Source organism: Xiphophorus maculatus, chromosome 20, assembly GCF_002775205.1.
Source record: "Xiphophorus maculatus strain JP 163 A chromosome 20, X_maculatus-5.0-male, whole genome shotgun sequence".
NCBI lineage: Eukaryota > Metazoa > Chordata > Actinopteri > Cyprinodontiformes > Poeciliidae > Xiphophorus > Xiphophorus maculatus.
Genome location: NC_036462.1, coordinates 6,685,666 through 6,969,324, shown reverse-complemented (window position 1 = coordinate 6,969,324; position 283,659 = coordinate 6,685,666). Strand labels below are relative to the sequence as shown.

At 36.9% G+C, this 283,659-nt stretch overlaps 8 protein-coding genes across 9 annotated transcripts; 2 read left to right on the top strand and 6 right to left on the bottom strand.

Annotated features, from left to right (window-relative positions):
- Positions 1 to 2,065: 2,065 nt before the first annotated feature.
- On the bottom strand, positions 2,066 to 13,150 carry rab22a (RAB22A, member RAS oncogene family). The gene is made up of 7 exons (XM_005807548.3): positions 12,844 to 13,150; positions 12,318 to 12,397; positions 10,596 to 10,677; positions 7,249 to 7,320; positions 6,841 to 6,947; positions 6,428 to 6,537; positions 2,066 to 4,939 (listed from the first exon to the last, which is right to left on the bottom strand). The coding sequence occupies exons 1-7, from the start codon at positions 12,877 to 12,879 to the stop codon at positions 4,842 to 4,844; spliced, it is 585 nt and encodes a 194-aa protein (XP_005807605.1). The 5' UTR covers positions 12,880 to 13,150; the 3' UTR covers positions 2,066 to 4,841.
- A 76-nt stretch (positions 13,151 to 13,226) lies between these two features.
- On the top strand, positions 13,227 to 30,000 carry ppp4r1 (protein phosphatase 4 regulatory subunit 1). The gene is made up of 20 exons (XM_014471919.2): positions 13,227 to 13,493; positions 15,577 to 15,621; positions 15,966 to 16,095; positions 17,033 to 17,139; positions 17,228 to 17,370; positions 17,520 to 17,666; positions 17,819 to 17,926; positions 18,385 to 18,450; positions 18,572 to 18,730; positions 18,931 to 19,055; positions 21,459 to 21,946; positions 22,026 to 22,336; positions 22,895 to 22,978; positions 23,076 to 23,261; positions 25,418 to 25,579; positions 25,666 to 25,766; positions 25,868 to 25,988; positions 26,807 to 26,941; positions 27,235 to 27,376; positions 28,437 to 30,000. Exons 1-20 carry the CDS (start codon positions 13,487 to 13,489, stop codon positions 28,580 to 28,582), a joined length of 2,913 nt encoding a protein of 970 aa, XP_014327405.1. The 5' UTR covers positions 13,227 to 13,486; the 3' UTR covers positions 28,583 to 30,000.
- bcdin3d (BCDIN3 domain containing RNA methyltransferase) lies at positions 29,640 to 32,969 on the bottom strand. The gene is made up of 2 exons (XM_023324917.1): positions 32,647 to 32,969; positions 29,640 to 31,540 (listed from the first exon to the last, which is right to left on the bottom strand). Exons 1-2 carry the CDS (start codon positions 32,851 to 32,853, stop codon positions 31,007 to 31,009), a joined length of 741 nt encoding a protein of 246 aa, XP_023180685.1. The 5' UTR covers positions 32,854 to 32,969; the 3' UTR covers positions 29,640 to 31,006.
- Positions 32,970 to 33,827: 858 nt separating this feature from the next.
- Positions 33,828 to 35,200, top strand: LOC102228058 (cytochrome c oxidase assembly protein COX14 homolog). Its single transcript, XM_005807549.2, has 2 exons — positions 33,828 to 33,966; positions 34,739 to 35,200. The coding sequence occupies exon 2, from the start codon at positions 34,749 to 34,751 to the stop codon at positions 34,923 to 34,925; it is 177 nt and encodes a 58-aa protein (XP_005807606.1). The 5' UTR covers positions 33,828 to 33,966; positions 34,739 to 34,748; the 3' UTR covers positions 34,926 to 35,200.
- Positions 35,201 to 35,228: 28 nt separating this feature from the next.
- cers5 (ceramide synthase 5) lies at positions 35,229 to 55,751 on the bottom strand. The gene is made up of 10 exons (XM_014471922.2): positions 55,408 to 55,751; positions 45,223 to 45,328; positions 43,873 to 44,003; positions 43,722 to 43,779; positions 43,586 to 43,636; positions 41,129 to 41,221; positions 39,819 to 39,947; positions 39,109 to 39,215; positions 38,020 to 38,176; positions 35,229 to 35,992 (listed from the first exon to the last, which is right to left on the bottom strand). Exons 1-10 carry the CDS (start codon positions 55,578 to 55,580, stop codon positions 35,828 to 35,830), a joined length of 1,170 nt encoding a protein of 389 aa, XP_014327408.2. The 5' UTR covers positions 55,581 to 55,751; the 3' UTR covers positions 35,229 to 35,827.
- Positions 55,752 to 58,600: 2,849 nt separating this feature from the next.
- Positions 58,601 to 66,003, bottom strand: gpd1 (glycerol-3-phosphate dehydrogenase 1). The gene is made up of 8 exons (XM_005807551.2): positions 65,880 to 66,003; positions 61,286 to 61,463; positions 61,038 to 61,178; positions 60,555 to 60,693; positions 60,065 to 60,177; positions 59,743 to 59,979; positions 59,568 to 59,674; positions 58,601 to 59,144 (listed from the first exon to the last, which is right to left on the bottom strand). Exons 1-8 carry the CDS (start codon positions 65,921 to 65,923, stop codon positions 59,048 to 59,050), a joined length of 1,056 nt encoding a protein of 351 aa, XP_005807608.1. The 5' UTR covers positions 65,924 to 66,003; the 3' UTR covers positions 58,601 to 59,047.
- A 5,734-nt stretch (positions 66,004 to 71,737) lies between these two features.
- Positions 71,738 to 87,590, bottom strand: smarcd1 (SWI/SNF related, matrix associated, actin dependent regulator of chromatin, subfamily d, member 1). Its single transcript, XM_005807552.3, has 13 exons — positions 87,355 to 87,590; positions 81,144 to 81,322; positions 80,385 to 80,427; positions 79,235 to 79,357; positions 78,782 to 78,904; positions 78,568 to 78,684; positions 77,872 to 77,973; positions 77,630 to 77,791; positions 76,953 to 77,050; positions 76,148 to 76,283; positions 74,391 to 74,513; positions 73,289 to 73,390; positions 71,738 to 73,171 (listed from the first exon to the last, which is right to left on the bottom strand). The coding sequence occupies exons 1-13, from the start codon at positions 87,538 to 87,540 to the stop codon at positions 73,118 to 73,120; spliced, it is 1,548 nt and encodes a 515-aa protein (XP_005807609.1). The 5' UTR covers positions 87,541 to 87,590; the 3' UTR covers positions 71,738 to 73,117.
- Positions 87,591 to 94,936: 7,346 nt separating this feature from the next.
- asic1 (acid sensing ion channel subunit 1) lies at positions 94,937 to 283,243 on the bottom strand. Of its 2 annotated transcripts, XM_005807554.2 has the most exons (11): positions 281,799 to 283,243; positions 269,015 to 269,210; positions 131,153 to 131,303; positions 120,889 to 121,016; positions 106,245 to 106,395; positions 105,301 to 105,357; positions 104,679 to 104,832; positions 97,877 to 97,968; positions 97,492 to 97,571; positions 97,091 to 97,192; positions 94,937 to 96,442 (listed from the first exon to the last, which is right to left on the bottom strand). In XM_005807554.2, the coding sequence occupies exons 1-11, from the start codon at positions 282,158 to 282,160 to the stop codon at positions 96,347 to 96,349; spliced, it is 1,569 nt and encodes a 522-aa protein (XP_005807611.1). In that variant the 5' UTR covers positions 282,161 to 283,243; the 3' UTR covers positions 94,937 to 96,346. The 2 variants fall into 2 exon arrangements, with proteins under 2 accessions (XP_005807611.1, XP_014327406.2); XM_014471920.2 differs by lacking the exons at positions 269,015 to 269,210; positions 281,799 to 283,243 and adding an exon at positions 147,893 to 148,902.
- Positions 283,244 to 283,659: the final 416 nt, after the last annotated feature.

The window sequence follows — 283,659 nt, the reverse complement described above, 5'->3', positions numbered from 1 at the left end:
GCACAAGAAATATTTTCATTCATTTTTCATTTTATTTATTATTTCATTTACTTAATAATAAACATAGTTAATGTAGCAACTAAAAGAGCAGAGACAAAATATAAACTTATACAGTACAGACCAAACGTTTGGACACACCTTCTAATTCAATGGGTTTTCTTTATTTTCATGATTATTTATAAGGCAAGAAATCCCACTTATTAACCTGACAGGGCACACCTATGAAGTGAAAACCATTTCAGGTGACTACCTCTTGAAGCTCATCAAGAAAATGCAGAGTGTGTGCAAAGCAGTAATCACAGCAAAAGGTTGCTACTTTGAAGAAACTAGAATATAAGGGGTATTTTCAGTTGTTTTACACTTTTTTGTTTAGTGCATATTTCCACATGTGTTATTCATAGTTTTGATGCCTTCAGTGTGAATCTACAATGTCAATAGTCATGAAAATAAAGGAAAATCATTGAATTAAAAGGTGTGTCCAAACTTTTGGTTTGTACTGTGTATGCCCAATATTCACATAAACTAAATTAGCTATTCACCTCAGAAGACTATCAAAACGTATTTTAAATATACAAAAAAATACACAACAAACCATGAGCTTATTCAACCCCATATCACTTCATCATAGTGATTTTCTATTTCTTTTAAATGCAGAAAAAGATTTAGATTGTTTTATTTCACTAACATTGTTCCAACAAACTTACAAGTAACTTTTCAGCAAGATATTGAAGCTTGTTTGAAGTCAATAATTCTTGAATATTCATAAAAGTGCTAGTACTGCTGGTAGAATGTTTCACTCATAGCAGAACTTTTTCCAATGTTATAAGTGAAAAAATCTGTCAGTGGACCTGATTTTTTTTAATCAATATTCAAGAATAATTGACTTAAAATAAGCTCCTGTGTCTTGCTGAACAGCCACTACTGTGTTTTTTCTTATTTTAAGTGTAACAAGACATGCCCACTAGAAACTGGATAAAATACTGGTTAATATTTGTGTTTTTGCAGTGAAGGAGAACATATAAAGAACGTTACTTTCTGTTTCACTGGGGCAAAAAAATATGACATGATACAAGAGTATATTTCTCTCTGCCACTCTTCAAAATGGGAAAGGCAAGAGAATGTGGCATTTAGATTGCATGCAATTGAAAATCCCAAAGGAAAAGAAAAGTTGTAATTCATGTCATCCATGCATCTTCTGTGAGTTGTTGTGGATGGTGATGCTGCGGAGAAGGAAAGATCTCCAGCAGCAGTCAGTCTTGCAACAAATTTGATGAACCCAGTTGCTGGTTGACATGCTAGTAGCTCCATTTCCAGGTAACAGTAACATGTCCTGGATGACAACATCACTTGTTACCAAGTACTGCTAATCCACCTCATTTGCTTTTGCAGCTAATTTGTCTGAAAGTCGGGCAGAGAGACGAAGGAGTCAGAAATACGATCAGTTAAAGAGATGGTTTGAACTTCCTCCTTCTCTCTGATACCCTGAAGCCTTTTCAGTTCTCCTGGGATTTGGGGTCAAAGTTCAGGTATTATTTGAGCTGTTGAAATGCTAATCAGTCCCAATTGTGAAAAAAAAAGAAGCAATACTTTGTTGCAATGGTTCGACATCATAATGACTAAAAAAGAAGTGCATTAATCTTGTCTGCAATTGCCTAGAGCCGGATCCAAGTTTATTTTTCCACCTGTTGCACAGTAAGGAGGATAGTCATTGAGCTTAGTGTTGAAAGACTCCAGAATATGCATCTGTTGGTGTGAAGTTGTGCTATTGCGATAAATAATTAATTTATTTAAAAGGTTTTTATTATGGGTATTAATAAGTCGAGAGCACTATAGTTGCTTTGACTTTTCCCCATGACTTAAAGTGTGTTGAAAGCCTTCGGCCACTTAACCACGCATCTCAAGTGTCATATTATATTTTATATATATAGCTTGGCAGCTGGCAGAAAACTAAACACAATAAACCGCTGACAACATTCTTACTGTATTCCAAAGGCTAAGGGAGACATTTCTGTTGAGTATGAACAACTACAATTAAAAAAAGAACATACTCATTCTTTTTTTTAATCAGTTTTATTAGTAAAAAAAAAAAAATCCCTTTTCACATATTTGGCCTTACACTGCAAACAAGTCTTAGGCATTTTGCTACAATCAATATGAAAAAATAAAAAGCTAAATATAGTAGCTACACTGTTGATATATGTACTCAATGTGGTGTACAGAGATATTGTGTTTGCACAAACAATGGGAAATAAAGAGTAAGGATTGTGTGTAATATCTACATTATTACAGATAATGTAATAATCTGTAATTATTACATTATCTGTAATGTAATACAGATAATGTATACATTATCTGTATACATGTGTACACATGTAGGCATGTGTACATACATGCCTACATGTGTACATGTAGGCATGCACACTACATGTACATGTTACAGACTGATCAGATCCCTAGGGCCAGCCCAAGACTTTTTGTTAATTTCAACGACAAAATCTAAACTGGTGCATTATTAATGTCACGCCGTTGAAATAATCAGAAAAAAGATATGGGTTATAAGGAAACTGTAAATCATATCACATCAACAGTCAAGATGGGTAAATGTGCTAAAATGGCTTTGGCACCAAAATCTTAAAAATAAGAGATAAAAATGAAATAAAAATCCAGATACATATAATAGTTGGGACTTATTAAACTTCATCAAGTGATGGGACATTTACCAAAGTGCAGCGTTTATGCTACTAAAGTGATGTCCCTTTTCTATATATTTGCCGAAGTTGTGATTTAGACAAACAAGACAACTAGAAGTGTTGTTTCAGGTTCTCAGGTCTTCACAAGTTAGAAAATAGCTAGAACAAAATAATTGCTTATTTAAACCTGCCAATTAAGTATAAGTCAGAGAAAAAATTGTTTAAAACTGGATCTGTGACAAAAAAAATGCAACAAAAATGAGAATTATTCCTTCTACAACAGCAGTGCCATTAAGTGTGAAGGTTGTTGTATGTCTGAGCAAAACATTGACCAAACGCCATAATACAGCATCTACTTAAACTCTTGGAGAAGGAGAAAAAGGGGTTTACACTGATAGTAAAGGAAAAAAAGGCAGTTTGAACTTCGGTCTCAATATTCCAACATTTGTTCTCTTTCAGTTGAATTTTCAACTGGATCTAAAAAGCAAATTGTGGACATACAAAGACAAAAAGTCCAGCTCATGCTAGAAGAAAGGCTGAATAACTCTTCCACTGCAACTCAGAATTAAATTCATATAGAGGACAAGAAACGGCTCCAAAAATCATATTGTGTACAACAATTGAAGCAAGAATCAAGGCCCTTGTGCTAAAGAAGAATGAGGCACAAAAAGTAAAAAAAAAAAAAAAAAGAAAAAGAAAATCCAAGCTCACAGACAATTAGGGTCAAATACAGAGTTCAAGTTCAGTGAGGGGTCAACATTGTTAACACAAAACCACGTCTGATGAAGCTTTCTCACTTCTAACATGAGATCAGAGCTCTAAAATAAAAGTTTTCTTTAAACGAGGTCTCGTTTCCAGATCTCAGTATTTTCATCACAAGCCAAGTAGTAAAACAGCACTTGGACATGCAAGGCAGTGCTGATTAGGTTAAAAAAAAAGGAAGGATGAAAACATCTTTATTGGACAATTAAAGAATCAGTGAAAAAAAAAACTGCTTTCCCCATTAAACAGTTTGGAAAGTAAAAGAAGGATGAACAGTTAGCACGGGCATGTGAAGCGGAGGGCGTCTTCTGTGACTATAATGAGGAAATGCAGAACAGATGGCAGGAGATGGCGGCGTTAACACAGAATAATTAGCCACTGTTTAAAGCCCTGATTAAATACAGAGCTGCTGCATGTGAGGTTCTTCTGATCAAAGAGGTTAAATTATAGTAATAACGTATTATTCCCTGGAACCTTACAAGTGCCAAAGAGACTACTCTTCAGAGCCAAAGAGAGAAGAATAACAGCAATTCAAATAAGGACTTCTAACAGGCATGCACACTAACTTCAGATGTTTTTAACACAGGTTAGCCTGCTTTTGTCCTAATAATGCATCAGTAAACTAACACTAATTTTAGTCCACACGCTGGACAACGTACATAACATAGTTGAGACTTATTAAACTTCATCAAGTAATGGGACATTTACCAAAGTGTAAATGTCCCATTACATTTCAACCAAAATGTTGAAGTATTCCCTCGGTGTAAAGGAAGTAGGCTCCCACACATATTTCATTTCTGCATTGTTTTCTGCATGATTGTTGTTTGCATCTAGAGAACGTGAGGTGGGTTTGGGGAGCAGGGTTGCTTTGTCTGGAACAAAAAAAAAAAGAAGTAAAAAATCAGGCAATAAAAGGAGCATATAAATAAATCACATATAAACGTCAAAGAGGAGATCCTTCATTAAGCTGAGATTATTTTTTATCTAAAAAAAATAACTTAGAACTTTACTTCAATGCATCTTTTTTTCTTTTTTGCTGACAGAAAATGTTATTTTTTTTTGTTTTTTACAAATGTACAAGTATAAATGACTTCCATGAAGAACACTGGAAAGCTTCACATATCACCTTTAAGGTATGAATGTTTGGTTTAAAACCTGAAAAGTTCTTTCTCAGTCATTTTTAATATGAATCATGATGTTTGGAAAAAAAAAAAGGTCTTGGCTACTGCTGTCCGAGTCATGCTGCAGTGACCAGATATGAGTGTTTGTTGGGGTTTTTGAAAAAACATTTTGTAATGTGTTGTGTCTTTAAGCTGAAGCACACCAGGAGAATAGTGCGGTGGGTAACGTTTAGTTCTTAGGTCACGTTGAGTTCAGCCACCAAAATTATCAGCAGCATGTCCTTCGAGACTCTGAGACCTGCCGTCCCAATTTGAAACTTTTGCCTGATGTTGCTGCTGCACTGTCAGCAACAGGGATCCTCTTACCTGCAAGGAAACACATAAACACGTTGATATGAGCCTTCACATTTTGTGAGAGATTGTATGTAATAAACCAATAATCAGTAGCGCAGAATTACAAAGTGGAAGAAAGTAAATTCTTGTGTATTTTATATGTAGCTAGTTTTGCAGTGGAAAAGATCTGACATCAGAATCCTACTAATTAGTTAAATAGAGTTATTTAAATAGTGTTTAGTTTAATCTCAATATAAAGGATAAGTTTCCAAAAAATATCCCAGGCTTTGAAGAGAGAGCACTGTTCAAACAAATATGACCGTCCACCTCAACGTACAGGCAAAGCAAAGAGCCGCATGGTGCTCTAGTAAAATGAGACTGAAATGTACATTTTTAGCTTGCATGTAAAATACTACATCTGGAGTAAAACCACCACCGCAAACCATCCTGAATACACAACCAAACTGCGAAACAAGATGGTGACAGCATCATGCTGTGGGGATGTTTTTCATCAGAAGTAGCAGGGATGTTGCTCTGATAACACATAGCAAAGAAAAAGATTATGGAAGAAAATCTGTTAAAATACTGAGGTTAAAGGTTACCTCCTAGCAGAACAACTATTGGTTTAGATCAGGGATGTTCAAAGTGTGGCCCATGGGCCATTAGAGGCCCCCCACTTCCCACCAGCACAGATGATTGATGCAGGAAGAGTCTTTGTTTACTTTTACAATAGTAAAGATGAAGAGCACAAAGCAAAGTATTTTTCTTTAATAACCACATCTTGGTCTTATTTTTATGTAATTGACCATAAATTAGACTTTTATTTGAAAGCAGACTTTGTACCCAAATGTCTTTAAAATCAAGTTATTGAACTTTGAAAAACCTTATTTGTGCTTTGATCTGCAATAATTTGCACATACATTTTCTACAAATATCCAACTACTTCTTTTAATTGATGTATAGCACATTAAATTTATTTTGAGCATTTAAAAAAAATTTTAGGGCCCGGCCACTCTATCTTGACAATTTTGGCCTATACAACAAAACGTTTGGAGACAACTGGCTTAGATAAAAACAAATTCATGTTAGAATGAGCAAATTAACATCAAGATCTACATCAAGTGGAGAATCTGAACTAAATTAATGTTCACTGATCCATACATCCATCTGAGTACTAAGAGGAACTAAATACAAATACACACCACACTAATTAGATTTATTTGAAGAAAAAATGAAAGCCATAAATTGTTTACTTTCCACTTTGCAATTATGTGGTACATTATGTTAATCTGTCATGTAAAATCCAAATTAAATGGATATCAGACTGCGAATATATTTTTAACTGACCGAAAAGAAAATATTTCACTTTTGTTTTACTTGTTGACTTATTTACACTGACTTAAAACTCTTGGAACAATTTTTAATAACAAATCTTATATTATTCAAAAAGGTATCTACTTTTAGATACAAAAAATAATAATTATATGAGGAGTTATGCTGAGGTGAAGAGCAGAAACTCACTTATCTCTACAAACACCTCGTTGATGTTTATGGCGTTCTTGGCGCTGGTTTCCACAAAGATTGCATGGATGGAATCAGCATAGTCCTTGGCATCTTTTTCTGGCACTTCTCTGTAAACATACGAGATATATTAGAAACAATGTTTAGTAACCTGTAAACCAATTCTCTCACTAAGCATCACTTATTTTTCTGATTTCACAATTTAACAGATAGAGAAGGGAGAGTGTTTATCAATGTTCAAGAAGATAACAGTGAAATAAATTAACAAAATCCCTTTTGCATCATTTTGAAGGAAAAGTCGAGTGTTTTCTGAAATTTGATTGCCCCCCTTTCTTTGTTGCTGTGAATTGGGAGTAATAACCATCAGATAACTTCAAAACATAACTACTGTATAAGATCAAGCAAAAGTTCACCTGGAGTCCAACAGGTCACATTTGTTGCCAGCAATGGCGACCACTATATTAGGAGGTCCATGCTGGCGAAGCTCTTTCACCCAGTTCTTCAGAGTTTGGAAGGAATCCTGATGAGACAAGAAATATGTTATAAATGAAAGAATGCATGGGGAAGCGCATAAAGTTCAATCTCCACTGACAACAGGAAAACTGAAGCTTTTTTTTTTTTTTAAATAATACATTTTTATTTTAAAAAAAGGATTAAACAAGATCCAGATTGGTGCCACTCTCATGTGAAAATGCATAAATGAATTATAAAAATTTTATTGTTTGCAAGATTTTTTTCTCTTAAAGAACTTTTATTTCTTTTCGCACAAATGTAATGAATGTAAAAAGCTAATTAGTTGAAAAAAGAAAAGTTAAAATCACCTCTTTTGTGATGTCATAGACAATGATGGCCGCCGCTGAACCTCTGTAGTACATCGGCGCCAGAGCACGAAACTATGGGAAGATTGAGAAACGTTGTTTCAAAAAATAAATAAACAATACTGTGTGGACCTTTGAAAGGGAAGCAGCATAAATGATGAGTCTAAACTGTACAGTGAGTTTAATCTCTGCTTAAACCTTTTTTATATTCAGACATCATCAATCCTGAAAATAGCTTAAAATCCAATGAAATGTGAGAAGGATTTAGAATGAAGAATGCGACTGTAAATAATCCTATTACAAACAATCGACGCTGACGCATCAGTGAAGACCGTCATTTCCTTCCCGTCATTCATTTTGTGATATATGAATGCTAAATATATCAGTTCAGTATAACTGCACAGTTTTACACGATTACCTCCTACAGATTGTGGTTTTTCATAGACTCTGACGCAGAAATGACATCACTAAGCTGGACAGTAGCAAGTGAAATAAAACTCTGATCGACACAAAAAAGATGCGTTTTTAAAAATCAAGCAGCGCAAGTCCTTTCTCCTTACACATTCAGATGTTATCAAGGGGAAAAGGAGCAGAAAGTGTCAAAAGATATTAACAAGTAGACATTTATGAATGATCACACATTTGATCTAAACCAAAAGCATCATGGAGAAACTCCTTGATCAGAACAACCTGTGCAGAATGTGTAAACTCTGATTTACCGGGTTCTGGATTTTAAAGAAAAAACTCTCCCCAGCTCAGACCTGACCTCATTAATAAGCCAGCTCAGTAGTGTCTGAATTTCTTTAAAGGAAATTACTATTTTTCTGTTGCATGTGTGAGATTAAGCTACTGAAATACAAGACTGATTTGTTTATAGTTTCTCACATATTGTTGGTAGATATCATCTACTTTCAGCATTACAGCATTAAACTACTGGTACTTGAAAGAAAACTTTTAATACAGTAAGAAGAGTTTTTTTAAGTATTCGTTTTGCTGTTGAAGCATCCAGCAAAACAATGACTTGTTTTTTGATCTTGTAAATAAAAAGTAAAAAGAAATGTAAAAATATTTGTTCATTTTCAACATATTGCTATCAGTCTAATATCTAAACTACAAACCTGACTGACTTACACCAGTTCTGTCAAGAGGAACTTCAACAAACTATTGTGAGAAACCTGGGAAAGGAGATCCTAAAAGCATGATCCAAGTCAAACAGCTAAAAGGCAATGTAATCAAGTACTTAAAAATATGTATGATGACATTAATAAATGAATCTATGACATATTTTCTCATTATTGTGACATTTAGCAATTTTAACTGACCTAAAACAAGTGAAGTTTGGTCTTATTTTCCTTCAGACAGTGATAATTTCTTTAAATCTTTTTATCCTATGTATGTAAACTTCTGGTTTCAACGGGTAACTCTGCAGCTGATAAATTCAAGTGTCACACATCAGCTGATGATATTTATTTGTAAAGCAACGACCCAGAAACTCAAAATCCTGGGTGACCCAGCCTGTACGGCAATTCGGTTTTCCTTCACAATAGAACAAAACAAACCATTCGTCTTGGAGTGACAATGTTACCTCAGAAAAGCACACATTCCCCATAATTACAGTTGTTACTGGCCTAAAGTCTAGCAGCAGGAATCCAGCTTGGGATTTTTTGGCAGAGGCACTGAGCAGAGCTCTGTCTGTTTCGCTGGCGAGTGCTCGGGCTTCGCCACAGCAAGACCTGTGTGGTCGATCGCCGCCTGAACCCAAAGAGCAATCACACCGAGGCCAGACGTCTGGCCACACAGAAGCAAAAAAAAAAAAAAACAACTACAGTGATACATTGGCAGAGCTGATTAATAGCTGAAACCACAAGCTGGGTGTACGAAAGGAACTTTCTTTTTCCAATTGGATGTGAGGCTTCACGTCGCTTGATTTCTGTGAAACAGGGCAGTCAGAGGCGTAAGCTTGGTGGGTTACAGTTGGGATCAGTTGTCGCTTGATGCCTGATCTGATTTTAAGATATGGATGCTGAACTTGGGGAATCTCAGAGACTTCCCTTGCTGTATTTATGTTTCAGCTGGTTTTGTATTCCTTTCTTGCAATTTGTCAGATTTTGATGGGCCAAAGCTTCAAAGAGATTAGAAAACAAGGCCTTTAGATACCACAGCCGCTTTGTAGAAACAGGAATCCAAGAACACATGGTGCATTTGACTTTTTTACATTTATAGTTATGGACTTGTTAAGCAATCAAGAGGTTGAAATGGTGGTGCATAATAAATGGGGCTGAAACATCCTGCATCCTTTGTTACAAATGACTGTATATGCACTAGAGGGATGCTATGTTACTGCATTTCAGGCAAGAAAATCTTTATTTTCTTATTTAAAAAAGGAACTGATTTACTTGCTTATGTATTTTTACTATTTTGTACAAATCTGCAGAATGCAGCAAATTTTTTTATCTAGTTATTCAATTAATCATCAGAAGTAGCGATAGAATCATCGCTAACTCAAATAATTGTTATTTGCAGCCCTAATTAAAAAGTAAAAAACAAAAACGGGATAGTCTGATGAAGAGTGGCAGAAAGCATGAGATAAGATACACCAGAAACAGCAGCACACGCCACAGGACTGAGAGGCTGAGTTCATCCTCCGGTCTTATCTTAAATAGGTCTGCACGGATGTCCCCTGAAGAGCACAAGGAAGAGGAATCCTCCAGAGGGAAGGAGGATAAAAGACGAGCCGTATCTTATCTCAGCTCTGCGGAGAGCGCTGACACAGGGGACAAAACATTACAATAGCAGAAGGTTGAGCTTGAGACAGGGAAGTTCAGAGGAAAAAGGGAAGTGATGTTGGATATCTAAGGCACAGAGAGACAGGAGTTAGACAGTGAGTCAAAGGAGAAAGCTGCTCCTTTCACACAAAAACACGGTCACTGGGCTGGTTTCACTTTCAGTGTGAATTCGCTTTTATTCTATATGTCTTCTATCGACTCCAAGAAGATATTTTAAGAAAAGAAATGCACTTATATATGAACAAAAGTCAAGTTTGTGTCAGGGGTGACATCAATTTGAGACAAACACGTATCAGAAGCATCAAAATACAAAATATGGTAGATTTGTATTTGGCTTTCAAACAAAACAAATATCCCTCTCCGATTAAAAAAAAAAAATACCACAGAAAATATTCCAGACCTCCTTCTATAGAAAGGAAAATGTTGCCCCCTTTCAGAAGAATTAGCTAACTGCAGGGGCTCACACACAGAATTAGAGCTACATAACTATTTCACTTGCTTTAGAAATACATGGAAATTTTGTTATACTTCAATTTCAGAGTAACTAAATGAAAAAATACTTACCCTCTCCTGTCCTGCCGTGTCCCAGATTAGGAATTTATGCATCTCATTTTGGTATTGCACAGTCTTGGTCATGAATGACGCACTGTTGGAAACAGTGAGCAGATGATTATTAAATTAATTTGAAAATTTCTGATGGGTTTATTTTTGAGGCTCAAGAAAATAAAGACAATAAATGTTTGATAACTGTTGATACCATCTTTACTTTTTTATTATACCCACTTAAAATATTTGTACTTAATTTCTGATCAATATGTAAGTAATAACACTATATTTTAACATCACACTTTAATTTCTTATTACTTTTTTATTTTTCTAGGTTGATCATATTGCATTTATTTTACCTGCATTTAAAACCTTTTGTGACTTTTCAAATGTATTAGTGGTGCTAATGTTTAGAAACATAACAAATATTGATCTCTTAATTATTATAACTCTATAATTATAATTAGTAGATGGAGAATATTATAGAGTTGGATTTTATAGAGTATCCAGTTTCTGCACATCAAAAAACCTTGGGATTCTTGGCATAAATTCAATCTTGTTTGCAGTGTGGATTGGACTCTGTTAGAACTGCCTGGTATTCCAGATCCTATTTAGAGTCTTAAGGTGTAGTAGTAGAGAGGAGGCTGTTTTGGGAAGATCAGAGTGTTTGTTTTTCACCAATTATTTGATTGGCATGTGTGTTTGCATTTTCAAGCCATGATCTTAAACAGGAAGTTGACTGCTAAGTTGCTGGAATTAAAGCCAGATCTAAGTTGGAGGCCTTTTTTTTTTACCAAAGAAAAGATGGAATGCTTCTTTTGTTTTATGAATAATGATGCTGGATAGCTGCCCTTAATGAGGGCATTGCTGTGATCTGTTGTGATAAAGAACGAGCAGAGTCGAAAACCAAATGTCTCAATATTCTGGTCCATCTACATTCCAGCCCTGACTTATGGTATGAGATGTGATTCATGAGTGACAGAGCAAGATGCTGGACACAAATGGCTGAAATCAGCTGTGTCTGGGGAGAAGTCAGGCTCAGACTAGAGGGTAGGTAAGAGATGCGTCATCCAAGTGGGATGATGTTGGTCGTCTGCATCGAAACGGGTAAGCTCAAGTGTTTCAGGCATCTCGTCAGGACGCCTTTTTGAGGTTATACAAGGTTATTCAACTGGGTGGAGAGCCTGTAGCAGACACATGAACACACTAGAGGGACTTTAATTTCTTTCTGACGTAAGAACATCTTGAAATCCCACAAAATGACATGAAAAGTGATGCTGGGAAGAGAGACATCTGGATTTCTCTTTTCAGGCTATGACTTTTATGTCCTGATCGCAGATAAATTTAATTCAATTCAATTCAAAAATATTCTATTGATGCCAAATAAAAATTAAAAGTTGTTGTAACTATAAACACAGTGGATTGATGGATAATAGTTTTGGGATATTTTTATTAATATTCTTATTAAGTTATTTTCTTAATTACATGTCAAAATTCTATTTAAAAACACAAAGTAGACCTAGCTTGCATTTAATAAGAAACAAAAAACTTTTGGCAGATTTTGACAAACAATCATTTTAAAATAATTATCAAATGTTTGGCAATAAGATAGCCCAATTTCCTGTCAACATAATGTTTCTTTTCAGTTTTTACTGAAATCAATACCAACCATTTAAGAAAGCATTCTCCCAAAGCCACCAAAAATGTGACAGTATATTATAAGCCACAGGGGAAACTTACCCAATAGTTGGGTTGATATTTGGGTCAAAACTGTCCTCCACAAATCTACAAACAATACTTGATTTTCCAACTCCAGTATCCTGAAGAACAAAGAGAGTTTGTATTAAGCATGGACAAAAGCTATTTTGTGGCATTTTCTTCTTGGAACCGTGAGTTCACATTATTTCCTTAGGCAAAAAGGTCAGTAGTTTAAATTAAGCTACTGACAAATTATTTCCGTGATTACTGACAGGATACTTTTAGCTGGTTGACTGTCGTTCTTTTTTTCCTGATATTCTCATTAACCTATTAATTGGGTAGAAAGGCTGATAATTCAAGGTGCTTATCGTACGTATAAGAATAGTACATATGACAAATTGAATAGTATACAAGACGATCAATTTCCTAAGATTATGTTTAAAATGTACGTGCTAAACCTTCACGTCAGATCATATTGACTGTAGTTTTGATTACAAACGTAAGTACAGAACTGCAACATCACAAATGCATATATCTGACCATTAAACAAATCGACACCGTGACTTACCCCAAGGAGACAAACTTTCAGCTCTCTCAGTGCCATGTCGTTGTATCTTAAAGCGAGATTAGATTGCGATTATGTACAATTTTCTCCTCTTCTCTCTTATCTGAATATTCTTCAGGTGGTATCTGTTTGCAAACACTATAGCTTCATAGTGACCAAAAGCTGTAAATGGACATCCCGACTTAGGCAAAAAATCCCACTGTACGCATCAAAACGTCTCGAAGTCCCTCATATTTCATTAAATATTGTCATTATTGAACGTAGCTAGCTAGCTAACTGCGAAGCCGCCGAATCGCGCAGGCTCCATCTTGAACTACGACATATAGTCACGTGACTCTATAGCTTCTCTTTTTTTGTTTGAAGGCGCACAAAGAAAAGCTCAGTTTTTGCTCAGTTATGTCGAGTTTGTACCAGAGCTGCAAAACAACAGTAACAGTAGTTGTTTAAAACATAATTAGTCGGTAAATGGCAGCATTGGGAAGCACTTTCAGGAAGTAGTTTGTTGCCGTGTTTGAGTGACAGCCCATAACGGGACGGCGGACGGTGTTGTATCGAAAAAGGCACCCCTGCCATGAAAAGCACCCCTGTCGTCGGAAGCGCATTAGAAGGCAGATAGGCAGCCCGCAGAGCCGAGCCGATACTCAAGATGGCAGGTAATAACACTTTTTTAAACCATATTTTCTTACAAACTTTTGGATTTTTTTCGTCTAGTTAAAGTGGCATTTTATTGTTCAGAGTTGTAATACTTGAACTGCAGTAACTATTTCACCACTTGTTTGATGTAATGGTAGATTAGGAAAGCCGACTCTAGCGCAGGGCTTGGACAACCTGTGTTAGCAGACTTAGCAACACTAGCCTATTCGCTAACGAAAGCTAATCAGGAGTGTCGAAATGGGTCATTTCAGAAGCGTGCTTTGAAAATTTATTTTCAAATTGAGAATGTTGTATTATAAAATCACCGAGTTAGTTTTTTTAAATACAGATTATCTCTTTTGTTTGGATTATTTTCGACCTGTTGTAATAGCAAATGCTATCGAGTCAACTTAGCTAACGTTAGCCGGGTAGCCACAGTCGGTGTCAGCCGTAAGCTGACAAATCCTGCAATATATCATAACAAAGTGTATTGTTTGTTTGTGGTCGTTGGGTATATTGTTGTTTCTCTTAAAATCTATCGCAACGTTTTCTATTTAAGTTGTAAAACACCAGGTCCATAACATCGTTCCAAGTTTAAGGGTGTTTTTAAATCTGGAGCACATTCCTTAGCCTCAACAGCTGTAAACACAGGCTTCGCCTCCTGGATCCTTTTCTGGGCTCCTCTTTTAACTTGTCTTTACTGGTGTTATGATTTATCGATTACTGAATGGTATAAAAAGTTGTATTTTTTATTTGTTCTCTAATAAAATCCAGTAGGTTTAGAGTGTGTTGGTCAATGCAGGAAATGTCCCATCAGCAGTAGTTCTTTATTAGTAAAATAGGCTACGTACATAACAATATACTGTACATGTAAATGTCTAAAAGAAAGGACAAACATTGTAATTTGGAACATAAATTGGTATAAAGTATATAAACATATCACAGTCAGTTGTATCAATACTCATGCAGATAATATTTCTTTATCAATGTTTTATCTTGGCTACAGATTTTTTTTGTGTTTGAGAGAGATTTCAGAGTTTTGAGATCATTATTAGGTTTCTTTTAAATAATTAGATTGCGTAATTGGTCGATAAAACTAATAAATCGTAAGGTGCACAACGGGTTCTCTTCTTGTCACTCTGTAATGTTATTTGTAGGAAAACATTTAATAACGGTGCTTTTTGCTGAAAATGTTAATGATTATATCATTACAGTATTGGCTAAACTGCAACATTTTTCCAAGTTTCCTAAAATTCTATATTAGTTTTAAAATCTCAGCTGCTCTAAACATACATTACTTGTGGGTATTAAGGGTGGTTAGTCCATCCAACTATTCCAATATATTATCAATTTTCATTATGAATACCTGGTCTTCTAATAAAATGCTGCATCCAAAATTATTGTTGTTTTATTATTGTGGTACTGCACTCGCTGACATATATGATAAAACAATTAAGATTCAATATATTTTTCAGTTTTGGTTATTTGATCACTTTTAAGCATGACTATTATTTTATTAAGCCAAGAAAATTATATGGGTTATACATCTTCTCTGTGTAATTTCTTTATTGGTTTTAAAAAATAAATAAGCAGACTGAACTTCTTATTACAAGAGAGATGAACTGGATGTGAAGTTTTTTCAATAGCGATAATGTTACTAAATATTATACTGAATCCCATGATCATCTTGTCACATAATTGAATTATCCTTTGAACCTTTGAACTGCACATCTTCCAAACAACTTCGGCCTGAAAACCCCTAATTTTATTTTAAGAGCTCTGTTTGGTAAAAATGTTTTGATATAAAATGTAATATCAAAGTATACTAAAATATATCAAACAAAATATGAATTAGTGAGGCAAAGGTGTAATTATGTAGCTAAAGAAGACAATTTAGATGTTGAGTTGGGAGAAATTATCTTATGCACCAAAGTTTTAATCATAAAGTGTGTTAAAATTTAAATAGAAGGCACAAAAAAAATCAAATGCAGTCAGTCATCCCAGTATAACCTGATGCAACGCTGTTGTTCACCAAACGTTATATTTAGTTTATAAATCCAGTGGCATAAATCCATCTCCCCACCTACTGTTTTATTGTTGCAGGTCTATCTTTATACTTTGAAGATGGCCATGATGATCTGGACGACTGTAAGTATATCAATAAATCTGTATGACAAAATATAGACACTCCTATTTAAAAAAAATCACAATGAATTTTATTCTGCCTAGAGGTTCTTTTTGTTTTTGGACAACTTTTTAGCGTGGATAGTATGCTATCATTGCAGTTTTACAGCCTAACATGTCTAATTTACATCAGCCAAATGAATTAAACACAAGTATATCTTATTAAATTGCTGAATATTCATGCTCAAGAAAATCATGCACTTTATCTCTGACATAAAACTTTTTATAACATCACGAGACTGCTGTTATATAAATTTTTCTTGACTTTGATCTAGCTTACAACAAAATCAAATGTTTTCCACCCACAGTTGGATTTGATGATTATGCTGCAGATTGTGATGGCATTCGTATCACAGCATTCCTCGATGCTGGACAAGACAACCTAACTCCTCTGGGAAGGTTAGAGAAGTACGCCTTCAGCGAAAATACATTCAACAGGTAAGTTGAGTTCTGTGTTCAGGCGGCTAATCCTCCTGTCCTCTAAAAACAGGTCAAACATTAAGATCACTACCTCTTTTGCAACCTGTGCTTCACCTGTTTGCTGCTGATATAGTTTTAGAGAGAAAACAATCTAATATTTGTCTGAGAATCAAACAAATTCTCAGGCAATTCTTCCTCTTAAAAAGGGAAGACCATCTTCGCTTTTTATTTTATCAGAAGTAACAAATATTCCTAATAAAGCAGTATTTCTGTTTTCATCAAATGATACTCACTTGTGTTCTCTAAAAAATTTGAATAGTAAAAAATATGCATTAGTTAAAGGCAAACAAATTTTTAAAAATCTTTTTGTATCTGCAGCATAATTTTGGCGTCTTTGCAACAAGTAGACGTCAGCAAATAAATCAGTATTTACATGGAAATCATATTAACCGGAGTCAGTCATTACTAGGAAATTGTGCAGCAATAAAAAAATAATGTTCATGGTCCAAATCATAAATTGCATTAGGTTAGATAGTGAAATTATGTTATAGCAATACTTTGTTTTGAAGATGTACTGAAATGAATTTCAGTGAAAGAATGTCAGAAAACTGTTTGAATGCTTCCTTACCCCTCTGTCTTTATATGTAGAATTTCTTTAATTTTAAAGATAGTTATGTTCTTAAGTCTGTTTTTGCCTGATGCAGCTTTCATAAATAACCCCACAGTTCTAAAGTCCTTTGTTTTTGTCTCATGTGGCCCTGCAAGTACTGATTCCAGCTGTTGTCTTCATGCTTTTTATGCTCTGATGTGCAGGACTAAGCCATCCTCTTATTTTGAAGTAGATGCATGTGGAATGTACTTGCCATTGCTTTCGGAGCTGCATGTTGTGCTTTGCGAACTTGACCCTTGTAGGTATTGGCAGGCATACCACTAACTTGGAGCTATTGCTTTCTAGGCAGATCGTGGCGCGTGGCCTGCTTGATGTGCTTCGAGAGTTCAGTGACAATGAAAATGACTTTATCAGTGTCATGGAGACAATTGCCAGAATGTCAGAGGATGGAGGTAGATGTATTTTCTTGTCATTTTTTTTGTTTCAGCTGCCTTGTTTTAATTTGGTTTATTAAATTGACGCTGTGATGTGTGTGCTTAGAGCCCACTGTGCGATCGGAGCTGATGGAGCAAGTTCCTAACATTGCCATGTTTTTGCACGAGAGTCGGCCGAATTTCCCAGCCGCCTTCTCAAGATACTTGGTACCCATTGTAGTCCGGTATCTTACAGATCCAAATAACCAGGTAGGTTTCAAATAAATCACTTCTTTAGGTGGACTGTAAAACTAAGCAAAGCATTTTAAGTACAATTAAGTATGTTTTGGGGATTTTAAAAACGGAGCATTTGTGTGTTTGCATGTTGACTTAACAATCGACCCATTCATCGTTTGCAGGTGCGGAAGACGAGTCAGGCAGCGCTGCTGGTTTTGTTGGAGCAGGGCCTCATCTCTAAAGCTGACATGGAGACCAAAGTTTGTCCTGTTCTGCTTGAGTTGACAGAACCAAGCAGTGATGATGACTACAAAATTGAGGCAGTTGCTGTAAGAAACATTTATTCATTTGACCGATTTCTTCTTTCTTATGTTATCATTAAAGAGTATCAATGCATAGAAATAAACCCAGTTTGATTTAGATTACTTTTGTTGACCTCCTTTTACTTGAGTTCCCGATCTGCTTTCGTTCCGTCACACAGATCATGTGTAAAGTTGTCACCATGTTGAGCAAAGACACAGTGGAGCATCTGCTGCTGCCACGCTTCTGCGACCTCTGCAGCGACGCCAGACTCTTCCAAGTGCGCAAGGTAAAACCTTTCCTTTCTCACATTCAGAAATCTGAAGATGACCTTTAGGTTAGTTATGTTGCAGCCTAAAGCACGGCTCAGACAGCAGGCATGTGAGGTCAAGTTTAATTCTGTTTGTGTTGCTCTGTCAGTGTGAATTCAATCAGTCTGTGAATCAACCTCAGTTCTGTTTCGTCCAGCGGGCTTTGCTGACACTACGCCGTTGTTTCCCCTCTGGAATGTTAATTCTGTCTAACTGGTGCCAGTTGGTGTCGGGGCTGCAAATGTGGTTAAACATTGCCAAGTATTTTTTTGGATCTCTTTGTAATTCTATTTTAATTATGCCCCCACGCACAAATTTGGAATTGATTAGAGGGCAGCTCATAATAATCACAGTACATTTCAGCAAAGCATACTTAAACTATTAAATTTTGTCTGAAGTGTTTCACCGTATTTTCTCCCCATCATGCTTGTTACAGGTGTGTGCAGGGAATTTTGGGGAATTTTGCTCTATTGTTGGTCAGGAAGCAACAGAAAAACTTCTGGTGAGAAACTTCAGAATACGTTTTACAACATTTATTTTCATACTGGTTTTTTAAATTTTGTCCCCATCAACAAATCTCTCTGCAGTCAAAAATCTCAGTTTGTTTTATGTTTTTAACGCAGATGCCGAAGTTCTTCAACCTGTGCTCCGACAGCCTTTGGGGCATCAGGAAAGCGTGTGCCGAGTGCTTCATGACCGTCTCCAACTCCACCTCTCCAGAGGTGCGGCGCTCAAAACTGTCCCCGTTGTTCATCAACCTCATCAGTGACCAATCACGTTGGGTAAGACTCACAAACTGTGAGAAATGTATGCGCTGTAAATGATTGCGTCGAAATGATTGGGACATTTATTCTGACAGTTAAAATTAAAAAGATAGGAAATGGAGCCATTTAAAATGGCTTTATCATCAAGTAAAACTTTTTCTAATAGTGTGGTTTCTTAACTCATTAAGTCTTGTAAAAACAAACTTTTCCACCTTCAGGTGCGACAGGCTGCCTTTCAGTCTCTGGGGAGATTCATCTCCACCTTTGCCAACCCCTCCAGCACAGGCCTTCATTTCAGGGAAGATGGTGCTCTTCCAGAGGTCCCCAGGTGTACAACGGACAAGTAAGACCATCACTGAACTTTTATTATAATGACTCTTTATCACATGTAGGTGTTCGGTGTCATGTTTGTTCTAAAAGCTTTCCAAAATGTCTACATTTGAGCAAAACTGGTCATTTCAACATGTTGCAAAGCAGTGGTCGCGTAACTTCTTTCAAAACCACTTTTATTCATAGCTTCAAATTGCTTAAGAAGTTCTCCATCGAAGGAAAAGGCGTTGTTTTGTTTGTGTTTGAAAAGAAGCACTGCTTTCCCTTTATAACTGCTTAATCAGGAGCCACAGATTGGATGGCAGCTTTAGTTTCCGTCTCATCAGCACAATGCTGTATAGAAAAGATGTTTCTATAGGACAACAGGAAGTCTTACAGCGAGTTATTTAATCTGTGACAAACAATCGCTTTTAAGTAAAGAGATTAACTGTCTTGGAGCTCTGATGTTTGAGTGTCATTCCTTCAGATTACTGATTGATTTAGATGTATTGAAACTAGTGGTGACAATCACAATTAGTTACATTGAAATCAAACTATATATCGACAATTTAAACAGCATTTTCAATTCATTTAACCTTTTTGCTGCTAAACTATTGAAAAAATAGACATATAAGCTTAACAACAGAGATTTCCTCTTTTTGATCTGTTATTTAGGTCATCCAACCCTCAGATTTGTTCAAGGGGTTGTTGTAATGTTTCAAGTATTTCAGGAACCCAGGATCATTTATGGTACTTCTTTGAAGAAATGCTGCTGCAACAGGTTTAGCGTTGAGAAGCTTCACCTATTGAAGCTTTGCTGACAGGCTAACTCCTGTTAGCACAACTTGAACACAATATTATTTTTCAGCATCCCATCATATTGTTTTCTTTTTTTAATGAAAAATTAACCCGCAGTGAGCCAAGGGAAGCGGCTTTGTTGTCCAACATTGTTTATGGAAGATGTTGGTGCGTCAGATTTATAGGCGTACCAGAACCGCGTAAAAGTTCCAGCTGGAACCTTTGATGTTTAAAAAAAAAAAAAAGAAAGTGGCTAATTGCTATTAAATCTTTAACAAGTTGAAATCTATGTAATTAATAAATAAAAATAAACATTTTAAAGTCCTGGTCCTAATTAATATTGTTCAACATGTTAAAATGGTCAAGAAGTAACTCTACATAGGTGGGATTTTAGCCTTCATTTAAAGGAACTCAGTGTTTCAGCTGTTGTGCAGTTTTCTGGAAGTTTGTTCCAGATTAGTGGTGCCTTTTATATAATACAACCCACACCAGGAGGGTCAGTGTAGCACAAAGCAATCCCTTTTTGACCCTGTTCTATTCTAATAAAACAATCCATAAAAGCTGTAATTATTGTCCAATTATTATTAATTATTATTCATTAAGATCAGAGTTAAGATTCCTGTAGATGCTGATAAAGATTTGCGAGAATAATTCGGCTATGTTTCGTGGATACCTCAATTGTAGGGACTGTTGGTTTCTACAGGGAACTTGTAAAATTTGCTTTCTACTTATGAGTAGAAAGCAGATAATAGTGATGAGTTATAAAGTTGTTTTTTTTAGGAAATGTGTGTGGTAATAGTTTATCATGCACAAATTTGTCACATTTTTGCATCAGACAGACAAGATCGGATGTCCTCTTGGCTGAGGAAGCTGCAGCTTAGTCATTGGTTGAATGAATCACAGTTATTAATGAGACATGACGAACAGCCTGTTCTTTTATTCCTCTGCGTTAAGTTTCATTACCAAAAAAAATAGACCGAGACAAATTTTATTGTTTATACAAATGAAACTCTGTTTTTACCATAGCAATCTTGCTTATATAGATTTTTGGGGGGGTTTCACACCTGATAGTTCATTAGAATCCTTTTGACTGGGAACCAAAATTGCAATATTTGTTACATTATCATCCGGTGCGGTTGGCTTTGTCAAACAATCCAAACTAATTGGATTGTTTGACAACAATTGTTCACTTCCTCACCTGTGGCGGCGCTGTATCAAAAATCACTGAAAACCTTTGAAGAAGACATGGAGCGCAACTTCTTTGTGCTCAGTGTTGCACCATTTCTGGCGTTCAATTTTACGCGTTGTAGGATTTCTCTTTCGTCATTGGTGAAATACCAATTTCCCATTTCTTCCACAAGTGCTAGACTTGGATTATTTCGATTTGATTGTATTTACACAGAATGTCCTGCATTATAGTTTGCTTCCTGCTTTTGGAGTGGTTTCCAGTCAGTTTGGTCTTCAAACATGTATTTGAACCACACCAGAGTTCACTAGAACCAAACTGAGCTTTTTTGAGTTTGATTGCGAATTCACACCTCCCCAAATGAACCGGACTGTTTACTTCAGTTATAACTTTGTTTGTAAAGTTACCAAAATAGGAAGCACTGATTGTTTCTGAACTTGTATTTCTTTGCAGCAGCTGCTCTCTGAACTCCCTGAACTGTTCCGACATTAGCAGCTGCCACAAAGACAGAACCATCACACACACGCCTCCCAACCAGGACGGCCGGGCCACGCCATCGCCGGAGCACGTGGCGACGCCAGACTGCGAGGACTTGAACCACTTCGAAGACGGCCATTTTTCTGTTCCTGGCTCGGCTGTGACAGACAGCCGAGACAGCCCCCTGGTTACAAACAATGCTAAAAACACAAAAGAGACGGAGCAGGCCGACGACAGCTTTAACTCTTTCATCTACTGGAGAGAGCCTCTACCTGACATCAGCGAAGAACTGGAGATGCTAAACTGTCAGACATCAGAGGAAGGGACGGAGAAAAAGGTAGAAGAAGAGGAACCAGAAGAAAACTGTTCGGAGTCTAAATACAGCCATGGCAAAGCTACCAGTGATCAGATCCAGAAGGTTTTGGATTGTTTGCAACCTCACATTGATGATCCAGATGTACAAGGTGAGTGTTTGATGCCAGAATGTGTACGGTGAGATTTCTGGGAATGCAGATTTAATTACAGATGTGGTTTACTGCTCAGCTCAAGTTCAAGTATTGTCAGCGGCTCTAAAGGCTGCACAGCTTGACAGCCCAACAGAAAGCAACCCAACTGAACAGCAAGACGAACTACTAGAATCCAACCCCGAAAGCCCGCTGGAGGACAAATCCACAGAGATTCAGCCGCATGAAACCGAGGAAACCAGCACAGAGGAGGAGCAAACGGCAGAAACTCCTCCAGCCACAGAGCCGAGTCCGGTCCAAGAGCAAGAAGATGAGCAGACACAGACAGAGCCGGAGGAGGAGGAGGAAGAGGAAGAGGAAGAGGAGTCTTCTCCTGACTCTCCAGCACCAGTAAGACACGCTTCAGATTGTTAACATTTGGTCAGATGTAGATAAGAAATGGTTTTTGGGCGACATCATTTAAAAAATGAAACCTTTTTTTTTTTCATACCAAATCTTTCCTTCCTTTTTTTTCTTTCTTCTTTCCTGCCTTCTGAACTTCCTTCTTTCTTTATTCCTTCGTACCTTACTTTCCTTATTTGTTCCTTCTTTCCTTCCTCCCTTCCTTTCTTCCTTACTTCCATCTTTCCAAACGTCCTTCCCTACCTTCCTTCTGAATTTTGTTCCTTTTATTTTTTCTTCCATCCTTCTTTCCTTTCTTCCTTCCAAATTTCATTAATTTTTCCCCCTTCTTTCTTTTCTTTTTTTATTTGCAGTAATTAAGTAAGAAATTTGCGAAATGTGCCAATATTGTTTTATCCGATCATTTGATTAGTCATCAGAATAATGAATTACTAAAGTAAATGTTAGCTGCACCTTTAATTTGAAGTGTTTTTTGCATGTAGTCAGCTTGGTTTGTTCCATAACTGTATGGAACAAACCATTTTCATTTCATTTCATTTTTCCCAGGAGTCTGAATCAGATGAACCCATAGAGATAGAGGAGGTAGAGGTGATACAAACCCGAGTGTCCGAGGACAAACCGAAAATCCAGGTCAGTTTAAATACACCAGCCTGTAAATATTCCACACATTCTCTCTTTCACATGATTATTTTTTTTAAATGTTACTCTCTCTGTGCCGTATTTGCAGAACGTTATACCCCAGCAGCTGTTGGATCAGTACCTCTCCATGACGGACCCGGCCCGGGCGCAGACGGTGGACACAGAGATAGCCAAACACTGTGCCTTCAGCCTGCCCGGCGTGGCGCTCACGCTCGGCCGGCAGAACTGGCATTGCCTCAAGGACACGTATGAAACGCTGGCCAGTGATGTTCAGGTAGGAAATCGGCCCAAGAGTCTGGTAGAGATGATTATTTACAGCCTAGATTTTATCTCAGTGGGAGATTTTTATGTTTAAGCAGCTGTTTGAGCAGCCAATCAGATGGCTGTTAACTTTTTAACAGATGTGATGATGCAGGTTTTTGTCTAAAAGAAAAAAGATAGGGTTTTTTTTAGGATACCTGGGGAGGGAGAACTTTTTAGGATGTTGTGCATTAGATTATATTAAAGGGATATTTACATTTTTAAAGTGTGGATTAAGTATTTTGTCCAAAAAACCCCCAATTCTTTAACGGTTTATGAACTGTGCAAGTGCAGATTTTGAGAAATTAGCTTGAATAGCATCGTCCCATATATTTGTTAGCCTGATCCTTACAATTCCTATTTTTCTTTAACATAACTTAGCTTTTCTGAGTCATAAGCACGGTGTTTTGAGGCGTTAACAAGACAGTTTCTGCAGAAAAGTGATACTTGAAACTAGGGCTGAAACAATTAATCGAGATGAATCAATTATTGAAATAATCGTTCACTAATTTAGTAATCGATTCATTGTTAACTGGAGCATACAAACTCAAAAGGCAATTTACTGAAAGGACAAGGTTGGAGCAGTAATTAAGCCAAAATTGTACAAAAAAAAGATTTTCCATTTAAATGTTAAAAAAAATACATTGTGGCATAGTTTTAGCTTCACGTGGTTAAAATTCTTTATAGAAAGTTTTACAAGGAAAATGTGTGTTAAACTGAGCAATTCATAAAGTAACTACAACATTCAACTTTTCCAGTGAAATCTTGTTTTTTTCAGTAGTTGGACTACTTGTTGTCTGGAGTCCATGTTTCCTTTAATAGAGCATTTTAATTATTTAATAGTCGCAGGTCCTGTTGTTACGCCCTCCTAACGTCGTCCAGTCCTTCTGTTAATGCAATATTTCTATTCTCACTCTCACTTCTGCTGATTCCATCCTGACAACTTTAAAAGTCAGGGCAGCTTTACAGGCTTTTCCTCAAGTTGAACAGTTGGAGGACATGTTGGGACAAATAGATGCCGGTGTTGTCTTTACATGCCCCAAGTCGTTTCTCTGACAGATCCATTGTGTGAAACTCCTGACTTACCATTGAATCCTTCACTTGGATTTTATATTTCAACAGTTGGCCCTTAACAGCAGTTTTTTAGCCTAAATATTAAGGTTTTTGCTTGAAATGTGGGGATTCTGTTTTAAAAAGTATTTCTATTATGTTTTTTCTTTGATAGATATTGTTGGAAAAGGCAGATTCAGCCTGCTTCTGTTGTCATTTTGCTCATAAACTGGCTTTTATGCAGTAAGAGTGCACTTTGTGTTCTTTATAAATTAAAATTCTGGTCATTTAGTTGGGATAGGCTAAAAGGTCTGAGGCTGTTTTCAGTTGTTAAGCCATAAAACTTTAGTTCTGCTGGATTGAAGTTGGGGGAAAATTGCACAAATGGGTGGAAATGTAGAAACATTCTATAACCAGATTGTTTTTTTTTTTTGCTTTGTAAAATGTTTAATGGTGATTTTTACTGCAACAAGAAAAAAACCAAATGACAAGTTTAGAAGCCTGAGAGTCGCAGCTTGGCCTGTCGCAATAAATCAATTAATAGCATGATGAATTGAAACAAACTTAATAATTTCCATTGGATGATTTGTTGTTTATTTTCTTTTTTTCTCTTTTTACCAAAAACTGGATGATAAAAGTCTTCAGTTTGGTGCTTTGGTGTCAGCTAACTCTATTAAAAACACAATTTTGTTTACAGAGACTTATTAATTAATTTTATTTGTTCTTTCTGTTGTTTTTTTGTTTATATTGGATATTTAAAATGTCTTTCAGTTTCAATGTTAAATGTTCACTAGAATTTAAAGTTTGAATGTTATTTGCATTATTATGCAATTACCTTTATTTGAAAATGGTCTCCAAACTGCAAAATTATTGTTTATTGCTGCAACTTCTGGGACAATTTATCGTCCAGTAAAATGTGTTATTGTGACAGACCAGTCACAGCAGATTTAAACGTAACGACATTTAACTGCTGCATCGCGTTAAATTGCAGCTTTCCTCAAAATTATGCTAGATGTTTACTAAACATTGCTTAAGGTTTTCAGCAAAATTACAACATTTTTTGGTCTTTTTCTTGCTCAGTGGAAGGTGCGGCGTACTCTGGCCTTCTCCATCCATGAGCTGGCGGTCATTCTCGGCGATCAGCTGACGGCGGCGGATCTGGTGCCCATCTTCAACGGTTTCCTCAAAGACCTGGACGAGGTTCGCATCGGTGTGCTTAAACACCTGTATGACTTCCTGAAGGTAACAGCTCTGGTTCAACTGATGGAAAATTGACGCCAAGTACTCATTAAATCTCTGCTAACGAAGCTGGTTTGTACTTCCTGCAGCTGCTGCATGCAGACAAGAGGAGGGAGTATCTGTACCAGTTGCAGGAGTTCATGGTGACGGACAACAGCCGCAACTGGAGATTCAGATACGAGTTGGCAGAGTAAGTTTGCTTTGATTTATGTTTTATTATTTGTCATAATGTGCTGTTCTTTTCTGCTTTTTAGTTGACTATATTTACCTTTTGTCTGTGTCTGTGTCCAGGCAGCTGATCCTAATCATAGAGTTGTACAGCCACTACGACGTTTACGACTACCTCAGACAGATAGCACTCACGCTTTGCTCTGACAAAGTGTCAGAGGTCAGGTGGATCTCCTATAAACTGGTGAGTTCATAGAAGAGTTTGAAAAGTATTTTAGAAGAAAATAAATTAGAGATGTAAAATGTTCAGATATTAATATATTGGTCATATTTGTTATGTGAGCAGCAGATTTTACGTTGCAAATTCTAACAATTTGCATCTGTAGTGTTCATCTGTGGAAAGCTACAGATGAGCCTTAGTGCCTCTGTGGGGAACAAATTATGTTTCTGAACCTCAAAATTCAGACTTTTTTTTCTTCATATTCTATTTTAGAATTATTTTTGTTCTCAAAATTTTCTTTTTCTCTGAATTTTTTTCTGGAAAAAAAATTGACAAAAAAAAATTCTGATTTATTTTTTTTGTGAAAATCAGGATTTTTTTGTGTGTTTTTTTTTTTATTTTCTCCTGTGGAATATTTTTTTTTCTCTTCAGTAATTATTTTTTCTCTGTTTTTACTGTAAAACTGAGATTTCTGTATTTTTCCTCTAGTTTTTCCTCCAAGTTCTGTTATTTTTCAATATTTCTTGTTTCACACGGAAATTGTGTTTTTCCCCCTTTGGGAATTGTGTTTTTTTGCTGTTTGTTTTTTAACCTTCCCCTATTGATTTCTGTATGTTTTCCTCAGGATTGTGTTTTTTCCATCTTAACCCTCAAAATTCTGACTTGAATCTTGATTCTCAAATTCTTATTTTCTCAAAATTCTTCAGAATTAATTTTTTAGCTATTTTTTTCTCTTCAGAATGTTTTTTTTCCTTCCAATGTTCCTAATTTTCTTCTATAAAATGCTTGTTTCTTCCCGGTAAGCATAGACTGACAGCTCGTTTTTCGCTTTGTGCTCTCAGGTAGTGGAGATCCTGCAGAAGCTTTATGCATGCGGGGCCGATGAACTTGGTCTGACCTTCATCAACGAACTCTCAGTCAGGTTCTGCCACTGTCCCAAATGGGTGGGCAGGCAGGCGTTTGCTTTTATCTGCCAGGTCTGTACATTTCTCCACTTATTTTAATATTTCTATAACTTTTAATGCCTTTTTTTATTGTAAAATAGTTGTTTTTTTTACACCATAATGGTTGTTTTATGTCATGTCAGTGTTGTATAATCTCTAGATGGATGAGAATGTGTTTTGACCGTAAAACTCTGGCAGAAAGCCATTTGTCGATTAACCGGTCTGATTAGATTGTTTCTGTTCTTGTCACATCTTTGCGTCATAAATGCCTTTTCCCTGGGTGCCTATTGCAGCTCAGTCTGAGTGTTTATGTGTTTTTGCTGAAGGCCATTGTGGAGGAGGACTGCATGCCCATGGATCAGTTCAGCCAGCACCTCCTGCCCAGCCTACTGAGCCTTTCTGCCGACCCGGTTGCCAACGTCCGCGTTCTGGTGGCCAAGGCTTTACGGCAGAGCATCATGGAGAAAGGTAACTTGAAGATGAGCTCAATGATTCGACAAACGATAAGTTTAAAGAGTAACTACTATGCAAAATTCACTTCCTGCACATTTTACACCTCCATTTGAGGTACAAACAAACACCCGGCCATTTTTGGGCAACAAATTTGTTATTTGGTGTCTGGAAAATGAGCCATTTCAAAAACCTTCCAATTAGTGAGTCTCTGCTCCGTTACCTAGCAACCCAAATGGATCTCCAGCAAAACTTTTTCAAATTCCACAAATGATAAAAAAAAAAAAAGAATCCCACATTTTCAGTGTTGCCTTTAAATAAAAAAACTTGATTAAAATCACACATGAATAAGTTTGTTCATGTAAATAAAAAAACATGCCACGCCATGATACTCCAACCACTTCCTGTCTTCTTTTTCATGGTTTGCGGGCGCGGCAACATTCGGTTGTTAATCATGAGATGTGAAAAGTGTTTTCATTACAATTTAGCAAAATAAGCCAATTTTGAAGAATTTTTAATTAATGAGCTACAACAACATTTATTTTTTTATTTTTTTGGATCAATGACTGAATTTTGATATGGCTACAGAAACCACCTCAACCTATCAACAAAACCTTTTCTTAATCAAAAAACAAGATTTTTTTTTTTTCAAAATTTCCATATCCCCATTAAGTATTTATTTTCAAAACATCAAATTGCACAATTATGTGGTGATGGGAACACAGTTAATGGCTGCTAGAAAACAAAAATGTTTTGTTGTTGGCCAACCATCCACAACCCACTTACTGTATTCTTGTTGGTCGTGCAGGAGTCTCTACTAATGCTTTTCACAGATGTATGGTTATATAATTGCACATTTGTTTGCAGCTGTTTTCTCATGCAAGTGTAAGTGTTGCGTTGGGGGTTGTGTCTGGCAGCAGCTTATTTGGGTTTAAAGCTCTATAGCAGCGACCAGACTAAAATCTCATTATTAAGAATGTTTTGTATCTCACATAGACAGATCCTAACCTGTTCAAGGAAGCGTAACAGGTCACCTTTACAGCTTTTCTTCCTACTAACTGAGTGTTTTTGTGTTCAGCTTACTTTAAGGAACCAGGCTGTCCCTACTCGGACAAGTTGGAAGAAACCGTTATGGCTCTGCAGTCTGATAAGGACCGGGACGTCCGGTTCTTTGCCAGCCTGGACCCAATCAAAGGCCTGATGGACACGGCTCCATTGATCTAACCCCGCCCCTTTCCCCACCGCGTTGCAGCCCACCTGCCTGTCTTACCTGTCTGCCTGACCGACCGACGCATAGCCGGCGTAACGTACTACACCAGCACCCGACCGGGTCCCAAGCCACTGGCCTGTTGGGCAGAACTGACCACTTCCTGAATCAGGACCGCTGTTCGGATCAAGACTCGAAGGGACGGTGCAAGCCCGTCTTCTGGTTGGGCAATACGAAGCGCACATTTATTGAAAAAAAAAAAAAAAAAAAAAAGAAAACAAGCCTACTTCTCAGAGCTTTTGGAGAAACAACTGGACTCGGGCGGCTAAGCCTGACCGTTCCTCCACACTAACATCCACCGCAAACTCAAGTCAGGCTTACCTTCTCCAAAGCGATTTCTAAGCTTGGTCTGATTCAAAATACCTTTTTTTCTCAACTCTTCTTTATGTGGGTTTCTAAACCAGCGGGCCTCGGGGCGCCTGACTCTGTGCACTAACTCAGGGGGACTTTTCTGAACCTGAACAGCATTATGAAGCTTACAGCTGGAACCTCTGAGCAGCAGACCAGCCAAAACAAGTAGCTCTGCTGGTAACATGCCTCTCCTCCTCCTAAAGTGTGTCTCAGATGTCCGTTTTTTATTATATTTGTTTGTTTTTTTTGGTCATCTGTTCCCTTCTCATATCACGTTCCCTCACAGAAACCACTAACTGCTTCACAGGAAAAGCATAATTTAAAACCATATCTTGAAACTTGTTTTGGAAAAGCAAACCCTCCCCTCAGCTTTTCTCCGACATGAAGGGGGGGAATCGGGTTCTGAATGTCCATTTTTCTTACTTTTTCTGAAATAAAACAAGGGCTGATGATAAAGTGACACCATAGAAGAGCAAGAAAGAAAGCACACTGTTGAATAATGCATGTTTCCCCTCACGTAGTGTCTCTCACTTCCTTCAATGTTGACGTCATAATTGCTTTTGGTGAATCTGCTTGGTGGCTTGTACAGTAGAAAATAGCGTTGGTTGTGTAAAGAGCTTGAAAGATGCCTGATCAGATTCCCTTGCTTCATTGGGATGATTGTTTTTTTTTTTTTTTCTTTTCTGTACAGTGTGAACCTTTCGAGGACAGAAAAAAAAAAGTATTTTAATGGAACCAAGGCCAGTTTAGTCGAGATGTGTGTGAATAATGGGAGCAGTCACCAAGTCACTTTTTTTTTTTGCCGTCTTTCAAGCTCAGTTGTGTTGTAAATTGTTTCCTCTTTCCTTTTTTCCCTTGAATGAGCTTAATTGGAGAACTAGAGCCGGTTGTGGTTTGTGCTGTGCATCTCTGGTCTTTGCTTCCTTTGAAAGGAGAGCTCACCGCAGTAATGGCGGTGTCCACTCATCTCGTCTGTCTGCATTTTGTGTCCCCATCTCATCTTTTTTTAATGTAGTAGAACAGTTAATATATACATTTTATGAAATTTATTTTTCTTTTTCAATTATACACCACAGTTCAAAGATTTTATATCCTAACTTTACAAGATTTACAACCTTTGTAATATTCAATGGTTTCTTTTAAAAAGACATTTTATGTAATGTTATTTTTAGTATTCTGTAATTAAAATGATGAAAAATAACTGTTTGTCATTAATAAAAGTAGATCATTTGATATGCTTTTATGCAGAACAGCATCTAGATTGGTTTTATTTTTCTTAAGACTAAACAATGGGATAAGAAGGCTGGTTCTGTTTTGGGGAATATAGTGACTTCATAAAGTTTAGAAAATTATACACGATTGTCTTTAGTCAGAGGATTCTTCAGAGTCGCTGTAAGACTGTTTTCTACAGGACATTCTTTGTCGGCATCTGCAGCAACTCTGAAGTAAATTTCATGAGTTGCAACATTTAGCATTCTAAAAAATTAATGAATTTAATTTAGTCTTCAGTCAGAGGTTTCTTCATATTTATTAGAAGACTGACTGCTAAAGGAGATCCTTCTTGCCCACAGCATCACCAACCACAACTCCTTAATGAAATTAGTTACATTTAATTTACTGTTGGGATGAACAAAGTATTTTTGAAATAAATATTTTCTAATTGTTTTTTTATTACCGTCTTCACTGTGTTCTATTTTTAAGTAATACCGTTGAAATTATTTACACATATCCCCTGGCAGATATGTCTTGATAATGAAATCAGCATATGGTTTTGGAAGATGTGACAAAAAACTTATTGGGAGTCAGTCAGTCACTTGATTGTAGCGAGTAATTCTGCATTGCTTACTCCCATCATAAAACGACATGGTACACTTATACCACTTTTTTTTCAATGTTCCCCAATAAGATTGTTTTTTTTTTTCTGTTAAATTACATAGAATTTGTTGCGTTTAAGGTGGAAACTGTTAACCTTGGTTTTGTTTGCATCTCAAAGAACTGGGGTTTTAAAAGTCATAAAAAATCCTTAAAACTCATCTGCGTCTAAAAAGCAGCAGTTTCCGGTCCCATGCGGTGCTGCCGAAGCTCCGCATGAGCTCCATGCCGCAGTGTCTCTCCAAATGCGCCGTGGCGTGTTCTGCAACGTCGCCGCGGATCTTCAGGGTCTTAAAGTGATCGAAGTCCGAGCGGCCCAGCTTCCTGAGGCGGCGGGCTGCAGAGCGGTAACACTTCCAGGGCTGAGCCTCCAGCAGGAGGTGGGTGCTGATGGCGGCGAGGCGCGACAGCAGCTGCAGCAGGCCCGAGTCTCCGTGGTTCAGGTGGACCCACATGGTGACGGCCAGGCACAGACACAGGTGGAAGTGGGAGCAGCTGTGCTGGCTGAGGAAGTCTTGCAGCTGGTTGGTTTCCTCAGTGATGTCCAGCTGGATGAAGGAGATGTTGCTGTGGAGAGGGTTGGTCTGCTCTGCGCGCTCAACAAGAGTTTCATCCAAGTCAAACCCCAGAAGCTGAACTGTGCTCTCCTCTGGTTCCTGGACAAGATGCTTGTAGATGGCCACACTCAGGTCCTGGTGTTCACACAGGAGGAACTGAGTCATTGTTCAGACAATATCAAAGGAGGTTTCCTTTTCTGCTTAAAATTTAGTTTACACCAGGGGTGTTGTAACTATTTGCCACATAGGCCAAAATCATGAAGTCAAAAGAAACAGAGGGTCAAAAAAGAATAAATTATTTTACCTACTCAACAATAAACAAAGAATGCAATGTTTTAATTAAACAAAGTAGTCAGATATGTTGTTGGGGAGGAATGTGTAGATTATCACAGATCCAAAACTTTAAAAAGAAATTCTAGATATCAACATGGGGAAAAAATAGAACAAAATTTAGTCAATTTCCTCAAAGAAAATACTCAAGAGTAATTAAGCCAAAATAGCACAAAAATATTTACATTTTGCATTTAAGATTAAACAAAAAACTATTAGTAAATATGTTTCATAGTTTTAGATTCACCTGGCTCAAATTCTGCAAAAGAAAAGAAAAACTCCTACTAAGCACCTTTTGCAATCCAATTATCGGTTAATCCAAAAAATAATCAAAAGATCAGTACGACACCGTTGATGTTAAGCAAAGCAGAAACAGCTGAACTTTTCACATGTTGATGTTAGAAACATTTTTTTCCCGCTGCAGATGCTTTCTTTACAACAAATAATCAAGCATGAATGCAATGTGCTGCATTCTGGCACCAAAATGTTTGTTTTCTTATTAATAGAGGAACTGAATTATTTACTTGCATTTTTATGTAACGTAATATATGGAATACGCTTAAATGAAAAATCCGCAGAATTAGTTTTTGCTCGATTAATTGATTAATAATCAGAATAATTGATAACTTAATCTAAGACTACAATAATCGTTGGTTGCAGCTTTAGTTATTGGTCTATGTTATGAAGCATGGTGGGGCGTTGCAGTATAGAATAAAAAATATACATTCAGCTAGTCTAACTTTACACTACAGCACCAAACATAAATACACTAAAGTGACAAAGTAGAAACAGGAACTTTAAAAAAACGCAGTACAGCACCGCACGTATAATTTAGTCACCCCAAGAAGACTGCTATTATCACCACGAGCATTTTAAGTAACAACATAAACAGGAAGTGTGTCATTTCGCACCCCTGAGTTGCACCCCACGTCCAGGATGAGCGTGGGCTCGTCCCCTCCGTCCCTGTAGCCTAAATCCTGCAGGAGCGTTGCTGGGATCAGACTCAAGCGGTTTTCCGGAGGGTTAAAGCTGTAATAGTTTATAAAGTTTCCGTACGGAGCAGCACCGGGGTCGTTTACTGCGTTGTCAGGACCTTTAAGATTCGGACATGTTGCCATCGTAACGTGTGTGCTTGAGAAAAGATTCCGGGTGGAAATGTCGTAAATGGGTTCCACTAGTTTTTCCTCTTATTTTCACGCCTGCTGTGGGCGCGGCCGTTTGAAGACGTAAAGAAAACGGTAGCTAAAATATTCACTGTTTTATTTACCTATGGTGTTTCTTTTCACTCATTCTGCAGGTGAATGAGTGCAAAACACTCAAAACGACGCTTACAGTTTTAAAATCTGATGCTTAATAGTGTTAGTTTCATTTATCACTTTTTAACTTTAATCAGAATTCAAATGCAAGATGTTTTATTTAGAAACTGAAATGTCCATTTCGTTGTTTTATTTTAAATAGCCGAACCCGATTTTCCAATATCAATAAAGATAGTTTTATACTTGTCATTACTATTTATGACCTCCAGACGGCCAATATTAAATTGAAAATAAATGCAATATTTTTAAGTCTTAGACTTTAAATGATTAATGTGTTATTGTTGGGGTGTATCTAGGTATTTTTTTGTAAATATATATTAATTTTAGCACTTTATGTGTTATATGTGATCAAACGTGCTCTGTTATCAATTTTTCAGTTGTAAAAATTTTTTATCACTAAGTTAAGACAAAAATTAAACACGGGTTTTGGTAAGTATATCCAATCTTAACATTTTAATTTAGGGGATTTTAAAATTTAAAATTCAAAATTTTGAATGACGTGGTTTTATTTTGAAAACCGGATTGCACTTCACTCGATAGCTCTGCCTTGTTGCTTTGTTTTCAAGCAGAAAATTGTAAATTATAACTTCTGCATATGTTTTATATTGATATAAGGCATCAGACGTCCAGGTCATGTTAAACCCCCCCCCCCCCCCGAGTGCTGAATGAGTGCTTCAGAACCGCTTTCTGAGGGGAAGAAGTAGGGAGTTAAATAGTTCGGGTAGTGTAATATGACCTCCTGACCAGGTGGTGGCGCTCTGCTGTCTGCCAGTTTTTACAGGACAAGAGTACCAGTTTCCGCATCTTATGGAATACGAAGGTTAGTTAGCAAACGGCTAGATATCTGGATTCTTATGTTGACATTGAAGCAAAGAAACTACCGTTTGTTGCGTTTACTTTTTGTTGGATAAAAAGGTAAGAAAACACAAAGATTTTCTATCCATTTATCCAAAAACAGTCTTGAGCAGTGAGCGTTTAAGAGTAAATATGTTGTTTGATTTGGATACGTCTGTCACCTGATCCATAATCTGTGTAATTTCACTATTAAACACCTTTTTTTGTGATAGTCGACATATCTGTAGAAAAATTTAATTTAATTTCTAAAATGCATTTCAATTGGGTGTAAAGTGAATGGAATAAATAACTTAAAAACATAAGAGATTTTAAAAAGCACACTTTCTTTTAAAAGAGCACTGAAATCTTATTTTTAAGAAAACGTATTTTTTTAAAATCTAGTTTCGTGTGTGTAATTTGTAAAATATGTCTGATTATTCTACACTGAACAGAAACCTAACGCAGCACTTTCGTTGCTCTCATTTTTCTTGAGCTGAACTCTAAGATCTAAAACACATCACAGGTTTGTGAACAATGTTTGAGAAATTATTTTGTGTATATAGAAAATGTTTCTGATCATTTTATGAAGTGTATAGTTAGAAGTATTTAAGCAGTTATAAGCTTTTTGCCTCCAACTAATCCACTTATCAATTTGTCATCTTTATTGACAGATGACTGATTTTTTTTTACTTTTCAGTCCAGGTTGTGTACTTTAATAAAACATAGATGCTTCCAGTATTTCCATATAAAAACATACTTGTAATTATCTTAAATGTCCAAACTTCAGCCTCTGAATGTACCAGTCGAGTTAAACCCAGTTGCTGAAGCTGATCCAACTTCTCCTCTCCTTCAGGATCATCATCATGGTGACGGCAAAGCGTCTGGCTGATATCGGTTACCGCGCCTTTTCTACCTCAATGATGCTACTGACGGCATACGGAGGCTACCTGTGTGTGATGCGAGGACACCGATACTGGGTGAAGCAGAAACAGCTGAAACTGGCTGCAGAGAACCAGGACACTGCAATCATCAAAGACTGACGTCACCTGGACTGCATTGTTACTCCTACTGGACGATTAGAGGACGTTTCCCATTCCTCTAATCCGTCTCAATGGTGAAGAGAAGGATTCCTCCCCGAATGTTTATCTAAATCTGTGTGGGAATGTCTATTCCCACACAGATTTAGTTTTTCTTTTGTTGTATAAAATTTAACCAAACAATGGTAGAGAATATGTTTGGCCTTTGTCACATCTGCAGAGCATAATTTCAAGTTTGTATTGTATAAAAATGCCTTAAATAAAAGTGTGACAATTTATCACAGTTCTGCATTAAAAGAGACATCATCAAACAACAGAATATATTTGGAAATACATTTCTACAAAGCACTCAAGTCATCCTTTTCAAGATTCACACACCTGGCTGTGAAAATCTCATACACGATTGGTCTTGGAAGAAGTAGTTAAAACAGTTACAAAGTAGCCAGACATTGTTGAAAAGTAAGTTCACATCATTTTGCAGAACTGCCAACTTCCTGCTACTCATTCAGCAGGTTTTCTGTTTTTCAGAGTTGACAAAAGCTCAGCTGTAACAAATGTTCATCTTTATTTGAGTGATACCTGCTGTGGAATGGTGGCTCTGTGCAAACTGTTGTGAATAAACCCTTCAGGATAAAAATAACTAAGTTCCTCTGACCAATAAAACTGGGAGAGAACGTTGAAACTAACCAATCTCTGCAGTCAAACTCATTAAACCCACTGCCTGGAAAAATAAGGCTACGCAAATCACATGATTTGATTTCCGCACAACGCTGTCAGTGTCTGCACATCCATCCACCGTTTCTCAAATCTGTGCGCTGTCAGTGTTAATATAAAGTGGGAGAGAGCCTCGCAGGTCAGGCAGACATAGCTCTTTGGAGGCTGCAGGGGGCGCTGTCGGCTCCTTGTCACCAGCTACTGTGGTTCTGAGTTCGGGCTCTGGCCGCCGCACAATGGCCGTTGGTGCCGTTTTCTCCCTTCGGGGTGTGAGTGGAGGCCTTCAGGCCTTCAGTTGGGCTGTGAGGTTCTTCTTCAGAGCTGCTCTCAATGTCGCTACGGACATCATTACACACCTTTGGGACAGAAGGCAGAATCCAATATTAAAACCAATATGAAAAAAATAGGTTAAGTATCACTACAGTGTGAATTTTCCCTCTGGTAGCCATTGGTCTGACTTATTGTTTTATTTGCTGCATTAAGTTTTACTTAAGAAAGCATCAGAGCAGTGGCACCCTCCTCCCGAAACATTTTGGCCACCCCAGAGAAACATTTTATAAATAATAATAACAAATTTATAGAACTGCAAATAAATGTATAAAATTCCAAATAATTAAATGTATCATTTCTATAAAAAAAAAGAGGAGAATTTATAATTTAGAAATATATTTATTGATGTGCCCCCTAAATCTTTTACTGGCCTGGACAAAAAAAAAAAGGTTTCTTGATTGAACTGCTCACAACACCCTTAATTGCCACAGGAGGGTGTTGTTGGACAATTTCAACAACACACTCCTGACTAATTGGAAACAGTTGGACATACCTGACATTCATGACACCATAACCACATTACTCATCATTTTACAACTCTCCTCCCACTGCAAGTGACATTACAGCCACATTTAAACTTGTTGGAACAAACAGGAGAGGTGAGATTAAGACTTGAGAGAAAAGGGCAGGGAAAGTGGATGGAAACTTACAGCCAAACACAGAGAGATGGCAAAGTTGTCAAGCAGACAGAGCAGATGTAGAAAAGTGAGAGCAGCGGAGTAGGAGGGCAGGGTGGTGGGGGTCACTGGACAAAGATAGAGAGAAAGACGGGATCTCCCACTCTGATTCTGGAGAGGGGGAGGGGGATCATCTGCAGGGAGAACGAGACGAGAGTCAGGGGCAGATGGGAAAATTCAGAGAGAAGGGGAGGCAACAAATCTATCACCAAAAATAGCAATCAGCTTTCTGTGGAAAAACGCAGATGGGACTTTTTATCTGTTCATCTGTGATACTGTTACAGGAGCAAAGAAAATCTGCATGTCAAATACAGTGAAGTGAAACTAACAGGTGGTGACAAGTCAGAACATAAGTACTGAGTTTAGAGAAAGGGTCTGTAAAATTCACAATCAAAAGAGCCATTTTGTTCTCTAAACCATCAAGTGCAGCAAATGTCACATGGTTTTTTTGGAAAAACTTATTTAGATAAATATCTACAATAGGAAACTTGTCATTTTTGAAGCTTTTTCAGGCTTTCTGCAAGTTTTACCAACTTCAATATAAGACTTTTTAAGAACATTTTAATGGAATTTAAGACCCATATTACAACAGAAATGTACAAAAAATTAATGGACGTAAAAAAGCTAGCTAGCTTTACCTTCGCCAGCTAGCAATTAGCAGCTAGTTAGCGCTGAGTTGTGTCACAGAAAGCAGAAAAGATGTTGGCGCACGACTCACGAGTTTTAACAACAAAGATCCTCAAGAGAAAACAAAACTAGATGGAATAAAATTCAATAGTCCTGCCACAACACAATTTAAGACCTGTGATATTTAAGGCCAACTTATTGTTTTTTGATTAATTTAAGACAATTTAAGGCCTTACGTTTAAATATGTGAATTTAAGACTTTAGGAATGTGCAGAGACCCTGTTTTTCTGTTTTGATAAAGAAACATAAAATTTAGCAAAAAGAGGATGGATAGGCTTTTCCTGCGGGACAAAAACTTATGTAAAAAAACAAAACAACCTAATGACAAGAAAAAAATATATAAAAGCATATTACTAGTATGCTTAGTGTTAGTCTTTGTGGAATATTGTAGGAATAAACTGAAAAACTGTTAAAAACCCAAGTTTATTATTATATCAAAATTTAGAAACAATAGCTGGTCTTTTTCATTTTTAGCCAAAGTTATCAAGAGACATTTTGGAAGGTCCACTTGTGGCCCTAGAGCTGTAGGTTGTAGACCCCTGTTCTGGACCAAATCTATGTAAGGTCAACAGATGCCACCAACCTCCTGGTTACTCAGATTTTCATAACAAAGCCACAAAAAACTGCTTTTGCTTTGGATTTGACAAACCGTAGAAAAAAAAAAATCAAACTTTTGAGACTGATCTCACCTTTCCTCGCATAATAGCTTTGAAAGCTATGCGGAATATGAGGTAAGCCCAGAAGACGTGCATCACTTGGAGGAGAAGCAGCAAGACATTGAAGACCCACCAGGACGGGTAGGGTCCAATGATGGCCCAGCTCTCAAACATAGTAGAGTTCAGGACCCTGGAAACCCAGAAAGATAATCCATTATACAGAAAAAGAACACCTAGCAAAGACAGACCCATCTCCCCCCCGGAAAGGTTTGGATTTCAGTCTAGGTAGCTTCACCACTCATTCATTCACACCAAGACATTGAATATAGCTGCTCAGGTTACTTCTGCCAATGACAGGTTCCCTATTGTTGGCCTCTCTGTGGAGGCAGAGCTGCAACTTTTAGTGCTCTGTCAAAGAAACGCAATCACCTAAAAAGCATCTGTAGCTAAAGGTCAACCCGAATATAAGCGTGTTTTTACTCCTGATAGTTCAATAGACGTATTTCAAAAGGGGACCGAAGTTGCAGTATTAGTTAAAGTTTCAGCTGGTGCGGTTCTCTCCCCTCGCCTATGGGGGCGCTGCACCAAGAACTGCTGAAGAAAACATGAGCTCAACATCCGTCAAAATATCGTAATGAGTGTCGTAATATTTTAGAGGGCAGAATTTCGCATTTATTAAAAGACCACAAGTCATTTCTAACGATAGGCTCTTGAATTTGTTTTGGTTGCATTTACCCAGAATGCCCTGTGCTGTAGTCCACTTCCTGCTTTTGGAGGCTTGGCAATCATATGTGCATTCATACCGCACCAGAGTTCACTTCAACTCAACCAAGACCAAGATGTTTTGGTGAACTAGGGTTCACTTTTTTATCGATTGCACATTCACACCTCCTCAAACAAACTGGACTTTCTAGGCCAACGGACTGGAGTTCTGACCAAGAAATTCAATGATATGTGGTTTAAATTGTATCGTTCCCTGAAATCCAAAGGCTCAAACCAAACACAAAATCTCCAAAATGGTTTCCCGAAAAGTGTTTCATGTTCTGGTGAAACTCCAAACCATAGTTCATGAATGTGTCACTAAAACCAAACCAAATAGTCTGACTGGCTGAAAATACTCACCATACTGGAAATATAATAAGCCGTGTGATAAAGAACACCACACTGAACACAATGAAGAGGGAGTCACACAACCGCTGGTATTTGGAGTAGTTTGCCATCTTGGCTGCCTGTTGGAGAACAAAGACAACAGAAATCAAACATTATGATAAGATGGTAAGGAATGTTTGCTCCAAATATAAGAGGTTTTAAAAATATGCAGTCAGGGTGAATTCCAGTCAAGACAAAAACAACTCAGAACTCGTCGTTATTGGAAGCTGAAAAGCTGTACCTGACTCCACATACAGAAATATCTAAAACAAACAGCCTCTACTTTGGTCCACCTACCAAAACGATATTATTGTGCAACGTGTGGTTTCTTCAAGTGCAACTTTGTAAATGTGCAGTAATTTGTTGCCTATATTCCTTTTTTTCCTGGCATATTTTTTGCAAACATGCAGGAAATGTTTCAGGACTCCAGAGGATTGAAGTGTCTCATTTTTCCCATGACATTCACACGTGTCATATGCATGATCACATTATCATACAAAAGAAACCACTTATAGTGAGCTACAAAGGTAAATAAAAAAAATAAAAGGTATATTTTTACTACATGTAGTTACTAAAACTACACATATGATGCTTATTTCTGATTAGATGTAAAATGAAGCACAGCAGAGACCATTATTTATAATCTCATGAGTGTTTCCAGATTGTTTATGATCATTACTGACCTCCAGCAGGAAGTCAGAGGCATCATGGACACACAGCACCAGGCTCCCCACGCGAGCCATGTTGTTGGCGTAAGAAAAGCTAATGAGGCTCACTGTTGCTAGGTGATGGATGAACATGATGAGGAAGTCCTGAGAATAAAACAGCGAGGAGACAGTGATCAGTGTTCAAGGTCACAGAACACACACACACATATTTATATATATGCTGATTATATATCATATACTATTATTATATAATATATGAAGAAAGTTATTACTACTATTATTATTACTAAGATCGGTGATCAGTCACAAAACAGCAATCAATGCATCCATTGTTCATATTTTTTGTGATTAAAGTGATTACATTTTTTTTTTACAAATGTCTTCATCATAATCATTTCAAAGATGAAGAGGAGAAAGGTACAACGTAATGTGATTAAATGTTATTTTTAGACTCATGCCTCTGACAAAACTGCTGAGTAATCTTGTTATTACACCCACAAGCAGTGATTTAAGAGCATGGCCTAAACAAAGGACGCACATTTTGGAAGTTTAGGCAAGTAATCCTAGACAAAATTAACAAACAATACTGGAAATATAATTCCCATTATTACCTGGAGTTTGTAAGTTACTCATATCAGAATCATTTTGCATGGGAATATATCTTAGTTTAATATCTGCACATCAAATTTATGATTTAAACAAACGTTAAAGAAATAGTGAAGACGGGATTTTAGAATTTCCCACAACGATAAAGGATGTGGACATAAAAATAAACATCTAATCAAGAAGCTCCCTAAGCAGACGTTGTAGCTGCCTCCTCTGAGCATCCAGTAACAAACAAGAGTTAAATCAGCAAAACAGCAAATAAGACCAAGTTAAACAAAATCACAATTCAGTAATCTTCTGCAGAAAACATCTACAGCTCTGGCATTCTGAGGAATTTCTGCAATTCTGACAGACTCAGGCCTGCTCCATCCTGCAATCACATGACGCACTGAAAACACAGAGCATTCACAGACTGAGTGGTAGGAGTCACACCACGCCCCTTTAGAGGGAAAACCCCCCACATGTGACCTCCCATCTAAAGCTAACCTAACACAGAAACTATAAAACACACTTTGAAGTCTCCCAGTACACCATAATGCTAGCATATACAGCTGAAGAAAAAAAGAAGTGTTGCATCATGTGCACTCTTTCATGCATTCTCTGCTCCAGCTAAATGAGGAACAATAGACATATTGACAAATGTCTAAAAGGGAGTGGCCCTGGAGAGGATCTTCTGCAGTCTGACTAACAGGCAGAAACTCAATCTGAGTTACACTCACCTTCCGTTTTATGTCCGTGAACTGGGAAAACATAAGTGACCAGTAGAAGGCCAGCTCAGTCACGTAGTAGTGATAAAGACCTGGAGTCATGACCTGGAGAGACAGAGATCAGAGAGCCGATCTGAAAGCAGCTTCAGCTGGTTTTACTGGGTTCTGCAGAAAAACAAACTACACTCAATGCACCTTTTCTATTTAGTAAAATCACAAACATAGTTAGGGATAAATGCTTCAAAACATATAGAGGATAATCTGACAATTCCTTTAAAACGTCTAATTCTGTAATAGAACCTGCAGCACAGTTTCCTGGTTTTATTCCCTAAAAACATTTTATTCCCTAGAGCAAATTCGGCCTTCTGTAGCCTTTTATAAGTATTAGAACCTTCAAAATAGCAGTTGTGAGCTTAAATGTTATTTTTATCAATCAAACCACAGATGTTTTTATCTGTTTGCTGTTAAATTACATTAATTCCCTTTTCATAATTTTGCGATTGCAAAAATTAAACACGAAATCATCAGATATTTGCGTTTTTTTGCAGCCATCCAAAGTTGTGCGTTTATTACAAATTTTCCGCAAGAATAGTCAAAAACATCAAAAACATCGGGTTTCAGTTACTAACTCCCACCTGTAGGTGGCAGTATTTATTACTTCTACTATACTGCTGCCTCAGTTTTGCTTGAAGTAAAGTTGCAGTCGATAAGGTGAGTAACAAAAAAATCATATTTACAGTCGTACACAAGCATATTGCAAAATATGTTGGATACATTTCTAACCACAAAATTGGTGATTTTAATTGCAAAACAAAAGAATCACAAAAACAATTTCATTTTCAAAAGTGCATATCGAATGCAATCCGATATTTATTAATATTTTTAACAGTTTGATAATAGGTTTTATCAATACATTCTGGTACAAGCAGCCTTTTAAGAACATTTCTTATTTTAATATTGATCAAAATGAAAATGAGTTTGACAACCCTGCCTGAGAGGAACCAGTAGGTCATCAGTATTGGCCCAGAAAAACCTGACCGTTGCATTTCTAAGGATTTATTACCATTTTACTCCTCCCTCGTTCACAATAAAACTAGCTTCTTGCTTAAAGTGCAGCAAACCAAATAAAACCATTATTGTGAAGCGAATAGATGAATCTGGTTCGTTCAGATTCATTTCAGTTCAGAGGAGTGAAGGTCGGCCATTAAACATCGGCAGATGCCCCAGGCGACAGATAACGCAGCACAATAACATTTTTCCGACGTCTTGCGGTTTACATTGCCATAAAGCCCAACCCTAATGGCCGTACTGAGTGACAAACAGCAACACAACCATCAGCCACGAACACTGATGATGTTGATTCAGCACAAAAACACAAAGAAAGAGAGATTTCTGGCCAGCACCAGATTCAGTACCGAGAATCTGGTCATGTTTTGTCCGTCCTACCCGAGACATAAACAAGCCGTTTTAATCTCATCTAAAAGGAAACAACAAGAACATATTTGAAAGTTGTCTTACTGCATTTTATGAGAGTGGCATGCATTCAAGGAGAGGCAGTGGAATGAAGGTAAGCAGATAAAGCTGTCCCAGTTTGATGGCTGGTTAGGATAGTGGTAAAACTTTATTTAGAATGGTATAGGAGGAGAAAAAAAGTCAATACTAAGCCTAGCAGAAAAGATGAATTTAAGACTTTTTAAAGATGTGCGGAGCCCCTGGATTCGTCTCGTACTGCAGAGTGTTTTATGAGTCCCAAGACGAGTAGCAGGCCAGAGAAACGCTGGTTGAGTTATTTAAATGGAGTGTTTTTGTTGTTAGTTTGCACTTTTTGTTTACATAAACTTTTGCTTATTTTCCCTGTCTGAGCCTAATGATTAATGCTTTATGAAAGGCAATTTTGTTGAGACTTTATTTGTTTTTTTTTGGGATATTTAAAAAGTCTTCTAGTTCCAGTATCCTTTAAAAATTAAAGGACACTGATTTTGAGAATGTGTACTTGCATTATTATGTCGTTTTGAGATAATTTTCAACTAATATGATAATGGCATAATAATGCAAGTACACTTAGGTTTCTCACAATTATACATTTTACTGGATGATAAATTGTTCCAAAACTTATGGCAATAAGCCAATAAATAATGTTGTTTTGAGACCATTTTCAAATAATATATTGTTGTCATGATAATGCAAATTCACCCCCTCAAAGACAAATAAACTTTCATTTAGAACAGAAAACTCCACAGTGCTACTGGTAGACATTTTAAATATCCAAAATAAAACAACAATCGGTGAGTATCTGAGGAAATGTGGCCTGTTATCCTCCTATGTTGTGTAGACATCAGAAGCCAGAGACTGAGCCAGACATCTTTTCATGGGTAAACAGCAACTAAACCTCTGAGTCACAACACAGCTGATGTCTGGTCCTACAAAATATTAGACTAATATGGTTAATATATGAGAACTGCATCATACCTGGTAGGGGTAATTGTACCAACAATGCCGCGTATCCCACATCCACGGACACTGGAGACAGAAAAACAATTAAAGGCCCATCAGCAAACAGACGCTTGTAATGCTGGATTAACAATGGATTTATAGTGACATCTACCTGCCACAGAAACTGGAACCCATAAATAAATATCCCCAAATAAAATGAAAACCTCCACCTAGAAACAAAAACAGAGAAAAAAAAAACGTTAAAAATCCACCAACGCATTTAAACAGGAACAAGCCTCCACTCAAGTTAACGTTAAACCTACATGCTCTCGCAGAACTTAGTGTGTGTGCTGGGTTTATCCTGATTCCTGCGGTGCCTGAACCAACGCTGGACTTTTCGCACCTCCCAGTCCAGCTGCTTGGACAGGCCATCCAGATGCCGCGAGTCTGGATTCTGTCACCAGAGGGTGGAAAAAACAACAATCAAATTAGTGTGGAATGAGGAATTTGAGCCAAAAAAAAAAAAAGGAAAGAAACAAAGAAAGGAAAATCCAGGGACATTATTGAACTACTGAATGTACTGGTAGTTCATAATGTGTCTCAGAGTTTAGATTAGATTAGAATAATCCTTTCTTTGTTCCTCAGAGGAAAACCTTTAGTGTTTCAGCAGCAAAGTAAAGGGGAAATAGAGGCACACATTAAAAATAGATAATAAAGTATAAAGTATATGTATACAAACATACACAAAAAATCTATGATCCAAGGCTGAAATGATGAATCAAATTAATCATGATTATCAATTATTGAAATAATAGTTAACTGGAGCACTCAGACTCTAATAATTGCTGCTTTGATGAAACAAACAGTACAGTGGGAACAGTAATAAAATTAAAACTGTGCAAACAAATACAGTTTTTATTAATCAAAAAATAAACAGATTAGTAGACAGTACGTTTCTAGCTGCAGATGCACCTTTGCTACAAATGATCAAGCATTTGCCCAAGGAATGCCATGTTATTGTATTTTAGACAATGAAATGTGTCTTTTTTTTACAGAAAAATTATTTTAATAATATGCGTACTTGCATCTTTCAATGTATTTCTATGTTGTGTAAAAAGGCTTCGGTGGATCGATGAAAAATCTGCAGAATGTGCCCATATTTTATCCAATTAACCGTCAGAATAATCAATTACTAAAATAATTGTTAGTTGCAGTCATAATATGATGCCGATTATGCAGTCCAAAAGGTTTTAAAAATAACAAACAATCTGAAACAGATGTTCTGAACTGATTAAATTCAATGTAATCAGTAAATAGCAAAGCCATAACTATGTTTTTTATATATATATATATTATTTTAAGCTAACAAGGAAACAGTGGTGTTACAGCTAGTTTAAGTTTAGTTTATTATTGGAATGAAACTTTATTTTTGTTTTTTAGATATTATTTTTATGTTCTGTTTATTTTACTCATGTATTTTAGAAAACTTGAGACTGAAAAGAGCATGCTGTAGGAAGTAATTTGATTAATAAAATCTAAGATAAATAACCAATTTAAAACCAAAGGCCTCCTGAGCATAAAGGGAAAAGGGAAATTACACAAATTATAAATGGGAGCTGCAGATTTGAGAGCTTAAATTGCACCAGGCTCTTCTTTTGAATCCAGAAACCAACCTTTGTGATGGAGGTGAACACCTTCTCCAGCACCGCGTTGGGCTGAGCTCTCCTTCCAGCACCTGGCTGAATGTGGAGACCTCGGGCGCAGGCACTGGCGATAAATCTGTGACATTAACCAGAAACAAAAAGTCACTAGCTGATCGTAAAACATGCAAACAGAACTTAATACCTGCATCACTGCTTGACTTTCATTCAACGAGGAAGGGATTTGCCTTGAATCAGGGAAGTTGTGCTTTGAGGATTTGACTACAAAACCTGAAATAAACATTCAACAGGTGAGCTCATGTGCAGCTGGACTACTGTTGGATATTCTTTCCAAGCTTAATGCCGATCATATTTATTTTTGATCACAATGTTACTGTTGTAAGCTGAATGTAATGGGAAAGTTCCACAGTAAATGACAGAAGTCAAACAGAGACAGACTTTGGTCTCGGAGTGAAATTCTTGCAGTAAAACAGCGTGCAGGCCCTCCAGAAACAGGCAAGTGCAAGTTAATGATGAAGCAGGACAGCTGACGTAACAAGCTTCGTTAAAACTGAAATAAAACAATTTTCACTGCAAAACAAGATTCATTAAAAAACTTCAACATTTGCAATATTCACCTCTTTTCATGTCACAATCTGCAATCAGACTTCTTTACAACCATAAAGTGGAGACTTAATTTTAATGACACAAAAATAAATCTTTTTTTTCTCTTTTTACGTTAAAAGACGAACGTTTGAAAACATTTTACTTGTGTGAACTATTCTGGAGGTTATTCCTGCAGGATGCTGGTTGATTTAACAATCAAATTATTTTCAGGCCGCTCTCACGTTATAGTCAAAATGTACTCAGTCATTGATTTGCCTAATCGTGTCTCTGAAAAATGCAAAAGAATATTTTAATTTAGTGAAAACTAAAGCTTGCACAGCAGAGTTTTTCCATTTCGTTTTCACAGGACTCTGGAAAAAAAGATACCAAAGGAAAATCACTTTATACAGGACAAAACAAAAAGTCATAAAATGTGATTTTCTTTACTCTCTTAATTTGTGTACCATGTGTAACCATTCAAAAGAGAAATAAATTAAATAAATAAATGAATTGTTCAAGTTTTTCATTTTTTGCAATAACTTGGTTTGTAAAAGTGACTCCTAAATCCTGCTGGGTTTAAACTTAGTTTGGGATCCAGTTTGTTCACCAAACACTGACATTTTGTTCTATTATAGTGCTCATTTATTCTACCAGTTACATTTACGTTTTGATTGTCTAGGGTTGAAAGGAATAATCAGATTAATCATAATTAATCATTTATCGAAATCATAGCCAACTAATTTAGCAATCGATTGATCTTTAACTGCAGTGTGCAGATTAAAAAAAAGGTAATTTGATGAAAGAGCAACGCTCAATTTTGGGCAGGACTTTGTCCAAAATCGCACAAAAAGACATACATTTTATATTTAAGATAAAAAAAATTTCATGTAAATTTGTTCAACACAGAACTCAGAGAGTGGCACTTTTAGCTTCACTTGGTTCACAATTTGTAAAAAAAAAAAACTCCTATTAACCACTGTTTTATTAATTATTAGTAGAAAAAGCTAATCAACAGATTAGACCTACACTGTACTGATTATGAGTCCAGCTTTTGATGTTGCATTTTAGCCAAGAAAATATCTTTTATTATTTAAAAGAGCAACTCAATTATTTATTTGAATGTTTAAACATATTTCTAATATTTTATAAACTAAGCTTAAGTGGTTAAATGAAAAGTCTGCAGAACATGACAAATTTTTTATCTGATTAATCGCCAGAATAATTGACCACAAACATAATTGTTAGCTACAGCTGTAATTTTCCATCACCTGATGTGTATAATGCAAACCTGCAGCAGGCTGCGCTGCATAATGAGAAAAATCAGAGGGAACCAAAAGTCTTTGCCGTTAAAATGACGTCAAGTTACTTCTTACACTTCTGGTTCTTCCAGTTTTCACTGCCACTCACTTTACAAGAACTTAATTTACTTTATCAGACATTGTTTGTTTTATCTTGAGGTAACTTTCAAAGCAAAAATGACAAACATGCCCATAAAATGCAGCGCTTTATGTAATTGTTACACATGTCAATCGACAGTATGGATTCCACCTATAACCATTAAAAGTTGAAGGTTACAAATCACCTGTTTGGGATTTCTATGCAATAAAAAAAGATTAAAATATAGCAGACCCCTGGTTAGTCAAGTTAATGTTGACTGCAGTTTGAGTCCATGCAACAAATAAAATGCCTCAGCTGTGTAACATACCGATAACTCAAGGTGCAAACAAAACAAAACCATTTTTGTAGCGACGTTAGGTTGGACAGATGGGTTTCACTGTTATGATGATGTTAAACATTACTATGCGCAATCTAAGTTTTACTGTTCAAAGCTTTAAGAAGCACAGTCCACCCTGCAGCTAGCGCGCTTGACTTTTTGATCCACCTGTAAGCTCCATAACGATAAGGTGCTGAATGGGATGAGTTGTGCAAGTCTGATTCACCCTGAACTGGCACCACAAGTCAGCTTTCCAACAATCTCTATTAAATTGTTACTCAATCCCATGGATGGGCAACAACCTCGATTCTTGTCTGGACAGGTCCTTCACATTTCTGAAAGGAACGAAGATGACTTGAGCATAAATCCGATGAAAGTTGAAGCACGCAGCCCTAATAAGTAGAAGACAGCAACAGGATGAAGGAAACTGAAAAAGACATAAGTTAATCTATTTATGTGAAATGTCCAAACAGCCCTGCTCCTTCTCAGAAACTGACCCCCACCAACATACACAACGGCTGTGACCAACCGAGAGGCTTGGTGTGGTCTGTTTACACGGAGCCTACCCTGACACTGGGACAGTTTCCAGTTTGACAGCTTGGCTCAACTCATATCCCACAACTTCATTTTTTAATCAAGTTCATCTGATTTTAAAATATTTCTACCCATATTCTACATTTCCAGAAGATAAAAACATACACTGAAACATGTGACTGAACAAGGCATGGGGAAAGTGTTTAGATGCATAACAATTGAATTCTGTTTTAAGTATATACACTCACTTCCTGGATAAGGTGAAAAACCTGCTGAAGGATGAGGAAGTCTGGAAACGTGTAATCTCAGTTTGTGGCACTTGAAAGCCGTGACACGGCTTATTAGAGTATGTACACACAAGGAAGCTTGGCTGCGCACATCTACAAAGTCAGAGCCAGGAGCAAAGCAATGATTAAGATCAATGAGCTGGCTGTTGGCTCCAACCTAGACCCTCTAGCTTCTTGTGAATATCATAAGCCTGATCCACAATATGGAAATGTTGACTGTTACAATACGGCGCAAAAAGGAGAAAGGAGAGAAACTTTGGGAAAAATGGGATCGTTTTATTGCCAAAGGTGTATAACAGTTAATTTTTGTGACTCCGCATCACTCAGACAGACACCTGGGAGTTTCCCTCTTTGTGACGCCATACAGTGAAATGTCTGTGAAATTGTAATGTTCATCAGTATGACTGCCTGCTACCTGCCCTAGTCCTCATGTTTGATTTTATGTACTTGTATGTTTAAAAACAAATAAAAATAAAGTGTATATATATAAAAAAAGAATGAACAGGCTGAGAGGAAGGGGTTCTGCGCATAGATATCTTTTAAGGAGCAAAATCCCTGCACATAAAATGGGAATTCACTTAATAAACCAAGACAATACATATCAGGGATAAATATCAGGGATTAATCGATTATTGAAATAATCGTTAATCAGTCATAGATTAATCATTAAGTCTGCAGACACAAAAAACAGAAAGAACATACTCAGAGTAGCATTTAAGCTAAAGTTGTACAAAAAATATACATTCTGCATTTAAGATATAAAAAAAATCCTTTGTAAATCTGTTCGACCCAGAACTCAAATGTATAGTTTTAGCTTCACCTGATTTAAATTCTGTAATAAAAATATCCTATTCAGCAACTTTTACTATCCAGTTATTAATTGGTTAATCCAAAACGTAGTCAACAGATCAGCCCTACACTGTATTGTATTGATGTTAAGTCGGGCAGAAAGGTATGAGCTTTTCACATGTTGGTGTTAGAAGTATTGTTTTAACGGCATCCTTTGCTACAAATGATCAAGCGTTCACTAAAGGAATGCTATATTTTGGGCAACACAATTTTTAAAAATGAATTATTTGTTCACTTGCATCTTTTAATGGATTTCTAATATTTTATTAAAATGGCTTTTAAAAGTGGCTAAATGAAAAACCTGCAGAATATGTCACTTTTTGTTTCCGATTAATCATCAGAATACCGTAATTGACTACTAAAATAATCATTAGTTGCAGCCCAAGTGAAATTCAAATTCTTAACAACGTAATGACTGCATGTTGTGCAACCACTTTCACACGGGTGGAGATGGATACTGCTTTCCTGTGTTTTCCTGGCTGTTCTTTCATAAACATGTTTCGCTGCATTGTTTCAGCAAGGTGAACACATTGCAGACTCAAAGGCCTCCGCCTAGTCGAACCTGTTCTGATGCACCGAGCCCGACAACTCAGTGGCATGACTCTCGCTGCTGTCGGCTCATAGGTGCAACAAGCCTGACCCTCGCAAACTGTGCTTTACAAGCAGAAAGTCCACAACTGACTCGGCTCCAACAAGTTGCATCAAGGGGTCTAATGTTACATTTACGGCTCACTGACAAGAGTGAATTGTATCGTCTTTGAGAAATGCCATCATAACCATAAGATGGAAAACTGAGTTTTGAGAGCAATACTGAAGAGAAACAAAACTTTTTACACTATGTGTGCTCACTGCTGCAGGACTGGTGGTAGAGTAAATACTGTGCTTAACTATGAGAGACAATAAAGGAGGTGGAATCAAAGTGTTGTTTCCGACAGTTAAAGATTCACTGTGGGTGTTACTTTGACAAAGCTGCTGAATGCAATAAAATTTATATGCACAGTTGATGCTGTGTGTGCTGATCAAAGGTTAGATACTGAGAACTGGGCGGATGAAAGAATAATAATTACTACGGTGTAAGGAACTTGGATTCCTAAAACTGTTCAAAAACCTGACATAACTGAAAGAGAGGCTCTGCACTCTATTAATGCAGGTGTGTAAGCAGATTTGTATGTGTGCATCTAGGGCTGAAATAATTAATCAGCTTAAGAGATTATTTATATAATCGTTATCTGATCAATTAATTGTTAACTGGAGTATACAGACTCAAAATAAATGGCATTTGCTGAAAGCACAACGCAGTCAGAGCAGTGATTAAGCCAAAACTGCACAAAAAATATACATTTTGCACAGTTTTACCTTCACCTGACTCAAATTCTGTAACAAAAAAAATCTATTAAGCACCTTTTGCTGTCAAATATTTGGTCAGTCAAAAAAATATAGATTAGCCCTACACTGTAGCATGTTAATTAAATTAGAAAGGGCTGAGCTTTTCACATGGTGATGTTAGAAATATGTTTTAGCTGCAGATGCATACTTAGCTACAAATGGTAAAGGAATGCCATTTTATTGCATTTTAGGCATAAAATCTTTATTTTCCTAAAAAGAACTAAATTACTTGTTTTGCTCTTGTTGCCTTTTTAATGTTATAAAAAGGCTTAAATTGCTAAATAAAAAAATCTCCACTAAGGTTTTTTAATCCGATTAATCAATTAATCAAAAATAATCAATTACTACAATACCCTTTAGCTGAAGCCCTGCACTGTAGAAATGTTCATTCAAAAAAAAAAGGAACTCAATTATTTATTTGCATTTTTAATGTACTTAAAAGAAATTGTGTAAAACAAAAAAAAAAGCTTAAGTGGCTAAATAAAAAAAATCTGCACAATTTGCCAGGTTTTTATCTAATTAATTGTTTGAATAATTGCAAGAATAATTGATTACTAAAATAATCATTAGCTGAAGCCCAACATTGCATTCATGTTAATTCAAGCAAAAATGTCTGAGCTTTTCACACACTTAAAGTACTTTTTCTAGCTGCTGATGCATTCTGTGCTACTAATAAAGCCTACACTAATGAAATGTTATAAAGGTTTAATTTCCTATTTAAAAAGGAACTGAAATAATTTGTTTATTGTATTTTTAATGTATTTAGCCTATTGCAGAAATAAGGACTTGCGTGGTTAAATGAAAAATCTGAGGATCGCGCCATTTTTCATCCAATAAATTGATTAATCGTTAAAATAATTGGTAGCAGCCCTAAGAGTATACATCCTGGCAACAGCAGGATGCCTTATGTACTCTGTAGAGTGTCGTGTAGCAACCGAAGCTGTGCTGTCATGTATTCTGCTGATAAATAAATAAATGAAGGAATGAATGAGTCAGTTTGATCTCTGAGGTGTCGGCATCAACAGAAAGTGATCGCTCTCTGATAACACCCTCCAGCATCGGACCACACTGTCCTTGAACACACCTTCACATCAGGAGTCTGGCAGCTCTGGCACCTGAGACAGATGGGGAACAGCCAAGTGCATCTTACTGAACACTTGAACATCTCTGTCCTTTTACGCCTCTAATATCTGATTGCTTCTTTTTACAGTCACTTGACCACAGCTGGATTAAAGCAGATAAAGGCACAAACAATGCAGTTGGCTCTACCCGCATAACACCGGCATTACAGCGGTGTTTAAAAACCTGTCAATCTGCCCTACCTGTTGTTCTGAAAAGCTTAGAGAAGCTCAGGCTAGTTCCTGGATGTTTCTCCATATAACCTGCAAAAGCAGAAAAGGACTTCCTGGTGTTGGTTGTCACACCACTAGTTAAAACAGAAATTCAATACTATGAAACAAGAAACCCTTTGAGATTGTTTTTGGTTCAATCATCTTCATTTCCACCTGAATGAATGGTTTGACCACCAACATGCCAGCAGAGGTTTGAATTAGAGCAAAGACCCTGGGAACTGGTTCAGGAAAATTTGCATTTTGAAAGAAGTGGAAAATGAGCAATGAAGGAAACTACTGGATCAAAAGTTACATAACATTTAAACGTTTGTTCCTTATTTCAATACTCGTATATTCAACCAAATGTGTCCGATCCATAAAAGCAAATCTATTCAGTTTAATTCTACACTTCATGCTCTGAGCAACATCAAGCTTTCTCGTTTTATACATCATATTTAGATTTGAACCTTTTGAAAGACTGTTGTAGTTTATACACACCTGACAAAGACAGTGGACCTATTGTTTTCATCAGTTTCAGTTTCTCTATTTATTTTACATTGCCTGCTGTATTCCTACTCGCACTGACTGAACAAATTAAAGTCGTTTTTACATGTTTGACCAAGCTTGTGAAGTTATTGGAACACTGAAGTGTGTTGTACTGGTGCAGAATTATAAATAAGTGTTTAATTTTGTACAATTTTGTATGTGTTCAAAAAAAGAAATACTTTCAGACAATTCAGAGCTGTTTTTCTTTATAGAATTTGTGTCAACCAGCACTAAACCTCAAATATCAGCATCGGAAGTGAAAAAATTGGATCGGTGCATCCCTAGTTTCTTTTATATATGCAGGACATTTGCATCCAACCAGAAATTAAGCACAAAATTATGTGGCATATCATATTTCTCTAACTTGTATCTTGTTTTCATAAAACATTACAACGTATCCCAAAGTACACTTTAATGGTTGATGACGGGGGTGAAAATCTATATTTTCATTCAGAGTCCGACTCTGAAACCTCGTGTCAAAAAATAAAATTAAGGCGTCACAATTACGATCAAATACAATAGAAATAAGCCAAAAACAAAACAGTGCAATAATAAATCACTGGCCCTAATCTTGGTGAATTGTACCCTTTGTTCTTTGTTCTGTTCTTTGTTCTAGAGGACCTCTGACTCACTGTGCATGGCGTCAGAAACTTTAAAGCTGCTTCATGGTGTCCTGTACCAGCATGACGGAGTGCTGTGGGTTGTGGCGTTTTCTCCTTCATCAGTTCGGTCAGATATGACGCATTCTATGGATGCTAGGAATTTCTGGAAGCTGAGCCACTTATAGTTGTTAGTCATTTCATTTCTACGTACTTTACTTCTGAGGACCGAGACTTTATTGTCCTCTTTAAAGGGACCTTGAACAGTAGCTATTCAGTCTTCAAAAATGTAGATGAAGGACAGAAGTTAAAGTGTCAGGCTTAAAAATTATGTACATCAGATAAACAACTTCAGAAAATCCGTCATGTCTTTAATCAAAATAATAATAATAATAAAAAAACAGTTAGAGGTGGTGCAGTGACTGCAACTTTGAAGCTGATCACAGATTTTAAAAAAACAAACTGAACTGCCAATTCTGAATTTGGCCAATACTGAACTTTTTGGTGCCTAAAAAAGTGACAAAGTCATTAAGTTGGCAACAGTGGGATGATAATTGTTAACCACACAGTGCAGATGTGACCTGGTGGGCGGGCCTGTCTGTCTGTAAAGCAGCTGATTTTCAGAACATTGCAGAGATTAGATAAGATTTGTTTCACATGTAAGTATCGACCAATCGCTGATCACCCAAAATTAAGAAAATCAATCTCATCAATCAGTGAACCGCTAAAAGCGGTATAATCTCCTCGTTAGTATAGTGGTGAGTATCCCCGCCTGTCACGTGGGAGACCGGGGTTCGATTCCCGTATCCCTGCCTGTCACGCGGGAGACCGGGGTTCGATTCCCCGACGGGGAGTGAAGTTTGTTTCAGGTGAGATCTGAAAATGAGATCTATATCTCAATGGGGTTTACCTGATTAAATAAAGGAATATGAAAAGCAATAATGATTCTGAAGACCAGAGACAGGGCCTGAAAGCTTCAGAAATCATTTTTGGTTAGTAAAACGCAATTTACATTTGTGAATTTGTGTTATTTTTCAAAGGTAGTCCAGAAATAGGCTGAAAATGATTAAAAAAGTAGTCAGTGTCTAAAAAACACAAATAAGCCTGAATAAACGGTCTCCAAGACCCCTTTAAATGTCTACAGTGATGCCTGGCATTTTGAGAGCAAAACAAATAAATAATGGAGAATTTATGAGTTTTACACAGAGCTATTCTTGTACCTAGGACTAACCAGCAGAGTGAAACAAATACCTTTTTAGGTCAAAAGGCTACCATAATTTGCATAACAAAATGTCAACTACAGTTTACCTGCTTAAGCTACATCATGAATACAGACAAAGGAAAAAAAACATTCAACTAGTGAATGAAAAGTTGGTCTAATCCTGACCACATTCAAAAATAAAAAGAAAGTGAACAAGTTGTCAGATACTCTTGCACAATGATGCTAACCATGCTGATGACCACCAATGAAACCAAAGATTCAGGGCATTCAGTTTTAGATTTTCTGTTACTAGTGGGTTTCCTGTTCCTGCTAGGGGAGCGTCAGTTCCCATCAACATCGATCACCTCAGTTTTTACACTTGATGCTGTTAAGTTTGACCTCTGTCATCTGGTGAAACTGCTCCCTTCAGCTTTGAGACTGAATGAGTTTACAACACACACCTAAAGATTCAGTAGATAGCCCACAAAAAGCATGTGGGAAATGTTTTCTTAACTATAATAAAGTGGTAAAGTTTGCCTTAAAAGAAGGCTTGGTTGGCAATAAAATGGTTAACGTGTCACTTGTGGGGCTATAGTCAATACAAGCCTTGGTTTTAAAAGTAAAAAATCCTTCAGGTTATAATAAGTTTTTTTGGCAAACTCAGTAACTGGCTGGCGTTCAAATATGTAGAAAATTGTGGTGTGTGTGTTACTGAAAGTGTCTTACGAATCCACGAGGCTGGACCGTCACAAGGACGGTGTCCTTTATCCTAATCAGGATAGAGGACACTCTCTATAGGCTCTCTAACTTCACATGTGATGTAAACCTGACCAGCGTTGGCACTTCCTTTAATATGAATCAACTTAAGACACGTGATAATCAATAATAGCTTTCGAACCAGAAAGCTACTGTATTATTACACTTTATTTTACTTATTTATTGCCAACCGCCCGTAAGATAGTCTTCAAAAAGTGTGAAAAACATAATTTAGAGACAACAAAACTGCTGTTATTTTACCTAAGATAATAACTTCCAGACAAAGATACTGATCCTCCCACCTAGTTAGCTAATCCATCATCATCCGCTGATGGACAAAAAAAACGCGCAACAGAACAATTGGAGAGCTTTACTTTCACTCCAACAAGTCGTGTTGGACAATACGAACCTTTCGAAGAGTATCCTGACAATAAAAATCCCGAGAGCCAGCGGTAAAGCAGCCAACAAGTGTCCAGCTTTGGGATACTCCACCCCGGGAGCAGGGTCCGCCAGATCCGCCCAGGTTACGTTGTGCGGTAGCCAGAACCTCTCGTTCCAGAACCAGGCTGAGAGAGCAGCCATTTTTCACCGCCTTCCCGTCCCCGGATGCTCGGAGGAAAGTGGTTTCTCAACTGAAAGAGACGGCACGTTAACCGCGTTGGACGTCTCCACTTCCCTCCCAGCGCCACTTGTTTGACTCGCTACACTCAACTTTACCGCACCGACATCAAGCCCGCCGCAGTACGCCCGAACTTCCGGCGAGGACTTTCAAATCAAGATGGGGGCGATTGGAGATCATTGAAATACGAACACATTTATTTTACTCATTGCCACGACAGGTCGCGAGTGAAAGAAAACTATTAAAAACACTACATTAATAAAGAAAATGAAAGAATTATCCCGCCGGAGGTCAAATCAAACAAAGCTGGTGCTAATGGTGAATTCCAGATACCTTTACACTTGAACTTGAAGCTGGAAATGACGTCAGACCCCAGCTAACGGCTCTGAGTGGGAAGTCTGGTTAGTGGAGGACTTGCGGGGTGTGTTGCAGATGTTTTTTTATCGACCGACTTCTGACTAAAACTGGGGCGTAGTAGCTACATTGTTGACACAACTCTGCATATTGGATCGCGACGTTAGTATTAAAATAAAATTGTACAATTTTCCCGAAGTTCAACTTCGGGGAGACATTCCAGTTGATTTTTTTTATTTACCTAGAAATAGGAATTTCTGAGTTCTGGCTACAAATAGAAAGCACCATAAGATCCCCAAACAAGTTGTTTTCTCACAGATTATGCATATCTCATGAAAACATTTCACATCTAGAGCTAGAAAATAAATACAGGATGTCTTGTTATAACGAGATGAGTACCTTCGTAACAACTCATGCTGAAAAACACTGACAGATTATGATTTCAAAAAAGGCTTAAAGGGGCTTTCCATCTTCTCAGGGCGAATCTCAAATATCCCATAAATTGCCGTTTTGCTGTTTCGCCCTTTGTCATTTAAACCAGAACATATTTTGATTTTAATGAGATGGAGATCTCATTATAAGAAGATATAAAAGTTGTTATAATTAGAAACTCATTTTAACTAGATACTGCTCCTTAATGTTTATAGGTCTGGCAATTAAAGGTTTATATGTTTTATAAAGAAAGAGTCTACTTTTATTTGTTCTGATATTGAAAAACTTTATGTATTTTTTAATTGTTTCAAATGAAAAACGTAAATCTGTTTCATATTTAAATTCATATCATGACAAATTTGCTTGTAGTGTAATTTTATGGGGCAGGTGCCTGACCACTGTACAGACCCCACAAACACATCTCAATAATAGATAACCATTTTAATATTGAGTTCTTTAAAAGTATAATAAATTAAATTCAACCTCTTCTTCTCAATTGTAACATATTTGTTTTTAAACATTACATACCAGGTACAGTTGTACCTGGTATGGCACAACTGTACCATACCATACAACTGTATGGTATGGTACAGTTGTGCCATACCATGGTAGAAGTTAGAGAAGTTAGAAGTTCTCTAACTTCTCCCAAATGAGAAGTTAGAGAAATGACTTTTACTCTTTTATTCAACTGAAAATGTATTCAATATGCTATAAATAGTAAATTAAACAATCATTAAAACGACTGTGTAGTGAAGTAATGCATACAAAGCCAGTCTAAGTATTTGTTGTCTCATTGGTAAGCTGTAATATAAATTATATTAAATGTAGGTTTTCACAGATAGTATTAAGCAGCGGTGCTCTGGTAGTTGGTGGTTAGTGGGTCTCCCAGATTCAAATTCTGGTCAAGGCCTCATATAATAAAGCTGGCACTGGTCAGCAGCCATATTTATTTTTACCTATATTTTGTCACGGGTCTTAAATATACTCAAAAGAGAAGCATTATTTTCTTAGTTCTGAAGCTACCACCGCCTATCTTCCGGTTGTGTTTGGGTGTTTGCGGCTAACTTTCCGGATCTTTTGCTGCCGCCCGGAGACGAGAACAAGAATTGAGGAAGTGAGGCGAGTCTCTCCTCCCCGCTGGGCGCAGTGCATGCATGGATTCCTTCTCAGCTCACCTCAGTTTAGCTCCGGCAGTCAAGCTGTTGTTATATTTTAAGTTTTGAATTATTCAAATATGCGTCAGCAACTTCTGTTTTTTTTTTTTTTTTTTTTGATCCGCCTGATAAGTTATCTTAGCAACTACTGCATTAAAGTCATAAACGGATGACAATGGGTTGTCGTAGACTATGATTGATGTGCTCGCACCCCCAAGTGGTCAAGAATTGTATTACAGACAGAAATTGTAACGTATTCTGTTTGCATTAAAAAAAGTGTAAAATTTCCCGCCAAATGTGTAGTAGTACATTGCTATTTTTAAATAGAAATCTCACATATATTGAAATTGTACATAAATTGTTTTGAGAGAAACAATGAGGGGAAAATCCCTCTATTTCTGTTAACAAATGTGAATGAGGCAGCTGTCTGCTCTCTAATTATAGATGGACATTTGCTCCTTTGGGTTGGGTTATTATTAGAGATCTCACAGGGCACTTGACTCAGTAACTATTCGAGGGGTCATACAGAGAGAGACCGTTAAATAAGTAGCAACTGATTTCACCACCACAGTGAGCAAGAAAGATGCTAAATTATAGAATGATAATAAAAAAAAAAAACACAAATCATGCTGAAATACATTTCCAATTATCTGGCGATGTATGAATTAGGAGTCTTGCAACAAAGGCTATGTGAAGAGCCATTGTCAAGGTTAGAGGAAATGAGCTGCCAGTGACAAATGATTTGTGTAGACAGAAGAAGGATACTTTGATTGGTACCTCAAGGAACTATTGTCCCTTGAAATACTCAAGGAGATTCAGGGTTAGCAATGTGAACAGCGCAGAAATTCACTTATGAGGCTTAAGACTGAGACTAACCATGCACTAAACGAAGGCATGATCTCAACGCTCAAGAAAATGGTAAAGGTGAAGAGTTTAAAGTGGCAGCCGGGCTGAAATCAGGTCCGGTTACAGTGAGGCTACTCCTCCAGTGTGTACGAGTGCATCATGCCTGCAGGCACACACCAGCAAGAAACACAAAGCTATCAAGATTAAAATTATTTATTCTAAAATACACAATGCAAAATTTTTGGGCACTTTCATTGTTTGTTATTGAGAAAAATACTTAATGTGAGTAGTTTGTGTCCTCTTGTCTCTTTATCATTGGAAGCTTATAAAGAAAAGGGATATTTGTTATGTTTTATAAAACTCTGGTTATTGTTAGTGTATCTGCCAATATAAGACAAAAAAAACGTTTAAGACTCAAATCCTCCATACAATATTTCAACAATCAACCTGAAAAATGCTTCTGTCAGCAGTTCAGGTAGGAAAAGGGCAAATGAAGTCCATTTGTCTCTTTTCGTTTTTCTAGTGGTAGACCAAAAAGCGATTGCTGGAAGGGAAAATCAGACCAAACTTTTCAACACCATGTTAACACCTTGGTTATAGTCTGTCCATACATCAGTCCATCCCTGGGTCCTGGTTTGAGTCTTTCACATGTGCTCAGGGTGGTTTTGCAAACACTTGATGAACTCTGTGACTGGCTGGCCATTGAAGCAGATCTCATATACAGCAGTGAAAAGAGGAAACCTGAATGGAGAAAGTGAAAGAACAGAAGGGAGTTTTATTTTAATAGAGATGAAACAGTTTGACATTATTACAATGGATGCAGCGCAGGCTATTGCTATGTTTTAGCTGTTCTAAAAAAAAAAGGAATTAATATACCACAATATGAACTGAAAAAATTGTGGAAAATGTATGTCGTTTTTTATTAATACTGGGCATAAATATTAATGCTAGAAGAACTGAGCTGAGGTTTTCCATCTGAAACAAAAAAGCACAATTTCTGTTCCATAAATATTACTGTAAACTTTAAGTCTCATGCATGCTCTCTATTAAACTCTGTATTGTACAGTCACAATTTGAGTGCAATTAGCTGATTCCTTCATTACTTGTGATTCTGTAGCTTTTAAATTTCCCTGTGAGTAACTCATCTTCTAAAGACAAACTTACCTGTCCACCATGTTCTTCTGTTTCAATATTACATTAACTTCAATGGCTGTTCCTGGACCTTGAGGCTTCTGGCCGTTCAGCAGCTCAACCTCCAGCTGCTCCAAGCTCTAAACAGCATAATGTTGCATTATCTTATTGTCAGAAGACAATCAGAGTTGAGAAAGCTGCTCCATACTTTTCCCGTTTTTGCAAACGCCTCTCCGATCTTTCGATTGCGCCCCCCGTAGCAGGTGGTGATGAGGTCAGCGACGCCGCAGCTCTCCAGGAAGATGGCAGGCTTGACGGGGCAGTTTGAGCAGAAGACCTTTGCGAAGGAGATCATCTCCATCAGGCCGAGGCGGATCACTGCAGCTTTGGTGTTGTCGCCGAACCCGAGGCCGTCACAGAAACCCGCTCCTACTGCCACGATGTTCTGGGAGGATTTAAAAGACATTTCTCTCCAATGCGTCTTTTATGCACCAGTTAAGTAAAACAATGTATTTTACCACAGGATTAACCTTGAGTGCACCACAGATCTCCACCACATCAGCCTCTTCCACCACAGTCACACGGAAGTTGTTGGTCTGCATCAGCTCCTTCAGCAGTGGTCCGTATGCTTTGTCTTTGCACCCTGAAGTAACACAGACAACGTAAGAGATGCAGCATTAAGTTTCAGCAAATTTCTTTATTCAGAGTCATTTGAAATTTGAAATATCAAAATGACAAAATATTTGAATAATCATGTGCCAGGGTGATAAAAAAATATGTAACAGGAGCAACTCATGTTGTTTTGTGGAATTGCTGAATTTTAACGTGCCCAAGATTTTTAGTTACAAAATAATAATACATTTATTTGTATAACCCTTTACAATATTAGTTAGGTTAACCAAAGAGCTTTTACAGCGGGTGATATAAGAAAAAACATATAAAACACAAGAAATGGTACAATGGGTGTAACGAAAATGTAAACGTCTTGATTCAGGCTGTTTAAAATAATAAAATCAGTACCAATAGTTGTTTCACAGAACTTCTCATCAGCAACCTCATTAGCGAGGTTTGCACCCATGAGGACCGTCATGGTGATGCCGAGTTTCTCCCGGATGACCTCAGAGATGAGCTTCAGACCCTCTGGGCCTGCGTCTACACCCTGAAGCAAAAAAAAAATCATCATGCAAACAAAATGGAGAGGAGGCCTGAATCTTTACTGTGTTTACTCAGAAAATGCCTAGAGAGTTAAAGTGATAAAATATATATATATATATGTTACACTTCTTGACATAGATGTGTGAGTTTTAGGGACATTTATTGGCAAGTAATGAACAAATAAAATTTGTTAAAAAAGGCATCTTGATATCTGGTATTACTTAGCTTTAATTTAAAAGAACAATCTCTTCATAATCTCTGTGTCATTCAGAATTGAAGCAGAAAAAGGCGCACCAAGTCTTAAGAGTCCCGTCTGTGAAAACGTTTGCTCTCAAAGGTTTGACAGACCTTGATGAGAGACATTCCAATAGAATCCTTTTTTATGTGCTCTTTGATGGTGTCGCACACTTTTCCAATGAACTGGTGAGGAACCACAAAAATCAGGATATCGGCTCCTTTCACAGTTTCAGCCAAGTCTGGAACGGCCACCTGGTAAAGGATAGAGAGGGAATTTCAGTTGTACAGTGAAGCCAAATGTAGAAATCCCTTTGACTAGCCCCCCCCCCCATCATTAGCCAGTCGGCTGTCATGCTCACCACATTATGAGGCAGCTTATGACCAGGCAGGTACTTCACATTTTCATGGTCCGTGTTGATGATTTCTGAAAGCTTTCGGCCGTTCACCACCTCCTCAAACACCCACATGTTCACTATGGAGTCAAACTTGTCATATTTGGCTGCGTTGGCTCCAATGATCTTGGCAATGGCAGAGCCCCTATTGACATGAAAAGACACTATTATCATGTTGTTGATGGAATTTTATTGCTTTTGTATAAATAAACTGTCAATAATTATTGTATGAGGCGCACGAATAAAAGACAAATAGCTCACTCTGATTCAGTAAATTACTTCAGGTTGTTTATTTGTAGTGAGGAGATTTCATACTGTTATATGTAGGAGTTTAAACAGTTCCAACTTGAAAATTGGCTTTCAAAATCAAAGTATACATTCTGTCAAGAAAATCCGAGCTCATCCCACTTCCCCATGCTGGAGATTTTAGTTTAACAGTAATAATAAATAAAGTTATCTTTAAAATGAATCACTCAAGTGACATCAAGGCCCAACGGTAGACTTAAGTGTCAATAAAGTTAGTTTAACAGTAATAATAAATAAAGTTATCTTTAAAATGAATCACTCAAGTGATATCTAGGCCCAACAGTAGACTTAAGTGTCAATAAAATAAATCTGGTTGTGTGTGTTGTTTTTGTCTCATGCAAACTTTGCTTTAATTCTACTTTTCTCTATCTAATCATAAGAAATCATAGTCAGTCAGAGAGAGTCATTAAACAGGAAAAGCAGGTTTCCTGGAAAAAGAGGAAGTTCCAGCCTGCAGATTTATAAAAAATAGCTGAGACTATTCCTTATTTTAAATCATGAAAGTTTAAAGAATGAAATCTAAACATTTTGGTAATTTGATAAGATTCAAAGTAAAATACTTATATTAATATTGGTTTACTTGTAATAATATTTACACGAACATTTGTGGGAACACTTACAAGAAAAACAAGTAACTGTAACTTTAGTATTAAATAATTAGAATCATGGATTATTCTTGGTTTCTTTTCAGAAAAAACATCTGTAATAACTCACATTAAGATTATAATAAGTATAATTAATAAGTTATGGTTATAAAATCATAAATGAATGATAAATCAGAGAAGCTGAAGAAAATAAATGTGATATAAGTTATGGTTATAAAATTATAAATGAATGCTAAATCAGAGAAGCTAAAGAAAATAAATGTGATAAATGTGATTTTGACATTGAACTTGAAATGGTGTAAGAAGGTGTAACTGCAATTAAACATCACTGATATGTTGGAGGTAGATGGTAGGTGAAAGGTGAAAGGAAGGGAAAAAGGGGAACTAACAGGAGAGCAGAGATGATCAACGCCTTATTTAGGTGAAAGGTTGTGCAGGCAATGGACATAGGAGGTTGAGCAACCCTGAGACATTAGCACAGACATTAGGACATAATGTCTGTAAGACAGTGATGGATATGAGATCATCTGTCTAAGCAGACAGCCAATGAAAACGCACCAAAAGGTGGATAAACCCTATAAAAGGTGGGTGCAAAAGAGGAACCGTTCGTTGGATCCTCCGGGCAGCTTCGAGCCAAGATCGAGATGGACAAAGAACTCTGCAGCTGAAGAAGAGCCGGGGCCACGGAGCCGAAGACTGTCCGGCCATGGGGACCAACCCGTCAGGCCCACAACCTGTGGCTTCGAATCGCACTTCTCTCATCGGCTGGGTTCAGACCCCAAAGACAAAGATGAAGACAAAGACAAAGGCAAAGACAAAGAAGAAGAACTGGTGCCTTTTTTCCTGCCAGCACCAAGTCCTGTGTGACCTCACCATCCATGCGGAGAAGAAGCTCATCAGACCTACAGAGATTCCTGCCTTCGCCGATCAACATCTTCCTCCTGCTGCAACACCTTCTTCATCATCAAGCCAGGTCTGGGGGTCGAAACGCCAAACTCCGTCCGTCTCTCTCAAAGGTTCCCTTTTTTAGTTCTCAGTGTCAGCAGTAGGGAAAGATAGACTAGATGACTGATTTTACTTATTTGATTATTTCTGCTACTGAATTAAGCTGTACTGACCCTTGCAAAAATGCCTTACTAATAAAATATTTAGCATAAAGAAAATCTAAAAGATGTTGTGGACATTCAGTTAATGAGTCACCTTAAAGTTCTTTGATGGTTGTAAAATAGCTCTGATGTTTGATTCTGGAGAGGAAGAGGTGGAAAATGTTTTATAGGTTGCTGGTAGCCCAAATGTAAAACAACATCCTTGGGACTCGCCCGAGTCACTAAAACCTACCTGGTTCAATAACAAATGCAAGTTGTAAAATAGAGAACGAGCGACCGTTAACAGGTGTGCTCTGTGAAACTAGTTGGCTGTAGGCTGCTCAGTCTGGCTAATTCACAGGGGGAAGAAGGGTGGGACACCTGGATGTAGGCCGTCAGAAACCAGGCGAATCGTTTCTCGAAACCAGCTTAAACAGAGTTTACTTCAGTTCTGGACAGGGTAAATCCCGGCAGATTTAGGAAACTCAATTAACCCGTTAGAAGGAGAGCTGGTAGCACATCTCCCCTCTCAGAAGAGGAAGTAGAGAGTGAGAGAGTAGAGACAGAAAGGAGGGGGGGGGGGTGTTGCGCAACAACAATTCATCCGTCTATTTTTTAAATCTATTTATATTTACAGGGGCAGACGCCTAGTTCCAGCGGTTATAGTACAAAAATTAAAAAGGACATTTTTTGTTAATTGTGCCAACATTTCCATCGACTCTAAAATTTATTTTTAGCGTTCATCATGTTTAATTTATGCACATTTCTGTTAATCCAAAACTGATATTTTTACAGTATATCTCTGGGTACATTCACAAACGTTTCTGTTATTTAAAACCCTTTAATTGTCATCAGTACACCAGTGTCCTCACGGACTCATTGACTTACATTAAATGTTTTTAGGGTGAAAGTTCAATGACTAAAATGTTCCCTATTTTTACAGAACATCTCATAAACATTGACAAAGCAGAAAATACAGGAAAAAAAAATTGCTGAAAGTCTTAGCAGAAACTTTCTTTACATTTCTATGGTACATTTACCCATTTTTTAATGGATTTTTTAAAAAGTGTACCTAAGGCCAAGTTATTTTCAGTTAACCTAACTAACCTAAAGTGATGTTGTGATAGAAAGCAGGAGTACTCAGAAGAATCCATGCATGCACATGGAGAACATGCACACTCCATGCAGAAAACCCCCAGGTCAAGATTCAAACCCAGAACCATCTTTCTGCAAGGCAGCAGTGCTACCAAATGCCCCATAATGCAGACCAGCCAATAACTCATAATGTAATACATTTAAATCAAAATGTCCAAAGTTAACAAACAATATAAAATACATAGTATCAATTAAAAGTGAATTCTCACTTCCGACCTGGGTCAAACTACACATGCATGTTTATTCTGCACCACGTCACGTGTTTCTTCTCTGTGGAAGCAGTTGTTACTGTTTGTTTTAATTAAAGCCCATAGAGCGGACTTTGTCCTTCACTTTCACCATGAACTGATGGGAAAAGAAACTCCATTGTCCTTTCATTTTTCAAAAAATTTAAAACAGTGTAAATGTAGACATATGTTTACATTAGACAACATAAGATACATTTTGGTGAGGTCAGGAGCGAGGGAAAACATTTTATAAAGCCTCTTTAATAAACAGATTTGCATTTTTTAATGTTCCTATTCAAATAGGAAATTACAGCTATAACTACTTATTTCCTCTTCAAGCCATCAAACAACACTGACTTGAAGAACTGCCCAGGACACAACAGATAAATACATAATTTACTACTCCACCTGCCTCTTTAGTTTCATGTGTTGAAATAAAAAACTAAGTAAATTTAATTTTAAAGCTTTAAATGTTTTTTTTTTCTTTCAGAAAATGAGCTGAGAGTCTTGAGGTAATTATTAATGAATGATAACATTTTAACTTCAAATGGATTACCATTTTAAAAAGTCTACTATAATAATTATACATCATAATTAGGTATCTTTGAAGTGGACACAGAGAAACTACTATTTGTGAAAAAGAACTGTTTTATGTACTACAATATCTGCATTTTATTAACTAAAGAATTTAAAGATCATGAATTATTAATATTATAGATATTTGAGGTTTGGCTTAGAGAGTCTGGGTGAGATTTAAGAAAAAGAAGTTATGAAAAATTAAATATCTACACAGTCATTCAACCTTCAACTGTAATGAAGAAGTAGCTCCAGAGTTGCATCCAGCTCTGACTAAATGTCACACAGGCTGAGGGACATCACCAGCACTATACGGCTGATTCAGCATGCTCTGCAGACTAATAAAGTGGCTTCTTTAATAAATATTTTATAGCTGGGGAGTCTTTGACTCAGCAGCAGTCTCAGAAACGTCCAGTCTGCAGCCTTGAAAAAAGGCAGGTGGGTTTATGAACTTCATTAATGATTTATCGGATCTTAAAGTTGCACAAGTTCTCCCACTTTTTAGTGTTTCCACCAGAAGTTTCACTGTGTGCTGAAGCAACAGCCACCACCTGCAGTTTAAGCTTTACATTTTTGAACTAAAGCAACACTGAACGCTCCCACTCACCAGTTACCGGAGCCGATCACACAGACTTTCTTTGGCGCTGCCATCGTGTGCCAAGGGTTCCCACAGAGAGAGAGACCTGCAGCTGCTGCTGTGAGGACGGACTGAACTCCGGAGCAGACTGGGTTTATACCAGACACTCCCTCTCCTTATGGTTGGTCTGATCTGTTGCCTCTCATGGCTCTGCACTGGAACAGCAGTGCCAGTCTAGAGATCCAGATGCAGAACAGCCCATTTATTTATAGACAAAGGCTTTGATGCTTTTGATGATCTGCAGGGAATGATTACTACACTTCAGATGTGATTGAATCACATTGGATTAAAAATAAGCCATACAGCTGAAACGGATAGTCTATCAATCGGTTTTCAAACTTTTACATCTTTCATTAACCCATTATAACTAGTTACCATTTAAAACAAAAATAAAAAACATCATAGGTGCACCATCAAATTTTAAACCACAGTTTGGAAATTTATTGGAGCCCTGGAGACATGTTGGGATCCTGGAACATCGGCCACGCATGTTGGATTTTTAAGAGGATAGTGATTTAAAACAAAATAAAAGAAATAATAAAATCTTCCTAGTTGTTTAATTCCACTTTGAAGCTCAGGGAATTTTGTACAGTAAATGTTTAAACCATAGTCTGAGACAGTGGTCTGCAACCTCCAAATCTGCAAAATTATATCCATGTTTTCAAATATGGTTAAAACAACAATTGTGTACATTTTGCTTAAAAATATGCCTTTTGTCTTGTCTTTAAGTTGAAAATATTTTTTTTTTCATATTTTCCAGAAATAACATTGCATAGAACAAAATGTATCCCCCTTAATTTTAAAATCTAAAAATCAAAATACAATGGTGGTCCTTAAAGTAGTCGACATTTATAAAAAAATAAAAATAAAATTATTTGTCTTTTTTTAAGAGGTTATGTAACATTAGTGGTGCTGAACAAGTTTTGTTTAATTGGGCTGCGGACATTTTCTTCCATTTAGTAAAATGTTATTTTATATGCCTTCCATTTCTGACATAGGAGTTATTCAAGCACAAAGTACAAAGTAAAGTAGATGATCAACTAAAGGATGATGTATCTCTCAGGTCTTTGTTGGATTTTTTTTGTCTTGACAATTATTCATCCTTTGTTAATTTGCTAATTTTTAAGCATGCATTACACAACATGTTGTCAATGAATATTTCTTTGAAAATTAAATAAAACAGTGTAGGGCCCACCTTCCCACATCCCATTGTTGAAGTGCAGTGGGAAGATTACGCAATAATCTGAAAATGTAACGACAAATTATGGACTTGGTGCATTATTTTATTAGATCAGTGTTTTGAAATTCCTGTCTAAACTTCAGAGCTCTCAAACGAAAGTGTTTATATCCTTGCTGGTATTTACAAATCTCTGTCATTGCAGTTTTATGTTTTTTATACATTTGAAATTGTCTTGGCTAGCTACATCATACAGTGTATATGTACACTATATGTTTACATATATACATATGTGACTATTACATATAGTAGTCACAACGTGACTATATGTAGCTAAATAGCCAGCAAACAATTATTAAAAGGCTTGTTTCTCTTAAGTGAAGATGTTTTTTATAAATTAAGTGAAGACAAAGATATAAATATGACAAAAATATGACAAAGATATAACTGATCAAATTTAAAGGTCAATTTTTAAGTGAAGATGTTTTTTATAAATTGATTTTTTGGTAACTTGTATACAACAGATTTGTATCCATGGATAATAATCTGTATCCATGGATACAAATCTGTCCATGTCCGCGAAAGGATAGATTTTTATGACAGCGTACGGTATTCGGTGTCGCACAGTAAACTACCCGATGGAAACAGTGTTCACATCGAACTGGTTTTCATGTGACACCGGGCTGATAAGGTTGAGAATAAGGGTTTTATGAGTTGATGTCAAATTGTTTCAAATTTGACATCAAAATAACAGTCAACATAAAGTTGTCACGGGGACGTGATGGACACGTAAGCTAAAATGCTTAACAGCAACAGGTTTGATATATTCACGCAAACATTGACATGGTGAATTATGCAGAATGATAAGAACAAAAAATTAAAGCTGCAAGCAGCCTCGGGCGGCCCTCGCAGCAAGCGCCGCTCCGGCCTATTGGCCACCGCGGGGGTTCCAGCCACCGCAGAAGCTCTCGCACGATTTCCAGAGCCGCAGCCAACTCCCCACCGCAGAAGCTCCGCCGCAGTTTCCAGCACCGCCGCCCGCTAGCCACCGCAGAAGCTGTCGCGCATTTTCCACACCCATCCACCAGGCGACACGCGTGAATGCGTTCAGCAGCGCTCCCCGACGACTGTCAAAAAATCTGGTGCAGATCGGTCGATGCGTCGAGGAGATACAGCCCATGTATTAACTTAGGGGGCGCAGTGGAGCCAAATTACATTTCAAACCCGTCGGGCTCTTTAGAGGTGAACAAAGGTCATACATATCCAGTTTGGCGCCAATCGGATGATCTATGCCTGAATAAGAGCCAAACGTATGTATATGGCGAGGGACTGATATTCGCCATTTGGCCACGCCCACACGGTTCAGCCAGCAGCGAGCATTGACAGAGTTTATCATCCGAATCATCTTGATTAGGTCAAGAGAGCCATAAACAGAGCTTTCCAAGTAAAAAAATAGCACTTCCTGTTCCGAGGGGGCGGGGCCTAAGTGATGTCATCATTTAACCATTGGATATTATTGGACACTCGATTATGATCAATCACTGAACGTTTGGTGTCTCTGTGAGTTTTTGTGTTAGAATTACTAATTATTTAATTTTTTCCTCCATTACAACATTGAACTTTCATTCCGTAGGGCAATGCTGCCCTCTGGTGTCGAATTACTGAAATAATGAAACTATTTCAGTGGGCAGCAGAGGGCAGCATTGCCCTACAAACAACGAACATGGACTGTTTATTATGTAATTACACAGAAGATCTCTCTAATTCATTCTGAGGGGGCGGGGCTTAGATGACGTCATAATATGATGACATAGCATTGTCAGGTATCACACCAGGATGAGTCAGGCAAAGTTTGGTGCAGCTCGGTCGAAATATATGGAATCTAGAAGCAAACGTATGGCATCGGCGTTACAGGTCACTTCGCCACGCCGCCACAGCCAGCTGCTTCATCGCAGCCGGTCAGGGCTTGAATCCACAACACACCAACATGTCTTCTGTCTCTGGACACAGTTTCATGTTGATTAGGTCAAAGGGGTAAGATAGCAACCGTTCATAGGAAAACATGACACTTCCTGTTCTCAGGGGGCGTGGCCTAAGCGATGTCATCATTTCACCACAGGGTATTTTAGGACACCTAATCATGATCAATTACTGAAAGTTTGGTCCCTCTATGTGTTTTTGTATAGGAAATATAAGAGTTTCGTGTTTCATGGCGAGTAGGTGAACTTTGACCCCTGGTAACCCCCCTTCAGCAAGCTCATACAGTCACCAATTTGATAACTTTAAATCAGACATGCCTTATGATCAGACTGACCGAGTTTGAAGCCGATCAATCGAAAACCCTAGGAGGAGTTCGATCAAATGCAAAGGCTGTAAACGTCAAAATCGAGGTCAAATGAACTTCAATCTAAAATGGCCGACTTCCTGTTGGGTTTAGAGCATGGCTCTAAGAGACTTTTTTGTACGTCCCGACAAGATACACATGTGTACCAAGTTTCGTAATTCTAGGTTTAAGCATGGCTTGGGGCTGTTCATTTAAAATACTCTAGGGGTCGCTATAGAAAAATTAGGCCACGCCCACCAAATTTCGCTATGGATTCCTGTTTGGGGATGGATAAGAATCCATCCTAGTGAGTTTGGAGCAGCTCACCCCGAAACTGTGGAATTCAGAGCCAAACGAAATTCGATGGCGTTCGCAACGCCGCCACGCCCACCTGCTTCATCGCAGCCGGTCGGGGTTGGAATCCAGAACACACCAACATGTCTTCTGTCTCTGGACACAGTTTCATGTTGATTAGGTCAAAGGGCTAAGATAGCGACCGTTCACAGTAAAACATTACACTTCCTGCTCTCAGGGGGCGTGGCCTACATAAAAAAAAAATTTCACTGTAGGGTATTTTAGGACACCCGATGACGATCAATCACTGAAAGTTTGGTCCCTCTATGTGTTTTTGTATAGGAAATATAAGAGGTTTTTGTTTCATGGCGTGTAGGTGAACTTTGACCCCTGCTAACCCCCCTTCAACATGCTCCAAAACTCACCAATTTGATAACTTTAAATCAGACATGCCTTATGATCAGACTGACCGAGTTTGAAGCCGATCAATCGAAATCCCTAGGAGGAGTTCGATCAAATACGAAGGCTGTAAACGTCAAACTCGAGGTAAAAAATGGACCTTCAATACAAAATGGCCGACTTCCTGTGATACTTGCACTATGACATTACTTGTAAATTCTGAGCGTCTTAGTGAGCTCTACAACTGTACCGAATTTCAAGTCTCTACGATGAAGTAAGTGAATAGCAATGGGTCTGTTGAAAATTGCTAGTTGCCGCCGTTGAGCAATTTTTTTTGCGATTTTTGCGGCGACCTTAAAATTCAAAATTTTTAAACCGCCTAGTCGCTTCCGCCAAGTTTGGTGAGTTTTTGAATATGATAAAGCCCCCAAAAAGGCGCACGAAGAGGGGGGCAGAATCGTAAGAAGAATAATAAGAAACAGTACAGATACAATAGGCCTTCGCAGCGCTTTGCTGCTCGGGCCTAACAAGACATCATTTCTTTATCAGCAGAGAGGTGGTCCGATAAGTTGAGTCTGACTCTTTTTCCCTCCAACAACGGCAAGGAAATGATAATCGGGTATGAGCTCATTTTCGATTGCTGCACAAATTATTACACCGATCACAATTGTGCTTTCGGGACATAATAAAGCTTATTGAATGGATCCTGATTACAGCTGAAGCCAGCGCAGCCTCCTGCTGCTCCTCTGCCCGCAGTAGGAGGCTGCGCTGGCTCCGGGCAGCGGTTCAGTCCTTCCCGGATGAACCGACATGTGACTGTCATTCTCCGTCTCCCACTGAGAGATGAGTTAAAGCCTCCCAGATGGAGGAGAAACAGAGCGAGGCGCCCAGATAGTTCATCAAACTTGCTAGTTGTCATTATTATTGTGTGAAATAAAGGAATTTGTCACGAGAGAAATTTAGGTAATCAGTAGGAAGTATGAAGACCCAACCGTTGGGGCCTTTAGGATGAGTGTTAACAAGAACTTTTAGTACCTGAACAAGATGCATTAGCAGCTCATACATAAATCTTAATGCGACACTCAAAGATTAAATACACAGCTGTACATCTTATCAACCAAAGAAAAAACACGTCTCTTCCAAACACACTAAAGTTTTCCAGCGTTCGGAAACTTTTACTTTGTTTGAGTAATTTTACTTTCTACTGCCTACATTCTCTTGTTGACATGGTTACCACAGAAATTTATGACAAAGACAGTTTGTTGCTAAGAGCGCCCACTCCGTCATGTTTCTACAAATAGAATATGCCAAAGATATAACTGATCAAATTTAAAGGTCAATTTTCTATCAGCCATGCTTATTAAGGTCAGACAGTTAGCCAAATATCAACTTATTTCCACTATGAACTAAATCATAGTATTTGACCATAAAGGATCCCACCACTGTGGGACAATAAAGGATATTTCTATTTATTAAGATCCATTGAAATTCCAAAAAAGAAGAAAAAAAATTTAATTTGAACTGATGGTCAAACTAAAATCAAAGTGAATTATTAGCAGATATTTAAATTGAAGGTCAGCTTAAAACATCTTATTGTGATTACATTTTGACTTATTTAAAACAAGAGACGACAAATACTTTTTACATATCCTTTATTATAACAGTAACATACAGAAAATAGGTTTGGTCCATGAAAAAAAGTTTGCAGATTCACACAGCTCTACTGTCCACTCAGTGTTTTTACATCTCAGAGGCCAACTCACACACCGCCCCAAACCCACATTAGTGTATTCTTTGAATTAATAAAACTCTCAAGTCAAATTTGTTCCCAACACTCTTAACCTGCGACGGGGAAACAACCCGATTTGCAGGAAGAAACTAGAGTGCGTCTTATCGGCCTCAGTCACCGTGTCTCTTTATATTAGTGAAATATGTGAAGTTAATTTGACAGGCAACATAATTTTGAAAGCATGTTGCTGTTAAGAGAGGTGGTTCAGTGAATTTGAGCAACAAAGAGCCAAATAACTGCTCTGACAGTCTAGTCGATTAATATAAATACTGTGGCAACAATCCGAGTAGACAAAAACTTAAGACAAAGATAGAGGTTAACTTCATATCCATCTGAAGTTTTTATTTTTGCTCAGTATTTACAAAACTAAATAGACTAGAGGTACCCATACTAGCTACTTTCATGATTATCTGTATTATCTAACAAGACAAGTATGGATGTAATACATATTTTTAAAACAAGGATCACTAATAGCAAAAAAATTACTAAACTTCATATTAAAAGGAAACATTAAAAAAAAGAAAGAAAGAAAGAAAGAAAGAGAACCGTCGTAATGCAACAGTGTTCTCCCACGATTCACTGAGCCGTAAAATGCCTCACACACCGACTGTGGCGCTGTCAAAACAAACCAACACAGCTAAAATCCAAGTGACACACAAACGGTCAATATGCAGCAAAGAAGCCCAACTGATCACAAACAGTCACGATCAATATTTACCTCCAGGGGTAAAAACCTGAAGGCTGGTCAGGAGCGCAAAAGGTCATTTTTAGTCTCAATACAACAGAACAAAGGCGCAAAAGCGGGCGCAACATTTTTTCCCGGGAAATATTACATTTAAAATTTCCAAGAACAATCCAACATCTCTCTGGGTTTGTGTCAGTGTACCAAATACAAAAGGAATGTGATAAAGCTAACCAAGCAGCAGAAAAATAAACCTGTGCTCAGAGAAATGTGGTAGGAAAAAAAACTTTACATAAAACCTAAAGCAGAAACTAACCTAATTGTTAATCTGCATGAAAAAAAGAAAAAGTAACATCATATTTAACAGTAAAGTCGTTTGACATCCATTCTTTCAGAGTCTTAACGAAAAATTTGCAGACTTCAGTTTGAACACACACACACACACACGCACGCCTACACACCCACACACACACACTAATCAACTCCAACAGCACAACTTGGCCCATCTCCATCCTGACGGGATGTTTCGTGGGGAAAAACCTCTTCAAGTGTTCCTGATTCCAAGCGCCTGTTCCAGCTCCTGCCGCCTCTGCTGGACCTGAAAGAAGTTTTTAAATCCAGAAAAAAAAGTCACCAGAAAGAATGCATTAAAGCATTTTGGATCAATGTAGAAGGAAATAAAGACTAAAACTAAGTAAATTTGTTAAAACATTACTTTGGAGTAGAAGTAGCGACACACGGCCTCCTGAGCCCACGGCTGATAGTAAAACTCTGCTCTCCGCTCCTCTTCTGGGTTTCCCACAACATCTGTAATGGTCTGGAAATGAAAAAATTCTAAATTATATATTTATATAACTAAATAGGATTCTGTCTCAACAGGAACTGCAGCTGATGAAAAGCACATGGTCTCCGTTAGAAGGACTGCTTTCATATTATTTTAAATCGGCATTACCCTCCTGTGCTGCAAAAATTCACTTTTTGTTCTCGAGTCAAATCAAGATTATTTACACATCACATTTCAGCAACAAGGCAGTTTAAAATGCTTTACACCATATAAACATCATACAGTCACCCCACTAGTGATTGCATGATGTTTACATAATCTACAAATTAGATTATGTAAAATACTATCATCAAAATTATCAAGCAACTCAGCATCAAATATATTGATCAATGTTCCAGTTACTAGGAACTGGTCGCAGTTTATTTCTGGGATGCTGCATTTAAAGAGACGATAAATGTGTTTGTGGTGATAAATGTGGTGTTTGGCCTCTGAACCCTCCTGAGCAGGTTTTCCTTTTTTTAAGGCTGCACTGATTTCACCTGAAGACAAATCTCAAATCTGCCTAGAAAAAAACAAACAAAATAAAGATGGAATATTTTCATACAGAAATAAATGTTATTTGAAGACATCTAAATGCAAAAATATGTTCCGTCAAGAAAAAAAAGTCAGTAATTGGTGAAAAACAATAAGTCAAGCCAATTTACTTTTGTGATGCATCCTGTGTGCAGAAACAGGCAGTGCTGCGTTTTCATCTTTTTGGGCCCTTAGGGAATTTATTCTGAATAGCACAATCACACAGAAGGGCTTACTCAGCTTGGACTCATCTGAAAACCTGACATTATAACCAATATCTATGCTTCAGAACATCAGAAGAGAGAAATATTTTTCTGAATTCAATCATGTGTCATATCCTCCGTGGAAAATAACCGAAGAGAGTCGAGGGAGGATTTCTGTAGCTAAACTTGCGCGGTATTCGCTGTAACATTGAAGCACAGATAAGCGGCCAGTCTGAGGTCATGACACACAAACTCACCTTGAAGTCCCTGCACTGGGACTGAAGCCAGTCGTTGATAAAGCCCTGAGGATCCCTGGCAAAACTCAACATGAACTCCCTCTGGGTTTTCAGCTGGTTGATGGTCTCAATAGTTTCATGGATCTGAGGAAAATTTGACAGGGGAGGGTTCATTCATCTCTTTAAAGTAATCATAAATGTACATATTTGATCAGCGCTAATCAAACAGAATATCAGAAGCACTGATTATCTGAGAACAAGGGCTGCTTTAATAATTTACTCATCCAAAAACGCTGCATCAGGAAAACCCTGGAAGAGGTGTCTCCAAAGTGTTCTGGGCTTTTTTTATGAGAGGTAGGAAGGCTGATAAATCTCTCTCAGAGTGGTTGTTGTCACTATTTTAATCTGTAATGCACCTTTAGATACAAGCTTAAAATATAACATAAACAGAACCTTACATTTTTAAGGGATTCCGCACAAGTTAGTAGGACTGAACATTTTGATTTGTTTCCTGTAACGTGAGAAAACTTCTACTGACGGTCCTGAACTGTTCCTGTGGCCTGTAGGTGATGGCAACATGCCAACAGATACAGAAAAAAGCCTTGGGAACGTTGTTAAATTTTGGGCAAATAAAGGCTGAGTCTCACAGGAATAAGCAATCCTCACCAAAGTCAAAGTAACTTAAGAAAATCACTGGCGAAACCCTTAAATAGTAAAAGACTTTCCTGTATATTTACATCATTAAGCTGTCTCAGAACAAAGACTGGCCAGGGGGACGTCCTTCAGCAGGACAGCTTTAGGCCTCATCAGTGTGATTACAGGCCTCACTGTCAAGGTAATGACTGCTAGCAGGAAGTCAGGCAGGAGGAATAGCAATTTTCACAATTCCTTCATGTGAAAATTGCACATGCAAATGTGCAGAGATGGTTCAGGTAAATGAAAACTTGTTTGACAACAAGGTAAAAAAAAAAGTAAACGAAAAAAGGTTTCATTTACTGGTGCACCGACTGCTGTTATCTGGACGATCACAGATCTTTAAAATATCTTTGTTTGGTCGATAGTAATTTTACTTTTTAAATAACCGACACTGTCAGGTGTCAGAAGGTTAATGTTTTGGTCTTATTTTACTACAATGCAAACCTGTCTTACCTGCACATGATGTAGTGTTCTCAAATATAATGAAAAGTTTAGAGCTTTTCATTAATGTTCAAACTACTAAAATAACTAAAAAATACATTCAGTTCCTCCAATTTTTCTCATCTTAAAAACAAAGCCTCTCACCGAAAATTAACTGCACAGCAGCATTTTGCTTATCAGAATCACAAGGTTTGAGGTCAGGTGAGGACAATCTTAAAAATCACCAATAAAGTGTCCTGACTTTTAGGTTTTCTTGTAGTGCAATAAGAAAATAGCTGTTAAAATGTAAATTAGTTTAATGGATAACATCAGTTTCACATGCAAGTATTCGCCAATTGCCCAAATTAAGAAAATCAGGGCTGATTAATTGGTGTAACTCTAATTTCACTTGTTTTCTTTGAATTAAATGAACTGAAATCTGCCTTAGGAATAATAAAAAAAACAAACAAAGAGAGAACTCTGAATCTTAAAAAATAGATGCTCAGTGGAGTTCAAAACTGACTAAAACCCTAAATACTATTTGATATTATCTGTAAAAACATGAAAATACTTCCGCACAATTCCTTCAGAAAACACCCAGACAGAGTATAAACTAGGAATTGCCTCAGAAAGCTGCTAGACTCTCGGGTCGAGGTTCTCACCTTGTTATCCAATCCTGCTATTTCCTGCTGACTTGCTGTGGAGAGCAGGAATGAGTTCATCTGTGTCTTCAGCGTGTCATCCACCTCCACATCAATGTCATAGCAAGCAGTCTTCTTTTGATCATTGGGATCCACACTGATGAGAAATATTCCCCATCAACTCTGGATTTCACCCTTTCCAACCAGTACTTACAAAAAAAAAAAGGATTTTCTTCCAATCCTTCTTACTTTGATTTGCCATTTTGTTTGGAAAACGTTTTTAAATGTGTTTAACAAGACAAACAAATTCAAATAACTTCAGAAAACATCTGAGCTTACTTCTGCACAGTAAACTCAAACATGGTTGTCAGCGCAGCATCAATATTTACACAATAACAGTTGCAAACGACTGTTTGGATGTAATTGTGGTCAGCGATTGTACTTCAAGGCCCATGATTTCATGCTGTGCATGCCTGTGATATATTTGTCCGACGGTTAACTCAAACTGTCCTTCATAGACAAAACTTACACAGAAATGCTGAAACTCATGCAGAAATCAAGTGATATAAAAAAAACAGGAAATCACAAAAAATATCACATTTAACATTTATGTCGAGTATTGGTGTTGTCCTAATATTGTTTAGGATATGTGACATTTTTATGAATAAAAATATGTGGCACTAAAATATTGACCCAAGACATAACTACAGTAAATAGTGCCAGGCTTTTTAAATTAAGTCTGAATAAACTTAACAGGCATTGTTTAAATTCATTAAAACACATCAAATTCACATGGAACTTCTGCCTCTTGTATTCATAGCCTTACCTGATCACATGGTTGATGATGATTGGTTCTGGAGGCATCAGCAGAGCATGCAGGCGCTGTGGGATTTCGGAAAACTTCATTCGCTGAGTTTCAAAAATCTAAAGAGGGAAAAAAAAACCCTCCAATTATTTCAAAGTAAAAAACTCCAGTTATTTCAAAGTATTCACAAGTTTCAGATTCCAACAGCTGTTTGGCTGAATCAAGCATTGACTAAGCAACAGACACGAAGCAAAATATTTGTTTACATCAAGAATATTCTGTAAGTTTTATCTATAATGGCAAACTTGTAATCCCTGCTGCTGTTTCTTAAAAAGGAATGAGAGTTCTAAATATTTCTATGCTCTTTTCAACATCTCTAAGCTCCATTGTTGTAGTTGAAACAAATGAAAGCATATTCTATATAAACATCATACATTTCACACATGGAAAGTAAAATAAATCCTTTTTAGGTTGTTTATCTTGGCAAAGAACTTGTGCCGAAATTCCTGGGAAACCAGAAGGACACCAACAAAACTACAGCCGTACAAGGACACAGAGAAAGAGAGTCAGACTGTAAACAACGAAAAGACAAGAACCAGATCCACTCCGACACATCAGCATCATGATCACACAGGTTTTATTGGACATATTAAAATCAGTGCTAAGTAGGACAATAAGTGCAGAAGTTATCTACTCACTTGCTGGAGGTATTTGTCACAGTTGATGAACTCGCGCTCATGCGGATCTTGGAGTTTGTGTGTTTTGACGTACTGCCACAAAGCCTGGATGATGACAGGTCTGGTCTGAGTGTGGATACCCAACATACGGGCCAGTCGGGGGTCCAGCTTGAACTGGGGAGGCTGAAACAATGATCAAACACAAGGTCATTTAAAGCAAAATGGACCGGGCTTTAAATAACTCCAGCAAAACAAAAACACACCTGGTAATCCAGCATGAGCAGGACGGTGCAGCGAACTCCCACATCACCGGGCCTCTTCACCTGGAAACCATCCGTCTCCTGGGTAGTGGCCGTCCTGTGCCACTAAGATAATGCACACAACATTTTAGGATATCTTATATTTAACAATATTCAATTCCTACTGTAGCAAGACCAGAATTTCTGTATGTTTCACAAACTTTTTAAGTGAATTATGGATGGAATTTAGACCTACATTTCCACAGAAACATTTAACACCTACATTTCCAGGCAAATGGCGATAAACTTGCACTCATGCAAAAATGCTAGCTACTTAGCAAGAAAGGCTATATTGGCAATTAGTTAGCAGTAGCTTCAGCCTTCTCAAGTCATGAATGCGATGACGATGTCTGAGTGCGATTCAAATTTTTGCCTGACAAAAAAAATCCCAGGAGAAAAAAAAAATACATAGAATGTATGAGATTAAATAGTTAAGCCCTGGGAATTTAATTTAAGACATTTTAAATTAAAGCATTTATCTAAAGTTCATTTTAGATAAATTAACTTAAGACTTTTTAAGGATGTGTGAATACCCTGAAAACACTTGATTTCACAATCATATAATCTACTTTTCTAAAAACAATCATATGGAAGAATAAAACAAACAAAAAAAAAAGACAAAGACACAAGCAGATCAGTAAATGAAGGAATCCGTCGTACTTCCACAAGGTGATTATCTGGTCCATACAGGTCTTTATCCAATTCGATCACAAGTGACTTAAAGAAGGAGGAGAACTTTCTTTTTTGTTTGGTAGCTTCATACTTGGACACAGCAGTCTGCAAACAGGTTGAAACAGCAATTTACACATTTGTTTTAAAGAGAATTGAATTGTATAAAATCAAAATTCAAGTGTATATTAGTGTAACAGTTTACATCTTCTAATAGTCGCCCTTCAACACGCAGCTCCCATGATGCAACTGTGCCTTCTCCATCCTCAGCATCAGGCTTTGCAGGATTGAAGGTGTTGGATATAAAGATCCGGAGCTTTCTCTTTTGCTGTAGAACCATGCAAGAAAACATTCACTTTATGTTTTTGTAATTACATAAACAGTCAGCTTGATTAAAAATAAAGTGTGTAACGCTTTACAGAAAGTAAACACAGGAAGGACAGTCAGTATAGAGCTATATTTGTAAGACAGGTTTGACAGCTTTACAATGGCACCAACACTTTCTTTAAACATGATATCCAAAGAGCTTCCACAAGGAGATCATCATAAAATAAACCCACATGAGCATAAACAGTATTGTGAAAACAACTTGAAAGCCAAAGCATTTACTGAATAATAACTGATTAGTTAGAAGGCCATAGAGTTTAAGAGAAAATACCTTTATAGGCCTTTTTAGGGCCTCCTGAATGTCGAGCCGTTTGCGCATGATGGTCTGATCCAGCTTCCTCTCAAAAGCCAGAAGATCCATGTAAGCCTGAGACTCTGGGACCAGCTCTCTGATCTAGGACCAAACAAACAAGGACGACACTTCAAGCCTAAAGGGAGCACATCATGCAAAAATCGACTTTTTAAAATCGCTTAAATACATTTTGTTGTGTACTTGGAGTCTCTAGGAGTGCAGAAAGGTTTAACAGAGTCTCTCTCACAACTGCGTAGATATTTATATTCTATTTGGGCCATATTGTTCAATTTTCTTTATTCCTAGTTACATTTTCTGAAGTTCTCTTTGCTTGCATGAAGCACTTCAAGGATGAGTGTTTCAGCCTCCATTGGTATTAAGAAGGATTTGCTGAAAGACTTCCGTTTAAGCGGTCAGTTCCTTCTGTCTATGGAAACGACGGATGCAGCAAAGCGGCAAGACGCAAATAATGCTAAAACGACAATATACTTTATTTTAGACATGAATCAAACTACAGAAATGGCAGAATGGGGTGTATTTAAAAAGACAGCACCAGCAGGAGTTGCTCTTATATGAGCCTCAGAACAGCCTGTGCAGCTTCAATAATGATTGATGCCAAAGCACTGCAGTCCCACTTTATGTTGACAACAACTTTATGAATTAAATGGAAAAATGAAGAATATTAAAGTATGATATATCCATTTTAAGAAGCTAAGAAAAAGACAGAAAATTTTCTGCTCAGGAGAACCAAAACTGGAATTACAGACAAACCATGTCACAACAACTACAATTTTCAAAGTGAACAGAAGTACAGAACAGTGGATGACAAACCAGGCCAGTAAAGCATCAAGTCGAAAGCTTTAAATAAAATTTGAAGCATTTTTTGTTTTATTAAGATGTACCCTTTTCAACTGAGCGAATATTGCAAAAACGGATATACAAAAAAATAAACTAGCATTTTTTGTGGTACACCATCATGTTTAAATGGTACTGTCAAAAATCTTAACCATGTTATATCAACTGTACTGACCTACATTATAACTAAACCTTTTCAAAACAGCATAGGGCAAATAAGAGTTTAGTTGGAAAAGTTCATAATTCATTTAATTTCCACAAAGTAAATACTCACCCTCTGAGGTAGAATTTTATCAGCCATTTTCTTCTTCTTTGTGCTGTAAAAAGCAAATAAAAAAATGGATGAGTGCAAGTTCGCTTTAATCTGAGATCTCTCATCATAAAGAGACCAAAAATACCCCCGCCCCCCCGCACACACAGAGAAAAGAGTCCAAGCATTACCACCATAATTAAATTCTTCATTTAGACTGGAATTGAATCAAAACTGCTGCAGCCATTTAAATCCTGCAGCTGCAAACATACTAAATTAAACATATACATGAAAGACAAACATTTTCCATCTGCCTTCCAATTTAAACAAAGCCACTTCATCTAGGCTTACTGACTAAAAATAAACTTCGAGGTGTGTTATATAAAATCTGAATGGTTGGACCAATGTGCAATTTGATCATTAGCTTTGGAATTGATCACCGGCTATCTGGTGTGGTCTAAACAACTCAACAAACAAAAACTGCTTAGCAAAACTGATGAACAGTTTAACACAGAGTTTCATCAGAGGAAGATTTTCTGTTCACCCATCAAATAACATTTTTAAAAGTTTGTTTTTTACTTCCTTTTATAATAGTTTTTCATTCTTGTTGAATAAGTCATTGCGAGAAACAATGATTGTTTGCATAAACAGATATCTGCCCTGCTGGTAAAATTTAAAACATTTTTAAGTATTAATGCTATAATGGAGATAATTAAACTCCAGCTCTCGGCATCGATCTTTTTGCTTCCTGCACGGCTCAATCGAGAAAGCTGAGGAACTCACTGCTGGTTGCGGTTCTGCTGTTGCTGAACCTGCTGGATCTGCTGAGGAGCGGGTCTTTTTCGGGACGGGTCCATCACGCCGGGCATCCCAGGGCGAGACACGGGGCTGCTGCCGTAACCCGGTGGGCCCATGGCGGGGCCTTGCGGGGTCATACGGCTGGATGGGGGCATGCCCGGTCTCTACAGACAAAACACAAAGCAGATCGTTAAAAAATGTTGCTGAATTTCACCAGAAATAATGAATGAAAAGAAGGTTTTCAGGTGTTAAACATGAACTCCTGTTGTATTTCTTACTTTTATTTTCATACCCAGGCTGGTAGAAAAACAGTCTCCATTTTTGCAAAGTGTTGTAGATGTGAGGTGCTCAATTATTTTCACTCACCAAATGTGACAAAAAAATTTTTAATGCAGTGATTTAATTGGAGATACAGGATTTACAAAACCTTGTAATCTATTCTTTGGAGATGTAAACTCTCTTGGCAGTAAAGGAAACATCCAGTTAAGCTGAGGACACATTTTTCTTCCCTTAGATTTTAGCCATAATTTTCAGTTGGGTAAAGAAAGCACCAGTCTGCCATGGCTAGTTGGCATAAAAATCTGACACTGTGACAAAAGGAAAGATTTAAATCTTTAAGTGGTGCGAGGGGAAGAGACTGAACTTCATCTCAGTCGCAGTCAATCAAGCACGTCTGAAGTTTCTGAGTTGAATCTGGATGCGGTTGGTAAATATGAAGTAATTATCGACCCAACTAACAGGCTGTCAACAGCTGACGAGAAGCGGAGAGAGTAAACCCACTGTGGACAACATCAATGTAAACACACAGGAGCTTGTTATAAGAAGGAAAATTAATGGTTTTAAGATTAATGTTTGAAATTTAAATGGAAATCAACCCAATATTTAGAGTTTACAGGAAGGAAGCAAGTCAGTTATATAGGATAGTTTAAAACGTCTGCATAGTGTTGAGGTTTTTGTAACTTTTTAGACATAAACATTAAACTGAAAGATCATTTAAAATGCACGAGTCATTTTTGTATTTAAATGTAATTTTCTGAATACAGAATTTGTAAAAAAAATAAATAAAAAAATGAATATACTACTAAAAGGCAAAATTGTCATCCTTTTTTGTCTTCATCTTAGTTTTAATAGTAGTTGGCAAAATGTTTTCTAAACTACTAAATTGTTAGTAGTTTAGCAAACGATAGTTTTGTGTTCTGTTGGTTTCAGTTCCTTTGACAAATCATGCAGTCTGTTATCTCTCATCAGGTACAGACGTTTAGTGTGTGATATCAAGTATTTTACTCATCATCAAACATCTGCTTAATCCAGCCTGTCATTGTTTACTCAGGATCTTTTAAAATCTTTAAAACACTGCAACAGATGTTTCATGTTTCCCCTTTTACTTAAATACTGGCAGGCTGGCAAACATTAGGAGCAAATAATTGTTGAATAATTGTTTGAATCACTGCAGTATTAGTTTGCTTAAGCAAAGTGATAACTAAAGCAAATGTGCTGATTTTAATGGAACTACTAATAGAAGTACCAACAGTAATCAGTAAATAATAGACTTGCAAATGTAGCAATGAAAAAGACAAAAACACCAAATTATAATAATAAGCTCTTTTATTAAGCTTCTTTTCATGTGGACTACCGATTCAGATTTTGGCTGAAACCAATATTTTTGCCTGGAAAATATCTACAAATCAACCAAAATCAAGGAAATGGGAGCCAATTTATTGATGCACCCCATGTACAATAAAAAAATATATTTCCAGGCCTTAAAATTGGTTATGACAATACAAATTAGTGATCTGTAAATATGAAAATTTGATTCAATATTGATATTCAATATTATTATGTGCCACTATGCACAACATTTCAAGGCTGTTATGACTGATAACCGATATTTACAGATATAATACACATTTCTCTACTCATTTGACACCATAAAAAAATCCACAACTCCACTGATATTCTTGGTTTCAGTTAAAAACCCAACAATTTTGTACTGCAACACTATCACATGACCACACAATACCACAAAGGCAGTGAGATTGAAAACAACATTAGTTATCAATATCAACCCATTTTACTTATGATAAACAGATGGACATTAGAGTATTAGCAACATCAATTGTAACCAATGTTAAAGCCCATATATTGTGTATTCCCAGTACAAATAATAAACAGTTTTCTCCAATTTAATCCTCAATATCTGATTATGTAAATTTATCACCTAAAAAAAAATCATAACATTTTTGCTAGGACTCCAGCATCTAGGTGTTTTGGTTTTAGCACATTCAGCAGTCATATTTTCAAAATGTTAATCCCAAATATTACATCTTCAGTCAAAAAGGATAAATGAGTATTTAGGGAAATATTGGTACATCAGCATAACTCTCCCATTAAAAAAATTATTATGTCTGCAAATAATAATCAATAAAATGTCCATACAAAAGTTCCTGCTACGACTGCAAAGAACACACAGCATATTTCCAGTGTCAAAATGACAATTTAGCTTCACTATTAGTTCCTTTTAATAAATAATACTGTTATGAAGTACATAGTTGTTCACATAGCAACAACATAAATGCATGCACAATAAACTTTAAAGATACCTACAAGGTTTATACATTAGTGCAAATATTATAGAATTCGTAAAACCCAAAAGTAGTAGTGAACATTAAGGAAACATACTGGGTGTGTGTAGGTTTCACCAGACAAGCAAATTCTTCCCATGCCTCCCTGACAGGCAAATACAGAGTAACAACTTCAGTCAACTCACCAAGCCATGTGCTAGAAACTCAAACAGACGACTTCTTGTGTTTGACTGCATGAGTGCAGAAGAGAGAAGATAAACCACGAGACGCTGACTGCAGCTTTTCCTCCAGCAGTAAGTCCAGCAAATGGGACAGATGAGAGCAAAACACACCTTCCTCAAGCCGTGCTGGAAGGGAGGAAAAGTGCCCGACTTCAACAATATAGGCTCTGTCTTTTCCACACAACACTTATGAGTAGGCAGAGGGAGACTGCATGGCTTTCATTTAGTGCTTTTTACACTGTGCATCAGTACGACCTTGCATTGCCTGGGAACAACTAGTGATGTGAAGCATTCAGAACAAGAATCCTCTCCTTTTTTCCCCCCACTGTGTTGTGAAAGGCTGCCTGTGTGAGTGAAAGCAGCCAAGGACGCTGGAGGAAAAAAAAGAGAGAGATGCAGCATCTTTTCTCTGAATTGTGCTCCACACTGACAGCATTCTGCAAACCACCAATAAGGGATTTATCATCCTAATCATCACTATTTGTACCATATCAAGCAGCATTATGGCTTTGAATTAAGACACAATACCACTAGCAAAAGGAAAATCTATAATCTAGAAGATATAAAAGAAGCTATCTAACCATGAATCACTGCGACCATGAGGGTATGATTTAAAGCTGTGTGTAGTGACAATATGAAGGGCATACATTAAAAAATACAAACACTAACCTCTCATGTAAAGCCGATCACTAAGCAACACATGTATTATCAGCTTACAGAAAACATGTCTGCCATTACTCAGTTTCAGTCTGACTCTAATAATGTGATAAGACAAAAGAAAACCAGCCAACTCTTCTGTTATACAACTGAGCTTTTAAAAATAGTGATTATGTTTTGTAGGTCTGTCATATTCATATGGAGATCATTTTCAATTAATTCTAATACAATAGATTTTGCTGGACAGTGACTGGAATGACAATCATTCCAGAGGTTATTACGATAAACAATAATATTCCTCAAGGAATATAATGCTGATAATAATGAAAGAACACATTATCAGAGATCAATAAGCTTTAAGTGTTATGATTTAACACTTGAACTGGAAGACATTTTAAATTTCCAAAATCAATATACAAAAACAACAAATAAAATGAGCTATGAAGTTTCTGTAGACAGCTGTCTTTCAAGAAAAGTGCCAGTTGAGACTGAAAGGTTTTGTCATTCAGTTTTTGGTAGAAAGAGAGAGAGAAGAAGAAATACAATCAATCACAAAAAAGGAAATTATTGAGCTTGTTTCAATTTATCATGCGATTAATTAATTTATTGCAACAGGCCTCGTAACAAATAAGTTTTCACCCAACCGTATGTAATTGTAAAGTTTAACGCTGGACAAAACACTTATGAAATACTTTAATTACATTGAAGTTAATGCAATCATTGTATGCAAATTTCTATTTCAAGATATGGAGAGCTGAAATGCCATCTTTGCTAAAATGCAGGTGTGGTTGAACCACCATGCTGATGTTCTAACAGCAGGCAAATGCAGTGAAATTTGCCCCAAGCACAATTTATTTTGCCAATATGCAACTGTGATTTCTTTCCAACCAAAAAAAATAACCTGATTTGTGTCACTTCCATATAGGATACTAAATCAGAGACATATCCAATAGTTTTCAAAGCATTCAAAGTCTGAACTGTCATGCCGTATTTTATTAGATCTTAACGTCGTTGAAGCGAGACGCGTCATAATTCTGCACCAGAAGAACGCTGCAAATCTGGATGTAAAAAGTGGCTGAAAGTTATAATTATGAACTCATGAAAGAAGTCTTTGTCAGTGAAGGCATCACATCACAATCACATCACCCATAGTCCGACTCCACATCCATAATGGTCTTGTTATGATCTTGACAATCTTGTTGGCTCCCATTGCTAAATAACTTTAACATTAATCGACAGATGGAAGCATCTGCGTATGCAGGTCGCTATGGGTTATGAACTGTTCAAACAGAAGTCTGATTACAATTGCATTTTATTAGTAGCATGTGCAAAGAATAAATAATGAAATAAAAATATTGGAGTAGAGGATCACGACCTTCTGTGTGAACGCAGTGTCAATTCACATAAGCCTTAGGACATCTTGTCTCTTCTTTAAAAAACAGCAAGTTTTAAAGTAATATTCCATCATCTACTTGTGGTCTGTTAAGGTATGTCATTATGATACTAAAAATAAAATCATATTCCGTGGACCGCTGGAATCAGAACCATAGAAAATGGCTGTAAAACAACATTTTCTCAACACAATATTAAATTAAATTCTGCTTGAGATTTTATTTTAATTATTAACACCATAATTTTTATAAATACTTAACTACAAAGAGAAATAAATTAACATACAATGGTTCACACTGCAGTTGGTAACTTTTATAAAAACGTGTTTTGGGCACATAATGGCTAGAATATACATATGAAATAGTAATGCATCTACAGATGTCGCATAATGCAATGATTATATTATAATAGGCTGGCAGAACATGTAATATTCCTTTGACACAATGTGTGCACTGCTAAACGTCCAAAATAAACAAATGTTTGTTTGCTTCCAAATATGTCTGGTGAATTAATGATAATGAGGAAATACCAGATGGTTGTAGATAGTAGCAACCCATTTCATTAAAACAATGTTTCTTAATCAACCATTAAATGTTATTTTAATGGTACAGATTAACTGCGCAGTCATGATTATATGCAGAAGTTAAAAAGTAAACTAATTTTCAAGTTTAAAGTGATGCAGATGTTTAGGGGAGATGATGATAGATAATTACATACAAATTCCAATAAGATGAACAGACATTTTACAGCTCACTAAGACTAAAACCCATCCACGTATACAAAATGTTCCCCAGAGAGCATCGTCAATTTATCCCATATCAACCAAAAACAGAAAATACTCAACTAGTTTGACCCTCTTCTGAACTTTTCTTATCGGAAATCTGGTTTGTAAAAGTCCTGATTTCAGTGGACGCTTTTAACTCAAAAGTAGTTTTGAGGTTAAAACTTCTGTGTATCACACAGCCACGCCTCATCAAAGCAAGATGTTAAAACGCTAAACTTACTTTCAGGGCAAATTTTATATTGCTTGAGTCCCTTTGTGAAAAATACTGAGCGAGAATGGGAAAAAAATGACCGAAGCGCAGTTAGCAACGTTAGCAAGCTAAGCTAAAGGCCAGTTGGGACTGAGCTAACTTTAATGTTAGCAAACTGCAGGGGAACAAATTCAAACTGGAAACTCCGACCATAACTCAAAGTGAGTGATTAAAATAAGTCATCGGCTGACTCCATCCGTTAGGTAGTGGTAACTGCGCTTTGAACTGTTTCTGCGGATAGTGTTAGCCACTTGTGACAAAGCAACGGTGAGCGGCTTTGTTCTAGCGGACTGATGGAGCGATAACTCACCGGGTACCCAGGCCCGGGCATCGGAGAGCGGTACATGTGGTTCTGTGCGCCTGACGTCGGTCCCATTCTTCCAGAGGGAGTCCCAGGTCCCATACCTGGCGCTGCGCCTGGTACCGGTGGCCCAGGTCCCATTGCTCCACCGCCACCAGCAGTCGGTGTTGACTGAAATCCCCCTCTGGCCGCCATCTCCTCCCTGAATATCGCCGCCGGTGCTGGAGCGCAGCTACCGCGAGAGCGAGACCTCCGTGAAGCGTGACGTGTTTATCAAAAACACAGCGCTCTCTGCTGTTCATTTTCAGTATAAACGCAAACTGACGGTGTGAGAAACTGCCTTTCAAAAGTATCAGTATCCCTTTACTTTTTCACTTTTTCTCACATCCACAAACTTCTGTGTACCGGTAATTTTATTGTGATTTGCATATAATAAACAAAAATGTAGTGCATAAATGTCAAGTGGAAGTAAAAATGACACATGACTTTTAATACTGAAAAGTAAAGCGGTGTGCCCCAGCGTGCCTTTCTCAAAAAAATAATTTGCAAAAAATTGCCTTTGAAATTCATCTAATTAATAAACAGCCTATAGTTAGGTTTGTGCAGCTAAGCTGACTGACTTGGCAAGAAGAGCAACAGTGGAAAGGTCAAAATGCTCATGGTATCTCTGGAGGACATGTGGAGACTCAAAGGTCAGGTGTCAACAGAACATTTAATATGTGTTATATAGAGAACATAGCAATCAGAAAAACAGTACTTTGTTCAGATGAGACCAAAGCAAACAACTTTAGCCTACATGCAAAATGCTGCATTATTCTGAATACACCTTTGCTGTAAAAAAAAATAATGCCAGGCCACGTCATGTTATTGGGATGTTTTTATTCAGTAGAAACAGAGAAGCTGGTCAGAGCTGATGGAAGAATAGACAGAGCTTAATGGAGTGGTTTAGATTATAGCATATTCATATATTGGAAAGTTCCAGTCAAAATCTAAAGAAGAAACTTGAAAATAAATCTTCTCAGAGGCCCTCCATCATGTTTGACTACAGTTTTATGTGTAAAATTTTCCATCTCTGTATGTTTGAGGTTGGTAGAGCAATATTTCATCTGAAATTACACATTGCACATCACACTGTTCAAATTTTAATTAGCATCTTTTTCTACTTCATAGAGGAACCACACTTCCATCATTTTTTAGCAATATAAAAGAACATTGAACTTTGTTTTCATAAACTATTTAAATATATTTTTAGTAATGTCTTTAACTGCAGGTTTCATTTTTCTTATGCATACTTTTCAATCCATCTGAAACTCATAATGAGTTGTTTCAGACCTTACTGTGAACCACAATGTAGTAGTATATACTGTATAACCACTTGCAATTTCTTTTTTTGATCTTTCTCAATTAAAAAATGCTTCAGTATCGTCAAGAAAATATGGCACAGTTAATTGGAGCATAAGAGTTGTGTTCAGCAGTTATTTATGTATTTGTCCATTCATCCATGCATCCTTTGTCTTTGACAGCATCAATTTGTTTCAGACGAAGTCCTCCTCTTTGGTGTGACTCAGCTTTAGAGCAAACAATAAGTTTAATTTTCATCTGTCTTTTTTGTAACACTTGCATTTGGTTCATCTTAATAATGTGTCAAAAAAAACATCTAGTTAAAAAATTAAACCTAAATTACATGTTTAAATAGGAAAATATGATCTTATGTGAATAGAATAAAATTTTAATGAAGAGAGGAAATGATGATTATTTTTGTATGTTGGATTTAAGAACAATGAAAATTTTTATATTTTAATAAATTCATTATGTAAATAGTCATAAAGCACGTTGGTTGTTTAAATCATGTTTATTTAGTAGTGATTTTATATTACTAAGGTGTTCATTAGTGCACAACTCTAGTCGAATCCAAATTAATTTCTTGGCAAAACACTTAAAAGAAATTAGATCTATCTCCTCTAGTCAAATCACAGGGTTGTTGCAGTTATTTTCTACTTGCAAAAAGTGAAAAGCTTAGCTAATCCTCTCAATTTTCACTGTTCCAGGTTTTTTCTGACGAGCTTTTTTACCAATTTGATGCAGGTTTTTAAGGTCAAACCATTTTCACATCAACTGAGAAACTGGTAGAAAACAAAATAAAATTTCTACCATTATGACATCATCTCTTTTTTTTTTACAAACATTTGAAAAAGTATACATTAAAACAAAACAAAAAAATACACAAATAAACAAAAAGTACACGTATTGTGTAAATCAGTCTTGTATGTGTAGTATTTCTATGTTTATTTGATGTTTTGTAAACTACAAGTGCTACTAAAAAGAAATGTGTCATGTTGAACTATTTTACTGTATGAAAGCTAAATGGAAATTGCGTCTGGCATATTTTTACAAGATATATTGTGTGTTTATAGAAGCAAAACTGAATTTATTGGTAATATATAAGACTATTGTGTCTAGGTTTCCTTGGAGCAAATAATAGATTAAATGTGATGCCAACTGTCTACCCAGGACATCACTTTAAATCACTTTAAAACAAAAGCAGCATCTAAAACCCTCAGTCACAATTTAAAAGCTTCAAAGTTGAAGCAACTTTTAAGCATAAAGAAAAGTACTGAAGCTTTCACAATAATGCCCCAAAAAAGATTTATTTGTCACTTTATTTAATTTCAAGTCCAGTAATAAGATTTAAACCAAAACTTGCCCTGAATCCCTGCATCTAATTCCTGTTTATGTAACTCAAAACATTACAACCATCTGCTGTAGATCATCTTTCTTGTTTCTTTACTTCGTTCTATGTTGGACTTTGTTAGCAGTCTTCTTCTCTTGACTCTTTGATGTGCTGAGAGTAAGCAAAGAGTCTGAAACTTACAACTTAGACAAAGAGCCAGGCAGTTTTTCACCACAGAGTCTAATGACCTCAAGTTTACTCCGGGAACAACGCTGAAGATCTCTTGGGTTTAGCACCTACAAGTTAAAGTGCAACATTTATGCTTTTTATAGTATAATAACAAGTTTGTCTTTTTATTCCAAATAAATTACACCAACAAGCAACACCATTTTGGCTGTAGACAGGAAAAGCAACACTGTGCTTCCTCAGCTTGGTGAACCTATGTTTTAGCTGTAACAGAGTCTCCGGTTTGACATATTTGCTATCACAGTTAAAGCAATTGGTCTACTGGGTTTGGAAGAAATCCGCAGAGACTCTCCTCACAAACCACCGGATCTGAGAATCCAGTGAGACGCTCTAACAAGGCAGGGTGCTTTGGCTGGTAATATCTTAAACTGCTGCTTCTACAATTGACAGAATGTGAAACATCTTCTAAGGGAAAAAAGATGAAAACATAGTAATATGGTAACATAGTGGTGGAGGGTTCTGCAGACTTGCACTAATTAATTTTTTTTTTGCAATCGCCTACATGAACTTAGAGTCACATAATTTTCCCTCTGCATGTTTCCTAATGAGTTCTCCCACAAATCAGACATTACATTCCCTTTAATCACAGCAGGGTCTTATAAATGAGTAAATCTTCCATGTTTATTTTGCATCTGAGGGACTTCCACATGGCACCACCATGACCTTCTGTGTTTCATCATCTACATGTTTCTAATTGTTTTCTCAGACAGCAGAGGCAGATAGAGCATTAAAGTTGCTTATATATTTAGTTAGCACCAAGTCTGAGCGGATCAGAAGGAGTCCTGAAACAATTGCAACAGTTTGCAAACTTGATGTCAAACATGAAGCAAAAACTGAACAAAACATGGCAGAAAATGAGGTTATGTGTCTTTCTGAGCAGGTTGCAACTGAATCCTCATTCTCAGCACTTAACAATATCTGATTACATTTAATGGGCTTCCAGTTTTTACATGAGCTTTTCATTCCAAGTGAGTGATAGAGCTTATCTTTAATAGGCTTCCCGACAGGTTTAATATCAAACAGCTGAATGCAGGGTTCATACTTTAAACAAATGGAAGGCCAAATCAGTCAGGCCCAAATCCGAAGGCTAATACAACATCTTCTAGGGGTATCAGACTTGACTGCATGACAATAATTAATCTTCTTAATGAGCTGAAAGTAAAGTGGAGCCCAGAGGAGCTGCCACAGCCTTATCAATGACAAACGGCTGGGCTTTCTAATTGCACCGCAAGATCTGACAGGATAAATTTGCACCAGAAACGTGACTGATATGACACGCGGACGGGAAGGGCTGCGAAGACGGAAACAAGCAGTAGAGAAAGATCAAAAATTCATTTCAGCGCCGTATAGATCCAGAAATATAAAACACATGAAGAATTACGGGGTCAAAAGCGACTATTTTTGGGTGAGAATAATTTGAATTTGACCAGAGGTTCTGAAAATAACATGACTATGATGTACTAATTTTTTTTATTAATCTGTAAAAAGTAAATTTTGAAATGATGTGGAAAAGTATTTGCTCCCTCATAGATTTAATTTTTTTTTTCCTTTTCTGTCAAACACAAATGTTTCATCAGATAAACAAAATGCATTTTTCAAATGGTAATGTCATTTATTAAGAGAAAAAAACTACCCAAACCATCCTAACTGTATGAAAAAGTAATTAAATACCACTCCAAAAAATCCTCAATAAGCTGTAATCTGCAGTTTTAAACTTAATTCAATTCCATTTGAGTCTTTCTGACAACAGGAATTAGGCAAGGATCTTACAAAGAGTCATAACTTAAAGATTTTCAGGAACAGATGAAACACATATTTGTCTGGAAAGGTTTCAAAAAACCAATTTTTATAAGGGTAGTATTATATATTTTTCAGACACATTATGCCATTTTATAACACAATCAAGTAAATTTGCTTCTTTCAGTTGCTATAAAAAATGCTGTCTATATCAAACATAACCTAAAAGAAATTTGACTTCAAAATTTAACATCTTAAAATTGGTCCTCTGTCTCTTTAAGAAGCTCCTGCTCTTTCAGCACATCATCACAACATTTCTCCATTAATCCTTTAATAATGTTCTTAGGAGTGTTGCAATATGAGGTTCTGCTGATTTAAAGGTATTTTTATGGCCTCACAACTCGGCATAATGCAATTTCCCTTTGGGATTAACATGACTGAATTGAATGAATTTCACAACAGCTTTTCCTTTGGTTTGTTTTACTTCTTCTCACTGTGTGCACTCAGAAACATTTAACTCACAACAAGTGAATGCCCTCTGGTGGCGCAAAAAAGTGCCACTACATGCAGAACATAATTTTGAAGTTTCGGATATCTCCAAGTTAAAGTACAGAGTAAGTAATTTGCAAGTCAATCGTCAAATTCTCCAGAGTCCTGCTAATGACTGAGAGGAGTCAGACAATCAGTTCGTGAGCTAAAAGCTCAAGGACACTTGGGTTATGCAGCACGGCAATGATCTAAATCCAGCAAGTCTGCTTTTGAAATGGATCAGCATCTTATAAAAGCATAGTTAAGATTTTGGAGTGGTCTAGTTAAAGTTCAGGTTTAATCCGATTCTATGGAATGAGCTTAAAGAGGTTCTGAAAACCTGAATATGAGGCTTAATTAAAACAATTTTGAATTTCTCCACAGCGAAGTTAAACTCTCCTTGGCAGTTACTGCAAACTCTTGATGGTAGTTGTTGCTGCCAATAACTACAAGAGTTATTAGGTTTGTGGGCGATTGCTTTTTCATATTGTGCCAGGTGGGTTTGGATAGATTTTATCCCCTAATGAATTCAATCATAATTTAAAAACAAGCATTTTGTATTTACTGCAAAAATTGCATTCATGGTTTTGCTGCCAACTACATTGAGTTGCAGGTTTCACAGAGTGAAAACAAAAAGAAAAGATGCACTTACACCTGCAGATTCATTCCGACCTGCTGGCTTTTGGAGTGCGTTCATAAGAAAAAGACAAAACGCGGCTCGCCACACAGAGGGATGGTGAAGGAGGAGTGTAATATCTGTGGAGAAGTTGATAATATGATAACAGGATTAAGAGGGAATTACCTCTTCTTTGTGTAAGAGTGCATGTTCGGTGGCAGCAGACAGCAAGATTAAATCAGCAGATATGGAATTTATAAAAACCACAATCATCAGAGATTCTCAGCACAAGAAGAGCCCCCTCTGTGCAGCACGCATGCAGCCGCCTGCAGGGATTATCTAAGGGCGTCCCGGCATTTTAAAAAAGGCCAGACAGTTTGGGACAGACCCCATTATAGGAGCATCTGCTTGTTATACCATCCTGAGATTGGCTGCGTGTCAGCCACCAAGGTGAGAGCTAAAAGAGGAGGATCAGTCATCTTTGATTGTGATGTTGGGGAGGGAAAGAGAGCGCCTAATGATTTAACCTCTTTCAGAGAAGAGCGATGCCGTTGCCAGGATTTCTGAATCTGCCTACATGAGAAACTAAGCAATTAAGACCCTAGAGACAGCAGCAAAAGTCATGTTAATCCCAAATTTTTTGTGAGGATTTTCAGTTTGTGTGAACTCCTGCTGGTGTTACTACCTCCCACACAGCCTCCCCCCCACCCTGCTTTGCCTGTGGAGACTTATCAGGATGCAGCAAGCATCTCCTGCAGGATTTCTGTCACTGGCAGGCAGCTCTCCTGTATCCTGACCCTCCTCACAATTTTCTGAGCTGCTGGCTGTCGCGGCGACAAAGACACAAATGCCAGCAGGAAATGAACACCTTCGCTCTTTATTTCTTAATTAATTTGTCTTCTTGGTACAGCACAAAATCATAAAACCATTAGTGGGGAAAAGTCACGTTTTGCACATTAAACACAGTCGAGTCTTTAGCAGACAAAAGAGATTCTTTATGTGAAGTTTTAAGCTTGTGTGGCTACCAGCAGAGGCTTCTCGTGTGAACTAATAAAAAATGAATGTTCTCTCACTTCTGATGAGCAACACCAAATGTGTGCCTCCTCCGCTAAGAGAAATCATGAAAGAATTATAAGGCAAAACGACCACTCTCCTCCTCGGATGACCCACGGCGTGGACCGATGCACCTCAGACTCAGCAGCAAACACAATTTTTGTTTCCAATATTCACAAAGTCATGCATCACAAATAAGAAAAAAAAACCCTGCTACATGTGCACCAGTTGGCAGCACCAGATGTACCATAAAAAAAACGAGATGTCACCCAGAATTTTGAGCTGCTGGTTGATTGACAGTCTTGATTAAACTTAAACTGGCAGTGGAAGATATTTCCCATCCGTCCTTTTGTCATCTAACTACTGAAAGTGTAATTACGCTTTAACGGCATGAGTTGGAAAAAACACCAACATTGTGGCTTGCAGCGTTTCAAATGAATGCTTGACAGAGATAAGCAATATCTTGCTTGGTACCACATTCCTGCCCTTAAACGTTTTTTTTTCCCTTAATGCTGACTTATTTTAAAAGAAAGTGTTGGGTAAGGAAACACTCCAGATTACATGATTAGAGGTAGCCCCTGATGACGCTTAATCTGATTTTCCAAGAGCTACTTGTGATTAAAAATGAATGTTCACTCTATTTGGTGATGAAAAATACATTATTTTGCCTCTGTTCGCTCGAGCATATAAATGCTTCTGAAAGTAAATTTGCTACTGAGAAGAAATCCTCCCAAGACAAATTTCAAAAATGATAGTTACATTTTATTTATGCATCAATAACTAAATAGACAGGCCTCTAAACCTGAATGGATTGAGACAGTCAGACAAAACTAAATAAGTTTGACATGAAAGAATGAAAAGAAAAGTCAACAAAAATAAAAAAACATGACATATCAAGAATAGTACGTTTTCTGTTATATCACCTCTACGTACTTGCAATATTGTGCTTCAGTAAGACTTTTGCAACTAGAACACAGATACAGGAAATTCCTAACAGCCCTACAGAACCGCAAGTAATTCATGAATAAAAAGTTCAGAAAAGAACCAAAAGAAAAATATTATTCTTTTTTTTTTATCACCTCTCATCGAGGTCAATATAAGCATAAATGAAGATGAGCAAAGATTCTTCAACTCATCTGGCACATGTGAAAAAGTTAACATAAAAACTGAGAGTTGCACAATTAAAGACTCATCTGGTTGGGCATTATGTTTGACACCCTACACACACACTTCACACACACACACACACACACACACACACACACACACACACACACACACACACACACACACATAAGCAAAAACACAGAAATATAAGAGACGCATCATCTTCCTTTTACCTGCTTATCACTGAGGCAGACTTGGTAATTACAATGTAAATGTATATTTATATATTTATATATGTTTATTATATAAAGACATAAAAATCAACTAGAAGTAGAAATGAAAAGAAAGAAAAAAACATGCACTGGACAAATACAAGCATGCATTACCATGACGATGAGACCTGAAATTTTCACCAGTACATTTTTCAAATGGTCAATGTTGCACCTGTGCTGCTGTTGTGTTTTCCACCCATTCCCCATCAGGCATGAACAGAGATACATTCTCAAACCTTTCCTTGTGTTGCTACATGTACAGTGGAGTAAGCATTTTGAGGATCGTCACAGAAGCAGGTGGGGGAGGGGCAAGGGGGTTAGTGTTGTGTCACATAGAGGCATGGAGGCTCTTTTCTGTTTGCGGTGAAATTCCTGTACATTTTCCAGTAACCATGGATGTTTTTTTCTTTTCTTTTTTTCCTTTATTCCTGTAAGAGAGTTTGTTGTTGTTGGCAAACTTTCTCCGCCAGTACCTGTTGTGGCAGTATTCCAGAGGAAAAACACAAAAGAGTTTGGACCGCTGCATGAAATGTTTCTCTAAAGATCAAAATATACTTCTTAATATTCAGGACTCTCTCTTTTACTTGGCCGTTGGATGGAAATCTTTTATCGTGTTTGATTGATTTTTCTTTCTCAGTTTCTATGTAAAAAAAATGCCTCTGTTTTTGTTCATCAGCATCAGCTCTTCATTGTCTGTGCGTCAGAAAGTTTGTTGCTGTACGGTCGGCTTTGGTTGCATAACACGCACGGTGAGGCTTTACTGAGGTCTGCTCAGCAGGTGAAGTCTTCAAAGTTGCCCTGGCCCGGATGGTGAGGTAGCATGTTCCCAGGATATGTAGACGGCGTACGCAGGTTGTCACAAGGAGCCTGAAGAGAAAAAGACAAAGAAATTGGAATGGCAGCGAGAACGAAGCAGAAAGATGATTGGCTTTGAAGGAAAGGGAACATAAATGTGCAGACGAGTGAGAAAATCTTGAAAGTGTCTTTGGAAAAAAAATGAAAAGACCAACAGGTTGGGTCGGGAGCGGAGAGATAATAGATTCCTGAGCAATACTTGGAAAAATAATGAAGGTGGATGGAGAGGGAGGACTACTAAGTGAGGCAGGAGCAGAGGAGGAGCGCCTTTCCACTTTTCTCTGCCTGCGCTCTGAGTCACAATTAAAGTGAGCCGGTTTCATTTACACTTGGATATAAGTAAGCTGTCACAGCGTCTGAGGCTTTAATTCTGGCCTGTCCCTGCTGGTACTGTCCTGCTGCTTTGATTAAACCCAAGCCTCCTCTCCTTCGACTCCCTCTCAGTCTTCCCCTCTCATCCCAATTGCTTTTCTTTTCTTTGCATCGCTCTCTTTTAGCCTCTTTCAATCGCTTTTCCTCTATCTCACTCTCTCTCTCTCGCCAACACCACCCTGACTGCCGGCAATTGAGGCCAGTAGAGACAAAGAAGAAAGGAGCTAGCTCCTGTCAAAGCAATGCGGTCTGACACAGTCAAAGTACTCGGCAGCAGCCTATACTGACATGGTGTTTCACATCATCCAGGCTCAGCACAGCTCCCCGATCATTGCTGCTGCGGCTTTTGTGTTTCTTCTTCATGCATCTGCACAGCTTGTACTTGATCACCTAAAAAAACAACAACAACAACAACAAAAAAACAACAAACACATAAGAATAGAGTTACTTTTTCTCTTCTTGCTTCTGGAAACCATCCAAATATTTTCCTGTTTTATAACTAAAGCCCACGTTTGGATCAGGTGACTTCAATGATTGCATGCGTCTATAAATATGCCTTCCCTGTGGTAAAAAAAAAGAAAAAAGAAAGAAAAAAAACAGCTTCTCTTTCTTGTTTATCTCAAACTTTCATTTCACTAATTACTAGAGCACACGTTGAGCGTCGGAGCTGATGGCAGGTGTTATTTTACCTCGTACAGGTAGTCAAACAGCTCAAGAACGGTGAGGATACTGGCGCCTATGAAGAGACCCATCTGACCTCCGATATCGCCTGAAAAGAAAAGTGAGAAAGCCTTTAAACTAGATGGAAACCATTTCACCGCATTCATGAGCTCCAGCTTTAATCTGTACGGCTGAATGACGAGAGAGGCAACAGAAAACACAGATGTTTGAAAATCTGCAGTTGAAAAGCGAACAATAGATTAAAGAGGCAGTTTTTACATCGCCAGGGATCTGAACACCTATTATAAAAATGCATACATTGGCTGTGCCTTCATGTCGGATGAAAAGCGTCTGTCAGGCGGCACATTGCATGTTATCTTTTCCCAAGAAAATACTTGACAGCCATTTCCTTACCCAGAAGGCCTGCCAGTTCGTAGGCTTTCTTTTGTTCAATGGTTTCATAGTTCAGCGCCTCAAAGTAGATATCCAAAACCAGAATGTTATCACTGCAAACAGAAAGGGAAGAATAGAAGTGTGAAAGGCAGGCATTCAGTCGTCAACATGTTACACATGCTTCTCTCGGGCTGTCAGCAAAGAGGACGGTTGACTCCAATTTCTGCACAGACCAAAGCAGATGTGTCGTGCTGAGCGGATGACCTGCCACAGCGAACTAATTTTCCCTCAGTGGGCCTGATCATCGTGGTGTACAGAGGAAATGATTACAGTTGTTTGATTTCAGCGGAAAGAAAATCAAAAGGGATTAGCTTAAGGGTCCAAGGCAAAACAGAGAAATATTTTTCTTCTTTGAGTTCCCTCTCCTTGGGGGAAGACAGACCCCAAATACTTTTAGATCAAAACCGCTTCGAAGGTTTTAAAAATTCTCTAGTGGCTATCCTACTTTATTCAATCTGAGCAAAGTAAAAAATGATTTTCTTTGAAAAGATCAGGTGAAGCCAAGAGCTGACTTTACATTGCAAAATTTAACAGAAAGATGGAGATGTCGGTGCAAAACAACAAATATTTATATTGAATTGTGTTGCTGAACTGCACTGATTTTACTAAGAGCTCTTTGAAAAGCATTGAAAACATGCCTATAGTTGAAACTAGATATTTATATAAGACGTAATAAACAACAGTTGTGCATATTTTTCTGACTGCCTGACACTAAATATAGCTGAAGTGTTCCTGTTTTAGTGATGATCAAAGTTACAAAATGACTTCTGTTTGCCAAATTCCAAAATGATGAAATATATATTTTACATCAATAGTTTGTTTTGCTTCAGAATCCCAGAATTTTCTTGAGTGCAACAGAGACTTTGTAGATTAGTTTTTGTAAAATGTCTGTTTTACAATGTGAGGAATTCATCATTAGTAATAACTGCAGAATATTCCATGTTTGGGTTGCATTGGCTTTCCTTCACATCAGATTAGAATGAGCCCTCTGTCTCTAGGATCTTTAAATCCAGTCAAATGTCACTGGTTTGTGGCAAATTTGAAAAACCTTATTTCAGTGTGAAGGCAAGCATGGTCCTGGTGCATTCTATGGTATTTGGCAGCTGGAGTTCACCCTGCAGCTTTCCAACACATCCTGTTACAATGATACTGCCACAGTTATTATATCTGCACAAAAATGTCTCCTGAAAATCTGAGAAATTTCCCTATGAATGTGGTGGGGCTCTGAATAAAATGCAGCACATCCCCCAAAGCATGCAGCACAGATTTAAAGTTGTGGTCTGCCAGCTTATGTTGGCACTTGTAATCAAAAGGACACATGAATACAAAATCCAAATCTAAAGTATGTTTTTTTAACACTTTGAATGGATCACACCAGTCTATAGCTGTTTTTCATTAACTGTGCTGGAACTATAGTATATTTATACTATATACCACATCCAGCAGCTGCTTACACTTATTCATTCTCATCTCCTTAACTAAATACAAACTCAAGGTTTTTTTTTGACAACACAGTTTAAATTTAACTTGGAGTCCAGACAGGTTCACTCGGTCTCCCAGTAACAAGTAGCACACTTATCTTTATGTACAAAGTCTATGAACATGATGCATTTTGTTTATTAATTTTGTTTATTTTTTGCATATCGTTCACTTCAGCTGCTTGGCGAGACATTTTTGTTGCAACAGGAGGACAGCAGCTCCCCTAGTGGCCAGGAGTGGACATGATGAGGTTGTAGCCTTGACATGAAGACAGGACTTTTTGAGTTTTGATCTTTTCTTAAGATTTTACTGCTTTTGTTCTTAAGCAATAATTTGAGTAAGCAGTGTAACTTCTCTTGCTTTTAGTTTTTGTTTAACATCTTCCAGCTCCATTTTGTCGCTTGTTGTAACCGCAGGGTGTCAAGTGGAAATCATCTGGGATGTGTGATTGATAAGAGAGAAGATGTGTGCATTGTGCGATGCGCTGTGCTTGGTAAAGTATAAAAAACGACACACAGCCCGAATTTTAGGTCTGGCTTGGGCCATAAATCTAAACTTTAGCCAGAAAGGCCAGTTAGGGCTGCAAAATTTATTGCACATTTATTGCCATTGCAATATCACTGTATGCAACTTACTTATTGCCTGATCTCCAATAAGTGTGAGCTCATTAGTCAATGAGCCATGTATTCAGGCTCTATGCTATTTAATGCAGCATGAAGATGCCAGTCAGAAACAGTTGTTTTCACATATATCAGATAAATCAAATTAAATTTTATTTTCTCCAGAAGCTGGATAGATTTTGTACTATCTGCTGCCTATTTGCTTTGAACCTCAAACCAAAAGACACTGTCACCGTTTATTTATCACAGAATTGACCATATTATCACATTTTACATCTTTTCTCAATATTCTGCAGCCCAATGGCCAGTTCTCCTTTAAATGATCTGACAACCAAACTAATCTAACCAAATATCATGACCTAATACTAATAATAGCTCCTTCATGACTCCCCATGACCTATTTATGAAAGAGTTTTCCCTCAAAGATTATCCATGTTCCAGCTGATTTTAATGTTGTCATGTGTATCTTTAAATGTCAATTATTTTAAACTAACGGTCATCTAGTAATTGTAGTATAGTATTGTGGTATCGTAGTTCTGCAAGACTTTGCAGTTAAGATGTAAAAAAAAAAGCATGCTACTTTGCATTGTCTTTTTTTGTTGCAAGGTTTGGGCACATCTTTGCAGAATCCAATAAGTTCTTGTACTTTACAGAGTCACAATGACCCGATGCTGCAGTTTTCTAAAGATGTTTAAGAGATCTTGTTAAACTTTTTGAACTGCAAAATGAACTGCAATACGAGCCTCTCTGAATAGACAGACCTCTCTGGGACTACTTATGTAATACGATTAGAATGCAGTATTGTAATAGTTTAAATTAGGCCATGTTTCAGCTAATCTTGATGCCATTAATTGAACTAAAACCTTTTAGCTTCTGGGTAGCGTCTGGGTCAGAGTCCACTTGTTTTCTCCAGGGGTTGGATTGCATTGGTTCCTATTAAAACTATTTAATTAATGCTAAAGAAAATGCAGCCCTGTACAAGAGCTGGAACCAACTGCTGTGCTATTATGTAACAAAATATGGTTTTCCTCCATTAATTTAGGTTCAGTTTTTAAAGGTTTATTCACTACATTCACATTAATCCTAAAACTATAATTTTAACTAATTTCATGCTTTCGGATTTGACGTCTTATAAATTTGAAACTTCCACAGACGTCAAACTCTCATAGCTCTAATAGCCTCTGGAGTATAGGCAGCCTGTCCCTAGTCGAATATATTGAGGTTTTTGTTTTATTTCTGACAGTTTTTCTGGTATTTTCCATCTGTTTCCCTCTGGTCTGTAGGTCTCCTGTGTGAGGTGTCACCCTGATGTAAAAGCGATGCTTCCTCACTGACAGTGAGTAACCTAACCCACATCTGATCAGAGCTGCTGTCAAACAGCGGACCAAAGCTTTCGCCTAGCTGAGCCTCCTTCTCTGTGAGGTTCCCGACAGTCAAACTTTACACTCTTCAGTCTCACACCACCAAGCACAGAGCAGGCTGAATATCAAAGACCCTTCCACAAATGTTCATTTCTTGGGAATGTGGCCACTTGTTAAACAAACCGTCCTCTGGGAATGTAGAAACTTTCTCTTTCTGGTCGCACTCTGGCTACATGTGCTGCAGTAATTATCTAACCCTCAACAGCGTGGAGTGATGAATAAAAGATTCAGCTATGACTGTACCCACTTCTCATTTTCTTGAACTTTCTTTTAATCTTTTTGGTATATTCTATATGAAAATAAAACACTCTCTACTTGACTGACTAATCATCTGAAAGTCTCACTTGGAGCTCTTTATCATACTTCAAAAATTAAAAGAAAATCTTTAAAGCTTTAAAAAGTCAACCTAAGTAAGTAAGTAATCTAAGGGAATCATCAACCTCAAAAGAAACATATTCTGCCATACAAAAAAAAGAAAATTAATATCCAACCATTTTGTTGAGAGACTGTGCAAAAAAAACACCTTTTAGATAATTAAAACTAATTATACTGTACATTGTGTTGTCCTAATAGTGTATTTTATGCTGTTCTTTTCTTTCTCTAAACACCAGTTTGCATTATTTTGCTGTTGTGAATCCCCAAAACAATTTTCTGACGCTGCTTGTTCTGTGTAAACTTTATTAAACTGCAGATACGCAGCTCCTTTGGGACAGCGGTGGATTGCTGTTTGTTGATATTCAATATGCACACCTTTGTTGCTCAATAATGTCTTGATGTTGGAATCACGAATGTTATCATTTTTCAATGGGTGAGCTCTCTTGAGTTGCAGGTAATTGTTTTGAGGCTCACTAACAGTTCACAGAACATATTCCGTGGCGGACCCGAAGTTATTGTTTTTGGGTAGTTAACTTTTGGAGGGTTACAGCATCCTTCTTTCTCTTTCAGTTCTTCATTTTTTGTTTTGAGGTCAAATCTTTTCAGAGAATATTGAGTATAACTATCCAGCTGGATGAGCATCCAAACTTAGGCTTAGGTCTTTACATTTGATACATTTTACATTGTTGAATGATGATTGATTTATTCATTGAGCACTTAACAATAGCTAAGGTAACTAATTGTAAAAAAAATCACACAAAAAGAAAAAAACCCAGTAAAATTAACAATAGAAATAAGGGAAAATATCACTATGCCACATGGTATAAAAAGTCTGTCTCAAGAAATAAGTCTTCATCTGAGACTTAAGGATCAGAGCCTTGTTCATGGGAAATCTAGTAAAAGGTTATTTAATTATCTCAGGAATCTCCCATGTACATAAAAACTTAAAAATTCAGATAAATAAAATGGTGCAAGATGATTATGAGCTTTAAAAACAATCACTGAACAACCTGGTTGAGTGATTGTGACAAAAAAGGAAAAGAACATGAGGATATAATATTTACATGTTTATTTTAATGGAGAAAATTAATCCTGTGAGAAACGAAGTTGAATTAACCAAACAAGACTAAACCAGTCAAGCAAACAAAGCCTGCAAACCAAACCCATGAGGTCAAGCGAGGTGAGAGAAAGGTCCAATATTCCCTCTGTGCAACAAAAGCACCTCAGACTTTTATATAGGGATGAAGAAGAAACTCAGGTGTTTTCAATCAGCGTAACTGCTGCATTGTAAAATTTTAAAGTCAATTCTAAAATGGAAAGAAAGCCAATGTACAGAGGATAAAACAGGGCTGACATGTTCACATCTAGAGATGTTGGTTAAAAGACATTCAGTCGCATTTTAGACAAGTTAAAGTCGCCTTAGGGAAGACAGAGGGACATCGTGTAGAGTCTAAAACTAATAAACACGTTAATATCTTTCTCTGAGTCAATTTACACTCCTGATCAAAGATTAACCTAAGGATTTTAACAGTTTTATTAAAGATACAGCACTGATGTCAGAGGTGGCAATGTCACCAAATAAAATACATTCAATCTTATGATCAATTATTCTTATCCACTGTTTTACAGCCGTTATGAAGTCCAAAACTAGAGAGAACCGCATTAGTCACACCTAACTTGACTTACTAATATCTCTTACTATGCAGTAATCTGCACGATCAGGGAAGGACAGTTTGTATAGCTAAAACTTTACCTAGTGAACATATAAAGGGAAAAGAGAAGTGGACCAAGAATACAGCCTTGTGACACTCCATAAAAAGAGGAATGCTGGAGGAGAATAAATTATTGATCATGACACAGAATATTCTATCTGTCAGGTAGGAAGTAAGCCAACTCAGTACTGTGGATACCAACAAAGTGTTTTAAACGAATCGAAAGCTGCTGTAAGATCCAAGAGCACCAGAACAATAAGGCGCTTATAACTGTCAACAGATGCAGCAAGCAGAGCTGGAAACAAATCTTTTACAGTCAGATTCAAAGAGAATCAAAGTCTGAGCTACACAAAACTTCTGCCAAATAAATATGAAATCACTGAAGGATGTTCAGTGATTTCATTGTACCTGACCTCTTAAAGGTCAATGATTTTATTAACCGTATCAGAGTAAAGCAGGGCAATCACATGCACAGGGCTGGACGACATGGCTGAAAAATGTATCATATCAGTCAATATTGATAATTATTTATTAGTTTTTTTTTTTTGCTTTAAATATCTGAAATACTGTCAAAGTGGTGACATTTCCTGTCTTATAAGAGAAAACTGATTTTCTATTATCACTCCACTCTCTTCTTATTTTTAAGTAGTTATGAGGCACGCTGGTGAAACACAAAACTGTTTCTGCATAAGTTACTTAACTTGTGCAGGCACCCAATGAGTGAGTTCTTTGATGCCACCCACCTTGCTTATTTGGAAAAAGCTTTTCCTCAAACTATATCCAGTGCATTTTACTGATATTCATCATGTATCTATTGTGATGTATATTTTTTACAGATTTATTGCCCAACTCTTTTTATTCAACTTCACACCTTAAGTTGGTGGAACTGAAACACCTGAAGTAACACTAAGAGATGCAACACACTTTATGAAACTAGACATAACATCAAAACTTCTCAAAAGAGTAATCAAGTTGTGATATTGAATAATCCAGAGAAGTTAAATGCATTTTAAAACTCATCTAAGATCAATTTATAGCTGCTTCAAGTGAAGCAGCCTCTCAGACAGCAGGATAAAATTGCCCTGAACATAATCAAAATGATAATGAGGCAAACAGGATAAACATCACAGCAAATTTGAAAAAAAGCACTACTTACGCAATGTACTGTTCTGTCTTGTTGAATTTCTTGGCGAGGTACTTGGCCGACGCCTTGCTGGGTATCTTCACAAAGGACAGCTCTTTGCCATATCGAGTCATGTTGCATGGGGTCTCACACACACAGTAATCATTGTCCTTCTCAACAAGGAAATCTAAAAAAAGAAAAAAAGAAAAATGATGGCGACAGATGGAGAGAGAAGAGGAAGGCAAAACAGACAGAGATGCAAAAAGAGAAGACAGGGACGGATTAATTTATCGTCATTCCAGCGTGACAAACAAAATGCCAGCTGAGTGAGAGGCGTCAAAGTAGAGGCGACCTCTGAGACCTTTAAAAGAATATAAAAAAATGGGACAGACGCATGCTGACAGAGCAAGAGGGACAGCAGGGCAACGTGCGAGGTGATGCCATGAAAGAGTGCGAGATTGCAAGTCTGTAAGAAAACAAGCAGCAGACATGAAAGGCCTGAGAGGTTTTAGCTGGTGGTGAGGCAGAAAAGGAAAGCTTCAGTGGTACCATCATGCTGAAGGAACACTATTATCTGTTATCAGCTCGGATCAAGAGCTCTGAACAGTGGGATACATATACAGTATACACACATCATGCTGGTTTATCTTTTTACCCAAGGCAGGATCTGCACACTCCTTGTACTGCTCCGGGGTGCAGTACGGGGCATCTCCTAAGGACAGGCAGGGAAAAGAAAAAGCAGCAACAGTGTGAAGGAAAGAAGAAAAGCTTTTAAAAATGGGTTAAACATTTGCTTTGAGTCATTACTTTTACTTTCCACAACTGGATACTGTCATAAAATGGATCTGGTCTCCTAACTGATATTATTTATCACTGCTTAAAGTTTCTGCCAACATTGTTGCAATCTATGTCATTCTATAAGTCCAGCCATTCATTTCAATCCATCAAAACAACACTGAATAAAGACCTGCCATGGTGCTGTGGACCAACAGGAAATTACTTTCCTGCTATTGGCAATAATTCATGGAGTTTTCCTTAAAAAGTACACATCTGACAGGAAGATTGAAGGACGATGAGGACCAGAGCAAAAAACGGTGGGTGGAGGATTCTTATCTCGCTCCCTGTGGACTCAGGATATTCAAACACACATCAAGGCACCATATGATCCTGGTGATCAGACAGGCAGATTGTCGGGTTGCTCTGTGACTGACAACAGAGACGTTAGATGGGAGGCAGGTGAGTGAGACTTAACAGAGTCCCAATCCAAATGTTTCCTCTGTGCCAAAGCCCCCCTTTTCAATTTGCCATGTGAGATCTCACACTGTGATTAAATGTAAGAGGTAGACAGCAAACGCCAGCTTTAATCACTGCACAAACACAAAGGGAAAATGGTCGAGTTTTCCGATCCACTAGAGTGTGAAAGTATGTGATTTTCTAAGACCGCTGCCAGGAATGTGTTGGTTCCGCGAGTAAAACTGTCACCACCACTTCACACGGACACTTTTACAATAAGTTTACAAACAACAGCCATGAAGGCACTTTTCTGCTTGATAAATGCATTTGTAAGAAGCAGTGTGTGTGTGTGTGTGTGAAAGATACCGGGCATGTGAACCATCCTGCAATTGCAGTTTTCGACCAGGTATCGCGTCTCGCAGTCAATTCTGCAGGCAGTGATGCTGTAACTGCTGAAGAAGTCCGAGTCCATCGCCGTGGACTTGCAGTCGCCCCACGGTGGGGGCAGGTACGTCAGCTGAAAGAGAGAGAGAAAATAAAAACCCTCTTTAGTCTCAAAGTGTTAAAAAAAATCCTTCCCTGCTTGTGTGATGATAATGCAGTCATTTGACCTTGTACTTCCTGTCAGGAAGATGAGAAACGTGTTACTCAGTCTGTAGCAGAGGCCATTTCCCAACAGACAATGCACATTACACAGGTCATCTGCTGCATTAGACTCAGAGAATGAATCCCATTCTTACTTCATGGTGAATACATCTGTACAGTGATGGTTATTGTTGGAGCCGGTCTCCTACGCTCTCCTATTTCTAGCCTCCTTCTGGGCTCTCATCGTACCACTCTTCATAAGAAGCCCAATAGCACCAGCTGTGTAGCAGAAAGTGGTTGGCTGTAGGAGTTTCAGTCTCCACAGCTCTTTAGTGGAGCAAAACCCCATGCACCCTGAGTTTAAAGCAATGCACCCTGAGTTTAAAGCAATGCACCCTGAGTTTAAAGCAATGCACCCTGAGTTTAAAGCAACAAGTTTTATGCAATTCTTATGCAACATCGGTAAATTACTCCCACAGACATTTGTCCATGTTTGGTGGTAATCTTGCACAAAAGTCTACTGTGAATGATTTTATGCTTGACCCCAAAGTGTAATTATCACTCTCACCGCAGGTGCATTCAACAGATCCATATAATTTAACTGAATCCAGGTATTTACATACACTACAGCTATGTTTTCCACAGTCTAACATTAAAATCTGAATAAATAATTCCCATTTTGATCCATTAAGATTACCAGTCTAATAATAATTACCATTATTGTAAGAAGCAGTAAAAATGCATCACAACATAAGTGTTTCATATCGATGATTATTTATTTGGATTTTGTTTTAAATAACTGAAATCCTGCCAAACTGATGAAGTGACCTTTCCTGGTTAGGTCACAGTTTTCACTCCATGTTTTTTATTTTTAAGCAATTGTGAGGCAAAACCTGAAACTGTTGCTGCGTCAGTTACTCAACAGGTTGTTGCTAGGTAACCAAAGAGTGAGTGAATGAGTTGATGCCATCAACCCAGCTTAGCAGGCCATGAAAGTTTGAATGGTTTCCGTTTTTCCTCTGCCTACATGTGGTTCCTGATCAGAGTTTAGTGAATATTCTATATATTCAATATTGAATATTTGGTAACACTTTATTTGACGGGTTGTAAATAAGACTGTCATGACATCGACATAAACATGACATAACATCTGTCATGAACATGAGTAAGTCTTCATGAATATTTATGACTGTTGTCATAAAGTGTCTTGGCAACTTTAAAAATTATGTAGCTTTATGTTATTAAAGCTAAAGTTTAATCAGTAATACCTTTATAACAAATTTATGTCAGATCATAATTTTTTGGTTAATGTCAAGCTGTCATAACGAAGACATTTTGAATAATGTTAACTTTGTATTAAAAAAGTCATGATTTACCGAATTACACTTTATGACAACAGTCATAAATATTCATGAAGACTTACTCATGTTCATGACAGATGTTATATCATGTTTATGACGATGTCAATACAGTCTTAATCTCAACCTGTCAAATAAAGTGTTACCGGATATTCTATCAGATGTATTATCTGCTGATATTGATCACGTGTCTATCACAATATTGTCATTGATTTATTGAAATTAAGTTGAGGTACAAACTGCTTTCTTCCTTAACTTCATGGGGAAAAATGAAAGAAATCAGCAAAGACATCAGGAAGAGAATTCAGGAACTTCTAGATGTCCGAAAGCACCACTTTGTGAACAGCTATATGTAAATGAAAAATAAAAACAATATGGAAATGTCCTGCCATCACACTGCTTCAGAAAGGGGATGAGTCTTCCAAAGAGGACGGTGTTTTGGTCCAAAATATGCATAGCAACCTCTGTTGCTAAGCTAAAGACTTATAAGATGCTGGCTGATGGTGGCAGAGAGTATGATTAACCACAGCAACGGTGGTTGTAAACCAAATTTACCAGGAGTAACAGATGAGGTCATTGTTCTTTCATGGAAAAACAGAATGAAACAAAACAAAACCCATGGCAATATTTCATCGCTAAGTGAGCCAAAGAGCCACTTGTGGCTCTTGAGCTGCCGGTTGCAGGGCCCTGCTGATGAAAACTGTGATCCTATCACAATGTACAACACTTTTACTTTTAACTTAATGTTAAAGTAAACCTGTGAAGGTAAAACATGAAACTGGTCCAAAAGAGAAATTAGTTAAATTTTCTGTGCCATACCACCCATGATACACAGTGAAACAAGTTCATTAACATCAGGGGCTGAAAGGCTACTTGGAGGTGAATTAATCCAAAATAAAAAAAACATAAATTATAAAAAAAAAACCCATCAAATTAGACCAAAAACATAAAAATACCGATCCCAATTTCCAGATACACTCTAGGACAAATTTCTGTCCGTCAATATAAAAACAACATAAACAAAAAAATTATTTTGCTCTCATGAAAGTAAAATTGAAATGTTTGGCCATAATAACTATTGTTATATTTGGAGGAAAAAACAGGGAAGCCTGCAAACTTGTTACAGACTGGCAGCATCATGCTGTGTGAACGCATTGCTGCAGGAGGGACTGGTGAACTTTGCAAAATAAATGACATCATGGTATATAACATTATGTGGACATTATTGAAGCAACTTCACTACATACAAATGGTTCTTCCACATCCAGAAAAGCATTTTGGTTTTTAATTTGAAGAAAGAAAGAGAAAAACTCATTATTCTGGCATTCAAAGAATAGAAATAATTCTGGTAATTCTAACTGCCCTAAAACAGAGATTTTAACCAAATACAAGCTATTATACAATATACTTTTCATATTACAAAGTAATTAGAAATGTAAGAATGCAAAAGAAAAAAAAATCAACTCATTGATTTAGAAATTGAAACCAAACCATTGAGTATAGTATGATTTTGAATTGTGCCAGTATGCGTTCATATGGTTAACATGATTTCTAAACACACTTATGATATCTTAGCCTTATGTCAAAATTAAACACTGAAGTTCTTCAGACTTGGCAGACAAGTGGTTGATTATAATCTGACTTTTCTATGACCGCTCACATAACATAAAGGGTGCTGCATAATGTGAACCTCTTTGGGGTACATCAAAGCAGAAATAAAACCTTATCTGCTTCATACCTCAACATCAAACTCAACTTAAGAGCATGAGCTCAGAAATAGATCCTTTCAATCAGAGGATTCAACTTGGAGTCACATTAGCCAGAAATCTAATAGTGAATGAATGTTCCTCCAAAAGAGCCACTGCAGAAGGAAAGGTTGAACCAGATATGAACCAATGAAGTTAAGTGAATTATTTTAATGGCATTTGCTTATTTGCATATTTTAGCTACAGCTACAGTTTGGAAGGATGACAGTTAGAAAGATCTAACTGCTCAAATGTATAAGTTGGGAGAGAGGTACACATTTTTTACAGATGACAAACACATCATTGTTCTTTGAGGACAGTCATCAATATTTCTAGAATAATTACAAAAACTAATTGATGAACTGAAAGTGCTGAAAAGACAAAGCTGAAACTGATCGATAAGGCAGAAAAAAGGCTGAGAGCTACAAGATGTAGTGGTGTTTCACTTGTGATGACAATCTCTTTTATTCTCTATAAATCTGGACCACAATTAGGACTAAAGTACAAAATAATTTTCTTTCAAAGAAAACATCAATCTAAAAACCTTATGGGAGAATTTTATTTGATCAGATGAAAGATCTTTGGGAGCTGTAGTGCCACAGCTCCCAAAGATACTCGTGGCAGAAGAACAAAACTGCACAAACACAAAATAAGTCTATATCCAAAGCCAAGTATGGTAATGGCAGCATTAGGATCTGAGGTATTCTTTTCTTTGAATTGAAGTAGCGTTTAATGAAGATGAACAAAATTATAAACAGCCCTGAAAGTCTGATAGTTTGACCCCAAACCTTCAACTGTCTGACAGAAAGGTTATTCTAAAGAGAGATTTCATTTATAAATGAAAACACAAAAAAACTATGGCACAAACCAGAGATAGTCCAACATCTGCAAAAAAAATAGGAAGAAGGGCTGTGGGCAGGAAATCCATACTCTAATAAATTTGGAGAGCTTTTGGATGCGGAGTAGGCACAAATCACCAAGTCAAGATGTAGCATGCTGACAGATGGCTAACAAAGAACACTGAAGGCTGTAATTAAATAAAAAAGGTACAAAAACAGTGTGGACACTTATGTAGTCAGATTATTGGGATTTTTATTTTTGAAATATAGATTTAAACCAATTAGATTTCATTCTTATTTGTTAGAAAAGTGATTTGTTCATATTTCTTATGTCACAAATAATTTGAACAAGCCAAAACAAACAATGATCTGAGGGTAAATATTCATATTTTTAAAACTAAACCAAACTTATTAGATTTTATTCATTAGCAATGAATATACATATATATATACATATATATTCATTGCTTATAGTCTTATATACAATATAGATAAATGTATTCTAATTAATACATTTATATCTGATTTAAATATAATAAGTATAAATTAATTGCACTCAGAAATACAGCATATTTATTTTCAACCTTGAATTTCATCTTTTCTTCTAACAACTTGCTTTTCTGCTTTTCCAATATACAATTTCTGCATTTTTTAAATGTTTGGTTTAAGACAAAGATCAAAACTTTGTGACATAAATAAAACATGTAGTCTATGAAAAGCCAAAGAATAATTACCCATAAGAAAAGTTTAGGAAAAATAGCAAGAAAGCAACTGAATCCCCAGTAGTGAATAAACCAGCAAACTACATGATCTCATGCTTATATGAATAAGCATGAGATCATATTACTGACCGCTGGAGACATAAGAGCTCCAGGCCAAATATCCAGTCTTTCTACTAGTGTGTAATAATAAGAGTTAAGGAAACCGAAACAATTAAATTAATATATAATAGCTGAGTAAAATACTGTAGCTGTAACATTAATTATGAATTTCAATAAAAAAAAACCCATATACCTTGTTTTCCAAACCGAACCTCAGTGAACTGCATGTTTACTCAAGTTATGACATTGCTGATGGAACCACAGTAAGCCTCCGTCATAGGAAAATATTTTTTCAACATAAGAACATCAGCAGCTCTAATTTGCATTTAATCCAACTGAAAAAAATGCTAAACTTGATGCATTAAATAAAGAAGAGGGCTGTAATATAAAAAAAAGGACGCTTGTGTGTGTCTCCGTTTCATTGGCTCAAAGTGTACATCACTGAGTGCTCACAGAGCAATAAATTAAAAGGCCACCATTGTGATTTAGGAACCTGTATTTTACAATTTGTACTAGAGTGCAGAGGCAGCCACGGGTGCAGCGAACTGGATTTGGCTATTAATAACCCAGGGCGATGTTCAGCATGCGCATAAAGTATTCACACACATTACGATGCACTTTTAGAAAACACAGGTACCCACAGCTAAAGAGCTTTCCTAATGCAAAACACAGAGGAAACATACAGTAAGTGCTGCAAGGAACCTGATGATCAAGAAAAGATTCAAGATCACATGGACAGGATACATGGTGGAGGAAATAAATGGTTCAATCACAATAGTTCTGCCATTTTAAATGCTCCATGCATTTCAAAACTGTCAACATCACTTCCACGGAGAGAACCATCAACCAGCTTCGCCCAAAGTGAGTCTGGTGTAGAAGATTTAAAATTTTAAAGAGTGCGGTTAGCCGGTTAACAACCAGAAGGAAGGAAACAAATCACGATAAGACGTTGACCTCAATTCTCCCTTCATTAACTGAGCGAGAGAGCAAATAAAAGGTAGAGAGGAGGGAGTCTGTGTGAACCAATGGATAGGATAAAGGGGAGGATGGAGATATGCTGGCGGAGGAGACGTTTGCAGGATTTCTGCTTTTTATTTTGAAAAGGGAGACAGATATTGCATTTCTTCTGTCTTTTAATGGGATCATGGTGAGTGACAGTTTGGCCAGATGAAAAGTCAGTGGCAGCTTTGCACTACAGGATTGCTGAAGCAGAGTTGAATGAGTGTGGGGTAAACTGCATTAGATTAATGAAGAATGAGCCTGCCAGGGAATAAATAAACAGAGGCAGGCTGAAGGGAAGCAGAATGTAGAGAATGATATTAAAGACAGAAATTGTATTAGCAGAATTGTAATGAATGTTGGAGAGCAAGAAAAAAAAAAGTAATGGAGCCAATGAGAGATAAAAAGAGATGCATACTTTCCTGCAGAAGCGACATTGGCAGCATGCAAAATCCTGCTGCAGCCTGCTGACACAGGAATGCACTGACTAGTTGTGTGGACGTGGACGGACTGAGATTACCACCAAAATCCCCCTTTTCTCTGCTCCATTCATTATGCGTGAATCTGTTGCATATTAGGGACCAGGGAGTAGGATTTGTCTGGCTGCAAACTGGCCATCGCATCCACAAAATTATTCACAGCTGAGAGGAATAACCCACATTTACTTTGTTTCACTGAACAAGACCAATTGTGACAAGATCACTGGGCAAAGTCTGTTCTTTATTTATGCTAAAGCCCCATGTGGGTCTCTGTGAGAGGGTTGCACAAGAACCTGAAGTCTCTAAGATGCATGCAAACATGAATAAGCCCTTCAACCTCATTATACCACTGTTGGCTTAGAGGTTAAAACATGTTCAGCAGCCAAATAGCTTTATTTATCCCATCTCATATCAAAAGAGGATTAGAACAGACACACTCATCTTCTCATATGTTTGTCCCTCTGTCTGAAAATCAAGATTGCTTTTTAAAAAAATGCATGTGTACCCCAGAGTTTGGTAGTAACTAGTTACATTTGCTTGAGTAACATTTTGGAAAAAGAGCATTTTTAACTACGCTGCACTTTTTAGTTTTACTCGAGTAAAATTGGTATGAAGTATCGCTGTCTGAGTAAAATTTCTGGATACTTTAGCCATTGTAAGTAACTTGACTGGAAGAAGAAGAAGAAGCTTGATTTATCCAAATATTCACCAGACAAAGACAAACACCTACAGTTTGTTTTGTTGTAAAAATTTCATAAATCTTATCTGAAAGAAATTAATTTGGAAAATTTTTGGAAATTTTTTAAATTTTGACTGAGTTTTTGATCTGTTACTTGAAGTATTGGAGTAGACTCTTTACCAAATACTTCTTACTCTTTGACTCCTTTTTACAACTTGAGTAATTCCAATTTAAACTTTTTCTTTTGCTTAAGTAAAAAAAAATTGAAGTAATAGTGAGATGATAATGAGATAAAACAATCTAATTCTTCTTCTGTATTTAGAAATTTGAAAATCATTATGATATAGCAATATGGCATTGATTAAACTGGTGTTTTTTGTGTATTTGAAATATGTTTGTAATAGTCTGAGTTGAATAGCAAATTTTCCTGCATGTGAATTCAGGGCAGATATTATAAGTTTATGCTACTTTCCGCTCCTTTTCATTCATTATTTCTTTTAGTTGTTACACGAACTATTCCTATTTACTATTGAGTGAATGAAATGAAAAATTAAATGAAGATATCTAAAAAAAACAGTGAGTGATAAATATGATAAATATATAACCCTTCGAGTTAGCTGAATTTACAAGATTGAATAGGATATGATCTGTTTTTACTGTCAAACAGCTGATGCATGTTTTCCAGCCGAAGAAACATTTCTTAAGCCGCAGAGCAAACAGAGCAGCTAGCAGGGCAGCAGAGAGCTGAGTAAATGCTGATGTCACGGGATCTTCATGCTAGAAGTGGCTGCACCAGTAAGGAGGGGGGTATGAAGGAGCAGCACTGGGGGAATGGGGTCACAGCTTTGAAAACAAATATGTTGTGGAGATATTTCACAGTGGTGGAAAACAAATAGTGTTTGAGGTCTGGTCTGATCTGTGACCATGCTGCTACATATCATTCCCTACCAGCTAGCATTTCGAGTCTCTCTCAGAGCTCCATTTCTGAGGAAAGTGAAAAATGGAGAAGGTAACTGGCTATAAAATTTCACTCGTATAACTCGCCATCCTTTTGTCCTTTCAGTGAAAGCGCAGTGCTGGCCACGTTTATTGGCACCCCTAGTAGTCATGTCTTAAGAGAATTATAAAACAGATTCCGTATTTACTACAGAAGCATAATTTCACACTGAAAACGGAGAAAGTGGGAAAAAAATCTCATATTACAGAAACCTAGAATTGTGCTGCTCATGGCGGCAGCATGTTGGAGTAGTTTATTAGTCCTGATTTGTCCTTTTTGAAGACTTTTTTTCATAGTATTTTGGTTAAGGTGTTGCTGGAAGGATTTTTAGTCTTATTTTTGACTTTAGGACAGTTCTTATGACACATAAGACTCAGACTTAGACTGACTTAGACATAACTATGGCAACCATGTGGGTTTTTTTGTCACAGTCATGAGCAGCTTATTAGCATCTCAACAGCACAAATAATATCTGAATTATGACCCCAACTCTCAGAAGAGTTTCAGAGGATTAAAGTTCATCCATCTCTTCCAACAATTCCCAACTCCAACATCTCTTTCCAGTTTTCTAACCATACAACCAGAGATTTAAAGAGAAGCAGCAAAAGCAAATGAGATGGATTAGCAGTGCAGATGGTGGATTAAGCTGTTAGCATGTCATGACAGTAATATAGCAATATTCTTCAGTCAAAGGAATCTGTAGATTTGTTGCAAGACTGACTGCTACTGGAAATACTTCCTTCACACAACACCACCATCCATAGGAACTCTTTGAAGGCACTTGGATGACATGGGGAAAACATTTTATTTCCCTTTGAGATAATAAAAAAAAAAGTATTTTAAAACTGAATTGGACTAAAATAAGACACATTGGTTTACTTTTTAATAAAAAAAATGGTGCTGGAATTAAAGTAAATAGTAATTTGTAAACCAATTTTTGTCAGTTGGAAAGCACAGAGTCAACTATAACTTTCACAAAGACCTTTGACCTTTGTTGCAGTTTGACAACAGTGAGCGTTAGATGATTTTTGTTTTAATCTCCCTTGGCATGCTGCTTACTACGTGTGGTGGCAGTGTAAGGATGTGCCCTTATCTGGAGCTCTGTGTGTCTTTTGTAGTGAAGTGAAGTGATTCTGCAGTTTAGGAAGGAGGCAATTAATCGACTTACAATTAATTGTCAATTAATTTTTATGAGATTAAAATGAGTTCCAATTGATTAAATTGATAAAGTCTGCTTAAACCTTCTTTAAGTGTTGCAGTTTGGTCACCATCCAGAAGAGGGTGGCACTGGTCATCCCTTAAGTGGCACCAGTTGAAACAGGAATAAAGATGGCGGGACCATACTAGAATGGGAAAGAGAAACGGTCCAAGCAGAGTCCAGTGTGAGATGCAAGATAAATGTTTTTTTTTTACCCCCCCAGGGGGTCTTTTGTGGGCTCCAGTGTCCCTTATATGAAAGTAGGTTGACAGGAAAGGGGGAAGAAGAGGAGGGAAGACATGCGGCAAATGTCGCCGGGTCTGGGAATCGAACCCACGACAGCCGCGTCGAGGACTCAAGGCCTCCAAACGTGGGTCGCGCTATCAGCACGCCCCCGCAAAATACATTTTAAGTTAATCAGTTTTCACCTCAGTTGTGCTCAATCAACTGAGGTGCTGCATGATGGAGCAGCGACAGCAGATTATGGAAAATTATATTTTTTATGTTATGGAAAGATGGTTGGCCATGTTGAGCGCCCATCTTATCAATCAATAAATCGTTAGTCGATCGATAAGATCAGCCAGCTTTAGATTAACACATTATCCAATAACTGTCACCCCTAGTTGTTACATAAGTGCTGTTACATCCTCACTTTTGATTAGGAAGTGACATTTTACTTTAACGCCATACTCAGCATCAGCTTCAGCATCCGCCTGTTACAATGGATGGAGAAAACATTAATCTTGTTGAGTCCTATAAATATCTGTGAGTTCACCTTGACAACAAACTATCTATTAACACATGTGGCAAATAAGAAAGAACTGAGCAGACTCTTCCTTCTCAGGAAAATCTTTCAATATGTGCAGTTGGTTCTTTTGCATTTTTTTAAATCAATTGGTTGTGGCTAGCGATGCATTCACTGATGCTGCTTTTTGGAGCATCCGTGTGTGGGATCAGAAAGTGTATGTCTGTGATGGGTGGCGGAGCGGACTCTGTTGGGGAGAAGAGGATTCGATGCAGGCCATCCTCTGTAACCACACACACCCTCTGCAGGAGGCTCTGGGCGCTCAGAGAAGCAGTCGCAGTAATAACTACAGGCTTCTGAGTTGGAGAACAAAGAAACTGGAGAGGCGCCATAAGGCTGAACAACACCTCCTGCTGACCATGTGCATTTGCAAATATCACAAGTATTATGAATATGTCAGCTATTTTCTTTGGCTATGGTGTTCTACAGTTATTGTGCTTCCTTAAGGTTTACTTGATACTGTGAACTATGTTATTTTGTAATAAGTGGGAAGGTAGGCATCATTTGCATATTTTAAATAAACTACAAAATATAATAAAAAAGTTTTTGCGGAACTGTATTTTTTTTATATGTATGACTATCTGTCTGGCATTAAACTCACAATGCAGAAAAAACAAAACCAAACAAAATATGCAAAAGAATAAAACAAGACAAAACAAATACAGAAATAGAAAAATAATATTTAAATTCTTGTCAATGGCAAGAACACAAAATGTAGACTGAAAACAGTATACATGAATGCATAAGTTTATTATACTTTCACTATTTTATTCATACAGAATCATGAAAAGAGAAATATTTCTCCTGTGTATTTTTCTAAAGCAAATCTCCACGGAAATCTAACTGAGTCTGTAGACAAACTCAAAAGAAATAATGCAATCATAACCTTAATATATTTGTTTAGCAAACAATTTTATTCATCTTTTTCATTTAAAGAGTAAAAAAACAGTTTTTACTACCCACAACTTTTTTTTGACAAACCCGTTTCTCTTAATTCATAGTTTGTTTCTTTTATTTTGAACCATATCTCTGTACTGTACACCTTGGAAGGAGTTTACTGTAGCTTTGCATAGTCAATGTCTTCATTTCTCTTTCTTTCTTTCTTTCTTTCTTTCTTTCTTTCTTTCTTTCTTTCTTTCTTTCTTTCTTTCTTTCTTTCTTATGTTTAAAAATGGTGTTAAAATTGTCCAGTTCTATGTAACCTCGCCCCAAAGGTGGAGATGGAGATGAAGTTCTCTTCTTATGTCTTCTAAAATGTACGATGACCTTCGTAATTTTAAGTGTGAAAAGGAAGTTTTGTTTTAATAATTCACAGTCTGATGTTCCCTCTATGAAATGTTTTTGTGTGAAATCGCATTATGGTGGATAGAGGAATTTATTGGAAGAATGTGTAAGCAGATGTGTGGTTGTGTGCACCGCTGTTTTGAAGTTTCACAACCAGTTTAGACAATGCTATGGTAGTAACAGAGATTGTTCAAAAACAACACCCTGTCACATGTTTGTACCAGAAAATCTGCATCTTTTTTCCCCTCTTAGAACCCCAATAGAGGTTATATAAGAACCTTGAAGAATAAGGAGGTCATAACAATTATTATCCTGGTTTATAAATCATCATGTAGCCTCTGGAAAACGTCAGAAACAAGCTACTGGCCAAACAAAAAAGGGGTACCTGAAATGAAAAACAAAGATGGAACAGAGTTACGACCCCAACTCGTAAATGTTTGGAGCTGCTGCTCCACTGACAACAAACTGATCAACCCTGCCAGAGACACCTGTGCTGTGAAGGAATGTCACAACCCAAAGACACAAGCGCTCAACGATGAAAGAATGGATTAGACACAGATGCATCACGGATAAAACTCACAGCTGCACAGGACCTTATGATCCTGCATCTTGTGCAGCACAGATTTATACATGCCTTATGTTTTAAGGCAAATAAGAAATATTTCAGCTGTTCAGTGGAAAATGTTTATCTTGCACTTCTAAGCTGCTTAAGGTTTTTGAGAAGTAGAAGAGCACATGTAAAAAAAAGAAAAAGTTGCAAAAAGCCTTCTGTTTGGCACAAAAACGATAAATGGATTATGCTGGATTGAGTTTGAGGTAGAGTCCGCAGGGACGAGAATTTGATATTTTTGAAGTTGGAAAACGAACTGAGCTCAAACAGCTTTGATATCTTCTTTAATCATCTCTGTTTGAAACAAAACAACTACACAGAGCATAAAAGTTTGTGAAGCATTTACGTATAAACTAAAAGATTGGTAGATTTTCAAAAAATTGTAGACAAGGGGAACAAGGGAAAAAATCTAATTTTACTGCAATTTACCATACATTTCACTTATTTGTATGTAAGAAGTATTTTTTCATCATACATTTGTCAACTTGTGTTGTAAAAAGGGCAAAAACTATTTCTGATTTCCATTCAGTTAATAGAAAAAGGTGATGGTATTAAGTAGGGATGCATCGATTTGAAAAAAATGGGCCAATGTCAATATCTGATATTAATATTGGTATTATTGCCAGATCACCAACATTTACTGATATTAAATCTGTGACCACAACTTAAAAATGCAGGTGGATTTCTTTATATGAGCTGCTCGTTCACCTGCAATCATGTCAGATTTGAAGTAGTTGATGGGAAATTTGTTCTTCTTACTGACTTGATTCTTTGTGAGTCACCAAAGTGAGTGGAGTTTTTGAGTCAGTTACCCAGTACAGCACAGTACACACCACACCCAAAACCAGTGCAGGTCTGCAACTTTTAATAGTCCAAAGAGCCATTTTTACCTGCAGCTCAGAAACCTTGTTTAGAGGCGCACAGGTTGCATAACATTTTGAAAAAGACAACTTCTCATTTTTGATGAATATGTAGGAAACTGCTGTCATTTTATTTCCATTTATGAGATTAGATGTTTGCAAAAAAAGATGGATGCATTATTTAGTATATTAAAAATAAGCACATAGTTACAAAATATTGAGAGGAAGACATATTTACAAACGTTATTTGTTTTTTATTTTATCATCTCAGCCAAAGTTATAGAGTGATTGTGGAAGAGCAGCAGGTTGCAGACCCTGTACTATAATGTAAGTGTATTTAATATCATCCATTAGTCATAAAAGAAAACAAACAACTTTTTTTCTCTTATCTCAGATTTTGTTTTACACTTTCTTCACGCATTGTAGCTTGCAAGCAGTAATTCATACTGTTTGCGGTGAGTGATTAACACCCTTACCACCACAATAATACAACAGAACAAGTTGAAAATTTATTACCACCGTACTAGACTAGATGAATAAATTTATACTCAGAGTACAGGAGCGGACAGCAAAGAGCAGGAAACAGACGGGTTCCACCGCCCTCAGAGAGCGCACTGTTGCTGAGAGAAAACCATTCTCTCATCCTCAGCCAGTCGTCTCGTTCTTATTGGAGCTGAACCGAGCTGAATCGTTACCTCACCGATCCGCCCCTGCTGGAGCTCAACCAAGTTGATCAGTCACTGCTAGAGCTGCGTTTTGATTAGTTGGTTTTGTGAATGGATTCAGGTTACTGCTAGTATGTAGCAGTAGCGACTACGTGATCGAGTTAATGTAGATGACGAATCGTGTCTCATGAGTCAGTAAAATGACTGAAGACTGGCTCAGACTCTGAGACATTCCTTAATTGTGGGGTACTCCCACAATTAAGAAATTTGTCACAAGAAATGTATGAAATAAGCTTGACTATGAAATCTCAACGGTCCGCAGACATTGTGCATAAAGTCCGTGTGGCTCACAGAATACGCAGATTACTTAGAGCATGTGGAACAGCGTTGTTCAACTTCCTGTTTGTAGACTGATGTAAGCAACATTTTCTGAGTTTAAAAAATTTGCACAGATATGTAGCCAAAAGTACCAAACCCTCCAGTGACGGGAAACCTTGAATGATACTGATTCCATTTAGAGGAGTAAATGAATATTTACCACTTTTGAAATCGGACTGTAATGAAAGCTACAATCACTTTGTTCATCATCTGCATTTGCATTGACCATGTACTTGCATAATTTAACATTTTGAAAATAAATTAGCTTAATGGAAACACAGCAATTTCAAAAGACTCTCATTTTCAATAAAAGTTTTGGCATAAGGATGAGGGTTTTTTTTTTAGCGTATCAAAATTGGCTTATTTTGCAAAACTGGAATGGAAACACTTTTTTTGAGTTAAACGATCAACAACTGGATGTTGCCACTGGCGCAAACCACGAGAAAGAATACGGCAGGAAGTAGTAGGAGGATCATGGTGCAGCATGCTTTCTAACGATTTATCACGTGAACAAACTTATTCACGTATGATTTTAATTGCATTTCTTATTCACTGGAAACACTGCAAATGCAAAATTATGTTTTTCCTACGTTAATGGAATACTGACAAAGCTTTGCACTCATTTGTAATGGAAATGCAGCTATTGTTAGGCTATGCAGACATATTTTAGCATGTTTTCAGCGTTCTGTGATCTCTTCCAGGACGTACCCGTTGTTCTTGACAGGAAACAAAGGTCTGAAATCCTGGAGCCACTCCGAAGCCCAGCTGGTCTATGAACGGCGGCTCGTCCTGGGTGTGGATCTGAACCTTGATCCCAGCTTCAAATGATGTCTCATCTGTTGATGGTAAAAGGTTAGGACAGTTACAACAGGGATGATGATTTGTATGCACACACGAGCCTACACCATCATTACTAACCAGAAGGTGCTAAAGTGTTGCAGTGTTGGAATATATTTGCGCAAGGGAAATAAAAACGGACTGAAAACTGAAAAGTCTTAGCTGAAGAAAATCTTAGAAGCTATTATTGCCTATTCATCAAAATCTAAATCACTCCATGCATCATCATTTCTCATGAATGACAAACACTTTGGTATTTTTGCGGGTTAAATAGCTTGAATAAGGAACGAAAGGATAAAGTGAATGGATTTTCCAAACAGATTAGACGATGACAATGCCTGCCTCACTGTAGCCTTGCTTACTGCAGAGGAAATGAAAGTGAATGTATAAATTATTAAATAAATGATGATGAGGATAAAACAAAATCAATACAGCTGAGAGGTTCCTTCCCCATAGCACTCCGCTGTATAGATTTTAAATCAAAGAGATGGGCCTCTTTAGACTTGAAGGAAGCCCCTCAATGACACATGGACTTAAAGCAACACCTCTGCAAGCATATTTCTTTAACAACAACACTGACCTAAAATGCTAATTATGCAGCAAGCGATTCAGCTCCTTCGAGAGCCAGCTTGGTGATAATGTCCAGTGTCTGCTTCCTGCCAACCCACACCCTCCCTTCCCCTTCTTGGTTGTCACTCGGCATCATCTTCTAAGCGGAAAGGCTTTCTCACTATTTACAATTAGGGAGCTAAAAATTGTGAATTGTGGCAGGAGTTCAGCACGAAAGCTTCGACATAGTGTGACAGATTTGAACTGCTACATATTGGTCCAGTGAGATTGAATACCGAGCCGTTTTGTTCTGCTGCCAAGGAAAATGCTTGAGAGGCGACAGATAGATATACAAAAACAGAAAGCATCTCGATCTTCTGCTTTAAAATCCACATGCCATGCTTCAGTCATGGCCATCCGTTGAGGGTTTCATAGAATAACAATCACTTTTTTTGTGAATTCCTAGTATTCACAGACTTTCTTGTTAGGGAATCAATGTCCAAGAAAAGCTGAGAAAAAAAATCATAACTTTGCCAGTTAGGAGTCTAAAAATGTCTCAAACAAAAATGTAAACCTTTAGACATATATTTCACTCTGGTTTGTTTTGTTGTCATTTTAACTTGTAAGTGTGACTTTATTACCATTTCACAGCCAAAAAAGCAAAGTTAAAGCTCAAGTTTAAATTAATTTTATTCAAAAATAATTGCAGACATTATACACAATATTTAGTACTGAGTAGAGCTTAAGTGAGCTAATAAGATGAATCCTTAAATTTGAACAAAGATCACAGATTGAAAATATTAGCATTGGTTTATTGAGAATGATATTAAATCCGATTAAAATGTTTTATCATAGACAAAACATCAGATTTTAAATTGTTTAGCATTTAAAATTAAAAGGATGGACATGTTTACTTTTTAAAAGTGCAAGGATTTATATTCATTGATTGTTGTGTTTCAATAGCTACAAAATGGTGACATAAGTTTAATTTGTGCAATTTAGCTTTGTCTCAGCAAATCTCAGCAAAACAAGCATACAGAAAAAAAATGTTCAGTGATTACCCTTAACTTGGCTGTCTCTCCCAGACTTCACTAAATCTGAATTGAAATGATGTTAGCAGTGTAAACAGTCATTTTTAATGAATTATAATATGCATTTACAGGTCTGCTTGTCAGATTAAAAGTACCTTTTGAAAATAACCTTTAAGGAGGTATTAAACATACTTTTCATTTAACTCACTTTCATGTAGCTCACATTAATGTAATAAATATTGGTTTGATGTAATATTTTAATTTTAAATGTCATGTTTCCATTAACTGTAAGTGGAAAATTATCATGACTAAGAGAAATAAAGACTTTCAAACATTCATCTGTGTGTAATTAAGCTTTATAATGTGACAAAATTACTGAAATAAATGGGCTTTTAAGTAATATTCTCAAGCATTTTTTCTGTTTACACATTTAAATTTTTTCAGAAGAGCAACGTGGAACCAAATTCAAATTCCTTGTTTGTCTGCATGAACACAACAGAAATGGATTCTGATTTAGCTATATGGTTAGAGAGGAGAATATTCTTAGAAAAAACAACAACTCTGCTTTTTAAGATTAGAGGTTTAACATTAAGGAACAGTCATGTAAAATAATTTATTCTGCAACCAAACTTTAACCAAGTGGATCAGGATTTATCACACTTGTTGGGGTTGAACTTCTTTAATTCCACTCGACTCTATTCTTGGCGTTTGTTCGTTTTCCTCTCAATTGGTCTGAGTCAGCTTTGAGAGCAGGCAGCACACAGAAGAAGCCCCATTATGATGTCATCAGGTGCTGATAACAGACTGACTATTTCTTTAAATCCTTTTGATTGCATTTGAGGGAACACGCAGTTTCCAAACAGAAAATGTGCCCTGCGTTGTATTATTTATCTGTACTGTGAAGCTCTATTTATGTCGAGTACAGTCACAAAAGTTCAGCTAATAAGACACAAAAAAGTGTTTGGCAAGTTTCAAATAATGGAAAAAACTGAACAGAAGTTATTTTTACCATTAAAAAAATCTCCTGTAGCAACACTGCATAAAGTTTTGTATATGTCGGCAAAGAAATCAGAGCTGACATAATTTTCTCCATCAAATCCCAAAGGAGCTCTGTGTGATTTAGGTCATGACTCTGGAGGGTTATCCTAAGACTTTTACATTCTCCTAAGAAAGATATTTTTATTCAAGCAGCTGATCTTGTTGGGTAAACCACCTCTGTGGTTTCACGATCCTTTAGCTTCCTCTTATTTGTACAGTCTAATCTGGACTGCAAACCTTCTCCTGAAAGTTTTCTGATTAGATCAGATCAAACTTGCTGTGCTTGTTGTAAGGATGGAGAATTGTGTTTCTGCTGATCTGGTGGCAGTTTTTTGTTGTTGTTGCACACGTCACCCTTCTGTTTGCAAAGGACACGGTCATTTAAATATGCTAAATCAGAAAAAGCGTCACTTTTAATGTTTTATTGCTGCTGTTAAGAAACAACTCCCTGAAATCGTGGTAGATGATTCATTTCTAGGAATACTAACATTTTAAAGCAGAAGGTTACGATGCTATTTAAAGCATCCCCAGTATTTTCTTTATTACTGAAAGAGGTCAAAGCATAATGAGTACGATTCTAGTTTGGAGACTAGGACATGGCTGGGATGTTTTCTTTAGTGACTAGACTTTAGAAAAGTTGCTTTTAGCCTCAAATATTAATATTTTATCAATATTTTTGTTACCTCCTCTTTATTAGAAAGAAAGATAATAAATCAGCCATAGGTTTTTCTTCAGTTTATTCAAGAAACATTTAACCTTTTACTTGACTGGTTGGGACATTAAATAATTCTAAGAAATTGCAATAAAATACACAATAAAGTTTTCATTGTAAGAGACAAAATTGAGACAAGCAGAGTCTAAAAATCAAAGCAATGGTAACTTTATATCGGAATGCAGTTTTCCCCTCTGCCATTTAGTTTTTTAGGTTGATAGTTCTTCAATAAACATGCAACCTCAAACCCCTTTTACTGATCAATTTGTCACTAACATTATTCTAGTTGATCCACTGGTTGTTGTTTGTTTTCAGATAACGCAGAACCAGAGAGGCTTGTTTATATCTCTGAAGTTCTGATATTTAAGTGTTATTCTTGTAATTTTTTTGTTCTAATGCTGTCAATCTATTACAAAATAGACTAATCACACTTGTGCTGCTATTAATCACATTTAATAACTATGCTTAACTTTCTAAGCTTAAAATGTAAATATTGTCTGCACATTTAGCTTTCAAGGTATAATGGAAAAAACTAAGGGACATTCAGGTAAAATAACAGTTAAGCAAAAATACGTAGATGTGTATAAAATGTGTATTTGGGTCATTTCCTGTACAGTATAAAATATTTGGTTGATCTTTGATTCTCAACCCTCATGCAGACTATTTCAGCATCGACTTCAGTGCTTTTAAAGAAGAACAAGTCCTCAAAATGATACAATCGGTAATAGATTCAGCTGATTAGATTCTCTTTGTTACAGACATGATCTGGCTCTGTGTCTTCTTGTTGAGGAAATTTGAAACTTAAAGGGATGCTGTGATTGGCTGAGTTTGGTGGTGTGAGCAGGAAATGCACTGTTCTAAAAAATGACAAGAGCAATTGTTTGTCCTTGTTGGGATATGGAGACACGAGTCGCCTTTGCAAACATGGAACCAGAGATAGCATAATAGTAGCAGCAATAAGAGACACAAAGACATATCTATTTGCAGATTCCTCTTTATCTGACTTCTCTGACCGGCTTTATGAAATCTGCCTCAGAGATCATGGTCCATGTGGCGACGTCCCAATATGGATTGGAGCATAAAGGTGGTGGGTCGACTCCGACTTTCCATTGTACGTCGACAGCATTCAGCTGATCAGAACAGACTCATTCAAACAGCAGCAAAGTTGTTTTTGTAGCCTTTTCCCACATGAGATTATGGTTTCATTAGCTGCATCCAATGCTTCAAATTAAATCAGGGGTGGCATTTTGTTCTCCGACAATATTCAGTGGCAGTTCTTGAATGAATGCGACCCCGGGTGAGTCTCTCTTTCTGTGACCAGCATGCACATTCATATTACTGGATTACTGATGAGCAGACTAGAGGACACTTCACTGCGTTTCTAAGTTAGTCAAGAATCAATTGTTTTTGCTTTCACAAACTTTGCTTTCAGGAGTCTGAATCACAACAGTTAGAACAATTCAGTGCAGTTCAAATTGTCCCAATGTTACACAGATATCCCAAATTTTCATTTTTTATTTCAAAAAGAGAGGTTTCAGAAATCTCAAATTATGCTTGAGATTTATAAGATATTATGATAAATCCACTTGCACCATAAAATTGTGCAAATAAAGTTACAAAAATAAATTAGCTTAATGGAAACATGATTATTTTGAACAATTTTGGGCTAGAATAATGTGGGTTTCTTTTCAGCAGTATCAAAATAGATGTATTTCACAAAACTGCCATGGAAATACTTTTTTGGATCATGATAGTCACATGATCAACAGCTGGATGCTGCTACTGGCGGAAATGGCAAAGAAGACAACAGGAAGTAGTAGGAGGATTTTCAGCTGGCTCCACCAGAGATCTCACAGCATCACACACTTCATAAAAGTTTGTCTCATTCCAACGTTGTTCTTCTGTAAAATGGCCGACTACCATTTCTCCAAAACTCTGCACAATGTAGCCGCTCCTAGTATGAGGAGTTTGTCGATGCAACGTCTTAATCAGACGGCGACCTTTCCTGTGATGGCTGAATTATTAATGTATCTCCTGTAACTGTTTACATCCGTCACGGCCATAATTTTAATATTTTATTGAGTGAACAAGTTTATTCACATATGACTTTAATGTAATTTATTATTTGATGGTGAAACTGTATTTTTTTAACGTTAGCAGCTCCGTTTGCAATGGAAACGGAGCTGCTGACAGTAAGCAATAGACAACTTATTCTGGACAAAACTAACTCTTTTGTTTTCCATGAGCTCTCGTACCATCCTGATAAATGTCGCTCTACTCAGTAAGCCATATTATGCATTATATATTGTCAGTAAGCCTCTATCCATATAAATATATTGCCTTAAAAATGCAATTTTTTTCTTGTTCTGTCAGATTTGAACTTGCAGCTCTGCTGACTAATGAGTGGGTAACGTCTGAGTGGCTACATAGGTTTCTTACAAACAGTCAGGAGTTTTTCTGCTGCATCAGTGGTTGAGTGGGCGAATAAGATGCAGCTACTGTAAAGTTATTTATTCACTAGAGTAGAAGATTATTTCATAAACAGCCTATTTTGGGGATTTTTTGCCACTGAGGAAGCATTGCATCATTGGGCATTCGCCTGGTAAGCTTTATGTTATGCAGATTGCTAAGTAGCAAGACAATTAAAAAAAGATTTAAAGTAATAATTAATAATTGATGAATTGCTTTGATATGTTAAGGTGTTACTTTTGTATAACACAGAGCATTAATCTACTGCTTAAACAGTTCTATTTATCAATACGTAGCTTCAGACAACCCAGATCTGAAGTAGTCGAGAAAAAAAAATGCATATTAAATGTTTTATTTATAACTATGAAGTTGTTTGGATCTCGCCATTTTTTTTTTTTTTTTTTTTATTCGATGAGACTTTTTGAGGTGAAACGTTGCATACTGAGAAATCTTTGATAACGTTTGCATCCTATATCACCAAAACTGCTTATGTGGCTTTAGTCGGCCATTTCTAACAACCCCAAAATTATTTGTCTTCAGACAGGTTGGCAGGTTACCCTATTAGCCAGAAACCTTCCAGCTTTATGCCTTTATTCCTATTATATGTCTTGCTTTGTGATTTTTATCAACAAGTAATCTCACATTAGGAATACCAAAGCCTTCCCTGGAAATGCGTCTGACAGCCTTAAGCTTTTTATGATATGTTTTCTAAGTGTTTGGTAAATATTTCGAGTTTACTGTTTTGTTTTCTCGCGTTTTAAAAACCCATGAGTATTTCTCGCCACACCATCTGTTTGCCTTCCAGTCAGATTATTTCATTTTGCCCAAGCATTTTTATTTGCACTTATTACTATCATTTTACATAATTAGAGGAGCTCCAGACTCTGTGTAGACCAATCCATGACCTGTAGTGTCTCACCATGTGCTTATCTATTCAAGTATGCAATTATTGTACTGGAGCTTTGTTTAGGAATATTAGCACACAGAAAAATGAACACATTTACAGATTCTAACAAAAATTAGCTGCTTTGTTTTGACATGTCATTTTTAATGGGGTAACACTCCTGTTTAGCATCATACTGAATAAAATGCTGATTTGATTTCTTCTAATAAGTACAAAAACACTATTGCTCATCTGCCAAATCTATTTTTAACATGTTTTGCATATTGTACCAAACAAATTAATGGAAATGCTGCAACAAATTATGTTGACTCATCTAAGTTGTCTGTTATGTGACGAGAGGTTGCTGTCCAAAAAGTTGCTCCCTTTTTTTATCCTTAAATGAATCAAACTATAGGTCAGTGCCATAATCAGCAAAAAGTAAAACACTCCCATTTTAACAGTCAGTTAAAAAGTTTATAAAAGTAACAAAAAGTATAACAAAACTCAAAAGAAATGCCAGTGACCGGAAAATCACCATAACACTTCTAAGCATTTTTAGGGTCGTGGAATAAAAAATGACAACAAGAAATTCTAACTTTCAAAACAGCAGTGTTTTTTCATATTGAATGTTATTTTCAATTCTCTCAGAATTAAAGAAGTCATATCAGACACAAATAACCAAATCTAAAGTCACATTTCACATTTTGCTGTGTGTGCTGGTTTATTTATGAATGTAAGAACAATATAAATGGGATATTAAAAAGATTTTGTGGTGTTCACATTCACAGACTGCACATCTGTGTATTGAGATCAATACTGTGGAATTCACAGTATTCTGCTGCATCAGGACCGGGTACATTACTTTATCATGTTGTCAGCATCTTATTACATATTAGAAGGATCAATAAATATTTATGTGATCTATGAGTGCCCCCAAGTGGTCAGACAATTATTAGTCGAATTAATCAAAAAGTAAATTATGCCATAAGCTTCCCTTTCAGTTCCAAAAGTCCAACATCCGAAGGTAAGTGAGGCTCTGTGGGAAAGTGAATGTCCAAATAATCTCTAGCAACCAGATTATGCGGTGATGAAGTTGTGTATGCTACTAATAACTTAATATGTTATTAAGCAATGCAGCATCAATATTTTCCTATGAGTATCTTCCTATCACCAAACAGAAGACAAAAATATTTAAATGTGTGATGAGAGTATTAAAAAACTCTGAGCTCTTAAAAGAAGTAGAAGTAGTCAATAAAATTCATACCTCTCATGTAGTAAAGCCAAACAGTTATTCAATAACATTACCTAAAGGACAATAAATATTATAATTCAATCATTCAGGCGTGAGGTAGTTGCGGCTTATATTTAAATATTGCAGTACAGATAAAGCTTTCTGTGTTGAGCATCTTATTTAATGATGACCACCAGTGCGGTCTTTTTGTGATATTATTTTCATAGTGCTTATAAAACACTGAAATAAAACACATAGCAGCATTTACAGCTGCATTAAAATCAAAGAGTCGGAGGCCAATAAAGCCTCTCTGCAGATAGGAGGAACCTGAATAGATGAGCAAACACACGTCATAGATTGAGTCTCTGAGCTGTTCTGATCTTTTCTTGACTCATGGTTCTTTACAGTTACAGTGTCTTGCAAAGAGCTTCATGCATCCATTAAAATTTTTAACACATTGCAATTGTAAACTTTAATGTCTTTTAATTGCATTTGACATGACAGACCAACACAAGAAAGCAAATAATTCTGAAGTGAAAGTTAAATACATAATTGTCTATTTTTTTTTATATTCAGCCTTTGTTGCTTTGATATCCCAAAATAAAAAATCCCAAAAGTCAACCAATTAGTGAATTAAAAGACAAATTCAAAAGTCAAGTTAGAGAATTTGTCAACAAAGCAATTGTTAGTCAAGCAGTCTACAAACAATACCTTTATGAAAGGATGTAATGGCACAAAAGTGGAAGAAAGTAGAAAAGAAGATTTCTGTAATAAGCCTGCAAGACAAACACCTCTGAACTCCATGTGATTCATAAACTACCAATGAAAATGGTCAATCCCGCACAGCTGAGAGTTTAAAATAAATAAAGCCATAGTAAGTCTCCTCATGCAGTAAAAATTCAATTTTGGACCCATTTTTTTGCCCATTTGCAACCGATATCCCACTTTTCTGTCTCTTTTCACACCCCAAAAAGATCTGATTTGTGCCACTGAATCACATATGTATCCAAAGATTTTTAAAGAGTCTGCATTTAAAATGCGTCATGTCACATTTTATGAATGACTTGAGATATGATAAAATGTCTCAGATCTTCTGGTAGTTCTGTACCAGAAGAAGCCAGACGTGTTAAGCCTGGACGTAAACAAAAGCTGGAGTAGATGTGACTTTTTTTTTCTTTGTTTTTTTCTTGTCTTGTGAAAATACTGCTGACTCTGTTCAGCAACTTTAAAATCAATCTATAAACAGCGGCATTCGTAACTATGGCTGTAAACAGTGCTCTTCTTCTGTGCATAGCGAGTTGACAAAAGTCTGATTTTGATCACATTTAATTAGTGGCAGTAACGGTCATTAAAAAAACTACATTTCAGCAAAGAAAATCTGAATTGAACATCAAGACTTGTGTGAACGTAGCCATAAAAGAAACAAAACATTGCTTTGATCGTGTCTTGAAGTATTTCTTGAAAGGTACTAAACTTAACTCCAAAATTGCCGTAGATGTAAAAATGTGAAAGAGACACACCCACAAGACTAAAATTGCAGTTAATAATGGCTCTTTTGACTCAACCGGGCTAAATGTGTACACTTTTAATATTTTTATTTGTTAAAAAAATAAAACTATTGTTTTCCGTCCACGTCACTATCATTTACTATTTTGTGTTTTTCTATCAGACAAAATCTCAATCAAATACTTTGCAGTTTGTGTTTGTACCATTACAAAAGGTATCAAGACGTTCTAGTACTTTTGCAAGGTTGTTGTAGTGCATTTTAATAAAAATAATTAAAAAAATCTTAATATCGATCAGTCAGTAAAATTCATTAGTGTGTAGACTCTGTCAAACCATCCCTAAGAGGAACAGTATGAATTGACAAATTAACTTTTTGGCTCATATGATCTCTGGAGATAAAACAAATTTAATGCATCGCTTCAATAAATGGATTTAAGGCTCCAGGGTTACATAAAAAGAGCTCACAATGCATGCAATCCAGCCTCTTCAAGCTAAGTCTTATGGATTAGACGGGAATCCCAAGGGTTGCTTTACTCCCCGCTGATATGAAATAAATCAACATATCTGAAATTATCTGGCTCCTCTTCTGACTTATTTTTTTTAACTATGTGCTACTCTATTAAACTCTAAGCAAGCAGAAAACTTAAATATAAAGTTTGGTTTCAAGTTTAATCTGCAGACAACTTAAATGTGATGAGCCTTTCAGTTGATCTTACCAGTCTCTCCCCACACAGGCAGGTATTCATCCTGCTGGATGTCCAACATCAGCTCCAGGCCGTTGCCCGTTCCGCCCTTCATCGTCACCAGTAGGGGTCGTCCATCTTGGCCTGAATTAAACGTGTAGCATTTCCCGTAGCGTGTAAATATCTGAAACACACACAGAAAGTCCACGCTTTAATAACAACTCAAATGTTTCACATTCTCTGTAACAAGAGTTTCAGACTTTATTTCCTACAAGGGATTAAAAAATAAAGAAAACAGCATCTGTTCAGGTTGTGTTACCAAACACGGATCTCAGAAGCCTTCATGTAGAGAGCCTGTTCACAAGCTGAACCCTGTCCGCTCTCAATACTGCATGATTTAGTTTGTGCTTGAGAAAACAGGACATGATTTTTGTTTCAGAGTTGGACGACCTGTCTGGCAAATTTCACACAAGACGGCGCTGAGATATCTGACCCTCCCCCAACGAAAAGGTCAAAATATTACCTCCTTTAGAGCTAAAACAAGTCTTTTTTCAGAAACTACTACACATTTTTGTGTTGTTTTAACTAAAGATCAGCTCATGTGCCTCAGTTTGCAAACTTTTCCTTCCAGTTCTAACTCAACATTTTTCAGTTCACTGCATTTGTCTCTGCTGCGTCTTTTCCTCATAGTGCTACATTTGATCATTTCAGCCATCATTGTGCTGGATTTGTTTTTAGCCTGCTAAGCCAGTTGATCAGCTACCCTTTGAAGGCTGATGCACACCGCCATCAACATCCTCGTCCTTCGACAAATCCCTGTAAACAGCTAACTCTCCCTTTCCTGCTGCAGATGAACTATTGGTGGCAAACACATCAGTAAGTTTCATATTCCTGTTTTTAACACATTCTTTTGGGTAAATCATGACCAGCCCATGGATGTGCGTTAACCTACCGGGTATTGCCCGGCACACTAGATGGCCATTCCACCCCAGGTCAGAAACAGTGTTTACATCATGATGTCAATGAAATCTGAACCATCCACACTTGTCTGAGAAGACATAAACACGGCCAGAGAGGCACAGAATAAATAGCATGATGATGAGTGTCGGACTGCAGTGAACATATTTTGCACAATGTGCCTGGTTATGGAGACTTTTTTCTCTCTTACAGCCGATTTGTGGTCGTCAGACTTCATGTGTAATCTCAAGGCATTGACATCTATTCTCCTGGCATTAATCTCTTCGCGTCCGACACGAAATCCTTCGTCATCCTTACCATCTGGGCTTATCTTAATTTACAAATCTCCTTCCACCTCGGCTGGAATTTGCACTTACTCATTTTCTCCGCTGTTCGTCTTCCTAAAATTACACACCAAGCCGCTAGAAACAGTTTCCAAAATTGATGTACAGTACAGACCAAAAGTTTGGACACACCTTTTAATTCAATGAGTTTCCTTTATTTTCATGAGTATTGACATTGTAGATTCACACTGAAGGCATCAAAACTATGAATAATACATATGGAAATATGCACTAAACAAAAAAGTGTAAAACAACTGAAAATAGCCCTTATGTTCTAGTTTCTTCAAAGTAGCAACCTTTTGCTGTGATTACTGCTTTGCACACACTCTGTATTTTCTTGATGAGCTTCAAGAGGTCGTCACCTGAAATGGTTTTCACTTCATAGGTGTGCCTTGTCAGGTTAATAAGTGGGATTTCTTGCCTTATAAATAGTCATGAAAATAAAGAAAACCCATTGAATTAGAAGGTGTGTCCAAACTTTTGGTCTGTACTGTACATTTCTGGCAATAATCCATAAATTCCCCAATGAGGGAGTTCAGCTGAACAATTCGGATTTGTTGAACTCACCTTATTTCCCCTGAAACCTAGAAAAAATGGCACTGAGATTTAGATTTAATCATTTATAATCAAATCTAAGGCCTTAAATATAACAAAATATATTTTATAACTTTTAATGCCTTTTAATGCCATGCTTAAACCCTATTGTTTTACAAAATGCAGCTGAAACAATTTTGCTGCTTCAAAAGCAACATGAACTTTTTGTTCATGTTGCCAAAGGAGAAAAGAAAACAAAAGAAACAGTGAAGAAGAAATAGAAACACATTCATTCTACGTTTCAACATTTAGGATAGCGAGGGAGTTTGAACTCCCGTTAACATGCATCTTATTAAACTGTGGGAGGAAACAACATCTACAAAAAAAAGTTTAAAAAAGTTGTGCATGTATGTGGAAAATACTCAGAACTTTTAAACAATGGCCTCCAACAGCTTCATTTGAAATGCAGGGTTTCGTTTTGAAACGCTCAAGCTGAAACCCCCATGGAGTAATAACACACTATGAGACTTGATGTTCTCTGCAATTATGTAAAAAAATGAGCTAGACAAATGGGCTTTCAAAATAAAAAAATCCAATATTCTGCAAAAACAAGCTCGCATACAGTATATAGATGGTTTGGTCTGATTTACAAAACATAAATGCATAGTTTGGTAGCACTCAAGTTTACAGCAACTACAGTTGATCTGGGGAAAAAAGTTGATCTTACCTCCAAAGCATTAGGAGTTTGATCAAGATGAGAATATTCTTCAATGTTTTAAGTAAGATATTATAGAGGATTAGTGCTGAATTACTAATATTTAATAATTGGATAACAAGTTTGATTATTTACAGCTGGAGGAGGTATTACAGAATGTACATCCATAAGTAACTAATGTGTTTTTGTTCTTGACCAGTCCAACAGTTACATCTCTCAACCCCAACTTACAAACCGTACTGTAAGCTAACAGCTGATAGCATGGTTAGCTGCATGGTCTGTGGCTCTGACCTGTATCTGTGGTGTATGTCTGAGTAAAAGCCCAAAGCACTGGAAAGCAAGAAACAAAATTTATTTTCAGTTTATATTTCTAATCTGCATGGAACTTCTTCAGTTTTCTCTGTTTCCTTCCATTTATGTTTATATTAATCAGTCATTTCTCCTGTGTTTGTTAGCAATTCTTTCATCATTTTTTGTGTTTACATTAAGTTAACCTCCACCAGTTATCCTAGTTGAGGGTTTCCATGAGCTGCAGCATTTTCAGTTACTTATACTCACTGGTTTATTACACCAGGCTGCTTTTTGGTACTGGTGCCCTGCAGCAATAATGTCAGGTTTCAAACCCTGACCTGGATTTTTGGATTAAATTAGCATGTTAGTGTTGCTCTGTGGTGAACTGGTGATCAGTCGAGGGCAGTGGTTTCCAAATCTTCCCGTTTTTGACCCACGAAGTAAAAATGTCATGACCCAGACTCTTGAGCACACAAATATTTTAACTTAAAAAGTGGTGTTATGACAAAACAATTAGCAACAACAGCTAATATTAGCTGAACTTGTGTTGTTTCCATCATGCCTCTTCATACTTCCAGTTCCTCAAGTGCATATCTTTTCACATCATCTTTATTGATGCTGCTTTCATTCATCACCATTGTAAGATTTTCTGTTAACCTTTATCTTTTCCATGATTCTGCCCGTCTCCTGCCTGCCCTTAGATTTAATCAAACAGCAAAACCTGACATGTAATATGTATGAGATGAATAAATTACTTGCCGTTATTTGTGTCCAGGTCATCAAACTGCGTTGCCAAAAAAATTAGAGTTTTGAGAAGCTGGAAACAGATCTGTGAATTTATTCCAATTTATAAATAAATAAATAAATCATTGACTAATTAAATTGTTATATAAGTTTCTTCTATGAGCAAAGTAGATAAAAACTCAAAATGCTTTTGTGCTATATTTAGCAAAACAGCTAAACTGGGGTTAAAAAAATGTAGATTAGAAAACCTGAATGCTTCAAAACTTTAACATACTTGACTGTACATCCATGTACAGTACAGCAGAACCTGATGCTGGGCCACTGTAGCATTTGCAAACTACAGTATGTCCCACTGGCAACGACTCGATTGCTGGTGAACTAATGGATGTATAATCTAATCAGAAACATCCAGAAAATGAAAAAGCATACCTAGGGTCCAAAATGAATTTTTTTCCTACTTTGTTTGCTGAGTCACATGCTGAGATCCATGCATTACAGTATCCTAGCGCCTAATTAACTTAGAATTAACCTTCAACATGTTGACATTAATATTTGGAACATTAAAACAGGAAGCTAGTTTTAAGAGAACAAACACAGGAAATAAACGAGTGAATAACTTATTTTTTATTACCATTTCACAAAAGAAGACAGAATGTATCTATCTGTATAAACTGGATGTATAAATGATCTTTTTGCAATACTGCTAATAAAACAAAAGTCTACTTTTAGCCTTCTGCCATCGCTCAGAAAGCTGCCTTTCGTCTGAATTTTATGCGAGAACTTTGATAAGAAGGCGTTTATTACATAGTTGACTTATGAGTCAGACGTTATTGCTTCATGACTCAAATGCCACAAACACCAGATGCACCAAGCTGAAAAAAAATCAAACACAGCCATCCCTCACAAAAGAAAAGTTAAAATAATGTGAATCCTGCTTAGTGAGGTGTGTGGAATAGAGTGAAACCTGAATCAAATAGAGGCACGGTTATTCATAGGAGCCTGTAAAACACAATGCAGTGAAATGTAATGAAAAGCCCTCTGATAAGTCCAACATGATATGAGATGTGACCTTCAAGAGTGTAGGTGGCAAATCTGAGCCAAGAACAGACCCTATAATACCAGCTTATGTGCAGAATATGAATATCAATAAAATGTCCCTGAAATCCATCTTCTGTCCCAGAGCTCTCGCTCAGTGTAATCAGATTAGTATTTGTCATTTCTCTTTGGAATATAAAGACAGAAGATTTTTACAATATCACAAAGCTGCCTCCTTTCACCCAACAAAGTACCTGACAATTGCAAATGGATTAAAGCTGCAGGAAAAAAAATCCTTGCTTTGAGTTTCAGACTTAACTAAGCAAAATACTGGAAAAATCCAAACTATTTAATTGCAGCAACTCGGCTGTTACTGCAATTTCTTTCAGTCTCTTGTACAAAATATTTTTCTTCTTGTTTTTTTTTAAAAAGAGAAATATGAACAAAAGAGGAATCTAGTCTTCATACTCAAAGAAAGCATTTAGCAGAAACAGTGATGAGATTGTAACAAATGTGCGAGAGCGCATACGTCTGTTTCTTATTGCACAAGCCGGTTTGTACGAGAGCATGAATGATTGTGTTTGCCCAGGAGACGATGTGTTTGTGTGCATGCATGCAGCCCCCCTACTTGCCATCTGCGTGTATGTGTTTGTAATGTGGTGATTGACTACAGCAGACCCGTAGTCGAGAGTTGCTGTGGTAACCAGGAGATTGTGCCGGCTTCATTGAGTGACGAGCAGCAACAGTGGATGGTGCCGCTGACCTTGGGGAGTCAGGATCCTCATTGTGTGCGAGAGACTCCGAGGTTCGCTCTGTCTCATGCATCTCTACGTCTGTCTGTCAACAAGCCTGTCAGGCTAATTCAGCTGTCCAGCTTGTTGGCAGCGCAGACACACTGTGACATTTTCTCAATAATTTATTGTAAGACATGTATTATTTTGTCAAGATCCAACCTTTGTTGTGAGTGAAATGAAAAGTTTGGTAAAGACATGCAGATTAAGTGATGTTTTATTAATTAAAGTTCTATGAACATTTTATAAAACTTATTTTTACACATTATGTATTTTTCAGGTACAGTGAGTCATTTTATAGCGCAATCAAGCAGCTGTGTTATCTTTAGCTGATATTTTCAAAAATAACTTAAAAGAAATTTGACTTTGCATCTGAAATCAATCTCTTTAAGAAGCTTCTACTCTTTCCAACACTCCAAATTCAACATGTTATCACAACACTCGTCTGTTATGTCGTTTACAGCTGTTTTTAGAAGGGGTGTACTAATTTATCTGCTATCTTATTTGCTAAAAATCAGCCACTGTCCTTTTTTGCTCTGCAGTGACAGAGGTTTGACGGACATGCCGGCCCACCAGGTCATCTCTGCACATTTGCAGTTAACAAGAGTCACTCCACTGTTGCCAACTCTGCAACTTTATTGGTATATTTAGCGACACTTCAAACAAAAAAAATTGGTATCCCCAAAATCAGAATCAGCGGTCAGCCAGAAAATTGCAATTGGTGCACCCATAGTTCTTAGGGGTGCTAGACTGAGAAGTAGTTTGTATGACAAACTCAGCAGATGTGCAGTTCCACACCAGCTCGGCTGGGAACTGGATCTCCACTGTAGAGCTTTGGGTAAAAAGATGGTGATTTGTATGAGCAAGCATTTAGGCACCCACGAGATTCAAGACTTTCTCAAACACACAAGAAAGAATCAAAGCAACACTCCAGGTATGCTCTTGATGAAGGAATAACATTAAAACCTGATATGAAACTCAGAAAAGTTGATTTCACTTAATACCTGTCTTACGTCTGGCTGTAGGGAGGATTTTGGGACTCTGAAATAATACCTCAAAAAGCTGAGATGTCATCAATCACCTTCAATGCAGAAGCAGTCTAATGCCCTGCTGTTGAGGACTGTTACCCTGCATGTTTTTGATGAGCCGCTGCTTTAAACTACACGATTTAAATCAACGGGTCATCATCAGGTTTCTACACAACATGCTGGGATGTAATTACATTATTTAAATCAAGGACACGTCTAAAGCATGCAGGAAACTCGCCCTTGGAGATCATAATTGGACACTGCTTCTCGAATGCAAACCGAAGCAAAAACAGTCCAATAGTGCTGTCGAATGAATGAACCTCTACAGATTTCTGAGTTTTTCTTTATTTTTTTGTCTCACTTAAATGTTTCAGAAACACCAAGTGAATTTTAGTGTCAGACAAAACAAAAAAAATCTTAGGTCTGACTAAGCATAAAATGCAGTTTTCATTAAGGGTAAAAACTATGCACCTGGCAGTATCTGAAAAGAAGCTCACCCCATAAATGTAATAACATGCTATCCAGTATTTGTGATAACAGGCAGTCTATTTTTGACTTCACTGTGGAGGTTGTTTACATTTAACAACCTCCAGTGGGGGGATTTCCAAGCATAAACTTATGCCAGAAATAAATTTAAGCATCTGCTTAAACTGGCTGCTGTTTGCTGTCAGCATTATAGACAGCACCTCAATAGGAGTTCAGTCCAGACTTTGACTAGATCAATCCAAAAATATTAATTTTCTGGCCATTCAGAGTTGGACTTGCTGTTGTGTTTTGGCTCATTGTCCTCCTGCATAAGTATCTGTGAACTTAAGGTGATAAAATCAGTGATGGGTATTTCTACTCAGGAGTTCCTGGTGTTTTCCAGGGGCTGAGGAAGCGGGAAAAAAAGTCCAGGGCAGTTTTTTCAACCCTGCAGAGTGACAGATGTCAATTATTTTCTGTTCCTGAGTGTCTTTGTATCAAAGCTGAATGTGTTGCTTTTTTAAGATCTGGGATACTTTGTGTCATCAGTCAGGTTTAAGAGATTCTTTCATTCAGGCAGGAACCAGGCCAGAGTGCGGCTCATAAAATTGAATTAAATGAATGGGGTTAATGGCAGTAAATTTGTGATTTAACAACAGGTAAATATTTTATCTTTACAAAGGGATAGCTGGTATGGACCAAGGTTAACATAGTTAACTAAAACATATAAAAAAGACAAAAACGAAAATTTATTAAACATTTTCATTAACTGAGATACTGTAAATAAAAATGGTAATTAGTGGAGAAAAATTATATCTAACTGGAACGATATTATGCATTTATAACTAAAATGTACCGAAATTATAGACGTAGCCTTTGTTTTTGTGTTTATGAATCTATTCAACTGATGTGAAATAGATTATTGTTCCCCCACACAAGCAGTTTACGTCGGCTGTCAGCAAATAACGGCACACCATAACCTTACTAATAAAAACTAGCAAACACACTCTAAAGATTTATTACAACTGAGTTAGACAAACAAAAAGTCACAACAAAATAAAACAAAATTAAAATGACAAACCCTGAATTATTACAACCCTGGATTGGATAGTCTTTCATTTTACTAAACTAATAACTTCTCAAAATAACTTTTTATGTTTATTTAGCTTAGCTTTGTCTGCATAGGAGTTAAGTATTATCATGTCACGTAAACAGTAATTCAGCCTGCAACAGCTGTTGGCGAACCACAGCATTCAATTTTTGCCAGGGAAGATTTACATTACCATAACAAATGTAAATATCTAGGATATGAATGAAAATATGGTATAACGTAGAAAACACCTTTCTTATTATATGCAAGAGCTGCTTATAAATCGTGTGTTGAATCACCCAGAAAAATATCCATTTGATAAGTGCTACTCCTTCACCCATGTGATACATCGAGAAATGATTGGGTGCCAAAACATAAGCATAGAGAGGCTGTAGAGGACATGAAATGAGATTTTGAAAGTACTTACTTCTGAAGTGCTTAACACAAAGGTAAGTAAAGTCTGTATTAGTCTGGATCTCTTCACACTTCATCACTAAACACTTCACACCTTAATACAAACCAAAAACCACCACATCTTCTGAACAATTTTACACCAGGAAAAAAAATATTTAAATAAGGTTCACCTTTGAGGGGAAAAAAACAGAGAGAGAGACATCACCCTCCTTGTTCTTGCATAGTGTAAAAAATGTCACCGCCTTTTCCTAGGATAAATAATTCACAGAGAGACAGGCTGAGAGAATTCAGATGGCTCTCGGCTATCCTTCAAATGACAATCTGACAAGGCTGAACAAGCTGTTCCTTAAAAGTTGCCAGGGAACCACTTTCCCTATCCTCTATTGATTTTAAGATCAGCGGTGAGCTCAAACAAGCAGCAAGCTAAGACAGTTACAAAAACATAATTTCATCCTTCTTGCGTTTAGCCTCTGTTTGTTCAAAAGAACAAGAACAGCTAAACAGAAGAAAAGAGTCACAATGAAATAAAAAACAAATGATCTGGATACATATTTCATGACTCCACGTGAATATTTAAATATTTCTCAAAAACACTCTGTACTTCACGTCTAATTAATCAATGATAGTCCTCATCATTAAGCAAGAAAAAAAAGCATATCAATATGGCGGATAAGTCCTAGAGCTGCTGAGGACAATGAAAGCCTCCGCTAACATCAGGATCCATGGCAACCGATCAAACTCAATCAATTTAAGAGGACCTTGCCATATGAAAGCTCCTGAGGAGTCACAAAATTGATCTTTATGTGATATTATTTTATCAGTTTTATACAATTATTCTATTTACCTTTTCCAGAAGCAGAGAGCAGTTCTGACGTAAATGTATAAGCAGAAAGACCTTGTCTTATACTGGCGATTTAAACTAGATTTTGCAGAAAAAGAAAATCACATTTATCAGATAAAAATATCTCTTGATGCTACGTAGAGTGACTTAAAGTATTTGTAGTTCCTTTGTATATTAGAACTGTAAGCCTTTCTGTATTTGTTTGTAGTTCATATTTAGTTCATAACAACTGAGAGGAAAATGATACATGGTTTTCAAACTCTTTTGCAAATACAAATGTGACAAGTGGGGCATGCATTTGTGTGCAGCACCTTTAAGGCCTAGTCTACAAGGGAATTTTTTATTTTTATTTTTTCCCGAGAATGGCTCATTGTTTTCGGAAATGTTTTCATCCACACAGAAACACAGAGAGAGTGCCTGAAAAAGCTGTTTTCTCTCGCCCAGACCTGTAAATGATGCCAAACATGAAGTGTGGGACACATGAGTTTAGCTGTAAACACAACGTAAAACAAGAAGAATGGTGAACAAAAAAGTGAAAGTTTCAGTGTGGACTTGGGGCACAAACTGTTAAAAAACCAAAGTGGACGGTCAAAATATTACAAACCCACTTTTTGTTGCAGTTACAGCTGCACGTTTTTGGCTTACATCCTTACCATCTTTGCACATCAAGGGACTGAAATCCATATTTACAAAATAGCTCACTTTCAATCAGGTTGGATAAAGAGTGCAGCAAATGTCAAGTCTTGCCGCAAATTCTCAATTGGATCGATCTAAATGACTTTATTGTAGCTCTGCTGTTGCTGACCTACTGGAAATTAAGCCTGTGCTCCTGTCTCAAGTTTTTTCAGTCTCAGATGGAGTTTCTTCCAGAATAGCTTCATTCATCTATCCATGGACTGGGACACCTTCTTTGTGTCTGCTGAAGAAAAGCAGCACGATCCTGTCATATTTCACTGTAGAGATGGCGTATTCAGGCTGTTAGTTTTATACCATACCTAGGATTTTGAATCTAGGCCAGAATCTCTGCAGAAACCCCTCCAGCGGTACCATAAGTTTCTGACTATTGTCCTCCTTGCCTGGCCGGTCAGGTGGGCGGCGGCCATATCCTGGTAATTTTGCAGTTATGCCATAATCTATTTACATTTTTGGATGGTGGATTGAACAATCATGAAATAAACATTATTTCAATCATCTATTTCCTCTTTACTTTTCTTCACAGAGTTACCCCTGACATTTCTGTTGTCTTCCTTTGTGTTTTCTGTGCTATTTGTTCACTAACATCGTCCAAGAAACCTTTGCGGTTTCAGACAACAGTTGTATTTATACAAAGTATAAATTACCAACAGATGGAATCAATCTACTAATTAAGCACCATCTGCTGAATGTTATTCCAGGGTGTCAGAGTAAATAGTTTAAATGAAAAGTGCAATCACACTTCACAGTGTAAAAGAATTAAAATCTCACATCAGTTTTTGTTTCCACTTCCACTGCCATTTGAAGTGGAATTAATCACAATGAGATAACTTTATTAGCTTCCTTCTTTCAAACTGTTATTTAATAGTACTTAACATCATTTTGACCACTCAGAGCACTTTACACTAGAGCCACATTCACCCATTCGCACTCACACATTTATACACCGATACACAGATCGATAGGCAATTTGGGGTTAAGTGCCTTACACACCGACATGTGGCAGGAGGAAGCTGGAATCGAACCTACAACCTTCCAATCACAAGATGACTACTCTACCCTCAGAGCCACAGTCGACCCCAATAAAAGACATAAAAACTGTATTGAAGAGAGAAAAGATGGCTAAGAGTTGCTTATTACTGAACAACTCAGTAATAAGCTCAAATTTAATGATTGGCTGCAAGTAAAACAGGGGAATTTTACTCCCATCTTCTTAGAGTAGGAACACAACACTTCATGCATCATTTTTAATTTACCAATTCCAATGCAAAAAGTACCGTAATACTCCAAAGTTTTGAATTCTGCAGGTTGAAAGTAGCAAAGCTATCGCTTTTAACAGTATTATTCAAATGTTGTCTTAAAATTGTCTACGGACAGATTAGGTATGCTTGTGTAAAGTATTGTTTTAGCTGCCGCAACAACTACTGTTTCATAACAGGACTGCAGGTGTAGTGTATTTTAAGCACCTACTCCCTGTTGTCCTGGTCCCACATAACTGTTATTTAATATGCAATATTAGATTCTGATTTTAAAATGTAATGTTGTGAAGTGGAGGCGGCAGATCACAGCACAGAAAAATGAGCAGAAGCAGAGCTGAAAGCCAGTGATTTCCTAAAGTCATGCAGGTAAAATATAACTTTTAAATTCTCTCAATAGCTGGACCCTGTGTCACCAATAATATTGGACTATTTCCTAACAAAAATCCCATATTATCAATTCTATAACATTTTATATTGTTTTCATTTGAGATGTTACCCAGATATATTAAAACTGTTGAAACTATTTGCAGCACAGCAAAGGGGTGTTTCAAAAAAAACCCTGTTGGATGTTTAATCTGGTCTAATCTGATTAGTAAAGGTTCGTAATAAATCATGACAGTGTACACAACTGTGGAATTTGAGTAAAAGGTTACAACATCCAGACACCGACAGTGAGAATGTTGTGATTTCTAAATTTGATTTTGATCAATTTAGTTCTACTTCTGCACCAATTGAGAGTGAGAGAAGTTTTGCCACATACGTTACACAAAGTAACCCAATGAATCTACAGAAAACATTATTAGTCAGTCAGAAGACAAAAAACAACAACTCAATTTTAACTTTCTGCAGAATCAGACTCAGAGAGCCTCAACTAGTTAGGAATCAAAATGCAATAGAAAAACAACTTTAAAAAAGTATAAATATATGCATATTTCTACCACGGTTTAGAAAAATACAATCTTACTACACAATAGGACAGTTGTGGGATCTTTACATAATGCCAATTCAATTTCAAATAACCTTACAGATCTGCTGATCGGGAGAAAACTGTTCATTTTCCATCTCCGCCTCACTGATTAATGCATCTCTGACAAATGGGACAATAAAAACTGTTTAAACCTCTGACCATTATCACTCGTTACATTAAGGAATCATAAAATAGAAAGTAAATCACAAATAAAATATGTTGCAAGAAGGTCTCACTAATTAGGAGGTAGGTAGATAGGAGCTAAACCTGTCTCTTGGTAAACTTCAATGGCCATGGACTTCCTTCGACATTCAAACTATTCACAATCATGCAAGTTCATGGTATGGTTAGAGCACGTACACATGTCATTACCAGTGATCAGGGTGAGATACTGACCACGCACAGTGTAAACACTGTCCATCACAAAGTCTACATGGAGACACAAAGGTCAAGCAACTACACATGCAAACACCCAGAGCCAAGAACTAAAGATGGAGCATCTGCAGAGAACCCATGAGAAAAGGCCCTAGCTGGGACTCAATCCTTGGACTTCCCTGCTGCAAAACAACAGTCCTAACAATAGCACCTCCATCCTACTGAGAAAAATAGCAGAAAATTACACCTTGAAGCCAACACATCTGTTTTTTCTGCATTATTTATTATGACCATATGTCATGTAAATATTCATTAATCCAGATGTCAAGAGACATTAGTTTGTGTAGCAAAAATGTACTGTAATGTAATAACAAATACATCCCAGGGGAAAAAAAACATCCTTGTAATTACAAAGATTTTTTTTTTGAAGATGTAAACACCAGCATGTAGGAAAAATGCACCAAATCTACAGTATTTATACAATAGAAAACAAGTTAATTTTATCCGGGTGATTTACTAAAGCTATATTATTATTATTATGTCTTTTTCTAAAGTAATAATAGATGGATCAATTTTAAAGTTGCTGAGTATGGGTGTGGCATAGTGTCGGCCATTGCTTCAGCCATTGTTTACATCCGGATTTATTATGACTGTCTTCTTCTGAAGCGTAATTATGTCACACGTCTCACATCGAGGTAAAAGTCGTACAAAATGCAACATGACCGTTCTGACTGCAGACACTTTGAACATTATCCGATTTAGTATGGAAGTGTGATCAGATCAGAACTGGGCTGTTCAGACTGTGGGAAAGTGGTAAAGGAAATGTATATGAGCAGAAAAAAAATCTGATTTGTGTGAACGAAACCTTTGTTTCTCAAATGATTAAAAGTCATTTAATACAGTGTTCATTTGAAGGGATAATTATGTAGTCATTGTTATGATACTAGCCAACATGAAAAGATTGTTATAAGTCATTAACATCCCTAGTCCATCAGTATTACTGGTTAATAATCATTTTTCTCTTCCAATGTAAAACATATGCAGGAATTGCAACCTGTAGTTTAAATACTGGCTGGTAACATGAGATTAAAACTGTTATTTATGGTAAATTCACACCAGCCCTGTTAAGTTCGCTTTAGTTAAACTCTAGTTCGTTAGTCGAAAAAGTTCAGTTCATTTGGGGTGGAGGGAATCTGTGATCAAACTCTGATGCAGACCAAAAAGACAAACTCTGGTTCGCCTATAAACCCAGGTTTTGGTTCAATAGAAGTGAACTCTGGTGCAGTTTCAATATGTGAACGCCCAGCGGACCAGAGAGTGCTCCAAAAGCAGGAAGTGGACTGCAGCGCTGGGCATTCTGGGTAAATACAATCAAAACAAATGTGTGAGTTTAGCGGCAGCAGGACAAATGGTTGGTGGTGTTTTGCCAATGACAAAAGAGAAATCCTACAATTGCTACGATCTGGCGCAACATTTTTTACATTTTGTGAAGAAGAATGTTACGCTTAGTGTCTTCTTCAGCGTTTTTCGAGTAATTTCCTTCAGTGGTCCTTGGTGCAGCGCCCCCACAGGTCAGAGAGTAAAAGGATTGATCAAGGGGTTTGGTTGGTTTGACAGTGCTTTGTGAAAATGAACTGCACCAAATGAAAATGTAACAAATGTTTCAATTCTATCAGACTATCAGGTACGAAAACACACCAAGACTCGAGTCTCAGACCACAAGTCAGAGTCAAGTCTGAACTCTATTTTTGTGACTTAGTAGGAATCTCAAACTCAAGTCATTATTTCTCAGTTTATCTCTAAACGTTTTATTTCAGTTCATCTGTTGTCAGTGTTGCCTAATGACTGAGGTATTTTTTGAATATATGCACCTGGTTACAGTTATTGTTCCTTTGCCATTTGATCCAAGTCATTTTCAGTAATAACTGAGAAAATAAAACATTGGCAAAAACAATAAAACTGACTAGAAGCTCTGCAGTTTAGAAAGTTTTCAGAGAAAACAGAGCTGGTGGTGGCATTTATATAAATAATCTTAAACTGTAATCAACTTTGAAAGAGCAGTTACTGTTTGCATAATTTGCGGTTGTAAATAGTGCAGGAGGTAATATGAAAAAGTCATTTTCAGTGACAAAGTGGCCATATTTGCTTTACTGCTTGAAACTAAACTGTTCTTGGTGCAGTGCCACAGCTCACATCACCTTCTTTTCTACACAAGGCAGACATCTGTCTCTGTACAAAACCATCTAAAACACTGACTGTACAGCACCTGTCCAGAACCAAACAAAACCCACCAAGGTAGGAAGAAACCAATGAACAGAGAAGACAAAAATAGCCCAGAAAGAAAAAAAATATATTGATTCTGTGAAGACCTGAGTTCATGCAAAGGTTTCTCTGCTTGCTCTGTTTGTGTAAAGAGACGCCAGATTGGTAATACCAAGCTCACAGCTTGCTAACGGCTTTACGAATATATGTCTGTGGCGTTGCTTGCAAACTTTTATAAGCAACTTCTGGGTTGCTGTTTTAAATAACTGAAACCCGCTTCTGTAAGATCAGCTGGTTTAGAAAATTGAATTCAGAATATTTAGGATGTATTATCATCTCCACATACCAACAACTAATGCCCCAAACATTTGAATATACAGAAAAAAATAAATCTGTGGTGGTAAGCAGGGGAGGCAGAGGGTGCTTGAGAGGATGTTCTCAGATTGATTTCTCAACCAAAATCAATGCCTGAGACCTGCGTGAGTGAAGTGAGAATCGAGGATGAGTGTGGGTAAAGTCGGAGGAAGAAGAAATGGCAGACGCATAAAATCCGGGGAAGGATGTATTGATGAAGCCAGCGGACCATCTGTGGAGCTGTTAAAGACACACTGCAACATGGGGATGGGTTTGCAACGCAAAAAAAAAAAATCAATATATTCTGCCACCCATTGAAAGTAGCCAGGCTCAGCATCGTCTCCAACCCCTCACCTCTAAGAAGTGACTCAACTTCTCTGGTTTGGCTCCTGACAACAGATTAACTTGCTTTCCTCAAAGTCATGAAGGGAATCATTGATTATCCACGCAGCAGCACACATCACCAACATTCCAGGCTTTGGGACCGTGTTTATCTCTCAAACAGGTTGCCGTGGCTCCAAGGAGCATCCCTAAATATTTAGTCAAGGAGAAAATGTGTTGAATTTTGATAGCTTGCTCTGTGTCTCTAAACTGCGCTGTAACAACTTCATGATCCAGCTTTGGAGCTCAGTCAGATGGCGAAAAGAGGAAAAGAAGAGCAGCTTCAACTTCAACCTAAATATATTTCCACCCCCCAAAAAATTAATCCAGCAAATCAGAAGAAAAAAACATGATTTCTAAAACATAAAGCCAAGCTTGAAATTATCACAAGGAAAAAAAATGTGTTTGTTGTTGTAATGAGGTAGTGAGATGGGAGAACATTGGCTTTACATTGTTTTCATAGTAATGAAATGGAATCAATGAGGCTGCACTCTAACTAACTGCACTCTATCAGGCTGTCAGTGAATGTTGCAATGCATTCCTAAATGAATCAAAAAGTCTTCATTATAGGCAGATTGGTCTCTTTTGAGCACAGATTGATCCTGACACTAAACCACACACAACTGTTTGCAAATAAAGTGCATTCCCCTTGAGCATTTTCTAAAAGAAATATCTCAATATTGTTCCAGAAAAATTAAAAAAATGAATGGTGGAAGATCTATGAAAAACATTCAATCCAAACTGCTACTAGTCCTTACTGTTAAATATGATTACCATAATTACATATCGTCACCTTCCTAAAATAATGGCCGGTGTCCTTTTTTCACATAAGTGATTTTGGCCAAAAAAATAAATAAAAATAAAAATAAATAAATAAAAAAGTGACCACCTCTATTTTTTCCAAAGGATGTTTTAGGTTAAATAAAATCACTGAGAAAAAATGACTTGGGACATTATTTTAGGAAGCAGGTCTCTTCATCAATCTGTAAAGAAACAGAGTTTAATTACTGATGCGCATCACGAAAACAACGGGACTGTGCTTGACTCTGCTGATAATATTTTTAAAATAAAATTCAAGAAACAAAAGGGCATTCTACGAATAGTCAAATAATCCGACAAATAATGAATATCTGGTCCAGGAGCGAAGTCTGTAGCAGACTCCGAAACAGGGTCAACCTGTTGGGAAGATGAGGAAGTTAAAACAGAGGGAAAAGGGACTTTGGGAACACTCACAATGCTGAAATTACGCGGCCCGCAGGGCTCTCCCTGGTACCGACAGTACAGCAGCATCTCCTCCAGTTGGTGTCCCAGCCGGTCCAGCAGCTCCTTCATACTAGGCTGGGACTCCAAAGGAGGAGGGAGGAAGTTTTTGAAGTCTAAAATCCGCGACAGCCACGGCGGCTCGCTGCCCGCGCTCTCTCCACCGTCACCCAGCAGAGCCAGAAGCGCCTCTTTCGCAGCGGGGGAGACCTGCAAGTTGGGCGAGTCAGGTTCCTTCTCCAGCAGCCCCAGCCACCTCCCGGACGTGAATATGTCCGTCTTCTTCATGCGTCGAGGAAGCAGCAGGTTCTGGTTGCAGATGGTGACGGCGGGGAAAACCAGCCGCTTGGCGTACACCATGTGCGCCTTGGTGTACATGGGCGAAGAGAGCAGGTACCGCACTCTGTTGGAGGACCAGGCGAAGAACAGAGCCACGGCCGCCAAGAACGCAAGAAGCCACGCAACTCTCCGTGGGTACGAGCCGCTGAGGAAGATGTGCCGTAAGCCGTGCAGGGTTGTGTGTTTCAGGAAGAGTTTCCCAGCTTCGGTGAGAGAACCCGGGCTCGGCTTGGATCCAGAGGACGGGCACATTTTCGGGAAACGCCGGTGCGCACATTCAACATGGGTCCCGCCGTGGTCAGGGTGACGGAGCCAGGACTCGTCTTTGCGCACTCGGAAGGATGCAGTTAGTGGGAGGATTTTTTTAAAGAGAGGAGAGGCTGAAGCGCACGCAGCTCCTCTCGGTTCTCTCAAGCACTGAGCAGCAGCTTGAGGCGGTGATGGGGGAGTATTTTGTCAGGCGCGCAGCGCTCCCTGAGCGTGTCCGGGAGGGGGAAGTGAAGTTAGTCAGAATGATTTAGTGCACTAATGTGCAGCAACAGGAGTCAGGGGGATTATTTCATCTAAATTACAAGCAGTAAAACTCCGAGAATACATTCCAAAGAGACGACAGATTTAGTTAAAATCACACAATCATATTTCATAGCACGTTCATCCCGCCTGCTTCCAAGAATATAATTTTCCAATTTCTGACATCTCCCCTCCAAACACAGTGTGTGTTTTACGCACACAAACACGCCCCCACACGCCCACACAGACGGACATGTATCATAAATTAGGATATCTAATTTATGATACATTATATCCTAATGTATTATAGGATATAATGTATCATAATAGTACACTTCAGTACTATTAAGAAGTGAAGCTCATATTTATTATAGATTTATTACATAGAGATTGATATTTTTATGTGTTTATGTAGATTTTATTGCAGATTATAAAACCACAATATTAGGAATCTCAGGAAATTTGAATAATAAAAAGGGATTCTTCACACATTTGTATGTCGTCATGGACGACATACAACTATTCATATGTTCTATAGCTGATTAAAGAGTATCCAATCTTTTTCTTGAAAAGTTAAGTGGAAGGAAAAATTGTGCAAGCTGCTTAAGGTCCAGTGTGAAGTTGTAATGATTTGAAGAGCCATGTTACTTGCTACTGCATTTTATCAAGTGCAAAGTCAACACAGTTGTCTACCAGACATTTTCGCTGCACTTTATGAATCCTTACTGCCAAAAGGACCATATATAGGGTTATAGGGTTAATGACCGCACATCACTGTGTCTGACTGGCTTTCAGAGTCTAAGCTAACAAAATGCTTTGAGGGCTTTCTTTATTCGCTGCAGTCTGTCTATAATTATTATTTATTATATATTATTGAGTGTACGGTCATAACCCGATTAGTCTCGTTTGTCAGCTTACAAGTAACTCTTGGGAATAACAACCTTTAAGTAGACATTAAACATTCTTTTAATTAAAATCACACTTCTGTTTTTAAAAATATATTTTTTTATTGGTCTGATGTTATATTCTAATTTTAAATGTTGTGTTTTCATTAGCCATTAGCAGAAAATCAACATGATTGAGAGAAATCATAATGTTTGCCAAATTGATCTCTGTAATGTGTTTCACTGATAGAGTTACTGAAATAGATGGACCTTTCAATAATTTTCTAATTTATTGAATGGGTCTGTATATAGTATACTGTACACAGACACTTTTCAATAGACTAATACAATTAAATACCTTTTGCAATGTTCAAGATTAACAGAAATAAACTGACTTGAAATAATCCATTTGTGTGGAACAGTTCTATATACATCTTTTAAATTGAATTACTGAAATAAATGACCTTTCCTATGGTATTCTAATTTACTGAGATGCACCTATAGATTCCTGCTGAATATGATTAGTGAAGCTTGCTGACTGAAATCTCTGGGCTCAGTAAATGCAGATCATTTGTCTTCCTTTTCAACTCCGTCGCACACATAAATAGCTTTGGGGACACATGCACCTTAACTCCTGAAAGCTGCACAGTTTCTCACTCAGTGTTTAATACTTACATTACAAAGGTTAATAGTAGAGGGGATGTTGTGTGCAACATGAGAGCGACACCAGTTACATTACTCATTATCCTGCATCGCTCACACTCGCATGAAGGATAAGTAAAGCTGACATTACAGAACTGCCAGATGTGCCTCAGTCAAACATGTAACGTCAGAAGGAAAACAGAAAGGTCAGGATGCTGCTGGGAAGTTAATGAAAGTCCTGTGATGCATCTTTGAAGGATGAAGTCTAAATACGCTAAAGCGCCCCTTTAATTGATTGCATGGTGGGTGTTTTTGACTCCGTTACACCCAGGTTTGGTTGTATCGAGAGTGGAGCTTTTGTCAGGACTTACAGCCATTGACAAAGCATCTGCAAAAACAATCTCCCTCTTGGGGTTTTTGGTCAAGCTGTAGCTCACGCTTGGTTGGTCATCAACACACACAGAGATTCGAGAGTAAGAGCTGCTGTGCAAAGTGTCTGCTCCACCTCTGAAGCTGAGAGTGTGGATTTATTGCTTCGTGCATGACGGAGGAAAAAGAACTGAGCATGAATGAGAGGAGGAAGAGAAGACAGCAGAGAAGTACTTAGAAAATCAATGTTTCACATCTTGTGACTTTATTCTGAAAGGTGGAGAATTGCTAAAATACGCGAAGACAATGACAGGAAAGGCATTCAAAAAGTACTAATCAAGTAAAAGTGGAAAGCTGGGTGTTTGTTCATTTAAGTCAAGCAAACAACAGTCAACAAGCTCAGGTCTGCAAAAGTAATATCAGATTCATGTTTTGAGATAGTTATAAATTTGCTCAATTATCATAATTTAAGTGTCTAAACTTTGCAGAGTGAAGGAGAAAAATCACTTTTCTATTCTCTACATTCAACAGACAGATTGATCCGACACCCAATAATTACGTGCAATTCTAAGCCAGACACACTTCATGTCTGCCATGTTTGCCTTTTCTCCACTCAAAACGAAAACTTTAATGAAACATTTGTGGAGGTTTTTTTTTTTTTTTTTTGCTATTTGCATTACACTAGCATGCAAATAAAGACAATTCTTTTATTAATTCCAATGATTTGAATGTCTTTAACCTTTTTTATATGGCAGACATAAGGTCAGGATCAAGATTTTGAATAAATATAATAAGATGTTCTCAAATTGTCATTAGATGTTTGTGTTTGTGATTAACCTTTTGCCCAGTGACTGCTGGAAATAAAAAAATAAAAAATTTAAATCAATTCAGCACTGATTTTCTGAATCTGATTGGTATCGGCTGATATCAAACCTCAGATATCTGTATTGGTAGTGAAAAAAGTGGATCGGTGCAAATGATGCCAGTGAACCGATTTTCACTAGTGAAGTAAGTGTAATGTGTTTCTATTTTCACACTTGCATCGGGAACCTAACTGCAGAGTTTTGGACATTTGAAGACGTTTGGACATTACAATAGTCCAACATAGAAGACGATAGATGTGGGGATCAGTTTTTCTGCATCTGGTAGGGAGAAGTTAGAAAGGTAATGGAAGGAGATCTGGCAGAGTTAGGAGTCCATTTTATCTCCAAGGTCAGTAACTGATGGGCAGAGGGCGGCGATGTGACCACAGAAAGTGATGCTGATTACAGGAGATGACTGGATGTGTTTATTTGTAGAAAGCTGTGGCAAATGTGGACCTTCATCTCTCGAAATTTGAGATGAAGGTGATTTGATTTACAAAGGCCAAAGGAGAGTTTGTTATATTAGTAGTTGTGTATTTCAGAGCCTAAATGAATTTTGAACTACAATATTTTATGCTTGAGTGTGTTTGGACATGAACATTATAATTTCCAAGATCAATAGACGCGTCTATTGCATATTTGTAAAGTTGTTAAAGTTGCAGGAAAAAATTTTTTTTTTGCAAATCTAACAGTTAAATAATTTTAATGGAATGGGACACAATGCATTGTGCAACCCTAATTTGTGACAATCTTGTGGCTCATTGAGTTAGAATGGAAGGAATCAGACGGTTATGGTCTTATTTTACTAATAAACCAGCTTCATCACAACATTATTAAAATCATACTTGTTATCAACTTTAAACAAGTTCTGACTTCTGAAACAAACTGAAAGCAGCAGTTTGTTTTAGTGAGTTAAACACTAAGGGAGTCCCACTAGAACTTTTTCAACTTCAATACGATACCAATATTTCAGTTTTGAGTATTGCCCGATACCGATTTTGACCTGATAAGAGATAAGAACAAATCACACATACTTTCATTAATTATTTTGTAGTGTGTAATGTTAAAAAAAGGCTTGATCAAGTGATATTACACAGGGAAAACAGTCTAATAGTTCTAATTTATAAAAGTGTTTCTATATTTTTCAACAGGAACAATAAGTTTGTACATGTAACCCAAGACCAGATTGTTTTCAAAGTGTTTTGTCCATTAGGAAAAGTACGCTCAACTGACCATAAAGGAGAAAATCAGTCAACTAAAAGAAGTTAGATCCGATTCCATGTTTCTGGGTTGGAACAAGAAGCAGCCTGCTGTTCTCCTGGTGCCAGTTTGTCTCTGCCCCCTTCGTAATGTTCCCTTAGAGGATAATAAAGTCTTCCTTTGAGGTTATCACTTCTATTTTAATAAGAGAATCTGTCATGAAGAATGGGTGCTCAAACACTGGCCTTTGATTGCATCTCAGTGAGACGCTGCCATCACATGCCTGGCTTCAAGATTACCACCTGGCAATAAAGAGAAGACTGACTGAATCCGGTAAGAAATTGAGACCACGTTCTAGTTTTTATTACTCAATCAGAACTTCTTTGAGTGGTTTGACTCGCCTATAGATGGATGTAATGTGCCTCAAATGAGGTGATGGGTGGTGCATCAGAATCCATTGGCGACAGATCCCGACACTTGTGGCATTTAACAGCATTTGTTCAGCCCCGTTTCCCCAGCTACCTCATCAAGAGAGAGACATATCGGAGGAGAGGCACTGTGCAACAAGCTAATCCGTCTGGGTGAAGGGATAATTATGTACTTGCCTGACAGACAAGCACAATCCCACAACAAGTGTAACAACAACAACAACAGAATAACAAATGAAAGCTGCTCTAAAATCCACGGTTAAAGAGTTGCACTAATGAACCTATTATGAAAGCAAGCACGGATATTCGTTAGGGGACCTTAGGCACATATCTTTAGTTTATTAATACCAAAGCAGCTGTGGCAGTAATGAACATCCTGTTCTATTGTTTAGCTTCTGAAAGGGGAGCTGAATTTTTCACTGGATAAACGAAAGACAGCATTTTTAAAATATGCTTTAGCTTTAATTAGAAAACAGGTGAACATAGAGATACAGAGGCCTGATTAAATTAAAATGAAGACCTTTTTTGAGGTTTCGAGAATTCAAAAATCTCGTTTTATGAAATTCTACAAGGAACCATGCTAAAGTAGTTGATTTTAAGAGGAACAACTTTATTAAAGCTCTCCATCTTTCATATGAAAGTGCAAATATGTGTATTTTTGGTCATTTCACTGATAAAACATGGGATGAAATCTTTGCTACTGAACAAAAAGCTGATCAAGTCAATTTTACAAACTTGCGTGCCGCCCTACAATAAAACCAAACAGGGTGTAATTACATCATCATTTTCTGTCCACAAATGTCAGTATCCATTGCAAAGCTGTCGTGAGTATCCATCGCAGGCCATAAAGCCTCACAGAGTATTAGCTGCTTGATCACTGGGAGCTAATGTGAGAGTGAGTGATCAGCACATAGCCATGTTAGGGCTGGTTTTCTGCCCTGACAGTTAATCTAAATGAGGAAAAAAAGACTTCAGTTTCAATCAGCGGGGTCAGCGGAGCAGTGAATGTTTAAAAGCAGAGTGGAGATAAATGAAAAGCCTCTGACGAGCAGAGTTATTTAAATGTTTCCACTTGGAGTCAAACCTTATCAGTCATTTTGGCACAGCACAGGGGGACTACACCTTTAAGATCCAGTATGTACTTTCTTCATAGCTGACATCCTTCTTTCAAACTCCAGACGAGGCACAAAAGGCCTGAAAAACATTCATGTCTAAAACTTTGTTTTTAATTATGGTGATAGAAGTTTTTTGATGTAGATGTTATTTTTTCTAAATGTGAATGAGAGGGGAAAAGCTGCTGCATTATTTAATATAATAAAGCATGTAGCTATACATCTACTTTTCCAAACGATGTAACATTTTTCTGCAGAAATATAGATCACACATTCAGCTTGGTGCATTTTAAACTTACACTAATGTAAGCAATATCATTTTAATGAGCTCAATCTTAATAGAAACATGTTTATTTATTAGCTTTATTAAACAAAGATGCCAGTTATGTTCCATTTTTTATATCTTTATTGTGAAGTATATGGATGGAAATAGAAAATAGCATTGTTTTTTTACACTATGAAAGAATAATCATAAACATCCACAGTATATATTTTCCTAATTGTATAACAGTTTGCACTGTAGCCTAGCACAAACTAATTACTATTTCATGGTTCAAAATGAGGATTTTCAGGAGAAAAATTTATGTTTGATTCAAGAAAGATTATAAGTTTTTTCACTTCAGTGGTGTTGCTGCAACAAGGTCACACTCAGGCATTTCCTATCAGTTTTGAAGTCGTCCCTGGATTCTTGGATACTCTAATGCCTCTTGGGTAACTTCAGAAAATACCACCCTAGTTATATTATAAAATAACATCTGTGGTAACACAGCAGTACAGTGCCTTCAAAGTGTTCAAACTCACTGAACTTATTTTTAAATTTTTTTTTTTACATTTTGTCAGTTACCAATGCATTTCATTGAGATCTTATGTAATAAACCAAGACAATGTGGTGAAGAAAAATCATACAATGCTTTCAGTTTTTTGGAATAAAATGATGAAAAGTGAGGTATGCATTTATAAATCGACAAAACTTTCACGGCTTTACAGCTGCAGGCCTTTTGAGATTTCTACCAGCTTTGACAAATGTTTGCTCTTTCTTTGGCGCAAATCAGTCCAGATTCAGGTTCTCAGATGGAGAACATTATTTTAAAATCAATTTGACACATATTCTCAGTTGGATTTGGGTTTGGGCTTTTACTATGCCATTTTAACACATCAGAATCACGTAAGAGTCAGAAATACTTCAGCAATCCCCAACTGGAAATTGTGGACATTACAAACCAAGCACCTGATTAAATGTTAGTAAATATAAGGCAGCCAAAAAAACCCCAAAACGAATGAATGTGCTTTACTCAAAACCATTCTGTAGTAAATCTGGCTGCATGTTTAGGGCTGTTGTCCTGCTGGACGGTGGCTCTCTCTCTCTGTCTCAAGGCTCTTAGAGGACAAAGCAGCGTCTATTCTTGGCTAGTTCTGTACTTTGCACAATCCATCTTCCCACAAATTCAAATTAGATTCCCAGTGCCAAAGAAAAGCCTCTCAATATTATGAACAACCACCAGAGTAAAAGGGACTGATTTTGTTTCATTTAACCAAAAATATCAACTCCACTTTGGTTGAAGTGAACTCTGGTGCGCTTTGAATGCATGTGGTATTTTGCCAAAGATAAAAGTAAAATCCACCCACCACTGAAATCTGGCGCATCTCCATTTTTGCTTACATTTAGTGAAGAAGGAAGTAGCGCTCAGGTCTTCTTTAGAGGTTTTTGTGATGTTTCCTTAAGTGGTTCTTGGTGCAGCGACACCACAGGTGAGGAGGGGAACAAGTTTTTTCAAAGGGTTTGGTTCATTTGACACAGATCAGTGAGAAAGTGAGCCGCAGCAGCTGGAAATGTAACAATGTTGCAATTTTGATCCCAGACTGATCATCCATTTTCACACGGATGATCAGGTGTGAAAACACCCTAAGAAACCTCTGCAGCCTTCAAAGCCCTGCTGGACTCTATTTGCTAATTCCCCCCCCTTGTGAAGAAATTTGGATGCATTGAATTTTATTTATAGGTAGAATAAATTGTGCAAACAGAGTTTTATAGAATATATTTCTGTCTCTGTATTGTACATCTTAAAACAGAATAAGAGGAAGAATGTGGAAAATATGCACTATGACACATAAGGCGGAGACTAAGGGTAAGTAAGTCTCTACCTCATGTCTTCTGGAACAACCCGATATCAAAAGGTTTGTCTGAGAAGCACTTGGGTGTTCAGACACCGTAGGCAATTATTCAAGCTGTCATTTAAAGCCTGAATTGGATAAAGGTGACCAGCCCAAAGGTTATTATTTGGTGCTATGCTCTCTATGAAGGACATTTCCACCAACTCTCCTCCTGATCTTCCTTCTAGCATCATTCTCTGTATTTTTAGCCCCACTTCTATCATTGCCTCACATCGATCCATTATTCCTGTGATTTCATCACAGCTCCCTGTGTACACGGGAATAAATGTAATGCACTTCCCTTTATCTTCCCTTTATCCTTCACGTGTTCTTTCATTAAAAGTAGACTTCTTTGTTCTTTCCTCCAACCTGCCGCCTTCATTTTCTCATTCTGTGATCTTTGCATTCCCTCTGCTTCACTTGACTGGTGCTGTCTTTTCTATTTCCCTCTGGGAATGTTTGGCGCCAAAGCGTCCACAAAGAAAGAAAAAAAAAACGGGGGGGAGAGAGAAGGAGAGTAGGAGGCTGAGCAGAGTGCAAAAGAAGGAGAAAGAGGCTGGAGGCACAGGCAGCAGCACCAGTCAGGGTCCAGTGGCTGCGAGGGGCTGACAGAAGAGCAGCTAGTGATTTACAGAGACAATTTTGAGGATAATTGTGTACATAATCTGCTGTTAGGGACATATGTCAAAAAGGCCATTTCTACAACAGCTTCTCAAACTGCTAAGCTGTAAGGCAAAATTTAATACTGCATCAGCTAAGTGCCAAACTACTGTAGAAAGAATGTGAAAGATGCAGCGAGACGCTCAGTTAAAAGAGGAACAGATGGCTGAGACTGACAAAAAGCTAATTTAGGTTGACTTGTCAGTAAAACGGCTGCTTTTCTACAACTATTTGGACTATTTATGAGATTACAAATTCAAATACACTTTTAGACCCTTTAGTATCATTTTGACATTGGTGACCACAGCGACGATAAAAAAAATATTACAATATAACATTTATGATAGCTCCAATTAGCTGTTTATAGACAGAAAATATGTATTACATTAAAACATATCTCCAGTCGAAAACAAAAATTTCAACACTGATGTTGAACTTTATTGAACTGATAGTTTCCAAAACAGTCAAGTAAACTGGCACTTCAGCATTGATAAGTTGAGCTACATATTAGCGCCACTATTAGCGCACTGCATACTCAAAATATGTTTAACTATTATTGAGTTTTTAAGCAAAATGTAAAGTTAGAATAAATAAAATAACATTGAACAGATGGTTGAGACTGAAGAAAAAAATAGGTTGACTTTTGTCAGTAGAACTGTTGCATTTCTACAACTATTTTAACTATTTATGAGATTATAAATCACACTACACTTTCTTTACCCTTTGGTACCATTTTGATGAGGATGATGACAGGGATGATATTACAATATAACATTTATGTTAGCTCATATCAGCTGGTCTATATACTAGAGATATCAGTTAAATCATACCTCCAGTCAAAAAACCAGAACTTTAACACAGACGTTGAAATTTATTCAACAGAAAAAATAACATAGGAGAAGCTAAGTGTGCTAAATGTTTTTGGAGTTAGCAGAACTAATAACGCTCTAAGCTAAAAATCAGCTCTACTATTAGCTAAATTAGAGGATTAGCAGAAGTGTGTCCCCCACTGGAATTAACAATAAACTATGGCTGGGTTTGCCAGTGAAATGCAAAGTTGGAATAAATTAAATGTAATTTTGTCACAAAGCATTTATGCTGCAGCTATAACAGTGCTAACAGTTTTATGCAGACAAAAACCTTTTTTCATCCAAGTACTCTTGCAAGAGGTAACTTTTATCTCTTCAATACTTTTGATCATTTGTTGGCATTTATTTGAGATCTGATGCTGTAACTTTTCTGTTGTGATGTTTTAGTTTTCTTTTCCTTTCATCATTTTATTCTATTCTGATTTTATATTTGTTATGTGTCCTTGTAAAGCACTTTGGCACAATTTCAACCTGTTTTTAAAGGTGCTATATAAAAACACTTGACAGTGACATTGATACTGAGGAGGAAGGATTGTTGCAAAGTCAATGACTTCATGCACAGTTGGGCATCTTTAGATGCCAGGTTGGACTGTGTGATTATTTTTGAAAATTGGGTTGTATTTGATTGGTTTGACTACATAGTTCTTTGCAAATGGATCTGTTTTCTTGTAAAGTGGCTTTGGATGAAATTTGTTATTAATTGGGGCTATATACAAAAACTAAAATTAAGTGAAAATGAATTTCAAAAAGTTGGATGGATGAAAGAAATATAAGAAACTAATTATTTTTGTCAAGTTTAACATATTTATAGATTCATAATTGCATTCAAGATTAAACAGTCCACTTTCAGAATAAAAATTTGATCAGCTCACATCAAAAACTTACATAAGTAGAAATAAAAGGAATCAAGTACAGGTTTATTTCCAAGAATGAATAATACATTCTTCCAGAAAAATCTCTCAAATAAGCAAATGCTTAAGCAAAGATCCGAGTTAGTTTCAGCAGTATTGATCACTATTGCCCACAGATGTTACAAACAGTCCACTTTACTGAAATTCATCTTACCGTGTCATCATGTCTCACGCCTGAATTGAAACAGCAATGAGTTAGACACCAAGAAATTTCTTCAGGGCAATAAAACTAAATAAATTTCTTTTTTTTCTTTGCAGTTTTCTTGGTCTTTTGTTGGTACTGTTGTTTAAGATGATTATGATAAATTGCAGTCTATTTAAAAAGCTGTGGATAATTTGACCTTTTATAATTGTGGCCGGACAACCAAGGGAAGTTCTGCAGTGCGCCGTGTCAATGCATAAACCTACAAGAAGATTCTGGGCTCATCCTGTATAAATATTGCGGCTGAATGCGTCAGATTTATGTTTACCGCTCACGGGACAATGAAAGTATTCCTGCCTGCACTAGAAAAGCACAGGGTGACAGAGCTAATTCATCTTGGCAGCATCATGACAGCTGGGCTGGGGAGAGTTGGGGAGAAGGGGAAGCGGTTCTGATGAATGACTTTCAGAGTATGGCTGCTAGCTACAGCAACCAGGCTCCCAGTCCCGAAGGGCCCTGTGGCTCCTATTTGCCGCTGAGGGAGAAATGAATGAAAGGGGCTTTGTGAAATAAATGGTCTCCCACTGTCTGACATTTACAAATGATTCCTTCTTGTAAAACTAAATCCATCCTCTTGTTTTATAGGATGTGGAGGTGAATGTCCCGAAGGGAGAACTCAAATTTTTTAGCTGTCATGATTTCAGAAATCTATTTTTTTAATTTTTTGAAATAGTTATGCAATTACCAAAGTATTTCCAAACAGGCAATAAAGCTGGGTAAGGTGAGATTTTTATCTTTGGATGACAAATGAAACTGTTTATGCTGAAATCTTTAACAACTGTAAGAAATGGATTTAATAATTTGCTAAATAGCTTCTGACCCAACATGGTGAGATGGTGCAATGATGCTTTTCAAGAAAAAAAAACTTTAAACACAAGGACACCTAAACCTCACAAGCACAAACCAAGCAAAAACAAAAAGAGGTTAATGCATATTATTACATGCACATAATTTCTACTCTTTGATTGCATCCTCAACAGAATTTAGTCCAAATTCTTGCAAGCCAGATCTGTGCTTGCATCAAACCCAGTGCTAAGCTTTGTGAGTTTTATCCTTTATGTAAATCCTTCAAGATAGCTTTGAAATTTACTTGATTTTCTATTAGATTTTTTCCCCTATATATTTGCAGTTTTTCTGGTGTATTATGTTCAGAAAAATGGACTAATTGTGGAAAAGATTTATTCCCTTTTTTGCCTTTAATAACTCCTGGCTGTACAATTATGACCTGATCTAAACCAAGGAAAACGAAGAATCTTCCTGCTTGTGTCAGTAATTCTCTCTCCATATGTAATTTAAGAAGACTTTGTTGGTGTTTATGTGAGCGTCAGCTGTGGATATTAGCTTGAATCTTCTAATCCCTCCCTCCCTTTGTGTTGCCCTGAGGAAAAAGCTTCAGAGCTGCAGACTCTGACGCCTCAGTCACAGCAGCAGAAAAAAAAAAACTCCTCTCAATCAAAACACTGTCTCCTAACGTTAGCTCAGTGGGGTTTGTTTGTAGCTTTGAGCTTGTTCACATATAAAGCAGTTTGCCGCTGTTCCAGTTCAAATGATGCACTATGTCAGACCAGATGTGCGTTCAGATTAACGCTCGCAGAGGGCTCTGTTCGCCGATAGTGATCAAGTATTTTGTTTGTGTTTAAAACCTTGAGTCAGTCTTCAAACATTAACCGAGAGGCGTTTAATTGCAACGGCAGTTTTTTATTTCCATCTTGGTTAATCGTCATTATAAAAAAAGACAACTCTGAATCTTCTGGTCAATCATAACTTTTTTTCACCGTATCCAAGACTGTCAATAACTAATTAATCAAATGACAGAGTAAAATGAACTCATTAGAATTTCCATTGTGATTATTAGTATTTTTTGAAGGGCAATTATAGTTATGGTGTCCGTTGTGTGGGTGGCTTTTATTTCCATTTTATTTATTGATTGATTATTTATTTTTGGACATTTGAAAAGTCTTGCAGGTCCAGTGTTAAGTGTTCTTTACAAAATTAAAGTTTATTGATATTTGATATTACTTGACGAAGCTCTCAAAAAACAATCTTATAATTTATCGCAATAATTAAGGGGGCAATTTATCATATAGCAAAAGTTGTTATTGTGATAGGCCTAACTGTATCACATTATAACAATGACTATGAATGTATTTTATTAAGATTTTATGTGACAGGATAGAAAAAATTAACAATTAAGTGGAAGAAAAATGCAAATAAATACAAATTTGGTAATTGTGGAGTGCGTTTACATTCACCCCATTTCACTTTGATGACCTTAAATGAAATCCATGGCAAAAAATTGTTTCAGAAGGCACCTATAGTTAGGAAACAGAGTTCACCTGTAAATTAACCTCACTGTAACTACACCTGTCCTGTGAGGGACTCCGAGGCTTATTAGAGAACTTTAGTGAACAAACAAACTCATAAAGTCCAAGGAACACAACAGAGACTTCTTTGCAAAGAAGAAGGGAGAAAGATATCAATCTGCAGATGTACAAAACCGAAGGAGATGTACTCTAAAAGTCTTGCAGCAGGCAAGTGTTGTCACACTTCAGTCAGAGATTATATTAATCTAAATCAAACAAAAATTACAAAATGGCAGTGTGTTTGTCTGTCTTTCTCCCTCTTGTGGCCATAAAATATATTGCTGCTAAACGATCTGCTTCAAATGAGATGCGAAAATAACGGTTATGCACAAAAATCCCCTTCCCTTGTATTGCAGAAGCACCATAAATGTTGAAGCTACATCCTGCAACCAATCACACACCAGTTCTTCAGGCAAACCTCAACAGATGGAGTCATCCAAGAAACCCTGCAGAATAAAGCTACTTTAGCCACATAAAATCATGGAAAGTAATTTTTCTCCTGCTTTGAAATATTTCCAAATTACAAATTGAACTAATACCACTGTAGGTGTCAGTCTCTTTCTCCTAAACATTCCCAGATAGGGCAAAAGTTACAGAGGACAGAGAAAAAGGACATAAAGAGCACAACCTTTCTCCAAGCAGCTCTGATGACATCGTTCCTGTCATCTGCAGTGAAACAACTTATGCCAGCTGTGGTATTAAGAACAGTGAAGAATCCTGTAGGAAACCATTAAGACCCTCTCATCAGCCTAATTAGCTCCTCCTAAGTGGCTGTTGGCCCCATATGGGACAATTGTCATACGTCTTTTTCAAATAATTTGCTTCAGCAAGTCTGATGTTACTCTCATTTTAACATCGTTAGTTGTCATTTATCTTAGTCTGGAAATAAGATGAAAGTTTCCATCCTTTCATTTATGCCACTTTAATGAATAATTAGCCATTTGTTTTAAGGAGTTGGCTGATATTGAAGAGACTCAATGGTGTATCTGTCTAATTTAAAAAGGTCGCAGGTTTAAAACTCATTGGACTCATCAAAGCAAAGAACTGCTGCACCTTCTCTCAAGAAGAGTAAAAAGATATTCAATTAAAAGGTAAAAAAAAGAAAAAATACAGATCAAACACCTTGATTGCTGTAATTGTTTATCTACAGAAACTTTGTGAGCTTAGAAGAGAAAGAGAGTAAACACTGATCAGATGTCAGCTCATGTAGTATTTGTTGTATTTATTTCTCTTTAATTCCCACTCCCCTAAAAACCCACAAATAAAGTTTAATCCCTCATGATAGCTGCTTTTTCCCAAAATAAAAAAAGCGCTGTGTTGTTCTGGCAGCGGGCCTGCCTCTACATGACGCTTTGAATGGAGAGCGGTCACTGGAGCTCTGCGGCTCCCATGTAGTGGGAATCAATGAGTTTTTTAAAGACAGGATTAAGCCCATTTCCAAGGGATTACGAGCAAACAACAAGGATAAAAAGAACAGCATCCTGCCTCTCACTGCCAGGAACTCCAACAGAGGCGGTTCTGGTTCTAAAATGATTGTATAACACTGCCCCCTTGTGATTACTGGTAATATTGTGCATGTTTTAGAACAAGGTGAGCGTGAAGAGAAGTGAAATAATCCAAAACTGCAATCATTAAAGGTTGATCTCTGAGTACAAACTCCTGATGTGCTGAAAGGTAATAATGATCCCGAAGAGGAGAGAGGTCCCAGTCATCTGAATGTGAGTGACAGCATGAATAATTAATATATCTGTGCTGTCACCTCATACAGGAGGAGGAAGTATTTCTGCAGCGCACGCTTTAATGACCTCCTCTAGACAGAACCCACTCCTGGGTTTATCAGCCCATTAGCTCCCCCAGAATCAGGCTCAGCAGCTGGAGAAATAAAACCTTTAGAAGCTGCAGATATTTATCTGGTGATGCTTATTGTTCTGAAGATGTATGTATATTTTACAAGTGGCTGTAAATTGTGGCGCTAGTTTCCCCCCTGGTGCATATTTCCAGTTAATGAAGGAGCATGGAGTGAAAAGAGCTAAATGGCTGAATTTAAGAGGTGGATCGGAGGATAAGTACAACAATTGCTGCACATTATGACCAGACCCGGAAAAATCAATTTCCAATTTAAACAAGTGACCTTCGGATTTACGTAGTTGGTTTAAGGGGTAAGGAGCAACATAGCATAAGAAGAAAATGGTGAAACTGATAGAGATATAACTGCAATAACAAAATCTTACCAAGTATTTTTGTTTAGTTTCTAGTGAAAATATTTTATTACACTTAAAATAAGACAAAACTAACTGACACAAAGCTTTTCAGCAACATATAGGAGCTTGTCTAAGTCAGTAGTTTCATAATATTAATTTTATAAAGTACTTATTCCATTGATAGATTATTTCACCTATGGTAGGAAATTTTCCCCATTGGAATAAATACTTTATCAATATTAAGGAATTACTGACTTAACACAAGCTCATATTTCTTACTGAAAAGTTACTTGTAAGCTGATTTTATCATGTTTCAAGCATAATAAAATATTTTCACTAGAATCTGGACAAAAATGTTGTGTTTTTGCACTAATCAGAATAAATGTTGTGTTTTTGCACTAATCAGAATAAATGTTGTGTTTTTGCACTAATCAGAAAAAATTTTGTGTTTTTGCACTAATCAGAGCTGTTTTCTTAGACAATATACTGAGCACTTACATTTTAATCACAATTCCTAGACCTGAAAATTCTAAATCAATTCAAAATGCTCAAATGATTTCAGTCTGCTTATATTTTAAAGAAAAAGCTAAACTAGGCTAAGCTATTACTGGTAATTTTAGCTACAGACGTTACATTTTTTTTGTTAAAATATAAACTGATGGAATTTGATACAGTACGGAACGTTATAGAATTGTTTTGAATAAATGTTTACACATCTTTCCTCTCTTAAGCAGAATCTCTAGATTGTTTCAATTAAAAATAGTTTCTGAATCAAAAATAATTGTTTCTGAATTGAATCGTGACCCGGAATCAAATCTCTAGACACTGAAAGTTCTCATCTCTGCGCCAGGGGATGTTTTCAGGGGTAATTCAATTACCTTCACTCATAGCGTTGTCTTTAAAGTCTTGTGAACAACACCAGATATTTACAGCTCAGAGCCAGAAGGCGAGCCCAGCTCCGGCTCTACATTTTCTATTCTCAGGAAAGACTTCCTTCATTTTTTTCTGCTTATCTGTCAATCTGTTAGAGTCTGCGCTCCTGGCAAGCAGACTGATGCTCTTGAGAAGACAAGGGAAGGGCGTAATCAGAGCCGCCGGCTGATTCTGTTGACAGTGCTGAGTTTGGGAGAAAGTGGAGCTGTATCTAACAGGCCAGGGCAGTGGCAGAAAAAAAAAGAAAAAGGATTTAGATCAGTACTCTGAGGGGGCTCACATTCTGCTCCGGGTCAGAACTGCTGCAATCTGAGCCGAGCTTCCCTATTGACCCAGCTCTGAGATAAAGCTTATTGCAACATGCACAGATACACTGACGCATAATTCCAAGTGCAGATAGAGAGAGAAGGAGGTGAAGGATGGACAGAACGCCCCAGAGACGGAGAGGGACAGGAAGGGATCAATCTGTTCGCCTGCTCTGCTCTTTACAGCAGCAGCAGAGTCTCTGAAGCCATTAGTGGCTCTTTGTGAAACATAATAAACAGGCAGCAGCGGTCCACAACCGCTGGTGTTGCCAATTGCCACATTATGCAAAATAAATGCACTTTATTGATTTGCTGTCCAAGGCAAAAATAAAGGAGGAATGGAATAATACAGGCTAACCGTATTATCCTGCTTTTTAGCCATAACTAAGGACAAATGCGCAGTAATTATGCTAATCTCTCGTTCTAAACAAGTTCTTTACAAGCGTTACGTTTGTTTTTCATTTACTGCCACTTTCTGCTACCTTCCCCTGCCCTAATTACACCAATCCATTCAGTGGATTGGTATTTAGTTTACTAAACGTCTTTGAATATTTTGTTACCAATTGAAAGTCAATTTAAAGTTATAAGCAGGTTGCATCGATATGTTCTTATTGTCTTATTGCATATACTGGCAATGATGCAGAGAGGGTGAGTTTTTATATACATATTAAGGCTAATATGTATATAACATTAATGAAAATAAAATACATTAACAAAATTTAAAGAAGAGAGAAACAAAGCTAAATTACAGAAACAGTTTGTGGATAAATTATCTATACTTAAATAGCTTTTAGAACAAATTAACAACAAATAAATTGAGGTAATCAAAATTATAATAATAATAATAATAATGATAATAATAATAATAAAATATAATTTTAAGATGATTGTTATATACATAAGATGTATGTAAAAAAATAAGGTTATTATGTATATAAAATAAATAAAACAATAAATGAATTGAATATATTCACAATGATATGGAGAGGGTGGATTTTTATATACATATTAAGCTTATTAATGTGTATATAACAAATAAAAATAAAATACATTAAAAATAAAAAAACAAAGCTCAAATGCAGAAAGACTGTGTGAATAAAGTATTTATACTGAATAGTTTTTTGAACAACTTTTAAACAATAAATAAATTGAAGTTAAAAAAGTAGCCTGTGGTGGTTGCAACAATCAGAACAAAAACATTGTTCAGATCTACTGACGCCTGTTTGATTTGTTGCTTCCTTCTGTCCCAGAGTAGCAGGCAATATACATTTTTATACCTATATGTAAGGACCTCTCATAACCTTTATTATCCCATCTGCTTATATTTTAACATTTTAATACATTTTCCTAAGGCTTTTGGTGTGATACCTGGATATAAATTCTGTTAAAGACAATGACGATACGTTACATCCCAAAACTTTACATTAGAGGTGTGAATAAAATTAACAGGAACATGATTGTAATATTAAAGATGTAAATGAATTTAATACAAGTGAAAATAATCCAGATATGTGAAACTGAAGGAACAAGAATGACATTTTTCAAAGAAATGTGAAAAAAATAAGAAATGCAATAAAAAAAAATCTATGTTTATGTTTTTAAAGGATTATTTAAATTAAAATGTTCATGTAAATGTTTTTTATTATTTTCAAATTACTTAAATAGATTTTTCTGTTTTATATTTAGATATTCCTTGTAGGATGTCTCTGTTAAATGATAGTACTTTATGTATTTTCTGGTAGTTTCAGGTTGTTTTGCCTGATGGAGCCAAACACTTTGACAAGATAAAAAAGGACAAAATACAATTCCTATCAAATGTTGAGACATCCCATAAAGTAAATAATCAGGCGGTAAACTCAGCTTCTGAAAAATATTACAAACATTTATTGAACTTCCTGCACTTTTTAATCAGAGCTTTATTTCAACCGTGTCAAAGGAGTGAAAATTCATGTTTAATTTTTAAAGACTGTTTTAAAAACAGAGAAGCAAACCTCTGACAAAGTTGTGGCTTCTGGCTGTGAAGGAGCTAAAGCAACAATCAGCCATTATTTTAGCGGGAAGCTGTAATCTAGAAAAGATCACGTAGGACTGATAAAAGCTATAATTAGTCCCATTAAAGCTGACAGAGAAATGATTACCTGTCATTTGTGTTGGTCTGATCTCTAACGCGCTCATGCATCACTCGTCAATAATCAACGGCATTCAGAGTCACAGTACAAAGCATTTATCCGCTGTGGTGTTTTTTCATAAACAGAGAACGGCTCTCTGAGGAACAAAAGGGACGGTTTCAAGTTTACTTTCTCATTTATGTGTAAGGACATTCCAACAATCTATGGCTTTATTTCTTTCGCTTTCATATATATATATGCTTTAAACTGATTTATCTTCAGTAAAACTGGTTTTATAGGGACATATGCTGCAGACTGTTATACGAAACAGTATTGTAGGAAGGCGATCAAATTCAAGGTGAAACACAGTAAATGCAGGAATGAGTTGTGCACTAAACCACTGCAGTAAAATCTATCATTGAACGAAGCCTTGTCAGTGCCTCCTTCTTATGATAATAAAATGGCTCACTGCTCTGCATTTACTGTACTTGGTTTTGTTTAAGAAGCACGTCAGCGAAGGATGACAGCTGGCTCTCTTTCACCTCAAGGGCACTGACCTTTTTTTTTCTAAGTCTCCTTCCTGATCTGGAAAGTTTATAAAGTTTTTTTTGGATGAGACACCAAATCTGTTGGCATTTTGTGCAAACATGAAGTTAATCAAGAGGCACAGAGAAGATTTGTTTACTGTTAGTCTGCAGATAAATTGTTTTAAGTTAAAAATAGTTCTGCTCAAATCAAGTAAAATGTCTTGATGAGGACGACCGCCTGCTTACAGCTTTTATTTTATATCTTCCTCTTCAATGACCCTCATCACAGAAGAATCAAGCTTTAAAATTTAGTCACTAACAAAGGCAAAGTTGCTTTTTGTGGTGATAAAATGTAAAATAGATGAATTTATAAAAAATCATTGAATTTATGGGAAAGATTTTAGGTTTTAATTTCACATCAGTTTTTTCAATCTGCATTTTAATCATTTGGGGTAGAAGATTAGATGTCAGTTTATATTATTTTGTAGTCACAAGAATTGTACTTATACATTTTTTTTTCAATATTAATCATTTTGATTTCTTTCTTTTTTTAAATGTATTAATATTTTACTTTGTGGATTAGCACTATTAGTCCTGGCTTCAGAATTAACAAATTGTTATCTATTTCTTTTTCAAGAACAACAAAAAACACAAACTCAAGTTAAAGGATCAAGTAAATTTGCCTCCATTTTGATTAAGCAATAGTTCAAGTAAACAGATTAATAAAAAAAATATCATGCTTTGTGGTTATTTGCAGAGGTAAAGATGTGTTAAATGATTCAACTGCAGTTCCAGAGGTTCTTGAAGGTCCATCAGCAGTCTGCACATACCTTTCCATAAAACTGTGAAAAGGGCAGACAGATCGACAGACCGATAGATGGATACCGTCGACACCGCTCGCCGGTTCAGTATTTCACTCATGTGGTGTCCGATAAGCATGGTGAAAGCAACACAAAGGGCAACGGTCACACACACACACACACACACACACCCACACACACACACACACGCACACACGCACACACACACACACACACACACACACACACACAAAATCACTCAAATAAATTGGGAAGCTGCAAGTTTCATCTCTGATTCTCTTCTTGATTCCTGAACAACAGATTTCCTCAACGCCAGTTTAATTCAATAACTGCTTGCCAACAACTCCCCTATAAGTTATGCTGCTTATGTCGGCTGTTTTTGTTATTTACAATCAAGTTTCATTTGTGCAAACATGCTGACTCAAAGAAACATTTTTATTTACAGCTTTGGCTTGGGAATGTGAGTGGATGGCCCCACAGGATTAAACATTTTAATCTGCATTAGTACGATACGTTTCTGTAGAGGGAATACAATGCAGCTCGTTTTAATGGTGGTTTTAACTGCATAAGATCCTTTGAATCAAAAAGAACAAAGGACGCTATCAATAAAATCTGTTTTTTGCTTCCCTGAATGTTTCTTGGATTATATTCCAGTTTAAGGCCATCATATTTAATCTAATCCATCAGTCAAACTTCAACAATAAACATGATGAGGCTTTGAAGCTTAGATCATGCTAAAGTGTTTAAAAAGCTAATTATTCAATTACACATTTCAGCAACCCAGCGCTTTTCATCGTAAAATCGCATAAAAACAACAGATAGTCACCAACTGAGAAATCAGTAACAAACATTGCAGTCCTTGCAATGATTTACCTCTCTGAAGTTCTCCGGGCCACACTCTAACCCCCTGAAGGTGCAATCTAGCAGCATCTCATCGATCCGATGACGGGTGCGGTTGTAGAACTCATCGAGGCTGAAGCGTGACCCGAGCGGGCGGTCTGGCTCCGGAGCCAGAGGAAATCCCGGCGCCATGCCTTCCTCAAAGCCCAGCAAGGGGCTGGTAAATATCAGGTCGCTGTAGCTCATCTGGGACTTCCGAATGAAGTTGTAATTGCACATGGTGACAGCAGGGAAGGTCATATTCTTGGCTGACCTCTCATCCAGCATGGTGATGTGGTCGTATTGGCGGTAGTATACAACCCTGTCAACCACCTGGTATAGGAAAGCGGACAGCGCCATGGTGAACACCACTGCCCACAAACCCTGACGAATGCCAAACTTCTTTTCTTCAACAAATATGTGGTTGGCCCCGTGGAGCGAGCAGCCACCGAAGAAAGCGGCCAGGTCGTCGACGTCGCTGGCATCATCCTCTTCTTCAGCCAGATCCTCCTCCTCGTTGGCTCTGTCCAGGTAGTCCTGAGAGCCCCTGTCGCTGTAGTCCTGCTTTATGCGCTTGTAGTAGTCGTCAAAACCATCTTTACCGTATCCTCTGCTGGGCTCGTCATCCGTAGAAAAAGAGATGGTGCACATGATCCGGACCGGCATGGTGGCAGGAGTTAAAGTCAGATACGTTCAGCGATAAAAGTCCTTAAAAAGTCCCAAAATGCAAGGGTTCTTCTTCTTCTGTTCTTTAAAACAAGTAGGACAAAAAAGTTTGCTATCAAATGTGGAACCAGTCAAAGTCAAACATCATCTGCAAATGAGCTAAGAGGCAAACCGAAGACTAACACCCTTCATACTCCAGGGTTTGTCCTTGTGATGAGGGGGGGAGACTCATTCCTTAGAGCAACTTCCAAAGATGGAAGAAGAAAAATAGAAGAAAAGGAGGGGGAGAAGGAGGAAGACGGGAAAGAAAAGGAGACAGCAGTGCTGTGTACGACACAGAATATTCCCATCAGGCCCAGCTACAGGTCATCGAGCTGGGGCAGAGTTTCACCATTTACCAGAAAAAAAAGGCTTGACGCAGAGGTATGAGTCTGACTTTAGAGCTACAGAAGCACTAAAGAGGCTTCTAAATTTCTGCTGATTTTAATGTTCGGACTGTCTGCATTCATCTCAGCATAGTTGTGTAATCAGATCCATGTGATGCTCTGACATTACAGAACAAATCAGCCACATTTGAATGTGCAAAAAGAAAAAACGAACGGAGATGTTTTTACTGTAAGGGCTCGATCTTGTAATAAACTTTAAGGCAATCCTGGAAATAGGAGCATTAAGTTCAAGCATGATGGCCAGTCATGAGCAAAGCTATTAGGCAGCAAACCGCATGCAGAAAAGTCAAAGAATTTAATCAGCAGTTTCATTTGCTCGATGTTATTCGAATCTAATGGCTCATTTTACCCTCAGATCTAGCTGAAATTACATAACCCCAACATCGCTGCGAGCACTTCTGTGCAAAACAGATTAACTGAAAGCAAATATGTACAAGCAGTGGAGAAGAAAACATCTTAAATGGATCCTCGCATGATTGAATATGGTGATAAATGCAGATTCCCAGAGGTGCTGGTGCTGACTGGGTTATGAAAAGGAAACTTACGAGACTTATCCATCTGTATTGATCCAGTGCCATTAGACAAGGTACGGATTATTTTCAGCAACACGATGGTGGTAGAAGATGAAATGCTAGACGCGAATAAAGGGAAAGCTGCCCCCTTTACAATAAAACCTAATGATGGCATATGATACCTCAAAGAATCAGCCATATTAAACCCATAAGTCCAATACAAAACACATTATACTTTGTTAATCTTTTAAACCACGGTCTGTCTAGAGGGGGGTGATGATATCATGAGAGTGTGTGAATGGCTGCAGCTTTAGTCAATATGTGTTTAGCTGCAGCTGTGAAGGCTGTTTGTCACAGAGCAAACACAACAGTGGACGATTGGGCTTAATCATCTCATATCTTGGCGCTCGCTCGCCAACCTGGTGGCCTGCTTATGTATTAGTGATCAGTAGATAGCCTTCAGCATCCGTCCTGACTTAACAAGAAGGTCACAGCCCCAGGGCCTCAGCTGCATGAATATTAACACATTTCTTCAGTGGCCTGGATGTTTCACAAAGCAGAGAGTTGAAAAATCCACAGTTCAGCGGCCCTCCGAGTCCGTCCGTTTCAGATTTCCGACAATATCTTACTTACAATGTAAGCAGAGATTGATTAGTACACAAGGCTGTTACAAACATGTTTATTTTGGCATCTATGACAACAAAAAGTATGTTTTTCAGCATGTTTGCATGTTTCAGTATGTTTTTCTTGTCTCTCAACTTTCATTCTCACTCTTCTGCCACTTGCAGGGTGTTATCCACAAGGGGGCAACAGCGAGCCACCTAATCCTGCAGCCTTCCCTCAGGTTGGAAAACAATTTCTATGGTTTTGCATTTGAAGGTTTTGACTGAAATAAAACAATTGATATCAAACGAACTAATAAAAACCTTATTATAGAGTAAAACTTATGAACTATAGAAAAAACGTTATAATTGCTAAACTTTGATTACTTGGGACCCAGCAATCAGGTGTGGGCTTTTTAACCAAAACAAAATTATCCAAGCCTTTCAAACAAAAAGATGCATGTCCCAGTAATTAACGTGAAAAGATTAAAATAGCTTCCACACTGAAAGTAAGGAACTATCAATTCTTAAAATCTAAATTCTTCTTGTTTTCATTAAACACCTTTCTAAACTGAAACGCTCGCCACAAACAGAAAAGGAAACCATCTTGAACTGATTGATTTTTAGCGTTCTTGAACAAGAACCACAAATAAACCTCTCCAAACACTTTTGCATTGGGTCAAAAGGTGGCAGTGCTGCGTTAGACTGCAGCCATCGGTCACAGCCACGGCTCGCACCCCTGAGGCCGAGATTTCACCGAGGCCGCGTGCGTTTCGCCATGGTCAGAGAGGAGCGCGGGGCAGATGAGAGGAGAGCTTTAACGCTCCCTTTCAAGTCCCTCTCACCAGCTCCGTTTACAGCCCAGATCGACCTGCCGTTGCCATGGATACATCCAGGCCGTCAGCAAGAGAGGATGCACAAAGCCCATTACTCAGAACATGCTTGCGGTAGCACACACACACACACTCGCGCACGCACACACACACACACACAACAAAAACAAACAAAAAAGAGAATATCCATGTAAACAGACTTTGAGGCCAATTCTGTGTTTTCCTCCTAAATCTGATGAGTTTGAGTTAGAGATGAGGAAAAAAGAAAATGTCACCAAAAACAGAGCCCACACACCAGGCAGGGATATTACTAGCTTGGAGGCAGTGTTCAATCAATCGTCCATCATTCATGTTCTCAAATCATTTGTGAGATTTTCTGTGGGGAAAAACAAGACTCTGAGCCACCCCATTCCCAAAAGATGGGAAGGTAGGTTGAGGAAGAGACCAACTGAAATTAAACTCAGACAGTTTTTCATGTTCGCCTTCGAAGAGAAGCTGCTGCTATCTGAGCGTCATTCTCAGAAAACATCTCCTGCTGAGCGGAAACAACGGGAAGCGAACAATGACCTGATTATTTAGCCGAGATGTTGTTGCCTAACAACACATTTCTCATTTTAAACACTGCAGAGGTGAGACACGACTTCATGACCCGGAGCACAATATGGATGACATAACGAGATGGAATTGACCTTCTGACAGGGAGCAATAAAAGCGGAGTTGTGCTTTGACAAGTCTCAGGAGGGCATCCTGGTACTAGACAGAAAAACAGACTCAAACACAATTGTTGGTGCCCTGCTACTATAAAAAACAACCCTTTTTAGTGGTCCTGCATTTTTTAAATAAGAATCTAACTCTGCTTTTGATTACTGATTCAGTTGAATATGGAATGCAATTAATCAAATGAGAACACAAAGAAAACAATATACAAACATTTAGCTTAATTTTGTGACATCTACATTTGCTAACAGGTAGTTTGGTCAAGTCTTCCTGTGAAAACTGAACCAGCTGTCTCAGGTTTGAAGTGTGTCACCTCCACACTTGAAGTTTCACATCTTCAGGTTCATTAATCATTTAAGAATGATTTTTTTAAAAAACTTTCAGGCATTCGTACATGCTTTCAGCCAGGTCATCAAGTTGGAGGATCAGCTCAGCTTTCTGACACTGGAGTGTATGTTTCTCTCCAGGAAGTCTTGATAGTCTCAAGACTTCACTTTCCCCTGCAGAGACTCAATGTTCCTCATACCAGATGCAGCAAAATGCTGCAATTTTGTCTCATTAATGGGAGGAATATTTTCCCAGAAACTTTGGGGGTTGTCAATATGAATATTGGTGAACTCCAATCTGGCTTTTTTTGTTGTTGTTTTTTTAAGGTTTTTTGGCTTGTAACATTCGGATTAATTTCTTGGTTTTTCCTCTCATTCAAATAATCTATCTGATCGAACTAGACTGCTCCAAGCCCTTCCTCTTGAGTTCACATCCTGGAAGTTTGGTTCCATCCATCTATTATTCAACGGCTGAATAAGACGCCAACGTCTCCCCTGATCACTGAAAGATGGCTGAGTTCTAAATATATCTAATATACCTAATTACATCTGTCTCTGTCATGATTTTTGATCAGTTATTGTGTGAACAATAACTGATGCAATTAAAATTTTATTTCTTATTGAATAGAACCATTGCAATTGAGAAATTGTATCTTTTCAACATTAACAGAATATTGACTATGATTTGTGCACATTTGTAATGGAAATGCTGCTAATGTTATCAAAGTACTACAGGTGTCATGGTACATTGACTGAACAGATACAGCACTGGTTAATACCTTAAAACAGTGGTTCCCAAAGATTTACTGGGCCCCCCTGTGGGTTACAATAAAATCCCCCACAAAAAGGGACAAAAAATAAACTGGTCACACACATCGTTCAACCAGACATAAACCTAAACACACATTTTGTTTTCAAACTCCACTGAAGTTTATTTCACACTTCAGGTTGCAACAAAACAAAATACAAACCATCTTTACAGTGAAACACTTTTGTGCAACAGTTTTTTTTTTTTTTGCATTCATCCATACCGCTTCTTGCCCCCTGGGGGGCGCGCCTCACACTTTGGGAACCACTGCCTTAAAACATGCAGAATGTTTATGTGTGGAAAACAATATCCGCAGCAAAACAAAAGAAAGGAGGAAAGAAAGTTGGCCTGAAACAAAACGTTCTGATAGCGCTTTTTCGAAAATGAGAACTGATTTACTCAGCTGAAACATCTTCTAAAATCTAGCTGAACGTTAATATCACTGATACTGCAGAAAAGTCAGCCAGCCCAAATTGCCGCCTGTAGTATCTAATCAGCCCAAACGCCATACATCTTATAAAGAGGGGATTTTCCCAACAGCTGCGCATGCTGCATTCAGGTACAGTTGGTACAATAGGTTCCCAAAATATCAAAACATAATTTAAAAAAGCTGACTGTTTGTTACATCTATTGTCCCAGCCAATGGTTTTGGCTGCTTATGCTACTTTACTCACTGAAGAAAATCAAGACACATTTTTAATCAGTTTTATACTGAACAGTTTCAAAATTTATTTCAGATTTATTTCAAAGTTAAAAGAAATCTACATAAATTGTAGTCATCTAAATTAGTTTTTGATAATAGTTTTAGGTTAAAAAGATTCCATAGTGAACAATAATAAAATAACTTGGGAAAATTTGAAAAAACAAAAAGGTTTCTCACTGGAAACCAGTGCATCGAACTGGTGGATGGGAAACCTTTTTCTGGCCAGCAGGGAATGTTTTAGAAGGATTTAATTGTGATGCAAATCAAAGTCAAAGACGACTTCAAATATTTGTTCATATGCAGGCGAGCTGCAGGAGGTGATGGATGCTGAATCTCAAGTGGTGCTGATATTTATGACACACTTGAAATTCACACTATGTGGTCGAAGGTAGCTGATGAGAACAAGCAGTTCGCAGCCTGATGAGTGCATCTTGTGTTTAAAAAAAGTAAACAGACTGAATAACATACAAATACGTCAATGTTTTTTTAAGGTCAGTGCAATTAGTGCTGCACGGATGTTAGGGACCGCGTCCCAGCAGTGATAGACAGCAGGAATCAGTGGAGACATGATACGCTTGGTTTTCCGATCGATAAAATCCATAAAAGCAAAGGCCTGCTCTGAACGCAGTCGGGAGCAGGAGGAGCTCCTCTTCCTGTCAGGTATGATTGACGTTCCAAATGTAAATAGAGCTGGGTCAGAGGAAGAATAAAAGCTCTGTGATTGGTTCTGCCCTGCTGCATTACACAGCCGTGTCAGCAGCCTTTTGAATGTGTTTATCTCTTGGACTAAGCCATTACCCCAACAGTGAGGCCCTCATCTTTCCTCTGACTTTCTTTCCCACTTATCAGAGCCCACCTTTAGTTGACCTGTATTTGATTCCTCTGGATTTTTTCTCCTATAATTTCTCTCCTATATCAATGAACTGAATCACTAAGTCACTGAATGGTATAAGTGTCAAGAGAAACCGAGTAGAACTGCTAAAATGTGCAATTTTTATAAAGCCCTTTCATCAACTAGGTCTCATAATCACACAAGCAATCCTAAAACTAGGACCATGATTCTGAGCTTGCATTTAAAACCTCGATTAGCATCAGTTCATAAATACCAACACATACTGTGCAATCTTTCTCCAGATGCTGACACTTAATCAATCTGCTCCAAGCCCTTTTAATAGTCAGTAGGACAGATCCTTTGGGGGGTTTTCACCATCATCTTACATTTAGATTCATATTAGTAGATTTGCTGAGGCTTTTCCCAGCTCAGACATAAAGTCTCTGTCTGACAGCGGTGTATATCCCTCCCAGAATAACGTGATGATTGTGTCATTTTTTGTATATTGTAGAATAGTGACTCTTCTCAGAGTAATTTTCATCAGTTGCAGAACAAATATCATACTGAAATTGATGTCCTCATTCCATTATTGCATACCTGGCTTGCAATAACGCTCCATAACCACTGGCTCCATTTGACACTCTAGACCAGAGGTGTCAAACTCATTTTCATTTCGGGCCACATCAAGATCATGGGCAGAATGCATTAATAAAACTATATATTGACAAACTGTTACATATTATAGCCTTTCCTGCATTCTGTTTGTACTTCTTAAGATTAAATTATATTGAATATCTTTTCACATTGATGTAATATTTAGCAATATTCAAATAAAAAGTGATTTAATTTGGCTGATTAAATAATATTTAAGCCCACAACTTTTATCTTGAAGTTCTATTTTTGTGGCTTGAATTTGGTACATGTGGTCTACAATGTGTAATTTAATCTCCAGTTAAGTAATTTGAGAACAAAAAAAACTAACAAAAAAAAAAGTTTGGATGATCCGATAACATTATGGATGTTTTAATCAGGACCAGGAGTCGCATGGACAAAACATTTTCTGTCTTTGACCCGTTTTTTTAAACAGTGATAGGAAAATCAGAAGACTATTCAACATTTAGACAGATTGCTATTCACACACTGGAGGCAGACATTTGCAACTTTGATAAAAAAAAATAAAAAATAAAAAAAAACATTTTATTTGTGGAACATCTCTGATCTGGAGCATCTATTCGCATTAAAGTGCATTAAAGAGTTTTGGACAGAAGGCTTTGGAGAACATCTGGTGCAGCTTTTTTTTTTAGTTAACCTTTATTTAACCAGATATGTTGATTGAGAATAAATTCTCATTTTCAACAACAATCTGTTCAGAAAACATTAAAACAACTTACAACAGAAAAGCTGAATCACTGCTGCAGGATTTCCTATTGCTAAAACGACTCATGAAATCACCTGTTCAGAGAGTCTTGACGACTTCTGATCACATCAATTGGAAAAATGTTCCCTGATTTCAAAACTTTGGCTAAAGTGGTGCTTGTATTTCCAGTCTCCAGAGTGGTTTGTATTTTTCATCCTCCAGCCACACTAACTCAAAGAGTTTTTTTATTTTTGAAAAAGTTACTTGTTACTACTGAGTGCTCCTTACTACTTCAACATGTCCTTTTAGAATCAGTTTTATTGGCTGAGATTAGTATCGCAGTGTCTGCCAATTAGAACTCAATACATTTAATCAACCGTAAATGTTTCAAAGGTTTTATGTGAGGTCATCTTACCCTCCTTAATTGATCCAGAATGCAGTCGATAAAAGGTTTAGGTATCAAAAAGATAAGTTTGTATTTTGTAAACGCTTCAGATGAAGCTTTCTGTATTTGTAATGACTGATGAATATATTTGAGTATATTTCGTGGGCATGTTTGTTCATGTCATGCAGCATCTGTTAACTTTTGATGAAACACCAACTTTGAAAGCTTCTGTATTTCTCGGGAAAATCTTTAGCAAAATACCTCCTGTTTATCCAAAGGTTAAAAGCCAAAGGAGCTGAAGCACAAGACACATTTTTTGTAGACTTCGTAGACAAACTGGGCTATTTTAAACAAACCCTAATTCATTTACACTTTGCTTTCCAAGGATGTAAATTGTTCTGAAGGTCTTTTAAAGTTTTTCTGTGGATCTTGGCTGCTCTTTCACATATTTTCTGTCCAGTTCTTATTCCTGCCCTTGCCTGCATATTGTGCAGTGTGTGTGCTTAAGTTTTAAATGCACCATTTTAGTATAAAACTAACAAAAGCGAAACATGTCTTGAATCATGAAAGAGTAAGTGTGGGCAGGTGAGATAGGTAGTATTATCATTATTCCATTGTGCTTCTTCTGTGTAACCTCTGGAGACTATTGTAGGAGAGCCTTCCTGTCAAAAGTTATTGGCATAAATAACTTACAACATTTAATTTAATCCTGGAATTAGCAAAGTATTTTTTAAATGTCAAATGAAACTGAATAACTGACTATACTTAACAATAGAAAACCCAAACCTGAAGCCAACCAACCAACAGGCGAATTGCATGTAATTGTCTTTATCTTGTTGTTAGTATTCACTTCCACTTTCATTGTTTTTTATTCATCACCCTAAGTAAACAAAGAAGTTGAAGAAATTGAGGGTAAGCAGAGATTTTAAGCACCTTTATCATATGGCCACTTACAACAGTCATGATAACAAAATACCATTAACTTTAGCTACTGGAGTCGGCAGCTAAAACCTGCCACCAGCACTGCTCAGCTGGAACACACATATTTGCTTTAATCAAGGCTGAAGGGCAAATAAAAAAAAACAGATAATGAGGAACATGTCAGAGTTGGACACAAACACAATCAGCACACTGTTAGATGTGAGCACACACACACACACACACACACACACACGCACACACACGCACACACACACACACACACACACCCACACACACACACACACACACGCACATTATGAAGGCAGTCAAAGTTTTCAGTGAAGCGTTTTCACTCATTACCAAAAACATTAGCCCCAACATGTTTGAAAGTTACTTTATCACTGCTAAAAGAAAATCCTTCCAAACATCAAACATTTTCTCTTGTCCTGTCGCCATATTTCAGCGGATAATGGACTACCAGCTGAGGCCACAGCCTGCTGCTGTCTGCCGACAGAAAACCACACATAAACTTATGACTGGAAGCACCTTGTTCATCTCACTTCAGCGTTCATCGGAGAAAGGGTGGAGCTGATCAAGGGATGGTGAAATAAAAGCAAAACATTGACATAGCTGAAACAGTGGGAGAGGCAGAGGCTGGGAGCCGGATGCCTGAGCCTGAATCTATTTGTCATGTGAGATAAGATGACAAACGCTCCAAGGGGGATTTTATAACTAGATTATTTAGAGTACCTCGATTTATTTGCAGTACCTATGAGAGCCAGCTCTCACAGGGACCTACTTATCACTGTTTGAAACACGATTGGATGTTGTTCATTTGCTTAGCTGGCTATATTGAATCTTTGACTTGAAGTTAAAAATGTCAGAAATATGGATAGTTTGTGCCATCTGTCCATCCATCCTATTGCAAAAGGTAAATAAATTCCCACAGTAGTGGAGAAGACTTTAAAAAAAAAAAAATTATTTGAGGAATCATTAATACATTTGTTTTGCTTTTAATAATAGTAGAAGGTGCAATTATAAGTTTGTATGGATTCCAATTACAAATACATATTCGTATATGAATAGACATATTATCTTAACATTAAGGTCAGAATTAAATGACCAAACGGTTAAGCAAAAATACCACAAGAAGACAAAAAAAGCTCTTAGATAAAGACCAATCAAATTTCCAAACATTTCATTAATATTATTTATATAGATCACACAAATCTTATATTTAATTTTCTTCCACTAGGAGTTTTGCATCTTTAACAAATAAAATGAAGTCAAAAGCTTCTTAAATTTCTTTTGTTTCCCTTCCTGTATGTACGTATGTAACTCTTTCCAGAGGTAAAGTTGATAACATCTGTTTAATCCAAAATATCTGTTCTTTTCCAAAAGAGTGCAATAAATTTGTTTTGGCATACAGAAAAACACAGTCCTTCTGGTCATATCTGTGACCATTTCAGTGTAATCCTGAAAGAAATGTCCATTACATTTTTTTAAAATATGGTTTTTTACTATAGAACTTCCTTGAAGAAGTGATCCCTGTGAATGCTTTCTTCTTAAAATGTTACTACAAGAAAAGTAGTCACACAAAATTAAAGTATTGGCACAATGACGACGAAGGGACGCTTTGAATTTACATGCAGAGTGAAAATATCAGAAATAACGTAAAATTCAAGGCAAGGAACCAATTATGTGATAAAAGTAGAGAGGAAAATAGAGGAAGATTCCTTCTTTCTCATATAAATCATGACAGTGGTATTACAATGCGTCTTACTACACTGACAGAGTCAAATTAGTATCTTCATTATTATGAGTTTCTCCCTTTATCAGTCATACTGATTCCAAATTCAAAACTTGGTCTTGGTAGGTCTTAATATTCAAATGGCAGCATCACATTTCAAGAGATACGTTTAGAATTTCAATAGTTTAAAAATAAATAAATAAAAATTGTAGTTAAAGTTCAAAGATCTGGGCTTATCAGCTCCTTTTGTGAAATCACTACGATCAGTCCGTTCTTCTCTGCCAGTTTTGTTTTGGTTTTATTTACGAAACCACTAAATAAAACATTTTTCATTTTCCTTGCAACTCTGCTGAGTGTCTGAATTTCATATCTGGTAAAAGTATGAATTTTCTTTGCTGATGTATTCATTATTCATTGAACAAACTGTTGTTTTACTGTATGAACTCAGAAAAAGCAAACCGAACCCCTGAACCTCTAGAAATCTGTAGATAACATTTACCAGGAATGTATTTAGGAGGTTGTGTGCTTCTCCACTACAGTACGTTTTGAATTTCTACACACAACAGTGTATTTTATGCTTACAGACTACAAGATTTCTAGTAAGACCAATTAAGTAATTAACTTGTCCATTTGACAAGGCCTAAAAACAACTTTTCTAAAAAAAAAAATATTGTTGAATCCTGCATAATTTCTGATCTTTATACATAAAAAAAGGAGTCAACATGCAACATTTACTAAAATTAAAGAAGAAAGTGTAAAGCAAAAGGTTTTTTTTTTTTTTTTTACCAGGATTACTGATCCAATAAGTAAGTGAAAACCAGGTTTTTCTTTATGGACGATGGACTGAAATATCTGATGATGTAAAAAAAAAATAATTCAACTTGAATAAACTTGAAGCACTAGTAATTAGTAAAATATATGTCTTCCTTATTTCAATGTCCAAAAAACTGTTTAAAGTGTTGCTTTCAATTGCTATTCTTAGTGGTTTTATGAAATTAACAGTACAGCAATCAGCCTCAAAATTATTGTCTTCACATTAAGAATAAACTTAAAAGCTCTGCATCAATGTGAGGTTTTCAAATTCACACAGCAAAGGAAGCCATTTCCTGTTTTTTTTAGGTTTATTTTATACAGACATGGCAAAAGCCTTTCAGTTTCAAGAGCAGAGTCCAAATCTGTTCCAAGATGTACTTTCAGCATATCTGTGTTTAAAGCCTGATGGAGAAAATGAGCCTTCCCTCACTGTGGATAAGCTAAAGGTGTTTTCTTTGGGTTGCAGGAGATGATTAAGACTTATTTTCGGTCCACTATAAGAGAGAAAAAGCTTCAGATGCTGGCTCAGTTTTTTAATAAACAGGTTTCAAGGACATAGGATCCATGGATGGAAATAAAGCAAATAAACGGAGCATTTTTAATAATGTTCACGTTTATCATTTGCTATCACCACTTGTGAGTTTTCATTCTAAAAGAAATGGAAGGGATTTATTTTAATTGTGATTATTAGTGGATACCACAAAAACCATGTTAATTACATTTTAAATCTAGACCTAGTGGGTATCATAACTGTTAAACGGTGATCAAAACCTTCAGTACTCAATAAATTAAAGTGATCTTTCATTTTTTGCATTTATTTTCTCAGGGTTTACATGACGTGTAGTTGGTGAAAAGATTAGGGAGCCATCAACTAGTAAAGATTAGGATCAGCAAAGGTCCTGACAGGAGCTCACTGTATGAGATTTACCATTTTCACATCCCAAATAAGGGCCTGCCGACTGATTAGAGGAGGGCAAAATCAATACAGCCTCTTCGTTCCCATGCTCAGATGGAGCACAATGCACTAAAAGAGGGTCAATGACTTAGCACATCTCTCGCTCAAATAAATTAATAAACATGAGAGCCGGGCTGTGCTGAGGCATCTATGGCGTTTACATCAGAGAGGTGAGAATGATGGGGAAAGTTAATTCGACCCGAACTGAACGATGGAAGGTCACTTCTATTTTGTTACGCTCGAGTAATCTCCTCCTCGCTTCCAGTTTTCTTCTCCTGCCATCTCATTTTGAAGCTTTCATGGGAAATATTTGCAAATGTATGATCATTAATCCAGATGACGGACATTTCTGTTGCATTTTCTCCGTACCCAGTGTTTGACTACAACTCAAGTGAACACAACTTTCCAGTTTTTGCATTCACTAACTTGAGAAATACAGATAAAAAAATAATATGTGGGGATTTACTTATGAAGTGCAAAGGGGAGGGAGAAAAAAAAATCAAATCTAAGAATTAGAAACAGCAGTAGAGGCAGAAAAAAACCCACATGGTGCCTGCACCAACAAGAGGCAGTCATTAAACAATGTCCCGAGGAGGTTCAGTGACAGATTTAAGTAGTTTGGTATTAAAGCACCATGCCCAATTTACAAACCAGATGATATTTGCATCAGAGGCAGAGAAGTTGCAGGGTGAAAACACAGCTTAGGGAGGGAAAATATCTTCTGCTATCAGACTGATAAGGACAGCACTACTTGCAACTTTAATTCGGCTGGTTTTTCATTTGCCTGTTTAGTAAGCTCCTTACACTGTGTTTGTCTTCTCCTGAATAATGGATCTACGAGGCTAAAACTGGACATGTATTTACACTTTTGTCAGTGATTTTCTTTATTTTCAGCTCACAAGAATTTGTGTTAACTGCACCAAGCATTGTATATGTGACTGCAGTCATGTAAATCTTTGCATAAGTGTATGGCGCCCCAGTCATCTTTGATAAATGTTCTGGAACGCCACCTGACTAGATGATATCAATTCATGGGGAAAAAAAACAAAGCATGGTCGTTCTGCACAGGGAGTCTCGGTTCATTAGGACTCAGTGCTGAGAAAGCAGGATTTTATAGCATGAAACTGGGTTCAGTTAGTTAATATATAAACCCAACCAGGCAAAAACCAAAAATCTGGTTGAGGAGGCTAAGCTAGCATTCAGTCTAGCCGCGCCATTCAGCCCAACCCTTTCCACCCTCTCTGAATGAAATGACTGTAATTTAGCACGGTGATAGTGCAAGCCTCTGCCTTTTCAGCTCCATCTCTTTTCTTCTGCTGAACATTAAAGTCCACTGTTTAAATGCTAAATGGAGCCATTATACCTCTGGCTAATGAGTGACTCTTGAATATTTATTTGGTTGAAAATACATCTAAATGACATCTGAATTGTTCATTTGATGTTTCTTGGTGTCTTTGTAAAGTGACCTTGAGTGAAATGAAAGATGATTCCAAATAAAATGTATTATCATCACTAGTAGTCTAGAAAAAAAATCTGGAATTACTCTCAATGTGAACTTCTAAATCAACTTTTAGACGTCAAATCAAATCATTCAGGTAAATAACTCGACAGCTAACAAGGGTACAATAACATTAGCATACATGAGCGCTTGTGTGAGTCAATGGAGGCTGGAAATGATGATTCATATTGAAATACTGTGACAAATCTGAACTCAAATCTGTCCAGCGTGGTATCCTGCAGGCACGTCTTTGTCAAAGCTTTGTCATCTTTGTGTTGCAAACGCTGCTCTCATCTCAGTAAGCAAACAAGCTGCAAAATGTTGGCTGTGATATGCTAATAGTCCATGGGCAGATTATGCGTCAGATATAATTCATGCTGGCCAATTGTCAGTTTTCTTTTACAAATACGAATCTCCCTGTGCACCACATGATCCACAGCATCTAAATGTACTTTTTGGATGTTGTGAAAAACTTAATTTTCATCAGTCAGAACGGTACAAATACGTAAATATGTCTCTGTTTTTGTTGCATACTAGAATTGCAAGTCCACTTAACTATTTGAATGTTAGCAAACCTTCTCTCAGTGTCAGTGGGAGACAGAGGCTGGATGATGGGGGTCACATTTTTGGGTCAGTTTTTGAACTTTACCAGTTTGTTTTGTGTAAATGTTGCTAATTTCCTAGCAAACCCTCACCCAATCATCCAAAAGGGCCTCACAAGCCACGACGGAAAATAAACGTTGAAATATTACATTATGAAAAAAGCCTTAGCACCATCCCACTTATTAATTGCATTGGACTAGAAAACAAAGCCAGATCACTGCAAAAACACAAAATCTTACTAAGTATTATTATCTACTGTACTTTCTAGTGCAAATATCTCAGCATGCTTTAATTAACACAAACCTTACAACTTTTCAGCAGGATATAAGAGCTTGTTTTAATTCAATAAATCCTTAATATTGAATTTAAAAAAGTACTAGTTCTGCTGGTAGATTATTTCTCTTTTAAAAAGACATTTTCCCATATTATAAGTGAAATAATCAGGCACTGCTATAAGGAGGAACCAGTACTTTTTTTTAATCAATAATGAGGAATAATTTATTAAAAAACAAGCTCCTATATCTTGCTGAAAAGTTATTTATAAATTAATTACTTTAGGTGTACTAAGATATTTGCACTAGAAACTAGACCAAAAAGCTTGGTAAGATTTTGTGTTTTTGCAGTGTTAGAATTATAAATGAAACCAAAATCCAGTCGATGAAGTCGTCAGACATTATGATGACATTTATAATTTACCGTACTTTATTTCATTTGGCTAACGCGAAAGCGACAACAAACCATCAGATATCTTAAAATAAAACATCTTTTTCCCTGTCTGGAAGTGGTGCAAAGGAAAGTAAAAGACTGTGATTAAACACAAACAGAGTAATTGATATTCCTTGCAGGACCTCGAGGCTCTGCCAAAAGAGAGATGGGGTAAGATGGAGAAGAGGAGAAAAACGGAAATGTATTACTCAACGTCAGTAATGACCATAAACATATAAATCACAGGGAACTGAGGCCGTTACTGGGAAAATGAATCAGGCACTGCTATAAGGAGGGGGATGGAGTGTTGAGGCGAGCGCATGAGGAATGAAGGCAGGAACGGCTCAACTGCAAAAGTGGAGGAAAGAGGGAAAACTCAAAGAACAGAGCACTGCAGGGTGTTGGGTTCATTTCACAATTCCTGTCATTTCTTTGTGGAGGATTTGGTTAATAAACCCTGTTGGATGCTTGAAATTTTAACAATCCTGTTGCATTTGTCAGTTAAAAATACTTCTTCAGAATCATCTTCATCAGTTCGCTGATAATCAAGGCAACAGTCACAACACCACAACTCCCACAGATGTCAGTGCAGCCAATCAATTTGACCCACAGCGATTCAATCATGATTAGCTGGCTTTAAAAATAAATCAGAAGCTCGACGGATCACGGTGACTTTGTCTTTATTCACCTGATGAAACAGCAACACGTACAACACTGTACAAGCACCTTCCATGTTCTGTCAGTTCAGTTTATGCTAACAGGTTTTTATGTCTCTTTACAATTATGATGTCCGATACTACACTAAACCAATAATTATCAATCTATTGTGATTGCTTCCACTTTACTTTCCAAAAATATTCATACCCCACAAACTTTTTCAAACTTTTTCTGTTATTTCAAACATTTTTTTTTTTTTTTTACAGACGAACAACATAGTTGCTCTTAATTGTAAAATACAGGATATTGAAAAATAGTTTTATGTTTTTATTTTTCAACTAAGAATCAGAAAAAGCAGTGCACAACACTAAGTTGCGCAATAGTTTAGTTACATCAACTTTAGCACTATCAGAATAAGAGCAGTGAAGAAATGCATGCCACACTTTTCAGATTTTCATTTATTCTTTTTTTAAAGATGCATCATTTTCCTTTCACTTCATAGATTTCCAGTACTTTGTATTTGTCTGTCATTTAAAATACATTAAGGATTGATTGTATAAAAGATTATCATTATTGTTCTGACAGTACCCCGATATTGTGCATTTTTAGACTTTGACATCATTTCTGACTTTAAATAATAATAATAATAATAATAATAATAATACATTTAATTTGGAGGCACCTTAAAGACACCTTACAATACACACACTTGCACATAATTAACTTTATTTGTTATTTTTAAAGGCGGTTTACTATTTAACATAAACTTTTTGAGATTTATATGAAATTATAATGTAATTTTCTAAACAAAAACATACCTGGAGTGTTAATTAGATTTTTTTCAAGCATGTTTTGAGAAACCCTTGAATCTCCCACGGCAACCATTCTAGGGTGCCTAAATCCTTTCTCAAACAAAGCTCCTCTTTGTCGTTTGCCAAATCAAAATTCTTTAAAGTCATTTTTGACAGCAATTTTAATATAACTGAAAAAAAAACAGTTACTTTATTGTGCTTTTAAAATCTGATAATACAGATTTAATTATCAGATATTTTCAACTCTATGCAAGTGTTGACTAATATTTCTTCCAATACTCAGTCCTTTCATTGTCTCGTTTTGTCCCATGCTTTGTTTTGCTTTTGTATCCTTGTCCTCACCTTCAATAATCTGACTCAAAGAAGCCAACAAGGGATTTGCTTTAAGCATCTTAACGACATTTCAAGCACCAGTCAAGCAGAGAGACCGATTCATGAAGGACGTGCTGCCAACAAGCAGCACCATATGTATCTGAGTGGAACGATACAGTGATCTGTGGCATCTCAAAGAGAAATCCCCCAGGGAAAAGCTGCGACCAGCTAAAAATACCAGCAAGAAAGGAAAAAAAAACCCAACATGCTTCCAGCTTGAAGGTCTTTTCAGATGTTGACAGTTGATATGACGAGTGTCGGACAAGAAGATTTCTGCTGCCGTTTCAAAATGCTGAAAGCTAAACGGCGTTCAGCTGAACACGTACAGTCGTCAAGTACACCCACCTCAGATTCCAGGGTTTTATTTATTTTGTACTTCAGGGGTTTTAGCTCCCTATATTCTTCTAAAAATCTCCATTCTGGAGCATTAATGACGTAGTAGAGCCTACGATGGAATAGTTTGTAGGCTTGTGGTGACGTTTAAATAATTTTACAGCCTGGGAAGGAGATGATTATTAATAAGGTGTTGATTAATAAGGTGTTGCTTCTTTTAAATATAGCTGTAATTACTACAAACCGTGTTGGAAACACACTATAGATTGATGGCTTTAATGGCTCAGGGGCAATCTTATAGTGTCTCTGTGTTAAAAAAGAATCCATGTTTCAAAAGTGACAGAAAAAGTAGCATCTAGCATCTTATAGGAAGTTTTTCAAGAAACTTTCTGTTGAAATGTAAATAATGAAGTAATTTGAAAAGCTTGTTTTAACATTAACAACTTAATAATATTATATCCTGAGTAAACAACCTCAAGTGATTTCCAAGTGGCCCAATATTTTAGTTTGATTAAATTTTTCATACCATTAAGTGTAATCCTAAGTGTCCCCAATTTAGCTTTATGTTAACTTTTTAACCCCCAACCCTCATGTCACCCTGTTAAACTGCATATTTTTTTAACAAGAATCATTTCCATAAGAATAAACAATATAACAGTTATGGCAATAATCAAAAGGGAAACAGCAGCTGTCTGATTTTAGGTTAAAAAAAATATATAGCCGGTGATGAATGAAGTCGACTCTAATGGACACATAATGAACTGCATTTACACAGCAATTAGATAATGATATCATTAACATATTTAATTAATGATATTTAGTATCATTAACTAAATATGTTGATATTTAGTTTGAAATGCTAATGTCTGCTTGATAATCTTTAATAATGTTACTTTAGATAACATCATTATCTGGCTGGAAGAAATGTTCTGTGAACTGGCTGAGATGTTTAATTTTTCCCCCAAAAATCAAAACAATAAAGTTTTATGTTCACTATCTGGCAAAGGAAAAGTCAGCACTTGAATTTAGCTAAGCAAATAGGAAAGAATCTCCTATTGGACAAATACTGCTTCCTTATACAATTAAGGAAGCATAAAACTTGAATTCTGGAGCAATGGAAGAAGGTCATGTGATCTGAGGAGACCAGGTTTAACATCTTCCATGGTGATGTCCCGGTCAAAGGCAGATAAGTGATGCACCCATCATGCATAGTGTCCACTGTAGCAGCCTGTGGGCGCAGTGCTCTGATCTGCGGCTGGTCAGGTCCAGGTTCAGCATCATTATGAGGTCAGCCGACTACATGAATGTACTAAATGACCAAGTTATTCCATCAATGGCTTTTTTTCATCCCCTGGTGGCACGGGGATGTTCCAAGATGACAGCGCCAGGATTCATCGGGCTCAAATTGAGGAAGAGTAGCTCTGGGAGCAGGAGACATCATTTTCACACAGGGGTCGACTTTGCATACTGGTCCGACTCTCTAGTCATCAATAAAAGATCTTAGTGAAAAATTAATGAAACACTGAATGGAAATAAACCTTGTGACACAGCAGAGACTTATTGAAGCAATGCATGAATGCACAGCGTAATCAAAGCAAGAGGTGGTCCAACAACACATTATAGTGTGTGACCTTAACTTTGAGTATTTCTGTATTTCTATACTAAGTTAGCTTATTTCTTCTTCATGCCACTTCTGACCACCTTCACTGCTCTTGTATTTTTTTTTTTCTCTTCACCTCTGCACACACACATGCACGCCCACATGCACTTTAATTTGAACTACACCCCAGGGATGCAGCTCTCTCATGTGATTGAGAATGGACCATTTACAGTTGCTTTTTTTCCCCTCATACAGATTGTGTTAGATCCGTTTCCCCCCCCCCATCTTTTCCAGTTGTTGTTTTTAATAGAAAGCTCCCTGTGGCCTAACTTCCTCATGAGCAGTCATGTGTAGCAGTGCATCAGAACTATACCTGCATCAATACGTCTCCATTTGACCCATTCAGAACCTATAAGCTCTCCAGCCAGCCCGTCGCTCTGCCTCAACTTTCTAACCACTGCTGACAGAGGACATTTATGTCCTGTAATTGTGATTTTACATGGGAACAAGCACTTACAGATGAAGTATTGCTTAAAGTAGTTTACACTTTCAAGAAGCCCACAGAGCGTATGCTTTATATTCAAGGCATGGCTGAGCAGAAACTTTCCGGTGAGCACTTCCAAACAAATCAAACCCACAGATCCTCGCTGCTCTGCTCCTAGATAGCGACATGAGTGGAAATGTAAGTGAGTGGAATGTGCCGATGTACTTTTACAAGATTAGAGCCTGTGAAGAAGATAAACCTAATCCATGTTAGCGCGGCAAGAAACATGATCAATAAGTCAAACATTTTATTTTCAATCCAAATTACAGTAGAAAAGTAAGAAAAACTCCACTTCTGTTTTTAGTTAATTAGATTGTCATTTGAGATTAGAAAATCCTGAACTTGAAAACTCATTTCTTATTTCTGTTAGTGTCTCTTGTCTTATAGACTGCCTTGAGGTGACACCTGTGATTAATAATAAACCAAACTGTAATAGCAACATAGTTTGCTTCTAAATGAAAGTTAAAGAAACTGAAAAGCCAGTGAATATACTAGCACCAGTGGTTTTTCATACCCAAAATGCATTTTAGCAGAATTTATGATTATGGCCACCACTAGTGACCATTTAAAAACCATGTAGGTTGCAAACTCTCATAAAAACTGTTATTCACAGATAAACTTATAAATGTCTTCCTGCCCTGAGGACATAACCATAAAAGTTAAGGCTACATTGTGGTAGGTGATAAAATCAGAATAAATGTGTTTACGTGTTGAAGAATATTTCTTCCATGTAGCCTTGAATAATTTCTCATCATTGCCAGTCGGTGGGACGGAAAAGTTTTTACTACCGGCTCTATGAGACAGCATGTCAGCGGCAGTGTTTTGATCTTCAATATGCAAATAAACATGTTAGTGGATGCCACGTTTCTATTTTCTATAATGATGTTATAATTCAATTCAAGCTTCCAATTATATGAATGAAGAACATTCATTATTATAATTGAGCATTCTGTCTGCTTTTAACACAGGCCCCAATCAATATGGAGTTTATATATGATGTTGGGTTCACAATAAGAGATCAGATGAGTTTTTAAAAATAACTTTTTTCTACCAGCTAACAGCAAAATTTACAACTATGAAACAAAACTCACCCACAAGAATAATTTTTGACTGGAGGAGGGGAGATACATAATTTTAATTTGGAGTGTTTGCTTGAGTCTGTCCATCATTAGTTCTAAAAATAATTTTATGTGTAGAAGCTGATATTGATGCAGCGCAACATCTCCCGTTGTCCCGCCCTGTCAGCTTATTTTTTCAAAAAGTAACTGCTGTGTAAGATAACGACCGATCGACTAGTGAGGGCAGAAATGTTTTGCAAAAAAGGCAAGTGTCCTAAAATTAACAGTGCCCAATTTACAAATTATAAACTCTTTCAAGTGATCTGTAATCAGCAGGGTTGTGGTGACGTTGTTGTTAAAATGTCAGAATATTCTAAATTAAAAAGAAATCTGTCCTGCAAGGTCATTATTTGATGTTATCCAGAGAAGTAAATGTAAGCTATTACCTCAATCACTGGACATGAAGATGTGTGCTTTAAGCTTGATATGCATCTTTAAAACACTAAAAAAGGAAGTAGTTAATAAAGGGCTATTTCGATGTTTCCGAATAAAGGTAAATATTTGACAGATCACAAGGTTTTAACAAAATTTCTGTTCAGTATAATATCATTTGAAATGTTTTAGCAAATGAGTTATTGCAACACATATTTTGCCATTTCATCACCAGGAGTATTTCTTTTGTGTTAGCCGATGCTAAGCTTTAAGAGAAATGACAGCTTCAGCCCCGTAAGGCGTTGACCGGCAGTGTTCGGCAATATTTCCTTACAGTGCTAACACACATCTCATCTTTTCGTCTAACAGGTTTAGGTTTTTTTTTTTTTCTAGACTCCCCAAAATTTCGCAACATAAAGAATTTGAACATGGCACAACTTTCTGCAGTTGTAATTTAGCTGAGAGAAATGCTAATGCTAATCTTGACCTATGACCTATTGCTGACTGCAACCACACAAAACGTCAAGAGACAGACTTCCTCTGAGAAACATTATGGCATTTTGACTTTGCACCCCGTATGAATTTTTAATGCAATAATAAATCATGATTCATGAATGGTATTGATAAACGTAGCTGTAACTCTGCAGGAAACGGGGTTCTGGGCCATTAATGTTTGGGCTCTTTTTGTCTTATAAAAGTTAACTTGGACCATATGAAATAAAAACATACCTATTGGAAAAAAGGAACCATCTCTATTCAGATTTATAATCTACCTAAAAATCACCAATCTCATGGATATTTTTGTATTTTAAGTGTCAGTCTGCATGCATTCTTCTAAATAAAGAATGCATGCACAGGGATGCAACATGGAACTACCTCAGAAAGACACCAGCTGATTTTCAACCCTTTTGCTGTAAGGAAGCTGTGATAAAACACCACCATGTGGCCCTCAGTCAACAGCTTAGCCTGCAGCATTTCCAACAACTTAGAGTTAATAAAGGTGTAATTATGTAGTTATCACAGAAGCTTCTTCACTTTTAAAACTGAACAAACCTCTAATGTGCTCACCTGTTTGTTTCTCTGTTTTAAAGGCTTCTTTCCTAACAACTATACTCTTTGAAACTTTCAGTTTTCTGAGTCACAGAAATTGAGAGCAGTAATTTAAGGCCATCTTACCTAAAGGTGTCTCCACATGCGAAAGTTTCCATCATGTTAGCGGTACTTACTTTGGATTTTACAGTAATGACATGAAATTTAAAACAGATTAAGTCAGATCAGCATCTGGGGTTACAGAGTCTAACACAAACTTAAATGAGTCATTTTAAAGTTGAGAAAGTCAATTAGTTCACTTGTAAACTTTGCACCACCTTAGATCAAAAAGACATTTCAGAGTTACAGATAATGTTTTATTAATTCCTAGGAGTTTTTCCTCTCCACATTGAGTACCTTCCCCATTGCACATTAACATTATTATACAGCTTAGGTGAAGAAAATCTACTCCTAAATGAAGCTCAGAAGCTCCTCGCTGGAATTAAACATAGACTCATCCCTACCTTTGCATTGGTGTAATGATGGCAGCTACATTAGCTAGGGACAGATTCTCCAGATTGCTTTGGAAGGGTATGGAAATGAGGCTCTGTGCTACTTAGCTCACTCTTTCTTTGATGTGCAATATCACAAACAGGTCTGCTAGTGTTTTATTACAGCTGGCACAGAGAGACAGAAAGAGAGTGAGAGCTGATGGAGCGATGGAAGAAATATCTCTGACAAACTGCGTTTTTGGGGGACTGCAGAGCAGGCAGTTACCTACTTGATAGGCATTATACTTTAAAGCTTTTCCTTTATACGTTTTTAGAATAAATACTTCTGACAGACTTCGTAATGTGTGTGATATGGCTGTGAAGTCTTTGGGTGTTCGAACAAACCTTAAAAGAGAAAGATTGATCAGTTATGTAAAAAAATAATAATAATACAAGGCAAAAACTTTCTTTACAGCAGAATACACCAAAAGCATTAGATCAAGATGATATATGTTATTTCCATTAACCAAAGCTTTCTCTTGTGTACAAGCCCTACCCATTCAATCAGGGACAGGTGTCTCTAGAAGTACTATGTCACACTGAAAAGACTAATTTGCTCTCCTGTGAAGGCCAATTAAGCAGAAGAGTGATGACTCCCTGCGTGCAAGATGTTTTACTCCCATCCTCCAGAAAGTGCTTCATGTTGCACGTCTTTATTGACCAGCAGCCAAGTCACCAGCGATTGCCTCGACAGGCGGGAGTGCATTACATATTTTGGGAAAAAGGGAAAATAACTGCAGCTCCAGCAAATGCCCTTGGTAACAAAACCCTCTGGGCAGATAGCATCAGGATTGAGAGAAAGAAAGGGAAGGGGTATGAAAAATGAAAGCGATAAGAAACTGGAACTGTTGGGGAGGTCATTGATGTTTAAGACATGTAAGCATAGAATTTTTTATGCTAGTTTGACTACATCAGAAAAGACAGTAGTTTTCTTTATTATGCATTCAAAAAAAATGTAGCAAACAGTTTTATTAAAAATAAAAAGCACACAAAAAAAATTACATATTATGTATGTCTGCAAACAAACATAAAACCACAGGAGTATTTCCATAAGCTGGAGGAAGGCCCAAATCCTTATGCCTGTATAAGCTTCTCTAAGCCCTGACCCTCCGATTCGAGCAGCAGCATTTTATGCATGAAAATGGCTTAAAGGCCTGTCAGGCTTGCAGGTTATGCAAACTAAAGCTCTGAATTAACTCGATAAACACGGTGAACTTAAACTATTCAAAATTATTACTCAAGTCTTCTAAAAAGTGCTTCAGGACAGCTGTATATGAGTTGTCGTGTATAAAAATGTATCCTACATGTGTTTAAATGTGAAGAAATGAGGGACATTTTGTCACAAATCAAGCCCTGTACTCACATTTTGAATAATGCATCTGTATTGAGACAAAGGGTGTAAAATTCTTAGAACTGCTGCGTGGTGACAATTGGTTTAATTTTTTATTTTTATATTGACGAACCCGAGTTTGAAATGTTTCGCCTCAATGCATATATATATGAATACAGACAGACAGACCGACAGATATACTGTATATATATACACTGTCTGGCCAAAAAAAAGTCGCCACCTGGATTTAACTAAGCAAATAGGTACAAGCCTCCTATTGGATAAGTACTGCATAGGCGATTAAGTTTGGACACGACTGTGTGTCCAAACCAAAAGTTTGGACACACATATTAAGGCAAGATGTGATAAAACACATCTTGCCTTAATATCTCATATAGCTCATATCTATGCTAATATGAGCTCATATTAGCATAGATATGGCAACTCTCCAAAGTAAACAATAAATAATGTGAACACTACAGACTAAAGTTGATTGATTAGTCAATCCATACAACCATTTTTTCATATTCTAGGCTTGTCAATAACTGAAGCCTTTGAGCCAGAGATTAACATGGAACATGAGGCAATAACTGGTAGATTTAAATGCCTTAGTGACAGCTAAAACATGAAATTAGCCACCATAGATATCATAGAGTTTTGCTTGATCTCCCCAAACTACATGACTGAGACTACCACACCAAACTTCATGTGAATTAGTTAAGGTGGACTACTAGAAGGCTCTGGAAAAGTGATTTGAAAAACCCTTGCATGTAGTGAGTCAACATCCGGCCTGTGTCTTAAAAAGTAGAAGATGCCAAAACAGCATACAGGTTCACTAGGAGTTCCCTGTTTTTATTTCTTGGCCTCAAAGTGATCAGATTGGTGGTTCCTTGTTTGCATTTTTATTTATGTTAATTTAATTTACTTTTAAATGTTACCAGTGTTACATTGCTCTTTTTAAGATACATTGGCTGATTACATAATTAGGATTCAACTTAAACCCAAACATTTATTATAATAGTATTTTAATTTATTTCTCTTGTTTGCTAAAACTGTACTTGTAGTTTTTCTTGTTGTAAGACTACAGTTAACTACAAGAAATGCCACCTTGAAACTGTTAGGAATTTGTGGTAGTGGGCTTGAACTTACAGGTTGACATGAGTTTGTGGATCTAAAAATTCAGGATTCAATCTTCTTAGATACATTGTAAGGACACCAGCTGCCTGTTTTAGATTTCACAGAGAAATGCAGTTTGATGCTTTGATAAATAATAAAATCCTAAAATATTTTCATGTCAAAAATAATCATCATATCACCAGAAACCTCCTGCTCTACCTTGTTCGTGGCTTCTCTGTTTATCTGTAAAACATATCCGACAGAGCATTTACGTCTCTGTTGACATGTTGTTCCTGTCAAACCACATGAAGAATGCGAGTAGTGGGGGCTGGTGTGACAAAAAAGAGTCAGAATATGAAAGGAGGAGCAGCAACAGTGTTTGGTTCTGGGGGTGGGTTGTGTTGCACGGAGATACGGGGAGGGCGACAAATACTCAGCTGCAGCTGACTCTAGCTTTGGTACTTTATAAAAAAGTGACAGCAGAACAAACAGGTTTGACACATTGAGCTGCTTTGAATTGCTTTCTTTGCAGTGGATCACAGAGTTGTCAGAAATACTGCAAATTACACCATCAAATTCATAAAATTATTAAGAATTTTGACACTGGATGGTTTAATGTTTAAACAAATACTTAAAATGTGCAGCAGTCCAAAAAAATGTTTGGGTACCTAGTGTTTATTAAGTATATCTCACTATACAGACAGAAAAAGGATTGAAGTTACCCTAATATAACCAGAGATGATCCCAGAAAATCTCTTTATTATGTTTAGAAATGATAAATCAAAATATCTTTCATGCAAACTTTGACATTTATGCTGTAAATGAGGCAATATGCTACTGCTTTTTTCCTTCACATTCTCTGTGACTAATAGGTTTTTTATCTTAACGTATAATATAAAAATTGTCAGTAGAAGAAAATTAAAGTAGTTCTTTGATTAAAAATAAGGTTCTGAACTATACATCCATCACAGCTTTTTATAGTTTTGCATAGGTAAAGGGTGATATGAGACTCATTAGGTGAGGAAAAACACCATGATTTCATGTTTTTACTTCAACATAAAAATCTTAAACAAAAATACATAACATAATACAATTAGTTTTATTCAAAACAGAAAAGCATCAATTATCCCTGCTGCTTCTAAAACGGTCTAAAATGTAACCACAGTATGTGACCTATACCATTTATTTATTTTATTTACATGAAACAAATAAGAACAAATAATTCTGATTTGTTGAAATGTTACTGTGCTCGTTTTAAAAAATGACTAAAAATATGAGCTGAACATAAACCTAAGTATGTAAACATTTTCCAGCAGAATGGTTTCTTATGGTCAAGACAAGTGAGTTTTACAGTTACTAATAGGATAACAGAAGTTTCACTGTTAAGCTACAGTATGTATCTTTTATTTTAAAAAAAAGTTTTATGTATTTCTTAAAATTATCATCATGTTGTGACAGTATAAAACAGATGATCAGTGAGAAATTTGAGCTTCTGCCTTCTCCCAGGGTTCTCAGTACAAACTGCAGAAGTAGATCACTAAGTCAGAAACAACCAGTCAGAGCCAGGAGGAGGGTTTTAGCGCTGTCAATCAACAACATAGCCTGCCACCAATGCTAAGGCTACTTAGCATAGCCACAGATAAACAGTTTTCCTGAAACAGTAAGTAGTTCTTCCACCATTAGCACATTGTGTAGTGTACTGTACACAAGGATGATTGACAGCGATAAGACCCTCCTAATGGTTCTGATTGATTGTTTTTGGTGCATTTTTAGAAACTGCTACAGTAGCAGGGCGGAGATAGATTTTTTCACAGATTATCTGTCTCATACCATGTTGTCACAAAATGGTGACAGTTTTAGTAAATATGGAAAAAAAATTTTTTGTAAAAGTTACATACTGCAGCTTTAAAGGAGCAGTATTATGTATTTCCCAGGCACATAATAGTGTTTGATAGCACAATCAATAAAGTATGCTACCTTCACATGTTATAAATTGCTTTATATGTCAAGCATAGCTTCAAAGGAATTTGCCTAGCAAGTGGGTAGGTTTAAGGAAAGGTCACACCATAAATTATAAATATCGATGCAACATGGAGTACAAAATGAAATTAGAAAAACAAAAATAAAAGTTGGATGAAGTTGTGCATCGGTGATGCTGCCCACTCAAATTACAGTTAATGCTTTCTGTCTTTAATTTGAAGAAATGAGCAGTTGTTGCATCCAGTCATGCAGCAGCACACCACCTCCGGTTTGGTTGGCAACTGAGCCCTGTCTCTCAGTCAGCCATGATTGAAAGTTGCCAAGGCATCTACCTCAGCTGCTAAAGGTCATTGTACTCATCAGCTGCCCACTGCCTTCCAGACTGACGGAGAGCAGAGTAAAGATCAAATGTCTGCCTGTTGGGCCAACTGTTCCAGCCTCCACAGCCTTGCGCTTTTCATTATGCTGAAAAGATTGGTGGGTAATATCTAGCAAAGCCACAAAAGTAATGATGATTCATGCACAAAAGTAAATTAGTTTGTAAAACAATTAATTCTGCTCATAGAAAAGCAGAGAAGGTTTCAAAGGTGCCTTTTCTAAAGCTTCTCTTTCAACCAAAGTGATTGGTGAGTACAAAAGGCTCAAGTAAAAACGTCCAATAGGACGCTTCAGAGGACTAAACAGCGAAGCGTCTCCAGCATCATTTAATTTTTAATCTAAATGAAAAAGGAGCAAGAGAAAAAAGTGAAGAGGAAGACAGAGACAGGAGAAGACAGAGAGAAGCAAATGCCAACAGGTCAGCGGTGGAAAGCCTCGGGCTGAGAGGCGCAGACGCAAAGCTCATTAAAAACAGACGGATTTCTCTGAGCAGAGGGACAATACAAAGCCAGAGATATCCAATGGCACTGGTCTTTTCTGTGAGGCAGGAGGATAGTCAAGGAAACCGACACAATAACAACAACAACAACAAAGACAAAAGGGAATGTGGAGCAGAAACTTAAAGGCAACGGTAGCATGGAGGATTTTTTGTTCTTGCTCTCAAAAAGATGAAACAGGAAAGAGGAAGAAAAGAAAATCCTCAGGAGGATCCATGTTGCTTGACCCCTTAACACATGACTCAGAGGGATTTACAGAGTATTTTTCTATGTTCAGTCATTCATTTAATTGTCAAAAAAGTCATACATACAAGTTTTGCAGAGGAAACAAAAAAAAGGGAGAAAAAAATCTGAAAAAAGCCATGGTTTGAACATGTCTAACTAGAGTCTAGTTGTTTGGATAGAAAATTCTGACGTTTTTGTTATAAACAGCGTTTAGGAAGTCAGTGTTCACACTGCAAAGGCCAAATCACAAGATGGCCTCCGCTGCTTGTCAGAGATGCAGGTGAGCATTTCAGGCCTGCAGATATGCTGAAGGTTAAGATGCTGATTTGAGCAGGCAGATGAATGCTTGCCCTTTGGTCTTCTGCCTTTTTATTGATTGCAACACACTTTGAGTCACAATTGCTTAAGCGTGTTTCTCTCACAGAGTTGGAAGAAAAAAAAGCTTGAAGTCGACACTTAAGAGTGTGCACATCCACACCCCAGTGGTGGTCTTATTTTTCTGTTGTCGACATTCAGGGAGCTTTGTTTAAGCGCATTAGATGAAATAAGTGAGTGTCATTGGTTTACTGGCAGAACATCACTAATAGTGTGTGTTTTTTTCCTTGTCATTTATTATTGTGTAGTGACGCTCAGCTGCTTCTAATGAGAATGAAGAGGAACATTACCACTATTGGCCAACAGGTACAAGAGGGTATTTCTCTCTTGTAGTTCACAAATCAACTACTTTTTTTCCAAATATCCTCAGTACTTTTCAAGCCGAAAGTAATTTTCCTGAGTTGAAGGACAAACATTAACAGAAGTCCTGTGATATTCTCTCTCCATGGTTTGTTGTAGTGCTACATAAGTAGTGTCTGGTGTCCAATTATTCTCTCCACACTGCTTCTGAAATCCATTAAAGCTGTGAAAAGCAGCTACAACAAGAATCAGATGACAAACTCATTCACATGAGCTTAATGGTTTCATGGGTTTGTGGTCATTATTGTGTTTTAATTTTAATCAATTATTAGCTTAAAGATTAAACATATGGATGCACCGATATAAAAGTTTTATATTAATATTGCTGTTACAGCTATAACCAATAAACATATTAGATATGTTGGTCCTCTTACACCACTTAATTTAATATCTATAGTATTCTTTATTTCTGCTTTTTGGGGTTCAGTCAGTCAGTGGAAACAAAAGTAAATGGCACAACTGGATTTGCTGCTTTGCAAATGCCACCCAATAGTTTGTCAACTAACATTGTGTCTATAGGCATTTCAGCTTCCCAATATTCTTTCATATACATATTTATTTTCTACAAAGAAATTTATTTTTAAAAATCTGCTAACTGGCAGGTTTTTCATAGTAATTCATTGTTACTTTCAAAAGAAAACTCGGGTCATAGGTCCACTGTACAGGTGTGTCAAACTCATTTTCATTTTGGGCCATATCAAAAATCTGAATGTTTCTAAAGCCAGAATGTTTCAATACATTCTGGCTTGTTGTGCCAGAATGTATTGACAAAAATCACCAAACTGTTAAAATATCAATAAATAGTTCTTTGTTTCAGTATTGAATAAGCAAAATTAAATAATATTGAACATCTTTTCACCCTGGTCAGTCCTTCCAGAATTTTCTGATTATTTGGGTGTGCGCATGTGTGTGTGTGATTTTTGTTTGTTTTGTTTTTTGTTTTTTTTGACAATCAAAATCACAGATTTTGTGGTGCTAATTTAGAAACATTTGTAAGGATTTCTTTTATATTTGTGCTTGATGCTAAATGTGTTCATTACGGGTCACATCGGTCATGGACTATAGCTGGCTGAGGCAGCTATAGTCTCAGCCAGCTGGGAGGGCTGAGGTTGGAGGGGTTGTTTTTGGCCAATTTTAAGAAAAATTTGCGGTAAAAGTCAGAAAAAAATTGTACTTTAAGTATTAATTGATGTAATTTGGAGTATAAATGGCCATATGCAAAGCTAACACAATGTGAACATTTAAAAGATACAAGTTTTGACAATGTAAAAACACCTCTACCCATTTTTGTCTCACATATTAACATTCACATAAGTTTCTTCCCTAGCTTAATTCAGGGTAGGTAGAATGAAAACAATAAATCACAATTATAAGACAAATCTATAACAGAAAGAATGAAACAATCTACAGAGATTCACCTGAAACAAACCTAAACACCTGATCAGTGAATTTTAAGGTGACTGAGAGGAGATAAATGTGATTGACAGCAGCATGCAAATTCGTTTTCCACACGATAACAAAGTAATCACTGTGAAGGCAGCAGAAAATGCACGATAAATACCCCAATTTGTTTGACTGATAGATATCTGATAAGAAAAAAAGGATTGTGCAGTGCAACCGGTCCGTCATGCACTGATCTGCTGTGGGTCACGGTAAACATCCTTCAACACAAACACCGATGAAATGTTTTCAGAAGCAAATAAATGAAATGAAATGAACTTGATCTGTCGTGTCAGATTGAGAGATGATCTAATTTGAAATCTCAGACCGTCACTGATATTAGATCTCTGTGTAATCTTATAATGTCAAGACATATCCTTAATGTACCCATATTGCTGTCTAGCACAGCCCACACAGAGTAATTCATTGTGAACACATTACTGACAGTTGAGTTAATTCACTGCATCAAATTAGCTAATACACCATTCAAATAGGGGGAATTATTGGGCTATTTCATATCAGATGACAAGGATTTTAATGATGTGATGGTGCCATTACACTACGTAATGTGCATGATGGAGAAAATATGCTGATAATCAGATTTTAACACTGGAGATGGATATCCATATCAGGATACCATATCGTCTTCAACTTAAGGAAGCCTCTTAAACTTAAGTGTTGTTAGAGTTGGAGATGTAATGATATTAACTGATGTTCAGCAGTGGCGCACACAATATGCAGGTCGATAATTTACACTGACTCAAGGTCACTTATTCTTTCAGCCAATTAACAAGGGAATAACTGCAGGTTGTGTTTTTCTGATCTAGGACCAGCTTTTCTGCAACAAAGGCCAAATGTTAGTGGAAAACTCAAAATGTATTAGCTAAAGAGAAAGAAAAGGAGTTGCATAGAAAAAAAGATCAGCAGATAAATTACCTCTCTGTGTCAAAGTAGCCCTGTGTTCATTCTGAGGACATGGAGTTTGTTTGGGCAGAAGGATGCCGAGGTTTTTAGGAAACGTCATCAAGCTGAGTTGTCAGGCCAAATGAAGTTAAGACAGACCAAACTTTAAGGGCTTCACTTATTTTCTCATCAGCTAAAGAAAGATAGAAATTGACAGAAATAAATAAAATGAGCACATATCTAAAATTTATATTGTATTTTCAACCAAAAGTAAGAGACTCATATAATTGACATTGTGGGATAGTAAAAAATAAAAGGATTATGATTCTTTTCATCATCTATCAAAACACTGTTTGGTGTTTACTTGACGTTTAAGTCTAAAATATTGTACTCCAGTGTTTAATAAAAATATGAACAATAAGTGAACTGCTCCTGAACAACTAGAAAAAAACTTTCATCTTACACAATAACTAAAACTGTCCATGAGTAGCCTAGCAAGCAGACAAGTTTTCTTCTCATTGTTGTGGCTACTTATCTTGCTGCACCTTGTCATGTGTCCTGACAAAAGTATTAATATCCTCCTTCTTCCAGCTGTTTAGGGAATAGGAACCAATTATGTTGTTGTGTTTATCTCTGAGATAAATACCACTGCAGTTGATGAACTTTGCTTGGAGGACTGAGTTTGACTAACAAAGTGCACTGTGTCAGTTTGGCCCTACCAGTCCTAGAGCTTTCACATTCAAAAATATCAGGTTCTAAAATGATTTAAACTATTTAAATCTAATCTGAAGCCTAGAACGCACAAGGAAGAAAAAGACCAAAATAGAAATGGCTGTGAATAACAAAGTAGACATATACAAAATATATACACTTTAAAACTTAATTTATTTTCACCAGAAGTTTAATTACATTATTTGGATAATTTTAGAGATTTTAAGATGCAAATTACTGTGAAATATATCACATCAAAAGACCTGCTACTTATAAATATGATGATGTTTACTATGTGGTAGATTTTATGTGTGATTCTTTGCCATTTGAGATGAATCTGGGTTAATAATTATTACTGTGTGGGAGATTTGGTACCAAAGGGCCTCTGAGGAAATTAATCAGAAATTATGTTTTTTTTAAAAAACTAATATATACTCATGTTGAAAACCAGAGATGTTATGTTTCTGTTGATTCTTCGGGATACAAGCCAAACCTGCTTCACCTGAGACAATAGGCTGTTCAAGCATGGCTTTACTTATTTTGCCCACTGCTACTGTAAAAGCATGGAGCTCAAAAAGAGGTGATAACTGGTGGCATAAACTTGTAGCTTAGCTGTGTTGTGTATTTTCCTGATATGTGTTTCTAAGGAACAGAAGTGTAAACTAGGGAGGGGTTGATGAAGCAGAACTGGCCTCTTAATGGCTGCAGAAAACTGTCTCTTCTTCACTGACTAAATTGCCTCAGAAATGAAGAAAGTCTTAAAGAAGCTTTTAAAAAGTGATTAAACGTGACTTAAAACTGATAATACATTTACAAGTGATACATTTAAATATGAGAAAAATTAGAGAAATCAATGTTTTAGAGAATACAACAATAAATTACATTTATTTAAATGAAATTAATAAGTTATCACAGTTTATTTTCCACCCTTTTTCTAAGCATGCCAACAGAGGAAAAGGTGCAGTAGAGATTGTAGTAGAAAGTTAATATAAGGTAATATCTGCTAGTTATATTGCTCTATGTGTATTCTAACTTCTTGTATATTTCCACCGGATAAAATTATTTGGGTTACATGTACAAGGTTGGAAGTTGTTTTCTACAGCTGCATCAGAACCAGACTGTCTCGCCCCATAAACCAACAACATATCATGTTGGTATAAAACTCATGTGTTGTCTCTGCCTGGCAGAGCTTTTCACCCAGACCTGCTTCATTATTGGTTGTCCTACAGGCTCTCTATATTGTGCACAATATGCAAATAAACCTGACTGAGTGATTTCATCTAACAGTGCTTGGAAATTAATTTTTTCCACAACAAGATGGGAAGTTTAACAAACAGTTGGGACTCTGTGAGATATGGACAGGGGAAAAGGGAAAGTGTATCAGAGAGATAGGACCCGGCCTTATCACAGTTTGAACCAGTTCAAAGCAGCGGCCGTTACAAAACAGGAGCAGCGGCTGAGAGATAAGATGGTAAATAAAAAAGTATCTCAATGTTACCAGCATAGATTTTAAAACCATGACTCATCAGTGTCAAAGGCCTAACTTTTAACTCTTTTTTTTTTTTACTTCAGTAAAAAACAGAACTCTGTTTCTAATACTTTCCGTTTGTGATGCTCTAAACTATTTCATGTTGGTAAAGCTAGTCTATGCAGGTCACAAGTACAAGTCAACAAACTTTAATCTTACAACAGAATGCCAAAAAAAAAATCCCCACAATTCAAGGCTAAGCAATGGACTGACAAACTGCAAGATGTTTCTTTAAATTGAGCTTGATAAAATTAAATCTTTCTCATTTGAAGCCCAAAACATTGTAGCATGGTTTGTTTTATGGGTGTCTTCTTGGGGACACGTAAAAACAATTTGTACTAATAAAATAATTGTTTTCAAGATTTCTGCCAGATTTAAAAGTCAAACAATAGCTGGAAACTATATAAATGAACTTGTGAAAGAAGTTTGAATCAATAACCATCACAGTCGTAATTTTCACCTGGAAAATATTCTCGTCAAGCAACTAATGCTGAAAACTGCAATTCAAGCAAAGTATGTGCGTCTTAATAACACTCCAAACCATTAAGCAAAATTAGTGCGGAAAATGAGCCAACAGCATTATACATTTAATATAATTAAATAATCTAAAAGTAAATAAATATACCATTTGTGGAAGGGGAATATAAAAGCTTTCCTGTAGTAATTAAATTCATTTTAAATTAAGTTGTCATAACAAATCAAACAGCATTACTTTGCAGCTAATAAATGAAAGTTTTTTACTGAAGCTCATTCAGTATTGACATTTAATTATCCACGAAAAAAGAGAAAATGCAACTGAAAAAAATATTATAGCATTTATATCAGGTACGACTATAAATCAAGTCCCTCAAATAAGTGGAATGACAACATTATTTACTTATTAGGAGCTAATCGAAATATAAAATACAGCCTGCATTTCAAACCTCTGCACTGATCTAATGGTGACCTTTTAGAAATAAATTTGCATGAACATAATAGTGCTAATAAACTTTTGTAACGCACCAACATGCAAGCAAAGAACATCCTATTTTTAACACAATCATTGCATAATATTTAAAATGTTCTTTTAATAACCACAGAGCTATTTTCACAATATATCCTGTGTTGGTTTTTCTAAATAAAGTCACCAAACAGCCACATACTGCCTGGTAGTTCTTATATCATTTTCTCATCCTGTTCTCTGAATAAAATTAAAAATGTTATAGCTTTAACTGATTAGCTCAAATATTAGTCCAGTCGGACTCAAACTACTCATCTTCAGCAAGACATGATCAAAATAAATCTTCAAGTTGTTTTTATCTCAGAGACAATAAATGTATGTACAGAATTTGACAAGATTATTGAATAAATCAAATAATTATCCACTAAAAATAAAACACGATGTTGATGGTGAATGAATTCATTCAAACCTTCCGTGTTTTTAATGTCTCCATCCTACACCATGTTTCTGCAATAAAAAGCACAGATCTTCTTCCATGGCGGTGCTAAAAGAAAAGCTAAATTAATCATCAGAGTCATTAACAATTGTGTGCTGGGCCTCACATGTCTATACGCAGCTTAACTGTGATCCTGAGCTGCTCAGTCAATTGTGTCTAGACAGACCAATATTCAAATCCACTGGGGAAAGTCAGAGACATCTCTCACTAAATTTGGAGCGTCATTTCTTACATCATTTACATTCCACAAGAAAAACTTTCGATATGTTACATGTGTAGACAAATGACTGTCTCCAGGGATGACAGAAAACAATTTTTGTTGTTTAAAAACACTGGAGCAATCAATAGCAAGATGGAAAACAAGCCCCTGTTGAGAATTCATTTTTCTCTTTTTTTTAAACTGAAAGCTGATTTGAGTTGACAGACTGTGAATGTGAGTGTGGTAAGTCATCTGGTGTCTGTCGTGCTGCTGCAAACTCCACCGTGTACGACAGATACTGTTTTGGGTCAAAGCCGCTATGTCCCACACTGTCAATCACATCTGCAACACTGGTACCTGCGGTACACCTTCACTGAAATCAGTAATTGTTGAGGACAATTCCTGATAGCATTTGGAGGTCATCTGCCGTCTACTGTAGAGCTACAGAACATAATAAAGAAAGTAGGAGAGTGATGGAGAAAAAGATTAAAAAGCATTGGACATAGATCCACTAACACTCTTCGCAATCTAGAAGTGGAATTTAACATATTTTGCTTTGTGGGAGAAAAGTACCAAGTCCAAAGTATTTACCAAACTCCTGGTGGAACTGCGAGTCTGCCGAGCTTATAATACGAACTACTTCTCAGTCCAAAGCTCCTAAGAAAACATTAGGAGCTTTGGACTAAGAACACATTACTGTTATTGAGATAATGTGCTAAAGTCAAAATTTTGGAAAGAGTAGGAGCTTCTTAAAGAGACAGTGGCCCAATTTCACAGCATCAATTTAGGAAGTCTTATTTCTTTTAAAATATGTTTTTATATCACCTGAAGGTAACAGTTACCTCTTTTAGAGTTGCTTCCAAACCATAATAAATGGACATTGACCAACATATTTGCAGTGTATAATTTTAATGAGAGGCACTTGGCAAAATGTAATGTCTGTTATTGGTTTTCACAACTGTTGACTACATGATGCGTTTATGATCTTTTATGTTTTCATGAGGTGAAGCACTTTGAACAGCCGTGCTGCTGAAATGTTTTATACAAATAAACTTGATTGATGTTTTGATTGTCTTGATTGCGCTCTGAAATGGCACTACGTTCCCAGGGGACACAATATATTGCCCCATTAAATTTAAATTTGGGATTTCTCTGTTTTTAATTATAAGATTATGTTTGTCCAATAAAACATACATTTATTTTCAGCTTTTTCACATCTTTACCAGAGGTATCCAAGTAGATTCAGAACTTTAAAGCTTTATTTGCAGAAACTCTATTTAGTGTTCCTAACATCCTACAAAACAAGAACAAAAAAATCTCATTTATTTAAATATACAACCATGAAGCTTTGCAGTAAAGGTTTTTTGTTATCAGTACCAAGCTTCACTGCCTTTACAGAAGAACACATGAATGTCAGTGCCATTAAAATATCACCAAGAGGCAATGTGTCAGCTCATATGAGAGGTCAAATGCACAATAATGTAGGACACATAAAATCTTGATGGATCACTTTTTGTCTTGTAGCTTATCTGGAATCATGCATCAACAGAAAACTTTAAACTACAGACCTGAGTGAAGATAGAGTGAGCTGCTTTTCTAAGCCAGCCACTCAGACCCTGCCAGCGCAGTGTGTGAACCCTGTGAGATGTTCTGCACAGGCTCCATGTCCAGCAGCATCAACGCAGTATCAGTGATATATGGAAGCTAAGCCGTGTCAATCTGAGTGAAGAGGTCAGTGAACAGCATGTCAGAACGTAACAGCAGTGCTCTGTGAGTGATCGGCTGTCTGTCAGCAATGACTGCTGATGTTAAAAATCATACAGACCAACAGAGTGTCACCTATACAACTGGACTTCCTGGTTGGAAACACAAATGTTTGATAAATCATAAAGGTGAAACGACTCACAGCATTCTCTGTAAAGATAAATGAACGATTTTCCTCCAGCCAGCAGTTTCTTGTAAAATATGCCACACTAATGCACCTAAATTGTACTATTAGCCATAAAAGTAATGACCTCTCTGTATGGCTTTTAAGTGTTGTCTATAAATAATACTCTATAATTTGTCCTTTGATGTAAAATATCATGTCTGGAAGGAGGGAGACTAACTGATCCTGGATATTCAATCTAAAACATGTGCCTCGTTTGACCTGAAGCCACTCTCTTCTCTTCTACAGCATGCATATTATAGATGAAATGAAAACACTAAAAGCAAGACTGTATTTGGTTACTTCGTGTTTAAAGTACATGAAATACTTAACTATGTACACCCCTTAATTTTCCACTTTTAAGATTTCCCAACATACTAAATAATGCAAAAGTCTGGTATAGCGCAGCTTTATAGGATAATGATAACCTATAAAGATAGTCGAGCTCTTTACAGTGTGCTAAGTTGTCATAAAGACCCAGCATCTGGGAAAACTTTGCAGATAGTAAATAAGTTTTCCAAGAAAAAAGGAACTTCTTTAATCCTTGCATCGCATAATCATCCGTTATAGTTAGCAAAGACTCATGGAGGAGTTTGTTTTTCTTTAAATTATAGAAACTAGTTTACTGCTGCTTTATTTTTAGAAACCTCAATCAGAAGGGCACACTAGCAACATATGACAGGAGAGAAACCAACAGACACATAGGAAATATAAATAAACACTGCATTGATAAATATGAATTTTTAATTTAATCACGATTTATTTTTTTCTTCTTACTGTATAAATTGTAGGAGGTGTACTGTATTCATGAAGCTCATGACTAAGGATGAATTGTGTAAATACCAGTAAAAACATGTAAAAAGCCGATCTGGGTCAAAAGAAGGTTCCATTGCTGTAAGGATGTTTCCACACTTTGCTGAGAATTGTTTATTCCTTCCTACTTGTCTTTTTTATTAAGATGAAAATAAAAACCAATCACAGAAACAATATTTTTGTTGTAAATTGATAGTTGTTTTTTGTCATTGTTTCATTATCTTGAGTGATGCTAATCTCATTCCCTAAAAGAAACAAACTTCATAAATATAAACTTGGGAATATGAGTAATATCGGGCTTAAATAGAAGAAACAAATACAGGTTTAAATGTAAACAGCTTAGACCTCGTGCTTACTTCATTATTTCCTCAAAAATAATAAATAAAAACCATCTTGATTAGGATCTTGAAACCTATTCAGTCCATTTCAGGTTATTTCGATTGCCACAGATTTTTTCTTTCTTGGTTTAAGTGTGAAGTACTCTGACTTTTACAGATGTGCTATAGATGTAATGCGATTACTAAGGCAACACAGAAGCTGCCACTGTTTCTTTCTGCCCTTTCTCAACAAATAAGATCATCTGTCCTCATCGACGACTTCCTTTTAGAAGGTCAAGCTTGGCGAACATTTATGCGTTTTGGATTCAAATATAAACAGCTCAGCTCGGAGTGCACATTATTTTATCCAAACACTGCAGGGACTAAAGCCGGTGAGCTTAAAATATTTTGACAAAAGTGCAAAGCTGGAGAGTAAAGGTGAATCAAAGCATATCTAAAATGTTCATTCTTTTTCTAACACTTGCTGTGGGGCTAGAGTGAAAGGGAAATGGTGTGAATAAATGAAAACAAGCTTGGTGCTTTTCTTTAGACCCACTGGCTGCTTGGACAAATAGGATAATAAAACATTATCATTACACACAGCCACCTGGGCCACATGTTTGTGGAAAAAACCCTGAGACTTGTTAGGATTTCTTTATACTTTACAAAGAATTGTCATCAAGGTTCATGCAGATCTCCAAATAAACAAGCCTGTTTTGTGTTGCAAAGCAGATGCCCAGCATGCAGTGAAGTCATTGCTTGCTCTACCCTCTGGATAAATCAGTGTTTTTTAATTATTTACTCCACATGTCCTTGCCTGACTTTCTCCCTCTGCTGTGCTTTGTAGAGTTTCCTTTATTTTTCAAACTCTGGTGAACAGTTGAGACGTTATGAGAGATCTACAGACCGATTTCAATCATGACCGCTCTTTGGGGGTGGTTAAAGCTGGTTTCATATTCTATATTCATAATAATTTAGATGTTGTGGCTGAAAGCATCGAGACCTCTAAAACTTTGCTATTAAACAGAGGACACTGTTCAGATCTTGAAGTTTTCTCTAAATCAAACACGAATCCTTTTCTTTGAAAATATAGAAAAAAAGCTACAATCAATTTATGCCATTTATTTCTAAATCAGGTATTACAAATATACCTTTGTTCAATCTGTGAATTTCATATTGATAACTGATTTGCTATGTAAATTTTCAAACTTGAATTTACATTAAAATTATTAAATATATTTAATAGTTTATATCAGCATTTTTTAGCAATCAACAAAATAAACCTGAAGGAAAACATCTGGTTCAAACCTGTATAACAAATTTACTTTGTTTACATACAACAACATGTATTAAATTTTGCAAAAAATAAAAAACGAATGTCTGTACATATGAGTTTTTTCATCAAAATAAATAAGATTAGCATTTCTATAGTTATGTTAATGCTATAAGGTGGATGATGTGTCACAGTAGAAACTTAATTCTTAGTTAAAACCCTAATTCAACAGGCATTTATCTGTTCATATATAACATTTAAATTTATTTTTTTTACTTGCTACGGTTGGATATTATGTTTACATTTGCCTTTCACCTCTGCATTTTTGACCATTGTTATTAATAATTTGTTCATTTTGATCCAACAGACTGATTTATCATTTAAAACCAGATGTTATTATCTGATCTTTATACTTACCAATAGTGCATATTCACACAAAAACAACCCAGATCAGGAATCCAACCACTGACCTAAAAATGTTCCAAACTGAGAGAAGTACAGCAGTGAAGAAGCGTCTTGTCGGTCTGATCAAAAACCTACGGCTTCTTTCAAACACACAAAGTTTTACACTCAATATAGAGACACTTTCTGGCTTGTTTGAGTCTTATAACATTATGATTACATGACAAGCAATCATTCTATGTAAGGCTTATGTCCATAACTCTTGTAGGTATTGTTACACACAATGCTTGCAACAGCCTCCATTAAACTGTTATGTTCTGTTCACACCGACTGATCTTTTATATTTTGAAATATCTGTTATGACGAAGTATTTCTGAAGGACTGATGCAAGAGGAATGTCCACTGAGGTAAAGCACTTTTTCTTTTGCTTGTGCCTGTCCATGTGCTTCACCTGTTTGCTGTGTTTTAATATATACTCTGGTTGTTTCACATTCTGCTGTGCTGTCAGACAGTTATTGTGGCCTTGATGTAATTGAGATGCACTATTTTGCCTCAAGTACTGGCCCACCCAAGCAAATCACTGTGTTAATGTGTTCCAATCACTTCCATGGCCACAGGTGTATAAAATCAAGCACATTTTATAGAAGCAGAATGCTTCAATAAACATTGTGAAAGAATGGGTCGCTCTCAGAAATGAATTCTGGAACAAAACCATCGTGGGATCCATCTGTGCAGTGAGTCAATTCATGCAGTTTTCTTGCTATATTCTACTTTTAGTAGTATGAAGTGGTAAATTTCACACAGAGGTGTCAGTGAATGTTGAGGCATGCAGTGCTTTCAGCTGAGTCCTTTGCTACAGACCTGTAAACTCCACCAGTTTAGCTCCAGAACAATGCTTCACCGGGTTTCATTCAATGGATCAGCATCCAAGCCGTACAAAACTTTACAATGCAAAGTGCTGCAAATCACATCGTCAAGGAAAAGTGGTTCCTGGAGTGACAAATAATGTATTTCCAGACAGAGAGAAATTGACGGTTTCCAGGAAAAACACCCTTTTCCTGACTAAAAGTGGTGTCGAGTGTAAAGTTTGGTACAGACAGAATTATACTGTGGGGCTGTTTTGTTCCAAGCAGAGCGAAGAACGTTTGGAAGAAACGTTAAACCTCTTGTAGTTGTAGTTTGTAGGGCGGTCTGCTTTCTGGATTAAGAATGGGATGCCACTCAGGTTCATTTAGGGACGATGTAAGAAACATTTATCTGGCACTAACAATCATAGTCCTGCAAACACAAATACTGCTCTTGAAAAACATTTGTAATATGCTTCTTTAGGACACTAGTTACAAAAAGAAGTGTGTTTTGTTTCACCAAACTCCATGCATTAACTGCATTTAATCATATATTTTCAAATGAATTAATATGTATTGATAATTTCATTGAACAATGAAGGAAGTGGAGGAAATGGTAAAACTAACAATCCCAAAACCATGGACATTTTTAGGGGGTTTTAAACATCATCAATTGTAATTTATCATAAAAACGGTAAATCAGAAATCTTACCATTCAGACAAATTTATCACGATAAATAATAAATGATAAACTATAAACCCCTAGCATGATGGCAGGTGAGCAAATACTTTAGGAAATATAATGTATATCTTAATTGACAAAGTCTTTGCTCTTCATATAATGACTGAATTTGGTTCCACCACTGGGGCAACAGGAATGTGTTCACACTGTCTAATTTGGTTGTTAAACCAAATTAGTGAAAATGGTTCAACACAGGAAACTTGAACACAGTAAGCATCTATTGAGTTTGAAGGATCTGCTCCTGAATGCTCGTTTTGTTGACAAGCACAGGCAGTGGAGTGTGATTTAGCCCAGAAGTAGTAGAAAAAAACAGCAACATTGTTTTGATTTTTACTGTAACTAAGTGACTCCTAGGATTTATTTTGCCTTTTCTTGAAAGCAGAAGATTCTGATACTATAAACCGATGTTTTGAAGCCTGTGTTATAGCAAACCTTTTTGTCTTTCTGTGTAAATTTACCTTATTATTTATGTGCTTCTTTCCTCGTAGCTAGATCACAGCAGTGCCAGAGGCTGTGGAACCGAAACCATCTGTCACAAACAAGCTGGATCGACTTGGGGCATTTTGCTTGTGTTTGCATCTTGTTGTACGTTAGCTTGTGAGTCCACCTCTGCAGTGAGTTACAGAACAGAGGACTCTGGAGTGGTGCCTCTTCATATTTTGTGTACAATTTGTGCTATTCGGATGGTGTTAGTCTGTTAAAATGTAACATGATGCAACTGACAGACAGAGCATTTAGAGTAAACTGTGAACTGGGGTGTGTGTGTGTGTGTGTGTGTGTGTGTGTGTGTGTGTGTGTGTGTGTGTGTGTGTGTGTGTGTGTGTGTGTGTGTGTGTGTGTGTGTGTGCGTGCGTGTGTGTGTGTGTGTGTGTGTCTAGGTAAATGTGTGACTCGTGTTGCAAGGAGATAAATCTGTTTACATAATCACATTATGGAACTATGACCTGAATTAAGTTTGGGGTTAAGCAAATAGTCTCCAGGAAATGTATGGAAATCAATAAAATGTCCTTTAAAAAAATAGATAGAAATATGAGTCCTGCATGCGTGTGTGTCGGTGTGTGTGTGATGACTAAAGGGGAGGGAGGAGGAAAGGAGGCATAGATTGTAGTCTTACCGCTGTGACAAACTAATGTGAGAAGAAGCGCAGCATCTTTGCCTGCATGCTGTGTAAATAATGATCAAAGAACAGCTAATTAAGCCTTCTATTGGACTAGTAAGGATATGTGCGTGTGTGTTGGCAATTTATGCACTACATAAAACACATCCACATTTGGAAACACAGGACTTTGTATCAGAATATGCTGTCATGTTATCTTCCTATGCTATACTTATCCTTATTTATCTTCTGCTTGGAAGTATATTTACAGTTCTTCATCAAATCATTGCTAAACTAGGTTTGTGACTACAGTTAATTCAAATAAAAAAGAAATAAAACAGACTCTGTGGAACCAGATAGTTTTAATTATGGAATTAAAATCTCTTCTCTTCTCTGATGTAAAGACATATTATGTACACAAATTACAACATTTTATTATATTATTCCTGCAAATAAGTGTCTCTAATATCAACAGTCTTGTACTTATAACTCTGATAACACCTGAAGCTCTTTCAACACCTGAGTTTCAACCCAAGTGGTACCTCTGGCCCTCTGTGTCTTTTTGTAGCTTTTCCTGTTTTTTTTCTAAACCTTGTTGTTGACATTGTTCTCTATACCTGCTTTACCTCGTAATGGAAAAACTGCATGTCATAAACTCTTAGTGTTCACAAATTGGAGACAGATAAAATAGTCTCCACCCTGATTTAGAGTAATAAAAATATGTCAGATGTTGACATTTTTGGTAGAAAACGATCAAAATGAAGTGTCAAGATATTTGCAAGGTATTTGCACTCATTAATGTTTTTTTTTCTTTCTAATTACAAATGTACCATTCACTACATAATAAAGAAAACAGATGATGAGAGGTCAACCATGTTATTCCAGATTGAATTTGAGTATTTTTAATTGCATAGGACTCAGATGACTATAAGTGAAACTAAATCCAGCATTATTTGGTGCGGAAATTCTTCACTTGGTCACTTTACTGGAATATAAATAAAACAAAAAACTATATATTAAACATAGACCTGACAGACTTAATACCAGTAAAACATAACCACCAGATCAAAACAAGTCCCAAAAACAAACTATTTAACCTTTGAAGATATTACTGAAATCAGATCCAATTTATTCAAAAAGCAGCATAATCTAGATTCATTTATATGCATTTACGTTGTATTTGTCAGAGTATAAATTGTGACTAAAAACGACGCGTGGAAGCATTTTAAATTCAACACAAACTCTAGCACTACTGAGGCTTTTAAAAAGTAGCTGCCTGAAGGCACACTGACATGACGGCAAAACTGAGGTCAGTTGCCATCTCAACACTGAATGAGACAAAAAAAAAGAACAAGCAATGAATAACAACATCATCTCTATAATTTATTTAGTAATTTTTCAACATGTGGGTGTTTTTGACTCTTAGTTAGATATTTAAGTGTTAGTTTTATTTGTTTAAATATAGTTTTTCTCCAAGAGTGACAGCTGAGGTGACACATTGTACAACTTTTATCTCAGTAAATCGGACAGCACCGTTTGACAAGCACTGTATCTGCAGGAGGCTCAGAGGCTAGATAACCGACTGACAAGAGGCATGACTGTCAGAGTCCCTGTTTGAGTAACCTGATTTACCTGATAGCTCTATGAGTCTATAAAGATAGAAACGACCCTCTCTGGTAGCTGCTTGTGCCACTTGGCCACGTTGCTCTTCAAAAGTAGTCACAGAGAGGGGAAAAAAAGCCCTGCTAAGCTGGGAAGATAGCTGAACAAATGCCAAAATAGGATTTCCTGTGATAAAGAGTGCATGTGGCTCTATTTGTCAGATAAAGCCCTGCATGAATTTGTCTTGTTTTCTTGCGTCTCTCCCCACAAAGAAATTCTGTTTTGTCTATCGGAAACAAAAAGCGGTCCTGCTCCAACATCAGTAAAGCAGCACATAAATTTAAATGAACCCCAGATTAATGGGCAGATTGATGGCGGAGAGAATGTTTATTGGACTCCAATTAAATAGCCTGCCTGGATCTCTCTAGACTGAATCAAAGTTGAAAATAAATTTTACTGACGAGGCAGACAGAAGTGGTTTCCATCCAGCAGCACTTCCCTCTCCTCCCCTTCCACTCATTGCTACTCCAAACATGTCCCCTTCCTTCTCTTTGAAAGCTTTTGCCAAGACTTGCTTCTTTCATGGTAAAAGTTGTTTTTCCAACATCCTCCACAAGAAGAAAAAACACATGCTCCACAAGCAGTCACTGGAATAGTTTACAAACACTGTAAGAGCCAAAACTGCACCCATTTCTCATAATTTCATGATACAAATTCTGTTAATGTGAGTGGAAATGCAAATGTGAATGACAAAATGATATGTAAGACAAGATAACAGACAAATACTTATAAAGCTATGTTTGGGTTTAGATTAAATACAAAAATCCAAGCCTCTGTCTAAAGCAATAAAACTCCAACCAAAGGCATTTTCATTCATCAGAGACGTAGAAAACAAGTCGGAGCTCCTCTGAACGCAGCTGACAGTTTTGCTGAGTCCAGCTTTTTTCTCCCCAACATGAGCTTTCAAAGGGCTTGTTATACACTTTCTGAACACGTTCTCCCTTCGATGAAAGGACTTCACCTCATGAAACTGCTTTTGTGTTTGAAAATGTGATGTTAATTTTTACCTACATCCCAACAGCTGAATAGAATTTAGCTGGACAGATTCATCACTGTGACCCCAAAACATCAAGATGAAGTCTGAGATTGTTCCAGAATGCCACAATAAGTGTGTTTATTCTGGAGGAATAAAAAGATTATTTTAGGTACGTGTAAGTGGCTTCTATTTCAGTAACAAATATTTAAGTAATTAAAACTTTAATCTGTTGTTTCCCAGCAACTTCAGTTCCATGTTTCACTTGTTTCAGGTATTTTTATCTTACCAAAGTGACTAATACATATCTCTGTATTCAGGTTAAGTTTATTTCCAGGCTGCAGTCTTCACTGTATGACGAATGTACAATTTAAACGCTGAAAAGGATGTCCATGAGTAATCACTGGCATCATTCTTACGTATTTCTATTTTATTTTGTAGGCTGAAGCTGGAAGACTCAAACATTTGAATGATTTACAAACTCCGGTTGACCTAATGTGGGTGTGTTTCGGCTTTGGAAGGACAGAGAATATATTGAGTGTGTTCGTTGTGAGGTAACAGCGCTAACTGCTCCTAACATCCTCCCTGTGCAGCCTAAAGCTCAGCAGGTAGGCTGTCATGTTTCTAAGGTCATGACACTCTGCTAAAGGTGATGTTTGGATGTTCAAAAAGGTCACAGACACTGTCTGGAAACACACCAGCAAAAGTCGACACATGAAGCAGTAATATGAGCAGGCAGCTCATATTACAACTGTAATTTGTGCTTTGCTTCTGAAAACCTCAAATTAAATCTAATAGCTGAGGGCAAAACTGAAGTTTGTGCTAATGACTGGCAATTATTTCCAGACATTCCTCTGTCTCTTGACGAAAAACGAGGTGTTTTACTCACAGCAACGTTGTCAAGACAGGATCACTAAAAAATATATATGTAGTCCTGCCTGTGGGGACATGAGTGGGAGACTGTATGTTGTAATAACAGTTACATTTTCTTGCAATTATTAAGATGTCTGATACTTTCAGTTTGAGTTCAGCGAACAAGAAGGAGGCAAATACAAAGTTTGGCATTTGCTTGAAAGCACACAGGTGGGAAGTCTTTAGAGGTCTTAAAGGATCAGAATCTGAACAAAATGTATTCCCCTCCTTCTGTATCAAAGAAGAAATGAATCGTGTCACAACAACTGACACTTGTTGACTAATCTGCTGTTATGGCAGGGGCAGTCTTTATAATAATCAATTAAATAGGAGTAAATAAATGTGTCTTGTACTTATTGTTTTTTAATCATATGGATTCTGCCAAGAAACAATGTCTGGACTGTTCCTAGATTGATATTGCGATGTTCATTTTCCTTGGTGTTGATTGGCTGAATACCCAAGAGCAGAGGTGAGGAAGACTGCAGATGTCAACTTCTCCAGTAGCACCAAGATGGCTTCCACTGTGCGCATTAATGCATATTAAGGTATATTTGGTGTTTGAACTGTTATAAAAGTTGTTAGAGGGCGTCTCCAGTATTTGTCAATTTCAACTGTTCATCTGCAGTTTTGGTTCCTATCCCCTGTGAATACCAGACTGTATCCATACAAATGACTGATTGCTAGTTAAGTGCTTTTCTAATAATTGCACATTTAAAAAACATATTTTTGTTGCTAGTAGGAAGGTTTGACAACCAGTCATGTTAGCTAAAAAAGTTTAATCTGAACATCAAACTGAAACAAAATCCTCCTTCTGCATCCTGCTTTTTAACGTATTCTCATTCTACATCTATCCAATGGTAGTTACAGGTAGTTTATAGCAAAGTCACATATGATACATAAATGACAATTAAGTGCTTCAGTGCATTGAAACTGGATACTTTAACTCTACTAACTTCAGCATTTATTAATCTTAAATGTCTAAAATATGTTTGAAATTGATTCCGTTTCACTACAGAAGCTACAATGAATTTTAATTGTGTCGTGTTACTGCCAAGGTCAGAATAATTTTCAATTTCCTGTGAGCAGTGACCCATTGATCTGTTATACAAATATCAGGTACTTTATAAAGTCTTCCCAATCTCTTCATAAACTTATGTCCTCCAACACACGCAACTCCAGCCATGTGTTTAATTGTTTGCTGGAGTTCAGATAATTAACGTTGAGCACGGACCTCAGGGTTCAAGAACAATACAGTTAAAACTGGATGAATTGCACCTTAGAGGCACAAGCCTCAATTAAAGCTCTGCGTTTGTGTTTAGAACAACATTTTCATTTGTTGTGATGGAACAATGAAATTCTGGGAGAAGAGAGAGAAACGAACACCAGGATTTACACAGCAGAATGTGCCAGGAAAGCTCTATGAAGCACAGCCAGAAGGGATGCAGCTCCTAAGACCCGGCCTTCCTCTCTCGAGTCTCCTCAGCCAAAATAATGAGCTGGCCGGCGAAGACTCCATCAAAACCAAGGATTCTGGGAAGTTCACGCTCCAACATGGGGCTCGTAGGTCAACTTGCTTACAGAGCAGAGCCACCCTGAGCGGCTCCAGTAGAGGTGAGCCAGACTCACAAGGATGCATGTCTCTAAATGACTGCCTTCAGGGGGATATGGAACCAAAACAAGGCAAGCTGGGATGCAAGAGAAGCAGGGAACGAACAGATGGGCAGGGGGAACCATGCTGCACAGTATTTCTTAGTGCACATCTTTGCAAACACACACACAAAAACAGGAAATGAATAAACACAGAGTGAACTATGTGACTCCAGCATAGGATTTTCAATCCATACAGATGTTGCAAGCCTTAAAGCTAACAAAGTGAAACTTCTTTTGGAAGAAATCCTACACCAGTTCACCACCCAGGCTCTGCAGTCACATTTCTCTCCAAGTCCACACAGACCTTCTTTCATTTTTCATCCATCCTCTGTAGGATCTGACCTTCATCTAGCACCTGTCTGTCTCTTTCCATCATTCAAACTTTGGCAGAGAAGTTTTCTTTGTAACAAATCCACAACGAAGAAACTCTCACACAGCAGAGGTTACAATGATCTTAGAACTTCAACATAAATGAATGAAGAAGGGTCCAAGTTCAACACCGCTACATGGCCACTGGTGGCTCCAGTTGGCTGAAAACATTATTGAGTATTTTTGGTCTAGTTTGTAGTGCAAATATCTCAGTGCATTTGAAATAAAACAAAATTAACTTTCAAGTACTTTTTCAGCAATATATAGGAGCTTGTTTCGATTCAATAATTCCTTAATATGGATATAAAAGTATTAGTTCTGCTGCCAGATTATTTCATTTATGGCAATACTTTTTTTTTCATGTTAAAAGCGAAATAATCTTCCAATGAAACTAGAATTCTTTAATCAATATTAAGGAATTATTGACTTAAAACAAGCTTATATATCTTGCTGAAAAGTTAGTTTTGTCTCTTTTTAAGTGAACTAAGATATTTGTACTATAAACTAGACAAAATACTTCGTAGGATTTTGTGTTTTTGCAATATATAAACGGAAATCTAGCATGGATTGCCTGTAGGTACATATAGATTTAACAGCTGAGATCCATTTACGGACAAAAAAAAAAACAAAACCTGCAGTTTGCCCCCTTTAGTGTTTTTTTAATTAAAACATCCCACCATTTTACTGATGTACACTATGAGTGCAGCTGATAACAGGCCTCATGAAGTGACTCATAAAACTAAGTGAAAAAAAATATAATTGCCCACCCTCCCTTCTCTCAAAATTTACACCACCACCATGTATGACAGCACTTTTTTCTCCCGAAGTGTCCCTTTGTGCTGGGGTGATGCAAAGTTCCGTGGTATTTAAAATGACACAAGACATAGTGGGCCCTTAATCAAATTTAACAGAAAAGCAATTCTCTCCAAGGTGACCTGCTTTGCTCTGCACCAAGTGACAGTAATGAGCAGTTTAAAACCAGCGACAGGACAGGTAACCCTCATTCTTCTCAACCGCTGCATTTCCATCACCAACAGTGACGACGCAAACAAGAAGTCTAAACTAAAACTTTACGGAGGCAAGATTTGACTCACTTTTGCTTTTTTTTAATCCTTTAATTAAGACCTGACAGGAAAAGCATCACTGCTCCTATGCTCAGATGAGCCTGAGGTAGCGCGCTGTGTGAACACAGTGACAGAGTAAATCTCCTGTCATGAAGAATAATAGTTATTAGTTAACCAAGGAATAACCTAATCACACCGAGAAGCCTTCTAGCCTGTTTTGATAAATACAACGCCAATGCTAAACCGCCGCAGTGACGCCAATGAAACGATCATAGGAGGCTCTTTCCCAGATGGCCAGCAAACATGACCTGCTATCTCTGGGATCCATTTGTCTTTGCTCCCTCTCTCTTGCTCACTGCTGAATCTTTATTGAATAAATGTTAAGGCGACCTAGGCACAGATGACACATTGCAGTCTACGAAGCAAGCCCTTAATTGAAGCCTATTTATCACTTCGGATGGCTGAGCTGCTGGTGAGGAGGGAGAAGAGGGTTGAACTCTAGAAAAGCTGCACCAGGTAGGCTCCAGCAGGTTTCCCTCATGTGATGGCAAAAATCATGTTAATCTTACTTACTGTAAGCGACAATTATGTGATATTCAACAGAAAATACATCTAAATCAGGAAAATGTAGTCCTGAAAATCTATTCCTCAACAAAAAAAAAGCACATAAGTGAGCATAGCATGTAAAAGGAAACGTGTTAAGGTGTTTGATCAGTGTGCTGTAGAGTAAGCATGTTTTGCTGCTGCAGAGTATCAGCCTGAGGGTGAATCGTCATACGTCGGTATATGTACACCTATGTATTCAGCCACAGTTTGCAACGTTACATCGACCAGGAGTGTAATTAATCACCCAAGCCCAGTGCCTTATCAATCTCTGCTGTCTGCGACATGCTCATAAAGAAAACCACACACACACACACACACATGCACACCCCCACAAACACTAACTGAGGGACTATATATCTCTGGCATACTCCTCAGTGCCTCCCAGCAGGTTTCTGAGAACAGAGCAGCAGACAGACATCCAGCCTCAGGGACAACCAGAAGAGTCAGAGACTGACTGCCTGTCTACCAATCACTACTAATACGTGTGGGTACTGCACCACCCGCTGATTGTACTGTTTAAGGTAAACTGTCAAATTCTGGCTGATGATGATTAAATTGGAATTTTACTTGAGCAGAAAGAAAAACTTGTGGATTGTTTAGAAATGGAAATAATATGGAAAACTGCTTAAACTATACCCATAATCAAAATAACCTAAATCTAAATAATTACATTTAGATTAGATTAGACAAATTCTTGTTCCTGTATAAATTTCCTTACACGTACTGTATGTTGTTTGGTCTTGTTAAATAAATAGAAGAAGTTCTAATGCTGTAAGCAAAAATAAAATGTGTCATTATGGTAACATTTGTTAATAAAACTTACAGTTTGGAGAATGAACATCTAACATCACCTGGTTTAACAACCCTGGATCAAGTGATGGCTCATTAGCAGGCTAGGAGAGGGGCTGTGCCTGCTCATTTGTGACATTTACATTCCAGTGGTTTTTGAAACGGCTCATTTCTCAGAAACCAGAAAGCAAAAACAGGCTGTTTTTTTATTTTATTTTAAGCATTTGGGCTGTTTTTAGAATCAGCAGAAACCCAAATGGAAGTACAAAATATGCAAAGTGTGAATTGTGCATAATACATGCCATTTGAAAACAGTAATTAGAAATGTGTGTGAACTTAAGCACAAAATTTAGGGATTTTTTGAGTTTGTTATGGTTTTATGAAGCACAAATTATTCTGTTAAAATTAAATGTAAAGAATATTTGCAACCAGCCTGAATTTTAAAGTCTACATACTTAATAACATTACAAAACATTTTTCCCCCAAGCTCCAGTCACCATGGCTACCTACCCACTTGGGAAACATGCATCACCCAGAGAATCAACGGGCTTCCAACCAGAAGCCAGGGTGGACCCCAAGTTAGTCCCTGTCCCCGTCCACACTACTGTAAAGATAAAATAATAAGCATTTCTTTATCCTATAGTAACTCTGTGGGGGACAAAATTAATCATTTCGTCAAATGGTTTGAACAGATCTGTTTAGTTTCACCCTAATTAAATCTAATTGCATCGAAAGACTCCAGAGTCAGAGTCAAGTCTCAAGTCAACCAGAATAACTTCTCATCAAATAACAAATCAGGAATCAAGGAGGTACACCTGATGACAGTCATTATGTGTCTGATGAAATTGTGGGTTGCATATTTAAAACAGAATTTCTCAGTCACTCCAAACTGCAATAATGTAAAGTATCCCATAGACTGCTCACTTCCCACTGATAGCACTGGAAACTTGAAATGTGTGAGTCTATGCAGCGACATGTACTGTATGCCTTCATTATTCTCACTTCTTGCATTTTTGTTATTGTGGCTCTTAACAAAAAGCAATACGAATAAGAATATTTATATAATAACGTATATTTGTTATCTGACTGCACGTACCTGTGAGAGATGCTTAGAGGGAAACTTTTGTTTCATAGTTACAGTAAAAAGAAAAAGGCAGAGAGAGAAACAATCTTCTCAATGTTTTGCTGTTGTACTATATTTAAATGTGTGTAGGATAAAGATAGGTATATATAGACGCTGGAATCATAAAGACGCAGCGTGAGGAAAGAGGTAGACAACAGCTTGAAGCCAGCAGAGCACATAGGCATATGGCAGTGGTAGCGATAATACCCAGCAGTGGGCCATTCAGTGTGGCTGAAGGCAGCAAAACCAGCCAACTCCAGTCGCAAAAAGTATTCAGAGCCACTGGGATTTAGGTGTTGTTTATGGGGATGTTTCACAGCACGACACAACAGCATGAGGGCGTTTATTGAAATCTTTAAATATTTCTGTTGCTTTGCTTACACTTCAATTCTACCTCATAAACAATGTTGCCCAACTTTCATACTTTAGTGGGGCTTTGTATGCATGATGCATTGTTGCCTGTTTTTTGGAAGAGACAAAAGAAGTCCTCACACACAGGGGAAGCAGCTAGTATGCAAAGCGACTCTGCACCAACAAGACAAAATGTATCACATTTTAGGAACAAAATTCAAAGTTGAATCAAATCAGGTAAAATGTTGTTTGAAGTTTTAAGAGTAAACCATAAAAATAAGCGGAGTTTGAAGGTCCTCCTGATCTAAAGTCCTTCAGTGTGATTTCTACCATTGCTTGTTTGTGTAAAACAGTTACAAGAAAATGGAAATGCTTCAGTTCACTACAGCTGTCAAGCTCTTCGAGTGAAGTTTTGCACTAATCCACTTTTTATACTTCTGATACCGATACAGATATCTGAGGTTTAGTATCAGCCAATACCAATCCTGAACTGACTTGAAATGTTTGGTGTTTTTTTAACTCAGACATAAATGTACTGAATTACAAATTTATTTATAGCTGATACAGATATTAATATCAGATTGGTGCATCTTTAGTGCCTATCTTTCGCTTTGAAGCCAACATTATAACTTGGTTTTCTAATACTGTTAAGCGTGACAAATGTAGCAAAATACCATAACCAGCAGACGTCAATAAATGACTTCAGCATTGATAAAACCCTTATATTTTAATAAAAATGTAGTAAAATACATAATAAATAGTTATTATTTGGCCCCCATAAGGCCATTTAGTCTTTATATTCTCATATCTGTCTTTTTATTACATGTTATTTTGTGGCCTTGGGTAATTATGGCTATAAATCCACAAAACTTCTACTTCCAGTACTGCACTCAACCAGAGTAGTTCTAAACAGGTTTGTTGGTGCGCAGCGCCTGTAATGTCTAGATTTGCTGGTTTTCTTACTGAGTTAATAAAGACCTTCCTTGGAGGTTTTCTCAAACCGAGCCACTGGCATCTTGACGTATTACTCCTCCTCTAACAGAGTCTGGGGATAAGATTGGTGTTTCACAATAACCCAGCAGTGGATTGTCGATAGACTTACAGCATGATAACAGGGAACTGTTATTAGAAATTACAGAGAGCCAGTTTCTTTCTCATGTTGGTATCAAAGGAGTCGTCATAAATATGCATTCTGGTTAAACTCTTAAATGAAAAGTCCTGGTTTAAAGTCCTTTCACTTCGATGTTAAGGGAATAGCTTGACAAGTACATATGAGTCAATAAGCTTTAGAAATTGGTCAGCAAAGTAGAATCCTTCCAATGAAAATATATTACAACCAATTATCAAAATATTATTATTCAGTGCTTTGCAAAATTAATCCTTCAGCCTTTTCACATTATCTAACAAAACTCAATTCAGAAGAAAAATGTTACGGTCTTCAAACAAAACTTTGAAATGTTTGGTGAGCTTTTGGGGTTAGCCTCTTTACTGTGAGACCCCTAAATGAAATTAAATGCAAGTAAATACCTACAAGTCTCTGAAGTAGTCATTTTATCTCAGTGTTAGTACATTTGTTGTGTAAAGTTCTCAAAATTATTATTATCAATTATTTCTCAATTACAAAATGCTTAAAAATTATGTTGCTGTTTTTTCAAAAATAAATTAAACAGGCAGTAATTTATTATATGATATGATACAATACTCCCTTCTCAGAAGTTTGATGTTTGTCTTGCATGATGATGAAATGAAGAGAAAAAGAATAAATTCTTATATGTCCAAACAGGATCTCAGATGTTTTCTTTCATAAAAGAAGGGTGTACAACAATTATGTAACTGTTGGATGAATTGCTTTGATGGTTTAGAAAACATTTTTGGTCTATTCCAAGCAACAAAAATGAGAACTTTCTTCAAAAGCTCTTCCAGGATTCTATTTAAGGTTAATAAATGGATGTGCGCAAGTTTGTTTTTGAGTAAAAAATTGCTGGATATTTGTGACCCTAGAAAAAAACATGGCTGCCAAAAGAAAAATACTTTGTGTATAATCCATAAACTTGTGGATAACAGTGGAGGGCCACACAGTTATTCCAGGGAGCTGAAAATGGCCCACATGCCACACTTTGACCACATCTGTCATAAATTTTTAACATGCTCAATCCATCATCCAAGATTTAGAGAGTGTGGCAAACTTATGAAGACATGGCTGTCCACTGAAACAGATTCTTCCTCAGCTCAGGTAAATCTGCTGACAGAATTACTATTAGGCCACAATTTTAGCATTTATGTGTCAATAAAATTTGCAGTTTACTACAAATCATTTGGTCATCACACCAATCGTGTGGAAGAAGATGTTGGCGTGATACGAGACGAAAATTGACAAAACATCATTCTGAATTCACCATCCGCACAGTGAAATATGAACAGCAGGGTAAATGAAAAGACACCCCGCATTTTCAGATTTGCATTTCAAAAATGTAAAAATAGCAGGTGTCATTTTGCTACCACTTCATAATAATGCTCTTTGTGAGGCTCGATCATAGAAAATACACTGAAGTCTGTGTCTATGATGTCACAAAATATGAAATAGTCAAAGGGATGTGAACACTTTTCAAGGCGCTAAATGTATTAGTATGTTTTGAACGCAGCATGTTTGGTATCTGTTCACACTCAGTACACTCAGCTGATAAGCAGCAGCACAAGCTAAGAGAGATATAGTGACACAACCACATGCACAGATAAAACCTCAGAGCACAAACAGAGCAGGAGACATATTCAAACAAGGCAACGCATCAATACAACCTGGAACACACACAAACATAAACCCACCCACATACACACACTGACAAGATGTCCTTCACGTAGGATCTCAGCAGGTGCATCAACTCCCCCACGTCTGCTGTGCGAACCCTCTGCAGCGTCCTGTCTGCTCCCAGCCCATCTGATTTTCTCAGCGTCTGTCTTTCCACCTTCTGATTTCTTTCAACCCATCTGTGTCTTCTACTCCCTTTATCGCTTCCTTAATCTACCGCTGTCATTGGCTGCTTGGCAAGGTTTTTGCACACAACAAATTTTCTTTCAAAATACCTGCTACATAGCAGATACAGCTATTTTTATAGACTAATGAGTTTTTTTACGGTTCAGACTAGTTCTGTCAATCGATTAATAATGTAATCAAATTAATCATACTCTTGTGCTGTGAGCATGCTTAACTTTGTACGTTTGAAATGTAACAAAGCATGTTTTCCTAAATATCTTTTATTATCTCAAACCAAACCTCTCAGTTTTCCAGATTTTTATATTCCTTTGTTTTGAGTACTAATTTAGAAATGTTAAACTGGTTGTGATTCGGTGGAAGGATAATTTGTCACTGCAGTAAGTACACTACAAACTAGCTTCGTTTTATCCAAAAGTCCATCACTGTGGTTTTTTAAGGCAAACTTTGCCACTCAGCTCATCAGTCTGACTCTTTTCGGTCATCTTTTCACGCCTCTACATTGCTGACCGCAGTACAAGACTGCACTGCTGTGAACTATAAACCTTTTATAGAGAGAGGCTTTTAGGTCAAAATACGTAATCTGATTAATCTGCATTATGTAATATTAATGCGCTAACCTTTTTAGATTAATCGCATGCGTTAACATTGACAGCCCTAATTAAAAGCCAAATTTAGTTGCTGCTGTCAGTGAAAGAAACAGATTGAGTCTGGATGTTTAGCTTTCAGATAAAAGATCAGGATTGCTTTTTAAGACAACAGAGTGGAAACGATGCCAGGCTCAGAGACAAATACAGATAACGGGATAAAGGCATAACAGATGTGACAGAGTTCATAAAGCAACAGAGGTTCAAAGATTATTCCGCTAGTTTTAGCTTTGAGAGATTATCTGCTGCTTGAAAACGGTAAATATGCTTTTGTGACTATGAACAAGCACCTTAATGTTGGCGAGAAAGCTGAACAAGCTTTTAATAGATGCGACTGCAGAGTTCTGCCATGATAAGAAAGGAGTTTTTCACTCCGTGACATATCGTTATATATCTATATATAGTAAAATGTTGCTCTTTTACAGAACAACACTCCAGAGCCGTGACAGCAACCAAAGACCTGAAGATCCGAACCAGGCTGACAAAAACAATGACCAGCACTGTCCTGAACCACTAACGGTTTTATCACAGTCAAGCAGATGCATTGTCAATGAGAGGCATTTTCAGGTTTACATGGTATGATTTTATTTTTTAGATATCCATCCATCCAATGTGACCCCCAATGGGGTCGGGAGGATTGCTGGTGCCTATCTCCAGCTACGTTCCAGGCAAGAGGCAGAGTACACCCTGGACAGGTCAACACAAAGACATACAGGACAAACAACCATTCACACACACACACACACACACCCCTAGGGAGAATTTAGATAAACCAATTAACCTAACAGTCATGTTTTTGGACTGTGGGAGGAAGCCGGAGTACCCGGAGAGAACCCACGCATGCACAGGGAGAACATGCAAACTCCATGCAGAAAGACACTGGCCGAGAATCAAACCCAGGACCTTCTTGCTGCAAGGCAATGGTGCTACCAACTGCGCCACTGTGCAGCCCATGTTTTAGATATGTTAGGTTAAATTATTTTTCTTTTTAAATAAAATCAGTTTGCTGTCACTGCTGCCTGACTGCTTGCTCCGAGGTGTTTGGGTTCTGGAAGGTACTGCACAGATGAAACTAAAGTGGCAAAAAAAAAACTTCCTCTTAGCAAACTCAACTGTGGGTTTCTGCTGCTTAAATCACTTCAAGTATAAGATTATAGGAATTTCATGCAATTCACCTTCAATCATCTGTGAGTAGTTTCTCCAAGGAGTTTTGCAGCTGCATCTTAGTTCATATGATTCAATAGCTTTACAAAAATGTATTTTCTCATAGTTTAAAAATGCAGGAATATATGTACAAGCATGTCTAAACAAAGACATCGGAGATGTTTTGTTGATTTCACAACAGAACAGACACCTTCCACTTTCTGTGCTGTAATAACACAAATGTGAAAATGTGAATTAATGTATTGGTTTGAGTGACTGAAGGTCATTTATTTTGTACATATTCTTTGCAAACTTTCCTCATTTGACGTGTAAAATTTTTTCCTGTCAGCTAAAAACAACAGATGGAAACTTTTCTACTTTTTTCCAATTTAGCTGTCTGACATCACACAACATCTCATCTGCTTCTAAATGACTTTCAGATCCCAGCTGAACTAAAACAAACAACATTCTGAGCAAACTTTCAAAGTATCAACATAGAAAATAGAAAACTGCTACAGTTTAGACTAAGCGAAATTATGGTTGAACTGTGACAAAATGTTCACATAAAGACACCTACTGATGCTTATGTGTGGCTGAGACTGATAGTGTTAACTAAAGGGGCCAACTAAGCCTTGTTAGACCAAACTGTGACAAATAAAAGGTCAAATTTTCAACAAGTTTTGGGGCTAAAAAAAGACAGGCATTGCCAACTTTACAAATCCAAAAAATGCTGTAAATATTTTAACACCATAGTTACTTATCTTCCATCATATATGCTAAATGGCTCAGTTACATTCCGAAGATAGTAGCTATGTATGCGTATAATGTCTTGTTTAGCTGACAGGGGCTGCATTAACAAAATATTTTCCGCCTTTAATCTTTTTTAAAAACGGTGACGGAAAAATTTGAAGCCAATCTAACTTTTTGATGGATTACAATTCAAACACCATTTGGTGCAGACAATTTCACCAAATGGCACAAGTTGTGCAGGTGACTAAAGTAATCAATAATAACAAAATATAATAATTCTCATCTCTGACCTGGACTCTGAACTCAATGTATCTCACTATCTGGGAGTTGACAGTGTGTTGAAAAGTAATGGAGGCTTTGGAGCGTGTCTGGTGCAGCTGACCCACAGCCGAGGGACTTCCTCCCGCTAACCTTCTTACCTACTTCTGATCATTTCAATTAGAGAAATGTTCACTGATTTCAAAACTTTGGTTGACGGCGCTCGTAATTCCAGTCTTCAGTGTGGCAGTAGAGCGATTCCTTGTAAAGATCAAAGTCTTGAGACGCTTCATTACACAGAAACTGGTGCACAATTCATGTCCATGTTCATAATTTAAGTGTGATAGGTTCAATATAAAGCTACAGGGACCAGTCTGTGATTTTTGACACTGCGGAGAAAGGATTGCATGCATTCATCTGCTTGATGAGAGATGGAACGACGAATCCACATCTGTTCATTGAATATTACTGAAAAATGAAAAGTTTATGTAATTGAATATGTCAAATAATAATAAAAATAGATTAAGACTGATCTTGTTTGACCGCATCTGTATATATGCCTCTGTGAAAAATATTGGAATGCAACTTGCAGCTTTATAATTAACATAGTTGGACAGTAACAGACTACTGCTGAATGTTTGAAAGCAGGTATAATGCCTAATGGTTACCAGTGGATCCATCAACATGATGAGACATGAGCAGTTTGGACTTGGAGGTGCCGTGGACGTGTCTTCCTTTTGAAAAAGGCATTGAGTTCTTACACTAAAAAGTGCTTAATCTTTATATTTTACTGTATTCCAGCATGTTGGAAAAACACAAAGCTGAAACTGTGCTCTAAAAAAATCCAAAAGATATGAGTATTAAATATCAGTTCCTCAGCATAATCTCATGATCTGAGTCACTTTTTACTTTTAGAATAAAAAATGCATTGTCAAATAGGGACTGCACTTGACCTTTAAAATTTTGAGAACCAGATATGTAATCATTAAGGTCTAATAGGGTTTAAGCAAATTAACATTCAGATCTTGTACAAAAGCCACTCTGAACTCTGTAAAATCTTCTTTTTTAGTTTTTATCCTAAATATCTCTGTGGTTGACAGTTCCAGTGTCGCTGTTCCTTGGAGAGCTGAAGAGGTGAAGAGGTTCAAATGGTCCCACTGCTGCTCTGGTCCCGCCATTTTGACAGTGATGCATTGTAATGGTGATACTTTCTAGCCAATACCCCTTTTATCCTGTCTGTCCCCTAGCCGGCCATTTTTCATCAAAAACATCCCCTTGTTCTCTTTGTCTGCTTAAAAATTCACACTGTCCCTTTTGATCTTCAGCTTCGCTCTCAGCTTCATATTTTGACATCTCTTCAGAGATTCGCAACAAACTGTAATGAAATTTCTTTTTTTTTTAAATCGTCATTCTACCAGGAGGTGATGCATGGCTCCAATTTCCCTGTAGTTGGAGCCATCTGATCAGCTGACTCGCTGCTGGGTCGGGAAACAGTGCAGGACGGCCTTTAGACCCGGGGGAGGTAGTGAGAGAGACTATGTGAGGAAGAGGATGGCAGAAGGAAAGACGGTAAAAGAAAGAATTTAAGTCCAACTGGAATTTGAGCTGCAGTGTTTTGTCATGACGTTCTACTGACACGAATATAAAGCTGGAATAGCTAAGCTTAACATCAACTCCAAGCTTGATGTAGCGCATGTGGAAAATTGTGTTTAGGTCCCTATGTATTCCACACTCTATACTTTCCTCTTGCTTTGAAAGCAGCTCTGTGTCCCAAAGGACATCTTTCAACCAAGTGTGAAAGAAAGTAATAGACCAGCAACTGGTAAACCAAGATCAAAACCAAAGTGGGCAAAGAGATTAACGGAAAATGTAGCAAAAAGGTCAATTAAACGCAAAGATGTCCGCCTATATCTACTGTGTTGACTCAAAGGGGTAGCACTATGTAAAATCAACTCTTTTTTTAGCTCTACATCATATTATAATGTTACTTGGAGTGTTGCCCTGATTATTTCATGCATGTTTGAGAAATCAATTTTGTCTCCATGGCAACCATTAAGCTGCGAAAAACATCCTGGTGGACCTAGCCCCGCCTTCGAGGCGCAGCTCCACCTTAGACTAGCCGGCAGCAATTAGCAAACACCTGGTGACACTAGTTACTTCTCAGGGCAACACTAGTAAAAACATTTTTAAATGATTACTGGAAGAGCCATGTTGTGATGACTTCCTGAAGGCGGGGTTCCAGAAAGAGGAGGAATTTTTAAAGAGACAGAGACCCAATTACAAGGCATTAAATTATGAAGTTAAATTGATTTCAAGTCATATTTGACATATTTGACACTTTTATATATAACTTTAGGTAACATAGTTACTTGATTGTGTGAAAAAATGTTACTATGCGCCCGGAAAATGCATACTACTGCCCGTTTTATAGCCACAAGATCCATTATTAGTTTGTCAGTTTGACTCAAACAAAGTCATTTCCATCTGTCAAAAAAGAAGAAAACTTTTTAAAGTCACTTCAAGCTGTTACTAAAGCAGTTCTCAAAAACAGAACACAGAAAAAGGAATGCCTTCTCCAAAGCAATGTTTTCATTTTTTTTAAACTGGTTTGTCTTTCGTATCCCTTCCTTGCCTTCTTAAAGTCTTTGAAGCTTGCTTGAAAATGTTGGTTTGACCACAGGATGCTTTTTCTGTACTTCAAAAGAGTGTCTTTCACCAGATAAAGAAAAGAGATCCATTGCACAACTAAACATCTGGAGGCTGTTAGTGAAAAAAATTGAAATTGAAGTTCACGGGAAAGCTAAACAGGAACATTTTGTTTGCAGAGGGTCAGAAGAGTTATTGTTCATGTAATGAAACCTCCAACAGAGGGAGAGTGAAGCCAGTGTGCCTTCACACACCAGATGTCTCAAGAATAATGTTCTGTTGAAGTTCATACCTTTGCTTGAGGCAAACAGAATTCATTGAAGTAGAAGTTCTTTTAAACTTGAACTTCAACTTAACATCCAAGTAAAATCTGCCTGTGTTTAACAATCAATAGACAAAGTTCAATCAAACAGCTCTTATTCAAGACGCTGAAGTCTTCTTTGATGGCTGAATTATGAGTATAATCTCATGTAACCGTTTACATTCGATTCTGCCATAATTTTAATGACTTAACGTGTGAACAAGCTTATTCACATATGATTTTAATTTAATTTATTTAATGGAAACACAGCAATTGAGAAATTAGCAGAATATAGACAAAGACTTGTGCACATTTGTAATGAAAATACAGCTAGTTGCTGATCATAACACTGAACTGGAGTATTTTCCGAGGGTTTTCACTTTTCCAACAGAAAAGTTGGAAAAGTTCAAATTTTTAATTTGATTCTTGATCAAATTAAGAATCAATCTTAATATGATTCTACAAATTAAGATTTGTAGAATCAATACAAAGCAACAGCTAAGCAGTTTCTGAAACACTTTGTGGTGAAACAACTTATCAAGTAGCTTCATGCTAGTTTCCCTTTAATTTGTCACCCATCTGTATGGCCATCTGGCCAACTGAAGTTCAGCTGGAAATGCTTCTCAGTTCCAGCACCCTGCACCTCCTCCTCTTTCACATGCCTCTTTCAAGTTTTAATAAGATAACTTTCGCCAATTTCCCTGCTCACATTACTTATTTATTTCATTTTTTCCCATTTCTGTTTAATCTCCGCCGTCGGGACACTGGTTCAGTCTGTCGACGAGAGGCCGACTGAAGTCAGGAAAGAGGCAAACACAGAGAGAAGAGGGGCTCAGTGATCCCTGTCTGGTGCAATCGTCTGTGCTTTAATGAAGTCCAATCTGTGAACGCACGGTGGTCTCACACCCCGAGGAGATCATTGGCTGTCCGCGACACAGCAGAACCCATAATGAGGGAACAACTTCACTGAGGCTTTTGAACTGTCCCATAAAAGACAATTGAATAGCTTACCGCCCTTCCTTATGATCCAGCACAATGGAGTGTCAAAAGTGATAACTGTACCTCTCCCTCTCTCTCTGGGGTTATCAAGAAAACAAAGACGAGGTTGAATGATTTTATGTCATCCCTGAGGTTGCAACAAAAGTTCACTTTTAAAATCCAACAAACTTCTGTTTATTTTAGTGGGACTTTATGTGACAGGAAAGGGGAATAAAATTATTTATTCGCAAATGCTTTGGGAAATATGATACGTGTATGAAGCCTCTGTTAAGATAATGCCACTAAATAAAATCTAGTGCAGTCAGATGCCTTCAGATGTCACCTAATTAGCAAATAAAGTCCTTCTGTGTGTAATTAATATCAGTATAAATTCAGCTGCTTTCTGAAAAACTCTGGAATGGCTGCAGAGATCCAGAGCTCAGGAATGAGAACCTGGGAAACCTTTCCTGTATAAAAGACGTTGTAGAAGAAAGTCATTGCTGAGAGTTTTGTTTGAAGTTTGCAAAGAAAAAAACATGCATGAGATACTGCAAACATGTAGAAGAGACTCTGGTCAGAAGAGACCAAATATGGATATCTGGGCATTAAAAGAAAATCTTCTATGTGATAAAAACACCATCATATTTTCTATTAAAAATTAGATTTTTTTTCTTTTATCTTCTGCACAATGAAAAATACATTTAATATTCTAATTAGAAGAATAAAGTGGTCTGTTAAAAAATTGGATCCTCGAATCATTTTAATTAAAACAAAAAATAAATTACTTATAAAAGAAACAAATTTAATAATTTTCTACAGTTTTAGGGTTGAACACCTTTGTGACTGAAAAACAAGAACTTAAATTAAATCAAATTCCCTTTGTTTTTAGCCAGGTTTTATGGAAAACCGTGCCCAGTTTATGTTTGAGCAAGAAATGCTGAATGTTTCCAGTCTGTTACTTTCAACCAGCAAAAAAACTTGTATTAATAAAAGAAAAATACTTTGTGTTCTTCAGTCTTATTCTGTTCCATTGGGGGGGAAAATTAATCGGTTGGTAAAAACAAATAAATTCCTAAAATATTTCAAAAAGTACAAGTTGGTCAACTTTCTTGAACTGTGGTTGTAGACAGCAGAAAATCATCCAAAGAGCCATAAATGGCCCCTGGGCCTCAGTTTTGACACATCTTGTTTAGATTAAAGCACATTCACAAGACGGTGCAAAGTCCAAATCTAAATCAAAATGAGAATCTGTAGAAAAATGGGGAAATCTCTGTTCATTAGATGTTCTGCATCCATTCTGACACAGGCTGAATTATGCTACCCACGCAGTTTCCAGATGTCTACAGATCATATAAACATAAAGGCTTTCATGTTTAATTGAAAAGAATGAAAAATACTCACTCAGGGAGATTGAATAGAAAAGCATGCCACACTTTTCAGAACTTTATTTATAAAGATATATTCCGTATCTTCCATTTCATAATTGTAAATGATGTTTAGTTCTATGATATCTAAAAGTGATATAATTTATTAAAGTTTGTGGTTGTAACATGACAAAATATTAAACAATACATCTGTAATTAATACTTGTAAAGAGCATCTGCTTTAACTGAACAGAAAGCTTGTAGAGAAAATAAAATTCAAACATGAATCGCTAATAATACACTCTTCACTGAGAAGGTTCTGCAGTATCACCATGTCAACCTGTGCTAACGTGATTAGAAGTAATTAGCAACCCACTAACACTCCAGAAAGACCATTTTATGGTTTGCTGTAAAGAGAAAAAGACTCACTAGTGTTCAACAAATACACAGATTAATGTTCAAATGATTCATGCTGAGGACATTGGAAAAACTTTAGTTCAGTGCCTTGAAATCCGACTGGAACTGGAAATGAGCTGAACAATGAATGTTCCGCCATTAATTTGTTAAAATAATTAAAAAGGAGGGATGTGTTCAGAATAAAAAGAATATGTAATTATCCCTTAAACCTTGATATACTAATTGAGGAAGAGCGTTTCGTCAAATTCTGCAGCACATAATTAAAAGAAACACTGAGTGAGACGCATATATCAAATACATTGCTTTGTCCTTCTGTTCACATTGCTCACACTCCCCATTAATCTGGTAAAGATACCTGAAAACTTTGCCTAATTAAAAATATGGTGACTTACAAATTTTTGTCGAATAAAATTTTTGTGTAAGCTGAAATCAAATAAATGTTTACGTTAACATGTAATTGTTAAAATGTTAGCATGCTGGTTTTTCTCATCCAGCGATATACTGAACCTAATTAACAATCACACGTAGCCTCAATGAATAGTCAAAGTGTTTTTCTCGAAGAGATGGGAGAAGAGAATCCAAACCGTATTAGAGTACTAAACACATGAAATAATTGAAAATGTTTTTCATTACTAGAGAAACACTGTCGACCTTATCACAGCTAAATTGACTACGCCCGCCATGATACTGCTGATATGATTTGAATGTTTACTCATTAAATCTGAACGACTGAGCAGGGAGAGTTTGACAAAACAAAATGTTGAGCGACATTCAGATTTAAGACTCTTCTGCAAGAAGACAGAAACTAGAAAATGATTTTATCCAGCTTCACTTTTGCAAGAGAATTCACATCTTCCATCAGACATTTATTCTGAAAGTGTATGTATTTTTTTCACTTATGTAGGTTTTGGCTAAGAAAACAAAAACACATGCTTTGGCTTTTGAATACTTTCGTTTTTCAGTGCTAACAACGTAATAAAGGGTTTGTTAACACACTTTGAAAGAAAGATGGACTTTATGAAGGACAGCCATTAAAAGCACTTATGAAAAATATAAAATGTGTATAGCTGCAGCTTTTATAAAGCATATGCTGAATGCAGTTATGCTCTTCTGCTAACTCATGAATGTTTAGAGAAAATAGAATTATGTAACTTTGGCAGCTAAGATGTGAGAACATAAAATTGTATGTGAAGCATAGACTTTATTAGAACTGAATAAGTGGCAGGTGCCTGAAAATGCAATTAAAATAAAAAAAATCTAATAAAAAGAACATATGGAAATAGAAATACACTGAATATGTAAAATATATTTTGAATATATTTTACATATTCAGTGTATTTCTATTTCCATATATATATATATATATATATATATATATAATATCAAAGAAGTGATGCAAGCAACAACATTTATCACGTCTCTCCGTCTTTTTCGTTTCTTAAAAGCAAACTCAGTCTTATTCTCATCCAGCAGTTTGATACTTTTAATTCTAAGTATTTCACTTAAATTACCTTAAATTACCTTCTCTAAAAGCTATTTAGATTCTTATGGCATTAAAATAGAATTATAATACTGAAATTGCTATTCAGAAAAAGTCTACCTTTACATACACATACATAAACAACAGGAGTGTTTTTCAGTCATTACACTCCAGGTGGCAGCGACTGTGTTCACCCTGTAATCAAAGAAACCTGCATTGTAAGAGGTGCAGCTCTTACTCAAGTACCACAGTATATTTATCAGACAGAAGCTCGGCTTTTATCATTCCATCATTTCCTGATGGAAGAGGGGGAGATGGATGTTTTTCCCAGTTTGATAGATGCTAATGGACACTTAGAACCAGTGATAAGATGTTGTCTTGTAATTACCTCTTCTGTTTTGAAAAACAACCCAAACAAAATTGAGTGTATGTTACTAATGGATTCAAATGTAGCAACAAAATGCTACACTTTAGTGCAGTGATATTTAGTCATTATGGGACACAAAATGCTTCCTTTGCTGTTCAAAAACAACATTAAAAAGTACATGAATTATTTCACACTTACTGTAAAGTTTTATTTTAGATTCTTCTTTCAAGATGACTCACTTTCTCTTCTGAAACATTAAGTAACTAATCACTAATCTGTAACAATTATTTCTTCTGTCATATCACATCCACAAAATTCTAGAAATTTGAATGAGATTCTACATCATAAGAAGTAACTGAAAAGTGTGTGATGGAACAAAGTTTTGCATAATTTTTTCCAAATAAAATTCTGAAAAGTGTGGTGTGCATTTATATTCAACCCCTTTGAGTAAATACTTGAACTTAAAATTCCCCTGTCGACACATGTTCTTTACATTCAGTCAGTTTGGGTAAACAGTGATGTCTTGGTAGGTTTATAGTTCCATACAGGATGGATACATCCAGAAATTGTGAAATTGTTTTATAATCTAATCCTGCTTTAAAATTATCTTCAAAATTTGAACTGCAGAGAATGCCATATACCTAAAGAAAAGTTCATTACTTTAAATAAACTATTTTAGTTCCTCATTAATCTATCGATTATTCTGATGATTAATTAGATTTAAAAAATTGTTGCATTCTGCAGATTTTTCATGCAAGTCTTTCTTTTTACGCAATATTAGAAATATGTAAAAACATACAGTTGGTGTTCAGATATTAATCTTCCAATCTTTTAATAGCACATACTGGTAATTATCAAGAGATATTTTAAAACTTCCTGTCAACATTTTTTAACTCAAAAGCAAGGCGAGCCGCTGGATGAATGACTGTCTTAGCGTCCAACCACCGGGCTTAGCAAGTTTTCTGGGGGAAACCTTGTACTTCTAACATCAACATGTGGAAAGCTCAATCTGAATTGAGATCTTTGCCATTTGAGGAGCTTTGAGTAGGACGTTTGTACAGACAAAGTTGTCTTTCTTTGTCCTAAATGCAAAATGTATATGTGTTTTGTACAGTTTTGACTTAATTACTGCTCTGTGTGTGTTGTCTTCCCAGCAAATGGATTATTAAATTACTTGACGATTATGTCAATAATCTGTTCCCCACAATTATTTGTTTCAGGGAAATTGGTCACATGTGAATTCTGTCCAGTTCTCAACTGTTCTGTGTATCAAGTCCAAGTACCAGATACAGACAAGCGCATTGGTCCCCAAAACCAGATTGTTACATTTCTAAAGATGGGAATAATGCCTTATCTTGTCTGAGGACTCAGTCATACATACATACATACATTCACATTCATATCCTGAAGGTGGTAAGCTACATCGCCCTAGGCACCACTGAGCCCTGCGACCACCAACTGGTGAGGCAGGTGAATTTTCTTGCCCAAAGACACAAAGACTGATATGAAAGGAGCCGTGGTTCGAATAAGACGAATCCCCATCTCCTGCTTCACCCCACAGGGACAAGAAAATATGTTAAACAAGACAAGCCACTTTATTCTTAAAAACATAGCATCAGTAATTTATATCAGAACAAATAAGCCTAATAGAGATAAAGAAAAGACACAAAAACAGCGAACAGGAACTGCTAAATAAAACCATGAAATTATCTCACAAGCACAAAGGCCCCGAAAACCCAGGAAGCAGCGGATGACATTTAACATACCCATGTGAGATGAGGCTCCAAAATCTCTTTGAAAAACTTTCTGATATTTATCCAATCTCGGTGAGTGGGAGTGTGTGGGAAGGGCGCGTTTTCTCATGCTGACCTCTGAGAGTTTGCTGACACAACCCTCAGAGGGTGAATACCAAGTGCTTTAGCTGCAGGCAAAGCTCTACTGGTTCATGTCCTCCAAAGCCTGTTTTCAGCTTCCCCCCAGTCCCTGCTTCTTCCCCCCCACTGCTCTTATTCAATTTAAGAAAAAGACAACAGGATTTGAATCCCAAAGATATGACCTGCTTGTCAAACAGAACCCCGCTGACAACTATCCCTTCTTTTTTTGTGCAAGTTCACCGTTAGCTTGTTGAGTCAATGTGTTCCCAACCTGAGTTCAAGTCAAGTAACCTTTTAATGCTGATCCCTGTCCATTGCTGTTGCATCTCTGGAGCTCGGCTTTACAGGAAGGGGAAGTGACAGTGTGTGAGAGCTGATGGTGAGGGACGATGGGGGCGCAGCATCCCCGCCGGGTTCGGGCTGCAGCTTTTTCTTTGCCTGGGGCGCCACAGTTCAGCGGAGAGGATGTGCTCAAGGAGCCAAATGAAATTAATCACCGGATACTGGCTTTGGTTTTACGGACACGGTTGTAGCCGAGTACAAGCTATCCTGTCTGAAAAGGTCAGTGGTGTAAATACTGTGGATGGTGGTGGTGCGGGGTTCTAACATCCACAAAAGGCCATGTTTGTATCACAGTACACAGGCGACAACATTTGTTTGAGTGTTTCTGTGAAAAAACGACTGAGCAGGTGGGTGTCATTGGTTATCTTTCCATTGACCATAATTAAACAATTTCACATTTGGAAAAACAAATCTTCTTAATGGAAACACACCAATCGGTTTATCATGATAACAAATTTTGCTTAATGATAAATTGTCCCAAAAGTTTTTGCAATAAACAATAATATTGTTGTTTTGAGACCATTTTCAACTAATATAATGGTAATGGCATTCACAAAGATCAATTTAACATGAATTATGAAGTCTCTGTAAACAAAATCATCCTTAAAAAAGGGATAGTTGAGACCAAAGCACCAGACTGAAGACTTTAATGGTCCAGGTTTTGGTTGAAAGAAAAACGCTAAATTATGCAAATGGAAATTATTGAGCTTGTTTTAATTTATCATGGGACTAATTGAATAATTGATTTATTGCTTATTGCATCAGGCCTGCATGCCAATTTCAAAAAGAACACATTTTTCAATAAAAGGTTTTGTCGTTACGACGTGGTGGGGGTGTTCAAAATTCGAAATAAGTCAATTCGAAAATGACTTATTTTGCTAAACTGCAATGGAAACACTTTTAGCATCTCACAAGTCACATGATCAACTGCCACCACTGTAGCAAACTGCAAAGAAAACAACAGGAAGTAGTTGGAGGATGATGGCGCAGCATGTTTTAATGACTTATCGCATGAACGTTATTCACGTTTGATTTTAAGTGCGTGTCTTATGTAATGAAAAAGCCACAATTTCAAATTGTTGACAATAGAGGAATATTGACAAAATTTTGCGCACATTTGTAATGGAAATACAGCAAGAAATTTCTATCCCTGAGTTTGACATTGCACATTAAGCCATGACATAGGATACTTTACTTTCCTTTTACCATCAGTTTAGAATGGCTCCGACTCAGTGTGTGACAAACTGAATAAAAGATATGTCCCAGAACATCAGCTTAGGCACACCAGGAGGCAAATTGCAGAAAGGTTTTGTTTAATTCAGTCTACAAGAAGAAATCACAAATCTCTGGAAAAGCCGGATCAAGTGGTTTTGCCTCAGTTATTTCTTAAATGTGTTATTTTTTCCTCAATGGGTCAGACCTTTCCTCAAATACATGTTCAGAAATTACTCTGCTTGATGCATTTGAATATAAATTGTTGATTCATAACCCTATGAACAACAGAGAGCCTTTTCCTAGGCCTGTAAAAGCACATGCAGGCACCATATTGATTTTCTAGCACTCTCTCTTTCAAACAGCTTTCAACCAGGTGTAAAACTTGGTGTTCTTGTGTGAACCAAACAGAAAAGAAACTCAGATTAACTCACAAAACACCCTAAGGATACGAGAGTTAAAAATAAAAGCAGCAGGAAAGGTGAAAAGGAAACGGATGAAGAGAAGAGGATGACCCAGGACCCAGCAAGCATCTGTTTTGAATCCCAATCATGTATCTGCTTGAATATCAAAGCTCAGCCTTTGATGGACAACCAAGACGAAACGGGAGATGTGGGGAGATCTCAGCTGCTAAAATAATGAGGCAGGAAAGAAGAGAAAATAATTGCAGATGCATCTTTTTTACCCTGAAAGATCAAGAGAGAGGGAGATAAGCAACCTTGTGAGTGCTTCACAAGATCCATGTAAATGTGGATGATGTCGCTGCAGGGAAATGGATATAAACCTAAAATGTAGCATCTAGTTTCAGTGAAGTTTTTTGTAGTTGTGAAAGATTTAGCAGGATGTGTCCCGCTAAAACTAACATGTTTTTATTTTTAATTTTTTTATTTGTCTGGGTTTTATCCCACATTTTATGTCTCATTTCTTCTGATAACCACTTGGTGCAACATCAGCTCAACACTTTACTCTTGTACCTGTGGATTAATTAAATCTAGTGACTCGCTTCAAGGCATTTTTGTTGCCAATGATAATGTAAGTGAGCAGGCTCTCTTGCAGTCACAGCTGAGTTTCTGAGGATCTCAACAGGAAACCACAAGGTTATTAGGCTCAACTCGTAACCACGGCTGCCTCATTATTTCTCTTGGAGAATAGAAATCCCAACCACCCACTCCGATGGGAGTCCTTTTAGCCAAGTCCATCTAAAATGTTAAATGTCAATGACTGACCAACAGTATGGAAAAAGATGAAAGTCCTCTTACATCAGTAATAACCACTTTAAAGGAGAGATACTATTTAGTTCCCTTTTCTCTTTCCGTTAGCCATCTTCCCTTTCATAGTGAAACCAGCCTCTTCATCATTCTTCTTTAAAGAAAAGGCTGAATAAAAAGGAGGGCAGGGGACCAGTAAATATTCTCATAAATGGGATTTGATTTTACTTTCCCCTCCTACATTCTTCTCTGTTAATTAACATTAACTTCTTCCTCTCATTATTATATCACCGTCTCAGCTCCGTCTGGTCCGTGTGGCACAAAAGGACATCATAAAACGTCGCGAGTATTCGCACCAGTGCGCTTGAAGATCAAATCAGGCTGCGCCATAAAGAAAAGGCACCAGGCTGTCTCGCTCATAGCACAGCAGCCCAATGCAATTATCAGTCCGGGTGATAATAGAACTCATAGGGAGGTGTAATGGCTTTTAGATTTGCACCTTATCATCATCATCATCCCAGCCAGGGCTGTAGCAGGCCAGCTACATTAGCATTCAACAGCGTCTGCATCTACACTGTACATATATCCCACTGTGAGAACATTGAACATTGTTGCGTTTCTTTGGAGGTTTTTTTTTCCCCATTTAGTCTTTGCTTGCTGTTTTGAATAGCTGAAATGACGTAGCGACGGAGAGGCTGCAGGCAACCGTATCACGTACGGCAAACAAATCAGCACATTATCCCTCTTCACCTCTCTCTAATCCACACACAGTGGCGATAGCAATATAATCACCCAGTTTGATTGTGCAGTCTTCAGTGTGGTGAGTTGATAAATGCTGAAAACATTGAAAATAAATTGCCCGGTATGCAAAATACAAAGCCACACATGTCTGAGCTTGCAGCAAAGAAGAAACTGAAGACATTCTTACAATGGGGGGTGTAATTGTTTGGTCATTATTTGTTTCTTTGCAGCATAGTGTATTAAACATAATGGGAAAAACAGAAGAAAAGCAATTTGTCCGGGTGGAAATCATAATCCTTCATTTCTGTGGGGGGATTATGATTTATGTTTATGCTGCCATTCTGTTTGGTTTCACCATAAAATATGAATAACATGAGAAAAAATACTCATGGATACGACAACCAAAGCATATTTTTTATATTCATAAATTACTCAGAGCAAAAAAACTGCAACTGCAATTGATAACTTCCGTTTCTTTTTCTTTAAATCTTTTCTTTGGCACTCATTCGGTGCAGCGGAATCAAATGCTGTAAAAATGATATTTATTAATATTGCATACCACGAGAGAACAATCTTTAAATGCAACAGGTCACAAGGAAAGAAAGAAGTAGTAAAAATATGAAACATAAAGTGAAAGACGTTTAGCAGAAAATGGCAGTCTGGATATTGGTAGAAGAAGCTTCACGGTCAGTGGTGGAACCTGAGATAGACAATATGACTTACTGCCCAGGGTGGCACACACTGAGGGGCGCCACAACGGAGGAGAAAATGATTTGAAATAATAATAAAATTAAAACAATCTTTAGTTGCATCCTTAATGACTCTGCAACTGATTATTTTCACACTCAGGAATTATTTTTCCAACAGAAAATATTGCTGTGCATCTATGTAGATGATGACGCTGAACTTAGTATATTATTTAAAATTGATGTTTCTGCTAAATTAAAGGGCAATTTCTGCTCTTTTTTAAGAAGTTCAACAGAATTCATCCAAAATCTCAGATATTTGAACTGCAACTCCATCGCATTATTATTTACTGAACAACGATGATTCAAAAGAAATGTTTAAATACCTTTATCATAACTTGGAAAAAAAACATGATTTTTTGTTACTGTGTCACTATAGATTAAGACAAGAGTGAAAACGATCTGTCACTCTGCCTAAGATAAACATTTTTTTTGTTGTTTTGCATATTTGTTTTATGGGAAAGTGGGTGTGCCTCTGGTATAGTGTTGGTCAGCAGAAGATGGGTCTCCATTTATGCAGAGACTGCTACTGAACATGTTGGACGTGCAGTGGAGGAGAAGAAATTAATCTGGATAAGCAAAAAATGATGATACAGACGGAAGTACTGCTTCTACCACAAGGATATGAATAAAAAAATCTGAAAGGAGGGAAAAGAGTGAGGAACAAGCAAAGAAAAATAACCAACAGAGGAAGCGGAAGAAGAGGATGTTGTTGTAAATTAAATTAATGGAAAAATGAAGAAAAAACTAGCAGACGGAATAACAAAGGACAAAACATCACACTTAATGAAAAGAGAATGAAATACAAGCGTAAAGAGAAGGTACAAAACATTAAAAATAACACTGAGACCCCAGAAAATTATAAATTTTGCTGTATTACATAATTTCATGCTTACTGGAAATGTAGCCACTGATTTTCTACAACAAGCCACACAGATTACTTTGTTTACAGTAAAAGGGGTTGAGCTTGTGTTTCGGACGCATCTAATGTGTGAAATGGTCTTCTGTCAAGATAATTACCTGAAAGCCTTTTGTGCACACACACACACACACACACACACACACACACACACACACACACACACTGGGAGGAGAGCACTCACTGCTGCAGCTCACACTGCTAACTTTGTGTTCAGACATGGCCCAGAGAAAGTGGTTCAAACAGCCGCTGCAGTATAATTAAGGTGTACTGAGAATGAATAAAGCACACAAGTAGTTACTGCACTTTGATAGCAGCTGTACTGGAAGGCTTTAAGTGAAAATGCTGTTTTTGAACATGTAATGCAAAGATTTCCTAAAAGGCATAAAAAAATTTAATGTAATCAATTTAGGGCTTGAGATTTCTCCTTAAACAGGCAGTGGAGAATAAGCAGCATTTAAAATCCTGTTGTTGTTTTTTTGTTTGTTGCTTTTTATTGTTTCTCTAAGAGACTGCCATCATAAGAGCAGAGACGAAACCTCAAATACACTTTGAATATTTTTTTCACTAGTTAGAAAACACTCAAAAATAATCGGAACAAATTGACAAATTGTTTTAGAGGACTCTGCAGCACACAGAGCGCTCAGGGCCAAAGTAAACGGATTTTGAAAGTGTGAAGCGTTTCATTTAATTCACATGGGAAACCATCAAAAACCATAATCACCCACTAGACTAACAAATTAGCTTTTCTATTCGCTGAATATGAACAGGCCTTCAAGAGATCTGGGGTCAGAGACGGCCATGGCAACAGAGATGGAGACAAACTCTCAGATTTCTGTTTAAAAGTTTCCCAATTTTAGGTAAAGAACCATTCTGGCAGTATTGTGTAACATACAGGATGATAAGAAACACAAACAATGCTTATGTCTGCCAAAATATTCTGGGAGAAAAATACCATCATGTACCCTGTGGGAAGTTCATGTAAGGGTCAGGTGATTCACATCCTGAAATTTACCTTTACTGTATATTTTGAAGCATAAGGAGCTGCAGCTGCATGGGCAGCAAATTCCCAGACTGAGTAAGCTCCAGGTTGTATCTCAGCTGGCGTGGCTGGATTGTAATTACAGGAATGTGGAGTAAATCTAGTCCCGGGTGGCAAATGTTGCAACGCTCTGGGCTCAAGCAACTGGAGAACAGGCAGCACTGGAAGGAGGCAATAAAGCATCAACCCAACTGCTTCAGAGATTTTTTTAAATTAAAAGTTCAATTCCCTTTACAGCCTTTATAATTTCTATATGTTGTAAAGAATTTTTATGTTACTGGCTAGAAAAATTTCATTCATTTCATCCAAAGATGAAATGTCTAACATCTCCTCCCCACTCAGTGCACTAGGAGTTTCAGCTTGTGGTGCACAGGTTACCAAGGGTTATGTGGGAAGTTTATAGGTGTCAGATCAATGATCATGTTTTCTGATTTTCACACCCTTGTTACCTAAAGGCACATGGGAACAGTAAAAGACTCACTCTGACCTATAAGAAAACCTAATTGCTGTTTAAATGAAGACAATAAACTGTTAGGCACACGGAGAGCACTGCTATTATAGTAGATGATGGCATTCCAAGGAACTGGATTGGCATTCAAACAGAGGATAATGAACAACGCTGCACTTAAAGAAGAAGTGTCAGTAAAATGCAGGTTTTTTACGCTGCAGTTTTCAGACTCACTCGTCACCTGCCTGAGTTCATTACACAGCATAGACAGCATGAATTTCCAGTCCGGTGTTAATTAGTCAAACTCTAAATGCACCATTTATTTTCTACAACCTTGTTTTTCCTCAACCGGATGAGCTGTTTAATTGCCTATTACAGAGTCTTCGCAGAGAACGGGGAACTTATATTTCCCCCCAGTGTGTCGGCTGAAATGGTATTGATGTGCGTGTCGCCCTGGGGAGCGAGCTGGATCACGTTTTCACCACCTGACACTCACCAAGCGTGGTGAACTCTGGCATATTAATTGCACCCATGTGCACCATGTTGTCTAACATCTCCTCCCCACTCAGTGATAAACAGAAGATACTTAAACTTGTTTTTAATTATTCTTGTTTAAAAATGATTCAAATATACAGTATATATATATATATATATATATATATATATATAAATTTTGCCAAATTCCAGTTGTTTTAGTTATCTAATTAAATTGCTAGTTTATCATCAATAAGTAGAAAATTTCCAAATAATTTCAGGTAAAGGAAAAATCTCTGATTGAAAGCAAAAAGTCAACAAAATGAAAATAAAACTACAGATGAAAGTATCAACAATGGTTGTTATGCAACTCATAATGTCTCATAAAATGTCACCAATATGTCTTTTAGCAAAACTAACATAAAGACCTTATAGAAGAGGAAAAATGACGATGCAATCTGTTTCCATAGAAACGTTTTAATCTATTTGGAATAATTGAGCATAATTATCAAACATTATCCTAGTCATCAAACACAACTGTTTGATGACTAGGATAAACTGAAATGTATGTGATTGAATTGGAATGATTTTTTTTGTAAAGAGTAAAGTTTTGTAAGATGGAATTTGCTGTGACTTGACAACATAGAAATAATCTGAATTGAATCAAATCTCTTGACTGACATGCTATTTTGAAGACAACAGTCTGGAGTTATTGTTATGTTTTACCATTTCTTCAGTTGTTAAAGTTTACAATGTCTTGCACTCTTGCAATATACTCTGGAATCTCGATATTTGTGGAGGCTATGGACCACTCTAACACAAAAAGGTTAAATACGCAAATAATTTTCTAGCAGCTAAAACAAGTTTGTATTTTTCCATGAGTATTGCTCAATGATTTTCAATAAAATAAAACTGGAACATTGAATGTGACTGCGACCTTATAACACCAGGCACTGTCAGTTATTTAAAAATATACATTTCTCATGTTGCCCAAGAGCATCTAAGGATCAGTCATGGACATTTTCCAGCCATGTTTAGTAGAATGTACAATAATTCAAATCTTGATTGTTATCTTGTGGGAAAATCTTGACAGTCAGTAGTTCTTCAGCAGTCTTCTAATACTCATAAAAATCATTCATTTAATACCAGAATAATCCCCTAATAGGAATCTTTTTATCCACTGTTGACAGAATAATTGCTACCTCTAAAACATTTTTAAAAAAGCACATTTTCATTTATTTGCTATTCTAAGCTGATCAGTACATAGGAACCTTGAACTGATCGATGTTCTACGGGAGTATAAATATGAAGTAATAGAGAGAACAAATTTATTTAAAAATGGGAATAAAATCTGATGCTCAAGTAAGACAGAAATGTGTTGATCTTCATAAAATGGCTGCCAAGTTTATTTTACTTGGCCATATCAAGAGTGAGAACAAGAACTTAAAGACATAAACAACTGGAAATGTGACAAAAAAGACTGGGCAGGAACCCACATTTTTCTTGCCAACTCATAAAAGGTAAAACAGGTTGGAAAAGTGCGACAAAAAATGGATTTGGGGGCCAGAAAGTCCTAATATGTCCAGAACTGTTTATTTTAAGGTTTTTCTATATGTACATGTTTATCAGGGGAGCCAATGAGAACTCATTCTCAGGATGAACTTAACAATACAAATTCAAGGTCTGAGTCTTACAATCAAAAGCAAAATGCTTATGCTCTGTTCTGCCTTCCTGCCAGGTCTTGCTTTCACTTCATGGGAGTGTATTCCAGACTTAGCTGAGCCCAGATTTCTGCTTGCTTGGACAAAATTGAGTTAAACGAGCCTCTTGGGAGAAAAACTAAGATATTTAAATATGTCCAACTTTTTCTATAAGCATAATAAATGTGAAAATTACTGATATAACATTTCAAACATTGTCTTTTATTTTTTCAGTGTAAGTTCTGTAAAATTGGGAGTTGATTAAAGCAAAGCTTATAATTACTCTGTCTTTTGTGAAAATCTAAATAAAACACCAATGTATTAGAGCACTTTAATTCTGATTCTAGCCATATTAGCATACATATAATTTCACTGAGCTCAGAAAATGAATAGAAAACAAAACTTTGTAAACATTAGTTTGTTAAATAAATATTCTTATTTCATAAAACTACTGATAATACTATAATATGATTGTGTATTTATGAATGTAGAAATGTTATTGTATATGGGTATGCTTGAGAGCATCATAGTGTATCAGACAAGTAGATTACACTTTAAACGAAACTTTAAATGAAATCTTTAAAAAAAATTGTCTCTCTCTAAAATTAATGAAAATGGAATGAAAATGGAATATTTTAATACTTCATCTGTAATATGATTTATTTGTAACTGTAATGTCTTTTTATGTAAACTGACCCTAGGAAAAATAGCTGATGCAGCATGCTGCTGATGCTAATGGGGATATCAATAAACATAAACATGTTGGGTCATAGTTAATATGAATATGTGCATCTTGCCTTGCTTTAATCTTAAATACTTTTACTTCAACCATAAAAACTCCTGATCTTGTTTTTACTGTAACGCCTCCTAAGACCAGGTAAGTTTGGAAGAATAAAAAGAAACATAGAAATAATGCTGCATCTTAATGCATTCTGACACTTGCAACTTTTGTCTCCATCTATCATGCAGGTAAGAATATCCTTAACACCAGAACAGATGTTGTTTTTAACTTATATGAGAAACAATTTTGTGAACATGACCGCGATCTAAAACAGTCTGTCTCTCTTAAGTCCAAGTATCAGATTTATTTTGCTTTCCATCAAATAAACACTAAAATATGTCTGTGAAAGTAATTTTATTGATAATTAGACTTGCTCAGCACTTTGATCAACTTTGTTCTGACTAGAATCTGTCAGAACATACCGCTTGTTTCTTTTTAGTTTTTGTAATATTGCTTTATTCTATAGCAAAATTACAGGTAGAAGATAAACAATGCTCAGGTAAGGACAGAAAATACACCCATTCAATCTCTAAGAATTAGAGCAACTTGAATCTTTTATGAAAATAGAAGCCAAAGGAAGACAAGTCAAGACTTGACTCCTGTAAATGATTAATCTGTGACTGTTCTGCAGAGGGCTGTGAGAGACTAGATGTTAACACCTGTAAGGCATTATAGATTAATAACTGTTATTTGATAAGTAATGACAGACAAGGTAATAGCTAACTCAGTCTGGAGATGTCAGATGTGCTAAATGTTAAATAATGTGCTAGAGCTTTTGGAAAAGCTGCCTGAACAACTGAGAGGAGACATTGATTGAGGTAATATTTGAATTTTTCTCACCGCATTGCACAGAGCCACAGAGGTGATTATGTACTGACAAAATCTTCTCAGTGTAAAGTGCCACAAGAGTATTTACTTCACAGAAGCAAAAGTCACAACTTAAATACTCAAATCAGTAGAAGTGAAATACACACTATGTTTATCAGAGCTTGCCATATTTTTGTGGAAAATTAGAAAGACCCTTTTTAATTTTGACCATATTGCAGGAAATTTTCATAACAATTGTATATTTTTTTTTTATTTCATCACTTCAAAAGATATGATAGATGTAGGATAAATTTAGAGAGTAAAATTTCAATAAGAAGTCTTCCTCAGGGCAGAAATATGTGCTCTGAAGATGATGACATCTTTCCATCAATGACGACACTCGGAATACAAATGATAAAACCTTTTCATCATCTTCATTCATCGGATTTTCTTTCTTCTCTATTGCTCGGCTTCCTCAGCACTTACAGGCTTACCAATGTTTTACTCATGGCTACTGAGAAGACGATGGATTCGTCATCTCGCTCAGGGATACTTACACTGTAGGTTCTGAGGAAGAAAGGCTTGTTTTAAATTAAAAGCCTTGACTCAAAGTTTCCCAGATAAGTTGTAAACTACTCCTCCACCTCCTCGCACATCACAGTCCTTCACATCATCTAGATATTTTCTAAAACTTAACAGCCCACAAGACATATTGGGACTTACAGGCCAAGGGAGAGTTTGATAAAACCTTTTTTGATTAAACGGTGAGCAAATGCTTAGATGATGTGGTATCACAGGTATTGGTTTGACTGGTAAAGATGATTAAAACGCCTTAAAATGAATTACTTTTGCTGCAGCAGAAGAATATCACATTGAAAAATATAGAACACAGCCTTGAATTTAAGTGCAAAACAAACCAGATTGATTAAGGGTAAAATCCCTTTAGATTAAATATACAAAGTGGAGTCCCACTTATTTGCAGTTCAGGATTTGCAGGGTTTTCTGTGTCTAGTGCCAAGGTATTTCTGCTGTCTTGTGTTTGACCTATTAAAATAGGTGGTTGTAAATGTTTTAGAGAGAGTCTCAAGTATTTGCAAATTTCAGCGATTATGGTTCCTAAAGATGGAGTTTCCTGGAACATCTAACTGATTCAGGACTTTCTGCTTCCCCGGGGTAAAGATATGATGTGACACATACTGTACATACATTTGTTTCAGCCATTGGTCTGCACTAGGCTGAATGAGGTTCAATGTTTATTTTGCCACAACACAAACTGTCAGGAATGTCTTCTTTAGCTCACCAAGTCTCTATAAAAGACATCAATATGCCAAGAAAGCTTTTTCTACACTTAGGTAGATTTATCTTACAGACAACAGAGACCAGCATCCATTTAAATAACTATTTAGGTAAAATAAAATTATACATACTCAAAAAACAACATTTGCCTAACAAACATAAAATGCTTAAAACATCAAGGCTGGACATGGATGTAAGAGACTCTGTAATCTCAAACAAGTGAGAAGATAAAGGCATACTTCAGTTAAGACTTGTTTAAGAACAAAATAGCAGTCAGGATGAAATTGTTCCTTTAACATTTTGTCTTCAGACTGAAGACGTATGAGCTCATCAAAAAGTATGAGTGTCGTTATCAGAGAGTCGAGTTCAGTGAGTTTCTCTCCATCAGGGACAACTTTCCAACAATGACACTAAAAAAGAAGTTAAAATTGTAGACAGTGTCATCATAATGACGTCAATTTGAACATGAGACAACCAGACAGCCATTATAATTGTAAACATATGAAATGTTCTCAGCTCTACTTGAACTTCAACTGGCAGATGAGGCTGTGATCACATTCTTCTGCCACAAACGTTCAGGGTGTTTTTTCTTTTTGAAGAATGATGTGGAGAAGCCACTTCTGCCCATCATCATGTGTCGTCAATAATCTAATTCAGAGAGTCAGTTTCTGTATGGCATCGTAAACTCAAAATGCCTCTTTATTTGATCTTCCAAAAGCTTATGATCCAAAATGTGGTCAAATCGACAGAGAAATACTTTATCAGACACAAAATCAACCTTCTTCACGGCGTCTCTGACTTCAGACATAAATCCCACAGAAAAGCTCTGGGCTGAGCTGAAGAGAAGAAACCATAAGAGAGAACTGAACTGACAGTCTGGAGAGATTGCAGAAAGAAAAATGGTCAAAACCTTTGAAAGGTTATAGGAGAAAACTAAATGATGTCCTGTTGGCAAAAGAGTCTACAAAGAGTCTACAGCAGTGGTGCAAAACCTTCTGGCACCAGTGATTCTGGAAAAAGAATGATTATTTTTAACAATTCCCCCCAGATTTAATGAACAATTTTCTAAAAATTTTAATGTGAGTTTATGGTGCAGGAACAAAAGATGGACTCATTTCAGAGCTTATTATCCATCTTTACCAGGAACACTGCACATGTTGACAAAGCAAAATACTTTTCTAGGATTGTAATTCTGCTGGACTTTCTTTACTAAAACCCAGGAAATATAATGCACATATATCATCCTTATGACTAGCCTGTGTAATATTGATGTAAGTGAACAAAGGAAGGGAATAATACCAGGAATAATACCAGGAAATGAAACCTATTCCCAGTGACAGGCAAGGGCAGTGTGATAACAAAGTGGACACACAAGCCATTGCAAGCTGCCATGTTTCTTTCATTGTTCCTCCCTGCCTCATGGCTTACCGCACCATTACCCAGATGATTCATTAAAACCTGTTTAACAGCTAAAAAATATGCATTTTCCCCCAGTACCACACATTTAAAGTGTGACACTAATGGGCAAGCAGATCCACAAAATATAGGCAGTATCTGTAATGCTGGTCCAGACTGTGGCAGCGCATAGTAATAGCTGTTTACTGCTCCTCTCTACATTGCTGGTAAAAATGCGGCAGATATTGCCTCCTTTAGAAAATCTGAGATCCATATCAGGTTAGAGAGCCCTGACCTGTGGCTGCCCAGCTGAGAGCGCCGGATATCTACATACTTGTAATCATGCATATCAGTACACATCAAGCATTTACTCACACACTTGCACCAAGAGCTACTCCTGTATGCTTTCTCTGGGTGGCTGATATTTGAATATTTTTAATATATACCTTCAGTACATTCAGAGCAGGATGTCTTCTGGATATAGTGCACACATACTGGAACAGCTAACCATTATTTTTGCCCAACATGGAGCAAGTGTAGTTAATAATCAGTGGTGTGAACAGCTAACTAAAAAGTTAGTTGAACTTTTTAGGTACCATTACCGCTAATGCTAATATAGCAACACCGTATTTAACAAGCTAAGGCACTAACGTAAATTCAAATTATATCTGCCCTTGAAAGACTACCAACCCCAAGCCCCAATTTAATTATGACATAATTTACATGTTCTACGTTGCTCTTATATATTTGGTTTATCTTGTTCTCTATGCTACGTGTTTTATTTTGTTCCAGTATATTACTTGTTTGATATAAAGTTAAACAAAACAGGAAATGAAACTGCTGCGTAGACATTCTTTAACTACTTAAAGATATTTGCATGAATATAAATGTCGAACACAGTTAATAACTAAAACTTCGACAGGTGTGAAAAAGCTGTTTAGAATTTATTTAGTGCAAGCTAAGTGTGCTAAGAATTTTCAAAGTTAGGAAAAGTGCTAAAGCGCTAAACAAAATTTGCTGAACTACTAGCACATTAGTGGAAGTGTGTCCACCACTGCTAATAATTTATTTAGTGACATAAAATAGCAATGCTAAGCTTTGTACTAAAGTTTTAATCAACTCTTATCGACTTACTTTTCCTCCAACAGACCAGACTTTATGGAATTACTCTAAAATGATGTAAATACTTGTTTACAATTTCTAAACATTTTCTTAAGACCTATTTGGGCTTTCTGGAGGTTTGTCATCCTTTCGATTTTATTTACCTCTCAAAATTTTAGTCTGAATCTTGATCCAGACTACAAGAGCAAATCCAATAAACACTTGACACAAAGAAGATCATTGAAAAACAGGGAACTTTGAAAGAAAAGCATGGAGAAGCTTCAGAACGCCTGAAGAAATGTTTATTAAGATCATTCGGAAAGCACACAGGAGACTCAGGCTAATATAAAATGGGGGATGACTCATGGTGTTTAAACAGTGCTGTATAATTTCATGACATTTAGCTGATTACAAAGTAACTTCAGTATTTGTGACATTAACATGGATTCTACACGGTGCCATGCTGACACCTTAGTGGCAACACCAGCACCGACCCTCTGCTTTGACACAGCAATCCCTGCTTTCAGGCTTCACTCGATTGAGTATAATCTGCAGGATGAAGTCATGCACAGCAGTTGTTAAGTGAAACCTTTTTATTTCCTCAGCACATCAAGTGCAGCTGTACTGCCCGGCTGAGCCAGGCTTTAAACTAGAAAAAGGCCATCTCCGGACTTCTGAAGGAAAGGACACTGTGAGACTCAGATATAACAGTGGTGGGATTTTCAGAAAATAGCCAAATAAAAAAAGAAGGGTCTGATTTTCTAAGTACAAAACAGCTTCTATAGTCTGCTCAACAAACCGATTAGTCTGGCTGTGACTGTGTGGTGCATCTTGAACAAGAAAGTGAAGGTTTTTGGGTCACTGCAGGGCTGGATGTTGATAAGATTAATTTATGCGTCCTATCTATTCCAAGTCAAGTCGATTTATATATCACATTTCAGCAACAAAGCAGGCCAAAGTGCTTTACATCCCAAAAGCATCATACAGTCACAAGCTGTGAAACAAGCAACAAACATTACATTTTGTCAAATGCAAATCGATTATCCAAGAAATAATCAATTTAGAAAGAATGACTCAAATAGTCCCTGTCTATTTGACAGTAAGGGTCAGTAAGGGTATACAAGATATACAGTAAATTTTAAGCTAAATAGTTTTTCTTTTTTCAATGTGATTGTTAAAATCACAATACTGTCATTGTTGTGCCTTTCTAAGAGTGACAGTAAATAGGAAAATGGGTCAGTATTAATTAAGTCTGATTTAAAAAAGGATAAATGACGCCAACCATCGGTAAACATGTCTAAGTCATCAGCCCGTGTTGCACAGGAAGCATATTTGGCATGTTTTTATGCAATCAAACTCTGTTCCACCACCACATAATGCAGTTGTAGAACAAGTGGAATAATCAAATCAACAATGGCAGCTTTAAATACCTCTGCAGACACACTTTAAACATGGCTGAAACAATAAGATGACAAAAAAAAGATAAAAGAACAAAATAAATTACAACCTGGGTTTGAAAACATACAAAAATATAAAACTCATAAAACGTTTAATCCAAGATATTGTTTTCTGAAGAGTGCTGAAGACGTCTAGACACGAGTGGCTATAAGATACATCGTCCATCATGCATTTAGATCAGCAGCAAATGGTAGGGAAATAAGGTGACCTTTTTCAAATAGGGGGTTCTGACGCTTAATTATAGTGACGTTATCTGGGAAAACAAGTGCTTTTAAACATGAAATAAACATTGTTTTAGTGTGGTCATAAAAAAAGCAACATGAAGACAAACAGGAAGGTGAAGAAAACCTACACTCATATCGTAGTGCGTTTGCAGAGAGTGGTACCAGAGAAAAATACATTCAATCCACTTGAAATTTTTTACATTTTGTCACACAATAACCGCAAGATAAACAACGTAGCACATATAACTCTGACATGGAAGAAAAATTATAAATGGTTTAAAAATCTTGATTTAGGGGCGTGCTGTGGAGGCGCAGGGGGTTAGCACACCCCACGTTTGGAGGCCTTAGTCCTCGACGCGGACGTCGCGGTTCGACTCCCGGTCCCAACGACCTTTACCGCATGTCTTCCCCCCTCTCCTCACCCTCCTTCCTGTCTGCCTACTGTACAAAACATACGAGCCACTAGCGCTGCAAAAACTCTTCGGAGAAATAAATGGGAAAAAAAAAAAAGAATAAATCTTGACTTAAAATAAAGCATGCATTTGTATTTATCCATCTTTACTTTATTCTGTTTGTTTGAGTACATCAGTGAACAAAATGCATCCTGAAAATAAGCCTGTCATTATAACATTTTACGGGATGATAAATTGTCCCAGACGTTTTTGCTATAAATGATAATATTGCTGCTTTAATTTGAACATTTTCTAAAAATGTAATGGTAAGGGCAAAATAATGCAATAAGACATGCTCAAACATTAATAACCCTAAATTCCAATAAACATTTAACAATGAAACTGAAAAACATTTTAAATATTCAAAATAAATAACAACTACAGAAACAACAAATAAAATGGAATATAAAGGCTCGGTAAACAAAATTATCTTTCAAAAAAAGGCTAGTTGAGGCAAATGTACTAGTTTTGGTAAAAAGAGAGACAGAGAGAAAAGAGAAAAATAATAAATCATACAAATGGAACTTATTGAGCTTGTTTTATTTTATGCGACTGATTTATTGTTTATAGGCCTACTGAAAGTCAAAAACTACAGTAGACAGTTTGGGTCTTAAAAAAACATTCCAAATTTTAATCATCACCAATAATGACAACTGTGAACCTACAAAGACCTACAAAGACCTGATCATTTACCTAAAGTTAACGGTCAGGCAAGGAGAGGACAGCTAATGTGTCAACAGGGCAACTATTACTTCTGCATGCTACAAGTCAAAAAGTAAAACCTCTAGTGTTTGTCACAAGCCATGAAGGGGAAGGTCTTCTGGTGAAATCAGACCAAACTGAAACTTTTTGGATAGCCTTAATTAACCCTCTAGATCACTCTGAGCACATTATGCCCACAGTGAAACATGGTGGTGGCTACATTGGGCTGTGGGATTATTTGTCTACTGCAAACACACAAAGGCTGGTCAGTGTTGATTGGCAAAAAAAAAAAAGCTGTTGTAGGTTTCAGAAGACTTCAGATTCAGAAGGAGGTTCAACTTCTAGCACAACAATACTTAAAAACAGCCAGAGCTACAATGTAATCGTTTGATCAAACTGTGGTAGAATAAGCAGACCTGGGGCGTGCTGAAGGGATAGCGCGACCCACGTTTGGAGGCCTTGAGTCCTTGACGCGGCCATCGCGGGTTCGATTCCCTGACCCGGTGACATTTACCACATGTCTCCCCCCTTTTCCTTCCCCGTTTCCTGTCAGCCTACTTTCATATAAGGGACACTAGAGCCCACAAAAGACCCCCTGGAGGGGAGGATGAAAAAAAAAAAGAATAAGCAGACCTAAAACCAACTAAGAAGTTATGAGACCGTTAAAATTTGTTGTAGTCAGTCATGCATCATCTAATCTGACTGAACTATTTTGTAAAGAACATGAAAAAACTGCTGCCTCTAACTGTGCAAAGCTGGACATATTCCACATAAATGCCATAAAAAAAAATTAAATCAACAGCAGCAATACATCTACTTCTTCAAGGGAATATTATTAAACTTATAAAACCTAAATGACATTGAATAAGGTCAGTTTTTTAAAACATTGGCAAAGACAGTCTGTGCCGTGATTGTACAGTTTCACAAAGCAAGATAGCCCACTTAACGTTACTGACGTCAACCTTAAAGAACAAAAATGGTATTTTCAAATCTTAAAGGTCAAAAATACAAATCTTTAGAGCTTTGATCAGTTTAGGTTTAAGATAAGCCGTTCCATCCCCCAAGATTACAGATCCTATAAATGTTTGTCAAGAATGTCACGTATTTAAATCTAAAGCTCTTCAAATAAAGGTAAAGTTTCTATGTTCGTAACTCTGGCAGTAAACTAAATACTGCGACAAATCCGAGCATTAAGCCTCGTTTCTGTTATGTCCAGCTCTAAGGGTTTTAAAGCTGTATATTTGGTATTGTTCTTTTTGAACTTACGGTTTTATTTTGTGCGCTAATTTTCAGTTTCATTTCAGACAAGTTAACTTCCTGAGATTCTCTCCGATAATCAGACTCTGCCAAACCCTTATGCTATCCACCTGTGTCTCTGTCTTTCTTTCTTTGTCTATTTTTACCTCACTGTCTGCAGCTTTTCCTTGCCAGTTTGTCTTCATCCTTTCTATCAAGCATTCAAGCCTTTGTTCCAACTTTCTCTTCCATCTTGATTTCTTGGACTTGGATCCCTCTGCTTGGACAGGATTTTTTTGTACTCGCCTTGGACTGTATTAAAGAATTACAGATTTCATACAGCTGTGTTGACCTTTTGCTGAGATCAGATTGTTTTCACATGAAAGTGGTGGTCGATTCAATGAAAATTAAGGAAATTGAGGCTGATTTATCAGTACAACCTTAGCAAAAATTTTACTTTATTTTGTCCTTTTGACTCAAAATTTAGCTCAAGCAATGACTCAGCATTTTAGCCACATTTGGACACCAATGTGCTTCCTTAAGATTCAGATTCTGCTCTTTATTCATGTCCTAATGGGCAATTAATTTTACTGCAGGTCAATGAAAACAACAAAAGCAACAACACTCCAACAAATGGCTAGAAATATAAACAGTTGAAAAGTATATTGAATGATTTAGAGAGCTTCAAATTTTCATATGAAAAAAGATGCACCAATGTGGTTAGCTTACTTTACCACATCCCACAATGCAACACAAACCTGCCTACAGGAAGGTGTTTGGATCCAGATTGCAGTGTTCACATGGTAGTTGATTTGGATCACAGTCAGATCACGTTCACACCATAAACGAAGCGCTCTAGAGTTGGTTTGGGAAACCATTTGGAGGAGGCTGCCTTCAGAAGGATTCGGTCAGCACCCTTGTTGTCATGTTCACATCCATACAAACGAACCCCACCAAGGGATGAAATGAACTAGTTTGTGGACTAAACAGCTGAAGTGATAATAGCCCAAGTTGATTCTTTTCAGCCTTATCTAAAGTCTTCTTTAGACAAGGCTGAGATAAAAATGTATCCTGGGGGAGATATAACTGAGTCAACAGGAAAGTTCAACTAAGCAGATATTCAAACATCAGCGGGGGATGGGGGCTGGGCAGCATGCTGACACACAAGACTCCTCAAATCCCTCAAAACAGAAAATATGCTGTGAGGCCTCGACAGAGTGAAACTTTTCACAGCATACTGAGCTCTACTTGTTTACCTTTTACTCACACCAACACAGGGGGTCAAACACTGGATAACAGAGCAAGTCAAACCCCAGAGTAGCTTGAACGTAGTGCTTCTGTTTGGAAAAAGTGAAAAAAATACTCTATCTGGTCATGAAGACTACAACGCAACCTTCCTCCTCCTCCCATAAACAATCATCCCTGTACTTATGTACCCAGCCGTTTTGCTCCTTCAGTAAGCAGAAGCATAAAGTTGGTGACAGATTAATTGTACACTAGCTGTATTTTAAGCTTTGGTTCATCTCTGCTGTCAGCTTCCAGCCACTGATTTGTAACCTGGCCTTGGCAAAGTTGCTGTAGCTGTCAGTCTGCCATTACGACAAAAATACTTTCCAATATTAAAAGAAGTGCTGCAGCAGCTACAGTAACTGCAACCCATAGACATATTTCCCCATAAATAACAAATGCAGCGCTGAAATTATTACATGTTTATTCATGCACATGCAGCACAGTAATGCAAACACAATCAAAGGCAGAAAAAAAGGCAGGAGCAGCTGAGCTGCACCAGATTACTAAATTACAAACTGGCAACTTTTCAGACTCAAAAGAGAGAGCTACATTTAAAAATAGCATGACCTTTGCTTTTCAGAGATTTAACTAACAAAGTTGCTCGTCAGCACAACCAGAACTCTTAAAGTTGGATATTGAATCTGGAATTTTACTGATTACTGTTTGTGTGCACAAGCCTGAGATAAGTGCATAACCAGCCCACACACACACACTCACGCCAACGAATGCACACACACGTTTTAAATCCTGAATGGAGATATAAATTAGATGGACTGCATGAATGTGCTGCCTGCTCCTTTCTGTGGTTTCCACATGGTAATCTAGGCTGGTGTGAATTGTGGATTCAGCAATATTTGAGGGAGGTCTGATGCTTTCCAATTTTTTTCCAGTAGCACCTGTGGTGATAGAAAATAAAAAATAAATAACAGTGACATTTTAATCAAGCAGGATGAGATGATGAGAGTTTTTTTTTTTAAGTTAAAATAAAGATGATGTTTATTTCCAGCAAAAACAAAAATAGAATTAAGTATGGAACACCTGATCAATAAAATCATGCTTATAACTTTTTGATCGGTAACATGATGTTTTGATTTAGATTTATTCAGACCATCGGACATAATGACATCATGTTTGGCAAAGGCCTGATATTGAGTCATTCATTTTATTCAGGTGTTTTGGAGCAGGGCTGCATCTAAACCCTGCAGGACAGTAAATGTCCAGGAGGAGCAAAGCATGTATTTATACATTATAAAACAGTCAGAAAATTGTATCTTGTAACATTTTAAATGTTAATTCAAAGAGCTCACTCAAAGTAGAAGTATCAGGCATCCGCTTCTGTGTTATGGTCCAAATTCATCTTTAAATAATGCATCATTTGCTGCACTGATAGTTGGAATCTGAAACTTGATTTGCTATTATTAGCCAATTCTCATCAGCAATTTTACAGTCCACTGAAGTTAAGAACTAACAACACTCGATACGTACTTTGTTCAATAATTTATATTCTAACAAAATGTCCTCCTTGCCATTCTTTATGTTAATTTTTCCCTCATTAAAATTCAGCTTCCATCCAGACTAATGGCCTTCAGCCTTTCAAAAGATGAAATGGTAAACGTTGATGAAAAGTAGTCCCTGTAATCAACAGTTCTGAATATTATCTTCTCAAATAATAAATAAAAGAAAGAAGGTATAGGCTGGCATTGAAGTCAAGGGTTTTAGAAATTTTAGGTGTCATTAATATGCATCCTAATTTTCACTGTCTTGCACTGTTAACTGAGCTAATGCAAGGCATGAATTCTGCAAAAATTACCTGTGAGGGGAATCAGTACCAGCTGTCTGTGGCCAAACTGCGCTAGTTTTTATTCCAGTAGCATGTTCTGAGAAAGTAAAATCTTCCACTGGTGCATATTTATTCTGTGACAAAAGTAACTTGCAATTTCTTCAAATCACTGCTATATCAATTATTTCCACCCCAAGAAATTCCTACAAACTACTTTTACTTCTTAATTTATACTGCACTTTTGAAATTCTCATGGTGTTGATTAGTCATCCAGAACTTCTCCTGCTGTATACATACAGTCTCTTCAAAATGAGAAAAACAAGAGAGCATGCCATTCAAGAAAGGCAGAGGAGGGCTACAAGGAAATTATATGTATGGTAAGAAGAATCAACAGGTTTAAAAGAACTGAAGCAATGACAAAGGAAGATGAGGAAGTTTTTTTTGTTAAATCCTCTGGAGCTCAAAGAACTGCAACTAACAGCCATCTTAGTGTCACCAAGACTTCATCACTTTTATGTCAAGGCTTTGATATTCATCTTTAATACAAAATCATAAAGCACCAGTCAGAAATGCTTTACTTTCTTACAGTCACTTATTCTTTATATCACAGTATAAACAGTATTTACTCAGAATATCGATCCTTTTTGATGCTTTATGATAGAAAATCCATTTTCTTGTGCTGTTTTATCGTGCGGTGATATTTAAAAAATTTGAAAAGTGCAATTTAAAAACAAGAAAAATATCTTTAACATAAAACATCTTTATAATATGTTGTGAATCTACTCGCCTCTATTTGTTTACCATTATGAGTTTAATCTGACGAAAAGCTATGTCAGTCTAAAACGTAAGTCTGCAACGCAGCAATATCTGATATTTAATCAAAGTTTCAGGATCTGGTTTTGACTTTTAAAACATTTGAGTCGTACAACGTCTTCAATCGAGCTCTGATAATAGAACAAGTCTGAGTTTACAAAAAATTTTAAAAATAAAGTTGTGCTCAGAACAACTGCAACACATTGTGTGAGAAGTTTGAAATGACTAGGCTGTCAAGATTAATTTTGATGGACAATAAACTCTGAAAGATCAATAAACTTCTAATGAACATTTAACACTTGAAGACATTTTAAATATCCAAAATAAAGAACAATACAACAGGAACAGCAAATGAAATTAATTATGAAGTCTCTGTAAGCTAAATTGTCCTTCCAAAAAAAGGTTAGTTGAGCCCAAAACACCAAACAAAAGACTTTATTCGTCCAGTTTTTGGTAGAAAGCGAAAGAAAACAGAAAAATGATCAATTGTGCAAATAGAAATTATTAAGCTAGTTTTAATTTAGAACAAGTTTAGAAACGAAATCTCAATGAAACATTTTAAATAGTTATGGACATGGCAGAATCATGTAAATACTCAAGAAACTGGTGGATATTCTATGTTATAATAAATAAATAGCTATTGCATTTATTTGCCCTTAAGTTCACTTCCACTAGTCCTTCATCCGTTAAGTACTGTAAGTCTGAAAAACATATAAAAAGATTTCTTTTTTAAATATTTCTCTCTTTTTATTCTGTGGAATGGTGTCTCTTATTGAAACAAAAAAGTAAAAAAAAAAAAAACAATAAAATTCTGATCCCAACTTTTTGACAGCTGAATCTTTTAAGATTAACTGCAAAACCTTGAACAACATGCACAACAACCAATGGCTGTTCTGCTGCCTGCAGGCATTGGTGCTGGAACAGACGAAAGCAAGGACACACAGAGGTTGTGGGTGCCTTGAGTGACAAGCCTCTGTTCTCATCAGAAAAATATCTAAAGCATCTTTTATTAATTCAGATGAAAACGCCGCTGAGTGACTGAATCGCTGACTAACTGGGGCAGATACAACATGTGGATTCTGCTGTTGCAGCGACATCAAAAAACAGATCATCACAAGACTTCTGAGCCGGGAAACCACAGATGTACTTCACAAAGAGAACAATAGGATTTATCAGCAGCGAAAGACTTCGTTCTGCGCTGTTTATAGATACTTCATCACTTTCTATTGTTAGATTTTCTTCAGTTTATGTAAACTGTTTTCATTTAATACAGGGCTCTTTAAGTTCATTTAATTTAACTAGAAAACTTCGTGGTCACTATTTCAGACTCTGGAAAACCAATTAACTTAATCTTAATATTTGACATATTTGGAAGTAAGAAGAAAAATTATCTGTAGAAGAATACATGAACAGTTTTTTTTTCTAATCACAACCAACAATTTCTAATTTGTTTCCATACAATGAAACATCAACACCTAAAACGAGAGAGATGGGAATCAAAGGCTGGGTGTTTTTTATGATAGGACATCTACCAGGAAGACAATGGAAAAAATAATTAAGACATGCCTGGTGAGATAAAAACCCATCAGGACACAGTGCAGCTTCATCTTCCTTTTTTCACACTTTTTCTCTCCAGACACAGAAGTGCAAGATGACAGCTGTACCCTGTCATCCGCAGGATGAAGAAACATCTTTTTGACCCGTCTGTCATTCATCCCCTCCGGTCTTAAATTCAATAATACAGTTAGGACAAAAGCTATATCATAAAATCAGAGGGAACAGCATGGACTCCTATGGCAACCATCATCCATCAGCAGATGTAATCATCAGAGTCAAATTCAAATGCCAAAACCATTAATCACATTTTTCTTCAATTAATTCAAATGTGGTAGAGAAGAATGAAATTTTCCGATAGCAATGTACCATGGCAGACTATTAAGCTTCTAAAAGAACGGCTAAATTACAAACATGATGGAGAGAGGACAAAGAGAAGGGGAAAAAAAGTGTTCTTCACTAATATGACTGGGTGGTAATTAGCTGCCTAATAAAGCAGGCTGCCACCTGTCAGTACCGTGTGAATAATAACTCAAACTATCTGCAGAATTTCAGCCTTGCGTCTGCTGTTTGTGCACCGGTGTGGAGAATACCCAGATCTGTTCACCGGGACGGCCGAGTCCTGCTTCATATTCTGCTGCTGAGCTGGAATTCTTCAGGCCCGTCCACTGCATGTCTCGCATCGACATTCAGCGTGGCCAAACCAACCACAGCTGGAAATGAGCCTCAGTCTGGCACAGATCATTACCACAGGCAGCCAAAGTCCTAAAAACTTCTACATGCATATCTGGTCCAGCACACCTGAACCAACTGGCTGAATTCCCGGTTCGGCATGTCATCCGCCTGGTAACGAACCGTTCATCTGATTCAAACATGTTGGTGAAATTAGCTCTTTGGGACTGGATGTAACAATAATATTGATAACAAATCATTTTGACAAAACTGAAATAATCCTATCTTAGACTGGTACGTAATTCAATGTAAAATAGTGTGTTGCTTTGAGGTTTAATTAATATTAGGCCTCCACAATGTCAGGAAATATGTGAATGTGATAATTGCTGCTGAATATTTGCACGGTGGGATAAGAATAACTAAACTTTTCCTAAATTTTCCCACCAGTGCCCACAACCCACTCTGAGTTTTGGCATCTACAATATTGGGCTTATTCTGGCAACTTCTGCCAAGCACTTAAATCATTTTTGAATATCAACTAGGGTTGTTTGCTTTCCAGAGACCTCACACTTTCTGAAACATTTTTCTGGTTTCAATTAGAAATACTTGAGTTTTGAAAAACAGAATTTATCCTTATAATATGGTGTAAAATATGAGCGTCACAGCAGAGTAACTTATTGATTAATAAGAATACAGGAAACAACAAAAAATAGGGTAAAAAAAGAAAAACAAATCTCCTGGCCCTGCAGAATCAATTCAGTCGAGATGCATCAAGGGCAAACTGCTAATCTTCTCTAACAGCATAAGCAGTCATTTTGCTCGTATTTTATTCATTTTCCAGAGAGGTAAACAGATTTTGAGATTAAGAATTTGTTCTACAACCATATGGTCTCATAGGCCATAACATTCGGCAAACAATACCTTAAACTATTCACATATGCAATCATGAATATTTAAAACCAAGGACAATAAGTATGTCACAGTCATCACAAGCCAAAACAAAGAGGTAACCATCAGTAGCTGCGTCTCCATTACAAATATGCACAAAACTTTAACATTCCACTAATGAAAAAAAATATGCAACTGTGTTTTTTTTCATTAAATAAGAAATGCAGTTAAAATCGCATGTTAATAATTTTGTTCAGGAGATAAAACATTAAAAAACCTGCAGCGCCATCATCATCCTACCACTTCCTGTCGTCTTTTTCCTGTTGTTCATGTGATTCATATGATGCAAAAAAGGTTTTTCCATTACAGTTTTGCAAAATAAACCAATTTTGATAAGACCAAAAAAATACCTCAACCCAATGCCAAAACCTTTTATTGAAATACAAGGTTTTTTTTCTAAATTAGCATGAATCAATTCAGCAAATTTATTTTAGAAATTTCAAAATTCCACAATTGGAGAGTCAATGGAAATGTGGCTAATGTTTGTATTTAATGTTTCCTGTTCAGTGTGTGTGTGTGTTTTTGCATGTTAAGCCCAGGGTTTAAAGGTCACCAGTTTGAATCCTGGCTGGAGCTTTTCTGTGTGGACTCTCCTGTTCTCTCCGTGTCTGCAGAGTGGGTTTCTCTCTGCAGGGGTTTCCACCCACGGTCCACACTCACGTGCTTAAAGGTCAACTACTGATTCTAAACTGACCTCAGGTGTGAGAGTGAGCATGCATGGTTGTTAACACAAACTGCTTGTACAGTTCAGTTAATCGTTTTTCTACCACTCTCACCTTCTGCGTGCCTCCCCCCCCCCCCACAAACACACACCAGGCCGGGTTACACGGATTAAACCACTTCTTAGATCCATTCATGCTCTGAATTTTGCTTTCATCTTCGTTTCACCCTCTGTCCCTGAACCCTTTCCGACTCCACATACTCATCACCAGCCTATCTTATATAAATAAAGACATGGCCTTCGTTTTGTAATTAAAAGTATGACCATGGGGTCAGATGGGGTGCATTATTTATGCAGGGGATGCGAGTTCTCCAAATCCCTCTGACAGATAATTGTCGCCTGTTATCATTGCTTTCCTCTCTGCTGGGATGGAGGCTCCAGGCAGTTCACCCATGGCCACATTTTATGGTGTGTGTTTTTATAGCTCAGTTTGTAACTTTAATAGCATAATATTAATTTTTTTTTGTTAGAGTCATTACTGTTTGAATTGTGACACATATTCCAGTTTCACATTTAAATGACAAATGAGCAAACAGTGGTGAAGTTGAGAAACAGAGCACAAGCACGCCTGGGGAAAATATCAAAAATTAAAATATGTCTTGAAATGAGTAATTACAAAATCTTTTTACCTAATAAGTAGATTTTTGTCCCTAGAAAAGAATAAGAGAAAAATTAGTGTCAGGGAAGGCCAGCAGTCTTGTTACCCTAAAAGAGAAATTGTTTTCTTTTTTTGTTTTCATTAGAAAATCATTCATTACTCAGCAACAACCTAATAGATCCATGTCTTTGAGTTCTACAGTAATAGCAAATTGATTGAATTATCCTCAGGAGGGAAAAGGGTGGGAATTAGCCAGCCAGCCAAAAAAAGAACAGCAGAATCATCAGCTTCAAGCTGATGGATGAGACCAGAATAGAAATAAATAAGAAAGAGTAGAACAAAGGGGAAATCTGTCAGAAACAGTTGATGATTATACGGATTTATGGCATGTTTCAGGGATTTATAAATGACCATCCGCTCCAAAAATTCTGAGACACACAGGTTATCGGATCCCGGCGAGCTGATTTAAGTTATGCATCAGTAATAAACCTACAAAGTACAAAAAAAACCTTTTGCAGCTCGAAACCTACACAGAACAAAATAATCAAAGCAACCCAGCCAGGAAAACAGTTCCTGCCTCCAAAGGATGAACTTCTAAACTAAAACCAAAAAAAAGCAAAATGAATTTTCAAATTTCATGACTGAATTCTCTAAGAAGACAAAACAAGTCCTGCATAAAGCTAACATATTGCTTTAGACAGTTTGTGAACTTCAATCCGAGAGCAGGATTTCTCTACTGATCCCGTCTCTTTACTCTACAAACGGAGAAATCTGAATATCAATGGAGAAATAAAAAAAGTCAGGTGTTTATTGGAATCAATAAACATTTCAAGTCAAGAATAATTTAACAAGATCTCCACATTCTGATTTATGTGCACACAATGTTTGTACCTTGAAGAATAACACACATGTATTCTTACTTCTTGGGTCTGTTGAATAATAGTTTTCTACTCTAATGTACATTTTTTTATTACATTACATTTCTTAAAAACAGACTTTGTTAAGTTTTTCTTTTCTTTGCTTGTCATCTCTTGTTTTCTTAGTTCCAGCCGTTGACTGGTTAAATTTATTCCACATTGACATTGCAGTCAAGCAGATTGTAGAACAGACTGGGAAATAGCAGTCTGCCACATTTATCTAACAATCACCGCAGAACTGTTAGATTCACCTATGATGTCAAAGAGTGTAATATCAGTGACTGCATCCAAGATATATTTCTATGCTGATGACTCTGTCATTTATACAGCAGCAGTTTCCTGAAATCAACTATCGAAGATTTTACAGGAAGCTTTTCTGAACAGACATCTATACTGAAACTGATTGCTTTTCAACTCAAATAAGACTAAATGTAGGACAATAATGTGTCATGATAAGGCAGGTGTCTATCACAAATGATGGTATAAGCCTGATTTAAAAAAAAAAAGTTATTTAATGCTAATGTTGGCCATTTCTTAAAAACCTAAACGATATTTATGTCAAGATCAGCCAGAAAAACTTGCACCATCTTTTCTTTTTGTTTTTTTGCTGCAGTATGCATCTTCCCTACTGAAAAGCTCAGTGCACCATTCTGCATTTCACCTATTCAGGCTCTCGGACTCAATCCTGCACCTTGTACAAACCTTAATGATGGATTTCTTTAGGTCAAAAGAGAAAAATGTGCATGTTCCTGATTACTGTAACGACTGTCAGTGCTCAGAATTGGCAGAGAATTTGGTCAAATTGACGCTTTCTTTTGTTTCATGTTTTTAGAATAAAATATATAAGATAAGATTTATTGTCATCAACAGATTACAACGAGATTGAGATTTGCTCGATTCGAGTTAAGATGCAGGTTATGTGTATATACATAATATACAAAGATAAAGAAATAAATAGTACAAAATGAGAAATAAATAGACATAATAATAAAATAGAAGAATTACTTTATTCATCCCAGCAGGGAAATTATTTGTAGTATATGTATTAATAGAATAACATAATAAGAAGACCCAGATATCCTGAAAAAAATTACAAAAATGACAAAAAAGCTAAAGAAATTTAAATTTTTGTTTATTTTTGTTGGATTTGTAGAAAAACATTTTAAAAAGTTATAACAGAACAGTTTTTGTCTGTTTTGTAAATCAGTACAAAACATTTTTTGTTGAATTGGTTTTCTTCTGTCACGTCTGTTCAGTTTTAAAATGGATAAAATAACTTGTGACATCAGTAAAAATGACTGTAAACTGTGATTATAGTCAGAGTTGAGATCTTCTTCAAATCTCTCAAGGTTGCAGCTTTTATCCTGTCTGGCGCTTCTACAGCTGGAGGACAAATGACGCCAGTAACATAGAAGAAACCTTTGTTGCTTGTAGTAAAAATAATACCACTACATACATATATCAAACTGATTGATGGATTATAATGTGTGTCAAAGACTTCTGTATGTTTTCTAATCTGTCCAGTGCAGCCAAACATCACTGCAACCCATTTTAAAAAAAATATTTTCTCTACCTTGATTTGTTAGTGGAGAAGCAGACATTTTGGGGAATAAATGAGTGGAAAGAAGAGACATGCCACGCTGCATTGTGTAGGGAAAACTAGAAGACAGCTGGAGAAGGGAGATACACAGGAGCTCTGTGGTCTTTGGGAGGTTAAATGAGCACAAAGCTGGGTGTCCACCGATAGTACTTCTTTGTTGCTGCTGTTGTGGCAGCTGTTATTTTGTGCCTTTGTGTCTCTTTGGAGCACTTGACCATTATGTCCAGTTACATCCCAAGTCTTTGTTGTTACCTAGGCTTCAGTCTCTGTATATCTACTCCTTTCTCTCTTGGTCATCTGTCTTTCTCTTGGACTCCCTGCTAGCACCCGCAGGGTGAGCCTCACAAAGTTAGAGTTTTCGCTGCAGATTGAGGTCTGTCGCTGTTGCCTTTGAGTGTTCAAAGTGGAAAAACACTTACAGGAATATTATCTGCAGCAGGCTCCCCAGAGCTCAAGATTGTACAACTGACTTTGTGACAGTTCACATGTCACTCATGTAGAAATAAAGCCATAGATACTAAAATGATGATACGTTTTGATCACACAACTTTCTATTTTTTATGTAGCTTATGTCAGGTGTTCAGTCTCTTGTGTCTGCCCTTTATGTTTTGTACATGCTAATCCAAGTATATTCATAGGTATATTATTTTTTTCTTTTATTTATAATGACCCTTATCCCCTTATCCTCCATGGTATGCTTTGACCTTTGGTTGGCCTTTTTGTTTTTAGGTTTAAACACAAACGCCTCTGCCGCAGCACGCTGCTGGTTTTGGTTTAATAAATAATGAGTCCTTCTGTTTCCCATCCACCAAACTGTGAACATATACCTAGAGTCTTCTGTGCAACTTTGACTCCCTGCTATGTTAGCATCAACTTCTGCTGTTGTTGAGACTGTAAAATATATGAATCGAAGTTATTAAGCTTACAAGTTTATTTTACATTTAAACATCCAGCCATATATGATGAAATATAATCTAAAATCAAAGCTTTTTGGTAATTTGTCAAGTTAAAGCAACTTTATTCCCATTTTCTGCTTCTGACGAAGCAGTATAATGTATCGATGTCCGTTAGCAAAACACATCATAGACGCTGAGAACAAACCTGCAGAAGCTCCACACAGTGAGAATCAGGTTTGCTGTTATCATTTCTTTTTGTCACACTTTCTATCACACTGGAGATTCTTTCCGCACCATTAGTTACTTTCTGCTGAGCTGTTCACCCATTTCCTCTACTGCTAATAATACAGTACAGCCATATTATGCACCATCTGCCATAAACACAACTACCTAGACTTAATGTGAACACATCAGCAGATTAGAGGAGCCAAATGATGTGGGTATTGCTGTACTACATGCTTTTATAGGAATGGGGGTTGGAGGATCCTGAGATGTTTCACCCTTAAGAAACTATGAAGGGCACAGAGGGATAGATTTCCAAAAATATATTAATTCGATTTATATTTCTCATAAGACGCAGAAATGGTAAGACATCACTCATCTTCACTAAAAATCTGTTTGAGCATTTGTTCAAAATACACCCATGTTAATGTGAAAACAAACGTGCTGCAGAAATATTTACCATGGCTTCTGCTCCTATTTGCAATGGAAATAGTCACAATTATGAAAACTATAAACATTTAAAGAGAAGTATTTAACATGTACGAAAAATTAAAACAATGTCAACATGTAGACAGGACAGATACACACAAATGTATCTCGACAGTTTGATGAAATGTTCACAGTTTTCCTGTAAAATAATGATGAGTTTTAATGTTTTATTTACATTCAGTATTTTTCACTTGATGTTAAAACGCCTCCTGCTTACTTCTAGAGGACTCTGAGGGACGCTTATGTTACCGACCTGCTTCTAATCAAACTAAACACCGTAGCAGTGAAACATTACACCACGTTTTGTTTTGGCGTTACACATCTCTGCCTTTTAGATCAAAAACTGTGTTTCACAAAGATCAAAAACTAAATACAAATGGTCACCCAAAGGAGTTCTATCAAGGCTGTATTTTCAAAAGTTTAATTTTACTTAAACTTCGCTGAGATGATTTTCTGCTGTGACTTAGTGGTATTAAAAAAAAAACTCTACTACTGTAAATGACTGGTTAAGGAAATTGAAATCATCTATTCAACACACTTTTAAAGATGTCGTTAATGATATGCCACAAATGTGCAAAGAAATATCGGCCTCCTTCAATACTTTGTTGCACAGAATTTAAAGTCTAATTGAGAATCAATGCACTTATCAGTCCTGCATCAATAGCAATAAGCAGCCCTTTTCCAACAAGCCCTATGAGGCATTTTATTACAACTGCGGAGCAATGACAGAAGAAAATGACTAAATTGCTGGTGCTGTAAACAAGAGCCGAAGCAAAACGTCACAATTTCTACTGAAGAAGATTAGACAATTTTAAGAAAACACATTATGATGTTTTTCAGCTCTTCTGAAGGAGTTGCATAACTTTTAATTAACTGTTGCAAATACACATGGCATAAGAGACTGTTGCATATCGAGTGGTGTGTCTTTCCGTTAGTCACACCCTTTTTATCAAATGTTGAGCAAAAATGTTTTAAACGTAGCATTTTATGTCATTAAAATATTTTCTATATGCAAGAGAAAGTAAGAATTGTTCCACAATGCTCACATCATAAAGACCTTTAAAAAATAACGAAAAAAACACCCCCAAAAGAAAAACAGTAGCAATACCAACCATGTGTTACAAATATGCTCATAAAACCACTCTGCTGACTGCAGAAATATAAAATCTTACCAAGTATTTTTGAATAGTTTCTAGTAAAAATATCTTAGTAACATTTCAGCAAGACAGGAGCTTGTTTTAAGTCAATAATGCCTTAATATTGATGAAAGAATACTAATTCCACTGGCAGATTATTTCACTTATAACATGACATTTTTCACATTTTTTTATTTTTTTATTAATCCTTTATTTAACCAGGTAAACCCCGTTGAGATCTAGATCTCATTTTCAAGAGGGACCTGGGCAAAAAATTTGCAATAAAATGTTATTAGTGAAATAATCTGCCAGTGGGACCAGTGTTCTTTCATCAAAATTAAGGCATTATTGACTCTAAACAAGCGCCAATGTCTCGCTGAAAAGTTAATTGTAAGTTAGTTTTGTCACTAGAAAATAGTCAGAAATCTTTGGTAATAGTTTGTGCTTTTGCAGTGTAAGTATTAAGACTTACCACTTTGAAGTGTTCAGCGCTGCACTCCGTCCCTCTGTAGGAGCAAGACAGCAGCATTTCCTTAATATCGTGGCCCGTTCGCTCGTAGAATTCACGCATGTTGAAGGGTCTGGGCCTGTAGTCGGCAAAGTCCGTCTTCTCCTTCAAGATCTTCAGAACACTTTCCTCAACCAGATGTGGGTCCCGAATTTCATACCTGGACAGAGAGGCACTCAACTTAATACATAAAACAAGACACTCAAAAGAACTTTTTAATCCAAAACAGTCCTTCCTCTAATCATTTAGAAAAGTAAGGGAAACAATGGTGATAATAAAACTAGTTTAAAATAAAAAGTAAGGCAGAAAAGCTGCAAAAACTGTGTAATTTTAGCCCGTTCTTTTCAAATGTCTTCTATAAAATTAAAGCATCTCTTTGTGTTAGTTGTTTTATTCAAAAGATATTTCTCAACACCCGGAAGAGGAACTTGTCTGAGTTGCGTCTTTAAAGTGCAAAAATAAAATAATGCATCAGTGAAATTTGCATACAGACAAGAACTTATGCAGAAAAATATGCATGACTAAGCTCAGGTAAACATACTGAGGAACGGTCATCGATGAAAGTCAACATGAACTGCAGATATCTTGCAAAAGTAAAACTTGCAACTTCCCTCACAGTGGTCCGTAAGCAAGGTTGTTTAAAAAAAGACAATTATAAAATCTTTTAGTTCTAATAAAGAAAGGCAGTACAGATTTTCAAAAAAGAATACTAATAGAAAAGAATATGTCACATATATAAAGATGTAAGAAGTCCTCCATAGCAAAGTAGTGGCGAAAAAAGATTTAGTGGTTAATAATGAATTACAACAATAATTTCTGATAAAAGTGCCATTCATTCTGTCCAGTTAGATTTTTATAACTTTGCAATTTTGCTGATGTAGTTCCCAACTTCTTCTTCCACAGAAACAATCCGTCTGCCTCAGGATACCAACCAGGCGTGAAGTTTCACCTCCGTTGGGGACATTTTGAAACCACTTTGACAGCACAATGACTTAAAATAATTTTCTATATTCTGGCCAGTCCATTGTAACACAATGTGGATCTTCGCGTCAATTAAATTATGTTAATTGATATGTGATTGTTATTTGGGTCACATTTCATACTCGTTTAGTTTAAAATATGATATAATTGTATTTTAATATGCATGGGATTTAAGCATTTTTATTAATCGTAATGGATAACTTATGAAAATACTTAACTACAAAGAACAGCAAACTGATGGGTTTTGGTAAAGAGGTCTGAAATGGTTTGTTTGGGATTGTTGGGTAAGAAATGTGGCGATGAACCGGCAAAGGATTGAAGTGAGAAGGGGTCAGAATAAACATCTGCTAAAGATAACGTAAAGTTTACATAACCATCACAACAGAGGACAGATATTATCTGGTTAAAGATGTTGAATCCGAGTCATAAGATTTTTAAACATTCTGATTACCTTAACTCAACTGGAACCATGCTCTTCTTTAGAAGCAGCATTATTTTATATTGCATTACAACAAAATATTTCAGCTTCCTAAGCTGTTTTTCTTCTTTAATAATTTTAGATATGCTTTGTGAAAAAGTTTGCAAATAAATTGGGGTCACATTTCACAGAAAAATTCCTTGTATAGGTAAATCTGCAATTACTGAAAAGCAAATATCCTGGGGTCCACTGTACACTTAGCTCCAGCACTGCACTGCAGCAATTCACACCCCTCCCCCACATTCAGCTCCTTCAGACTAGCCAGCAGCAATTAGTAGCCACATCTCCTGGTGGAACTACATCTGCTGTGCTCATTATACAAGCTGCTTCTCAGTGCAACACTAGTAAAAACATTGTTAAAGAATAAATAGAGGCGCGACGTTATGATGACTTCCTGAAGGCCGAGCTTCAGAAAGAGCAGGAGTTTTTAAAAAGACAGTCCCCCAATTTCAAGATGTTAAATTACAAAGTCAAATTTCTTTTAAGACATATTTTTTACATATATATATATATATATATATATATATATATATAGCAACTGAAGATAACATAGTTAGTTGATTGTGCTATAAAATGTCATTATCTGCCCGGAAAACACTAATACTGCCCCTTTAAATAAAACTTTGTGTAACAAAACACATAGTTAATTTCTTTTGTTCAGGCTCAGTTTATTGTCCATAAAACACATGACTAAGAATGACTAATGATGAATATGTTGGTCTAAACACTTTGGGAACCATTTATAATATTTCTCAATTAGGAAACTAGCATCATTCACAGAACCAAATGCACCTCAATTAAGCAGAATGGGCCTCTGATGACCTCTCAGGAGCAATGACCCATCAGTGGAGCAAGCACCCAAATTATGAAGAGCTCATTTTAAGCACTGTAGAAAAGAACAAGTGAAACACGCAAACTGAGGAACACGGAAAATGATTTGTGCTTTTTTTTTAGGAAATAACTGATAACTATTAATTTATTCATTGAATGAAAAATGTAACGGAAACAGTGGCAGTCATCCCATTAAACAGTTCATGTATCATGCTATTGTGATAATTTTGGATTGCTCAATTTACACTTACACGCATCAATAGCTCTTTTTCTAAAGCCAAAGGATTCAAAATTATAAGTTAAAATAAGAGAAAGTTTAAACAATAAATCTGTCCAAAGCTTTGTTGATGCTGACACTCAGCTTATTTCTTTTTTACATGGGCAGTACTTCAAATCATTATTAGTGGAAAAAACTAAATGAGATTTTTTTAAATTTCACAAGGTCAGTCTGTTTGGGCTTAGAAAAGAGATGAAAGAAAATTAGAGAGCACTTCCTTAATATTAAACCACAGATCAATTTTGTTTCATTTCCCAACTCTCTTGCAAGCACCTTCATATGTTCCACAGTGGACACGGTGGGCTTGCATACACGCCTCAGACTCAGAATATGAATGCCACGCGGAGTGTGGTGTAATTTGAAAGGGGGGTAATTTTCTTTTTCTGTTTGCAACTGAACAGAGATTTAGGTCAGTCATGCTTCATGCTGGATGAAGTTAATATGAGTGAGAACACTGCGGCTGGCGTTACAGTCGAAGTGAATGCCACACAGTAAGTCATATTGAGAAACACCCACAGTTTGATATATTGTCACTCCAACAGATTAAAATGTGTTTTTGTGCAGACCAGGCATGGCAAACCAGACGTGGACATTGGACAAATCCATTTGTTTTGTCCTTTTCTGTTTGCTTCAACAACCAGATCAATTACAGGGTGACAACTTTCAATAAGAAACATAAAATCATGTCAATTAAACTCGGCTTTGATTTATAAAACAGGAGGGAGATGAAATCTGTTCCCAGATATCAACATGTTTCTGTGTGAAATGGAACAAAAGCAAAGACCTCGTTAAGACGCTCGCTGAAGCTGTTGAGATTGTGTCATTATCTGCAATGAACCCAGTCCTGTACCAACATGGGGTGAAAGAAACCATTACTCTAAAAGCATTAGAAAAAGCCAGATTACACTCAACCCACTCAGGGAAAAATACCTAAATTATTGGAAACATATCCAGAGTCTGGCTAAACGAAAAATTAAGAGCTAGGCCATAATGGCCATTGTTACATAGAGAGGAAAACAGGAGCATGCCAACACCAGGCCTACTGTGAAGTACATGGTGGCAGCACTTTGATGGGCCGACAGGAACATTATATTGAAGATTATATATAAAAATATTGTAGCAACATCTCAAGACATCAGAAGGGAGTTAAAACTTGGTCGCAAACCAACTTAGAGGATGTGCACAGGCTCATTAAATATCGATCAGTTTTACCAATATCTCATTTATCTTAAACAAAATAAAAATAAAACATTGTGTTCTGCAATTTCTGGCAATAAAGTCAGCTTCATTTAATGAATAAAGCAGACAGGCTATCTAGATTTAGGACTTTAGTTGACAGTAAATGTTTTATTCGTTTTAGTTCTAAAACCTCTCGGGTCGCAAATGTTGATTGATTTGAATTTCGCTGTTTTCTACCAACAGATGTTTTGTAGTGAGTCTGAACTGACCGATTATTTGTAGAGTTTGAATCCTACAGAAAGCTGAGAGCAAGTTTCCTCTGCTAATTTCTCACCTTAAAAAAAGCCATGATCAAACAAAAATTATTATTTGAGGACGTTTGTCCTGACCGGAGCTGTTTTGTCCCAGTATAAGTTCAGCAGAAAGCATAATTAAACTCATTTATTTGCCTTTTATGTCTTAACAACCAGTATTCACTAATCATCCGATTCTATTTTGTTACATTTTTAATAGATTGCATCTTTATTTAAAAGGCATGTTTGTAGAACTGGGTGAAGCTATAATTTTGAACTTGTCTACATGTCATCACTTGTCCTGTTTCTACTCTAATCTTAACAAGTTTTACCGTCTTAAATGTTATAATCAAGAAACATGAACCTAAACAGATCTCAGAATAAATCAGAAAACTACATCAAAGCAGAATAATGTCATTCATTTAAAAAAATTAGAATTAAAAAGTATAATTAGTGCATGAACTGACCTAATCAGTGGTACTCCAAAAGACCCGTCACACAAATCACACAAACTCAGTGAAAAAGACATAAAATCACAGCCCAGAACTCGGGCTTACATTATGACTACATCACTACGCTGTCACAATTTAATAAGAAGCTACAGCTTGTTGTGGTATATTACGAACTTAATTGAATTGTATCCAGAGCTCCTGTCTTATAAGCAACACAAAGCTGCCAGGAGAGCACTTAAGAAGCTCTGCTCACATCCCCAAGTCAGGAGGCTTTAGCTGAAGCGCATACAATCACAATAATACGGCTAGATTTTTAATATTGCCCTGCCACCGCTCCCTAAAGCAATCACTGCAAACTCTCTGTGTATGGGTGGGAGAGACAAAATTGGATTATGGGCCACAAGCACTTTAATTTTCTTGTGGGAACTAAAAGGAATGAAGGCGCATCTGCAAAACTTTGCCACCTTATGGGTGAGTCCAAACAGCTACTGCTTTTCTGAGCATCACAAAAACTAAATTCAGTTCTTAAAGTAAGACGAAGGAAATGAGCATTTCTGTTTATTCAACACCTGAATCTGACAGATGAACAATCTGAAACGGTTCTCCTATTGTTGCTAATTGTGCCTGTGCACTAACAAGGCCTACCTGCCTGCGTATTGGTGATTCTGAACATGGCTCTGACACAGCTACTATCCTGCTCTGGACAAGGTCATACAAATGCAAACTAGGGCCACGGTGAAGAGCAGCAAGCCAAAACAAGCCTCTGTCATATTAATGAGCAATTACACAAACCGCCGATCCAAAACACAGCAGAAACATGCAACTCATTTCATGCAGAGTCTCATTTGATGTCATTACTGTTTGCTTTTGATGTCTGCCCTCACTTTTCCCTCTCACTTGTCCACAAATACACTAAAAAAAACTATAAATGCAAATGCAGCAACATTTAAAAAGCACAAATCATCTTTCTCTGAATTTATTTTCAAGCAGTGCTTTCAAATTCAGACACTAACCCTGTAAGACACATTTATGCTGAAATAGATAAGAAAAAAAGCCACCTAGCAGTTATATATTGTGGCTTTGGACTCTTAGCTCATGTGAATCGGGGAAAAGGTTTGCAAGCTCAGGAAACATGTTGGAGCCGTGCTCCGTGGTAAGCAGAAGACCCGCCTCTGTGACTTCCATGAGCTGATGGAGCACATCTCACCGCCAACAGCGACTCCAAAATGACCTTTTTCTTAATTATCTTATAATTGCCTTTGCGACATAATCAAAATAAAACTGAGCAATTTACTTGCAATGTTCTGCACTGTCAGGTGTGACTTCAACCTGCAAATGTGCGATGGAAAACAGATTGATTTTTTTTCCCACACACCTTTTCTTGCTACAGACAGTGCGAAGGTGGAGTTGGTTTAATTTGTAGTGGCTCAGTTTTGAGGTTGTCTAAAACAGCGTGGCAGCGGTGATGAGGACATTAATGAACACAGACCCATCACTACGTAACGTCTGACCTGTTGTTTTCCGTTCAACCTCCAACCTGAGAAGTTCAGATTTTTAGAAGGCAAAGATTTCAGAAGCATCTCAATCTTCCAACTTTAACTCCAGATCATTACAGATTTACAGTCCATTTGTAGGACAAAAAAAGTTGCTTTATTCTTGCATTTTTCTTTCCCAATAAAAACAAAAACTGGAATGAGAAAAAAATGCATTGATAATGTTCTGCCATGATTTTTGCTACTTTTTGTGATAAATTCTGACTAGCTATATTAAAATTAGAATCATTTTTCTTTAGGCAGTTTGCTGGACCTACTTTCCCTGTAAGGAGATTAAATTTCCCCATCTGCCATTGAACGCACCAGTAACCAAAGCCAAGAAAACTACAGTTCTCAAAAAATAACAGAGTGATGAAGTGGTCAAAGACATAAAGTAAAACATTACAGAAATGATTCAAACTGAACCCAAAGATTTATGGGGCTGGTGCGTAATGGAGAAAATATTGACCGAGTATGACTCATGTATTACCTGACCCAGCTGGCTATTGGGCTGAAGAGAGTTTGTATTTGTAGTAGAGGATTTTAATAAAGTCAGACTATTTCTAAAAAAAAAAAAAAAAACACTCATAAGGACTTCTAGACATTCCTGGTTGAACCACAGATAGAACTTGCAAGTGCTCCTCATAAATATTCATACTCCTTTAAATTAAGTCTTATTGGGATTTATGAGATACACAAATAGTGATAAATTAGATAAAATACAAAACTACCGACTGTTTTTAGAAGCCAGAAGAAAAATTGTGGCTTAAAGAAAGTCATAAACAGTTGACTTTATGGGAGTAGACACAAAATACTATGCAAAGCTATAAAAAAAGGCCGTTCATCACATTAAACACAACACCTCTGAGAAACATGTTGGTGGCAGAATCATGTGGGGATTTTTTTTTCTGCACAGAAGAGAGAAGCTGGAGCTAATTACACAAGAGTCCTGGAGAGTTTCATACTTTTTACTTGAATATAATTTTTTGAAGAAATGCATGTGTAATCTTTGGGAATCTAGAAATGGTACCAATGGATGAAGGAAAGTTGCTAAGGCCAAAAAATGTCTGTACTTGATGATTTCTTCTGATCTTTTCATGCTGTCACCCAATAATTAAATAATTGTGGTAACCCTAACTGACATACTGTATGTTGATTCAATGTCTGATTTAATGCCAGACAATGAAAAAAGATGTGTTTTTGTATACCGGATATATAAATATCTGCTTTCAGATGTGTTTTGCAGATGATTAAATGGAGAAATTGTTGATCTCCAGATGTGCAAAGCTGGTAGGGACATTGCATAAAAGACCTGCGGCTGTACTCACAGGGAAAAGTGATTTTAGAAAGGATTGATTCAGGTCAGCTGAACAGAAATGCACAACAATCTTTAGAACACTTAGAGAAGAAACTAAAACTAATTTTAACTTCTTGCTGTCCACAATTATGTCTTTGTGTAGTTGTACTGCAGAACCCAAATGAATCTGAAATGAATGTTTCAGTTTTGATGTGACAAAATATAAAACGGGCATAAAAGATTTTGCACAGCTTTGTACATTTAGTTGAGCATGAAACTTTGATTTTCTACCAGTTTGCAGTTTAAGCTCTGTGTGCTGTTATGATTCACAGTGGATGATGATTGCTCTCTGGAGTCAATATTGGCAGTTTCTTTATACATCTTTAAATACATATTCCAAATAAAAGACTGGAGGGGAACCAAGTGCATCGTCAGATACTACAAAGTTTACTCTCTGCAAGAAAGAAAAAATAGATATATATTGATATATATGAGAGGCATTCTGTACCAAAGCAGAAGTCAAGCTTATATTAAGACCACAGAAAATGATGCATCGGTAGAAAAAAAAAGAGGTATACATCTCTTTTAAAGTTTAGAAAATCAATGATTTATCTACAGCATTAAAGAATACTGTGAGTAGGGAGAGGAATACGTCATGGAGAACTTTTCTTTCCTCCTAAGTCTCAGAAATGACATTTGGCAAACATCAGGGGTCTGAATGCAGTAGAGCCAAAACTGGAGTGTCTGGTGTGTAACCTTGGCGTAGCAAACCAAAACCAAAAACTGTAGCTACGTTTCAGGAGTTTTATAAAGCTGTTGTAACACAAGCCATTAAAAATACTCCATTAAAGTTAAGGGAATTGCCTCCTCATACAGGCATACTTTAAATTTCTGGTTTCCATTGGTGGAGCCATAGAGAAAAAAGGACTAATTTCAGGAAATATCCCTCCTCTGTGTGGTTGTAACATTTTTTGTACTATTGTTGGACATATTATGCAAATACACCATTTTAAACCACATTTTAGTCAAGTCACAGTTATTTATTCTGTCACATCACTCTTTGCCTTTTTCTGATTATGGGAAGAGAAATGCTCATTTTCAGCATCAAGTAGCAGCAAAGTTTTACTCTGAAACATTCTTAAACTCTGAAATATTTTAATTTAATTTGTAAATTAGCTTGGAGGTACCTCTTGTTCTTTATTATATTTCAAACTGCACACAACCTGGTCAAAATTACTGAATACAGAGACATTATGGCCCAGTAGACTTAAAATGTCAGCTTTCCACTTCCAGCATTAGCACTTTATGACTCAATGTGTTTTGAACATGGGTCCTGGTATATCTTCAACTCATTCTACTTTTAACGGAAAAACCGAATATACCCGCCTACAAAGTGTTTTTTTTAAGAAAAATCTCTCATGCTTCACTTCTCTGAGTAGCAAAAAATTAAAATAGAAGTCCCCTCAAAGCCAACATAACAGAGAGGGCAAGAAACAATGGGAGATGGGAGAGTGTTAATCAGAGGGACAACTCTGTAGCTTAACAAACAGCACTAATTACGGCGGAATAAAGACGTGTTCATCACACAGCTTATGAGACACAAGTTAATTGCCTCAGCTTGTAGTCCCCTCCCTCCATCTAAAGTCAGCTCATCAAAGTCACTCGGAGCAAATGCAACTACATTTACTTTCCCTCAGCCTCCCGTTTGTTTCTTTTTTGCCTTTTTTGTTTTGATTTTTCCTTGGTCTTTCACCCGTTTCTCTGTCTGAGACATAATAGGTGTAACAGCCTGATATTTTATTAGAACTGCTAGTAAAAACACAAAAACATGTTATATAGTATACACGTATTGATTTTTAAATCACACACTTGAGTCTGAAGCATTTGTGCTACAGACTCAAGAAAGAGGAAAATGTTACTTTCCAGAATGGCTGGAATATACATGCATGTACAGAGGTCATAGAAAAACAATACTCAGAGTGAAAATGGGGAATTAGATATACATCAGCCAAACATGTACGGCATGCAGAGAGGTGCTTTGTGCCTTAGGCTGCTGAGCTTGGTGGATCAATATGCTAAAAATAAATGGAGTGATGTGTTCAAGGTGGGATTAAGATGTGTCAGGTTTCCATATATATTTTATTTTCGCTTTAATGAAATATTAATTTTTGTGCGCTTTCTGACGAGTGAATTTTGCCTGCTCCAGAACAAAGTCAAATGTCTCCATCAGTATTCTTCTAGGGATTGTGATCAGAATAAGAAGGGGTGGCACTGAAAACAAAAAGTGAATATATTCACACTCAACACTTTCAACATGAGACAGCGAGCTTGTCAAGGCTGCGACGATACTATATGATCAAAGCGCGTCAGGGAGCAACAAGTGAGGAGGGAAGAGATGGCAGCTGTGAATAACGCACATCTCTCCACACTGTCAGCAGGAGACGTTAAAGTCAACTGGAGTCATTAATCTAATGCATGGATATTTGTGCACCATGAATAATAAAATAATAAAGGAATGCTTTGAATCAGCAGAATGTTCTTACATGAAACATTGTCACTTGGTCGGTTCGCAGCTCTGTCACGCTGTTTTCTTTTTCAAATCTATTGAATAATGCTGCCATTTTATCTAAACTCAAAAAAAAACAGAGGTATGTTATTGTACCGCTGTGTGCAATCACATATCTTTGATCCTTTCACATACCTTTTTAGCTCTTTTCAAATATTTTTTAAAAATTAGTTAATTAGTACTTGTACTAAAGATTACTCTTTTTTTATTTTATTTTTAAGACTAAGTATTTTTGTGAAATCACCCTAGAAACAGTTACGGTTTCTTATCTTAGTGCAGTTCATAAATGTACTTTTTTTCAAACACTTATCACAGCTCAACAAACTGATGTTAGAAGCATATTTCATGTTGAAAATATTACATAACCGTCACAGGAAGGGTTAATGTCCAATAAAACATGATTCATAATTCTCTTCATTATTAACTCTCATGCTAATGCTTTAATTTGCTGTCACCCTGCTTTCAGGGGCCACCTTTCATGCATGACCCTCCATCTTCCTTAGTTGCATCAGAGGAAGGGCAGTGGAGTTCAGAGCTTTAAAAGGCTTTGCATGCTTTGTCCATGTTATTTTGCACATCTCCCAGAGCTCCCAGAGCTCCTCAGGTGACAATCAAAGCAGGCCAACGTTAACAGTGCTCTGCACTTGCGTGGCAGACATGGCATCACCCAAGACAATTCAGACGTCATAGCTGACTTTAGTTTGCCTTCTTTACTGAAAACAGGATTTGACACAAAAGTAACAGTTTGTACGACTTCAGAGTGAAACGGTAGCCTGAAGCGTCTAGCCAGCTGGTTCAAGAAGCGTTTGTGATCAGATCACCTCACTGGCGTGGAGAAGTGTTCAGTTTTCTGACTAAATGCTGACAAATCAAATTCAAAAGTAAAATTTGCACATTAAATAGATTTGTTCCATACAATGGCCTAAATCAAACATGTGGTTTGGATAATTTTTATAAAAATGGTTTGCAGCTGGGGAAAAAAATCTAAATCAAGTTGCTCGAGAACTTAAGAATAGCATTATTAACATCTACATTGAGGCAGATATTTTGGAAATGTTAGAATGTGGAAAGTTCTGCTGAAAGATATAACCAACATCTCCATAAAACTTGTCAGAAGAGGGAAGCATGCTGACTTCAGACTTAATAAAAACACAGTAATCCAACATCAGCAGATAAAATGGCTCCTCAAATCATCAACTGTAGAAACTTCATACAGGATCTCAAACAACTCGGAGTCTGTGCCACTTCAATCTTCCTTCAGGCTCTTGGATCTTGATTTCCAAACAAAATACAAAGTTTACTTTCATCATAAAAGAAGCCCTTGGACCACTGAGCAGCAGCTCAGGCCTTTTTCTGCTTCACCCAGGTAAGACACTTCTGACGTTTTCTTTAGTTCAAAAGCAAGGAGTCATGACCAATGTCCAGGATGTGGTTATGTGTAAATATAAAAATCCAGTTACAACAACCCGGGACGTCGACAGCTTACATAAATGATGGATTAACACTTATTTTCCTCATATCAGCTCATCATAAGTTCATTCCTATTGGGAGAAAAGGGAGTCGTGTCATAGCCACAATACAGACGTGGGAATGTTTTTAGAAGACGCACTCCTTCACTATAAGACAGTAATAAGCCCTGGCTCCTGATATCTCCCTATTTGTCTGAGGTTTCTACAAAAGACATGGTTCTTCAGGCACATCCCGATAACAAAACTCCCTCAGCAGGATCGGAGCTGCCAGCTGAGTTTTAACAAAAACCAGATATAATGGGAATGTGTGTTTTTAAAGATGTATATAAGACTCAGGTGTGGTGGCGGCTTTTTTGGAGATTCCTTCCACAATTTATTCTTTAGATTGATGCAGATTGGTGGTGGGCTTTTTTCAAATAAATCATGTGGCGTAAGAGTTCCTTTCTGCAACATTCTCACAATTAGACAGTTTTAAAGGTTACTAAACCTCCATCTATACACTGCAATCATGGACTTAGCAGCCATTCCTCGACATGAGTAAGCACATAGCGATGGTGGACAGTGAAGCACTCTTTAAGCGGCTGTACAACATAACCTCTAAAGGCTGCAGTTATCCCTTCTGCTTGTGCAGATTTTTTCTTCCACTAAATTTTCCAGTAGCATGTTTGGATAAAGTTGGACTAGGCAGAGAGTTTGGGGGGTAATCCTTTGTGTGTGGAGTATCCCGAGCTATATTTTAATTGATCATATGTTTGTGCAATTTAACATTTCAAAAATAAAGTTGCTTAATAGAAACACACCAATTTAGAGAAAAAAAATATTGTTTTCCAATAAAATGTTCGGGCTCTAGGATAAGGTGGTTTTTTTTTTTTTGCAAAACTGTAAATGAAAACACTTTTTTTTCTGCATCTCACCAGTCATGTCATTAACAACCGATGGTGTTGGCACAAACCACAAAGAAGAAGAAGAAGACAGGAAGCAGTTGTAGAATCTGCATGTTTTTAACGACTTGTGTGAACAAACTCATTAGTGTGTGATTTTAATTGCTTTCTTATTTCATGAAATGTTTTTTATCGACATTTGCGGAATATAAAGTTTTGCGCATATTTGTAATATAAACACGGCTATTGATAACTCGAAAAAAATAATTTGAGATAACTCGTAACTATAGACACAAAAAGAAATGTGTACTCATTTTCCCCCCAATCATACAGTTTAAATGTGTCTATCTTTAACTTTTTGAAGAATGTGTTCATGAACCAATTTCTGTTCAGGATAGGCTCAAAACTTTACCACACAACAGATTTCTGCTGGAATCAGCAAAAACAGACAGACAGACAGACAGACAGACAGCACCGCCCACAGGTTAATAGTTTCAATTAGACCTACACACCTGCCATTGAGCAAGGCGAGGAAGTCGCCAGCGTGGTACAGGTCGTTGTGAGTCACCTGGCTGAAGCGGAAGGAGTTGAGGTTGCAGAAGGTGACCGCGGGGAACACGATCATGGACGCGGCCACCTCGTCCAGCTTGGTGACGTGGGGATACTCGAAGTAAAACTGCACCCGGTCCACGCACACCATCACCAGCACCCCCAAAGAGGCCAAGAAGAACACAATCCACAGGCTGCGCTTCACGTACTTTCGTTCATAAGTGAACATGTGCGAGATGCCGTGCAGCGTGGACCTGGTGGCAAAAACTTCAATGGGAGCCGGCCGCTTGTAGTCCACGTCCTCCGGGTCCGCTTTCAGATCCATTATTTCCAGCGGGATGAGTTTGGATGGATGGTGACTGGGAGGCTGCAAACCGCGCGAATTGGCTTTATGAATAAGTTGATGCTTTATTTATGAGGAGGATGTTAGCCGTTGCCAAGTTCACGCCCTTCTACGCATGTATTTCTCATGCAGTCTGTGTGAGATGTTGCGTCACTGACAGCCGGCAAAAAAAAAAAAAGAGAAGGTCCTCAATCAGAGCATTTTACTCAAAATCGCATCTGAACACTCAGTCCGTACACAGAGCAGATGTAGGAAGCATGCGATATTTGCTGCCTCAGTTTAAAGTCACAGTTCCATAATTTTAATATTTAAAAAATAAAACAGCGGAGCGCGCATGGAGAGATGCCAGCGCTGTCCTCTTCTCTTGCACACTTCTGCAATCTAAGCGAGTTGTTTCCACAGTGATCACCAAAAAAAGCAAAGCGCAGGAACACACGAGTGGGGAATAATCAGAGCAAGAAGAGAAGGGAATTAAGAAATCAAAGCGCTGGTGTATTCTCTCTCATTGTAAGGCAGGAGAGTCGACAGGCAACATGGCTTTTTCCCAGATCCTCAAATCAAATCCGAACACGTGCTGAATAACAAGGAGCCGCTGATCTCTGGTCTGTTGATGTTTTAAAAGCAGTCGTCGGCTCGTCCTCCTGGGTTTTCCACAGCTGCATCACACAGGAGCTGGAGCTGGGTCTGTGTCAGAGCTGCCTCGGTCGGTGCGCCTCTGCTCGCATCCATTCCTTCACCACAATGCGGGGAGCAGCACGCCAAACACACTCACATCCCCCGTATATCTTCAAGTTTATGTGAGGAGAAAAAAGCGAAGGCTACCAGGGAGTAAAGGAGGTTGTTCCTGCTTGAAACACCTTTCCTTCTGAATTCAGTGGAGCTCGTCAGCAGCTGCGGTGGCGGATTGCCTGGATCACTTCCATTCGTCCCAAACAGGAGAGAGCAGGGATAGGACGGCGGGCTGAAGGAGTCCAGCGTCGGCGACACACGACTTGTGCCAGACACGCATCCGAAGCGGCTATTAGAATAAAACTACATCACGGAGGATGTCACTGAAAAGCAAAGCAGTTTACTGATAGTTTCAGGCAGCTCCGAGAGCCTCAAGTTTTCTCTTTCTGCCATTAAAGGTAATAATAATAATAATAACTGACAAAAAATAATTTTAAAAGAACATTGGAGATGTTACAACAGCACCCAATTAGATTGCACCAAGGGCAGGAAGAAAACAACCAAAAAGCTTGCAAAGAATTAATTAAGATTCTAATGAAAGCATTAAGTTTATAATGTGGGTTCCATGACAACCGTTACACATAATCTGACATGAATATGGTTGCCATGTCTCTAACTTTAACAGCTGTGAAAGTTTGTAGATCTATTTCACTCACTCACAACAGAAAGTGCTTTTCAGTAAGTCTCTACTTTGCGACTGGAATTTTGTAAAATCTTTCTTACATTCAGTCAGACTGGATAGAGAGCGTCTG

Coding starts and splice junctions, on each gene's coding strand:
- smarcd1 (XM_005807552.3), bottom strand. CDS start 87,540: ATGGCGGCCAGAGGGGGATTTCAGTCAACACCGACTGCTGGTGGCGGT. Junction 79,358..80,384: donor ATAAAATTCTACCTCAGAGG/GTGAGTATTTAC, acceptor GTTTGGTCCTAG/ATCAGAGAGCTGGTCCCAGA. Junction 74,514..76,147: donor TAGCAGGATTGGATAACAAG/GTGAGAACCTCG, acceptor AATTTTCCTCAG/ATCCATGAAACTATTGAGAC.
- asic1 (XM_014471920.2), bottom strand. CDS start 148,510: ATGTGCCCGTCCTCTGGATCCAAGCCGAGCCCGGGTTCTCTCACCGAA. Junction 106,396..120,888: donor TTTCCTGTCAAGAACAACGG/GTACGTCCTGGA, acceptor TCTCTCTTTCAG/CTGACGTACCTGCCCCCACC. Junction 105,358..106,244: donor CAGGATGGTTCACATGCCCG/GTATCTTTCACA, acceptor GCCTGTCCTTAG/GAGATGCCCCGTACTGCACC.
- bcdin3d (XM_023324917.1), bottom strand. CDS start 32,853: ATGGCAACATGTCCGAATCTTAAAGGTCCTGACAACGCAGTAAACGAC. Junction 31,541..32,646: donor ACGTGGGGTGCAACTCAGGG/GTGCGAAATGAC, acceptor TGTGAACACCAG/GACCTGAGTGTGGCCATCTA.
- gpd1 (XM_005807551.2), bottom strand. CDS start 65,923: ATGGCAGCGCCAAAGAAAGTCTGTGTGATCGGCTCCGGTAACTG. Junction 61,179..61,285: donor ATAAGCTGCCTCATAATGTG/GTGAGCATGACA, acceptor ATCCTTTACCAG/GTGGCCGTTCCAGACTTGGC. Junction 59,980..60,064: donor AGATCTGTGGTGCACTCAAG/GTTAATCCTGTG, acceptor AAATCCTCCCAG/AACATCGTGGCAGTAGGAGC.
- rab22a (XM_005807548.3), bottom strand. CDS start 12,879: ATGGCACTGAGAGAGCTGAAAGTTTGTCTCCTTGGG. Junction 7,321..10,595: donor ACACGGCAGGACAGGAGAGG/GTAAGTATTTTT, acceptor ATCTTCCCATAG/TTTCGTGCTCTGGCGCCGAT. Junction 4,940..6,427: donor CGAGGTGTTTGTAGAGATAA/GTGAGTTTCTGC, acceptor GTTTCCTTGCAG/GTAAGAGGATCCCTGTTGCT.
- cers5 (XM_014471922.2), bottom strand. CDS start 55,580: ATGGCTGCTCTCTCAGCCTGGTTCTGGAACGAGAGGTTCTGGCTACCG. Junction 45,329..55,407: donor GTCAGGATACTCTTCGAAAG/GTTCGTATTGTC, acceptor TTAATGTCACAG/ATTTATCGCCAGTGCCTGCG. Junction 41,222..43,585: donor GGTACAATTACCCCTACCAG/GTATGATGCAGT, acceptor CTGTCTCTCCAG/GTCATGACTCCAGGTCTTTA.
- LOC102228058 (XM_005807549.2), top strand. CDS start 34,749: ATGGTGACGGCAAAGCGTCTGGCTGATATCGGTTACCGCGCCTTTTCT.
- ppp4r1 (XM_014471919.2), top strand. Junction 19,056..21,458: donor CCCAGGTGTACAACGGACAA/GTAAGACCATCA, acceptor ATTTCTTTGCAG/CAGCTGCTCTCTGAACTCCC. Junction 27,377..28,436: donor GCAGAGCATCATGGAGAAAG/GTAACTTGAAGA, acceptor TTTTGTGTTCAG/CTTACTTTAAGGAACCAGGC.